At 43.0% G+C, this 288,358-nt stretch overlaps 1 protein-coding gene and 1 long non-coding RNA gene across 2 annotated transcripts; one reads left to right on the top strand and one right to left on the bottom strand.

Annotated features, from left to right (window-relative positions):
* Positions 1-112,915: 112,915 nt before the first annotated feature.
* TSHZ2 (teashirt zinc finger homeobox 2) lies at positions 112,916-265,689 on the bottom strand. Its single transcript, XM_083146505.1, has 2 exons — positions 265,047-265,689; positions 112,916-119,930 (listed from the first exon to the last, which is right to left on the bottom strand). Exons 1-2 carry the CDS (start codon positions 265,084-265,086, stop codon positions 116,875-116,877), a joined length of 3,096 nt encoding a protein of 1,031 aa, XP_083002631.1. The 5' UTR covers positions 265,087-265,689; the 3' UTR covers positions 112,916-116,874.
* On the top strand, positions 265,464-273,274 carry LOC146007833 (uncharacterized). Its single transcript, XR_014444411.1, has 3 exons — positions 265,464-265,866; positions 268,282-268,525; positions 272,925-273,274. It is a non-coding gene; the product is annotated as an uncharacterized LOC146007833 (long non-coding RNA).
* The last annotated feature ends 15,084 nt before the right edge of the window (positions 273,275-288,358 follow it).

Genomic DNA, 288,358 nt, shown 5'->3' with positions numbered 1-288,358 from the left:
TTGATATATAAATATTTGCAAGGTCTCTGGAAGGGAATGCTGTTTGGTTCTTGGATGCATTGGGCTACCACTCTTGCGATTTATGGCCAGGACCATCCTATTCGCAATAGCTCAGTGCTGTAGCATATGGTTTATCATTTATATTTGTAAATGTATGTAACAAAGACTTCTGCATTATGTTTAGAACAAGTTGTTGAGGGATTTGTTTCTTTCCATTGTGGGATTATCACTTAATCTTCACATATTGACCCACATTTGTCCATGTTTATATTCTCTGGCTTAGAAATAGTTGCATAATTAGGTTATATTTCTAAGTGTAACCCCCAGGTCTGGAATGGGTGGGGGTAATATAAGTAGTAACATACAGTATATAATAATTGTTTATAAAGCACTTTTTTCTAATAGGACTCAAAGAGCTTTACTAAATGAATCCTGGGAGGTTGTCCATCATCTACAGATGACCGTAATGGTGGGGGCAAGTATGTGGGGCCCTGGTCATGTAGGGCTCTGAGGGGTAGATGCAAGGCCGGCGCCACCACTAGGCAGCTTTAGGCTTTTGCCTGTGGTGGCATCGGCCACACCCCCCCCCCCCTCATGGAGTCAGTTGGGCGGCACCCGCATAAATATATTTAACCATGAACTCTGAATTCTGTTACAATGTGGTATTTAAATCTGATTACTGGTGTCACTCGGTATGCTGGGGAAACAATGGATTTTTCTCTTACTAAGTGCTAACTCACCCTTTCATGCACCTGAGTGATATCACTAAATTATTTGAGCATCTGCCACTATATACACATATATAATATGTAAATATCCGCAGAATTAGATTTATGTACTGCCAGGGAAAGCTAGGGTTAGGCTCTAGGGGGTGGTAGGCAAGGCAGGCAGCTGAAATCTTGGGGCCCGGTACAAAGCCCAAAATTCAAATGGAGGATCCACACTAACTGTCACCTCAAAGGCTGCCAAGCAGCACCAGCCATTACTCATTGGCAGTTGGTGTGACTCTCCTATTTGAATTTTGAACTCTATTGCAATCCCACCTCTGCAACTGGTGCAGGGTGGCATCAGCAATATGACCTCAATCACAATGCCGTCACCACAGAGACTGGACCAACTGAGGGGGAGGTTTGTGTAGGCAGATTGGGCAGTTAAAAAGTATTAATTGATGGTGCTTATTATTATTATTATTATTTATTATGGGTATAGCTGCAGTCTTCAGGGGGAGAGAGTTAGTTTTAGGCATTAAGAGTAGGGATTAGGAAAAGGAGGACTCTGTTCACTGAAACACTGCTCATCAACCACCTAAACTGCTTATCAAAGCAGAGGCAGAACTCTGGGAGGCAATGGAGTCATCTGCCGCCGGGCTCCTGCTCTCAAGGGGGCACCTCTCCACCACTGCCAGTTTAAATCCATTAATTGAAAGCCATCAAAATTGCTTCTGTGGCTGAGTTCTGAAATATATATGTGTTCTCCCTCTGTTTCTGTATATACATGCAGCATATAATATATATTTCATAACAGACTATATATATTTTGAATAACGTTGCGTGTGTGTAGGGGGGGCACCAATATTCATCTTGCCTCCGGGCAACTGGGACGAACTTACGCCACTGTATCAAAGGACTGGTGAGACCCAGAAGACTACACTGGGAACAGTGCTGCCATCAGGATCATGTAATTGACCTCTGAAATGCCAGAGCCGTAATGTCAATTTTCTATCACTGGGGTTCTCAAACTCGTTTCCCGGGTCACCCAGCAGGTGCACAGGTGCACTCATTACTTATTGACACATTTTAAAAGGTGGAGCTAATTATTTCACTTGTGATTCTGTGAGGAGACCTGCAAAGCATGCACTGTGTGGGGTCCTGAGTATTCCTCTCAGTTTCAGGAGAATACATCATTAGACCAGCATAGAACAAGAAATGTTGTCCCTAATGTTTTTAGCATAAAACAAAATAATGAGAAAACCATACATTCTATTATCCCCACTTAGGGTGAACAGTTCCATCATGACAGAGAAATTTATCCTTCTTGCTATCTGCATAAATGGGGGAAAAAAGCGTTTATACAAGTAAGTAAAATAATAATTGTTATAGAAGCACTTTGCATCCGATGTTCTGCTGCTGCTCTGTCTGGGCTTATGGAACTAACAATACAGAGAAGGTGAGAGCTGTGTGGTCATTTGTTCTGCCACAGTGACGCCTGTCAAACACACCATTCTTAATAGTCAAACTTTATTATATTAACATTCCTATGTAACGCATGAATCATTTTGATAGGACCTCCCGATTTTGTAGAAATTTCGAGCTAGTTGACTTTAGGCCAAACAGTCCTGACATAACCCCTTTAAATGTGCTCTACTCATCTGGCTATTTGTGAGGATATCCACACAGACACAGAAAGGTTTCCTGTAACAGATTTCTCAGCTCATCCTTGATTAATACTTCCTTAAGAGGTTTAGGTTGAAAGTGAGGTTTTCTAAGAATTATCGTGATCAGATTCTTACAAATGGCATGGCTGCATTTTTTTTTCCTTAAGCTCTCTGGGAAGGTCGGACGCTTCAGATTTAAGAGAACTTGACGATGGATTAATGACATAGACAAATGATAATTTTTATTTCACCAGTGCTTTAGCTGTGGCAAGCCACCATTAATAAAGAACACTTGACACCGGATTGTAAGTTATTTCAGAAATGGCTTTTCTGCTGAGATCAACACAGAATTTGAAGAAACACGTCCTTAGCTGGAACAAAGAGAGGGGGCAAAGAGACTCACAACCTCTCTAGTCCAATTTAGTGCAAGATTCACAATCTGTAATAAATATTACTTCCTACAGGTGCATGGAAGGCTCAATATATCCTAAGCTGATAATTCAGTTTTGGGTTTAATTAAAGAAGTTAAACATAAATGCAGATGATTCCTTGTGTTCTGCTGAGATGGTGGGCTGCCGGAGGGTGGCCTCCCTCCTGCTACCAGCATTTTGCTTAACATCTTCTGTCTGGACGCACCACATACAACTAGTTGCATACCTCCCAACTTCTGTGTTGGGGAAATAGGGACACTCGCGCAGCGAAGCCGCTCGAGCGCCCAAAAAGGGGCGGGGCGTATGCAAATGAGGGTGCGGCTTATGCTAATTAGCCATGGCTTAATTTGCATGCGAGAATAGACGCTGTGCGCATGCGCACAGCATCTATTCTATTAGATTGGGGGGGTCTCCCAACTGCCACCCCCGCAGCGGGACAATGCCTGCCGCGGGTGGGACAGCGGGACAGGACCCGAAAATCGGGACTGTCCCGCTGTAATCGTGACAGTTGGGAGGTATGTAGTTGGTCTGAACCAAAATTTATGACCATATGCGATACTTGCTAGGGACTAGTAATCTCAATCATTCTTTGACTGCCAATAGGATCTGGTCGCTAGGTTGACACTATGTAAGGTTGACAGGGCTTATGTCGACACATGAAAAAGGGTGACATGGCTAAGGTTCAGAAGGTCAACATAAGCATTAGGTTGACAATGGGAAGGTCCATTATCAGTGGCGGCTCTTGCCCTTGCAGAGGTGGGGGGCTGCCGCAATGTGCCCACCCCACCCGACAATGCTGCCGCTGTGCTCCCTGCTGCCGGTCCCCTGTACGGGGCCAGCACATGCGCAGTAACTTCATACATACTGCACATGTGCTGGTCCAAGCCTCCATTGGCTGCCTTTGGTTCCTAGGTCCGTCGCATGCACAGTATCATCCACGGTACTGCACATGAGCAGAACCCACTTTTGGGGCTGCCCCGTATTTGCGCAAAGAGAGGCATCCCGGAGGGAAAGAACTCCTCCCAATGGGACTGCCTTGAGTGACTGACAGGTCGGACTTCCAATAGGAAGTCACTGCCAGTCACAATGAAGCCAGAGCAGTCTAACTGACTGCATCTGGCTTCACTTAGGCAAAGAACAGTGGAAGATTTTACACGGGGTGGACTGCAGCCCATAGGTAAAAACCGCCACTTGTCCATAGTCAAAAGATCGACATGAGTTTTTAACTTTTTTATTTATTTTTTATTTTAGACGAATTCTGCTGACAGGGGTGGTATTTCATACCCTACCATCCACTAGGGCCTTGATGGCTAACCTTGACACTCCAGCTGCTGTTGAACTACACATCCCAGCATGCTCTGCATAAGATTTAGCATGGCCAAATAGCAAAACTGAAGCGGAGCATGCTGGGATGTGTAGTTCAACAACAGCTGGAGTGTCAAGGTTAGCCATCAAGGCCCTAGGGCGTAGAGGCAATTATGGTACTCTTTACCTAGCACGGCGCCCATCGCGACCATCGCATGCACTAAAAAACGGGTGCGATGCGATGCCCGCGATGCCCGCGATTTTCCCATAGGGATCAATGTTAAAAGTCAGATTGGTCGCGATTTTAGCGTTAATTGGCTCAATGCCCGCGATTTTTACATAGGAATCAATGTTAAATGGGCCACAGAGCCCTAATAGTCCCCCTGAAGTGTGAAATGGCCCCCACAATTTTTAACGCCACCCCACGATCAACGTGAACCCGAAGCGTGGCGAGCGCAGCGAGCCTGCGAGGGGCGGCGGTACGCGTCCTCCGACCTTTTCATACCCCCACTATCCACGTCGGCGTGGAGTTGAGAATAGAATAGTGTGGCGAGCGCAGCGAGCCACCGAGCCCGAAGCGTGGCGAGGGGACGCGGATACCTTCACAGGTAAACGCGTCCCCTCGCGGGCTTCACAGGTGTCCGCGTCGCCACGGACACCTGTGAAGCCCGTGAGGGGACGCGTATAACTGTGAAGGTATCCGCGTCCCCTCGCGGGGCTCGCTGCGCTCGCCACGCTTCGGGCTCGGTGGCTCGCTGCGCTCGCCACACTATTCTATTCTCAACTCCACGCCGACGTGGATAGTGGGGGTATGAAAAGGTCGGAGGACGCGTACCGCCGCCGCTCGCCACGCTTCGGGTTCACGTTGATCGTGGGGTGGCGTTAAAAATTGTGGGGGCCATTTCACACTTCAGGGGGACTATTAGGGCTCTGTGGCCCATTTAACATTGATTCCTATGTAAAAATCGCGGGCATTGAGCCAATTAACGCTAAAATCGCGACCAATCTGACTTTTAACATTGATCTCTATGGGAAAATCGCGGGCATCGCGTCGCACCCGTTTTTGATTTACACAGCATATGCTTTATTGTCATGAATATTAAGTCAGACCAGAAATTGGCAGCCTCCACTGTGTAGTGATTAATAAGCATTTTAAATCGGACTATGCGTCTAGTTGGGAGTAGAACAAAAAAAAACAGATTTTTTTTGTTTATCTGCAATGCATGGTTTCGTAGATTTGCTTGCAGTAATCAACACCATCTTCAGAGGTTTTGGGCTGCAAAGGGGGATCACAGTGGATCCCTCCAACACCACCTCCACTGTGAGACAGGCTGCAGTGCGCATGTGTGACCTCCATGTTATAACTGCGCAGTCGGCCAGTTACGGAGGGGTAAGTAACACTGCTAGAGACAGTGGCAGATCCAGAGGAGGGGCAGAATAGTTCAAAATTCTAATAGGGAAGCAAGACAAACTGCCAGTGAGTCAATTTGAAATGACAGTTGGTGGCAGTTGCTGTGCCTCCCCTTTTTGAACTGCACTGTAGCCCCTCTCTGAAGCCTCCCATGGCTAGGGATGTATTCAATTGCCACACTGGGAGATTTAATTAGCAGAGATTTAATTAGCACCCCCCCCCCATCCCCCACTACCATACCACCTCCCCCATATTAAATATCAGAGGTGACTCCTGAAGCCGTGAGGGTTAAATGCATGGGGAAAACCATTATTTCCAGTTCACATTGAATTTGTGAGTTAATGTATCTTTAACCCCCATTTTACTGTTTGGGGAAAAGGTATTTAACTAGCTCTTTATCACGCTGTAATTGAAAAGTGTTAGGATTGCTGACATCAGGGACAGCTGCTTTTTAGAACTGCTATCCCTGCACTGGAGCGATAATGAATAGGCTAAGTATCCATCCCCGTAACTGTTGGTGAGTTGGAAACTGTACTTCATTTTTGGTGGCCGGAAGTCTCACGTCAATCGCTTTACAATCTCTTGAAGTCTTGTGTTTCTTCTTATGGAATGATATGCCTCGAGAGTTAACACATAAAGGGACTACTTAGGTTATGGAAATTATTACTATTATTGCTACAAGTTTCTTATATAGCGCATACATATTCCACAGCACTTTACAAATACTTGAACATTCACATCAGTCCCTGCAGGGCCGGTGCTAGGGTGTTCGGCGCCCTCCTGCAAACTATAAATTTGCGCCCACCCAAATTTTACAAAGGGACAGTGCACACCTAAAGAATGACGTGTGATCTCACAAGGGAGGGGCATGGCCACACAATAGTACTCCCACTCCAAAATACACCACACAGTAGCACAATCTTATTTAGATTACACAGCACCAGTGCCGTAACTAGCCATTTTGGTGCCATGTGTCATAAAGGGAATTGGTGACTACCCCACCACAACAACAAAAATAACAGGGAAAGTGCACAAAAATGTAGGAGAGTGGTCACATAAAATTACCATTGACACCGTCATCCCCATAACACATTATGCTTCACAATTCCATGCCCATTACACATTATACCACATACAATAATGCACATTATACGTTATGCCACACATCATGATGCCCCTTACACAATATGCAGCACACCATAATAACCATTACACATTATGCCACACATAATGCCCTGAGTACTCCTGCATATGCCCACATTAGTAGCATTGCTTATTCATAATGCCCACACCATTTGCCGACATTATTCGCACTGCGTAACCATATGCCCACACCAGTTGCCGACATTAGTAGCACTGCATAATCATATGCCCACACCAGGTGCTGACAGAAGTAGTGCTGTCTATACATGTGCCCACACCAGTTGCCGATAGTAGCACGGCCAATACATATGCCCACACCAGTTGCCGACATTCGTAGCACTGCGTAACCATATACCCACACCAGTTGCCGACATTAGTAGTGCAGCCAATACACTGCCCACACCATTTGCCGACATTAGTCGCACTGTGTAATTATATGCCCACATCAGTTGCCGACATTAGTAGCACTGCATAACCATAGGCCCACACTAGGTGATGACAGAAGTAGTGCGGCCTATACATGTGCCCACACCAGCTGCCGGGAGTAGTAGCACTGCCAATACATATGCCCACACCAATTGCCGACATTAGTAGCATTGTGTAACCATATGCCCATACCAGTTTCCGACATCAGTAATGCTGCCTATGCATATGCCCACACCAGTTGCCGACAGTAGTAGCGGCACTGCCTATACATATGCCGACAGCAATTAGCCGACATTAGTAGCGCTGCCTATACATGTGCAGACACCAGTTGCGGACAGTAGTAGTGCTGCCCATACACATGCCCACACCAGTTGCCGACAGTAGTAGTGTTGCCCATACACATGCCCACACCAGTTGCCGACAGTAGTAGTGCTGCCCATACACATGCCCACACCAGTTGCCGACAGTAGTAGTGCTGCCCATACACATGCCGACACCAGTTGCTGACAGGAGTAGTGCTGCCCATACAAATGCCCACACCAGTTGCCGACAGTAGTAGTGTTGCCCATACACATGCCCACACCAGTTGCCGACAGTAGTAGTGCTGCCCATACACATGCCCACACCAGTTGCCGACAGTAGTAGTGCTGCCCATACACATGCCGACACCAGTTGCCGACAGTAGTAGTGCTGCCCATACCAGTTGCCGACAGTAGTAGTGCTGCCCATACACATGCCGACACCAGTTGCTGACAATAGTACACTCACAGTTTACTCTCCTGGCAGGCTGCAGTTCATCCTCATCATCCTGTCCTGTTTCCTTTTGTCACCAGTCTGGCTCCTTGTAGCCCCGCCCCTTCTGCCCCGTGTAGCCACGCCCCTCCGCCCGTGTAGCCCCGCCTCTTATCGGTCCGTGCTGCTGAGCTGCAGCTGAGTGACCAGGCTGATGGTTTAGGTGCCGGGAGGGAGCTCTGTGGTGTCGGCGCTGCTGCCAGGGCCGGCACCACCACTAGGCAAATCTAGGCATTTGCCTAGGGTGCCGGCCACTGGAGGGCGGCATTTTGCCCCCCATCCCGCGGGGGTACCTGTCCTGCGGCGCTGTGTAGTTAAAGCTGGCGGCGGCGGCGGCAGCGGGGGGTCCCTGCCGTCAATAAGAAGAAATAACCAGCGCTATCCGCCGGGCTATGCGGAAGCGCTTCCGTTGTGAAAACCCTGTCCGCACGCTGATTGGCTGTGCGGGCAGTGTTTTCACAACAAAAGCGCTTCCGCATAGCCCGGCGGATAGTGCTGGTTATTTCTTCTTATTGACGGCAGGGACCCCACGCTGCCGCCGCCGCCGTCAGCTTTAACTACACAGCACCGCAGGACAGGTACCCCCCCCCCCCACCTCCCCCGGCATCGGGGCGCCCCCACCCCGACTCGCCTGGGGCGCTCCGGTGCCTTGCGCCGGCCCTGGCTGCTGCCTGTCATGCAGTGTGACAGGCGCAGCAGCAGCCGGCAGCCTCAGAGACAGCAGGGGACGTACAGCAGAGACAGCGCCTCTCCTGCCCGGCGCCTGCCTGCTTTGCATCCTCTGCTGAGCGGGTAGCGCCGGCCCTGAGTCCCTGCCCCAGTGGAGCTTACAATCTATATTCCCTACCACATGTACACGCACACAGACATTCTAGGGTTACCATTTTTTGGGAGCTAATTGACCTATCAGTATATTTTTGGATTGTGGGAGGAAATCAGAGTACCCGAAGTAAACCCACGCAAGTACAGGGAGAATATACAAACTCCGCACAGTTACGGCCATGGTGGTAATTAAACCCATGACCTCAGCGCTATGAGGCAGTAATAATAAGAATATTTGTATTTATACACATGGATCCACTGCCTTATCTGGGGGTGCAAGGGGGATATGACCACATTGCTATAACAACATAAGGTACTTGTGTATTTTGGCGGCGCCCATCGCATCGCATACCATAACGCATACGATGGTATGCGATGTGACGCGATATCGTACGATAGTGCACGATGGCATACAATTTTGAAATTGTATGCCATTGTACATGGCATACAATGCCATACGATGCAATGCGATTAAACATTGTATAAGCACCCTAATGGGTGCTTATACAATGTTAAGCACCCTAATGGGTGCTTACAATGTTAAATGCACCCCCACGCTACCCCCCCACTATAAACGTGAACCCGAAGCGTGGCGAGCGGCGGCGGTACGCGTCCTACGACCTTTTCATACCCCCACTATCCACGTCGGCGTGGAGTTGAGAATAGAATAGTGTGGCGAGCCACCGAGCCCGGAGCGTGGCGAGCGCACGCGGATACCTGTGAAGCCCGCGAAGGGACGCGTTTACCTGTGAAGGTGTCCGCGTCCCCTCGCGGGGCTCGCTGCGCTCGCCACGCTTCGGGCTCGGTGGCTCGCTGCGCTCGCCACACTATTCTATTCTCAACTCCACGCCGACGTGGATAGTGGGGGTATGAAAAGGTCGTAGGACGCGTACCGCCGCCCCTCGCGGGCTCGCTGCGCTCGCCACGCTTCCGGTTCACGTTTATAGTGGGGGGGGTGGCGTGGGGGTGCATTTAACATTGTAAACACCCATTAGGGTTCTCAAAAGCACCCTTTAGGGTGCTTATACGATTTTTTATCGTATAGGGGGTCAAAATCGCGTCGCATCGCACCGCATGCCATCGGGTACATGGCATGCTATGCGATGCGATCCGTTCATCGTACGATGGACATCGGGGGCGCCGCCAAAATACACAAGTACCCAACATAATCCTAGAAACGCTGTAAGTCAGGCATGTCCAAACTGTGACCCTCCAGCTGTTGTGAAACTACACATCCCAGCATGCCTTGCCATCACTTTAGCATTACCTAATAGCAAAACTGTGGCAAAACATGATGGGAATTGTAGTTGCACAACAGCTGGAGGGCCATAGTTTGGCCATGCCTGCTGTAAGTACACAATGAACACCCTTTTCGTTGTACAAATGTGACATGTTTGCTCCACAATTGATTGATGTTGAGAATGCTGTAATAGTAATTTATCCCAAAAGCTTTCCCAAAGTACATGTAGAACGTTAGATTAGTATTCTTTCCCTTTATATACCTAATGTGTTTGCAGGTTTATAGTTCTGTTTTGCATTTCTAAACTAGGCCTATTTATTATAATATATTATAGGAGCTCTGTCCGTACCCCTGCATTTTGTTCCAGTGCTGTTGATACCCTCAGACAACCCTATTATCTGTTCTCCCTTTTCCTGTTCCTCTCAGTGTGGCATATTACAGAGTATTTCATGATATTAGGAATGACCCTGCTAAGGTTGATTGATTTACAATGATCTGAAACTAATTGGTGACTTCCTTGACGTTCTTTGTCGTATTTCCCAGCCTACGATGCAGCGTGTAGGGGAGCAAAATTCCCTTGGCTTGGAAAACATTGCAGCTGAAATTAATTTATCATTGCTGTTTAGAGGATTACTGTGTTCTGACACCGGATTTAAGGAAAATGAAGGATCCGTTGTTACCATACTGGGGTCACTCACAGGTTACCAGGAATAATGTTTTTTTTTTTTTTTTTCAAATTCTTCCCAGAGTATTGGACAATATTGGGAGGAGAAGAAGAGAAATGAATAATATAACACACCACAGACCTATGCCATTTCAGTTAATGCCAGCCATGCTATTACCTAGGAGTAGTGTTCATTCTAGCACCTGCCATCTTTGAAAACCCATGCAGTTCCTGTTCCCTTCCTGGGGTGTCGCTGTCTGCTGTGGTGTTTCTAGCACAGGTCTGGTTTGCATATCAGTGCTGATATACAGACCACACTGTGCTAGAAGCACTACATCAGACAGCGACACCCCAGGCAGGGAAGAGGAACTGCATGGGTTTTTAAAGATGGCGGGTGCTATAATGAACACTATAGGAGTACATGTAGATTTAGAAGTTGTATTGTATTGGAATATCTAAATGTCAATAGGGAAATTGCTGTGTTCGTGCACTAAGGATCTAATACTAGGGTAGTCTACACGTGAGAATCGTAATAGTGAATTTACAAATTCTAATTGTTAAAAAAAAAAAACATTATATAAAAGAGTGTAGCCCATTAAACTAAGTTCAATCCATTTTCCAGTAGACCAAGAGGTTCATTTTTTTTATGAGCAGTAAAGAGTGGGGAAATGGACCATTGGAAGTCACCCATAACATCCATTTTATAGAATGTACTTGATAGAACTACCTTGCAGATCATTATTTGTATTGGCCATCTCTCCACTGGTCTAGTTCTCTACTTTTTTTCTTTTTCACTGCTTGATACATCAATTTGTTACGAGCTACCATCATGATATGGCCAGCAGTTAATATGCTGCATGATCATTAGTGGCTGCAGGGGTTTCCGTGTCTGGCAGTTGCCTGGCAGTGGGTGAAGTACAGTGTCATGGTCTGTATGACTGCACACACTATCTTTTTCATTAGAGGGCTGGTCTGAATGGGAGCTCACGATTAATGCTCCTGTTTTTGGTCAATCCGCTTGACCCTCACTGGACTATGTTAGTTTAATTCTACAAATTGTTGATGTTTTTTATGCTTCCTCGCTAGCTCTGTGTCCTGGTCCTGGCTTGGTGATAGCTCCAGATTATTCCTTGTACTGTAACTGGGATTGGCAACACCAGTTATCCCTGCATATTACACAGCCTCTGTCAATTAGATCAAGTTGATCGGTATATTTACCATATGCTGCTCTTGCTATTTCCCCATTTGGTACCAGGAACCTGCAGTGTTACTCTATCTCCACACCTAGAGTGCGCCATACCCTAAGGCAGTGGTTCCCAACCTTGGTCCCCCCCAATCTAATTTTATTGTTTTCATTATGTTTATTTGATGTTTATATGCCCTCATTTGATGATAGCCAATTTAATAGAAGAATAAAAAAGCCACTAACTGATTTGTTTCATAATTTTAAGTATGCACACATATTTACTAAGTAAACAGCTTACAGGGCAGTATGTGAATGTCCTATTTGTGTACACTCAATTCAAGATAGCATTTGGTACAGTGCAGTGGAAATATCTTGCAGTTAATGGTACGTTTCGGGCTGGCCGTACCAAAACAGCATTCAAGTGCCGCCCCTAGGCACATGCCCAATGAGATATGAGCCACCGAGAACCAGTACCGTATTGATATTCAGTACCATCATTGTTGAAAATTCATGGGACACTCACCAGCTGTAACGCTTTATTATACTGGGAAAAGTGAAAATCATCCGTTTTCTTCAAAAAATAAGACTTTCACAATTAAATAAATAAGTATTTTAATAACTGAAGATTCAAAATTGTGTTCTGCAACTTTTTTTCTTTTTTTAGTTTTCTCTGAAAGCACTTCAGCCGACATTCACTGAAAGTCTCATCAGCATTAAAAATCTGACTTTATTTATATTTTCAGCCTGAACTCTGGTTTAACTTTCTAATGTTTAATCATAAAATTTTGAGAAATCTCTAGGCTCCCGGTGCTCGCAAAGACATTTGCATCCCAATTCGTTGATTGCTTTATTTAACATTACAAATCAGCACCAACAAATTATGCCATTTTGAAGGAAGGCTATTCATATCACTCGTCTTGATGCATCTAATATCCAGCTGTGTCTGTGGAAAGAATATTCCTTTATAAACTAGTGGATTTCCTTCACAGACCAAGTGCCAGAGGCTAACTTTATCTTGATCAAACTTCTAATAATACTAGATTTTACCATACCAAGTACTAAGCTTAGCAAGGATGGAGGCGTGGAAAAAGCAAATCTATGGTTCTGCTACTTTTACATATTATCTACAGCACCAGATAAGTGTCATTTACAGGCTGTGAATAGACAAAGCCACAGCTCTGTGCCACTGGCAGGGCCAAACTCTAGTAAATAGCAAGTTCAGAAATGCTGGTTTACAGAGACAAAGCTTAATAAACTGGAAATGAGCATATTTTATAGAGGTAGCTTGTTTGTGACACATACAGTACATAAGAGCATAACGTATGTTGCATACAAGTGCAACTCACCTCCTTGTCCATGCACAGATGTCCAGACAGACAGTCGGGATCTCGTCAGTCATTAGCCTGACGTTGGGATCTGGACTGCCCAGATTCAGACAGCATGGTGAGCACAACAAAGCCCCTTGCGGGCTCGCCACACTGCTTTCGCCACACTGTGGGCACGGCGGCTTGCTACGCTCGCCACCTATTCTGTTCTCCCTCTATGGGGGTTGTGGACCCCCACGAGGGAGAATAGCCAGTGGCCATCGGGCACCCGTCTGTCGGAGTTTTGACATTCGGGATCCTGTTGGGACCGCGTCCAGCACCTGTCCAAAAGTACTGGTCCCTTTTGTCTGATGTGGGGAGAAACCATGCATTTGTGGTTTCATAGCAATTGCAACATTTTAAAGAACAATTGTGATCACAAATTACACAACCGAGCCTGTTGTCTAGAGCATAGTGGGCACTCTGAAGCTTTATACCATCTTTATGTTTTTTGGGGCCCGGGCCCTGCTCCCCCTGCCCGCCGCACCCGACTCATTGTCCACCGTACCAGGGCCCCGTTCCCCATACACAGCTCCCTGTACCCTGCCAGCCGCAACAGATGCGATACATCGCCTGACAGCTGCACATCAGATTTATCTGATGTGCAGACTGTCCAACCTCCGAATCCGATCCAATGCGTGCATCGTATCGTATCGTACCGGATGTCATACACGATGCAATTTGGGCCTATTTCACCAGATTTCTCTGCCCAATCTGCCGGAATCGGGTGAAATTGAGTCCAAATCGCTTAGCGTATGGGCATCTTTACCGGTGACAGCGATGACAGGAGGAATGTTACTATAAAGTGTTTCCTCCTCTTTAAATCTAAATCTATTGCACATCTGTCAGGGAAGGGTGGAAAGTGTCTGGGATAGGGACAAACGACCTGGGTGTTCCATTGCATTTCTGGCCATCTAACACTATATTTCTGGGCAACTCAAATCTGAAAACATATTGCGGAACTAAAGAGGGTTCGGAGAAGCACAACCAAATTGATTAAGGGTTTAGAGGCATTGGACTACGAGGAACGGTTAGCCAGGCTAGAATGTTTACATTGGGAAAAAAGGTGCTTAAGAGGGGACATGATTAATATGTATAAATTACATCAAGGGCCAATGCAGAGACCTGTCAGGTGCTCTGTTTACCATGAGGTCTATACACCGGACACGCGGGCATCCCCTAAGGCTGGAGGAAAGGAGATACCACATGCAGCAAAGGAAAGGGTTCTTCACAGTTAGGGCAGTTAAGATCTGGAATTATCTGCCAGAAAAGGCTGTGATGGCTGATTCACTTAATATATTTAGGAAAGGGTTGGACCAATTTTCTAGCGGAGAAAGACATGCATGGATACAATCATAAATTATAATGCATAGTGGGAAGTACAGTAGGATAAATATCAGCCAAGGGCTCAGGGAATTCTGGAAATCTGATACTATAGTATCATTTTATTAATGGGATTAACTCAATAGACCTTTATGGGGTTTTTTCATCCTCTCAAACTATATTACATTGTTACTATGTATGGCTCCCAAACTCAGTCCTCAAGGACCCCACAAGTGCATGTTTTCTAAGTCTCCGCACAAAATCATAAGTAATCATAGTTCTACCTATGGATATTTAAAATTGTGTCTCCCACAAAACTTGCCCTCGCTGCCTCCCCCCCCCCCCCCCAATGGTTTGTCTCCACCCCTGTCACATTGCTGCAAATCCCCCCAGCCCATTGCAACTTTAAACTGCAGTCATGGGGAGACCGCAGTTTAAGTGCTCATGCATGTGCCCTCCAAGATAGGCAGAAGCATGCAATTTGTCAAATAGCGATTTCTGCACCAACCTGAATCAGTCTAATAAGCCTCACTGCACACCAAAGAACTGCACACCAAAGAACTGAGCATGTTTATGTCCTTCACAAATTCTTTATGGAGCTTAACACAAGCCACTCGAGAGACATGATCTTCTAGACTACAAGAGTGGTCTGCGACAGCAGGAGAGTTGCTATCAACTGAGCTGCTTTTATTGAGGGAACATCATCCCCAAACAACTGTTTGAGTGGTATGTAGAATTTCGGCATGGGAGACCGCATCTGGTAGATAATAAGTACTGTGGCCGACCTTATCTGCAATTACCAAGGTCAAAGTTGACCATGGCCCAGCTAGAGAAGGAGATGTGCATTTCATTGATATCCATATGCTTTAAATTCCATGAAAAGCTTGTTCTTTAGCAAGGTATCTTTACACTGGGTGCCCCATCAGCTAACTCATGAGCAGGAGGCGAACATATGACTTGTTGCTGAATAATGTTGCCCAGGTTTAATGGTGGTTGCTCATACACTGTTTGGCAGATTATCCATTGCATTGAATCCTAGATCTAGTTTCTACCCTGAGACCAAACAGTCAACACAGTGGACCCCAGGTTGAGGTGCGTGGCCATATAAGTTCGGGTGTTTGCACAGCATGTCCAAGCAGACCGCGGATGTTTTTGTTTCCTGGACTAGTCATGTACTGTAGCTACGGCATGGCATTGGATAGTGATACAAAGGTGTCAGGATTCTGCTAGGTAAGCATAGACTCCTCTGGTGAGTACTTTGAAAAAAATGTAATGTTAACTTTGTTTGTAAGTAAAGTACTGTTTGTGCATCCAGAAACCCATTTCACGCCCCTTGTAATAATTTTCAAGAAAATTGAAGATACAAATTCAGTCATCTATAAGATCCCCAACCAAGGCTCTTATTCAGATTCGGATTGCAGTACAAATTGGTTTGGAAAATGGTCAAAACCATGTGCACGGCAGATGTAATATGAGAGTTAAATTTGGGTGGGGTGTGTTGAAACTGAATCTAAATTGTAGTTTAAAAATAATGCATTTTCCCTGCACAGAAACAAAATATCTCACCCAAATCTAACTCTCTCTGTACATGTTACATCTGCCCCACCTGTAGTGCACATGGTTTTGCCCATTTTCCAAACAAATTTGTGCTACGATCAGATCTGAATAAAGGCCCAAGTGTGATCATACAGGGACAACTCCACTTTACTACACAGTTGAGAGGTTTTGCAGATCAGCATATCTACTAACTCCATACCTGAAATTCAAAGTCCAATTAAGAATTAACCAGGGGTTTTAACCCACTCCATTAGCTGCTGTAATATGTTTTGATATCATCTGTCCATTATGTTACAAATGAGTCCATTACCCTTTGCACTGAATTATTAATACACTTTTGACACCTAAATCCCGTGTCCAATCTGGGATCAGCTACACCGATTCAAGCAATATCAATACCTGTTTCAGACTCCAGTTGAAACCAGGGCCCGGGACAAATAACCTGGGTTGACCATTTCACCTCAAAGTATGATCCGGGTTGCCTCAGCAATATCCTGAGTCAAAGGTGCAGTGGGAGAAAGTGGTATTAGAAAATACCACTAGAAAAAAATCTTCCATAGATGCAGGTTGCACGACTTCAGACCAGTATGAAAACTTTTATATTTAATCAGCAAGCGTCAAGTTAGTGAAAAAATTATCCATCAACCTGCTTTCTCCATGACCTTCACTACGCATAAGACTATTGTGGCAACTACTGTGCACTTTTTTTGTGGAGTTTCTACTGTGTATTTCACAATATGTGTGTGGATTTTCACCATATCTGGATGGGGTTGTGCCAGGAAACAGTGAAGGGTGAAGATCTGCCAGAGGAGGAATATCTTATGGGCTTCCTCCCTTGTTATAGCTCCGCCTCTGTGTCCTTTGTGGTGGGTAATCCTAAAAAGCATAGTTACTGTATCCGTATTATACTATAAATCATATTAATAAAGTTTTTGTTTTTCAAATCATTTAGTATACATTATGGCGGTTATTTTCATTCTGTGTTTTTGGCATTTTGCAGGGGAACTTTTATTTTATTGATGAGTCAGATGGGTAGCGCGTTACTGAATCACTTCTTCTAAATATTACATCTACATGATGCGTACACTGACAATTATTAGATTTATAAATGGAGCACTATACATAATGTACATGGATATGGACATTGCATGCTCTAAAGCATTGCTCTCAAAGGAGTACTTTGCAGTGCGTAACTTTATCTGAGGTAATTTATCCAAGACATCCTATCTCCCTGCACAGTAACTAGGTTGCTTAGAAAATCTTAGCTGTAAGAAATATATATATATATACAGTATATATGGAATTATATTACTGTGTCATCATTTAGTCCTCTACATTAGACCACACATTGCTAACCTACATACTTACACATGTAAGAAAGCAGAGATTACCTATCACAAGGAAATATTCTATACTTTAATTGGTACTTGTGAGTTATCCGGGCTCCCGATTTTTTGATTGTATGCCTTAAGTTAAGGCATACAATCAGATGCGATGCGATGCGATATCGCATCGCATCGCATCGCATCCGACGGATGCGATGACCCGATTTTTCCATAGGAATCAATGTTAAAATGGACTGAGTCCATTTTAACATGGAATTCAATGGGAAAAAGGGGTCCTTTTCATACCCCTACTATCCAAGTGGGCATGGAGTTGGATATAAATCTGTGGCGAGCGTAGCGAGCCACCGAGCCCGAAGCGTGGCGAGCGAAGCGAGCCCCGCGAGGGGACGGTATTCCGTGTCCCCTCGCGGGGCTCGCTACGCTCGCCACGCTTCGGGCTCGGTGGCTCGCTACGCTCGCCACAGGTTTATATCCAACTCCATGCCCACTTGGATAGTAGCGGTATGAAAAGGACCCGATTTTCCCATTGAATTCCATGTTAAAATGGACTCAGTCCATTTTAACATTGATTCCTATGGAAAAATCGGGTCATCGCATCGCATCGCATCGCATCCGATGGTCGCATGCGATGCGATGCGATGTCCCGATCCGACCCGATTTAAAAATCGGACGCCCGGATAACTCATAAGTACCCTTTAATTTCCTTTGAGGCATAAAACTTCTCATTTTCTTTCAAAATATTATGATAATTCATGTGTGAAGCCAGCAGACAAGTAATGCACAGCTCCAATCTTACTTTGTATATCAGCAATCCATTTACATACAAGTTGGAACCTCTTTATAGAGGCGATTGGAATAAGGTGACCTCGGGGGTACGTTCCGAGAGAACTTTACTTCATTTCGAAGTAATCTTTGATGTTCTGCTTGCTTGTTCTATTACAGAACACTTTCCCACAAGTGAGAGTTCACGCTGAGTTTGACTCATTCTAGATGCAGCTAAATGTTATTAGAGATGCTGTATATTTCAGTAACTCGCATAAATAAACTAAACCTTCCAGGTCATAGAGTTAAACTGAACAAAGTGATTTGGGTTTCTGCTCAACGAATAGAAATGTCAAAATGAGTGTTGCTAAAAACTTCTCTTTTTATTGAAACCTCTTTAGAATCATATCTGTTTGGCATGGAACAAAAGGTGTCTAGTGTCTCACTAATAGAAATGTCCATTGTTAGGTGGGACAGTAATGACAGGAGTGCCTGTCCTGATTTATGTTCTGTGGAACATAAAGTTGGGAGTTCTTGCTCGGTAACTAAAGCACTGCACAGCAGGCAATGGAGGGTGTGGTATGACACACCGACAGTCGGAATTCCGACAGTCATTTCTCCTACGTCGGAATCCCAACTGCACAGCCGGGGGAGCGCAATGAAGCCCCTTGCGGGCTCGCTGCACTCGCCACCTATTTTATTCTCCCTCTATGGGGGTCGTGGACCCCCACGAGGGAGCAGTCGGGATTCCGACGTCGGAGTAATGACTGTCGGAATCCCGACTGTCGGGGAGCCGTCCGGCACCAGCAATGGATGGGTGAGAGGCGACAAAGGGGAATGGGTTTTGCGTCAATTGAGAATCAATTATGATTTTGCTGGGATTAATCAATGCTTAAATAGTCTTTCTGATTACTTCTGGATTGCAGCTCACACCACATAATACAGGGGGTAGTCAGTTAGCACGTATACACACACATGAATAGGCGTATGTAATATATGATCTGGCTGCAGGTCCCCAGGGTTCGGCTGTGCTGTGCCTATCACAGGTGCCGCTCCACCCTGGACACTGAATTTAGCTGCACTATCCTTCAAAGCCCCGTCGCCACAACAGACTCCTGTGAAGCCTAGCAAATGGGAGTCGGGGGGGGGGGGACGGACTTAAAAGTACAATAATACAGAGTCCTGAGTGCTGCCAGCAGATTCTAGATAGTCCCTTCTAGAAGGTGCTACATCAGTAGAACATGATCTAATCTATTCCTCTGAACTGCAAATATAAGACCTATTTAGGAATAAATCAACGAATAAAAGCTATACATATAACTTTTGCATGTCAAAATTTTTGAATAGGAAATCTTTTGGATGTACAATAAGTTGCTGTCTCAAAGGTATCTGTAGGTGACGCAGTTAATGCATTTATAGAATCCTGGGGTCAGATGTAATAGGGTGCGATTTTTTTTTTTTTTTTTTTTTTTTTCTTTAAAACCGCAACCAAAATCTCACCAGAGTGTTGTCGGTTTTTTTTTTTTTTTTTTAACGGAAAATATGTAAAAAAAAACCTGAGTGTTCTCCCTAGAGAGGGGTTGTTCGCGAACAAAACTGATCTTTTGGATGGGTCTCATAAAAGAGGGAGTGAGCCGCCAATCCCAAAAAAAGGTGAAACTGAAAGCTTTTACTTTCAGTTTCGTTTTTTATTACAATGCATTTGCCTGAGCTCAGCACTGCCACCTGTGGCAGCTGAGATGTACTAATTCTGGAGACTGCTGCGACTGCAAGTGAAAGAAAGAATAACAAGGCTGCTGCTGCTAGGGATGGCCATTGGTGCAGACGCCATCGATGGTTGCCATTGATGGCGATTCTGCACCCAGCCATCGATCAGTCTTTTACTCGGTCATGTATGTTCTTATTTGTTCAGCTTATGTTGATTTTATCGTTTATGGCAATAAAATGATTGTAGAACAAATTTATGCTTCGTTATTATCAAATTACCCCTTTTTCCAAAGTGAGCCGTCTATAAGATCCGGATCTTTTCACGGATTGATCACTTGATCCCATCTCTTTTTAGTGACCTGTTTTGCCCATCTCTAGTTCTCCACCCGCCCCCAGTCTAAAACCAGCCCTGGGCTTATTGAGCCGGTACCGGTTTCCCCAAATACGGGGGGGGGGGAGGGCGGGGAAAGTGGCGGAGTCCCCCCTTATTTAAGAAACCGGCCCCAGGCTCTTAGACCGGTCTTGGTTCCAAAAATATAGGGGACAAAAAAAGTAGGGTTTTCCCGTATTTTGGAATCGGCACCAGACTCCAACAGCCAGCAGTGTCATGCCACAGCTGGGGACACTTTTATACAAGGTCCCCCGGCTGAAACCTGAACACCGTGGCTAGTCCACCCTGGTCGAGGTACCTGGGGGGGGTGTGAAGGGGGGTTGCTGTGGTACATCTCCGCTAATTAACTATTTGCATCATTCTGACCAATCCTACCATTTTACATATATATCTTTATGGTTCAGTTTGTTTTATGTAATCAATGTGTGTTTTATATATTGAGATACAATCTATAAGATTAATTTATACATGGAGTTTGTGTCTTTAATATTGAATAGACATTGAATAGTAAATTGTGATTTATACTTATGCTGAACTCACTAGGGCAGTGACCAAACCTACCTCTTTTCTTCTTTAATTAACCACAAGTTTTGCAAACTTGTCATCTGCAGCTGTGAGTTTGACACAATACAACTCCCTAGCAGCACCGGAGAATAAAGTGAGGACTATTCTACCCTGTTCTTTTTTTTTTTTTTTTGCTCATACGTAAACTGGTATAAATGCATGACTTGCTAGTGTAGCAAGTATTCTCTGCCAGACAGTAGCTGTAGGGGGCTGCGTTTCACTCAAATGCCCTGACAACATTTTTCCAGTAAATTCCATGAATATTACTATATATTTTTTTTAATATTGTGGTTCTGAAAATCTCTGCATGTACATACTTAGGGCCGGAAAAAAAGGTGAACTTCTGCGCACTACGAAGTGCAGTGGTATGATATGTAACATTTGTTTATTGTTTATTCAACTATATAGATATATATTTTCTGTAGATTATGTGTTGATTGTATTTGAACTTTTATGATATGTATTTTTGCTGCATTAACTTGTATGTCGACTTGTATATCCAACAGGTCTATGCTGCTCGTTCTGACATTTCTCTTAGAAAATAAAATAAAAATGTCAGTACTTGTTTCCTAGCACGGCCACACCGATTTCCATCGGGGTGGTCTTGTCGGAAAAATCGCGTCGATCGCATGCGATTTGGTCGCATGCGATGCGACCGACGCAACCGACCCAATTTTTTTTTAAATTAAATTAAATGTGAATAGGGTCCCTGGGACCCGATTTTACATTGGATTCAATGTAAAATATTCCCTACACCCCCAATTTAACTGCGTAAACCCCACCCCACGATTGACGTGAACCCGAAGCGTGGCGAGCGCAGCGAGCCCGCGAGGGGTGGCGGTGAGCGTCCTCCAACCTTTTCATTCCCTTACTATCCTACTATCCACGTCGGCATGGAGTTGAGAATATATAGTGCGGGGCTCGCTGCGCTCGCCACGCTTCGGGCTCGGTGGTAGGGGAATGAAAAGGTCGGAGGATGCGCACCGTCACCCCTCGCGGGCTCGCTGCGCTCGTCACGCTTCGGGTTCACGTCAATCGTGGGGTGGGGTTTACGCAGTTAAATTGTGGGGTGACGACGGGGCCATATATAATGTGAAATGGGTCATATTGGCCCATTTCACATTTTTTACTATGTGAGATGGACTTAATCAAGTCCATCTCATCTTGTGCCATTATAATGGCACAAGACCGACGCGATGCTCCCGATTTCAATGTTAAAAAATATTTTAACATTGAAGCCTATGGCAAAATCGGGGGCATCGCGTTGGGGCCAATGTTAATGGTCCCGACCGACGCAATGCCCGCGATTTTCCCTTTGACGGCAAAATGGACCTGATTTCAAAGGAAATCGGGTCCATCGCGGCCATCGTGTACCTTAACTTAAAGGTACACGATGGCCGCGATTGTGGCCGTTCTAGGAAACAAGTACCAAAATGTCTATTTATTTTTATAGTTATTTTTTAGATAAAAAGGTGCTAGATTATTTCTTGCAGTTTTTTAGATATTTATTTTTAAATTGATTGTTTGGATATGTGTACTAATAAAAATGATCTCCTTGATACACACATTTAAATGAGATGATGTCTTGGCTACGGAGCATTTATGTGATATCGTTTTATATGATACTGGTGTGTATTATTTGTTCTTTCTTATGTGTATGTGTATTATTTGTTCTGGATATGTATATAAACCTGGGATATCTGGGGATTGACGCACACTCTGACAAAGTCTGCTGAGTGACGAAACGTGTTGGGCGTGGCTTACATCCGAGACGTATTGACGTTCCTGTCCATCCTATCCAGCGTGCGGCGTCCAACTCCCGGTGTGACGACCAGAACAGCCCGGCCTCAACGCCGTTCATAGGGGGCTCAGCACAATAAACTAATCATCTTAACATACAAATAATCAATTAAATAAATAATGGGGTTTTAGTTCATTAATTGATCAATGCATTTAAGCTTGCAGCCCATCGCCAAGGGACCCCATTTCACTGCAAGTCCTACACTAACAACTGGTCTCTCAAGAGCCTGGCAACTACTGACACATCATAGGTAAAATGAACATGTTTAGAGCTTACCAGCTAACTACCTTATGGCTTTTAAAGATGAGGCAATCACCTAACACAGCACCTGAATTAGATTAGGGGTAGTGAAGTACAGTGTATGCTGGGAGCAGTGAGATTAATAGTTAGGGAGATGTTGACTAGTAATTGAACCAAATTTACACACGCATTATGAACCCAAGGGTATATGTTGGAATTCTACAAAGTGGAGTGCTGCAAATTTAGGGTTTTGGCTATGAAAATATTCTTAGAATAATATAAAGGTTATACAAATCTTCTTTGTAGTATTCTATTCATATTTAGTCAAAACTCTGGAGTATGGCATCTGAGGCTCTACCTGCCCGGCCTACCCTTAGTAGAGTAGTGCATGCGGGGAGTGGGCAGGGTGATCAGAATCATAGGCCCTTATTCTGATCTGTGCGGCCAGATCAGAATATGCGGCCAGGACCGTGCAGGCGAATCCCCGCCTTCCATACGGATCGCCACCTCCGTCCGTACGCGGATATGTGGCGGTCCGCATGAAAGTGGACGGGGATACGCCTCCTCCATCTTGGGAGCAGCCCCTGCATTCGATGGTCGCCGAACATCGAATGCAGGGGCTGCTCCCAAGATGGAGGAGGCGTATCCCCGTCCACTTTCATGCGGACCGCCACATATCCGCGTACGGACGGAGGTGGCGATCCGTATGGAAGGCGGGGATGAAATCATGTATAGGGGCGGGCAGCTGACATCCGGCGATGTCAGATGCCCGCCCCCTACACATGCGTCACGGCTTAATTACCATGCATACGCCATGCGTTTGCATGGGAACGCCCATGAAATGCGGGGCGTATGCATAGGGTAATGAGGCTAAGTAGCCCTTCACGCCCCTCTCCGCCCCCTGTGCGGCGTCTAAAGAATACGTGCGGCGAAACCGCTTGCACATGCGCAGAGTGACCTCTGCACATGCGCAGTGGAAAACCATCGGCGGTACGACCGCATGCGGAAAAATCCGCACCGATCAGAATAAGGGCCATAGTGCAGTGTGTGTGTGTGTGTGGGTACAGGATTAGGGATAGTGTAGGGCAGGGGTGGCCAAACCTGTCCTCAAGATCTACCAACAGTTCATGTTTTCCAGGCAAACTGTAGATCTATAGTAGGAATGAATGCAGCAGGTTTGAAAATGTGACAGTTAAGGTGCGTACACATGGGGGAGATTTAGTGCAAAATCGTGGGAAATATGGTCGCTGAGCGACCATATTGCCCGCAATGGGAGTGTTCGCCGGCGATATATTGCCGGGTGCGCACTCCCGTTTTTGCCCCTGTGGTGATCGCTGGTCGCAGGAACATGCTCCTGCGACCAGCTGATTTCCTCTGCCGGGCTCCCCCCCGGCAGTTTCTTTTTCATCAGCGACCATCTCTGGTTGCTGATGTAAAGGAGAAACTGAGCAATATATTGCTCAGCAATATATGGCTGAGCAATATATCTCCCCCGTGTGTTAACAGCTTAAGTAATGACTACAGCTGTGCACCAGCTAGGTAACCTGGAAAACGTGGACCGTTGGTAGATCTCGAGGACCGGTTTGGCCACCCCTGGTGTAGGGTGTGTGGGGAGGGGATGCATGCTGAGAGGTAGTACCTGTGTCTAGTCTTCCTTTGACACTGAAAAAAGGCAGCTTTCCGAGGAAGAGGACAGTGCTGCAGCTGTAATTAGGAATTAATTGAGCTAATTGAAAGCCTCCAAATTGCTTCATAAGTCATAAGGGGGTATTCCAAAAGAAAGTCCTAACATTCTTCCTTTTTGAAATGTTTTTGTTTTTTAGGAAACATTGGACTGCATGAAAATATTGCTTCACAAAAAAAACTGAATAGCAAAAATCGGTACTTATGTATTATCTGGGCTGCCGATTTTTTGATTGTATGCCTTAACTTAAGGCATACAATCAGATGCGATGCAATGCGATATCGCATCGCATCGCATCCGACCATATCGCATGCGATGCGATGACCCGATTTTTCCATAGGATTCAATGTTAAAATGGACTGAGTCCAATTTAACATGGAATTCAATGGGAAAAAGGGGTCCTTTTAATACCCCTACTATCCAAGTGGGCATGGAGCTGGATATAAACTTGTGGCGAGCGTAGCGAGCCTCCGAGCTTGAAGCGTGGCGAGCGAACGGTATTCTGTGTCCCGTCGCGTTGCTCGCTACGCTCGCCACGCTTCGGGCTCGGTGGCTCGCTACGCTCGCCACAGGTTTATATCCAACTCCATGCCCACTTGGATAGTAGGGGTATGAAAAGGACCCCTTTTCCCATTGAATTCCATGTTAAAATGGACTCAGTCCATTTTAACATTTAATCCTATGGAAAAATCGGGTCCATCGCATCGCATCGCATGCGATATGGTCGGATGCGATGCGATGGACCCGATTTCAAAATCGGCAGCCCAGTTAGTACATAAGTACCCAAAAATCTTGCACCTGTGGGAACAACCCTGCAGTGCATGATTTTTTTAAAGTTTGCTCCAAATTGACTATGCCTCTTCGTGTCCACCACTGAAGTGGATGGGAACAGTCTTCAGCTTCTCTCATGTGAATCCACGGGCTACTTCTCCTCTGCACTACCCCACTCTGCACATTTTAAGGTGGTGGAGGATAGTCAGGGCTAAGTGGATGGCACAACACTGGCCATAAAAGGAGTCTGTGGTTTTTATTAGGCATAGATCCGATTCCTAACTAGAACCTGGGATAACGTGCACTACTCAGAATCCATCTCTTTTGGTTTTTGGGGAACCTTTAAAGCCATAGTCCCAGGAAAATGCACTTCTCACATCATATGGTCATTGCATACTCTCCCATGAACATGGCTAATCTTTATTTCCAGAGGGTGTTGGTAACATATAGTAACCCTACATCTGTATATAAAGTACGTTTTTAGATATTGTGAACAATTATTATTTTTTTGTGTTTTCATTCATAAACAATTGATGGCTTTGGCAGACACTATAAACCGTTTGGCTGGCTTATATCTCAAAGTAACCAAACTGGTTTCTTTTCAGTATCCCGCATTAGCTGGATTGTTGATCAGAGATGATTGTAGTTTGTCGAAATTGGGATGGTGATGAATCATTAAAAAGACAAAGCGTTCTGTTTCCTTACATGCCGCAATAAAGTCTCAAATGATTAATTAGGGGCACTAGGCCAAAACAAGTGTCTTTGTTTAAAGTGCAGAGGATAAGACAGCCTTGAGAAAGTTGATGTCTTCAACAGACTCAACAGACGCCACAACATGTTTTTAATCATGTTCAGGGAAATAATGGGGACTGCCAACTGTTTGCAAAGATAATTTTCCTAAAGGAAGATTAGAATTTAAAAAAAAACACAAATCAAGGCCTTATTGATTTAACACAAATGGCATTTGTTGGGCCTTTTCTAATTTGCTGATTAGTGTCATCATCCTGGAGTTCATATGTTCCCTTCTGCTAAAGTGTTTGGCGTGTGTTCAGCTCATTGCAAATACTACGCCACAAACCTGAAGTGACTGCTCCGATCAGAATTGTTTTATCTGGAGGAACCGTACCAGTGGCAGATTTCATCCAGCTTTTTATTATGCGAGGCATTTTACAGTTGTGTATGAAAAAGCTAGAAGCTAAAACTCGCTGACCCTTAATATAACCTATGATTGTTAATGTGAGGATGGAACATGTGAAAAGCAAAACGCAGCCATGTATAAACACCGATAAATAAAGCTATGCTGGTGAGTGATTGGGGGCAGTAATCTGCTGCATTAAATATCTAGTCCAGTTTAATAGCTCCTGTCAGTATGAATTTCTATTATTTAACTCTATAGTACAGTAGAAACAACTTCTTGCATATCAAGCCAGCTATTTGTTGTATGTTTTATGTTTATCACTGAATATTTGTGGCTGAATAATCCCAGAAAACACCTGTTTTGGGGTAATAACCTCAACTATTTAGTGTCCATTAATGTATAACTGAGGGACCAAAGCAAATTTCTGTGATACCTGCTGCACACTATCCAAGAGATGCAATGCTGACGAATTTAACAGATTGAACCTTGCAGCTAACGACATCTGAAGATAGCATTTGTCAGATTTATACCGCATGGGTTTCCCCGAAGAACCCACCCTGGTAATGGCTGCTGTGAATGCATGGTTTGTGGGGCAGTGCATGTGCTTTAATCAGGGTAGCCTACTTTTAAAGTCTCCTCTACGGGAGAAGCCCAGAGAGGAAACTGTCAGCAGCAGTTTGGGGGGCGGGGACTGATGTAGACATCATCAAACCCCGCCCCCATTATGGCAAATCCCACAATTTGTGGGTCTTCAAGGAGGGGGTGGGGCTAATTGACACTATGTTCACCTTTAGCCCTGCCCCTCCCCACAAAAGTCGAGAATCGCGGTCATTTATTGCTGCAACCAGGGAGATTTGTGGGCCCGCCTGTATTCGGGAGGTTTGCTCACCTTTGCTGGGAAGGGAACCAGATTTTCGGGAGCCTCCCGGCCATTCCAGGAGGGTAAGCAACCCTATAATCCAGCTACCGCTCCTAGCACATTGTGGGATGGGCTCTGACTGCACATAATATATGTGCATCCAGCAATGCACCCTGATCGCATTGTGTTGAATAAAGGTTTAAAGCTTTTTACAAAAAATAACACTTATTCATAATGAGCTGTGCAATGCACATTGACAGTGTCAGATTTGCAGCAGAATAGATGATCTCAAATATATAATGCACAGTAAATACTGGTGATTTTTTTAGACTGCAGTCTGCCATATTGGTTTCAAATTCACAGCAAAATCAACACTTACCCCTATGTCTAAACAGCCGTTAGGTGGTGCTGTAAGAACTAATCTCTGCCATTCACTTGCCTTAAAATCTTAATTACTTTTTTATGAGATGTACACAAGCCCCAGACATAGACCTTTTAATGAAATCTCTCTCATTGTACCTCCAGCATATCATTGCTCAACTCTATTACATCTGTAGTTGTAAGCTGCATTCATGAATTAAACATAAAATCAGTACAGTGGCTGGAATATTTTGAGTAAGGAAGCAATGACCTGGCTGGTTCCTGCAGATGGGAATTTTGTTTGTGTTGTACATTTTATATAGGGATGTGTACCAGACACTTTTCGGATTTTGTGTTTTGGATCTGGATCTCCGTTCATGTTTTGGATCTGAATTGGTGTTGCCAAAACCACACTAACTGGTTTTGGTTTTGGATTTTTTTGGGGAGAAAAAATCATAAGTACTGCTAAAATGTTTTATTTATTTTGTTCCTACAGTATTATTAACCTCGATAACATTTCATTTCCACTGATTTCGAGTCCTATTCTGAACAGCTCACAATATTGTTTTTGGCCAAAAGGTGGGTGGCATAAACACATCACACATCTAGGAGTGGCACTACAGTGGCACACAGGTTGACAGTTATAAAGACTAGGCCCCAAAGAGCACATTCTATAATGCAGAGAAAAGAGGTGTAAGGTGGAATTCTCCTTGTGCCCTCTTACCCACTCTTATATTGTATAAATAGGACATGCACATTTTACAAACCAATCCTTTCACGACAGGGTCTGCCACATTATTGGTTTGTTTGGGCCCCCACAAAACAAGCTACCAATGCTCCAAAGAGCACTCAATGCAAAGAAAGGAGGTGCAAGATAAAATGTCGGTGGTGGAGATTGCAGACGCTAGGCCAGAAATAATATCACTGCTTCTTTGTAGGAGCTGAGGAGGAGGAGCAGCTGAGGAAAAAATCGGTGTTCATAGTAGGCTAAGCTGAAAAAGACAGCCTGAAGTATGATACAGGCAGTTGTGAGATTAGGTCACAGCATTGTAGCATCGTTGGTTTGTTTGGGCCCCCACAAAACAGGCTGGCAATGCTCCAAAGAGCACATAATGCAAAGAAATAATGTGAAGGTAGGACCAGCCCTCTGGATGAGGGGTGGAAAGATAGGGGCGCTATTAAGGAATGGTCTCACCAGCAGCTGCTGAATACAGGATAGTTAGTCCTGTGTTAAATGGTACAAAAACAATAAGATAGCAGATAATAAATAATTCCATGCTGTCTGAAATCAGAGCCAGAATTAAAATGGCACAGATCACCAGAATTTATAGTGTCTGGGTCCCGCGAGAATCTGACAGTGGGATGATGACATTCGGCCTCCTTCTGGATCCGGAAAATGGAGCAAAGGAGTGAGCCATCCGTGAGCCTACCCCGGATCAGGTAAGTTCAGGGGGGTTCCGTTCTCTAGCACACCTGCTCATATCTAATTTGATATTAAGTATAACTCTTAGACTGGTATTCAATCGCCTGCGATCATTGATAATGGATAATTGTATCAATTAGCCCCGATAAGTTAGAGCGAGCCTCAGGCAGGCAAAACCAAATCCTCAAAACAGCCACATTGTTGGCTGAAAAATGGAGCTGTGTCTAGAAGAAAAACACAGGTTTCACTGATCTTGTGTCAGGAAAAAAACAATAAAATAAATGGAGAAACATAAGGGAAATCACAATAAATGAAAACTGCAATGTTTCTTCGGGGGTAATTGAATACTGGCCATAGTGAATCATACCCCTTTCACACTGGAACCCTTTTTTCCATTTAAATTTTGGTCGCGGGTGATAATAATGGATTAAAAGGTACACGGCAGCTTCAAATTCAAAGTGCGATTGAACTGTTCTCCAATTTCAGGCCAAAAGACGTTTAGTGGAGAACAATATATGTCCAATGACATATTTATCAGGAGAGGAGGCCATATCTGATAGTAAGTGGAATAGTGCAATTTTTGGTTGAGGGGCAATATCCCAACCCAAAATTGTCGAGAAGTTTGTCAGATATTTTAGGGCCGGACCAGAATACATGGTAGATCAATCCTACTACACCACAGTGACGCCAGCAAAAGTTGGGTGTTGTGGGGCTTATCTTGTGTAATAAAGCTGGGGTCATATACAACTTATGTATGAGTTTTTATAGTATTGCTCAACATGAGATATGCACTTAGACACTCTAAAACAGGGCTGGGCAACACCGGCCCTCCAGATGTTAATGAACTACACATCCCAGGATGCTTTGCATTAGTTTTGCTATGTGGCCATGCTGAAACTGATGCAAGGCATGCTGGGATGTGTAGTTCATCAACATCTGGAGAGCCGGTGTTGCCCAGCCCAGCTCTAAAACAACCCTGAAATGTTGACTGCCATTCTTCTTCTGATATGGTCAAGCCTATGTCAGTTTCCCATTTTAGTATTGGAGAGGGTTTCGTAAAGTGTTGGGGAGTAACTAGAAATGCGTACCACCGAGATACCTTTACTGTTCAGTTTTTGGGGAAGATCTTTAGCGGTCCTATTTAATAGTTTGAACACACTGCAGCTCTTAAATGATACATTTTTTTTGCCTTTTAAAACTGGTAGAGCTGCAGTGTGAAAGCTTCAGGGTGCTTTAACCATTTAACAAATACAAGCTTTTGTTAAACGGTTAAAAAGCAGTGTCCTACCCAGAGGCGTAACTAGAACGACGTGGGCCCCATAGCAAAACATTTTTAAGGCCCCCCCCCCCCCCCCCCCAACTCAGGTCTCCAGAGTGTACATTGCTTTGACACCAGACCACAAAACTCTTTGGGTTCCAGGCCGTTACGGAGGTGGGGTTGAGGATGGGGGTCGCCAGGACTATGTAGGTGCTTTTGCCCGCCAAAGAGCAGCAGGAGTCTATTTATTTATCTCATATCTCTCATATTTACGTTTGCCATTCCCATACATACAGTGCCGCTCTCATTCTTACTGTACATACATACAGTGCTGCTCTCATTCTTACTGTACATACATACAGTGCCGCTCTCATTCATACTGTAGAAAACATAGTGCCGCTCTCATTTATACTGTACATACAGTGCCACTCTCATTCATACTGTACATGCATACAGTGCCGCTCTCATACATACTGTACATACATACAGTGCAGCTCTCATTCATACTGTACATACATACAGTGCAGCTCTCATTCAAACTGTACACACATACAGTGCCACTCTCACACATAATGCATACTGTGCAGCTCTTATACATACAGTATAGTTCTCATACATACATACATACATACATACATACACATACTGTGCAGCTCTCATGCATGCATGCATACATACTGTGCAGCTCTCATGCATGCATACATACTGTGTAGCTCACATACATACTGTACAGCCACTGTTTCCATTAACCTCCACCAGCCTACCCCTCACACCACCAAACTTACTGCAGGCCGGGTTGTGTTGGAGGTTTCAGCTTCTTAAAAATCTGCTGCACTTTCCTGCTGCACTTCATTGTCTTGCAGGCAGCGGCGGGCATGTGAGCAGACGGGTGACCTCAGCTTGCAGCAATGGGCAATGGTGTTACCGGTGGCTGTGGCGACTGTTGCTTGTTCTGCTGGAAGCGGAGGTGGGTAGTACAGGCTTCCTGTTGTTGCCACAGCGCAGGCCAGCTCCTCTACGGTGCAGGCCGGGCGGGGGAGGCTTCAATACAAAGTGTGCGGCTGCGCGTCATCATTCCACCGACTCTCCGCCCGGCTTCTCCTCCAGCCCAGCACAGCGCAGCGCAGCCCCTGCCCCCCCTCCTCCTCGCACATCGCGCGCTGTGTATAAGGCAGCCGTGGCGGCTTTTTTTTAAATAGTAATAGACTCACTAAGCAGCACGGTCATGGTGCAGGGGAGTGCTTTCTGTCCATGGGGCCCGGGCCCCCCAGCCGCGGGCCCCATAGCAGCTGCACCCCCTGCACCCTCGGTAGTTCCGCCACTGGTCCTACCCGTTTCAGAGCCGTTTTCTGGGCAGTGTAAATGGCTCTATTTCTATGGCTTGAAACGTGTTTTTTGGAGGTTAAATGGGTTGAATGTGCATGGTACTAAAATGCTATTTAAAACGGTTTTCACCTGCAATGTGAAAGGGATTTAGTGGCTCAGACCCGTTTTTAAATACCGTTTCGAATTACTGGGTCTTAAACGTTTAGGCAACGTGAAAGGACCATCAGCTACTGTTAATAAAATACCTATATTTATTTGTTTGTTTTTCTTCAAAGTGAAACATAAAGCAATGTTCTTTCCTACTTGATTTTTTTTCTTATTTCCTGTTTTTTTATTGTCCTTCAATTTTTATATTAGGCAGATGAATTTACACCTGTATCAATGCAAATATGAAGGAAAAAGTCCTACGCTCCCAATATTTCCTCCATATTTGCTAGAGGTGGATGATTTGGGTGGTACACAGTCATGGTAATAATGATCTTAAGCAGACAGTAGATTTGCTGCTCCCTGTCTAAATAGCATTTGTTTGATTATCTCCAAAAACCATCCAATAAGAACCGCAGTTTTGAGGGATATCCATGACTGCATCAGTTATCTCTATATCTGCCAAAGTTCCTCCATTTCCGAGAGCAACCACAGCTCTGATAGGTCTCTATGGTGGCTGCAAAGCTGTAGGATATACCAATCTGATGATGGTGTCAACCACTGTATGTTATGGGCTATGTTTTTCTAAAGTTACCCATACGTACCTATTTTCTCGGATCGGCACAATAGTGCCCCTTTCCGCACATAACTCACACAGTCACATCATCAACGCCAAGAACAGTGACCACAACATGGTCTCACTGGAAATCAACTTCCGTAAACCACAATATACAGGACCGGGTAAAGTACTAAACTTCAGAAAAACTAATTTCAATTTAATCCGGGAAGCTCTAAAAGAAATTAAGTGGGGAGAGTTATTCGAAGGGAAGAATGCAGAGGAAATGTGGGATACATTTAAAAATGTGCTAGAATCCCTAACTATTAAATACATCCCAAAAGTCAATAAGGGTAAATTCAACAAAAAAAAGCCACCATGGTTGGACAAAAAGTAAGGACAGCGATCAACAATAAAACAAAAGCATTTAAATTCTATAAAAATAACGTAAATGAGGAGGCGTTCATCAAGTATAAAGAATCAAACAAAACTTGTAAAGAATTAATCAAAGTAGCTAAAAGGAAAATGAAGAGCGCATAGCCACAGAAAGCAAAACTAACCCCAAGAAGTTTTTCAAGTACATAAACAGTAAGCGAATAATTAAAGAGAACATAGGCCCATTAACCGATATCAACGGTAAAAGTTTTGCAGAGGATAAAGGAAAAGCGGAACTGTTAAATAAGTTCTTCTCATCAGTGTTTACTAGGGGAGAGCAGATAGTGGAAAGCACAGATACCACAACTGGGACAAACAAGCCGGATCTCAATATGGATCTCTCGACCGATGATATAATTTTGAGGCTCAGCAAAATAAAAACTAACAAATCACCAGGGCCAGATGGGATACATCCTAGGGTACTAATGGAATTAAGGGAGGAACTAACGACACCTCTATATTGCATTTTTTAAAATTCACTATCAACAGGTATGGTACCAAAAGACTGGAGAATAGCAGAGGTAGTGCCAATATTCAAAAAAGGTAAAAGGGATGACCCTGCAAATTACAGGCCTGTGAGCTTAACATCAATAGTGGGTAAAATATTTGAAGGAATTTTAAGGGATGGTATCCTGGAATATTTAGACCTTCATAGTTTACTTAGTATTAACCAACATGGGTTTGTGAAAAATCATTCCTGCCAGACAAATTTACTGGGCTTCTGTGAGGATGTCAGCAAAAACCTTGATAATGGAAACGCAGTAGATGTGGTCTTCCTTGATTTTGCAAAAACTTTTTATACAGTACCACACATGAGATTGATAAATAAAATGGAGGACCTGGGATTAGGGGCAAATATCTGTAGATGGGTAGGGAACTGGTTATGTAATAGAGAACAAAGGGCCTTATTTTGGTTCATTCTTTCTGACAAAATCCTTCTTAGATGGACAAAACCATGTGCACTGCAGGTGGGGCAGATGTAACATGTGCAGAGAGAATTAGATTTGGGTGGGGTTTTACTTCAAAGTGAGATCTATATTGCAGTGTAAAAATAAAGCAGTCAGTATTTTCCCTGCACAGAAACAAAATTACTCACCCAAATCTAATTCTCTCTGCACATGTTACATCTGCCCCCTCTGCAGTGCACATGGTTTTGTCCATCTAAGAAGGATTTTGTCAGAAAGAATGAACCAAAATAAGGCCCAAAGAGAGGTTGTGAACAGTGCAGTATCAACTATGATACCAGTACTAAGTGGAGTGCCACAGGGTTCGGTACTAGGTCCCATCTTGTTTAACATATATATTAACGATATCGGGATGGGGATTCTCAGCAATGTATCCATCTTTGCTGATGACACAAAACTGAGTAGAGATATTAAATCAACAGAGGATGTGAACGTACTTCAAAATGATCTTAACAAGCTAGATGAGTGGGCTAAAAAGTGGAAGATGAGGTTCAATGTGGATAAATGCAAGGTTATGCGTCTCGGGAGACGTAACCAGTGTGCAAGTTACAAACTAAGCGGGGAGGCATTAGGCACTTCAGCACTTGAAAAGGATCTAGGAGTCCATATAGATAATAAGCTGGGGTGCAGTGTTCAATGTCACATTGCAACAAAAAAGGCCAACAGAATTCTAGCATGTATTAAAAGGGGCATGGAAACTAGGAACTCAAAAGTGATTATGCCACTGTACAAGGCATTGGTTAGACCTCACCTTGAATATGGAGTACAGTTCTGGGCCCCACGCTATAAAAAGGACATCATAGAATTGGAAAAAAACCAAAGAAGAGCAACAAAGCTTATTAGGGGAATGGAGAATTTGAGCTACGATGAGAGATTAAGCAAGCTGGAACTATTTACACTAGAGAAGGGACGTTTAAGGGGGGACATGCTCAACATGTATAAATATATCAGGGGCCAATATAAGGAACTCTCAAGCACCCTTTTTACTGCAAGAAAGGAATCTAGGACGCAAGGGCACGAATTTAGATTAGAGGAAAGAAAAATTCGTTCCCTCAAAAGAAAATATTTCTTTACAGTCAGAGCAGTCAAACTTTGGAACTCTCTTCCTGGAGAGGTGGCGTCGGCAGATACAATAAATACGTTCAAAATAAGGACAAGCATTTATTGGATAAAAACATCCAAGGGTACTAATAAGAATCATATTCTGTCTTTTACAAGGGATAAGCTATTAAAACGTAGGTTAAACTCGATGGACGCAAGTCTTTATTCAGCCTTATCTACTATGTAGCTATGTAAGAGGAGGCAGCTAGGAAATTGGCAAGTATGACTTTAGCAAGCTGGAAATGACTATGCCATACCTGTTACCTCCCCCAAATGTTCCATTCAGGTCAATCACTCTACAATATTGTGTTCTCTGTGAGAACACAATGCCACATTGTCAGATTGTGCTGCACTCGCCCCCTCCAATCACTCCATTGTGTGATCATCTGCATTGTGCACACACATGCATTAAGTAATGTATTCATAGGACTTACAGCACTGTTGTTTTAGATAAAGCATACAGGAAATATGCCACCATAGGGCTACTTGGTGATAGCTGTCAGTGGCCCTAGATGAATAGCATGAAGCCTATTGGCTAGAGCAAGGGTTTTCAAACTCGGTCCTCACAACCCCACACAGTTCACATTTTCCAGGTCACCCGGCAGGTTCACTCATTCCTCATTTACACATTTTAAAAGATCCACAGATGGAGCTAATTATTTCACTTGATTCTGTGAGGAGACCTGCAAAACATGCACTGTGTGGGGTCCTGAGGACCGACTTTGAGAACCTGTTGGCTAGAGGTATTTTTTTGGGGGGTAGGGTAGGTTTAATATAAGATATTCAGCAATGTGAACTATCCATAAGCTCTTACTACACAATGAAAACTGGGAAAATACAGCGTTAACACATCCATTATTTTCCATCTCAAGGAAGCAAATCGTGTTTTTGCTTGTCATTACAGAAGGTAGAAAAATCCTTTCATCCAGTCATTAGTTGTAAACATTCAGCAGACTCCTGGGACGAGGCCTCAGCTTCCCCATCCTACACTGAAGCTATTTTCTCCTACTAATGTTTTATATACACTGCTCAGATATAATACCAACTCCCCCCAACCCCAAAGGCAACAGGGCATCCGTTTATACTAAATCAGAAGTGTCACCGCTGGCAACCTGCAGCATTGAAACATTGATTCAGCTTCGCATCCCTGGCACTTGGAATTATTCCTTTCATGCCTGATAGCCAAATTACAATATGGCAGGTTTCCCCTGAGCAATGGGATCATTAGTAGCGGCTCACAACATGCTTTCAACTGATCTGGCATTTCATGTACAGCTGCCAATCAAACCTAGGTCTATGCAAATGAGGGTGGGTCCACTGGCATTCAATTATTGCACCATGTAGCTGCTGCTAATGACTGGCAGCCGTTTCACGGAGCGCCAGGATTGAAGGGAATGTAGAGAGAAGATCTCCCCAAGGAAGTTGTCTGAGTGAGATTTTTACATTTTGATTTCCATACTTTGCACTTTATTTTTCTCCATATTTTGACCTGTGTAAAAACACCCAGCTTGCTGCAGATATTCTATTTTTCAATCAATGTTCTGCAGAAGACTAATGTGAAGCTATGTCCACAGCGCAGGGTGAAAACCTGTATGTTCACTTATTTAAAAATGCAGCATTACTGATACATATGGCTGCAGTGCTAACTTATATAAAATGTATGCGGCGACGCTAAGCTGGCATTTAACATTTGATAAAAAATGATTATCCTTAATGTTACTTAAGCACTGGCGTATATATAATGGGTGCAGTGTGTGAGTGCTGCACATGGGGCCGCTGGGTTACATGGGGGCCCGTAAGGCATGCTCTGCACCATTTTTTTTAAATACTTACTCTCCGGAGTCCCACAGCAGTGCTGCAGAAATCAACAGGAAAATGACTCGGTGCCCATTTTCCAGTTGTTTCGCACATGAGCACTGGGAAAATGGCTGCCATACCACCTTTGATAAAGTTACAGCAATTAGCGAAACACGTCAGGTGCCTCTTGCCTTTCACCTCCAGGATATCCCAGTGTATATTACTCCTTTTCCTGCCCATTGTGGACTTGTATTTCTGTTCCATTACCCCCGGCTCTAATTTGGGACCCGCACTCTGGACTCCTTCGGTGGCTTATTTCCTTCCTGGCCACCTGTGTGAGAGGACGCCAAGCTCCAGTTTATCAGGACATTCCATCTGCTTCTCCTCCAGCAGCTGCTAAAGGACTCCCGCATAACTAGTGAGGACCAAGCCCAATCGGGGACTGGAATACACCTACTAAGTGGTGATATCATCTACATTTGGTAAAGTGCACTTACCCTGTGACATTTGTCCACCCCGGCCCATTGAGAAATCACCCTGTGACATTTGTCCACCTTGGCCCACTGGGAATTTCCTATTACCTTTCTCTGGAGTGTGAGCAATGTAGTAATAAGGGCCCATGCTTAAGGAGTGTGGTCAGTTACCACAAGGGTGGATCCAACCACCATAAAGGATTCACCAGCTATTTAACTGACCCTCAAACAGAATGCCAATGGGCCCACTGAGAATTACCCCTTCACGCCTGTTGACCATTGTTAGATTCTGTTTTACCTCATTTGCTAAGTAGAAGTGAATGAGTAGTTAGAGATCTGTTGATTGCCTACTGCATACCCAGCTGCATTGTGTAACCAGCAACATTGTGGCAGAGTCTGGTGGGGGAGCTGGCATCAGCAAGTGCTTGCAATGTCTCCCCATCGCCCTTTATGTACAGACAACGGGAGTGTGCAACATCAGCAGGATAGTGTGACCTTATCTGTGTCGGTTCCCGGGGGGGAAGATGCATTCATGCATAATTAACTAGATTGTGCATACACACTTGTTTTACCTTAACATCTACTCCATTCTGGTCTGGCCTTCGGGCAATCTCCTCGGTCAGTATATCAAGCACAAGAGCATCATCAAGGCTTACCGCTTCTACTATGAGTTAGCCCCTACGCCTTCGGCTTCTGGTCCTGACCAAACTTCTGGCACGACAATGACATGAGGAAAAAAAATACAGTTTAAAGTTTAATGACACATAGCACAGATCACATTAAGCCAGAGCCATCTTAATGTATAGGCTCATTTGGCAGCTGCCTACTTTCTCTCAATTCTAGGGACCTTTTAGCAGGGGTGGGTGGGATAGTGAATGACTGTTAGCACCAGCCATTAATCAGCATGCTATCTGCTAATCAGAGTGTTAACAGCCATTCATTGTATGGAAGCAAGTAGAGAGACTGCATAGTACTGGCATATGCTTTTTGTAAAAAATTGGTTCCCATGAATGTGTGGTTTGAGGCCACAGGACATTACTTTCCGTAGACCCTGCTGTGATGTGATGTGATGTGCTGTTTAGTAGGGATGGCCATCGGCCATTGATGATTAGAAATCATTGATGGTTTATGGCTGATGTCAAATAGTTTTGCCATCAATGGGGGAGAACCAGATGGTTTCCCACCATCGATGTAAAGCTTAAACGAATAGTTTCATTTTTTTTTATTTTTTTATTTTTCCCTAAAGTGCAGGGAAATGGAGCATAGCTCTGCCCCCGACACCTACGAAGCCCCGCCCTTGCATTTTGATGGGGGCGCGCCTTGCAGATGACAGCCGAGGAAAAAAATGAACTAAAACTACTTTTATTTTATGATTGTTAGCTATTACCAGTCATTTGTATTTACAAATATGAATGTACATCAACAGAATACGAATAGGAATCACCATTAAAAAGAATGGTGATTCCTAATTTTACTAAGCGACTGTATTGAAAATACGGCCGCTAATTAGCGGTAAACTGCCAAATACACCAGGAAAATACACTTCATTTTCCTGGTGTATTTGGCAGAAGCCTGCACGGATCAATCAGATCTTCAGTGTAAAAAAAAAAAATTAATAGGGGTCCCCCATATTTTAAGAACCAGATCCAACCAGTCAGCAGGGTAATGCCACAGCCGCAGGGAGACTTTTTATACAAGTCCCCCCAGCCAAAGCATTAACCCCATACTGGTCAGCCTGGGAAGGGGTCCTGGGGTGCTGATAAATGGTGTAAAAATATAAAAAACTATTGTATATTGCTGTGGAACTATGAGTCCCAGAAAGCCTCCCCCACATGAAAGGACTTGGAGAACCACAGCAATACAAATAGTCAAATAAACACACAGACACCCCAGAAAAATAAAACTTTATGCCATGCATATCCCTTTCATACAGATACTTACCTATCTTGAGCTCTTAGGTCGCCCTCCATCTGTCCATCCATCCTGAAGAAATCCATAGGGGTACCTGTGGAAGGAAATTATACATACAAGGGTCCTCTGGTGTAGATCGCGTCCTCTTCTGTCCATGTAGGCATCTCCGGATCTTGGCAAAAAAACAAACCGAACCACGATCCCAGCCGAACTGAGGAAGGAGCCGCACAATGACTTTGTTTACATCCCGCGGCTTCTCCTACCGAATGCTGCTATTGGCCGCCAAGCGGCCAATCAGGAGCCGCTAGCCAGCCAATAGTGGCATTTGGGAGGAGGAGCTGCAAAATGGAAACAAAGTCATTGTACAGCTCCTTCCTCAGTTCGGCTTGGAAAGGGCCTCATCTCTTGTGTGCTTTTCTTTTTCTTATCTTTGATGTTACTTAATTCTGCAGTTTTCTTCCACCCTAATACTTATTTCAGCATTGTAGGCTGATGCAACTATGTTTATATACCCTATACTTGTGCTCTATATTGAACTATAAGTCACTGTTTTGCTTACTTATTCATGCGCTCTTTAATTGGGTGCTGTAGATCCATTTTAATCTCTACTTGCTCAGAGAATGACCCCATTTACCATTTCCTTGTTCTCCCATTTTTCAAAACCAATAAAATGTAAAAAAATGTAATAGAAATTTTTGCCAGTGGCAGACAACCTGTTCATCCCTCCAGCTTTGTCTTTGGTTTATTCTCTTCTACAGCTCTTCTACAGCTGGAAAATTTTGAGTATGTGGTGGATTGAGAAAATGAATTTGACTTTTAGTGCTCCCTGTCTGACACAGCACCCCCTGTCATAACTAACTGCATGGTAATGGGGTTACATTACATGTTTAGCTAGAATGTATAACGCACTACTGATGTATCTGACTGAGACACTGTTCAGTAGACCTGTAGATCTTATTGCTCAATATAGCACATGGGTTAAATTGCCATCTACATTGGAATGGTCCCTTACTGCTCTCTGAAATCAATGCATTCTTACCAGCTGCACAATCATTACACTACTTCATAATAGCCAAATGGTCTTGTAACAAGAGCTAACATCTAATTGCCGATCCCTTTGCCCTCTCCTAAGTGTTTCTTTGGCAATTTGCAAACCTTGGCTACTTAGTACAGACTCCTGGCTCCCTTTTCCTGTAGAAGTCGGTGTCCATACAGCTAAATAATGATGGGATTTACATTTTTTTGCCCAGAAACTCCGTAACATGGACTCTGGACCTGAGCACTATTGAGTCATAATTATGGTAACAGATGGGGCGTTGTGCCAGCAGTTACTGGAAAGAAAGTAACGCAGAGAGACTCTTGTGATATTAATAATATCACAGAAAATAAGTATACAATGGCCAGACTGTATCTATGTAGCAGAATCTCTCAGCTACAGAATCCTCTTCATTAAAATAATATAGATGAAGTGTAGAACTTGAACTTTTTTAAATTAATTTTATAAAAAAAAGAGGCATACAAAAAAATCCATGTTTTATAGGAAATTTGTAGCTGGAATCTGTCAGACTTTCTAAAGCTGGGTACAAACCTATACAATAGACTGACCATTCATATTATTCTTATGAGTGTAAACTCGCAGTGGCGTCACAACGTCACAAGGTGGGTTATTCTAATTGACAAGCTCCCCTGCGTGTACGCGCAGGGGAGCGATGTCTCCCGTCTGCGCATGTGTATACACTGGGTGCGAGCTGGCACGGCGATCTGCTAGTTCGCCTTCCTGTTCGCACCTAGCAGTGGGGTGACGGCGAGGGGTCACACCCATGGGAACGCCCAGCATTTCATGGGCTGGAATCAGCAATATGATTGGATCTGCCCAAGGTAAGTAACATTGCATAGGAAGTATGAATGTACTAGTGTATATCTGGCTTAACATTAGTATGATGAAATTAATACACAACAAAGCTTAGGATCTGATTTAGCTTATTTTAAACTTGATGATGATGCTGTTGCTTCCCTGTGATTGGTGGAGAGATGTGCTGCTCCCAGATCTCTCTCCCAGGCTGCCTGTTATATGTGTGAACACAATAAGCATCCTGGTGCTCAAGGAAAGTGATATCTAATGGAATGTGAACATTTAGTTTTCTAAGGGGGTCTCTTGCATACAGGTCTTTGCAAAATGGGCATACAAGTATATGAGAACAAACGCATGCTTCAGTTATAATTTTTTAAAATGTTTTCCATGAGCTTTGAATGTGTTGCAGTTTTTCTTTTCTATTTTCTACTTCCGCTAGTACAGTATGTGACAAGGTTTCTTAGGCTATAATATTTGTTCAGTCATTTGGTTTACGTTTTTTAAAAAAAATGGTCAGACATTTCCTTTTAATTTTATAGATCATAAATCTGAAGAGAATGCTGTGAGAGAAAGTATTGTATTTTTTTGATAGTGGGAAAGTTATACACTGCTCAATGGCAGTAGAGTCTTTTCAGCGAGTTGCCGTAAAATATGGGTAAAAACAGGACAGGACCCCAGAACGCCCAACCGGACAGGCTCCATTCAACAATTTCTTTAATGCTGGAGCTTGTAGTGTCCGGTTCGGGAAGTGCCTGTCTGGGGGTGTCCAATCTGGGGGGGCTGCCTGTGACACCTGTCACCAGGGAGAGGAGGAGGGAGAGAATAAAGCCTCCCTGTATGGTCCGGGCATGTAGCAAAAACCAGAACAGTCTGGACCATACGGGGAGGCTGTAATCTCCCCTTCCCCATGTCCCTGGTGAAAGCTATTACAGGCATCCCTCCGGACAAGACACACCCCCTGGCGTTCCCGGGTTTTGTCCGGTTCGGGTTTTTACTTCAATTAATGCAATTTATCATTAAAACTTACCTGGGCAGCTGAGCAGTGCTGGCTGGTAGTAGTAACAGGAGTCTTATGTAAGAATGACCATGATCGTGAAATGATCGTGAAACAATTGTACAATGGTCGCAGGATCGGTTGGAGCACATGATCTGCTAACAATCTGTACCCAATCTAATGTAGATGACAAATCTTTAATGCAGCAGGTAAAATCTCCAAAGTGACCAAACAACCGGCGGGGACGTGCATCGGATGGAAATCGCATTTAAAACATGCCCAATTTGCATCATAGTTGGAAGAATTGAGCCCAAATTGAGCGCCTGTGGAGAGGCGCTCCATCTGACTGGGACGCGGGAACGTCTCACACGCATGCGTGTCCCAGTCAATCAGTTGGGGGGAGCGGAAACCCTGCCCGTCTCTGCTTCAGGGAGACAGGCAGGGTTGGGGGGAGGTGGCGGAGAACTAAATGGGTGCACGAGCGTATCCTGTGTGTGTGCCCCCTTTTGCCAGATGGCGGAGGCTGGCGGATGCCGATTCTATCACCAGCCCCCGGCTGATCGAGTCAGTTAATTCAGACATTCCATACAGCCCTCACTTCTTTGGGAAGAATGCCAAACCAAATGAGCTAAAGCCAGTCTGCCGATGAAACACTTCCGTAACCGAAAGTCCAGACCCGATAACGAGAAGTTGTCGGGACCAGAAGTCAGGCACCGGCGTGGACGGGAGCTCCCGCAGATGGATTGGAGGTGTTCTGGCTTCAGTTTGTACGGACACTTGTTCTATTTTCCAATGACATCCCATTGTTATTTAAAATGTCAATCACTAGTAGGAGGATTGGTGGGGGTAGGTATAAAAACCTGCACCAAGAGGATCTGGATACTTTCTCCTTGAAAAAGGCCACAGGCAGTGGCCGAAAACGCGTTTGGAGTGGAATACCTATACAATTGGAGGACTTGTTGGTATTTGGACCTGTTACCTGTTGTTTTAGTTTAACCGTGATTCCCGGGACTCATTGTCATTGTGCGCATTTGAGAACTAAGTTTATTCTGGTTCTCCACCATCTATGGTAAAGGCCCATTTTACTCCATGTTCTACCCATTTGTTTTTTTTAAAATGTTATTGTGCTTTGATTGTGATTCTATTAAATGGTATTACACCATATTATACTTTTCATTCATAGGAGGCTTTTGCGTATTCGTGCAAGAGATTTTCATTCTATTTAATATAAATAAAATATACTTGTGTGCATTTCATGTGTTTGTACAACTTAAATGCAAGATATCTCACGATACCTCATTAATATAAAGATATTCCGAAATACGGAATAATCAGTTATCCCAAATGATTCTTCTGAGTATCCCTATTTTGGGTAAGGGTTACTCAACCTGTATCATAATATCTTTATTATAAAATAGTGACAGAGTGACTATGGCATTGCGAGGTAAACCAGGCTGTTCCTAGGGGATATGGACAAAATCCCATCAGACAGAAGATCAACAGCAAGGTCTAGATGGTCAGAACCAGTGGCAGTTTTTACCTATGGGCTCAGGGCTGCATCCCCCTGGTAAAATCCGCCACTGTGTGAAGCCAGATGCAGTCTGTGAGACTGCACTGGCTTCACTGTGTCTGGCAGTTACTTCCTATTGGAAGTCTGACCTGCCAGTCACTCAAGGCAGTCCCATTGGCAGGTGTTCCCTCCCTCCAGGATGCCTCTCTATGCGCAGCTGCGGGGTAACCCCTAAAAACGATACTGCACATGCGCCGGACCCGGGACATTCAATACAATTCTATGGGACTGCTCCGAAGCAGCCCCATAGAGGCTGGGGCCAGTGCATGCATGGTCCTGAAGAGGCTACTCTGCATGCACCGGTCCCGCACGGTGATCGGGACAAGAAGATGGAGATGGCGGCGGGGACCAGCAGCAGCGACAATGAAGGGGGGTCGGTGGCATCTCGGCAGCCCCTCTCTTCTGACCAGAAAAGAGCTGCCACTGGTATCGTTGAGGTAAGTACAGCGCCGGCCTCCTCTAGCATTCTTACAAACGGTCTGCTGTAAGGGGCGGCCATTTTGTGATGGACATTTGACTCATAAGGAGCCAGGAGGAGTGCCGGGACGCAGATTTGTAGATCTGTGGTCCCGACTCCCGGCCAAATACAGGCCCGGCGGGGGAGGCAGGGTAACACCGGGCCGGTGGAGGCAGGGTCAAATTTAGGGGGGCAATATTTTCCGATTGGTGCGAAGCAAAATTTGGCGCTACACCACTGTCAGCATTGTATACTGCATGAGCTGTGCATAGGAGATCACATGACCAAGAAGTTAAAGGCTCTAGTGGCCAGCAGGTGACGTCTCTCAGGCCGCTGGCTGCCTTTTGCCCACATTGTCATATAATCTATGGAAAGATTGCTGACTGGACAAGTATAGGTACAATAAAGTAGCTGAGTTTTCTAGAAAACATCTCAAAATAAAAATGTACGGTACTTGGCATTTGGTATGTACGGTATATGGAAATATTTTTTTAAGAAATCAGCCAATGAAGGTAATTACTTAAAATTGTGACTAAATACTATTTTGTAATGTTTTACTGTTTAGATTTAAAATGTATTCCTTAATAACCAAAATGACATTGCTGCAATTTGTCTATTTAAACAATAAGCAAATTTCAGTCACATTAGTACTAAGATAACATGCAAATTAATGTTTTTTTGGGTACTTGTGTATTATCACGGCGCCCCCGATTTCCATCGCAGGGCATTGTACAACCACAAAATCGCGTCGCATTGCATCGCAATTCTACCCGATTTTTAATTGTACAGGCACCCAGATGCCTGATTTCTATGTTAAATGCCCCCCAGACCCGATTTTAGATTGTACATCCACCCTGATGGGTAATGACTATGTTAAATGCCCCCCCCCCCCCATTGTTAATGCCACCTCACTATCAACGCCAAGCCGAAGCGTGGTGAGCGCAGCGAGCCCGCAAGGGGTGGCGGTACTCGTCCTCCGACCTTTTCATAGCCACCCAGCCCGAAGCGTGGCGAGCGGACGCGTAATACTTGTGAAGTAATGCACGTGCACTCGCCACACTTCGGGCTCGGTGGCTCGCTGCGCTCGCCACACTATATGAAATCAACTCCACGACGACGTGGATAGTGGGGGTATGAAAAGGTCGGAGGACGCATACCGCCGCCCCTCACGGGCTCACTTCGCTTGCCACGCTTCGGGTTGGTGTTGATAGTGGGGAGGCGTTAACAATGGGGGGGCATTTAACATAGTCATTACCCATCAGGGTGTTGATACAATTAAAAATCGGGTCTGGGTGGGAATTTAACATGGAAATCGCATCGCATGCCATTATAATGGCATGCGATGCGACGCGATATTAAAATTGTACACTCATCCCGGGGAAAGCCTCAAATTGGTCCCATCGCATACCTTAATTAGTGGTATGCGATGCGATGGGCGCCGTTATAATATACAAGTACCTTTTTTTTTGTTTTTTTTAATGCAATATACATTTTACACTTGTTTTGCTGCATTCTGGAGCATGGCAAGAACATTGGGCCTCATATTTCATGTCTGGATTTGTCATTTTCTAAGCATAAACTCTCAAAGGTTTATTTATTTTTAGTTTTTTTAGCATTTTTATTTTTATTTATTTTGTATAGGTTTCAATAATCCCAGTCTAGAGATAGGCTTAAGGAGTTTCTGAAAACAGCCTCTGTTAAATTAAATTGCTTCAACTTCCCTGTAAATAAGCACTCATCTGAAAGTAGTCTGACTGGAACAGTCCTCGTTTTCAATTGGCAGCATCATTAGTTTCATTTCTGATAAGGTTTGAGCTGACATTTGACATTGTCAATCTTTGCTGTCTCTGTCAGCACCATTCCCTGTGTATCTTTATCTTATTGTTTTAAGTAAGAGAATAATTAAAAAAAGTTATTGTGGGAACAGATGGTTATGGATGCAAACAAAAAATTCAGTAAAAACCCAGTTTTCAGGGGGTTTTAGCGCATTTTAATATGAAGCAAAGCCCCACTGCGGGGGTTACGCCAGTTCTAGATGGCATAACACCATAGTAGCCTATGGGCTTCCCTTCGCGCTCCCCGCCGATCCACGCTGCCCCCCCTCACCTGTGTCCGGGGAGCCTCCTGCTGTGCTGCCTGGACCAGTGACCTCATCCTCCCTGCACCTCTTCCGAGTGCAGGGAGGAGGAAGCGGAGCCGGGTACGGGTCCAGGGAGGGAGGGGGACCCGCTGCACATTGCCAGCCACAATGCAAAGGATGGCTCTTATCGCAAGACCTGTCCTTTGCATTAATAATCGCATATGTTAGTGCATATGCGATTATTAGCTATGCGAATGCCGACGATGTGCAGCCGCATTTATTAGAGAATCCCGCCCTATGTATGGAGCAATGCTGTTTTATATAGCACAGAATAATGAAGTACAATGATTTTTGCATAATTATTTAATATCAGTGCAGTGGCGTAACTATAGCACCGCAGCCCCCGCGGTCGCGGGGGGGGGGGTGCGCTGTGCATATGGGGGCGCCGGGGGGGCTGCGGTGCTATAGTAATCCCCCACCCCCCATCCCCCGCATGCTTACCTGTCCGCGCGTCCAGGATCCCCTCCTGGCTTCAAGCAATGCTATGGAGATGGACCACGATAAAATGGCCCCCCATAAAGCAGACTGTTCTCTGAAACTGTCTGCGGTATGGGGGCAGCCGTTTGATCGTGGTCCGTCTGCATAGAATTTATTGAAGCCAGGAGGGGAGCCGGGACGCGCGGACAGGTAAGCATGCGGCAATGGGGGGAGGGGGCACGCTGGACGGATGGACGGGCGGGGAGGGGGGGCGCCCCCCCATTAACGGCGGGGGGGCGCCCCAAACAAAGCTACGCTGCTGTATCAGTGGTGTGTTATTTGCAAAGTAACTACTGTAACAAGTGTTGCCAAGTTGTGCCCACATCATTTCTTCTACTGTATGTCCGCAATAACCACACGGCCTCAAAGATTCCCTAAGTTTGCTTTTGAGATATAGCATATTGTAAAATATTCCTAAGATTATATTAATCACTTTTAAAAAGTGAATTGCTTTGAGTAATCATTCTATATCATTTTAATTTCACAGCAGTTTGAGAGCCAAAAGTATATATGTTTATGCGCATACATAGATATTTTTTAATATAAAGTAACATTTATTTTAAAAAACATTGTTGTTTTATTATAGATTTTAGCTGTCCTATCAATATTTTAGTCCACATATTGGGTTTCATTGGCAGATTTTCGAAAAATTGTGAGCCAAAACATGGTGATCAGACAGGGGGCTTCCCTAGTTATGCCAACACTTGCATTTTTGCAATCGCGTTGCAGGGAGGGAAACACCCCTTGCATGTTATAGAAAGCATTGGGGGCTGCGGGGGGAGCTGCTGGAGACCGGCGGAGGGCTCCGACAGAACACGGGGCCGCGAGCATCTCTCGCAAACAACCCCTTCAGCCGGCTGGTGCGGGGTGGTGATTGGCGATTCTATCGGCAGGAGTAGCTCCATTGGTATGTTGGAATATTTGATGATACAATGCGAGACATCTTGTGGCCTATGCTAAGGCCCACTTCTGGTATGGAGCATACAGATTATATTATTGTCATTGGTTGATTTTTTTACGATATCTACACTGTGAGAAGTGTGATTGTTTTGTTTTTTGAGGTATCAAGCTCTGTAAAGAGTACCATCGTTGAATACATCAACAACAGTGGATATCCCAAGTGGGAGCGCCTTTTCTGACCGTTTTATCATTTGTACATATTTTCAATAGTTGGTGACTATTTCTTGATAGGGCATCAATCTTTGTTTGGAGCATGGGTTTTCTTCAACTTTCTTTGAGTAGAGCTCCAGTCCCTTTTTGGCCCTGGATATCTCTGCTCCTTACCATTAAGCGTCTCCGGCAATGTCTCAGGGAACAGAGCATACGTGTAAAATGCTTCAGTTGTAACACCATGTGGCCTTTAATTATTTTAGGGGGAAAAAAACAATTAAATGTAAGATTAATTTCTTTCTGCTTTCAGTAGATGGGCTCTTCCTATTCACTTCCTTATTTAACCTAGGAAATCCCTTCCAGGTTCTCTGTTCACAGTAGTTCTGCATAGTTTGGCAGCGCAGTAAAGGTAGCCTGGAAATTCTGTTTGTATGAAATAAAAAGACGATGTCACTGCAGAACAATTTTGTTTCAGGAAGTGATTAGAGAGATGAGGAGCGAAAGGCGGGAGACGTAATCTGAAAAACAGGCAGAAAGCAGAAAATTGATTTGGACTAAATTTGGAGGAATTACCCGGTCGTCTCTCTGCTTCTAAAGTGTGTTTCTGGGAATATTTATTTTTTTCATCCGTGACCTTTTAGTAGGAAAGACATTTGTCATTTTCAAGCCAGATTTAAATAAAAGTCCAATTTTGCCACACAGTCTGGTAATGATTTTCATTTGTACAAGACGGTCAAGCTGATCTCATATATCAATAATTAAATAAATATTACACGCTGAAATAAAGTCAATAAAAGTTTGTGTATATAGATGTACTGATGTAATACAGATAGAGACAACTAATATTATGGCCCTTTTATTAAATCCTAAATACTACCACAGGACAACTCTGACCTCTGAATTAATATGGCAAGTGGGTGTAGCTACTTTTAAATAATTTTGGGTAGGAACTACTTTCCCTTGTGGAAGTTTGGCAGGTACTGGATACCAATATTTATAAATGTGTACTGTAGCCTATTAATTCACAAGCTCACTTTAAAAAAGCTGGGGGGTGTTCAATCCCAGGTATTCACTGGGATTGAATACCCCCCATAGTGTTATAGGTTAAGTCCTAAATGACTATTTTATTGGGGCTGCTTGTAACTGGGTATGGGTCACAAGATGCTTTCACCTCAAAAGCCGCCCAGTGTGTACGGCCCGGCGATGAGCCATGAGCACTGATGCAGAATCCTGCATTATCGCTGGCCGCCGCTGCTCATTTGCTGGTATTACCAGCAGATGAGCGACTGGGTGGTCGGCTTTCCATAGCATTCTGCTACGGAAAGCCATTCAACCCGGGGGAAATCGATTGGACAGGCAAAAATCGCTCAGTGTGTATGCACTGAGCGATGCTCAGCCCAGCGATTTTCCCCTTCATCGATATGGATACATGTTGTGCAAAAACACCAAGGGCCAGATTCTCTAAGCTTTCAAAGTGATAAAATAAAGAGTGATAAACAGCCAGCCAATCAGCTCCTGCCTGACATTTTTCAAACACAGTCTGTTATATGGCAGGTTGGAGCTGATTGGCTGGCTGTTTATCACTCTCCATTTTATCCCTTTTAAAGCTTAGAGAATCTGGCCCCAAGTGTGTATGCACCTTTAATGATGTCACTGAGACTATAGGCATGCAACACATACACTGTAAAGAGCACCTATCTCAGCCAATAAAAAGCCATTTTCAATGTAGCTGCAGTGTGATTGAATGACTGTAAAGCAATCCCTGCTTTTTTTCACATTAACAGACGCTGACAGGCCACAAGGGATCATTTAACAATGCTGTGACCTGTGGCTTATTCATATTGGGTGCAGTAAACACAGGCTGTACAAGATACAAAGAGAAGGAAAGTGGTCGACTGCGCTAGAAAAATGATTTTAAACAATAATAACAATTTTTGGTACTCTTTACCTAGAACGGCGCCCGCGATCAGAATCGCAGGCGTCGGGGGTAAAAAATCGCGGTGATCGCGGGCATCGCGGGTAAATCGCGGGTACATCAAAATCGGGTACCCGCGATCACCGCGATTTTCCCATAGGGAACAATGTTAAAAAGCCTAATTGACCGCGATTTTGCATTCAATGCCTCAATGCCCGCGATTTTCCCATAGGAATCAATGTTAAATGGGCTACAGAGCCCAAATAGCCCCAATTAACCCTTAAATGTCCCCCCAATTTTTGTACGCCACCCCACGATCCACGCCAACCCGAAGCGTGGCGAGCGCAGCGAGCCCGCGAGGGGCGGCGGTACGCGTCCTCCGACCTTTTCATGCCCTACTATCCACGTCGGCGTGGAGTTGAGAATAGAATAGTGTGGCGAGCGCAGCGAGCCACCGAGCCCGAAGCGTGGCGAGGGGACGCGGATACCTTCACAGGTAAACGCGTCCCTTCGCGGGCTTCACAGGTGTCCGCGTCGCCACGGACACCTGTGAAGTCCGCGAGGGGACGCGTATAACTGTGAAGGTATCCGCGTCCCCTCGCGGGGCTCGCTGCGCTCGCCACGCTTCGGGCTCGGTGGCTCGCTGCGCTCGCCACACTATTCTATTCTCAACTCCACGCCGACGTGGATAGTAGGGCATGAAAAGGTCGGAGGACGCGTACCGCCGCCCCTCGCGGGCTCGCTGCGCTCGCCACGCTTCGGGTTGGCGTGGATCGTGGGGTGGCGTACAAAAATTGGGGGGACATTTAAGGGTTAATTGTGCCTATTTGGGCTCTGTAGCCCATTTAACATTGATTCCTATGGGAAAATCGCGGGCATTGAGGCATTGAATGCAAAATCGCGGTCAATTAGGCTTTTTAACATTGTTCCCTATGGGAAAATCGCGGTGATCGCGGGCATCGCGTCGCGGCCGTTTATGTACTGCCCGCGATGTCGCGATCACCGCGATGGGCGCCGTTCTAGGTAAAGAGTACCCAATTTTTTGAGGTCAGGTGTATGGTGAAAAAGTATTACAATTTATTAAAATTAGACATAAATGTAAATAAATTAAAACAATAAAAACGAAAATGACACTTATTTGTATAGTCACCCTTAGATTTGCAAATGTCCGGTCCAATAGGTTATTCTGATCAGAATCCTGGGTTTGTAATCCGTTTTGTGGTTGAGTAGAGATGGTTCCACACCTCAATGATCGTCCCTGGGTGGGGAGGGTTTCCAGGTAGAAAGATTGATATCTCAGAAAAGTGAGGGGCCAATTCACTTGATCTGAGGGATGGGGCTCTCAGAAGATGGTGGGTGGGTGTGCCAGATGTTTTGGGTGGCATCCACTGGTAGGAATCGCTGGAAACCTTCACTATTGTTGCCGGGCTGTCTTTAGCCGTTAGTGGCGTACCTCCAAGATGTAGTTTTGGCCTCGGATGAGTGGAAGGACCAGGGTGCTTTTCCTACTGATGGTACAAGGAATGCTTCAAAAGAGGAGGAGGCTCATGTCTTTTGGGCCTCCTCCTCTCTAGCTGGCAGTGCTGTAGACCCTAGTGCTGTCCCAGAGTCTACTGTGCATGAGTGAAATGCTGGGAAAATGTGCACAATGCCATTTTCCTGGTGATTTCTGCAGCCGTCAATAATGGACCTCGGTGGAACGGGTGCACCACATACACTGTTTCTATAATAAATGCACCCCTGCCCTGCAACCATTTTTTCGGTATTCACCTCTCTGAGTTCAGCATCCACTATGGCAGCCATGCAAAATCAGGAAAATAGCATGACGGACATTTTCTCAGAGTTTTATGCATGCCCAGTAGGGGAGAGCTGGGAAAAACTGTAGCTGCTGTGCCATTTTCCTGAAGTATCGCACATGCGCAGTAGACTTTGTCACTACTCTATAGTCTACTAATGCTCAGAGCTGTACACAGGCTACATTGCACGGCTACTGGCATGAGAGAGAGGAAGGGGCCCAGTCGGAGACTGCATACAGGCACAGTTATCTCTAAATACACACTGACTGGGACAGCCCATTTGTTACATGCAGTATACTTTCACATTCAAATAAGTGGGAAAAATATGGAATACTGGGGCAGATGTATTAAGCCTTAACAAGAGATAAATGCAAGGGTGATAAAGAGAGAGAAACGTCCAGCCAATCACCTGCTAACTGCCATGTAACAGGCTGTGTTTGAAAAAAGTCAGTAAGGAGCTGATTGGCTGGACGTTTATCTCTCCTTATCACCCTTGCATTTATATCTTGTTAAGGCTTAATACATCTGCCCCAATGATCCTATTCATTTTGCACAAATGTGCTTCATTAGGGGCCTATGTATCAAATTATATTTGAGTGACATCTGCAAATGTACTTATGTGGGCATCAGAGATATCTGCTGTGGTCCCTTAATTTCCAAAAGCAGCCAAAGCCCACATAAGGGCTGCAAAGCTGTCAGATTTACCAAGCTGGGCCCAATATTGGAGCTAGTCTCCTGCAAAGAGCTTTTTAGTAAATTTTGGTAAAAATATAGATTTTCCCTTTTCTAAATTTATGTGAAAGTATTTCACATTAAGATGTTGATTGTGATAAATGTTGAATTGGCTTTTTCAAGTGCAGTGACCTGCTCAGAAAGGTTGGGGCTTGTTTCAAAAGGAAACAAACCATGGCTAATGACATAGAGCTAACTAGATGTGTGACGCATACAATTATTTTAATGTTTGTGAACAGGCATAGAGGGGGGTATTCAATCCCCGCCGCTATTTCTGACTAAGAAAAAGCGGCGAGCGCATATTCAACGCTGTGTTGACTAAGCATTGAAGAGGCAAATCCACAGAATGGGCCCGACTTTAAAAGCTGTTGGGCCTGTTTTGCTGAGAACGGCCTCGAATCGTCGCAATCATGGGATCTCGACAATCCACATCCATTTATGGGGACACGCCCCCTTTTTGCTGATCGGCAGGCGGGACATTGAATCCCGCCTAGCGATTTGTTGTTGAGCAAAACAAAAACTGGCCAGGGGTCATGGCTGTTGGGATGTAATGACAGTCGTGACCTAGAATTGAATACCCCCATAGTGTTTTAGGTTAAATCCTAAATGACTATTTTATTGGGGCTACTTGTAACTGGGTGTGAGGTTATCAGATTCACTGTAAATCTGTAATTACTATATTTTATTAGGTGTAGTAATTAATGTACTATTTTAGTCCGTCGGTACCCTCTTATTCTCCATAGATGTTTCTATCCCCCAAATCTGTGTGTATTTCCAGATCAGATCGCTCTTGCCCTAATATGGTCTGCCAGGAAATACCCAGGAAATAAGTCACCAAAAGGTTATGTCCAATTACCATACTTTTGTTCCTGCTATCACAGGAGGGTGGAAGCTGAGGGACAATCTTCACAGGGGGTGATCAGCCCATAATGTAATCAGCCGATTATTGTTCCTGCTGTTTACATGAGGGGGATAGCTGAAGGACAATCACCACAGGGGGTGATCAAATTCCCCTACTATCAACAGGAAGGTTGTCCACAGGGGGGTACCACCACATAATGTAATCAGACTGTGTTTCGTATCTTGTGTTGACTCTGCTATGCATATCTTGGCCACTTCCAGACTTTCTGGAACCGACCCCAGCAGGGGGCAGAAGCAGATGGGCAGCAGCAGTACCTGGGAGGGGGGATAAACCTGACTTGAATCCACCAATCAGGAACTTGGGCAACCCCACAGATGATGCGATCACCGTGGGAAATTGGAAGTTTTTAAAATGACTTGTACACCTGCCAGCTCAGTATGTTAGTCGCAATCCTGGCTAGAGGTGATACTCTGCCACTGGACCTTGTGGAACACATCGTTTGCCCGGGAAGGGGGCATCCTACCAAGCTCTGGTGTGGAGCGTCTGTGTTGTGTGGATTTACACAAGGTATCGTGTGGACTTATATGCTATCACTGCTGTGTGGATTAAGTGATAGTTTGTGCTTTGGACTGTGATGCTACAAGGACTTTGCTACCCGGATGTTTTTATGCTACCATTTGCCTCTTTTTCCTGTCTTCATCTACTTTCGTGTGCTGTGATAAAAATAAACCATATTTTGGTTTCATCTGCTCGGTGTCTGAGTGATTGAGGAACCTCGTACCCTCACATTTGGTGGCAGCGACAGTGGGATCATTCAGACACCAACCTTCGAGCACAGAAAGCACAGAGAACAGAGGATCAGACCATATGTAAGGAAACGGAAAATGCAATAAGGTGATGTTCAGCAAGTGAGCAGGTGTCATTCCTGTGGAAAGGGAAAATGTTTCCAAGGAAAGAAAATCGATGCCTCAAGACCCCTGTAGCAGAGGAGCTCAGGGATGGAGGTTCTTCAGTGTATCGGCAGGCTGGGAAGCCGGATCTGTTATTTATTGTCAGGAAAATGCAGTATATCTGGAAGTACTGGGAAGACGCTCAGCAGATGGTCAGCGGGTGGAGAGTATCCAGCATACAGGACAAGTTGTGTTACCTGGGGGATGCATTTCTGCACTGTAAAGGTGAGGCCACCTCTTGGAATCTGCTGGGAGAGCCAGAGTTTGTAGAATTTACAGAGGAAGTGATTGCTACAGTTACCCAGATGCTACAAAGAGGACAATATTCTGAGGCTGAAGGACAAGTCCAGAATACATTGATGCCCCAGATAGAACCAGAGGAAAGGTCTAGAAGGGGGCTACTGCAATCTGGGCAGACAACCGAGGGGTCTGCCACAGAATTAATTGTTACTGCAAGAGAAGGGTCGTTGTCAGGGGGGCCCCTAACTGCCCTTGAAGAAATGAGTATGGAGGAGCTGATAGCAGAAGGTCAGCTGCGAGGTATACCCATCCGATCCTGCACTCGCGGGGAAATCCTTCAGCAGATCCTTCACGATCAGGGAGATCCTACAAATGCATTTGCTGATTATCGAGCATGGATCCTCCATTTCGGTGCACAGTTGAGTGTGTGGGAACAATTGCAGTGTCTGGAGGAGTGCTTCGTGGTGGCAGAGGAAGAGGCGATTGATCGGGGGCTCCTGGATACCCCAGCATGGCAAGATCAGTGTCGCAGGGGGCGTGATGAAAGGCACCGTTTGCAATTGATTCTCCCCCATCCTAGGGAGGAAGCTGCTCAGTGTTCTCTGCAGGGGGAGGTTATCCCCAACGTGAAGGAAGTGAGGCCTCTGAGCCAGGCACCCCGGGAGGAGCTGCACTACTGCTTCCCTTTTGCTGAGGTGGGAGATGCAGAGCTATTATCCTGCTGCCAGGGGATCTATGAGGACTGCGTCCAAGAAGAGATCGCCGTGGTTAGAGGAGTATCCGACAACATCCAGGCCACCAGCCCACCAGTCACAGATGACGTCGTGTTTCGGGCTGCCCAGCATACTCAGCTGGGGAAGGAGGCTATCGCGGAGAAGGAGGTGTGCGCAGAAGTAGCTGCAGGTGAGCATCTGGCTTTTAAGGGGACAGAGCTGACACAGCCTGTCCTGCAGCCACCAGCGGAATTGTTTGTGATGGAGGGTCCCTCCTCAGCCCTGGACATTGAGACCAAATGCTGGACTGAAATTTGCCATGCCCCTAGTTTGGGTTTGGGGGAGGAAGGACATGACGGGGTGGTGGAAGTGCCAGGGCCAGAGCCCCTATATTGGCCTGCTGTTTGGCCCCTGTTCCTTGGGCAAGAGGGGGAGGTGGAAAGTGGTCCCTGCCCCATTGTGCCCGAGGCAAAAGTATTAGTAGGTTACAATGTTGCAGAGGGGGGGTACCCAGAATCCGAAGAAGAGGAATCGCTACAGCCCTTGTTAGTTCCAATGTATGACTTAGACTGTAATCATGCCCTTGCTGGTTCTGCAAACCAGCCGCCTTTTACAAGATGGGTTTGGTATGATGTCACCCTGTGGGACTCAGGTGGTATATCCAAACCCCAGATTCTCGGCTCTGCATCCCGCTATTCCAGGTTGTTATTGGTTCCTGAACAGCTTGGTACCGGGACTACAATAGTAGGGGAAGGAATGTGAGGTTATCAGATTCACTGTAAATCTGTAATTACTATATTTTATTAGGTGTAGTAATTAATGTACTATTTTAGTCCGTCGGTACCCTCTTATTCTCCATAGATGTTTCTATCCCCCATATCTGTGTGTATTTCCAGATCAGATCGCTCTTGCCCTAATATGGTCTGCCAGGAAATACCCAGGAAATAAGTCACCAAAAGGTTATGTCCAATTACCATACTTTTGTTCCTGCTATCACAGGAGGGTGGAAGCTGAGGGACAATCTTCACAGGGGGTGATCAGCCCATAATGTAATCAGCCGATTATTGTTCCTGCTGTTTACATGAGGGGGATAGCTGAAGGACAATCACCACAGGGGGTGATCAAATTCCCCTACTATCAACAGGAAGGTTGTCCACAGGGGGTGACCACCACATAATGTAATCAGACTGTGTTTCGTATCTTGTGTTGACTCTGCTATGCATATCTTGGCCACTTCCAGACTTTCTGGAACCGACCCCAGCAGGGGGCAGAAGCAGATGGGCAGCAGCAGTACCTGGGAGGGGGGATAAACCTGACTTGAATCCACCAATCAGGAACTTGGGCAACCCCACAGATGATGCGATCACCGTGGGAAATTGGAAGTTTTTAAAATGACTTGTACACCTGCCAGCTCAGTATGTTAGTCGCAATCCTGGCTAGAGGTGATACTCTGCCACTGGACCTTGTGGAACACATCGTTTGCCCGGGAAGGGGGCATCCTACCAAGCTCTGGTGTGGAGCGTCTGTGTTGTGTGGATTTACACAAGGTATCGTGTGGACTTATATGCTATCACTGCTGTGTGGATTAAGTGATAGTTTGTGCTTTGGACTGTGATGCTACAAGGACTTTGCTACCCGGATGTTTTTATGCTACCATTTGCCTCTTTTTCCTGTCTTCATCTACTTTCGTGTGCTGTGATAAAAATAAACCATATTTTGGTTTCATCTGCTCGGTGTCTGAGTGATTGAGGAACCTTGTATCTTCACACTGGGTATGGGTCATTAGGTCGACCCATATTAGATCAACATGCATTGGGTCGACATGGCTTAGGCCGACACCTGCAATAGGTCAATATGACTAAAATCGATAGGGTTGGAAGGTTGACAATGGCAAGGACTACGTGAGTTTTTCCCGAGGAGCAATGTACACAAGTCTAATGAATTGGGCTCCATAATGCTGAAGAAATCATTATATTTATGTTAGGCCATAGTCAATGCTATACTTGGGTCTATAATAGTAAGATTAATAACCCTTCAGTTTAGAAAATAGACCGCATACCAGCATAATAACTTTTCTTGCCTGAACACGACGACTCCTATAGGTAGTGGTCCCATGTCCTGTCCCGCTGTCGGCAATGCTATTAGGGTCATGGTTTTGCTGTTTATTGTATTCCAATGCAATTGAGTCGTCGTGCATTTCCAACCAGAAACCAGCCCATGGGCCAAATATAATGTGTGTGTGAGAATCAGAAAGTGAGAGAATTTGGCAGAGTTTTTGCCCTTTTTTTTTTTTTTTTTTTTTTAAAGCGGCAATCATTTACATGGCAAAATTAACCTGGGTTTTCAGTGTAAATGATTGCCACTTTAAAAAAAATGGGAAAACTGCCCCCTAAATCTCAGTTTCTGATTCTCACACCCTATTACATATGGTCCCGTAGCCGTTGAAGATGTGGCTAACTGCTTATACCTGTCTTTAATGAATGTGTACCATTTTTGCTGAGGCCTAACTCTTCTAGGAGTTAGGCTAGATATAACTACTTTGCTATAAAAAAACAACAACTCACTATTCCATTGATTTCCTTTTAGAATCCTGTATGTATAATCATTTCATAGTATGGGGGTCTTTTTAAAAATGGAGAATTTCATAAATAATGGTTTGACTAACCGTAAAAAAACGTGGTTGAAGCATACTGGATCATGTCTTCTCAGTATAAAGTTAAACTTTGGTAAAGCAACCGGATTCAGGAGCCTGTGTCCTCTAAACCACCCTGGAAATTGCCAATGTTACCTAGTTTGTCACAGACAGCTTTGAAAACCAGGACTTCTTAAGCTGGCCTGTGTTCAGGGAGACGCTGTGGGAAAAAGTTGGGAGCTCGGTATCTGCGAGAGGCCAGTTCTCATCCACAGCCATTGTTGTTTCCGCATTTACTGATAAATCAATCCATCAAAAAATTTCCTTAGTGAAACTCAATCAAGAAAGGTCATGTCGGCGGGAGAGAAACAGATTAAATTAGCATCAAATTAGACATGGAAAGTGAGTTCTGTCAAAATCATCACAGCGCTCAGCACAATTAGAATATGTTAATTATGCATTTCATTAAGGTAGTGCTCTTTGAATGTGAGATGAAATGTCACTGGTGTAGGCATCCGCAAAAAAGAAGATTGCCAGACACAAGTTTCAGGAGACAATGTGTGACACCTTCATTAACATCAAGAATCGCAAGACTGTCTTGACTTTTCTTTGTAAAGTAGAAAACCGTTAACCATTTCATGACTTCTGCTATTGCCATTCAACCGGTCTGCATTCACGCTAAGTCTATCTGACTGGCTCCCACATACTGTGGCCCCAGAGGCTCTTTATAGGGGCTGTTACACATTGGCAAGCTGCATTTTTAGCCAAGCTTAACTCCATGCTTTTGGATTCTACGCCAGTCCTATGGCACGCTTAGTAGCCAATACAGGGAGTTGCCTGCACACATCATTAAAATGTGGATGGAAACTGTGCACCAAAAAGGTGGCATGCCCTTTTTTTAAGGGGGGGGGGGGGGAGAGAGAGAGGGGAAATACCACCTTTTTTTCCCCAATGATGTCCTTTTCATAAATATCCCAAAAGCCTAAACAGTAAGGGGTACATGTGCTAAGCCTTGCAGAGTGATGAAAGGGTCTATGTACTATGCTTTGGAGAGAGATAAAGTGGGTGGAGATAAAGTACCATGCAGTCAGCTCCTAACTTGTAGATAGGAGCTGATTATCTCCACTTTATCTCTCAAAGGGTGAGATGTACTAATCCATGAAAAGTGATAAAATGGACAGTGATAAACCATCAGTAAATTAGCTCCTACCGGTTATTTTTCAAACACAGCCTGTGACATGCCACATAGGAGCTGATTAGCTGGTTGTTTATCACTCCGTTTTATCACTTTTCAAGCTTAGTACATCTGGCCCAGTGACTTAGAACATCTTCCCCATAGACTTGTTAAGTGGAGTTCAAAGGTACAATATCATTGGAAGCCATTTATAGGAAAACAATGTGTGTATTATATGCATTATTTCATATGACAAGGTTTCCCCACGATTAAGGGGTGGTAAAGAGTTCAATGCAATGCAGGATACGGGTTCTTACAGCTTCCAATCTAGAGAAAGCACCATAATCGAAAACATACCTGTAACAAGCCGGGTTCTCTCTGCCTTGTGTATACGTCTTATTCTTTGGTGTCCTGTGTTCTTGTCCTATTATTATTATTATTCATACTGTAAATGAAAATGGGGGACAAAAGGCTAAATATAGCATAAACTATTTTATTTTTTGAAGGACTCGCCCTTTGGCAATGCAGAATAAACACTGAACAATCATTAGACCATAGTCCTACATTGTTACAGTGTAAGCAAGAGACAGAATGATACTGGTTCATGTTGTGCAGTCAAAACCCAAGAGGAAGAAGTATTTTCATGTATACTGTTTTCCATTACTTATGGTACCTTGAGAATACCTGTAAAACTTTAAATTGTCATTTTGGGATGATTCAACACCATTCGCTAAGCAGCAGTCATTCTCTGCTTAGCGAGCTGCTTAACACCAACCGGCTGATTTGATCAATTCCTTGCTTTACCTAGTCCCTTTGATCACCCCATTGATAGTGATACTGGGGGTCAAAAATTAAGTCCAAATGTCCACCTTGTTTCCCCACATATGTATTGGTACCTATGGTTGGTAGTCTGAGGATACACAAAGGGCAATAGTTCTCAACTCCAATCCTCAGTTACCACCAACAAGTCATGGTTTGAGGAATTCTGTCTGCATGCATCTAGGATAATTAATGAACCAGGGAAATAGATGACCTCACCTGTGCATGATTACAGAATTCCATAAAACATGGCCTGTTGGTGGTACCTGATGACTGCAGTTGAAACCCCCTGACTTAGAGCATACTTTCCAACCTCTCTGATTCTGGGTACAGCCCTGCCCCCCAGAACCTTGACTTAGTAGCTGTAAATGTCAGAAGGTATATGCCACCTGCAGTGTTACAGGCAGCTTAAAATAAATCCACTATATTACTGAGCTGCACAATATACATGACATAACTGCAGTGTTTATAATTTACTTGTCAACCAAGGTCTAGTTCTAGTAGCGCATGCAGGGGGGGTTTCTGAGTACCCAAAAATCCCACCAGGAATCTAAGGGCTCTAGTCTGAAAGCTGAGGGTCCCCTCTTTCCATGGGTAATTTTAAAAATTGGCCCTGGGGAACCGGAGATATCTGACTTCAAAGCAGTGGTCCCCATTCAAGCCTGTTAATTGCTCTTCCCAGTCAGATATTTCAGGTTCTGTCTGACTTAGAGTTTTTCTGAGGGTATATTCCAAAAGCTGGGACTCTCCCCCTTTGATGGACACTAGTAGCTTGTCTCTACTGTTCCCAGAGACAGAGATATCAGCCTTCTAGCAGCTGGTTCCTGCTCCAGCTCCACACACCTGGTATGTAGTTTTATATACTCCTTGGCGGATTGCTCTGCCGCCTGAACTCTGATCCCCTAGTCCCCAATACCATATGGTAGGTGGGATTCGCTAGTTTTTAATTGCATTAAAAGCTCAGAAATCTATTTCCGGGAACTGGTGATATCTGCAGTCAAGCAAGCTGTCCTCCCACCAGACCAGAAAATTATGAATAATAAGCCCACTCCACTATACACCTAGGGATGCCAATCCCGGGGCATTTTTTCAATCCCGGGATTGAAAAATGCTCAATCCCGGGATTCCCGGGATCCCGGGATTGGCATCCTTAGTTTGCTGGCATGTGCCCTATACCCACTCCCACACCGGCCGACCCGCAGATTTACTTACATTGGCAGGCGGGCGGCCGGGAGTGGTGTGGGTTCTGAGGTGCACGGTGCCGTCGGGCTCGTGCACCTCCTCATATCATCACTGCAGCCGGGAGGAAGGCGCGGGCGCGCCGGCGTCGGTGAAGGGGCGGGCTGGCCGGCGCAGGAGAAGAGGTGGGGGCGGGCGGCCAGGAGGAGCGACGCTGTGGGCGGTGGGCGTGGCCTGCACAGCGTGACCGTCACGCTGCGCAGGCCGCACGCAGGGGTCTAGAACAGTCGGGCAGCGTCTGAGCGAGTGTTCAGACGCTGCCCGGTATTAGACTGCGCATGCGCAGTCTAATACCGAAATCCCGGGATTGGATACTCCAATCCCGGGATTGAAATCCCGGACTTTTTAGGGCCAAATCCCGGGATCCCGCCGATCCCGATCCCGGGATTGGCCACCCTATATACACCCCTCCTCTGCATTTTAAACATCCTCTACCACCCTGGAAGTTATGCATCAGGGCCCCTTCATTCAGCCATATGCCCCCTTCTCCCACCTCATCTCCCACCATCTGTGCAGTAAAGGGGTAATTAGTGGAAATGACTGATCCAGGCCCTACATGCTGAGCGGTTGATATAATACCCCCTACCACCTGCGGGACATCAAAGCTTCCGCTCATAGCACCATCGGTAGGGGCCCCAATACATTGCCATGCCCAGGGGTCTACACTGCTGTTAAATATATAAATATATATATATAGGTGCGGGTTAGATTCGGCCCTCCCTTTAATATAGGTACTTGCCCCGGGTGCCCTCCGTGGTATATGGATAGATAGAACAAAAGGCAGCGTCACACCAGGGGTCTTATTATATAATAAGACCCCTGGAGTGGCGCTGCCTTTTGTTCTATCTAAATATATATATATTATTTATATACGTTTGGTCTATCTATAATACTTTAACTGACTCCGCATATACTGGGTCACCTAAGTGTCCATCTCCGTGCTTTGCTCCACCCCTCTCTGGAAACCCCCTTCTGAAAATCCTGCGTTTGCCCCTGAGTTCATCCCTCTGCTGCTTGTTGACAAGGGTCAACTCTGAGTAGTCAGAATTTAAGGTATCACAGGTATTGTAAGCGCTCAAAATTTTATGCAATTGAGCAAAGAGGTACACAAGTTTTTTTTTTGTTTTTTTTAACCTCACTAAACCTCACACACTACAGAATTCCTCCTTCTGTCTCTGGAGGTAACGTTAACTTCACTGCTCCCGGTTTCTCCAGGTTGTTGACAAAAAGAAAATGTAAATGACATGAGATGGATAGTGAGGAGCACCATGGAGATTTGCCTAGCAGTGAAAATGAAATATTTGACTATGTGAGATTAAATTCAGAATACAGAACCTATACACTGATCATCATGATAATAAGTGAGTAGCTGCCAAAAATACAGAACCCCTCAAACGGTTTTGAGAGTAATAAAAAGGCGATGCATAAAACAAAAATGGGAATCGCATCTCTCGTCCAACTGAGTGGGCTGTGGCAGGAAGCCCAATGAAGTGATTTGGCCGCTTTCTAGTGCTCAACATAAGTGAATTTCATGTGGCTGCAGGACACTTGTGGACACATTGTGCCAGAAATAAAGACTGATATTAACCAATACTGTTCTGGGCTGCTCTGTGCTGTACGGTTTCCTTGCAATGTTAAATACCTTGACTTATTAAAATCTATAGAAAGTGATCATTGGTAGATGTCACAATTGTCTCGATCAATAAATGTGCTCCTTCTTCTGTTCCTGCTTTTTTTAAGGGTCATGAGCAATTGTGAGAATGTAGGTTTCAAAGTCACCAGGAATAAACCATTAATTATAATGAGAAACATTGTCCTATTTGACTTGGTTTTAATGAGGACATTTAGTAGATAAGTATTCAAAAATGGAATTATTACCTGGCTTGGGCCATGAATTTTTAACATTGTTTTTCCTAATTTATATATTTAAAGAATAATTTGTATAGTAAAAGTCCATGCTGGCATCCTCAGCAGTGGTGATGATCATTGCTAGGCAGTGGCAAAGATATGGCTCCTGACAGGCATTCATACGTAACATGGGGAATAGTAGACGGCCCATCATTATGGTCATGTACATGTTGCCCAGCAATCAAGGGAGCCTCCAGAGGTTGGGCTGCAGCAAAGTTCAAAATTCAACCGCCATTCCAAACTTACTGGTAGTTAAGGGGTGTACACACGGAGAGATTTTGTCAGGAGATTTTGACTAGTCCAAATCTCCTAGATGGTTAGCCAAAATCTCACTGCTTTTCTCCTGCTTATTCAATATTGTCCAGTGTGGCTGCCCTTTTGGGAATTTATAACTGTGCTGCAGCCTTATAAATTCCAGATTTCATAAAGTCTTCAATACTTGTGCATGTGGCACTTTTGTGTATGTTTTACATATATTTATAATGACCAGGGCCGAAACTAGGGTTTCCGGCACCCGGGGCAAGGCAGTCATTTGGTCCCCGTCCCCCCACGCTGACAACATACCTGTGTGCAGCCAGCGGGGGTCCGGGACAGCCAGCGGGGTTCCGGGGACTGGTGTAGCCGCTGTAACGGCAGCGTGCTTTCACTCCGTCTCCTACTAGCGCTATTTGCATGGCGGCGGGAAGCGCTGAGGACTTTGAAAAGACTTGCTGGACGCTGATTGGCTGAATTCAGCCAATCAGCGTCCGGCAAGTCTTTTCAAAGTCATCAGCGCTTCCCACCGCCAGGCACATAGCACTAGTAGGAGACGGAGTGAAAGCACGCTGCCGCTACAGCGGCTACACCAGTCCCCGGACCCCCGCTGCCTCTCCCTGGACCCAAGCTGCCCGGACCTCACAGCGCCCCCCCCCCCACATGCAGTGCCCGGGGCCCTGTAATGACATACCGGGAAAGGTGCAGATCTAGCCCCACTAAAACTGCAAGAACCAGACCTAGTGGGGTTTATTTACTAAGGTAGGAGTTCTATTTTAGATGGGCAAGGCAGGAAGCGAGGGGGGCCTGATTTTAAACCAAGATCAATACCACCAATGCTATATAATTTGTAGTGTCCCTTTTATAACAATAAGCAAAGTAGCTCTGGGTATACTACTAGATCTGTTTTATCCCTGGTCTACCTATTCTCCTCCTTGATGTCCAAGTATGTTATTAAATTTACTATGTCTCAAAAGTGTACTCATTGTATCTCTCCCCTTACCCCATTTATGATCCTTCAGCTGATGCCTGGGTATTATTCCTAATCCTCGCCTTCACATTAAGGGGGGGTATTCAATCCCGACTGCTATTTCCACCGATGGAAATAGCAGCATTTACCTATTCAATGCTACCGTTTCATTGAAGGCAGTTTCCGACAAAACAGATCCGACTTTAAAAAGGCCGTTTTTCAACAATACGCGGCTGTTTTTGCCAATCCTCTAACTTTCTGTCACTCAACAGTCGAACATTCCCGACAGTTGGAATCCCAGCGTAAATACCCCGCTTGCACTTGTCATTTCCCACCTACACTACATCATCATTACTTCTACAAGTAAAGGATGTATAAGTGCTCTTTTCTTTTCTTTATATCTTTCGTTTGAAGATGGTGGCCAAACCACTTCTGAAGCTTATTTTCACCGGACCAGTTTCACACCTAAAGACTACACCCTACCTTAATTCTGTATGCAGGGTCATTGATTGTATCCTGACCCTGCAGGTAGGTGGCATGGCCGAACCATGTCTGGTGGACTATGTAGACTCAATGCCAAAGCATACCTCCCAACATGACCCATTCCAGGAGGGACATAATTCTCTGCTCCTGGACTATCACTTGTTCATAAATGAAGAGGGAAGTCCAGGAAATAGAGTATTGTGTACCTCCTAGAGAGGGTTATGTTGGAATTATGCTGGAATTAAGGGTAATGCTGAAAGGGGCCAGACCATGCCTCCTGTTTTCTCTCTGACAGCAGAGAGTTCTGGGTACTTTTGTCCCAGCCTCCAGGGGCAAACGCAGGATTTTCAGAAGGGGGTTTCCAGAGGGGCAGAGCAAAGCACGGAGATGGACACTTAGGTGACCCAGTATATGCTGGGTCAGTTAAAGTATTATAGATAGACCAAATTTATAAAAATAATAATAATAATAATTATGTATATACACACACACACACACATGCATATATATATATATATATATATATATATATATATATATATACAGCAGTGTAGACCCCTGGGCATAGCAATGTATTGGGACCCCTACCGATCCTCCAGCGGTAGGGGTGGGGGAAGCTTTGATGTCCCGCGGGTGGTAGGGGGTATTATATCAACCGCTCAGCATGTAGGGCTTATATCAGTAATTTCCACTAATTACCCCTTTACTGTACAGATGGTGGGAGATGGGGTGGGAGAAGGGGGCATTGGGCTGAATGAAGGGGCCCTGATACATAACTTCCAGGGTTGTCCAGGATGTTTAATACACAGAGGAGGGGTGTATAGTGGAGTGGGCTTATTATTCATAATTTTATGGTGGGAGGACAGCTTGCTTGACTGCAGATATCTCCAGTTCCCAGAAATAGATTTCTTAGATTTTAATGGAAATAAAAGAATAGAATCCCACCTACCAAATGCTATTGGATACTGGGGGATCAGAGTTCAGTAGGCAGAGCAATCCGCCAACGAAAATATAAAACTGCATACCAGGTGTGTGGAGCTGGAGCAGTAACCAGCTGCTTGAAGGCCGATATCTCTGGTTCTGAGAGACAAGCTACTAGTGTCCGTCAAAAGGGGAGAGTCCCAGCTTTTGGAATATACCCTCAGCAAAACTCTAAGTCAGACAGAACCTGAAATATCTGACTGGGAATAGCAATTAACAGGCTTGGATGGGGACCACTGCTTTGAAGTCAGATATCTCCGGTTCCCAAGGGCCGATTTTTTAAATTCTTGTACCCATGGAAAGAGGGGACCCTCAGCTTGCAGCCTAGGGTCTTTAGACTCCTGGGGGGTTCTGGGTACTCAGAAACCCCCCTGCGTGCGCTACTGGCCTCCTACCCTTTTGGTATGCCCTTGCAGCACATGGGTCTGCTTTATATCAAGCATGTATCCTTTACACATTACAACAAAAATCCTGGGTTTGTCCTGGGATTTTTACATGGGATCTTGCCAGGTCATACCTTAGTCTTCAAAGCCCATCAAAACCTGTGGATGTCATTTAGAATGAACTTTATTCAGCAGCAGCAGCAGAATCCAGCACCCTGGAAGGACCATTCAGTGGCTTTTGGATTTATCTGTGTGTACTCACCTTTTTAAGGTGCCTTGAGAACTGCATTTGGAAACCTCTGCCTGTATCTGTACAGAAGGCACCGACCGGCATGCCCCACTCCACTCCTTGGCGACTTCTGATATACAGGGATGTATATTTCCTCCACGCCATTTTTTTTATTACCCTATCACCCACACTGGTATTTGAAATGGGTATATTGGAGAAGAGGAACAATTACTCCCCCCCCCCCCCATCAAGGGACGTATATTCCCTCTGCACTCACTCTTCTCAATCTGTGGCGCCGAAGGGGATACCTCTCACACCGTTTTGCATCCCTATAAGATGAATTTAACACAATATGCCCATTTGTGCCTGTATGTGAGAATGTTAATATTTGGAAATGTATATTTATTTGTATAATCCATATAGGCGCTCACATCTTCTTTATAACACAAATGGTTAAATGGAGATTCAGTGTGGTCATCTCGCCTCTCTCTCTCTCTCCCTCTCCTCCACACACAGAGCAGATTAGCCTTCAAATCGTTACACATGACAAAACAAGTATCCTAATTACTGCGAGAATTCCCAGCTCTGTCACCATGACAATTACTGCAGTTAGGACTCAATATCTGCAACACACATTAAAGTATTACTGCAGTTGTGGAGTGATGTTCAATAGTCCTCAGGAGGATAACTGAATCTCTGACGTGGGGACTGTTCATACTGAAAGTTCAAAAGTTGAGGACTGTAGAGATTTGGTGACATCTACTATTAAGCGTAACAAGATGTGTATATTATATAATACTATAATACTAATAAGGCTATCATCATACACACACAATGGAAGTCTCACTATATTAATGACTAAAGCATGGATAAATAGATGCCTTTGTACATCAAGCTTTCTTTTCTCTGTTTAATTCTAGGATGTAGATTGTAAAAGAATGATTTGGTGATATATCCCAATCGGAAGCACAAGGCAAAGTTGGATTGCTGTATTTGGGGTTCAGGCAAAGCTCTCCATTGGTACGTTTTCCTATGGCTGCCTGTGCAGTGTAGAGAAATTGCTCCCCATGCACACGGCCCTTAGAGAAATCTTAGTGAAGACATCATTTACTCAGAGCTTTGCTTAAGACAACCGACTGAGCCTGGCTAAATCCACCAGGGTTTACCTGCCTTTGGGGAGGATCAATAAAGTCAATAGAGATGCATATCTGAGCGGGCAAAGTGATTCATTGTAACAATTGTAATCCAGGCTCATGAAGGCTGTAATGCCTAACCTCAATGTTGTAGAGGTATTTTATTTCAGGAGTCATCGTTCTTCTCAGCAGCAGTCAGATATCTAGCAGAACGGAAATATATTGACCAAGTTCAAATGATTACACTTAATGGCACAGACCCTTCAAAGCCTCTGTGCAGGGAGGGTGGGGCTTCTCTTGCTGTGGGATATATGGACGGGGCTCTTCTGTAATATTCGGTCTTGATTTGATGTGTAATATGGGGTTATTTCAAATGTGAAGTACGCCTACATAGCACTGAACCGTACGGCACTATATAGAGTGCCCAGACCCAGAGTTGTGATGAGGATACACAAGCCTAAATGCAAAATAGGCATGGCTGTGCTTAGATGCAAAACTAGCTATGGGGGTCATTTGGGCTCCAATGTTGTGGGTGTGGGCGACCTTGTGAATGAGAAATGTGGTTGTAAGTTAATATTGGTATACATGTTTAGAAGAGTGGCACAAATAATCAGTGTCTTTATTAGTGGTGTGCCATTGGTGCCCCCACCCAGGGAACTAGGCCAGAAGGGCAGCACCATCACTGCCCAGAATCACTGCCCGATGCAGCTCTGGCTCTGGACTTCTGGGTCTGAGACTGGGTAGTCCCTTTGCGCAGAGTGACGGTGCCGGCTACAGGGCATGCTGGGAGAGATCAGTGACAGATCCCTCAAACAGGGCTGCAAAGAAAATCCCATAGGCTTCTATAGGTTATAACCAACTTTTGCTGGCGATACCCCCCACAGCGGTACCCCGGCGTGCATTTTTTAGTGCATTCTAAAATGTGGTAAAAACCAGGAAAACAGGGTTTTACCGCATTTAGCTTTAGTGCATCCCATCCACAGCCTGTAACATGGCAGTAATGAGCTTATTGACTGGAACTTAGTCCACTGTATCACTCTCTCGCTTAGTAAATAGACATGTGCAAGGGCAGGGCCAGTCCAAGGCACATTACAGTCCTGCTACGATTGCTAAATAATATATAGCGGAACATCTCATTCTCTACTGAACTTTCCGATATAATGTTCTTCCAAAAATGTAGCTGCATGTATTTTTTTAATGTAAACTTTCCAGTTATTGGTTTGGCAGTCTGTACATGTGTTAGGATTCTGAGGTCAACCGCCCAGTCTGTATTTCAATGCATTCCTTTTCCATCCTCAGAGGGGCGTTGCTGCCTTCTCCCACAGAGCATTTGCCTCACAGAAATATTTACAGCCACTCAATGGCTGGGTACCATGTATGTACCTGCGAAGGGGAGACATGGCTGCTGTCAGGAACAAATTTTGTATTGAAGAGGCCAAAGCATTAACTGTCACCATCAACATTTGCAATACTAATCAATGTTATGTTCGAGAAGGCAATGAAAGGCTTTTTATTTCACTGCAAGCGGAGGGGTGACTGGAAAGAAAGGAGAAAAAGTCAGAGGGCTGATAATTAAAAATAATGTATTTTTATATTTTTTTATTTTATGGCAATCTGATCACACAAAACACTTATTGGAGGCCACGAGGGGAAACAAAGTGAGACGGATAGAAAATATTTTCTGTTCACCCGAGCAGGGAGATGTTAATGCATATTATCCCATTAATGCACATCAACAACCGGCGTAAGCACACCAATGCAAGCAAGACGCATACACTTATCATCATTTGATAACATGTTTAATGACAGATTGACGGGGGATTTGCAAATGTGAGCTGGCATCGATGTTGCTAACTTCAGCTTTTGCCGCCTCCTCTGCTATGCCAGCATATTTATGTGCATAATTTGATTTCTTGGTCTCGCTGTTAGTACATTTTTAATATTAACTATGCAAGAGGAGACAGACGAACTTAAGAAGCACTGATGGTTTGAGTTCATTAGATTGAGAGAGATGGGCATTGATGACAGAGATAGAGTTGGCAGTTTGGATCAAAGAAGCAACGCTTTACAAACAAACTGAAATAACACATTTTATGTTGTCTGTAAGTCCTTATGTACATCAGGGAATTTTTTTTCTCTCTCCTCTCTTCCTGTTCTCGGTGCTTATTGACAGTAATTCAACAGTCAGTTAAGCAAGTTCATGGAGAGGGAGATACGCCGGCAGTTTGATGGGCTGTGGTAGAGTACGAAGCTTTCTGATTTTATCGCTGCCTTCCTAAGGCTGTCATGGTGCGTTGTTCACAATGAATGAAAGACGCGAAAGCAGAATATCACAGTTTCCTCCACGTGAGTCAGTGGAATATTCTGCCAAAAGAAGAGTGATTGACAGCGTAGGTTCTAATGGTGTGCCACATTCAACGGCAAAATATGTCTACTAGGCGGATGTCATGTTGGATTCTGGACTAGATGCAGAAACTGTCTGTATTGATAGAAGGAAGGGCAAGGGTTTATACAGAGACACCTGTCACGTAGAAATCGGATATTCAAAAATGATTGTTACCAACATTTACTTTGGTGAAATTGTAATGGTTTCCAGAAAGACATGGAAGGTTTTTGTATAGAAGTTGTAAACATAGGTAGCACAGCTTGTGTGTGGATCGAAGTGACCAAAATATAGATCACTCCGAGACACGCCTCCTGGCGCTTAGCAGTTTTAATGGATTCAAAATAAATTATATTGATAAAAAATGAGGTTTTTCAGCTGCAGCATACACTTCTGTGAGCCAGTCTCGACTCACACACAAAAAGAGAATAAGGGGGGGGGGGGGTTTGAAGTGAATTGCGCTGCTGGTTAGAGAAATTTTAAAACACACTGATTTGGCTGAGAAAAAATGAATGAATACTGGACACACTGTTATATTTATAAATTTTATATGGAAAAATATATTAATACATATACATACATTTAATACATAAAAACAATAAATAAAATATTACTAAAAAATATCTCATGAATTGGGATCCCTTTAGGTAAGCAGAAATAGCTTTAGCCAATTTTAGCAGACTTTCAGCAATGTTTCAATGAGGTTGTATTACCATAAACCGAGGATAGTAATTGTAATGACAAATGGGGAAGAATGTCCAGTTCATACAGAGTCAGGTTTTACTGTATGTGACCTAACCGGTGGTATTTAGTTCACAGATATATAATCGCAGGTTTTAATTTAATGCTCACCCTTGAGAATAGCACTTGCTTCGTGCTGGTTAGTGGGGGTCTCCAGCGAGCGGTCCCAGTTGTTGGAGGATGGTAGCTCCTTTCCTGATGTAACTGTCACTCCTCTCGGCAACACGCCGGTGTAGCCTGCCTGTAGTCAGATACGGATTCACCGCACTCACCACGGCGGGGAAGGAGTGAATAGGACAGTTGGTAGGACGCTCCGCTCTGTGTTAAACCCCGGCTCCCTTGATGTAGTGGGGAGAGCAGCTAGTTGAAACAGCTGGTTGCCGGCAGCGAAGGGGGAAGCTGCACTTCAGCTGGAGGATAGAATACGAAGTCGGCGGAGAGCCGGCGGGTGAGCCTGTGCTGCGATGAGCTTGGTCAGCGTAGAGCGGCTGGGTTGCCGGCAGCGTGTAGTGGGCTGCGCTTCTCCTAAAACAAGCTGATGGTCTGCCAAGTGGATCACCTATTCAGGTGTGTTAGTGACGTCAATGCGTTTCGTTCCCGTGGTCTGCTGGGAACGTTTTCAAGACGAGTATCTGTGTTCAATGGGAAACTTTATTTATAGGGATGTAATTGCTTAAGTGTCCAATTAATTAATCAATTGGATCCATTGGTGTTTCTCTTCAGCAAGTAATAAATAACAAAAATGTAGCTAATGATATTAAACATAATATTAAATAAGTAAACCTTATATATTCCTTTTCGAATTGTTTACAGTGTGTCCAGTGAAATAAAGCTTATACATATTAACAGTATATAGACGAACAGATATCAAAGAGATCTTATTAACAACTAATTAGAGCATGTGCTTATTAGTAATCCTTTTTGTGGTAGATGTTAAACCCGGCATATGTTAGTACATCACATCAAGTCAATACCAATCTGTGTTCTATTATGTACAAATATTTAATTAAGTAAGAAGCTTGAGACTGTTTGTTTATATTTATCCATTTCTAAAGTATTTATAAATACAACATCAACCCGGGTCATGACTGTCGGTCCATCCCGACAGCCGTCACCCTGGCCCGTTTTCGTTTTGCTCTACAGCATATCGCCAGACAGGATTTAATGTCCCGGCCGTGATCGCGACAATTCACGGCCATTCTCGGCAAAACGGGCCCTACAGCTTTTAAAGTCAGCCAGTCGATCTGCCTCTTTAATGCTGTCAGGCAAGACCGCATTGAATAGGAGCCCGCTGCTATTTCTCCCATTAGAAATAGCGACAGGTATTGAATACCCCCTTAAGAGTCTGTGCATGCGCTGATCAAAACTTCCTAGCGACACAACAGGGATATAGTAAGTGGCAGGGGTGACCGTGAGATAGTGGGTGACGGGGAGAAATATATAATTATATACACTGTGAGAGTCGAGAAACAACTTAAATAGAAAGAACACAAAAGAGAAGACTGACAGATAATTCCAGAATTACCAGAGTGGATTTCTATAATTGCTTAATTGTGCGCATTACCTTACAAATAGGCTTGCTAAAATATCCATTTAATCTTGGACACATCATTTACACAGGTTTTGTGAGGGGTTAAAATCAAGTCTGTATGTTACCTGGTGTTAACCAGAGAAAATGTGTAATCATAGGGGTGTCAATTTATATAGATATTATGGCAAGCTTCTTAATGCTAAAAAGCCAGATGATTGATTGTGGGTCTCTAGCTATTTCCTACCAAAGCAAGAACAAAGGTAGAGTAAAGCTCCTAGCCAGACTAAGGGGGGTGTAGGGGATACTGTAATATGGTGGTTCCCTCGATAAGGCACACTGACATCACTAGCACTCCCTCTTGTGCAGCAGCAGATCCAGCTAGCTAGAATGCGATCCGGATAATATGCAGTACAGACAGACACACAGGTGTATCAGCAGGGGCGCTTTAAGAGCGAAGTAGGCCCAAGTGCAGCCTCCTCCGGCTGGGTCCCCTCCTCTCTGCCAGGAGCAGTGCCTGCCACCTAGCACAGTAGAGTCTGAGCACTAGAGCGCTCAGGCTCTACTGCGCAAACTGCCAGAAAAATTGCACCTCTGCCATTTTTACAGTAATTTCGGCAGAGCTGCTGCCTTCATTGTGGGACTCAGGAGGGTAAGTATTAAAGAATGAGTGCACTGTGTGCATTGCGCCCATTATAAATACACAACTATGTATCAGGTTTCATGAGCTACTGATGGAGCTTCCTGACCTGGGAAGAGGTAGAAGGGGAGAGCGAGCTGTCGGTGACCCAGCAGGGATCAGACAGGGCTGGGAATTGTGTAAGCAGCTCAGAAGCTGTTCCTATCCGTGCATGTGACCAGATAAACCTATATATTTTTTATTTTTTCTATGTGTATTTTGAGGTTGTTTTAAGTTATTCTTCGATGAACTAGAAGAAAACTTTAAAAAATAGTTGTCTTAAAGATCTCAAGATGACTGCCAGATGATTGTGCCAATGTGACCATATGACTTACTGATGGAACCATTACTTAATGTACATTGTGCTACAGTGCAAGCTGAGCCGCCTAAAGCCAAAGCCATGGGCAGTATGAAGGGCGAGTCCCTGAGCGCTCATACACATGTGGTAACAGCATTACAGGGGGAGCTACATGTGCCTAGGGTATCTGGAACCTTTAATCAGGCCCTGTGTAATATAGAGCATTGGTTTAAATTTAATATACACAATCATGTTACAGGCTATGCCCCCTTCTGATAGGCCACGCCCCAATTTTCCCCGCACGCCTAAGGCGCGCACAAGCATCACGTCTCCTGCTTACAGAAAGTTGGGGGGTGGGGGTGACACCATGAGTTACTACACCAGGTGACACCAACCCTTGCTTGTGTATCTGGGGGACAAAACCCAAGCTTAGAAACAGGCACCACACCATGCAATCCGGTCTACCTATATTTTAAAAACTATTGTACACTTATTCTTATCTTTTTCACCAAATGTATGTATTTGTTGTATGTTACAAATTTTAACCTCTTGATTTCGCAAAATCACAGTGGGTATATCCTGAATCCCCAACCAAATAAAGATTAAAAGGATTCCCCACTTAAGTTATAAAAAAAACCCACAAACGACTCATTCAAGACTAAATTTATTTCAAATGTATATGGTGTGCATCCGCTACGACTACTTTTCTCTCTCTTTCCAGTTGTAACTATTGTATCCAGTCGATAGGATTGCACCCCCCGCTAGCAGAATACTATATAGCGGATCATACCCTTATTGAATAGGGTAACCTATTCTCCTTTTCTGTGCAGATTTTTTTTACTTGGTAACAATTGTGCACTTTACTCTGGGAAAGCTAAATAAAGCCAGATCAGGACACATGCAAATACCAATGGCCAGAACTCAGGTCCCAGTGGTTAAAAGCTCCGCCTCCCATGGTGTGCTTCGAATGCGACAAGACTGGTCATTTGCGGTGGGTGAGCCGATGGATTGCAGTGCAGGCAAAGAGTCTTGGTAAATGGTCAGCATGGTGGCTGTGGGCAGAGTCCACTCTTTTCCAGATATTGGTACAGATAGAGGGCCAAGAGATCTGGGCACTGGTGGATACTGGTAGTGGGCTCACCATTGTCGCATTTAATGTAGTCCCTCCAGGAGCAGACAAGGTCCTGCCTCCGGTCCAGGTGTTGTGTATCCATGGTGATGTTAAGGAATGCCCATGTATGTACCTACATACAGGGCCATTCATAAAAGGCTGTAGTTGATTATGCCATCAGGTACCCAGATGCTATACCCCCTGCTTAATATGAAATCTGGTACGATTGCCAGAGAGCTACTAACCTTGTATACCCACTTGGGAATACAGGAGGAGGTCCTGATGGCAGTGAAGCAAGAGGTGGAAGAGATGTTACGCCTAGGAGTTATAGAAGAATCCACCAGCAAGTTAAATAATCCCATAATTTTAGTACCTAAACCTTCAGGTGTTTTAAGGTTCTGCAATGACTTCCGGAAATTAAAATAAAGTTTCCCATTTTGATTCATACCCTATGCCCCGGGTTGATGAGTTGGTAGAAAATTTAGTCAAGTCAGTATCTTACTTGTCCGATACAGGTTACCTGGATGCGGTGGACAAGCCCATAATAATGGCCATCATTATGCTAAGAACCTCTGAAATGCAATACAGCAATGATATTAATAGGTTCAGCATTTATATTTAGTGTGCACCTGCAATCTCCTCCTCCTGCTTGCTGCACTACTAGTCTCAGCAGGTAGCACCTCCGTATGTCCAGGGTGTGCAGTTAAGGGCCCCTCCCCCTCAGTATCTTACTACACTGATTTGACAAAAGGATATTGTCAGATTCTGTTAATAGAAGCTGATAAGGCAAAAACTGTCTTCTCTACAAAATGTTGCCATTTGTTTTACATGGTGCACCAGCAACCTTCCAAATAGCTATGAATAAGTTGCTGCAGCCCCAGAGGGAATATGCAGCTGCCTATTTAGATCATATTGTTATTTTTAGCTCTAACTGGGAATCACACTTACCGAAAATAGAGACCGTATTAAAGTCTCACGGGTTTACTGCCAACCCTGAGAAATGTGTCATTGGTATGGTGGAAGTCAAATATTTGGGCTACATTGTGGGCAGAGGACAGGTTAAACCTCAGCCTAGTAAGGTAGAAGCAGTCCTAACTTGGTCTAAACCCAACTGTAAGTCACACCATAGGACATTTCTTGGTCTGGTGAGATATTATCATAGGATCATTCGAGATTTTGCGCCTCTACTAACTGTATGTCCTAAAAAACAGTCCCCAGACAAGATAATGTGGTCTAGACCGGTGGAAACTGCTTGGTAGGATTTAAGATGAGCTTTGTGTACCAAGTCTGTCTTGCAAGCTCCTGGCTTAAAAAAAATTGTGTGACAGATGGACAGACAGGATTATGAGCAGTCCTTTCCCAAGAGGTAGATGGAGAGGAGAAGCCCATCCTCTACCTTAGCAGTAAATAACTGCCAAGAGAGCACAAGTACTCAACTGTACAGCCATTAAGTGGGCAGTCAGATCTTTTAAGATATTATACCAAGGTAGTATAAGTAGAGCTGTTGCACTTTCCCAGCAGTCCTTAAAGCCTCCTGCAGGCTAAAGCTTCACCTATAACAGCCACATTTGTGAGGGCAAATTAGGGCTGCCCCCACTCCGGTGCCACCAGGTCTTACAGAGGGACAAGGCTGCTACAGAAGGCTGGGCAAGGCAAATGCATGACTGGAATCAGACTGGGACACAAAAGGAAGGACCAGACACATAGGACAAAAGGTAAACAAGGATATACTACAATGGCACCAGACCACTGTTGCGGATGTTGCATAGTCAACCATGGGTGATTTCATACCCCCACTATCCAACTACGCATGGAGTTGATTTTATATAGTGTGGGGGGCTTTACAATGAAAAATCGCATCGCATCACATGCCTTAAGTAGTGGCATGCAATGAAAAATTTGGGCGCCCAGATAATACATAAGTACCAAATGTATTGTGCCCATTTCCACAAACATTCTTATAATTATTGGTGTAATAAGCGTTTGACCATGCAGTTCAGATAAACCATCTCATTTCCATACTGCAGTGGTATTTATGAATTCAACAGCGACTTTTAAGAATTTTTTTAAAGTTTTTTTTCACGCTACAATGCTATTAAGTACAAAGTACAACAGGTTTTACACTTAATAGTTTTGCTGTCTTAAATGCTGCTGTAAAAATTAGAGACAATCAGCAGCTTTTCCAATCCACAGTTTTTAGGGGCATATTTATAGCAATCAGCATCTCAGTAATGTGGATGGGATGTGATCAAATCGCCCCAATCCGCAATGCAGTAATTCAATACATCTCAGGGATATATCAAATATCACATGCAGGGAAAAAGCTTGCGAGAAAGCTCTGTCCTCACAAATCCTCTCTGAAGACTTATTACTGAATTATTAGAAGAAAAAAAACATATATGTCTGCGCCGGCGATAACCCCCCCAACCACCCTCGTACTTACCAGTTGATCAGTTTCCTGGAGCACTCCTCCATGATCCGTCATGTGATTGCCGGCTTCCAGCTCTGTGACCCCTAACCTGATGTCTGCAATAAATGGAGATGCCGATTTACAGCAGACATCAGATAAACGCAGTCACAGAGCCAGAAGCCTGCGATCACATAACCGGAGGTTACCGGGGTACTTGTTTCCTGGCACGGCGCCCGTCGGGGTTGATCGCATACCTTAAGTTAAGGTAACTTAAGGTATGTGATAGACACGATTTTCTCTTAATTAACTGGCTTTATTGCCGGCAAAGAGAAAATCGCGTTGATCGCGTCCATCGCATGCCATTATAACAGCATGCGATGGACGCGATCAACGCGATTTTCTCTTTGCCGGCAATAAAGCCAGTTAATTAAGAGAAAATCATGTCCATCGCATTGATCGCATACCTTAACTTAAGGTATGCGATCAACCCCGACGGGCGCCGTGCTAGGAAACAAGTACCCCGGTAACCTCCGGTTATGTGATCGCAGGCTTCTGGCTCTGTGACTGCGTTTATCTGAAGTCTGCTGTAAATCGGCATCTCCATTTATTGCGACCGACGCGATCAACGCGATTTTCCATAGGGCACAATGTTAAATTAGCTTTCAATGGTAAAATTGCGTTGATCACATCCATTGCATGCCATTATAATGGCATGCGATGCAATCGACGCGATTTTACATAGGGAACAATGTAAAAAGGGCCAATGTGCCCGATTTTTGATTGTATATGCCCCCTCATGTGTATTAAGTATGGTAAATGGTCCCCCATTGTTAACGCCACCCCACTATTGACGCCAACCTGAAGCGCAGCGAGCCCGCGAGGGGCGGCGGTACGCGTCCTCCAACCTTTTCATACCCCCACTATCCATGTCGGCGTGGAGTTGATTTTATAAAGTGTGGCAAGCGCAGCGAGCCCCGCGAGGGGACGCGCATAACTTCACAGGTATACGCGGCCCCTCGCCACACTTTATTAAATAAACTCCACGCCAACGTGGATAGTGGGGGTATGAAAAGGTTGGAGGACACGTACCGCCGCCCCTTGCAGGCTCACTGCGCTCGCCATGCTTCGGGTTGGCGTCAATAGTGGGGTGGCGTTAACAATGGGGGGGGGGGATTTCACCCATGAGGGGGGGTTTGCAATTAAAATTGGGGCTTTGGGGGCTTTTTTACATTGGAATCAATGTAAAATTGGATCTGAGGGACCATTTTACATTGATTCCAATCTAAAAATTGCGTCGATCGCATCGCATGCGATTTGGTTGCATGCGATGCGATCAACGCGATTTTTTCTGCCGCGATCAATGCAATCAAAATCGCGGGCGCCGTGCTAGGAAACAAGTACCGTTACCGGTTAAAGGTCCTTAACCGGTAGTGCACAAAATATTAGCAGTAGTAATCCCATAACTCTAACCCCAACCCCAGTACTTACTTCCAGGATATGTTGGTTTTCAGTCTCTTTCTGCTGGGACAGTTATACCACTTTTACACCAAAAAGCTGGGTCACACCCAGGGCCGGTGCAAAGCATCGCAGCGTCCCAGGCACAGTGCCCGGCACCCCAGGCAAATGCCTAAAGCTGACTAGGGCTAGCGCCGGCCCTGTCACAACAGGAATTTTGGATGCGATTCCAAACCAGCTTGTGACCCCTTTTTACACTGCTGTTCCCACCCGGCATTATGGTGACGTCAGAGGAAGCAGGTCCTGAGCCGACACTGGGAGATGAGAACATCCCCCAGAGCCAGCTATTTCATTGCATTGGACGGGTCCTAACCCAGGTTACCCGTTCACACTGCACTGGGAGCCAGTTTGAATCAGTGCTCAACCCTGCTCGCTACCCGGGTTGAAATGCTCGACCTGGATCATTTCAACTGGGAGCATTAACACTGCCTGCAATTCCGGTTTTTGGAAAATAAACGCTGGGTATTTCAGGTAGTGTAAAAGTGGTATCAGACAGGTAACCGCTTTATGCTGCAAAGAGGAAAAACTACAAGGGACAGCTTACCCTAACTGCTTAAGTCCGTGTTTGGACCAAATTCACTTAATGCATATATGCATCCCTGGTTTTTGTAAATTTGCATTTAGAAGAAGATAAATATAAATAACAGTTTAGATATTTTTGCTTGTTTTTTTTTTTTTTAACTAGGTTGATAGAGAGATCATTTGCTAAGAAAGTTCTTGCTCAAATACAGAATGTGTGTTTTTCCAGACAACGACGTACATCAAAGATAATCCCATGAGATGCGAATTTAGGAAGGGAGCTCGTCCCCCTCCTCTGTGATACTTTGAAAGATCTTCATCCGACAGAGGAGATGGATTGTGTTACTGTCATTCCTGAGCAGTTTGTTGAGATATTTGGGTTCATGTAGAGGTCTTCTGATTTATCTGTTGGGGTGATTTTAGCTGCTTGTACAGACAGTCTCTGCTGAAGAATTCAGTGGTTGAGGCCAAGAGATACTATATGATATCTAAGTTACAAGGGAATAGCGGGGAGCAGCCGGGGACTATGTCTGCATGGTGGAACATCCAGTAATTGGCCTGCGTTAATTCCCCATGCATGCTCAACCCCCTCTATTCTAACTGGATCTCTGGTGTTGGGATATATGTCATTAGAGGGAGTCTGATTACCTTTAGTATTCTCAGCTGATTCACAGTGGGGTTCACAAAGATGTCAGCATTCAGAAGGACATTAAATCACTCTCCCCTGACGGGGCGGATTTCTCTGTGTGACATTTGTACTTTGTCTGTATGGCAATAAATGAGTGTGGTGGTATTATGTACCGGTCTACCCAAGATTGTAGAAAGGGATAAAATCTCAGAACGGCTCAGCTGGGAGTCTCATACTCCATATTTCTCACTGATTTCTGCTGTTCATGTCACTTATTCGGTGTTTTATAGTTACTGGCAGCTGTTATAGCCTCCATATTGGGGGTTTCATATTTATAAGCCAAAGAGGAAATGCCTGAGCGGTTCACCTTGGTTACTTTATTTTCTGTGCTTAATTCCAGCAGAAGTCTGATATTAGTATAAGGAAAGTATCACTCTCAACATGGATATGATACTACTGCTGCAGCTTAGTTGCACTGTTCCTGGGTGTAACTATGGCAGTAGGAGTTTCCTGGGCAGTAACATTTCTTATGAGAGGAAGCAATGTTTGGTCCTGTGGAATCTAGAGGAGTTCCAGATAGCATTATAGACCTGAACTGGAGTAAACATTGCTACTGTAATGCAACAGAATGCTGTTTGCTAGCTGTTTCCAATTGAGATAACCATTAGATTTAGGGCCAGATGTATCAAGCTTCAAAAAGTGATAAAATGGAGAGTGATAAACAACTAGCCAATCCACTCCTACCTGTCATGTCACAGGCTGGGTTTGAAAAATGACAGATAGGAGCTGATTGGCTGGCTGTTTATCACTCTCCATTTTATCCCTTTTGAAGCTTGGCGCATCTGCCCTTTAAAGTGATCATGTCTCGAGCAAAACCAAGTTGGTTTTCCTTAAAACTACTGTAATTACTGCATTAAGTGCAATAGCGCTTATTATGGGAATCATGCTGGTGCCCCCTATTTGGGGATTATTACATGGGTTTATAGTATTTCATTCAAAAACTGTAATTCTAATGAGATACTTTCATATTGATTTTCTAGTCCTAGCTCCTGAAGCACTTTGTAGTCCTAGATATTCCCAAGCCTGTTCCTTTACACAGTGAGATAACTTTCTTGGGGTTCAGAAAATAGGTTTTGAAGTCACCACCTTCTCTCCAATCTCCATGTCCAGCTCTTCTGCATACATAGGCTGCGGGAGGAAAATCAATGGCCTATCTTACTGTGATCCCTGGAGCAAGGTCATAGGGATGGAGGATACTACTGCTTTCACTTTTTAGTCTGCTTGCCACATACTGTAATGAAGGGTACACAATGATTTGGCAATGTGGCCCAAGGTGGGCTAAAACATTAAATGTATCTCACAAATATCCTTATCCTGCTTACACCACTACAGAATGCTTCAAGTGGAGGTGACTCTATAGGTCTCTCTTAAGACTGAATATATATACAGCCTCTTACTTATATGATTGACCACTACACTGTCGTTGTACGATCAGTGGTATAACTATTCAAACATTTGAGGTATACAGTATGTGTGATATTTCCATTGGTGTGGTCCTTGGTATTATCCTCTGTAATTTTTGGAAGCTCTCCTACTAGAGAGAGATGTACCCCTGATGAAGTGTTGATAAGGGAAGAAACGTGTTGGTTTGTTTTTTAAAGATATATCATTGTGAGTTTTACTCTTCATCACAAAAATCTGAAGAGACTGATTCAATTACAAGTGTGAAATGTCAACAGTATTTACTTATGATATGCTGAAGTCTGCCTTGAAGCTTTTTAATAAAAATTGTATTATTCAAGTTATTTTTAAATGCATTCTATAAGTACTAATCCGTATTCTTAATTATAAGCTCATATGATTCCATGTGAAGTTTTATTATGGAGTGTAGACATAGCCTCTATAAAAGTCTCTTTGATTCTATAAACACAGTCACCAAGGAGCGCCCTATGAATTTTTATTATTATATGTGTTTGAAGGCAGGTATGTTTGCCCCAGATGTCTTACCTATGTGTTTTTAGACCCCAGGAATGTTGTGTTGGTTCTGCTGAGAACTTTTTGGCTTTTAATGAGAGCCAGATAAGGTTCCAGGGGTGTGGATGTCAGAAGAGAGGGTGGGTCTCCGCATTAGGCCAAGTTTGGGTCTGTGAGCCTGTTGGCCTTACCGAGGCTAATTAGTGATACTGGCTGCATGACCGTGTTATAAGGCTGGCAGTCATATCGGTAGTTCTCTCATACTGCCTGGGGAAATGGAGATTGCAGAGTATCAATGAGAGGAACCTGATATTGGAAACAAGTGGTGAAACTTCTTATGTGTCTTATTAGTATAGTTGGGAGAGTAGTAGATAATAAGGGTCAATGTTATACACTTTCTCAATGGGAAGGAGAAGCTGTAGACCGAGCTGAAAGTGTGCCTAACCTTGAGGATCTGTTTGCATCAAAAAAGTTAGAAGATCCCACCATAATAAAAGCCTGAGATGTTAAGTTATTCATGGGGAGTAGAAACTGACTTGCATACCAACACATGGCCATCCATAATGAGTCACTGTACTAAGTGAGGAAAAGGTGTGAGGATGTGATCGGATTCTACTATATGCCTGTTGAATTACGAGTTTTTCTATTAGTCCTAGCTCTTTGATACATCACAGCAGGACACTTTGGGGTTTAAAAGACCACTGAGAGGTTTTGCAATGGTTCTCTTGGCCCAGGGTAAACAAAGATGTGTCTGAATACTGTTCCAGACCCCATTTCAAGAATCCATTGGAACCTATGCATATTAAAGAGGTCCCATTTGACTAGATAGCCATTTATCTGGTTTCAGCCTTGTTGATGTCTGCTTGGGGTCATCTGTATAGCCTCATAATAGTGGATTATGCTAATTGATATCCTTAGGACGTGCCTTTGCGTAATATTTTCAACAAGTCAATAGCTAGAGACCTGGTAGATGTCTTTAATTGTGTGTGAATATCTTAACAAATTTTGACCAACCAAGGGTTGACCCTTTAGGTCTAGAATCATGAAGAAATTATGCAAATTGAATTAGAGCTACTCACCTCAGGATATCAGTTTATCATCCCCAAACTAATAAGTTGGTAAAAAGGTTCAACAAACCCTGAAAAAGCATGCTCAAAAAGATTAAGGATGGGAAAAACTGGGATTACTTGTTACCCTGTACCATCTGTATCAGTCTGGACTTGGCTTATGTTTCTGCAATAACTTTTGTACATTAAATGTAGTGTCAAGTTTGATGCACCCCCCATGCTCCCTGTGTATGAACTAATAGAAAGGCTAGGAACAGCCAGACCTCTCACCACACGGTTTCTGAAAAAAAGTTACTGGCAAATAACATGACAGGGCAAAAAAAACAAAACAGCATTCTGTGTCCCAGAAGGGCTGTTCCAGTATAAAGTGTTGTCTTTCAGGTTGCATTGGGGCCCCAGCAACCTTCCAATGTGCAATTAATGGAATGTTAAAGCCTTACAGGCAGTATGCAGCTACCTTTCTAGATGTGGTGTACCACAGTCCGGACCAGAGGCAGATTTAGATCTCATGGGGCCCTAAGCAAGATACTGTGTTTGGGGCCCTCCTTGCTCAAACAATCCATAGCACTATAACTTTGCTGCTGATTACAAGCAGCATTGATAGAGTACCTTGGTTTGTGCACAGTCTACCGTTAATAGCACAGCTGTGTGATCATCGGCATTGCTTACAAATGTGAATCGGGCTCTAGTCTTTTGGATGTAGGCTTAATACCTGTGTGACATTTAGGGTGAAATGTAATAGGATGAGAGATACAGAAAGAAATCTCCCATTTTTTTAAGTGCCAATCATTTACACTGCAAAACCAGTTTGATTCTGAACTTTCTGAATCTCTTATTAAAACCGTTACTTTAATAAACTAGTGGATAATGTAGTAGTTACATTGTATTCGTTACCTTCTAAACCATGCAACAAGTTACCCCTGGCAACTGCAGCCTGATACAGAGCGGAGCTTCTCCGTTCACTGACATGACAATGTGAATGGTTGTAAAACACATTTGCATATGACTAGATGCTCCTGAATCCATTGTAAAGTGTTTTACAGGTTTAACCTATTCACTGGCTTTATAAGAAATAAAGCTTTACGGCTGCATGTATGTCTAATGCAGCCGCACAGCTATTTAAACATGCCACTCAGACGCATCAGCATATGAGACTCTCAATGAGAGTTTATGCAATAAACATATCTTTATAACCTTTGGATCACCATTAATTCACTGATTATATCAGTCGACCTACAAATCGATCACTATTAAGGCTGGTGCTGCGGCTGAGACGCCGCTAATAGTTATAAAGAAATAATACACGTAGACACTGGTTATATGAAGATCACGGATCTGACCCCGTGTCTTATTATATTGAAGTCTGTAGTGGACACAGGGGGTTACAATGTAAAAAACAATACATATAAACTACAGACGAATGCAGTACAGCTTATACATGGAAAAGAAACATTACTACAATGGGTATAAATGCAGGTACAGCTAACTAACACATATAAGGAATAACAATTACTGTCAAAGGAAGCAGAGACCACGATCGGATAAGAATCCCCCCAAGATCCTGGGAATGTGTTCTGATTAGATCACATGTGACTGCAGTGATCTTGGGTTTAGGCTTTTAAAGCAAGGGTGTGTGGGGTCACACTGGATGATCATTGGATAAAGGAAAGGGGACTAGGCATCTCTTCATTGGCTCTCAACTTCACAGGGACGTCTTCCTGTTCATGAGAGTATCGTCCGAGCCATGCGGTCCTTTCTCTTGAGCATAAGGGAAAACTAGTTTCTACTGGAATTATAGTTCATTGTTCCTTTATTTGGTGTCTTCACATATTGAATCAAGAGATAACACAGACTAAGATATCTCTAAGGTCATGTATAGTGATTGTTTCACTATACTGACCTTGCGACTGTTGACGGCAATTGTAACAAGTTAAATCAAAACTAAATCTGGATTTACTCAGGGGGTTTCACACAAACATACAGAAACAAGAGGGGACATATCATTAAGAATTAACCATTTAATGTTTCACATCCAACCTTGGTAGTTACGTTTAAGCTACTAAAACGCAAAAGGCATACTGGAATTGCGTAGAGAGCGGTCATAATACCTTAATGGCGTAGAGGTGCAATTTCCTTTTCCACACTCTCATCCTATTAAATTCCCCCCCATTAAGTAAATGGTCTGCCCACATACAGTGGGTGAAACCATTTTGTGTGTCCAAGGATTTTTTGTCCTATATAAGAACATCAAAGGGACTTTGGGAATGTCGGCTGGTCCATGTGATGTTATTATGCCAAATGGTAGTAGCTCATTTCTCCTCTGGAAACGTTTGGAATAGCCATGTTATGAAAACCTGGGCTTTACCCTCGTTCTGACTGGCAGGTCTACAAGGTGTTGATTACAGCCTGAATTGTGCTTCTGTGGCCGAGGTGGTGAAGCCACAGCAGCACCTGAGCCTGGCCATGACACTTACTATACCCTGAGTAAGCTGGCACCTGCAGAGGTCTTAGACATCACCACTAATAGCCGCCTTTCTAGGGCAGACTAGCTCCGCCCTGTACTTGGATGCCACCTGGTCTTTTATATAATAAGGGTATCACAGGAGTATCATAGAAGTATAACCGGCAGGGTTCAGTTCTTAGAGCACGTCTATATACCAAGTGGCTTAGAAGCCACACCCAAGACCGACTAAGGCATGCATGGAAACCAGGCAAGGTGGATCAGCCAAAACCCGGAGTGCTGATCCGGTGAGTACATAGAACATGAATAACAGCGGTGGCTGCGGTTGCAGCTCAGGACAGGCCAGGGTTCTTTATGTGGCCCTTTGGGACCTGCTGGGCCCTAAGCAGGTGCCTAGGTTGCCATGTGGAAAATCCACCTCTGGTCTAGACTGAGAGTCTCACTTAGTGAGAGTACCAGTAGTGTTGGACTCAATCTTAACCCTTTGAGTGCCAAGTGAATTTGCCAAAATAGATGTGAAAATTGCCAAGCAAACATTTTTATTCATCATAATGACCTGTAATGTTTACCTTATATAGGAAATATAATCTTTCTTTCCCAAAGTTTATTATTTGAATTTATATAACAAATGTGAGCGACGCTGGCATTTTTAGCGGATATTTTGCACATCTCTCACAGATGTTGGCACTCAAAGGGTTACAAGTAGGGCTAACGGCCAACCCACAGAAATGCTACTAAGCAATAGAAGAGGTTAAATACTTGAAATTTAGGTAGAGGTCTGATTAAATCCCAATAAATAAAATTCAGGCTATCCAAAATGGGCCCCTTCCAGTAAATGAAGTGACAAGTGAGAACCTTTGTAGGGATCATCGGATACTACAGATGGTTTATTCCTAATTTGCCACCACTGCAGTTATTATTAACAGATCTTTCTAAAAGAAACCAGTCATATATGGGGGCAGCATGGATGGTGTAATGGTTAGCATTACTGCCTCACAGTGCTGAGGTCATGGGTTCGATTCCCACAATGGCACTAACTGTGCAGAGTTTGTATATTCTCCCCGTGCTTGCGTGGGTTTACTCTGGTTACTCCGGTTTCCTCCCACAATCTAAAAATATACTGGTAGGCTAATTGGCTCCCAACAAAATGTCTACCCTAGAATGTCTGTGTGCATGTACATGTGGTAGAGTTCTATTTCACCATATACAGTCTATATTCCCTGAGACAGAAAAACACATTTCGGGCATTAAAAGTGGCACTGTGTACTCAAACAGTGTTGATAACACCAGACTTTCCTAAATAATTTTTGTTTCAGAGGTAGGGGAAGGTGCTGTGTTGCCCCAAAATCAAGATTCAGAGACACCACCCATTTTTTATTTGAATAAAAAACGCAATTAACACAGAAAGAAGTATATTCTTGTGGTGGTCTTTAAACACTTTGGGCCTTATTCAGATCTGAGCTCAGTACAAATTTGTTCGGAAAATGGGCAAAACCATGTGCACTGCAGGTGGGGCCGATGTAACATGTGCAGAGAGAGTTACATTTGGGTGGGGTGGGGTGTGCTGAAACTGAAATCTAAGTTGCAGTGTAAAAATAATGCAGCCAGTATTTTCCCTGCACAGAAACAAAATAACTCACACAAATCTAACTCTCTCTATACATGTTCCATTTGTCCCACCTGCAGTGCACATGGTTTTGCCCATTTTCCGAACAAATTTGTACTGAGCTCAGATCCGAATAAGGCCCTTTGCAGGGGTTAAAGTGAGGGGGAACGGGTGGAACTGAGTTCCACCACCTCAAATGGTGAGGTGGAACATTTTAACCTCTAAATTAGCCCTGCACAGTAATTCTCACAGAATAGCATTCTAGTTTGCAGGGGGATGCTAAAAACCCTACCACTGGCCCGGGGGTTTAATTAGGTGGCATAGAGAATTGAGTTCCCCCACCTCTGCACGACCACTTTAAGCCCTGGCCCTTTGTGATTTAACCTCTTGGGCAGACATTCTATTTAAACCTGTCCAGCTGCACTTCTGTGTCCAAACACAGAGTCTCTCCTCCGAGTAGTCAATCTCCTCTTCCTCCACACCGCCGGAATGCCACCTATTCCTTCGCTGCAGCCTGCATGCCCAGCCAGTGACTGAGCGGCAGGCTGCTGCTTTATGTACTATTGGACAGCTGAGCCGTCGCTTGACTGCCCTGTTTTGCTATATGGCACTGGCGGCTCATCTGTCCGTAACTTCAGAGGGGAGCCGGGATCTCTTACTGATCTGCGGCAGTGGGGCCCCCTCAGAAAGGCTTTGAGAATGCGGGGGCCTTTATTTGTGGGAACCCTGGGAAGACCGCCCATATTGCCCCTCCCTTAATCTGGCCCTATCTAGCACTTATTCATATGGGATACATACAGATGATCAGTGGTCAGAATATCGACACTAGCATCCCGAAGGAAGGAATCCCAACTGGGTCAGTTTAGTATAATTACCCTACCCCAGCCCGCCCCAACCCTCCCTTCCAGCAGCCTACACCTAACTACTTGATGGTATGTTCCAGTGCCGCTCTCCCGGAGGTAGTCACGATACCATAGTTGTTATATTGAACGCCGGCATCCTGATCTTCAAACATCCGGGGAACACTGGAACAGAATTGAGCCAAATTATTGAATCTGCAAAATCAAATGTCTTCTGTCTCTAGTACCAGGCTGGCTGCAGGAAGTGGTACATGCCAGATGAGCTACAGGGTATTGCCATTTACCTGGGCATTGCCAAACAGTAGTATGCATGTTTATGTGTAGAACAAAGTGTACAAGAATTTAGGACTTAACACCCACTGGAACCTACAGTCCCATGAATCAAATAGATGGAAAATGTGATTATATGTGTGCCTATATGTTAACGAAACGAAATAAACAGTGTTTGCCAATAATAATATGGCAGCTGGAGATGTTGGTGCAATGTTCTGCAGATTTGGCTGTTCAGTCCCATACAACACAAATTCCTAATGGGCAACCGGAAGCTTTAAGATCGCATTACAGAGTGATTTTCTGGTATCGTAAAAGTGCACTTAAGGATTCTGTATTTGTGAGAACATTTAAACTAAAGCATCCCAATATTACACTTTATTAATGCAGACCTGACAAACTATTACTGCACTTTCATCCTGCGATGATTATGGGCACTGCGCACCGCGTAACAGAATCTCATTTCATATAACACACAAATCTGCAGTCTGTGGTGTAGTACCAATAACCGCACACATGAGCGGCACGGCAATTGTGTTTTGGTCACATTTCACAAGCCAGATATAAAGAAAAAACAGGAAAATTGTCTTAGGTCTAAATTCCATGAAGAAAGCTAAATAGCTGCTCTTTAAGAAATGGTACAGTAGCACAGTGGTTAGTATGTACTGTAATTCATTTTCTTGTTTTGGCTCATTTATGTATTGTTAGGTGCTGCGGAAGCCTTGTGGTGCCATATAAATAATTGATAATAATAATAAGTCATAGGAGCATATACTTTGGAGATTGCAGTTATAATTATTGGGGAAAAGAATAGGGCTTGTATTCATCATTATGGGGAAAATTAAATTTAGGAGCGAGTTTTAACTCTCTGCTAATTAATGGAGATTTTTAAGTGGCGAACAGTATGACCGTATGCAGGGCAGCCGAGAGGGGGGGGGGGGGGGGGGGCGGGTACTAATTACCCAGGCCCGGATTTACTGGAGGGGCCCGGCAGGGGTCCTGGTCCGACCCCTCTCTTCCCCCTCTGTCCCTCCCGAGCAGCACACACTTCTACAGCATGTGCTGTACTAACAGCAGGCTCAGCCTGAGCATCTCACTGACAGCGTGTCAGTGCTGCTGCTGAGTTTAGAGTTTTCATCCTCGCCCTCTAAACATTTTGGGGGCATGGCCTTGCACAGGAGGTGGCCACACCACCCACACTTAGACCACTCCCCTAAAATTTTACCAGGGCCCGGCATTCCTCTCGGCTGCCCTGACCGTATGGCAACCTAATGTGCCTCATCGGCTGCAGTAGATCCAGGGTCATCTTCCAGGTCCGGATTAGCCGGGGGGGCTCGCGATAATCCGATCCTACTCCTGGCCCCCAGAAGGGTGCGCAAGCCCCTGGATCCCCTGCATCCTCCTACCCTGTCGGTCAAATACTAGCATTTGTGGATCTGCACAGAGCAAACTGGGCAAACATTACGCAAATCGCAGAAACCCACAAATTGTGACATTTCTGTTATGGGGGTGGGGCTTAATGATGCAGGGATCAGGCTTCTCCCGGAGAGGAGAAATAAAATGTTAGCAGCAATGTCCTGGTGGCCATGTGATCTGATGTGCAGCCCCCCCCCCTCCCCCCCCCTGTTGATTCAGGCTGTTGTTTTAGAACTTTTTGCTTTTTTGACATTACCTTTTCTATAGCAAAATGAATATAATGTTCACTGTAAAAAGTATGGTTATAGTCCTATGTAATGTGACAACTATAAAAGAAAATACTCCATTTAAACTAGTCAATCCAACAACAGAAGGTAGCAATACAGGACCGGCACACCATTGCCTAAAAGGGGGTGGGGCCTCAGGGAGAGAGGCAGGACCTCGTGTTACAGCCACTGTTATTGTCCCTAAACCCGGCTGCACGCATACTTACCGTTTACAGTTACCGATATAAAAAAAAAGAACTTTGTTGCATTGATGATTATTAAATTGATACAAGAAAAATATATTCATGAAAGTGAGGTGAATGTTATGAAAGACATACAGCTGAAAGGATAGTTTTGGCTGTATACCACTTTAGGATCCATTCATCTATATTACACAGATGTGATATCACTGCACTGAAACAGGCCTACCATCATCATTATTAAGGGCCAGATCAGATGTATCAAGCTTCAAAAAGTGATAAAGTGGAGAGTGATACACACAACCAACCAATCAGCTCCTAAGTACCATTTTTAACCCAGCCTGTAATATGGTAGTTAGGAGCTGATTGGCTAGCTGTTTATCAATCTCCATTTTATCACTTTTTGAAGCTTGAAACATCTGGCCTTAGTTCTTTATTCTGTCTGCAGTATACATTGGCAGTCACAATCACCTAATGCTCTTCCCAGTGTACATTCCAGTAACTTCCAGTAGAGGGCAGCAGCACAAGACCTTATGTTGCTGGTACTTCTGTAGTTATGAGAGCAGAGTGCTGCAGAAGCTCCTGCAGAATAATAAAATGTGTACACTGACAGCGCTACTCTTCCTTCTCCTCCCCCAATATCAGCCTGCTATTATTCTAAAACCTGTAGAAACATCTTGGTGTTTATTTGTTTGTTTATAGAGTGATGAAAACTTTCTGCACAGATTTCTATACATTTGCACAACAGTCTCTGTAAACAAAGTGTCAGGTTTTTCCCATATGTTTAAAGTTTCTCCAGATTATGTTGCCACTGTGAATAAGATCGGCTTTGCAAAATATACTGATGTCATCCATAATAAATAATAGTTGTAACGCATAATGACCAAGGACTTATTTAAAGAAAATTAAATATTTTTCTTGCCAATCTCTCACTGTGGGGCATATTTATTGAGTTCTAGACCTCACAATTACATTTTAGTATTGCTGCAATTGGAAATTAAAGATACCCCCCAGGTGTGTTGAAATAGACAGACACACCTGGGCAGGGGCTAGTATCCTGCAAGAAGTGAAGTGATCGCTTCGCTTTCCCTGCAGGAACGGAACACACTACTGTGAATGCACAGTCTGCTGACCATGCAGGGAACACACTACTGTGAATGCATGGTGATCGCTCCACTTTCCCTGCAGGAACGGAACACACTACTGTGAATGCACGGCCTGCTGAGATCTGTAGGCTACAATGCCAGCTGGAGATGGAGCAAGCTATCAGGACCAGGATACAAATGCTATACATCAGGTATTCCTATTCTCTGTACTCAAGGCGATTTTGCCCAGCGTGTACGCAGACCGATGATGGGAAAAATTGCTGGGCTGAAATCACTCAGTACATACACACTAAACAATTTTCGTTTGTTATAGCGATTTTCCCAGGAATGGACAACTTTCCATAGCAGGATGCTATGGAACGTCGTCCACCCTGTCACCAGCAGATGGTGGTGATGATGTGGGAGCGTGCTTCAGCGCTCAGCGCTGCCCTGTACACACTGGGAAGCTTTTGAGCTGAAAGCAGCTCAAAAGACAAAACTGAGCTGCTTTCAGCTCAGTCGCCAGTGTGTATGGGCCTAAAGTCGCCAGTGTGTATGGGCCTTTACAGTGCAGGTTTTAGTGATAGCTGTGCTTAGTTATATCTGTGCTTGACTTAATTAGTATCTCAGTTATGTTGGTACACTGGGCAATATATTTTTCTATATCTAGGCCTGATCTGTGGATCTGTAGGTCTGTGAATGACATGCTGTGTACATGCTGCTTACCGCCCATACAGAAGTACCAGAAGTCAGAGTGCAAATGTGCTCACCCAGTTGTGTTGGTATGAGGATCAGCTCAATATGTATGGAGAACACACTACCCGATCCGTCATGAGATATATCTGCAGGTTTATGGCCTAACTCAGTATGAATCACTTATCGGTGAATTTGCAAATCCAGTGATTGTCAAACAACTGCGCATGTGCAACATTTCCATCGCGCATGTTCATGTCAAGACATAAAAAGAAAAATCGGTACTTGTTTCCTAGCACGGCCACAATCGCATCATCGTGTACCTTAAAGTTAAGGTACACGATGGACGCGATGGACCAGATTTCCTTTGAAATCAGGTCTATTTTGCCGGCAAAGGAAAAATCGCGGGCATCGCGTCGGTCGGGACCATTAACATTGGCCCCGACGCGACCGACGTGATGCCCCTGATTTTGCCATAGGCTTCAATGTTAAAATATTTTTTAACATTGAAATCGGGAGCATCGTGTCGGTCTTGTGCCATTATAATGGCACAAGATGAGATGGACTTGATTAAGTCCATCTCACATAGTAAAAAATGTGAAATGGGCCAATATGACCCATTTCACATTATATATGGCCCCGTCGTCACCCCATAATTAACGTGAAGCGTGGCGAGCGCAGCGAGCCCGCGTGGGGCGGCGGTGCGCGTCCTCCGACCTTTTCATTCCCCTACTATCCACGTCGGCATGGAGTTGAGAATATATAGTGTGGCGAGCGCAGCGAGCCCCGCATACCTGTGAAGTTATACGCGTCCGCTCGCCACGCTTCGGGCTCGGTGGCTCGCTGCGCTCGCCACACTATATATTCTCAACTCCACGCTGACGTGGATAGTAGGGGAATGAAAAGGTCGGAGGACGCGCACCGCCGCCGCTCGCCACGCTTCGGGTTCACGTCAATCGTGGGGTGGGGTTTACGCAGTTAAATTGTGGGTGTAGGGAATATTTTACATTGAATCCAATGTAAAATCGGGTCCCAGGGACCCTATTCACATTTGATTCAATAAAAAAATTGGGTCGGTCAAATCGCATGCGATGCGATCAACGCGATTTTTCCGACACGACCACCCCGATAGAAATCGGTGTGGCCGTGCTAGGAAACAAGTACCGAAAAATCTGTATGCATATAAGTTGCAGAGTAGCAACAGTGTGATTGACAGGAAGCTGGCGTTTAGGGGCAGGGACCTGGTTATTTCTGGGTGGGACTTGCTCAGGTGTTTTTCTTGTTAGTCGCTAACATCACCAACTTCCAGCCTGGTTCTTGAGCAGATTAGGGGAAGCCCTAGACTGGCGCAGATGGAAAAAACTGCTCAATGGTTCGGTTTTTGCAGATGGATCTGCGAATACATTGCTATTTGTGATGCATTTGTAATTTCACAATAGGTGTCTTTTTTCTTTCTGTCTGGGTAGCGGCTTTCTCCTCGCAGTCCACATTAGTGATCCATGCTGAATTAGGCCAATAGCTATTCGTGTGTACTTGATTTAGCGATCTGTGCTAATGCCTAATCCTGCATGGTTAGTGTCATTGAGGACAAAGATTGGGAATGCATGATTTATATATTGGAGCTTGGTAAATTCAGCATATACCTGTAGCAACCCCCCAGTATGTTCCTATGCTCTAATCCAGATTTTTGGCCCGATCGATGAGACCTGATTGCTGGGCTGCGAATGAAATCCCACCCATGTGCATGGCTGGGAATGCATTCGCAGCTGTGCGCACAGGGGAAAATCCATTCGTAATCACTCACAGTCTAATGGATTCCCCCTGCCTGAAGGAGAGGGGTGATACTGGGTTTCAATCCAGCTCACTGAATGGTATTAGTAACCTTGTGCCCTGAACACTACATGATAATAGAATTCAGATATATTGGTTGCATATATGTGCACAAAAGTATTATTCAAGCCCCCAAGCCGTCATCAATGCTTCCATGTATATTGGTGGTTTGATATCTACGTGTAGGGTGTGGCACCCTAAAAAAATCATCATTAGCCAGAAAGCCCAGAAGCCTGGATGACGGCTCGGGGGCTCCAAACATACATTTGGGTAAATATATGTATTGTATATCTCTGAATTGTATTATCATGTACAGATGAAGCCACTCTCATCCGAGCAGCTCCCAGCACGCCGATAACCACCCCACATCGGCCAATGGGGCACGCGCACATCGGAGACATTCGTGCACCTCATTCTCGGCGATTGATGTGCAAGCATGTGAGACGCTTACGCGTCCACGTCTGCTGGCACGCCAGCTGCCAGATTCCAGCGGCTGGCGCGCTGACGTAAAACAATAAGAGTGGTTCCAACTGTAGTGTTTAAGACTGGTTACTAATGTCATTCAGTATGCTGGAGGGGAATCCATGTATTTTTACTTAACCCTTTGAGTGCCAAGTCAATTTGTTTGCTTGGCAATTTTCACACCTATTTGGACATTTTTATTCATCATAATGTCCTGTAATGTTACCTTATATAGAAAATAGAATATTTTCTTACACAACATATTTTTAATTTGAATTTATATAATAAATGTGAGCGACGCTGGCATTTTTTGTGGATATTTTGGGCATCTCTCACAGAGATGTGGGCACTCAAAGGGTTAATCATTGTTGGCGCCCCCATTGCATTTGCACTGGTAAAAAAAAAAAAAAAAAATACACCTGAAAACAGCAGTGGTTATGCCCAACTCTGCATGGCCCACGATTCCCTGGACATGGTTTATGTGACAGGCCAAGTAGGCATGCACCTTCGGTTGCAGGTGGAGATGTGCACATGCTTTTACTTGCACATGCTTGGCACTGCCACTTGCCGCTGGGAAAATAACATGCAAGATGCACTTTGCCAAACATACAAAAAAGATGCTTGATTCTTGGGATATATCTAAAAATAATAGTAATCTCATTAGCGGGTCGATCCTATTAACCCCGAAGGGTGCGGATGATTCGCGAGTTGGGAATCGTCACCACACACTGGGCGCACTTTACGGCAGCCCGAATTTGCTGAAAAGTGCTTGCACTTCCATAGGGGCACCTGAATGGCAATTCGCACCTTTTGGGGTTAATAGGATAAACCTTAGGGGTATGTGTTTATGTTGCCCTCACTAGTGATACTGGAACACATATCAATGGTCATCTATAGAGCAGAGCAGGATTGGCAGCTGTTTAGAGTAGATCACAGGGTCATAGTAGCTATAGACAATGGAGACACCTGCCTTTGGGCTCCAGGCATATACAGCAGCAGCACCTGTGGGGTTCACAGCGTGATCCAAGTGTAACTGCTGCTCTTCCAATCCTGCAGCACAGGTTCCACAGCTGCTGGAAGTGAGATGGAACCCACCGGTGAATACTGTTCACACATCATGGGGGGGGGGGGGGGGGGGAGGCTGCATCAAATACCAACATTCCTTTGGGCCACCTAGTAGACCGCTATATCTGCATAATGTCCTTGTACCCTTTCTATGTATTAATGAGAAATCTATGAGGATCTGAGTACCGCACAAGAAAAAGAGCAGAGAACCTTGACTTCTGCGGGTGGAATTCTTCTAGTATAATAGAAAAAAGAAAGAAGAAAGAATTCTTAGGAATGACGACTCTTCTAGTGAGTTTTATGATGCTGCAGCATCTCCCAAGGTGACATTCCTTGATCAGGTGAATATTGGCTGGAAACCAATTGAGATTATATCCACAGTAGCTGGTCAATGCAAAGAACTCTAGCACATTTCTTTATTTTCCGTAGCAATTTTATCAGAGGGTGGCTCATGATTGCACCTCACAACCAGCGGCACAAGAACTTGGACAATTAGCCTAGAACTATTCTGAGGTTAGACATGCATCCATTTACCATGACTTTTATAGGAAAGCAGAATCTGCAGGTGTATTTATTGAGACTTATCTGGACTCTCCGCTGCTGCTCTCTATAAAAAGAAGTGTAAGCACATTGTCCTGACTGTTATAAATTGCTGTAATCACCTCTACAGATCTGGCTATATTAAGGATAGATGAAATTACTACGCATAGCACGTAGGTTGATTGCTGTGAGAACAATAGAATAGCCGTGAGATGACTGCATCTATTTGCACTGGATTTCTGTAACCTAGAACTATACATGTCATGGCCTTTGAACTGCACCATAATTATGATACATAGTGCCCGATTTAGACTGGATCGCTGCTGAGCTACTTTGCACAGCGTCCGATTATCGATGAAGTGCGTGTGGGCTGCAATTCGCGTGTACGTGACGCCTGCTAGCAAATCCTGATACTTTTTTCCTCTGCTAGCCATCCGCAAGGTGATTGACAGGAAGTAGGCGTCTGGGGGCGGTAGCTGGCTGTTTGGTGGGAGTGCTAAGGAAAATGCCAGGCGTGCCTAGGAAAACGCAGGTGTGCCTAAGTGTTTTAGGAGAGGGGGTGTGACGTCAGCTCCAGGCCGGATATGCCTGAATTCATCACAGCCACCAAATAAGTCCCTGGCTACTCTTAGCTTACAGTGACTGGTGTCTAGTAAAAAAAAATGAAAGAGCTATACTGTAATAACATCACAGGCCCTTTTAAACACTTGGTACAAGCTATAACAAACAAATTCGAGAAAAAGTAGGACAGAACGGGGGCTATAAGTAAGAACTCATGGTGCTCCATAGCTACTTGCTAATCGTAACTAGTTAAAGCAGTGGTTCCCAAACTGTGTGCCGTGGCTCCCTGGGGTGCCTCGGGACACAAGCAGGGGTGCCGCGGCTTGGTGGTCTAGGACCAACTCAAATTATTAATGGTTAATTATTTATGAGCAAAACCAGTGCTGGTGGCTGCCAATCATAGAATGTGTACAAACAGAAGCAAATCCTGCCCTTTACCACATAACTGCCACTAAGAATCGAATATAAACCTAATCTAATTCATTTTTTTGGGACCTAGGGGTGCCGTGAAAAAAATTCTGATTCTCTAGGGTGCCGTGAATCAAAAAAGATTGGGAACCCCTGAGTTAAAGGACAGTAGTGTTATACTTAAGGAAGTCACTTATTTGAGTTAAATTTGTGCAGCATATATTAGACCCATGGTCCCTAAACTTTCTTGGTACCCTAGAGCAGGTGTAGGCAAACTGTGGCTCTCCAGCTATTGTGAAACTACAAGTCCCAGCATGCCTTGCCACAGTTTTGCAATTTCAAATTACGTAAACTTTACTTCCAGTCAGTTATGTGGTGCCTGTGCTTTTTTTGTACACATATTTTCAATGGAACATAGGCTGGGATTTAATCTAACACCAATTTGCCTAGGTAAAATGTTAGGAGCAGCTATGGATTGATCATACAACCTATCTGTCTATAGGCTCCCTGGCTGTCGTATCACAGAGTAGGGGAATTCTACTGAATGCTATAGTTCTTGCAATGTATGATGGTAGATGTAGTTTTCATGCCACATTATTTGTGTGTGGGGTGTTAATGGGTGCCAACAAATGCGTTGCATAAATATACAGGATACGGTCACTAGGTCTGCAAGCATTAGGTCGACACCACTAGGTTCGACATGGGTTAGGTGGACAAGGTCATTAGGTCGACACAATCATTATGAGGACATGGGGAAGGTCAACAGTCAAAAGGTAGTCATGGGATTTTTCAAAGTTTTGGGGGGAACCGACGTGCCGACAGACAGTATTTCCTGCCCTACCATCCACTAGGGCATGGTGGGAGAATAAAAAAGCATGTCAAGCGTAGCAAGGCACCGTGCCCGAAGCATGGCAAGTGCAGCGAGCCATGTGAGGGGACGTGGTGCTACGTTTCAGTGTCCATGTCGACCGTGTCGACATTCGGGACAAAAAAATAAGTGCAAATCCCCATGTTGACCTTTTGACTGTCGATCTTCCCCATGTCGACCTCATGACCCTGTCGACCTTCCTGCATGTCAACCTTCCCCATGTCGACCTAATGCTTGTGTTGGCCTAATGACCCTGTTGACCTTCCTGCATGTCTACCTTCAGTCATGTCGACCTAAAGCTTGTAGATCTAGTTGTTGTCTATCCAATTCCAAATATGCATGGGGCACTGATGTATGGCATATTGTATTGGTGGCATAGTTACGTAGCCTTTAAGGAATGTGTGGGACTGACACCTCATGTATGAGGGGCAGCTGTATAGCATATAAAGTATTTGGGGTTCATGTGTTATATGTAGTGCAGGCAATGATGTGTAACAAACTCATGAAGGTGGGAAATAGTTGTTGTATATTAAGTATTGGTGTATTTCTTTTGTACAATCAGCTGTTACTGAATTTAAACAAGAAACAGCAATACAGGTACTTATAGGCTCTGTTACATCTGAAACCATAATGGTACATTCATATACATAGTGTAACATTGCATTGCTGTAACCAAAGATAAAGTAGAGGGGAAAAAAGAGAGAGAAGAGAGAGAGAGGAGGGGGGGGTGGAGGACTACGACGACTTATGCATACAGTGATAAGCCAAATTATTAAGTATGTTTATATAGCGCACTTTCTCCAACAATACTCAAGGTACAACACAAACATCTGATAATCATTAGATACTTTATAGTCCAGCCATGGGACCCAGGTGGTGCAGAGACGAGAGGGGTTAACGGAAGTAGCGCTGAGAATCTCTTCCATTGACATGTAGTCATTTATTTTATGAAACCAATCCCTACTGGTAGGGGCTTGTGTAGATTTCCAAAACATAGGGATAGAAGCACGGGCTGCGCTGATTAATTGCCTCAGCAGGGATCATTTAAAATCGCTAATACGGACATGGGAATGGTTAAGCCAGTGGTTCCCAAACTTTTTTAAATCACGGCGCTCTAGACCATCAGAATTTTTTCCACGGCACCCCTAGGCCAAAAGTTTCTTATTCAGGATTTTTTTTAAAAAAATGAAGTAAATAGTTGTATATGTCATACATAGGTTTAACCCCTTCCCGACATTTGACGTACATTTACGTCATGGTCGGGATGTACTTCCCGACACATGGCATAAATGTACGTCATGCCATTAAACTGTCACCGCGTCTATAGACGCGGTGACAGAGGGACAATGTCTGCTGTCCCTGACAGCAGACATCTTCCCTCATTGCCCAGGGGGGCAGCGATGCCCCCCCCCCCCCCCCCCATCGGCGATCGTTGCGATTGGCTGTTCAAATGTGAACAGCCAATTGCAGCGTTTTATGAGTTATGTGTATAATTTTGACTCTGCTGCCCCCTAGTGTCCAAAAAAAATAAAAGGAGGTTGAAATAATGATTAAAACATAAAGTATACATATGGTCTATGTTAGTTATTAACTATTTTGAGTGGTATGATTATTTGTCTCACAAGCAGAAAATTTAACATTTTGCAAATTACGACATTTTGGTATTTTTCACAAAAAAAAAAAAGACTGTATCGACCAAAATTTACCACTAACTTAAAGTACAATGTGTCACGAGAAAACAATCTCAAAATCACTGGGATAAGTAAAAGCAATAAAAAGTTATCCCCACATAAAGTGATACATGTCAGATTTGAAAAAAAGGGCTCTGTCAGGAAGGCAAAAACAGGCTGCGGCGGTAAGGGGTTAATTATGGGTGAGGGACAGGATCAGCTTCTGTTTATTCACAGATTTTATTATTGGCAGCCACCAGCAATGGTTTTGCCTTTTACATTGACCACGAATAATTTGAATTGTTCCTGGAATACCAATCCAAGGCACCCCTGCAAGTGTCTTGAGGCACCCCAGGGAGCCACAGCACACAGTTTGGGAACCACTGGGTTAAGCAACCAAATAGATGGGTCTGAGGGAACTGGAGTATTGAGTATTTGTTGAGAAAGATCAATGCTATCGCGTCAGGAGGAGTTTATATGTGAACAGTCCCACCAAATCTGTTTCGTAGCACCTATTCCAGGTAGGCATCTCCAACATTTCTTAGAAACAGATGGGTGCATAATATGAATAGGTGTAATTCATTATCATATAATAATTATTTGGGACACTGCTGTGTGGCATATTATTATAAATGATAGATTCTGCTGCCCCCTCATTCTTATTGTACACTGGAAGAAGCAGGAGCGGTTGGTAGGATATTGCCTAGGGTGCCTATAAACCTTACATTAAAAAATAAACATTTTTGGCCAGATGCACTAAGCTTCAAAAGTGATACAATGAAGAGTGATAAACATCCATCCAATCAGCTCCTGCCTGATATTTTTCACACAGCCTGTGACATGGCAGGTAGGAGCTGATTGGCTGGCTGTTTACCACTCTCCATTTTATCACTTTTGAAGCTTAGTGCATCTGGCCCTTTGTGAGAAAACTAGAAATACAATTTTAATGCTTCTGATTTATGACCAACTGTACGTACCTAGGCAGCTGGTCCTCATCAGACATGACAGGCCTGTTTTTATATGGGGCTTATGGCTGTAGCCCAGTCAACCTTGTAAATCTAGCCCTATTTTCTGGCTACTTCATTGCTATTGTTGCCTAGATGGTGGGAAGTGGTACATTGATCATTCTAGATCAGTGGTTCCCAACCCTGGTCCTCAAGGACCCCCAACAGGGCACGTTTTCCAGGTCTCCTCACAGAATCACAAGTGATATAATTAGCTCCACCTGTGGATCTTTTAAAATGTGTCTGAATGAGTGCACCTGCCGGGTGACCTGGAAAACGTGCGCTGTTGGGGGTACTTGAGGACCAGGGTTGGGAACCACTGTTCTAGATCATTCTTTCTCCGGCTGTGGAGCATATTGATCAATGTACAGCAATCACTGCAATTTATCAATAAAAGTTAACCAGGGCAGCAGAGGGATCCTCAGCTCTCCATCAACTGTAAGGGCATTTTCTAAGCGATCTAGTAAGATCGCTTAGAAAATGCCCCTAAATCGCTAGGTGTGTAGGCCCCATTAAACAAGCCATCGCTCATTCCATAGGGAAGCTATTGCCAGAGATAGCCGGCCAGGTCTCCTTATACAGGGAGAAAGCCCTGTCTTTGTTGGTCTCAGAGCTTTTCTCCCTATGATAACTACCCCTTAGAGAGAAACAGTAACACTAAATGATCTCCATTGCTGATCATTTGTCAGAAGAGGGTGCGAATGAACCATATATGCAAATACTATGTACACTTGACAGAAGGCATAATTCTCGATCCTTATTGCTCCACCCACAGCACAATATAAAGGGCCATGGAACAGATGCTCCCTCTACAAAAGTCTACCTATCATTTAACAAATCAATTTGGTCCCTCGCAAGGCGTGGCAAAACGACTGATTTAAAATCGCTGCATTGCTAAAATAGCTTTTGTTCTTTATCAAGTTGAGTCATTTTTATGTGAGGTGTCAGGCTTTCTAACAAATAACGGCTGCCAGACAAATCAAATTCCTCATCTTAAACTCGAGCTAAATAATTTATAGCTTTAATCTGCTCAGCGAGGTGTGCAGTCTGACAGTAATTATAAATGCATGTAGAAATTATAGCTGAATGCTTTAACTGCATTAGGAGTCTTTTGATGAACAATGATGATTCCCTGCTCATTTTCAACAATGGAGGGCACGTCCGTGTCACTGCATTAGTTTTTTCTTCAGCCGCTCTTGCTCGCTCGCTTACTCGTTCTCTCTCTCGTTCCATTTACCACAAACTGTCACTTACTGTTCCTGCAGAAAAACAGTGTATGTGTATGTGTATGTGTATGTGTATGTGTATGTGTATGTGTGTGTATATATATATATATATATATATATATATATATATATATATATATATATATATATATATAATGTACTTATGTATTATCTGGGCTGCCGATTTTTTGATTGTATGCCTTAACTTAAGGCATACAATCAGATGCGATGCGATGCCGCATCTCATCGCATCGCATACGACCATATCGCATGCAATGCGATGCGATGACCCGATTTATCCAAGTGGGCATGGAGTTGGATATAAACCTGTGGCGAGCCACCGAGCCCAAAGCGTGGCGAGCGAAGCGACGGTATTCTGTGTCCGCTCGCCACGCTTCGGGCTCGGTGGCTCGCTACGCTCGCCACAGGTTTATATCCAACTCCATGCCCACTTGGGTATGAAAAGGACCCCTTTTCCCATTGAATTCCATGTTAAAATGGACTCAGTCCATTTTAACATTGAATCCTATGGAAAAATCGGGTCCATCGCATCGCATCGCATGCGATATGGTCGGATGCGATGCGATGGACCCGATTTCAAAATCGGCAGCCCAGTTAGTACATATATATATATATATATACAGGTTGAGTATCCCGTATCCGTGCATCCCGTATCCGAATTATTCCAAAAACCGTGGTTTTTGGAATAATTCGGATTTTTTTTTTTTTACCCCCCTAACCCTCTTTTCATACTTACCAAGTCCCCGGGCGTCCACAGTAGGCCTCCGGCATCTTCTCCAGGGTCTCCAGCGGTCCCAGGAATGCATTGCGCGAGTGTGTGCATTCCTGGGACCGCTGGAGAGCCTGGAGAAGATGCCGGAGGCCTGCTGTGGACGCCCGGGGACTGCGTGGAGGCCGAAGGACCACCGGACACCAACAGGGGACAGGTAAGTATGCTAAAAAAAAAAAAATTCCAAAAACCGTAAAATTCCCCTATCCGAAATACTCGTGGTCCCGAGCATTTCGGATAGGGGATACTCAACGTGTGTGTGTGTGTGTGTGTGTGTGTGTGTGTGTGTGTGTGTGTGTGTGTGTATATATATATATATATATATATATATATATATATATATATATATATATATATATATATATATATATATATATATATATATATATATATATATATATATATATATATATATATATATATATATATATATATATATATATATATATATATATATATATATATATACTATTTTTCAGCAGGGACCAGCAGGAACTCAGTTCCTGAACCTCTAAAATAAAACTTATCTTATGAAAAGTAGATTTTCAGTTTCTAATTAAAGTCACATGTGAGTGCCTTTGTTTCTAAATACAATATATACATCTATCTCTCCCTACCTATCTCTATTATTTATGTTTCTTTTTATTTAATTGATCCACCCCCAGACCTGGAGTTCCTGAACCTATTTTTCCAGAAAAATAGTACTGTGTGTGTATATATGTGTATATATATATATATATATATATATATATATATATATATATATATATATATATTCACTAATAGAGAATAAGGGATTACATTACACACAGAAAGAGACAAATTCAACAGGCAAATCTGCATCCGTGTTTGAGAGGACAAATGTTCCATTAAGACAAAGGATGACCCGATCAATTACAGGTCACTTAAAGGATTGCTGCTGTAGAACATAAATATACTGTGTGTACAGTTTGCTTACTGGAAAAGATCACTTTCAAAATTGTTCCATGAAATAAAATATGACTTACCTTGTTTCTGCGATTGGCTGGCGGAGTTTTGTGTGAAGTGCTCCCAGTGGTATCCCGGCCGTACTGCACGGCACAGTGAGGGGACCCATCGTCCCAGCACTAGTTATACAGTTGGCTATACATTCTGTAAATTGCAGAAGCGGAACATGAAGATTGTATTGCTGTAACATCACACCTGCAGAAAACTTGTTTGAATGTAAACATATCAGAAGACGACAGAGCTATATGTTTGGGATAAGGCTGTGATCATCAGGGGCCACCAGCAGGGGAGAGACTGCTGTGACTCCGGGCCCTGGACTAGAGCCTATCAAGTAGAATTTGTCATAAACAAAGTTATTTCCCTAGAAGCAATGCAGAGGATGATTAGTGTGGCCAGTGCTGCGGATACCGAATGTCTCACCAGTTACACCAGGATTTGAGAAGGGAAGCTGCCTATTTCACAAGCCCAGGCCCCACAATTTCTGATGGCAGTCCTGTTGGTCATGATGTATGCTTTTTTCCTGGTCATACCAGACTTTGGGCCAGATGCAATAAGCTTCAAAAGTGATAAAATGGAGAGTGATAAACAGCAAGCCAATCAGCTCCTGCCTGACATTTTTCAAACACAGTCTGTGACATGGCAGGTAGGAGCCGATTGGCTGGCTGTTTATCACTCTCCATTTTCTCACTTTTGAAGCTTAGCTTAGTGCATTTATGAGGTAAATTTACTAAGATGGAGGTTCTATTGAAAATGGTATGTTGCCCATAGCAAGATTCTACTTGTTATTTTTAGCACAGTCTAGAACAGGCATGTCCAAACTGTGGCCCTCCAGCTGTTGTGAAACTACACATCCCAGCATGCCTTGCCATAGTTTTAGCATTCCCTAATAGCAAAACTGGACAGGAGACAGTGGGTCTAATTCAGACCTGATCACACAGCTGCCATTGATAAACTACGCATGGGTACAGCCTGTAGTACTTATGTGCGGTGGCTGTCCTGCGATGAAAACCTGTTACTTTTTTCATTGCTGGCCAATTGCAAGTTCATTGACAAAAAGCTGGCATTTGGGGGTGGTAACAGGCCGTTTGCTGGGAGTGTCAGGAAAAACACAGGTGTGCCCAGGCATTTTAGGGGAAGTCATGTGACATGTGCGCCGGCCCTGCACGGCCTGTTTCCATTGCAGCCGCTGAGTAAGTTCTGGGCTACGCAGAGACTGCACACACTGTAAAAATCATTTGATGGAGAGTGACTTGCAAATGGATTCGCAGCTAATCGCAGCCCTGTGATAATTGCGCAAGCAAGTAAGATCAGGTAGGAATTAGGCCCAGAGCCATAACTATGGCTGCCTACCCTTCAAAACTCTTCATGCTGACCAGTGCAATGGCTTTTATTAAAAAAGCAAAAACCTTTTTGGTTGAGCAATTTTGCTGTGTCCTCTTGTCTGCTGTTTTCTATGGTCTATGGGTGAGTTTATCTGATAAATGTAATCAACTAGTAAGCTCGCTCGAAGCGAAAGCTTCGAAAGCTATTCTGCTGCCTTCTATGTTTTGTGCATGTGAGAGAAAGAGATGTAGTTTCACTCGCTGCCAACAGATGGCAGTGTTTCAGAGACTCGCGGACACTAGACACATATATATCTATATATCTATATATATCTATATATATATATATATATCTATATATCTATCTATATATATATATATATATATATATATATATATATATATATATCTCTCTATAAAGATGATATGGTAGCTGCAAAAAGACAGATTATATAACATTTACTCTTCAATTTGAGTTCTATTCTTTTACTTATTTATTTGGACTACATGTCCTTAAATGATGGAGCAGCAGTTATTTCTCTGTAGCTTTTCCCCCATTAATCTCAGTAACTGCCAATTCTCAGTGTGCTAGCACAAAATAGGTGGCTGTATAATCACTGATCAGTAATTGGTTGCGTTCCGAATTCATTGCAATACATAGAATTTAATGGGGGATGAGAACCACATGGCCCATCCAGTCTGACCTTTAGAGTTAGGATATAAGGACAAGTTGGCAGAGGACCTTTTATAAAGCATCAGCACATGGCTTGCGGTCCCTGGGTCGACAATGCCAAGGTAGACCGCCACTAGGGCGAAACCTGGAAATGGTCGACATACCACAGGTCGGCACTGGCAGGTCAACACAAGCTTAAGGTCGACATAGACATGGTCGACACTCAAAAGATCTACACAAGTTTTTCTTGTGTAAACCCACTTGGTTTACACTTTACTATCCAAGTGGGCATAGAGTTATAATAGAGTGCTGAGCGCAGCGAGGCGCCATGTCCGCAGCATGGCGAGCACAGAGAGCCATGCTGTACACTGATACGGTGACCATGTTGACATAGACACACAAATAGTGAAAAACTTGTGTCGATGATGCCCACGTCGAGCTTAAGCGTGTTTTGACCTTCTGGCAATGCGGACCTATGGTATGTTGACCATTTTCAGGTGTTGACCTAGTCACTAGTCTTCGTGGTCAACCTAGACATTGTCTACCCACTATACCGTAACCCAACATATTGCTAATTCACATTTTAAATTCATAGAGGAGGGATATTTAACCTGTCCTCCAGCTACTGTGGATCCTAGCAAGCCCTGCCACAATATTGCTATAAAGGCATACTGGGATGTGTAGTTCACTGCAGCTGGAGCTGGAGCTGTGAGAGTCTGGATTGGCTGCTTTGGGCATCTTCTACTCTTACCTCGTTTATCACATCGCAAAGCCGGGTCAGACCCGGTATCTCGAACCCGGATCCGGCACTTTCACATTAAATCAGAACACCAGTTATACAGAAGTTGACCCGGGTTTAACCATTCTTAAAACCCAGGTTGAATTGGCAGGTCAGTCAACCTGGATTATAAGATTTGGTGCTTTCACACCACACCTTGACCAGGGTCGACCCTTCATCGACCCGGGTCCGAGGTGTGGTGTGAAAGGGGTATTAGTATGTAATGTGGAAAAAGTGGCATCTGATTCATTTGGTTATAAATACAGTTTGCCGCTAACACTTGATGTAAAAAAAAATCCCACACGTAAAAAAAAAAAAATATATACTTGTTACAGTTTGTTACCATAACCACTGACGTTGCTTGGAGAGACAGGCTTCATAATTTTGGAGTACTTTACTTAGATGAGCCAGTTAGAAGTCTTATGGTTCTGGTTTCCATCATTTTCCTAAAGTACTGGGCTTTAAGCCTTGAGCAACATCTGCCAACAGCAACATAAATGTCATAAAATGGTCCTATGTAAACACCAAGGTGCAGATTGATAACGCAATGGCTGAGAAAGGAGAGCAAGAGGCCAGATGTTTCCATACGGAATCACTAATAGCTAAACTCTTACCATTCAGAGACGCATGTGGACAGGCGTAAGAGCCATCCTGTTTTGAGAACCGCTGAATGTAGCATACTGCTCTCATGCTTGTAACTTACTAATACTAAAACAGTTTTGCCCAGAGAACTAAACAAACTGATGTGATGAAATATAGTCATGTTCTGTAAACTCTGTTGGGGCGCATTGTGTAATAGTTATAATAAGACAGGGATGGAAGCAGATGATTTCACACGCTCTGGCTTGTACACACATTTACACACACAATGGCACATTCTTAGACCAAAACACGTGTGCACACGTAAATACCAACACAGATTTAGCCATATACACAAGCATACACATACATGCAGTGTATTCACATTCTTACATGTGCCTATGATGGTCAATGGCATTCCGCTAGTAGCGGCTGACTGAGCCGGCGGTGGAGGCGGCAGCTGACTGACAAGTTGGGCAGCGGTGGTCTACGTTCCCACTATGGCGGGCTGCAGGTGAATGTCACGTGACACACGTGGCGGATGTCTGCAGTGTCATGACCTGTACACGTCTCAATGCGCCCCCGCTTGCAGTGTACACTGAGAGAGTAGGTTGCTTCTTCACACGCTGTGTGAGCTTCCTGCTGGATGCACCCGCCCACACTGCTGGAAGCACCCCCTAGCCTGCACCACTGGAGGCACCCTGCAGCCCACACCACTTGAAGCACTTGCCCGCTCCCCTGGACCTGCGGCCTCAGTCCACTTCACTGCCTGCAGCAAGGTAGTTTTACCTCTGTAGTTATTTTAACACTGTTGCATGAGTGAAACTGGTCTTATTTGAAAGGCACATTTTGTTTTCTTTATATACTATGCGAGGGGGCACCTATGATGATTAGCCACTCCTCCCTGGTCAGATGAGCACACCCCTTCCAACCAAAAAGACCACACCCTTTTGTGGGCCCCTGTGAGTGCACTTCCCTGGTGGGCCCTTCATGCCCTAGTCCGACACAGATGAGGGGTAATGGGCCCCATACATCAGCCATCACAATTTATGGATTTCCAGATCCAGGGATTTTTTGGCCAGATAAATGGATTTTACAATCTATCTGACTTTGCCCACACATTACAGATTTATTTCAGTGATCGGCAGATTTTTCCATCTAAAGATTGCATCTTCATATCTGGAAATTGCCCAATCGATTGTCATTTCAGCTGTTCATAATGTAAATAGATGAAGAAGACGAATTGGGAATGCCCACACATCTAAAAAAGATCTGCAGATAATACCAGATTATTAAACATGTTTAAAAACCTGATTAAGCAATCGATTAGCGATTTTGATTGGGATTGCCAAAAGGGGGAGCCCACACATCTAAAATTAATTGTGGCAATCATCTCCATATCTGAAAATTGTCACAATTAATTGCTGATGTATGGGGCCCTTAAAACTTGAGATCCTCACCACTGTAGAGATGGGGGGCATGGGGCAGAACACAGTGAAAATTAATTCACTGACCTGCATTCTACAGAAGAGACTAGAAAAAGGATAAGGTGTAATATCAGGATAGGACCCCATCATTTGGGATGACATTTTCTCTATGAATGCATTGCAGCCAGATTTAAGATGGGTGCACACCTACAGATTTATCTGTCCAATCTATCTGGTGGGAACAAATATCTGGAAATATATGGGAGCAAATGACAATCAAAAATGTTTTTCCCAAACTCTGGAAAACAGTCAGTCATACAAAATTGGTTAAATCAATCTGATATACTGTAAACAAATTTATCCAAGCAATTGTTTTTGTCTATTTTTCGGTGTTTGGGAGGAAAGGTTGATTGTCATTTGCTACCATACATTGTTCCGACCAGACAGAATGGACATATAAATCTTTGTGTGTGTACCCAGCTTTAGTGTCCAGAACTTATTCTGTGTTGAGAAACAATTTGTGTGTGACCTGTAATATAGGTGAATTCTAATAAAGTGTACATTTGTGATTTATTTTAATACTTGGCACAGGGGTTCCCACCTTAAGGCACACTAAAGCTGGGTGCCCATACAGATTTATATGTCCAATCTACAGTATCTGGAGGGAACAGACATCTGGAAATGTATATGAACAAATGACAATCACAATTTGCTTCCAAATACTGGAAAACAGACAAAAATAATTGCTTGGAAAAATTTGCTATATTAAATAGAGTTAAACAGTTTGTCTAACTGACCATTTGAAAAAAACAAGAGTAGGGGCCCGCGCTTCCTATTGGGGCAAATGTTCTTTATCCTTTAGATGTAGGATTTCCTTCTTTATTCAATTAGGTGTCTTTGACCGTATAGGGGCCTCTTCTAGGCCAAACCCACACGTAGATTGGGGGTCACACACTTATTAGACAAATATGCCAGTTCCTTTCACTTCCCTCAGAGATAAAGATATAGAGGGGGAAAAACTCATAGCGTAAAAAGTAAATTTTAATCCATACACATACATAAACAAAAAGTCATTAAATAAAAAGCCTGGTACCATATCGAACCTTATAAAAAAGGCTAGGTTTGGAGCTTAGTGTGGGGTCAGATGTTAAGACCCGGGTACACCCTGAGGAAGACTTGGAAAGTCGAAACACGTTGGTGGATTGGAGGTACCTGGGATCCTTATCTGGACCTGATATTGGGACTACTTTGTGGAGACGACGTGAGGAGGTCTACCAAGGTCTAACCCCGATCTAAGTGTGGTGTTTGGCCTAGAAGAGGCCCCTATACGGTCAAAAACACCTAATTGAATAAAGAAGGAAATCCTACATCTAATGGATAAAGAACATTTGCCCCAATAGGAAGCGCAGGCCCCTACTCTTGTTTTTTTACTGTGTTCTTTGTAGAAGGTGATAATACCAGGGACCCTGTCGCATCCAAGTGGAAGCGCAGAATCTTACCTTTCTTGTACTATAACTGACCATTTGCTTCATACATTTCCAGGTTTTTGTTCCCACCAGATAGGTTGGACAGATAAATCTGTAGATGAGTGTGGGGCGTGGCTTGGCCTGGGACGTGAGCGGACGCTGGTGGGGAGAGCTCCGCTAAATATCTTGATAAACTATCCTGTCACAGGGACCGCTGGCAAACCACATTTACTTTTTCACTCCATGGAGCCTCTCCTGCACCTCCTGTGCCATCTGCAGGTCTCCGGGACGGCCTGTGGGGGCTTCGGTGGCTGCTTGGGTCTGCTGCGCTCCCTTTCTTCCGGACATGGGCGCCTTCTTGGACCCGCTGTGCAACTCCGGCCTGGTCCTGCCTGCTGCCGCACCAGCGGGACACGCTTCAGAGGTGCCGCTGACACCTTCCCCCTGCTGCGCTCTGCTCCTGGCTCCGGTGGTGAGTGCGACTGCCGGGCTGTGGAGCAGTGTGGATGCACCTGCTGAGAGGCCACCATCCATGCTATAGCTTCACATACAGCACATTACACGAGGAAACCCGGTACTATCTTGCCTAAGAGCGGCAGCAGTTTTTCCCCTGCCTGCAAGCTGGTGTCCTTGCTGTGAATGCTCCGGTGGCCATCTCGGATCCACGTGCTCCCTGCAACCATCCAGGCTGACACGTGCACCTCTAGATAGAACTTCTTCTGACTACAGGTAAATGTGCTCACTGCCAATTGTGCGCCTACTGCCACTATCCTCGGTATATCTGGTGGTGTGCTAGCCGCCACCATTGTCTATTAGGGCTCTTTTACAGCAGTCAGATTGCTCTCCTTCAAATTTGAAACCCTGGCTGCACATAATATTCCCATGATTATGGAAGTCTCTTTTCAACAACTACTGCAGGCTATATATGCTTCTGCTGCCTGCAGTAAAGTTTAAATACTGTTCCGACCCTGAGCATTTCATCTATGATGGGCCTTACCTGGTGTCTTCTCTTTTTCCACTCATGAGAACAGATGAGATCCTGGTCCTTGATATCTAATTGTTCCGGTTATTTATCTATCTTTTATCGAGCAGCCGGGAACAACAGGATGCTGGTCTTATCCCGTCAGGGAACAGAAAACTGCCCAGACAAGTGATTTGTTCTAACTTGAAGTGAAGATTCTGTTCAACTATATCCATATTATTTTTCCTGCAGACTATTAACATGTCTCAACATTACATATGCCTTATGTTACTATATTTTATTTTTATTGTTTATTGTTTCTTCTCATGTTTTGTGCTACAAGTGGCTCTGTCAAAATATTTTGTTTGTGATATGGTACTTAACAAGTCCGGGTGTAAAGAGACGGTGCCAGTATGGTCTAACTCTGTGTTTCTGAGGGCTGGTCCCTCTTGAACTTTTCAATGTACGCTTTAAGTTGTTTATCTCTCAACCAATCGAAACATCCTGAGGAACAGATTTACTACTATGGGCAGTATTCAATGAGAATTTTGACGATGTGCAGCGAATCCTGTTTAGGATTCGCTGCACATTCGCCACTGCCCGCCGCGTTCCGGAGCCTCGCCGGCTCCAGTATTCAACGAGTCAGGGGCTCACTGCCCCTGACCGGCAAATTTTAACTCCTGCGGCGATGCCGCAGGGAGCCTGAGGACGGCGGCAGGCAGGGGGATGGAAGTCTCCCTGCCTGCCCCAGAACATTTGTGGGGGGGGAGGTGGGCTCCCCGAGAGCCAGGCAGCACAGGCTGCCCCCCGGGATAGCCAACAGGGGACCGGGTATTCACTACACCCGATCGTGCATATGTAATGATCGGGTGCAGTGAATATATGAATATCTAATGAGCGGCTCAGCTCCCGGCCCCCTGCTGGCTGCTCTGTGTAAAAAAAAAAATATATATATATATTTTTTTTAAATTAAATATATATTCATGTGCTTACAGCATATGAATAAAAATAGCATGCCCCTCCTCAGAATAAAATTCCTGATTTTTTTACACCAAATGTAAAAAACAAAAAAACACTTTATTTTAAAAGTTCACATTCCACTTCACCATAAAAAGATATCGATTGCTACTCGGTGAATCATGGCGATAAAAACCTTGAAATGTATTCGCCATCTGGTCATTGAATAGGATGATTCACCGTTTTAGTAAAAAAATCTCCGTACAGCACGAAAATAGAACAAAATCGCCATAAAACATGGCGAATCAGCCTCATTGAATACTGCCCTATGTGTCATCTAAATGCGGGAAGGCTGGCCTTGTACTAGCAAAGAATATTCTGTTTTTTATGCCCCTAATAATTATCCGTTTACTATCCTCCAATTAGGGTGGGGGAGGAGGGAGGGAAATAGACTTTGGTTAGTCAGCATAGTTGGGTAGAGGTAAGTTATTAGGGATCCAAGTATACCACAATTGGGGTCAGGTCATACAGGGCGGGGGGTTATGGGGAGGTTTGCTTTGGGTTTTTTTCCGGGGATTTATTTTGTTAGTAGTAAGTGGGTTCATTTTGGGGTTATTTTAGTATCCGGATTTTATATTTTGATGCTGCTGCGATGCGTTAATGTCTTTTATTTACCCTTTGCAATAATATGATTAAGTGCTTTTACAGTGTTATATTTGTGGTCTGGCACTGTATGTTCTCCTATCTAGAAAATCTACCTGAATGGCGCCTTCAGGTATAAGTTCCAATTTTAACCTGCGGAAGGAGCAATTTCCTAGTCTAAAATACCACCCTTGCTTGACTGTACACACTCCTCTATTATATGCTTCCATGTATAACTATATATAATATTATCTCTCTTTTTCTTTTCTATCTATCCCTCATGTATGTATCACAGTGGCGAATATGTCCTTGTTATGAAGCTTTGTAACGGTTAAAATTTCAATAAATATTACACAATTTAAAAAAAAAATCTGTAGATTAGTACTAAGCTTAACAGTACAGGTTCTAAGGATAGCCATAATTGAGCACAGTTGACTTAAGTGCTTTGGTTATTTTTATGTAACTATCTGTGCTCAAACATGGAGATCAGTAAAACTTAGACTTAAGCTGGGTACAAACTAATAGATATATCTGCAGATCAATTGATATATATATACAGACGGATCGGGAAGTGTGTTCTCCATTCACATTTCCCGATCCATCGGAACGGACATTACAAGTGGGCGGATGCATTTGCATGTGCCCACCCACTCAGCTGTCAATCACCAGCAGCTCCCTGCGTGGCTGTACAGGCAGTCGGTGAATTGCCTGTACACACAGCATGATGTGCTGATATAGCTCTAGATATAGCTGACATCTGCTGTGTTGCAGAGCCGACGTGATAGTGTGTACGAGCGATGAATGGCATCAATCACAGATCTAGCTGATGGTACATCGATATATCAGCCAGTGTGTATGCCCCTTTTGTGTGCTTTGAGGACTGATGTTCAGATACACTGACTTAGCAGGGGCCATCATTAATGTTAACATAGGAATTAGTTGTCAAGGATCTTGTTAAAACGAATGCTGGTAAAGCTGGCAGATTCTGATATTTGGCTCCAGCGTCATGTGTGTGGTCTAGATTGGCCTTCACATTGTTATACACAGACTTTTACATGGAAATATCAGGCTGAGTTGTTGGTCATTATTCACAAACACATACTGTATAGTAAGTTCTAAAATCTGAAAAGGGTATATGTCACTTCTGTAGGGAACGTTCTTCAGAAAATGATTTTGTTCTACATTACAATTGTATGCTACAGGAGTGTAGGGATGGGGTAGGCTCATGTTTATAATTATACCTAGTCATTATAGCATAATGTGGGGTAATATTGGGGTGCTCTTGTTTCCTCATACATTTCAAAGACAGGTTCGTAGTTTACTTGGCTTTTATTGAAATGAGTCCTAAAAAGTGTCTTATTATGCGGTCATTAGGTTGAAGGTCAATAGGTCAAACACTATTGGTCGACACATAAAAAAGATTGACATGGTCGACAGTAGCCATAGGTCGACATATAAAAAGGTTGACATGAGTTTTTCATGATTTTTTTGTTCTTACTTTATCATCTCAGTGGGCATGGAGGGAGAATATAAAAGTGTGCCGAGCGCAGCACACTATATGATCATGTCGACATCTACCGACAGACACAAGAAAACAAGAAACATTTTGACCTTTTCCTATGTCGACCTTTTGACCATGTCCACCTTTGTTGCTGTGTCAACCAATAGTGGATGCCATAATAGTGGTTGAACTAATTATCCACACCCAAATGTATGTGTGCCCCTGTGTGGTGTGTGCGAATATTAAAACATCTCTAAAAAGTGAGTTGCAATATGTACATTCCCTATAAATATTTGAATAAACTTTAATACTTTCCTCCACGCCTCATATCTCTTTTTTCAAGATGCCCACCGTTTAGTTCTACAACACATACATGGCTGCAAATTAATAACTGGACGTTAAACTCTTTAGTCATTAAAAAATAACAGTTTAATTAGTTGAACAGTAATATTCATTTTTGTAATCATTATAACCTGCTTAAATATGAATAGTTACAGCATTTATATATTACAAACTTAACAGATTAAGTATTCGCCTTAAACAACGTATGATAGAACATTTGTATTTAAGTTATATTTGCAAATCAGAGATACATCTTTAGCAAGTTAACATACCGTACAAAATCAACTTCCTGCGCATGTTAATGCTTCATAAACAATCCAAGGCATATAAAGAACCTCTCATTTTTTTTGTGCTTTTTCCCCCAATGCAAAATTTATATTGCACTATATACAGTAAGCGTGTCTGTGGCCACGAAGGCCACGCCCCTCTTTTGACGTTAAAGTTTTATAGATCCAACCAAGACAATGACGAACATTAAAATGAATGAACCTAATAGAATATGTAACTAAACCTTATTTAATGTTGTATTTACCAAATGTGGTGAGATTACATTTACCTTGATCATTTTAATTCCATTTTGATGTTTAATATGGATGCAGAGGTAATGGTTTGAAGCAAAACAAAAAAAACTTTTTTTAATATGGGTTAAATAGAATTACAATTATCCTGCAAGAAGTATATTGGAAGAAGTGCAAACAGAAATATTTCCCCCCTATCGTCTGTGAACCGCAAATGAAGGAAAACGTTTATGGGCCAGATCTAAGCCAGAGTTATAAAATAGACAGAGATCAAGCACCAGGCAATCAGCTGCTAACTGTCATGTTTGAAAAATGACGAACTGATTGGCTGGTACATGATCTTTATTGTATCACTCACTCTACCTTGCTTAGTACATCTGCCTCCTAATGTTGTATCACAGTTCTGTATTTTGCAACCTACTAACCCCAACAAGTGCATCCACACAGTGGATTTGGCCATCCTGTGAGCTAAACCAATATTTAAATTTAAAATGCTGTTTAGCAATTTACGAGTATCTAACCACAAAGGCATAGGTATTGGTTCAGTCCATAAATATCTGACACCATTATAAGGATAGTGGGTTTACTTTGTTAAAGCCGGTCATGTACTACCAAATCTGAAGGCCTACAGATATTTTTTGTCTACAATTGCATGAAATCGTGCAATGTCGTAGAAACTGTATAGTTTAAAATAGCAAGTATGACTATACTGTAGCTTTAAGTCAGGCGGTTATGGATGCATCCAAATCACTATAGGAAATACTGAGGACCAACCTATTGCTTTGCTCATACTACTATGAAACCATTACATGCAAACCAAATGAAAATTAATAAAGGGTTATTATTTCAAGGGTACAGTGTGTTCACATTTTAATGTGGAAAGTAGCCTTCAAAACAATATGTTTACTAATACCAGAATATTTGTTGGTGGATCTGGGTGTTTGACAATTAATATTTAGCAGTGGAATTTGCCTTTTAAACTGGCTATTTTTAGGCCCAGTCTGTACCATGCAAGGGAACCATTTGCTAGTATGAATGCTTAGTAACATTTGGTAATGAAATACATAATAATGGTATTTTTCAGTTTTGAGACAATGGTTAAACATTGTACCATTGCAGCACTTGTGTGTACTCACTGCCCTAGGTTAAGATCCTCCAAGCAGTATTTTTTTGGGATGAACACATTGAAATATTCTGTCCAGCAACAAGATGGCAAATGTGCTCATTCTATAGAATGTATTGCTATGTGGCTGAACAAAGCCTGTAAATTATTCCTGTAGCACACAAATGATTGTATACTTTTTATCAGTAACATTAATGTGACAAACTACCCAGCTGCTGTTAGCCTATAGCTTCCATCACAGACACTGTGTTTATGTATTGAAATAAAACAAGGCTCAATACTAATCAATGTCCTTTTCCGTCATTCATTGTGGAGATGTATTAAATCTTAGAGAGAGATAAAAGGTGTTTGTTGATGCAGTGAAAAGTTGCCCATATCAAATATTTTAAAGAATGTACTCAATAGAGCATGGGTCTTCAAACTGTGGCCCTCCAGATGTTGTGAAACTACAAATCCCAGAATGCCTTGCCATAGTTTTGCTATAAGGGAGTGTTAAAACGGTGGCAAGGCATGCTGGGATTTGTAGTTTCACAACATCTGGAGGGCCACAGATTGAAGACCCATGCAATATAGATGCTTGAACAAAGCAGATAGGTTGCTCTAGGCAACTTCTCCACTGGACCACTTTTCCACTCTTGTTCCTGCTTGATGCATCAACACCAAAGCACCAACAAACCTCTTCTAGCCTGAACAGCCTGTAAAATGACATTTAGGTGCTGATTGGTTAGTACTTTCTCTCTAAATATGAAGTCAGGTGCAGTAAGCTTCAAAAGCGATAAAATATAGATTGATAAACAACCAATCAGCTCCTACTTGACATTTTTCAAACACCGCCTGTGACATGGCAGGTAGGAGCTGATTGGCTGGCTGTTTGTCACTCTCCATTTTATCACTTTTGAAGCTTAGTGCATCTAGCCCCATGTCTTGATACATATCCCCCTATAACTGCATAGCTATTGTCCCACTCTATTGGTGGTGGTCTATTCGATGATGTGCAATGTACATTCCTTTTTAAATGAAAGTGCTTTTATCTTTTAAGAAAAATCCAGCATGTGTACTGCTGTCTTGGCCATTATGAAATGGTTGATTCAGACTTGGATGTTTTGGAGACTGACAACATATCGCTAACAGTTTGTGAAGTACATACAGTCACAGAAATTTTATGGTTAAGAATAAGAACAGGCGGGATAAACAGTGTCAGGAATGTTAAAAGGAATGCTGTTGTGCAACTGGGCAATACTAAAAAGAACAATTTGAGGGACAAATCTTTAAACGCAGAGATTTTCTGTGGAAGTAAAGCTGTGTACTCACTAGACAATGTATGTGCCTAAAGACATCGCGGGCAACAGAACCTGGCATCGCAACGTATATACACACTTGTCGATACTGGCAGTGACTAAAGACCTCGCTAGTGAGGGCCATCCAATGGTCACACAGTCAGCCCTGTATGCAAGGCCGACTGAGGATGTTGCTAAAGTGCTGCACACTTAGGGCCAGATGCACTAATCTTCAAAAAGTGATAAATAACCAGCCAATCAGCTCCTATCTACAATTTTTCAAAGCCAGCCTGTGACAAGACAGGAAGGAACTGATTGGTTAGCTGTTTATCATTCTCCACTTTATACGGCAGATGCACCAAGCTTCAAAAAGTGATAGTCAGCTACGTAGCAGCCACACTAGACAATGTGCCCGATTTGTTGGTCTGATCCACCAGATCGGATGGCGTGTCGTCTAGTGTGTACTCCGCTTTATGTACAGCGAATAAAGTGGTTTCTGCAAACATCAAAATGGTGTTGATTTAAAATTAAATACCAAATGTATTTAGATTTAATAATGAGATTATATATATTCTACCTCTTTACAAATAATGAGATATCATTTGTTGAGGACCTTAAATGACATATGCAAACGATACTTGGTGAAAGCATTATTAAGGTCTAAAGGAGAAAATGCACTTTGAGGTGTAATAAATTATACATGAGCTGAAAATGGGAACCTTTATTTTGTATATGTGTCCTAACATTATGTAGTGATACTTCTACTCTTTTTCATGTGATGTCACTGCACTGTACATAACGTGTTGGAGTGTGGCACTCTGGGTCTCTGCCGAACATGTGTCTTGTTGCAGTGTATTTAAATTAGGAGTGCTGCAATGCCACATAGTATGGTTTCCCTAGCAGCTTTTTTATTTTCTTGTAAACCAAATAAATTACATTTCTGTATGTGATGGAAGCTTCCCCACCCAAAAATAATGGAAGTAGATCAGTATACACATCAACATATACCCTTTAACTTCAGGAAGTTTACTGCTTCTATGAAAGCACTCAAGCCGGTTCTGTTTGTTTCATAAACTGTACAGTTACAAAAAGAAATGAAACTAAGAATACACACATCATTTACAGTCTATTCCTCATCAACTTCAGCTACAAACTGTGAATGATGTTCCGGAGACTTGCTGTGTGTTTTGCTTAAGTGCAGCTTAACTGCATGCTTGCTGGCAAATGTCCGACAACACAATTTACATTTAAACTTACAGTCTGTATCTTCTTCTCCTGTTACGGACTGAGGTGACCTCTGAACAGCCACCCTCGAGATTTCCTTCTCTACCTTGGTTTGCTGTTCAACTGCCAGCCTATTCATATCTTTCATTTGGAACCCAAGATGGGTCTCTAGGTGGCTTATATAACTGGAAGGGGTTCTAAACTGAGAAGCACAGTCACTACAATAAAACACAGGGTGTCCTTTGTCCATGTTTTTCAGAAATTTTGTCCCACCAGTCTTTCTAAGCTGATACTTTACATTGGCCAACCAGTGGCTGATTGTAGTCATGGAGAGTCCAGTAAACTTAGAAATCTGCATTCGTTCTTGAGGTCCAAGGTCCGATAATAAATATTTACCTTCTGAAGTCTGGAAAAGACTTGAAGCAAACTGGGCTTGTAATATGAGGAGATGTTGAGGATTCCAGTTGGATTGTCTTCCCTTTCTTTTATGCAAGGATGAAACCTCCGTTGAGACTTCTTCAAAGCGCCTGGTATCCATCTCTATTTTCATGGATGCCATTCTTGCAGAAGAGACATGCTTTGGGGTGGTAGCTTTTGGAAGAATTTTAACCATGTCCGCTATGTCAGACAGAGCATGCTTCTGGGGTGGAGAGGTGCAAGACTGGGCCTTAGCCAACTCAACTTTCCTATTCTTAGATTTGGTAAGGTCAATTGGTTGGTCACTGGTTTCAAACAAATAGTGGCTAGCAGACCGTGGTGGAGTTGGACATACAACAGTTTTTTCTATGCGAGTCACAGGTGGCTTCTGGAACATGGTTATTAGACTTGTGGGATTTGAACTGGATGGTGGCCTCAATGACTCTGATGCTTTTCCTAGGTGATTGTTTAATACCGACTGTAAAGCACTGAGAGGATTCACACATGGGATATCAGGGGAATGATTTGCTGAACTATTTAGTGTAGAACAGTCTTCACTACCCAGAGAAGGCTCTATGGGTTCCAGGAATTTTGTCTTTTCCTCACAAATTTGCTTGGTTTTCTCCTCACGTTTTGGGGAGCTGGAGTCTTTTCTTGTTGCCTCATAAAAAGATTCTGTTTTTGGTGAATCCTCATTTTTATCTACTTGCATCACTTCCATCTTTATGGTCTCTTTTGTTGCATCTTTATCAGAGTCTGTGTCCTCTGATTCCTCTTTCACTTGCGTAGATTGAGATTCAGGTGGCGTATTTGAAGGAAGTGGCACAGATTTACACTTAGGAGCAATAGGCCTAAACTTGTTGGAGAAGCTGGGTCTCATTTGCATTACTTGAGAACCAAGGGACACTGAAGGTTTCATGACATCCGAAATTTGGTATGCAGCATGGATGCTGGGATAAGCGCTCCAGCTTGGTGTCCCATTTTGGGCTTTGTTAATAGCAGAGGTTACAGTGTTTTCTAGAGATTTCAAAATGTCTCCACCTTCTTTGGAACCATCTTCCAAATCTTCTTCCCGAAGGTACTGGTATTTGAGTGTCGGGTCTAGGGGTTTTTCCAGAACGTCTTCATGTTCATCACTAGTGTCTGCTTTTTCATCTTTATTAGCATCTTCTGAATTATGCACTACTTTACATTCTTTAATGGTCACTGTTTCAGATGTTGATTCTCCCGAGGGAGAGCTTGCTGATGGCTTTGAAGGACTGTCACCTGATGGTGAATCAGAGAGTGACTGCATCTTTTCTACTGCTAAAGGGTCCAGGACCAACTGTTTTCCCTTCTTTGAGGCTGAATTGGTAACTTTCAAGAAATGTCCAGTGACCATCATGTGTGTTGTAAGTTGTTGCAAAGTGTCATGTGAACTCCCACATTCCATACACTTCAGTATTTGAGATTTACAAGCCTCAAACTGCCAAGTGTAGCTGGCACCATTTTGATATCCATATCGATTGTTGGATGACAGCTGGGAATTTGAGTTCTTCGGCGTGGAACAGTGATCTACAAAGGAACCCGTGGTTGAATCTGGTGAGCATGGTCGAGTCACTTCAAACACCCGTTTCTTTGCAGAGGAGACCATTTTTGATGAGATGCTTGGAATGGGTTCCTTTAAAGGCACTTTTTGGTAGTGTTTTGTTTTAATCATGTGAACACTTAGATCTTGGAGAGAATCAAATGAGTCACCACAAAACATGCATTTTAAGACTTTCTGTGCATCCTCCTTGTCCATGTCCTGAAACGCCCTTTTCCGGGGTTTTGAAAAATTAGCAGGTCTGTGCTTGTCTTTCTTGTGGTTATCATCTTGGTAATGGCCAGTTTCATTCATGTGCACAGTTAATTCCACTAAGGTGTCGTAAGCCGCGCTGCACTGTCTGCAACGGAACCTGCTGGCTCCTGTGAAAACTGTGCCGTACATTTTGGTGTTTTGTCGGTACAACTGAACAGAACTGAAGAGGTTTGGTTTAGAAATAGATTTTGTAGGGAAATTTTGCTGTAAACTTTTAGAGAGTGCATCTTGATGCCAATCAAACTCTCCTTTAGTGGTTCCATTACGGGTGTCGCATACTTTTCTTTCTGTGCGAGGCATCTTAAGACTTAGTCCTAAACTTGTCCAGTATGAGTCAGACAATATGTTGGCATAGGCCATCTTCATTTTATCCATGCAATCATGCGTCTCTGGCTGGAGCCTGGGTAGGGGGTCTGTTTTTTGGTCCTGAGCATCTTTAGAAGATATGCTTTTTACATCAGTAACCTGATCACTGGCATCACTCACCAAGGATTCACTTTCCCCATCTTGATTGCATATGTGACTACCTGGAGAATTTTGGAAACTGATGCTTGTCTTGGGGTCTCCTGCTACCTCTTGTTCTTCATCTGTGGGCGAGTAAGTGCTGTCCTGTAGCGGAGTTGCAGAGTTGCTGTCATCATCTTCCTCCTCTTCATCTTTTATGCTGTCACCCTTCAAATCTTCTTCTTCTTGGAAATATCCTGTAGATGGAAGAGACACAGAGCACACACTTAGTACAAAGTATCTTCATAATCATAGAACACCAAAACAAATGACTTCCATTAATTCTGTTTGCAAAAACACAAACCCTATCTTCCCGTTGGACCTCAATGACATTCCTTATATCACCAAGGAAGTGTACTATGGGCCATACACATGCACAGTCTATCAATAATTGCCTGGCCTGCTAAGGACGGGGGTAGGTTATGCCTAGAAGCTGAAACAAAATGGAGGGTTGTAACATCTTTAGGAGTGGGGACGTAATGTAATTGATAGGTTCATGTAGTTTTCATCCCATACACAAGCATACCAGATGAGACAGTCTGTTGGGTACACTATACAGGTTATACGGTGGGAGATCAGCCTTACACAGACCCTGCGTAACTGCAGAGGGTGCAGGGGATGCAACTTCTATGGGGCCGACCACTTTGGGGGAGGGAGGACACGGCCCAGGCAATCTCCTGCACCCTTCTTTATTTTTTTTTCTCTCTAATATTGCTACACGGGCATGGCTGTACTGCCGACGTGCCCCCTCCTCCCTTCAACAGCTACTACCAGCACTGAAGTGAAGGTGCAGCAGGACACAACAGCAGGAGACAATGCTGGAGACGGGAAACAGGGAAGAGGGGTATTCATCACAAAACACAAACCCTGCTCTCCCTTCTCCTGCGCTCATCTCTTTCTCTCCCCTGCACGTTCTCCCCTCTCTCCCCTGATCTCTTCCACTGCCCTCCCTCACTCATCCCCTCTTTCTATCAGTCTGCCATCCTTCTTTTTCTCTATGCTCACTCCACCTCCATCTCAACTCTGTCTATCTGCTTCTAGTCTCTTTTCCCTCTATCTCCTCCCCATACTTTCTCTTTCCATCTCTCCTCCTTACTCTCCATGATGCTCTTGCTCTCTTTGTCTCCTCTTTCTCACTGACATTCCCTTGCACTCCTCCCACATTTTCTGACACTACGTTTAGCATTTTATATCCATCAGTTGTACTATGATACTATTTGCTTAGAACACAGGTTCTCAAAGTCAGTCCTCACAGAATCAAGTGAAATAATTAGCTTCACCAGTGGATCTTTTAAAATGTGCACTCATTTCTCACCGACATCTGTCGGGTGACCCGGAAAACATTAACTGTGTGGGGTCCTGAGGACCGAGGGCCAGATGCACTAAGCTTCAAAAGTGATAAAATGGAGAGTGATAAACAGCGGCCAATCAGCTCAGGCCTACCTGACATATTTCAAACACAGCCTGTGACATGGCAGGTAGGAGCTGATTGGTTGGTTGTTTATCACTCTCCATTTTACCACTTTTGAAGCTTAGTGCATCTGGCCCCAAGTTTGAAAACCACCGTCTTAGAACGTTGTTGTAAATATGCAACCCCTCAAGTGACCAAACCTATACGACATTTGTGAAACTCTATAGACCAAAGGCTGAACTGCTAGAACTAGGATAAACGTATCATAATTTTGACGAGCCGGAAACAGACAACCCGATTGGCAAAGAAGTGGCCAGTGGTTCTTAAATGCGATTCCTCAAGCAACCCCAACAGTCCAGGTTTTAGGAAGATCAATTAAAAATTTTGGGATGACACCAACTGCCCCGAAACTCATGTTAAAACGGTAATGATATGAAATATACATTTTTTTTGTAAATTTCATACTAATTTAACATGATACTTTATATTAAATAAAATGGAAAGACAATCAAATGAGATATTGTAATAATTAGAGAAAATGTTTGTTAGCCACACAAAGCTAAGTATAGTTACTCCATAGGCATGTTTTCTCCCGCTAGAGAAGCACGCAGTGATGCTTGGGAGCGTTCAGAGTTGGAGATAGGGAAGGATGCATCTTACAGCTTTGAAGTTGCAGCGTATATTCCATTCCAGTTCAGTTTACATCAGACAAATGTTTAGTGTATCACAGAAAGCCACAAAAGCAAGAATTTCATCAATATTTCACAACAGCCTTGGGGAAACTGTAGATTGCAATGCTGTAGGGCAGCTAATGGAATCACACACTAGGGTTTTGTACATTTAAAGCAAGCATCTAGTAAGAGGGAAAAATCTCGTGCACGTTGTAATAGCAAACAAAAGTGTAAATTGGGAAAACATGATTAAATCCCCAATAACATTATTCCATGTCAGTCTGAGAAGTCATTTCAGTAATGTTATTTCTTTTAATACCATTACATTTGTGAAAAGTAACATGGAACACAGTTCAGGTGGATGAATAATTAAAGAGGATTCTTTTTGATTTTTATTTTTTTATCTATCAGAGTGATGATGATTTGTATGTATTTTATTCTCAGGTTTCAGCTGCAACCGGCTCATGTCTCCAGGCTGGAAGTTTTGGGAAGAAGAGGACTAGTATTGATAAACAGTGAAATGTGTTTTGAAGAAACATCAAGGTATGAACAGACCAAAGACGCTTTTATTATATACAACTAGCAGCAGTAAGACAAAACAGTTGGTTGATGTTACCTACCTATAATAGCTCGATCCACCATATCAGCCCATAAGTACATGCGTTTAACTCACTGAGCAGTGGAATTATTAGCAGTTATGTTCCACTCGTGTTTGCTGTTGTTCTTTATGAATATATAAAAGGCAGTGATCCACTGCACTCGCCGATCCTAGATCTGGGGTGCAAGATCCACTGCACTCGCCACTCCTAGATCTGGGGTGCATGATCCACTGCACTCGCCGATCCTAGATCTGGGGTGCAAGATCCACTGCACTCGCCACTCCTAGATCTGGGGTGCATGATCCACTGCACTTGCCGATCCTAGATCTGGGGTGCAAGATCCACTGCACTCGCCACTCCTAGATCTGGGGTGCATGATCCACTGCACTCGCCGATCCTAGATCTGGGGTGCAAGATCCACTGCACTCGCCACTCCTAGATCTGGGGTGCAAGATCCACTGCACTCACCACTCCTAGATCTGGGGTGCATGATCCACTGCACTCGCCACTCCTAGATCTGGGGTGCAAGATCCACTGCACTCACCACTCCTAGATCTGGGGTGCATGATCCACTGCACTCACCACTCCTAGATCTGGGGTGCATGATCCACTGCACTCACCACTCCTAGATATGGGGTGCGTGTTCCACTGCACTCACCTCTCCTAGATTTGGGGTGCATGATCTACTGCACTCACCACTCCTTAGTCTGGGGTACATGATCCACTGCACTCGACACTCCTAGATCTGGGGTGCATGATCCACTGCACTCACCTCTCCTAGATCTGGGGTGTATGATCCACTGCACTTACCACTCCTAGATATGGAGTGCATGATCCATTCAACTCGCCACTCCTAGATCTGGGGTGCATGATACACTGCACTCACCACTCCTAGATATGAGGAGCGTGTTCCACTGCACTCACCTCTCCTAGATTTGGGGTGCATGATCTACTGCACTCACCACTCCTTAGTCTGGGGTACATGATCCACTGCACTCGACACTCCTAGATCTGGGGTGTATGATCCACTGCACTTACCTCTCCTAGATATGAGGAGCGTGTTCCACTGCACTCACCTCTCCTAGATTTGGGGTGCATGATCTACTGCACTCACCACTCCTTAGTCTGGGGTGCATGACCCACTGCACTCACCTTTCCTAGATCTGGGGTGTATGATCCACTGCACTTACCTCTCCTAGATATGGAGTGCATGATCCACTCAACTCGCCACTCCTAGATCTGGGGTGCATGATCCACTGCACTCGCCACTCCTACATCTGGGGTGCATGAACTCATTATCTTTAGGCTCTGTACTAGAGACATAATGGTAGTCTGTGGCTTGCTGCTTAGCCATCCAGAGGCGCTCTGGGATGTACATATGGCACTGCAAGCTTGAAAACAACTTTGAGCATATTCTAAATCAGTGATGGCTAACCTTGACACTCCAGCTGTTGTTGAACTACACATCCCAGCATGCCCTGCATCAGTTTTAGCATCGCCAAATAGTAAAACTGTAGCAGCGTCTGCTGGGATGTGTAGTTCAACAACAGCTGGAATGTCAAGGTTAGCCATCACTGTTCTAAATCAATGCACTGGGTCATCCATTCAATTTCAACAAGGGCAGGATTTAGCTCCATCAATGATGGTTTAAGTAAGAGAAGGGAAAGCTCATAAGGGCCCTGCTTGTAAGAACCTACATTCTAAAGGCCGTAATGGGATTTGTACATAAATGTAAACATCTATCCGCCGCGCGCTACAAGTTGCTTTACTCATAATGCATGGGCTCTGTTCCACTTGGGAGCGCAGAGCTTCTTTGCGTGCTACTTTTTTAAAATTGCAATGCATCTTATTCACACAACTGTGTGGATAGGTCACACAAGCTTCTGCTGATTAAAAGGATATGCAGCATGCCTACATTCTATCTGCAGCTACAGCTGTATCGGCATACAAAATGCTACATTACATTTTTTTGCTGGACAAACACAATTCTTAAACATCACAGCCACATACACTACATAGAAATACAATTCACATTAATGCAAATGTCATACGCTCAGTCAGGCTGTGGGCTCGGCAGACATACTGCAGGGCTGCTTGTGGATAGCCGTTCTGGAGAGGAGTACGTACACACAGTGTTTAAACCTGGTGTTTTTGGACACAAGACAAATTAGCAGCTGATTTGTAGTGTGGGATATTGCTACTGTGCAGGCATTAACCTTATGTGCAGGCAGGAGAACACAGTCTGATTTCCAGAAAGTGACTAGTGTAATAAGAAATGCAGAGTAATAAAAGAGACAGTGTATTGAGATTTGCTTATGGCGATAGTTTCTCTGTGCCCCAGATACCATTACCAGGATACCATCAGCTGCTGCTAGCGCTGCTTCCACCTGATTTAGTGTTATGCACAGGTCAAGACCACAGCTACAGGTTGCCTGATGGGTTATGGTATTTTAGATCTACAATGTCTAGGTCGCCAGGATCAAAAGGCCACCATGAAAAAAGATCGACATGAGTTTTTCTTGTGTCGGCAAACATAGGTCAGCATGGACAAATTGTACCGCGTCCCCTTGCATGTTCGGGCTTGGTGCCTTGCTGCGCTGGGCACACTATGGTATTCCCCCTCCACGCCGTAGTGGATGGTAGGGTATAAAATACCACCTATCATCTTATAATTTTGCTAAAAATTTCATGGCGACCTTTTGACCCTATCGACCAATAGTGGTCGACCTAGAATCAATCTATCATGAGTCCGTATAGTGCCTGATGTGCAATATGGCCGCCACAGTTAGAAAATAAAAATTAGTCAGAATAAAAAGACTTACATTACTACCCTTCCCTCTAGCTTTAATTACTACGAGTTGTGGGGACAATTGCTTCTAATTCAGCTAAGAGACCCATATTGTGCAGTGGCAGATATTATACTATATTTTGTCCCTTGAATTAGCATTTTTAGATTATAAACATATTGTAGTCAGACAAAATTTCTGCAAAAATGTATCCTGCTGCATAGGGCACAATGAAGATACAGGATTTCTGGTACTTGTTTCCTAGCACGGCGCCCACGGTTTTCATCTTATGCCATCGTACCGATTTTTAATTGTACAGGCACCCTGATGGGTGATTACTAGGTTAAATGCACCCCCATTGTTAACACCACCCCCATTATCAACGCCAACCCGAACTGTGGCGAGCGGCGGCGGCGGTACCCGTCCTCCGACCTTTTCATACCCCCACTATCCACGTCGGCGTGGAGTTGTTTTTATATAGTGTGGCGAGCGCAGTGAGTCACCGATCCAGAAGCGTGGCGAGCGCAGCGAGGGGACACGGATTACTTCACATGTATTCCGCGTCCCCTCGTCACTAGATAAAATCAACTCCACGCCGATGTGGATAGTGGGGGTATGAAAAGGTCGGAGGACATGTACCGCTGCGATCGCCACGCTTCGGGTTGGCGTTGATAGTGGGGGTGGCATTAGCAATGGGGGTGCATTTAACATAGTAATCACCCATCAGGGTGCCTGTGCAATTAAAAATCGGGTCTGATCGCATGCCATTGTAATGCGATGCAACGCTATATTAAAATTGTACAGTGCGGGTCTTACGACCCGAAAATTGTGTCCCATCGCATACCTTAATTAGTGGTATGCAATGTCATACGATGGGCGCCGTGCTAGGAAACAAGTACCGGATTTCTTTACCCTTTCAAACATAGGAGCTGATTGGTTGGTACGTATCTCTTTCCAAACTTTGAAAAAAAACTCTCCCTAACTAACAATTTTCAGACACGGCCTGTAAGATGATAGAAGCTGATTGGTCGGTATTTCTCTTCACTTCATCTCCCTCCAAGCTTAGATTCATCTCTCCCCAAATCCCACCTTAGCAAACCCAAAAGATCTTCTGTCATTTAGAGGAGACCAAAATCGCACCATACCAGGGTGAGATGTGGCTGATGTGAATGCACAGCAGCTGTGCCTGCCCAAGAAGGCAGCTTGAATCTTCATCCTTTGCAAATATGTAAAATGCTTTGTGTTCTAGTGGGACAATGAATATATATATATATAAATAATGAATTATTATCATGCACAAATGAAAAAAAAATGATTTTAGTAAATATTTTGGCGCGTGCATGCATCAGACGCTTGCACACATCTTAAAACCTATCTTGTCATATGACTGGTGTTAGTGATATTAGGACACATGAAACACTGTGCGAAGCGATCTTTAATAATATATATATATATACTCATCATTACTGTGCCATGCCAGAACAGTAGACAACTTTATGTAATTTAATGACATATCCATCAAATCTAGATGAACGGATTGCAGGGCAGAGTCGTTTCACACTTTTATTACCTCTAAATCCCTACAATGAAAGGTAATATGTTTTAATTGACCTATAAAAAACGCACAGAATCACCGGCTGTCCTCCAGGATCTTTGATGTGATTAACGAGCTGTCAGAGGGGAGTGATGTGGGATAAGGGTCTCGCACATCCATTGTCAGAAAGAACAGAGCCAGGGCTCATCCGGGCGGCCGGATTATTACTGTCCAAGGCACGTCTGTGCCTCAAAAATATGGTTCATTATTATGATTTCAAACTATTATTTTGTCCAGATTCCCAGTAAAAGTAACACAGAATCATTACCTTGTTCTTCAAAACAACAGATTTTCTTGGTGATAAATACAAGGGAACTCCTTTATCTTATGTTCTGTTTATAACTTATCAACTGACAATGTCTGGACAATATTCTACTTCACTTGGTAATATTGAGGTGGGGGACCACTGTATGATTATATACTATTTGTTTTTTTCTTTTAGCGGGCTGTGCAGCGTATTGATACTGTATTCAGTTCATACTGACTTGCACATACGGTAATTAAAAGGAAAATTCCATCCAGGGTACAGTTTTCAGAACAGAGAGCAGAGCATTCGGAGCCCAAAGTCTGCTATCGTTGCACCACTGACAAGACAACATTGAGGAAAGAATTTCCCTATTAGCAGCTATAAGGCTCCTCAAAATCTGCTATTTGGAGTGAAGAAGATTCTTTACAGCCATCTGCACCATCAACTGCCTCTATGTCATCCTCTGCCTTTTCCCTTCGCCCTTTCCTGTCACTCACTGAGGGCCAGATGCACTAAGCTTCAAAAGTGATAAAATGGAGAGTGATATACAGTCAGCCAATCAGCTCCTGCCTGTCATTTTTCAAACACAGTCTGTGACATGGCAGGTAGGAGCTGATTGGTTGGCTGTTTATTACTCCCCATTTTATCACTTTTGAAGCTTAGTGCATCTGGCCCTGAGTCTCTATCTCTCCCTGTCACCTTTCTCTCCTATTGTCCACTTCTTCTTGCCGTGATCTTTTAAGTCACCCACTTCGACAATCACATGGTTGAACGTGACTAGTTAGACGCTTAAACATAGTCAACAGCTTCTAGATGGACAGTAACAGACTATCCACGCGAGCAAAATGTCGATGGGAACGTGGTCAACAGTGTCCATGTCAACCTATGTTCATATAGACACTAAAAAAACTGGTGGTGACCTTGTCGCTAGTTTGCTTGGATCCATCTTTTGTCACGGTCAATCTTAGACGCTGTTAACTATGTTTAGGGGTCTAAATAGACTCATTCAACCATTAGTGGTCAACCACTAATACCATTGCTATACCATTACCCAAGGCAACACCCTCTCTATATTACCTTCTCCCTGTCACCCACTGCCTATCCATTTCCCACTATTGTTGTCCATCACCTCTCTCCTGTCACCCACTACATGTCACTCACTGCCTCTTCACATTATTCTCTAAGTCACCCACTATCTCCCCCTGTCAATCCATTTGAGGAAACACCCCTTATTGCAAAGATATGCCAATTTTCCCATGCCTTCAGTGCACAAAAATAAGACTTTCGGCATCCCTGTCATGGTGCCTCCCTGTCGTGATTTATAACCACCGCTGTTTACCTATATACTGTACAATTCATAAATAGTCCCCAAAATCTCTATTGCCCTATGCATGCACTCCAGCAGTCTCCATTTTATTTTTCTCTCTTGGGATAACCCTGTGAAGGACAAGTTCTATCCGAAAGTTATGGGCTGACTACTGGTGGCAATTTCCTCAATAACTGCATAAAACCTACATCTTCCAGTATCCCCAACAGACAGATCACTGGCCATACTATTCTTAGGAGACCTCATTTGTAGTAAGGAATTTGCAGTATTTCTAAAATATAGCCAAGGAGAATACAGGATTCCCATACTCAGGGGTTTGTAACTCGCACATAAATGACCTTCGTTGTTTTCAAATGAGTGGACATGGCTCATTTCAGGCTGTCCCTGGCTCTAACTACAGCAGATGGCAGGTCCTTGTATAGCTGCTCGTCCAGGTTTGGGCTACATTTTACCCAGTGAGAAGGTAGAGAAGCATGAAGTTGAAGCATCTAGGTTGATTTTACCTGTAAAACATAATGGAAGGATAGAAATTCTTTTGACGAGACAGCTTGACGAGCGCAAAATATTGTGGACTCAATAGAGTGGAAATGTAGAATAATATTGTATAGAGGTATTTAGAAACAGATGCAGTGACAGCATAATATATATATATATATATATATATATATATATAAAAAATACATATATATTATATAAATAATATTAAAAATACAATAGTACTACTGAGATAGTATACAAAAAACTGAGATAAATCTATAAAAACACTCAATATCGGCAACGATGTTTACTACCGCGCATTATTAATGACCCTCTCCCTCATCCTTCATGCTCAGACGAGGGTGGTCCTCGTTAATGCCACGACCCCCCCCCCCCCCGCAATTGTTCCCTATACACTTGCTGAATGCTGGCTCACCCGCCGGATCCCCACCGCCGCCAATATGGGCATAAATCAGCTAGTGTGTAGGGGCCTTAAATCCAATTATTTTGGTTACGTTCAAACTGGACACAAACTTTAAATTAAATAGTAGATCAATGTTTTGCAGTGATACAACAGAAACGTATTTATTAAGCCTTTTGGAATGCATGATTACCAATAATTATGCCTCTAATATAGGTGACAGCGCAGATATTTCCTTTGTCTGTGTGATTATATATATATATATATATATATATATAAATTAACCAGTACATTCTACAGGTAAATTGTGGTTATGCCATTTTGTGCAAGAGCTGGACTCTCAAGATGGTGTTCCCTTGCTCTTTTCTATGAAAACCGTGGGAATGGGATCAATGCAGGTCCCCCCTCCTCCTCCAGTTCCCAAAGTGTACAGAATCTGGCGGTGTCAACGTCTACCACTGCAAAAGTAAAGGCTAATAAAATGCTCCAATATCTGTTTTAGAACTAAGATTTTAGTAAATTTCACCAAATATCTTAAACCTCAGAGCAAAATGTAACCACCTGGGACCACTAGTCATGATGAACATAGGCCAGGGCCATAGCCGTTCATTGTCACTCTATGTCGTAAATGGCATATTGGCAAGCTTACGTTTCTCCTCAAACTCAACATAGACTGAAAATCAGATCCTGTCTGATATGGAGACTTGGCTACAAAGCACAGATAGAAACTAATAGTAAAAAGTGACACATTTGTTAGGTGTTGCCCATAGCAAAATCCCATGTGAAAAAAATCTAAGTAATTTTTGGCCATTGAGAATATCACTGTAGTATATTGTATACCCCCACTTGCAAATCTAGGCAATATGTAGTGGGTCTAGAGCTGCGGAATATGTATGCGCCATATAAGAAACTGGTAATAAATAAATAGATAGAGCAACTAAAACCGCGTCGCTGTCAATAAAGATTTACATATCCACAAACGTTTTCCACCCGCGAGGTTCTCCCGGCAAAAATAGCTTAATTTAGCTTATCTGGAATAGGAGTCCTGGATCTCCGACGCATGCAGGTATGTAGTGCGTTGGCATCTCTAAGAACTCCTGACAAATGACACTAATGATTAATGAGGAGCGCTCCATCATCACTCTCTTTTGTTCTGCGATCATGTAGCAGAATCAGACTGTAGAAAAAGTCTTGCTTCCTCACAGGGATGAATTGTTATTTTCTGCCACCGCATAAAGAATGGCCACGGAGTGCTGCTCACATTGTGTGTCTTAGACTGAATTATTGACTGTCAGGTAGAAGTCTACAGTAACAGTGTGCGCGTGGCTGTATCTTCCGGGGAAATGATCTGACCTTTACTATCTCCGCCGAGAACACAGGGGTTGGGATGATGTAGAACAAAATATTTTGAGACCGGAATAATGAACAAGAACCTTTTGAGTGTTATGTGCTCATTACACATCTTTTGTAAAATGCCAGCTCCGCCAACTTCAGAATGATATGGTTTTACCAAACTTGACACTTTCTAAACACAAATATTGGCACCATCCATGCAGATTTTGACAGGGCGATCTTGCATTTTGGTCATTGCCTCCCCCCGGTGTGCATTTTGGACATTGACTGCCCCCCCCCCCCCCCCGTGCAGTACAACCTATTAGGAAAGGCGCAATAGCTTGAAAAAAAAATGTCAGCCATTTTCTGGAATGAAAAAGTTTTCTGCCCATTAATATATGAAGAGCTAGTGACACTACTAAAGAATGAAGAACAGAGGTTTTCCTGGTATTAATAGGAGGCCCTCTTTTAACTAATACTGCTGACCACAAAATGGCTGCCTTTGCAGTCACCAAGACTGGGGCTGTGAAAGTTCGGTGAAAAAAAAAATGGTGCTCAGTATAGGCCACAAAGGATTTAAATATTACTTCAGCCAATTCGCAGCATGCCCTTTCTGAAATGAAGGGGTTAATTGTTACCAGTGAGTAAATGATGAGACAAAAAAAAAGGTTAGGCCATCACGTCTTGTTTTTCCATTTCATAAACGTGTTTGATAGGAATATAATTTCTTTAAAAAACAATATGACCTCATTTGTAAAGCAATATACACGGGGAGTCGGTCAGCTGTTAAAAGCATCTAGCAGTTTGCATGATGATGAAGCCAAACTAGAATTTCAATTATTTTCCAGACACATTTAAAATTATAATATTTTACTGGGTTAGTGCTGTAGTTCATCCACATTACTCACAAAGTATCATATCAATCTCACTAAACTGTGTGTGGCTTGCAGATCAGGGAAGGTAGATGAAATGAGAGAGGGGGCACAGAGATAGTGACCTTCAGTCTAGTGCAGTGTTCATAGTCTTCAGACACTGCATTGGCGATGCCAATGATTAGCAGCCACTGCTCACAGCCATATGTATTCAGCGGAGACAGACGTGTGGCACTGCAATTGGGAGTCACATAGAACGCAAGCAATGAGGCTAACTAAATTGCCTCTTATTAGGCCATAATAATAATTATTAAAAAAAGGCTGGTGTGTGAATGGGGTATTACTGTGACTGAGTGTGGGGGATATGTACCAAAGCTTAGAGAAAGAGAACGATAAAGGTGTCAACCCATTAGTACCGAACCATCCTTTTTCAACTACAGCCTGTAAAATGATAGGAACGGATTGGCTGGTGCTTAAGATCTGTATATCTGTGACAGTGATCACTCGGTTAGCATACACTCTACCAGTCAGGATTGTTTCTAGACAAATTGGCTCCAAGTGCAAGAACACAAAAAAAGGGTGTGTGACCTAACTGCAATGGGAGTGGTCTTGCAGGAAAACACTACCTTACACCAACACAATAGTGCCCTTTGCATCAGATTATGCCACACATAGTAGGGCCCCTTGCCCCATATTAGCATAATGCCCCACACAATAATGCCTTTTGTGCCTTTATAATAAATGTCCCTCCTTTAGCATTCTTCAGAAGTGTATTATTTTGGTTGGGACATTTTCAACATTATTCTATGTGGATGGCCAAAACGTATGGAATATTGGGCCAGATGTATTAAGCCTGGGAAAGTGATCAATTGGTGATCAAGTGAAAGGTGATAACGCCACCAGCCAATCAACTCCTGTCATTTTTCAAATGCATCTGATTGGCTGGCATGTTAACACCTTCTACTTTATCATCACTTTATCACTTTACCAGGCTCAATACATCTGCCCCATTGTTTTGGGGGGAAAAAGTTGTCATGGCTGAAGGGACCCCGAAATGGTGTGAATCTTCTGTATTTCATATCGTTGTGTCTATAAACTGCAGATATGGTGGGATGGATCAGAGATATTGGTGTATCTATAATAGGTGCAACCCATTTAATAATGCTCACCTTTCCGTAATCATTAGGAAAATTGGCTTCTGCGGCCATCAGAGACCAACAGTAAGAACATTTATCCTTATATACTTTAGGTTGTAATGTGGAGTATACATTGATATTTCAAACAATTTTTTGCATTTTTGAGGCTCTGCAATGGACACTAGATAGTAACCACTGAAGAGAAGACACTGTGCTTGAAATAAAATCTCTCCCAACACAGAGCTGTAAATACAATCCGCAAATGTAGTTTTACGTCCCATAACTGCACTCATCCTCCTGGTGTTATTAATGCCTGTCAGAACTATTTATCCACAGACTGCTGACAGCACCGTATTTGCCATCTAAATTTACATCATAAATAAGTCAGTAATGCAGTGCTTTAGTAAACCTTTTGCGGTGATTGGAAAACACAGCTCGGGTAAACAAACTACAGGGACAAGGCTTTGCAGCTAAAAGTAAATGTTTAATATACCTGAAACAAAGCGCAGCGGCTTCTACTGATGGAGGACAGGTTAACACAACTGAGAGTAAGCTGATTACGGGGTGCCGGACGGGGTCCCGACAGTCGGGATTACAGCCATAGAAGGTAAAGCAGCACACTATTTACAGTTTGTAGGTTACTGAAACCTTTTGTCAGATGAGGTGTGTCATGTATGCACATCACTTACCAATCATAGTAAAAATAATAATAATTGAATACAAATTTGGAGACTTTTTTTTTTACCTATTTATTCAATTTATATGATTAATGTATGATGGCAAAGAACTGATAGCCTGAATCAGCTCAATCCACAATAAAGATGCATACGCACTGGGCGTATTCACCCATGAGTGATGCTATGAAAATCGCTGGACAATAAATTGCTCATTCAATACACAGTGGGTCACCTGGCTCAGTGATTTCCACAAGGGGGGGAAACTCTTCCCACAGTAGGAGACTATGGAAAGTGGTTTATCTGGCCTGTAATACAGGCCGACGGGCAGCAGCAGCCGTCGATGATGTGGGAGCATGCATTAGTGCTCACTGCTCATAACTCGCCCATACACACTAAGTGATTTTTGAGAACATAGTAGCTCAGAAAAAGTGAGCCTCTGCAAAATACCCAACAATCAACTACTAAACTAACAAAACATACAAAGCAGGAAGAGGGGGAAGACTGGAAACAAAGAGACTTTGGCCCACAGCACCAAGTCCAACACAGACACCATATGCACGATAAGCCATGTGCTGGGTCTTGATGCCAGCCGCCAGCCTCCATCCCAGAGGTTTAAACGACTTCATTAATTACTAATCATTCACCTTCTCCTACCTGGAGAAACTTAGCACTCTGCCTTTGTTAAAGGGGATAAGTATAATAAATATACATTAAGGTTGTGCTGCTGGGGGTTGGCGGCTGTCTGTCACAGGATGTCAGCCGCCCACCCTGTTCTCGGATCTGGACGCCGCAGGTCTAGGTTTGCCCCCGTATTCTACCTTGTTAATGGATGTTAATGCGATATATCCATTCGCAAAGCAGCGGGGATGTTCGAAGCCGCGCCGGGTGGCATTAGAAGGCTCCGTAAGCAGCGATTTTTTGCTTCTTAGTGAGTCAATCAGAATCACCCCCACAGTGCAATATGTTTCCTTAAGCTATTACACAGATGTCAGTCTACGTTTCACTGCAAGATGTAACCGGGATCCCCCCACTAGTGAGCATCCAGGTGAGGCCGGTTATCTATGCAGGTAGAGAATATCCATGAACATGTTAACCACTATATCACATAAGATCATCAGTGAGAATATCACAAGTCTCCGGCACGGCAAAGTGAGGATAATGCGATTCCTACACATCGCACTTTCTCTATGTTTAGATTACAAGGTGGCACCCTATTTAAAGGGAGCTACATCTTTAGATGGAAAACTGGGGGCTTTGTCTTTAGAGGAAGTTATTTGTTTCTTTTTTATGGTTTTACATGTTGAACCACAATGAATCATCTAGATTATATAACAGCATGTACAGTACAATAATTAGATGCTTAGTTCAGCATAGTAATATCTTAATTTAGTAGTGTTGCTGTTGTACTGGGTGCATAGCAGAGGAGCGGAGGGCAGGTGCATAGCAGAGAAGCGGCGCAAGAGTGCTCCCTCCAAGCCCCACCCACCTGTAGGACACTGGAGGCCCAGTGTGCCGATTTTGGACCTTGCAAACAGTACTGTATCATTTCCAGGAATTTATCTGAACCAAGTCTGGTCATTCTGCAGCAGCCTCAGATAACTGCAATGTGGCGGCCTGGAACATACATTAACCTGCTCCCTATCTACAGGCGTTTAGGTGAAGAAATAATTCCTCACCCTTCTGCCCAACATTGTGTTTCCGATTTGTGTATCTCTTGCAGGGTAAATTGTATTACAATACTATAGATTTTCTATATTGGCTGCAGGTACCTGTAAATCACAGCTCAGGAAGGGTTAATGGCAGTGACTGACAACCCTTCTGTATGATTTACAACCTGGTGCCCCATGTGAAACGACTGCTTGATGGATGATCCCAAAAGTCTGCAACTGCCCATAAATCATGTCTTTGAATCATTGACAAAGATAGAGGAGATGCAGGCACAGAGCTGGCATTGACATCCATTTTCCCAATAATGTGCATTGACAACTTACAATACAGAACCTTAATTAAAAATGTGAGATCTGGAAGGTTTTTACCTTTTCGCTTTTTTTCTCTCTCTCTCTTTATATCCATAGTTTACACCATGATGCTGTTCTCAATGTCCTTAACCCTTTAACAGCAGCACATGACTAATCCGTGCAGATCATATGGTTTAGCGGTAGTAGATTTGTGACCTTTAATTCTCCTTCTTATGTGTTACTGTTCCATTTTGAACGAAGTTACTTTACTGGACCTGCTTTGTGACTAGATTTAGTGACAGTTGCATGTAAGGCAAACAAAATATACATTATTTCTATCTAAACTACTATCTGTAGTGGTAGGACTCTCTCAATTGGATACCTTCAAATAATGTAACAATGCTTGCTATGCAGGAGCAAATATCTCCACATGTAAAGATTGAGAGTTGAGATTCCCCTGCACGGCATGCTGAGAAGTGTGTGGTAAAAGTACACGGGACGGGAGTACAGATGTAAGTACATGCATTTCCTGTGCACACAGAAGTCAATCAAATGAGCCTGCCTCTCCCTGCCCCAAATACATTAACAGAACAATGGTGGAAAGAACTGTGATAGCCAATGGAACTAAACTACTCATGGTTTTGATGAAGACAAATTTTATTCCCACTCCAGTACTCACTGTCAGATGTGTGGTACTGTCCAAATGTAACTCTCTCTCACATGGTTTTTCCCATTTTCCAAACAAATTTGTACTGCAATCAGATCTGAATAAGGGCCAAAGTGTTGTTGACCAAAAGTGCTCATTCTTGTTATTCCAAGATCCTTATTTCAATAAGGAAGTCTGCATCCTTTGTATTAATTATAAACAGGAGAGGGTGTTGCTCCTTGGGTGAAGCAGCACCCCACATTCTCATCTTCCCCGATGGCAGGCTAGACCTGATGCTGAAATGCTTTATTCAAAAGTAGGCAGGTATGTGTCACCACAAAAGGCAACACAGGAAGCATTGGATAAGTGATCTTTGCAAGTGTTTGTCTACATGACCGTAGTCCAGTCTTGAAGACATTAGCTGTGCGGCTTATCCGTTGGCTAAAGCTCAGCCCTGAGCTATTCAATTAAGTCTTGCTAAACACCTAGGTAAGCCACCGAAAATGTGGATTTCACAGCCTCAACAGCGGAGAAAAATAAAACTGCATTAAATACACATTTTAGGGCTTACGACTTGGGATAACCCATAGAATCCAGGCACTTTATTCGGAATCGATGGATTGCGTCAACCACCTAATGGCCTAATAGCTCTGGGAGATAAACTCTGTGCTGTAGCCCTGTGGTAAACACAGGTTCAGGTTAATTGAATCTGCCCATCAACGTAGGCTAAAATAAACGACACATACAGTACGAACTTAAAAAAAATGCATTTAAAACTAAAATGATAATACAGTGATTTGTAAATCATTGCAATTTCATCTGCCGTCTTACAATGAATCAAGTTTTACATTTAATGTAAAATTCACTTCTTTCCGAAAGATTTATTTTTAACACGACTTATCAAAAAAAGATTTGATGAATGAAATATCTGTAGCAGTTTAAAAAATAATAGACAGCTCTCACTTGCGTGCCAAATTTGATACTTGGCTTGAGTCGACAAACTATTTTGGCATTTTCATCCCGTGTGTTGGGCATATCTTTACTAATACATATGTGCCCTTAAATGCATCTGTATGCCAGATATATCAAAACTCATACTGAAAGTGTCACAAAGCTGAAAGAAATACATTTTCCTGTATTAACGATTTGGAACAAGACATTTAAGTAGATTTAGTTAAAGGGACAAAATCATAATGGACTAAAATGGATCATCTATATATATGTCTAGTGTCCCTAAGTCTCTGAAACACTGCCATCTGCTGGCAGAAAGTGAAACTACATCTCTTTCTCACACATGCACAAACACAGAAGGGTAGCAAACTAGCCTTGGAAGCTTTTGCTTTGATCGGGCTTACTTAGTATGTAATAATAGGGATAACCTACAGTCAGATGTAAGTCTAAGTTTTCTGGCAACATCTGATCATACAGCTGTTGGTGAACTAACCCAACAGCTGAAAAGGCATGCAGAGACTAAGCAAGATTTAGTACTAAATCAAACTATGCAATCTTCTTTCCTGTAGTTTAGGTTACACAGAATGTGCATGTTATAAACAAGAAGGCCTAGTTGAGCATTTGGTAAAATTATTTAATTCAGTGGTCACCAACCCATCGCTCAAAAGCTAATGGTTACTCACTGCAGCAAGCCGGGTAGCTCGACCACTGCTGACTGCTCCTCCAACCACCCGAACCGCTCCTCTATCTGCAGGCATCCAAGAAATGGATGCCTGCCTCCGGTAGCTTGTTCCATCAGGCCAACGGAATTCTATAGTTGGATAGTAGATGACCAGTAGCTTGGATTGCCAAGGGAATTTTGTACTGGGCTTTCAAAGTGAAGTAATTTTTCCTCAATTTCCTTTGAACCTATCTTCTTCCAATTTCGTTGGATTTCCTATTCTTCTTTACTGCGCTTTCCATTCTCTGCTCAAAACTATACATATAATGATATTTCAGTCTTTCCTTGTAAGTTATGTGCCCTTTTTTGTTCAGTTTCTAATGTATTAATATCCTTAATACAGTAGAGTATTTCATATGAGGCCATACTATGTACCTATACAGTGACATCACAATTCTTTCTTCCTACTATTGATTCCAATCCCTATGCAACCAAACATCTGACTTGCCTTCCTCATTGCTTTGTTACATTGCTTAACCGAAATAGTGACTCCTAAACTCCTTTCCTCCATTATAGATTCCATTATAGTACCCTTGATACTATGGGCTTCTGTGACCAGAATGCATGATTTTATTTTCATATTAAACTGTAGTTGCCAAGATAGTCATTCACTTTCACTTCAACACCATTTCCAATATCACCAACAAAGATATTAAAAAGCACTGGACCAACTACAGATCCCTGGTGTACTCCACAGGTAATCTTGCCATCTTTAGACTATTTCCATTCCTGCAACCAAGTTTCTGTATTTCAAACATCTTAGAATACAGTACCATATTTTTTAGTTTATTTAGCAGTCTGCAATATGGGACCACATCAACAGCCTCACTAAAAGTCTAGATTAATTACATTTATGACCCCCCACCCCCACCCCTTATCTGTTATTTTAATCACACCGTCAAAAAACTAAATAATAATAATGTTTTTATTTATATAGTGCACTTTCTCCAACAGAACTCAAAGCGCTTGACATACATAAAAAATAATGCACATTACACAGAGAATTTAGGTAATACAGCAGTTGACAAGCCACACAGACATACAAAGAAAACCTTTATTGCAGTTAGTATAACAAAGGAATGGTGCAGCCATTTTGTATAACTACCACGGGTTGTGTATTCCACCCTAACAAGGTACCAGGTGAGGCTACTTCTTGGGTGCACTGCATAGGATTACATTGAGTGGAAAAGGTTACTCCTTAGAAGAAATGACACAGCATGGAGTGTAAGATTTGTTATGCATAATCTCCCCTGAGTAAATCTATCTTGAAAGTTGCTGGATTTTAGATATTTCACAACTTACTTATAATAGTTTGTTCATTACTTTCTCCACTATTAATGTACGGCTCAATAGTTGATAGCTATTTGCACCTTCCTTGCTTCCACTTTTGTGCAGTGGGTCACCTATGTTATTTTCCTGTTCTCTGGAATTGCTCTTGTTGATATTGACTGGTTGAATAATTATGTTACCAACACCCCTTTAAGTGTTTTTCCTATTCTTGAATTTATTCCATTTGGCCCCATTGATTTATCCACATCAGGTAGGATATTCAGGGTCTCAAGAATATTATCTCAGAATATAATACATTTATATAGGTATTGAGATAGGGTGGTAACTGTAACAGTGGGGCATGTCCTTCCCCTCCTTGTGTAGGTCTGTGATGTGGGCCTCTATAAATCAGCCTGAAACATAATGGTCACTGCGGAGTTTATTGATGGCCTGAAGCATCTTGGGAAGACAGATCATTAAATGATTAATGATATAAAATGTTAATGCCAGCTGGACCTGGGCTTTTCCTAAGAAAGTGATGACTTCAAGGCCTCTTCCAGCTCTGTAGCAGAAAAAGACTATTTATCAAGTCAAATCTGGTCAGCCATGAGGAGTGAGGGGAAATATAATCCTTCAGGTACTGGGCTACAGTAACATGAAAGGATCCTATCTAATCAGGAGACCCCCGGTGGTCTTTCCTTCATCCTCCCACTGGGGAGGTGGCTACTCAGTCACGCACACTCATACTTACAGACATTCATACACACTTAGTACAATGACCACATACTTGCAGCTGCTGCAGAAGACCCAGCTCCCGACGTTGGATGCATAAGACACTGCTTCTTATGGAACCTTGGTGAAGGGGGCTATGAAGTCTCCATGTATGAAACCTAAAAGTGCTAACGAATATCAGGTCTAGACTCCATGCCAAACTGAGCAATATAGGGATTTTGAATATTGACTCTGGAACAAAGACTGTAACACTATTATATGCAGCACAAATCCACCAGGGTTCAGGAGTAATGTGTCCATGATACAGTTTTCAGTGTCACCTCTCCTGGAAAACAACATTTTACTAAGCAATCAGCCTAGATTAAGGCATCTCTTCTATTGACCACAAAATACTCCAGTACAATATCCCATTACAGACACATTACCCAGACACCTACAGCATTTTCAAGGGTATGTTATTGCTGCAGCATAAGGAAACAAATTGCATTTAGAACGTATTTGTGTCTGGAATAACTTTGTGATCTGGTGTGTACAGCGATTGTGTCTCATCCCTGGCGGGTACATTGAGTTTGTATTGCTCACGCTCTCACATGGTGTATTTTGAAGAGAAGTGACACTGCCATTCGTTCTGACAGGCTGAATGCAAGGCAAGATTAAGTGGCAGTGTTCAACATACTAATACTTACAAGAGGCGGAGAGCAGGCAGAGCCATTATATATACAGCAAATTCTAAACCCAATCTTAGCCACCGGGGAGTGTACAGAAAGCCGATGTGCACAGAACATCGAGGTCATGTACTTGTAAAAGGATCTCTTTCCAGCTGATCACATTATCGCTACTGAGTGAGTTTCTGCCGCACAAGAGGCTTATTGCAGGATTCGGCAGTGATCTCTGCCATTCTTACTTCTGAAAACATCACCCTCTCTCCGAACTGTATTTTGAATGAAGTCTCTCACTGAGGAGTTAAACAGCTCAACCCCTAAATCCTGGCTCTTGTGCTTTCTCCAACCTCTACCTATCACCTTAAACAGAAGGCAGGAAATTAAATTTGTTAGAAAGTCAGATGTGTTTTATTTAATCAGGTCTCACATAACCATTAAATGTTCACTTTTCTGATCATTCTTAACCATTCTATTTAGAGTTGCAATATCAGAACAAACTAAGCTCCTGCCCTGGTTTGCCCACAAATGTACAACTAACCACCCTCGTTAAAGGTCTGCAGATCGGGATAGTTTCACCAAAATTGGGGCAATTCACTACCTTTACTAATAGTTTTCTTTTTAACATATGTTAACATTATTTATTATCCATTATTTTTATAGCGCACACATATTCTGTAGCATGCACCATGAATAGGGATTTGAATACCAGAGCGCAGTGCTATTTTTCAGCAGGAACTATGGGGGTTATTTTGGTTCACTCTTTCTGGCTAGTTCCTTCTTAGATGGAAAAAACCATGTGCACTGCAGGTGGGGCCGATATAACATGTGCAGAGAGAATTAGATTTGGGTGGGGTTTTACTTCAAAGTGTGATCTATATTGCAGTGTAAAAATAAAGCAGAAACAAAATAACTCAACCAAATCGAATTTTCTCTGCACATTTTACATCTGCCCCCCTGCAGTGCACATGGTTTGGTACTTCTTTACTTTCACGGCGCCAGCATGGCGCCGCGCGTCAGAGTCCCCTTGCGCTACGCTCGCCACGCTAATTAAAGTCAACTCCATGCCAACATGGATAGTGGAGGTATGAACTATCCATGTTGGCATGGCGTTAACTTAGTTTATTTTACTTAATTAGTGGCGAGCGTAACCCGGAAGTACGCGCGGCGCCATGCTGGCGCCGTGAAAGTAAAGAAGTACCCATGGTTTTGTCCATCTAAGAAGGAATTTGTCAGAAAGAGAGTTAACCAAAATAACCCCCTAAGTTCCTAAACCTCCTACTTTTAATACCCCTTTTCCACAAGCAAATATAACCCAGGGTTTTTTGCTAGTGGAAACGTGTGCTTGCTAAAAATCCGACCCAGGATTTCTACCCCGGTAGTTACCTTGGATGCTCCTGGGTACAGGGGTAGTGGAAATGCTACCTACCTGGGATATTTTAAAAACAGAGCTGATTGGAGCTTCTGGGGCATTTTAATGTGCATTTTGTGCATGTTTATGTGCACTTTGTAGTATACCTGAGCCACTGGTGTGCCTAGAGTTTTCACTAAATTATTACAGGTCTTGTGTGAAAACACTTTTTTAAAGGTTTCATATTGAATATTTGGGACTAAAATATATGTGTGTATGATGTGTATATATCCCAGAGACCCCCATAAAGATGGAGGAAGGAAAATGTGTTTCAAAATATCCACAAGTGAGGTTGTCATAGGACACGGTACCTCCAATGTTTACTTTGTCATGGAGACCACAATAAACACACATAGGTAAAATAATCCATTGTCTGCCAGCCTAGTTAATGGAACCCCTCTGGTGCCAGGAAACAGGAGCCATGTTTCCTGGGCGTTTCCATTGGGGGTTCCAGAGGGGTTCCATTGACTAGGCTGGTGGGTCTCTGGAATATTATTGGGCAAAAAATAGTACTGCCCAAGATAGCAGGGTAGCTGAGAGAACAAGACGGGGAGATGGACAAAAGAGAGCTGAACTACTGTAGTAGGTAATAGTAAATCAAAGTTTCCTAAACTCTACCATTACAGCCATTTTGGACTCAAGCATGCTTAATCTTGAAAACTGAACTGCAATGGCAGACTTTGGGAAACTCTAGCTTAGGACAAGGCTTTTTATCCCATCCAAAAATCTGCATTATTCATTTGTTATAAAGAAATAAAAACACAATAATTTTAAATTAAACTTTTTCATTGATCCTAATTCCGATATAGGAGCTTGGTGATCCTGAAATCCCTGGATTACAAAATGATTTCAGGATTGGAAATACTGACCAAGATTTGGGGAAAGTAATGTGTTGGGGGGGGGGGCTGTCAAAACACTTTAATAAAATTAGCTGTGGATAATTCACAATTACCAGCGTAGGCTGCCCCCAACCAGGTTGGCACTGAGGGGTGTGTGGTAACATAACTGCATCAATGTGGCTCAATGCCTTAATTACAAGGACTGTGAATTGGGGACTACCAGCCATACCGGTAGAGTGGGCAAGTATAGGATGACTGCAAACAAAATTTGGCACATGTGTCACTTAAAATTATTATTTTGAAAAATACTATGTCTGTAGCCCTGTAGCATTTTGGGATATTTTATTGTAATGTTTTGAAATAACTTGGGTCACAGTTTCAATTACAGTATTTTATATGGTAAAAACTCTGAAGATTAAGTAAATATAACAATGGTCCTACCTCAGTATGTTTTATTCTTTACATTTAGTTGGTTATGGAAATCCCCCTGCAGCTCATATAAGACCACCCAGCTTGCTGGGAACAACATATGACAAAATGATACTCCTCACTTCCCCAACTCATTGTACTGTTATTCTTGGATAAAAGGTAAAGCAAATAGCAGCCAATTGCTCAGTGCAGCGGAAACAAAGGCCATCAAGTCATTTATCAAACCTCAGACAACCAGTTTGCTTTCAACTCCAACCTCTCCCCTGTTAGAAGAGCTTGAAAGCGATAACACCCAATAATATTCTAAATGACAAATGTAACCGCTGCATCTCAGTCCCCCGGGCAATCGATACAACTAAGAGGCATCTGGAGAATATTGACAGAGACCTGGAGAGGGAGGGTGCCTGGAAACTGCAATCTCTTTTTAGTGGTTTAATTTATATTTTCTTTAATTGTATGTACGGCTGGGGTAACCTGTTCTGGGTCCTCATAGATAAGCAGCCGTGAGAAAGGATTATTAAGATATACAAATGTGGTATAAGAAAAATACCCAGTGGCCTAGGCAGCCAGCACTTCTCTCTGCACATCTTGCGTTCTAACTCATCTTGTATTTCATCCCCTTCTATGATCTTATATTAGCACCCCTGGCAGGCCATGACTATACTACTAAGGCTAGTGAGGAACAAAACAGGTCTTGTGATAGCGATGCTGTAAACATGTTTTCTGTTGATGATAACCAATGTCCTTGAGTTAGACAAGAAACAACTGCAGAGAATAGATTTGAGAAATATGTTGATTTAGTTAAGTAAGCTACACTGCGGTGACTAAAATACTATTTCATGACGACGATCTACAGCTTCTTCATTGTGATGTATCTTTTATGTATAGCTTTCTATTATATACATTAAAACCTCTCCACCCACAAAACTAACCACAATAGTGTTCCCTCTAAGCTTCTTTTGCAGGGTGTCGCACCCTTCCAGTTTTTAATACCTCAAAATGCACCCTGCCCTTTTTGTGTGTGGCACTGTGCACCCTTATGCTGCCCCACACAGTGTGAACATGCTGCTGAGAGCTTTTGGTGTGTGCCATCATGCGTAAGGGGTATTACGGTGTGTGGTATAATGTGCAAGAGGCATTACAGTGTGTGCCATAATGTGTAATTGTCATTACGAATATGTAATGGGCAAAAGAAAGTATGACAATGTTTAATGGCCGTAATCCTAGTGCAGTGTGAAATATATATATATTTTTGGGGTTTGTGGTGTCCTCCCGATTGAAAAAAGTGCCCTGTCCGGTGGTCAGAGCCCTACCCTAAAAAAATCCTAGAGTGAGCACTACACAATACTGGCTGCATAACCTGTATGGTTACCGTATGTCAGCCTCTATACTGTACTAAGCTTGATTCCTTTTTTTTTTTTACCAGTGATTATAAAAAGAAAAGAAAAAAAAAACAGTAATTTGTTGCTTTGTATACATTCCCTTATCTACACATATCTGGGGAATGGTTATTAGAAATTTGTCTGATGGTATGTATATTCCGTTCAGTGTTACCTCAAACGCAGATGAGCCTGGTCTCCATAAAGAAAAAAGTTTGAGGTAGACCAAAGATTTGAGGTCGACCAAAGTATGCCATTATTCTGTAATCCTTAATGCAGTAGTTTCCCCAAAATTGCATTAACTATACATTCCTACTGTTCTGCAATATACAGGATGCTCTCCTCCTCACGTCTCAAGAGAACAGGCCTGCCTCCTGCACTCATCCGCTTCCTGAGTGAAGTGGTTGGTCCAGGGTATTGTTGTTACACAGTGAATTGTGCTGCCGTGGCCCCAATTCTTGACCGATGCAGGGGGGTATGGACAGAGGCAGAAAGGGAGGGGGTGGGGTGGGTGCTAACTACCTGGGCTCTGACTGCTGGAAAGGCCCATTTGGGGGCACATGCAATTTTTCAAGCCACTCCCCCTTACTGGGGCTCGCCATAGCTCTCTATGTCCATGGGTATGGATCATCCACACACTAGTTACACAGAGGCATCCTTTCACCTTGCTCTTTCCTTTATCAACTTAAGAGCATTCGAAATAATAATAACAAACAATAATCATAATCAGCAACTATGTAACACATCTGACAGGATACGGCAAATCCAAATGTAAAAGCCTTCAATCCACAAGTTGAGCCACTACAACAAACCTGGCCCCGATAGATAGTACCCGCTCACCTAGGGGCCGCGTTAGGGGTCATGGAGCCCTTATGCACAACAATAAAGGCTGCCCCCGTTGCCCAATTTTATTATATGCCCTCATTTTATTTTTGACTATTTAAATATAGTAAAAATGCCATGAACTATGACATTTTATTTTTATGCATGCTTATTTACCAAGTAGGACAGCTTACATGGCAGTCATACCCATGTACACTCCACTCAAGATGCCTTATGGTTATTGGTAAATTTCAGAATGCTAGTAGTAAAACAAGCACCCAAGTGCTGCACCCCCCCTCCCCCTACAAGTGCTGCCCATAGGCACGTGCCTCATAGGAAAGTCACCCATCTCAGCGGCCCTGCATGCATTTCTGCAGAGGGTCATTCATACTTTCGAGAAGCCCCTCTCCTTCCTAACATGTAAACTTCCTACGGTGTAGAGAGAGAGATAATCTGTCGGAGATATGTACTAACTGTAAGTGTAAAAATGGTTAGTGTCAAATAATGGCTTAAATTGCCCTTTAACCCTTTACCAGCACAAAGGTAAATAACTCCCATTCTACCTGATGAACATGGTTACAATTACAAAGTACAATGCACTAATTTCCTCCCTCCCTTGTTCCACACGATAGGCTCAGCTTAAACCAATTAATTTTAAAGCCATAATTTGTAAAAATGTCCTACCAAAATGTTAAAGGGTATTAAACTCCCTGTTTTATAAACATAACACTTAATTTAGAGGGAGAAAAAAAAGAAAACATTTACTAGGTAATGTATTTAGGGTAAGTGCATGGCACATGAAAATAATTAATGAATTTTTCCCAGTTTAGAAAATGAATGTAATTAATTAACATTTAAATTACATTTTTAATTGCAATCATGCCCTCCCAGGGGGCTCATAAGGGACCATAATTGCAATTAAAAGCATGTGGATTTGATAATAAAAGAATTTGCAGTGTCTGAAATGCGCGATTTAGAACAGAAAGCAGACATTGTTATCGGTACATCTAACTTAATTGTAGCTATAAAGCAAATGCGGTGTACGATATAAAAATTCACATACAGGAACATTTAATTCTCCAGTCTCTTAAAGGGGACACGCATCGTAGCACTTCTTATGACAGGTTCCATTTGGAGAGATGGCTTCAAGGCCTCTGTTCCTTTTAATGTTTTTTACAATATTAAAAGCTGAGAGGCCCTATTAAAAAACACACAAGATCATATTTAAATATGACGTTGTAAAATGTGCCTGGTAAGGATCTGTGAGCCATCATTATACCAGACAAAGGAGTACTGTATTATTTTCTCTTTTAATAGAATGGTTTCTGGGACGCTCTAGTGGGAGCACTGTATTGCTTTATTAGATTTTAATTGCATGAACATAGTTTTTATGTAGTTTTGATTGAAGCAGAATACATTCAAATTGGAATCTTAAAAATAGGAATGCAAGTTAGGATGAGGCTAAGTAGTTTTGTGGGGGAACAAAATCGCCAACCAAGTGCTTCAAAATACCCTGAAGTGCCAATAATCATGAAATGCTCCTTGAACCAATTCTGGACAACTTGGGACAGATGACATGGTGCATGAAGTTCACATATGGCTGCAGATGGTCTCCAAAAACTGCAACGCACTGTTACCGGTCAATAACTTATTTAGGCAAAACAGTGGACCCAACCCATGCCACATAAACACAACAAACACCATTATGGAACCTCCACCAGCCTGTTGACAACTGTGGTCTATGGCCTCATGGAGTCTATACCACACTCGAACCCTAACATTAGCCCAAAACTGGAACAGTGAATTAGAAGACCATGCCACAGGGTCCAATTAGCAAAGTCTACAGCCAAAGTAAGTTGTTTGTGTTTAATTTCATAGCGTTAACTGCGGCACTCTGGTGAGTTTTCTGCTCTCATATCCCATTGAAGCTAAAGAACACTGCACTGAAGTGTTGCTTGTCTGGAACCATGGAGAATTCTGGCCATATGCAGTTGGTTATGATCATTAAGCAAACTTGGTGGGCCACTGCACTCTGGGGTAGATTTATTAAGCTCGGTGAAGTGATAAAGTGTCTGGTTTTTATCACCGCCAATCAGCTCCTACCTGTCATTTTTCACACCAAGCCTGTAACTTCAAAGTTAGGAGCTGATTGGCCGGTGATAAAAACCAGACACGTTATCACTTCACCATGCTTAATAAATCTGCCCCTGTGTATGGTGGGTGGAAATTCCATGAGGTCTATCCGGTACACACATGACACTGTAGAACAAGGAATGTTGAATGTGTGCACAACTTTGTAAATGGAATGTCTGATGCATTGGCCACCCACTATTATTCCTCATTCGAATTCCAATAAATCACATTGCCTTGTGATGAGCTGCATAGCTGATATTCAAACTGATATCAAATTATGTCAAAGTGTCAAATTACAACTGGTGCAAGTCTGGCCATTTCCAAGACATCACAGTATGTTTCACCACATACAATTATCTTTATATACCACTATCCCTTCACTTTTGGCACCTTAGTCTAAATTTACACAATTTTGATTATTCGTCATTCAGTTTACACTATATCAAATAATTCATTTGTTTGCACTTCACTTGTAAAAATCCGCAGTGAACAGTTCTCCCCATCACCCTCATTAATTCCAGCTCCCAACTCTCTCTCTGTGCCACCACCTGTACTGGGGGAGAGTACTTACTGCTAATACTCTGACTTTCCTGTTGTTCAGTATATGCCCTGGAGAACTGTATGGACTGCATCCCGCAACTGTCAATCAAAGAAATGCAGGTGCCCACTAGTTATAACCTCAGAGTAACCATTACCCTTCTAGCTGACAGTGCAAGCACCCTCAGCAATACAGTACAAACTGTTTAAACCTCAACTGCCCTCACTCTATTCCAGCTGTAGAACACGAGTCTCCATTCAGATGGATGTTACTGAGCCTGTCTCACTGTCAATGTGCGATTATTACAGTTCATAAAGTTTGTTTGCCGAGTTGTGTCTGAATAGGAAACAAACACTGAGAAAAACTTTCCTAAGATGCCTTGCTTTGGCTCAGAATTGATACGTGCGCCTTTCTCCAAACACCCGTAATACTCACTGACTAAAAGCTGAAAGACTTTAATGTTTTTTCCCTACATTAGCTTTTATCTTCCCTCTAAGCCATAATTTAAACCTCATCTCAATGAAACGTTTAAGATTGAAGAGCTCCTGAAATAACAGTACTGGTCCTTTTTGGGGAATTTTTGTCCGTATAAAAATGGTACGCAAGAAATGGCTGCAATTCACTATCTGACAGAGGTAACCACTCTGCAAAATTATGAAAAGAGACTTATTTACCATATAATCCACATTCTGATATAGAAGTACATAGTAACACTGAAGGGTGATATAGAGAAATAGGTCTGTAGTGCTTAAAACACATATTTACCATGAGGAACACACAGGAATGAGAGGGAAGTTTTCTTGCGAAAACTATTTATTCAAAATATATAAATGGAGGGGCTGACTACTATACGACGTTCAGCCATCTCCAAGTCTATTATTGCAGAAGAGTGGTGTACACCTAACCACATATTTCAATTGATAAATGTTTCCTGTCTCTGATGGAAGGTTATTAAATCATAAGCTTCAAGCCTTGATTGTCCTGAAATTCGGCATTGTCAAATGACAGTCAATACCGATTGAAATCTAATATTAAAAAGTCTATGTTAAAGCCAACCTCAAAATGGTGATGCTCTAGGATAGTGGTAGCCAACCCTAGCCCTCGAGAGCTACCAACAGTGCACATTTTCCAGACAACCTAGCTGCTGCACAGCTGCACTCATTAATCACTGACACATTTTAAAAGATCCACAGATGGAGCTAATTAGCTCACTTGTGATTCTGTGAGGAGACCTGCAAAACATGCACTGTTGGTAGCTCTCGAGGACTAGGGTTGGCTACCCCAGCTCTAGGAGGTTCAAGGAGCATGGTCATAATTAACAAGACAAAAGGCCAAGTCACTGCCAGCCAGTGGCGTAACTACAACCCCGCAGAACCCGCTGTGGCGGGGAGGCGCTAAGTAAGTGTGGGCACCTGTCTGCGGGGCTATGGTCACGCGTCTGTGTCCGGGTCTCGCCTTTGTGTGCGGTCCCTGCTTTCCATCTCCTGGCTCAGTCTGCTGACCAGCAGTGCTAATGAAAACTGCTTCACACAAAATGGCTTCCCCCATACAGGGCCGGTGTGAGGGCGCCCCGGCGCTCCACCGGGGGTGGAGGCGGGAGATGTGGGGTAGAGTAGCTCTACGTGTGGAGGGGGAGCAGTGTCTCTTTCCCAGGGGGGCGGGTGTTTGAGATGGGAGCGGCGTCGGGAAACGCGGCGATGGGCGCTCCATTGGGGGGGGGGGGGGGGGGGGAGAGGGAGATGCTCACCTTGACCTTGATCCGGGGGGGGGGGGGGGCTGCTCCCAAGTGGCCGCCCTCCAGTGGCCACCCTCGGCAAATGCCTAAAGCTGCCTAGTGGTGGCGCTGGCCCTGCCCCCATGCAGCAGACAGTTTTTCAGGAATGCTAGAGGAGGCGGCGGACTCCTCTAGAATCCTTTAAAACTGTCTGCTATTAGGGGGCAGCCATTTCGTGATGGTCATTTCTCATTATCACTGCAGCAGGAGACGGAGCCGGGAGGAGATCTGCGCTGCGGGTCCCCAAATGCGGCAGCATGCGGAGGCGTAAGGGGGGGTTTACCATTACTTGGGAGGTGGGGGCGGTGTTGCCGAAATCGGCAGGGGGGGGGCGCGCAATTTTCCTAGTTACGCCACTGCTGCCACCAAAGTGCTCCTGTGTGCTCACTAGAGTTGTGTTTATATTGCAATCCCTGAACCACAAGACTCCCTGGCCAAAGGGAGCACTGGACTCCTAAATACAATGGAAGCAGCCTTATTGTGGACTGAGCAAATACACACGGCCTATCAATTTATTAGGAAGCACTGATATCATGAACCATCTAGTGAACAATTATTTGATAGACAGGAATATGGATCAGCCAACAAAATAGCTACTTGTAATTTCTATAGATGAGATTTCTACTACAATAATATACATGACACTTCACGTGACAATAATTCTGGTTCCGTTATCGTCACAGTTTTTGTGGTGCTAAAAATCATTGTTAGAACTTATAGTTGTAAAGTTGCCCATACATGGTGCGTTTGCTCAGTGCGATGCAATGCGCACTCCCGCAGGCATCTCATCGCACAGTACAAAAAGTATGTGTTGCAATCCAGCCCATAATGGGTGCGATCATCACACCATGTATGGGCACCTTTAGATCTTTTTTATATAAAGGGGGCACAGATAAAAAGGTCTATAAGATTATTTATTTAGGTTAACTAACCATTCTTTTTAAAGATAAAAATTGAACAAAGAGTGGATTTCAACACTAATATGGTATTGTGCGCAGAGCAACTTTAAAACAATTTTCTGACAATGTATAGTAAGCCCATCCACAAGAAAAATAATAAATATACACAAAACATTACAGATGCACAGGTCATATACAGTATTATATTGACTATGGCTATACTACACCTGTAGCAGCAGAGGGCGCTACTTACTATAAGTCTCAGGATCAAAAACACAAAAACGTGATGCATGATAAGTGTGTAACTGAAGTGCATTACTCTCGTGAGAAGATAGGACATTCCTACTACCAGCACAGGATGGTAGTACATAAATATGCTTCTGAAGGGGGGGTAAAAATAAAGACCCTCTTTGATGCTGTTGCCAGAGAGTGAGCATTCCTTTCCCTGACATATGGCTATATTGACCCAAAAGACACAATTGTATTTTTATATCTTTCTTTTGTAACATTACAGACAAAACTGCCAACCAGAGTCCATCAGTTATATTCGGAATGTCATTTATTGTGTAGCCACTGTAGAGGGGAAAAAAAACAGCCGGTATGTTTAGCTCTTGATTTATGATGTATTTTCTAAGCAAAACTCTTTCTTATCTCCAAGCGTAGGTCAAACACAGAAAGAATGCAAGGAAAGGCACTATTTCCAGAACATTTTAAATGGTGTATAATGTTCTCTTCGAAGCCCCATGCTGTCAACAAAGCCTCTGCTGGCTCCACACAGCCCTGGAAGTTTATGATCTTTCAGACACAGTAAAATTGTTAACTCTGCCTCTGCTGATTCACATATAAGCCCCCCAAATAACTACATGGTCACATAATGACATTTTGGTAAATAATACAGAATAAATATACCGAACAAGTCCACTTCTGGTTACACTAGTTTATGAGATCTGTGCTTTTTAGACTGGAGAAAATCTAGTTCCGTTCAGTGTGCTTGCTCCACATGCACCCTATTATGCCATCAGATATCTTCTGTATGCCAGCAGACCCCTTCACATGACATTTACTCTGAGAACCTCAGATGCCCCTTTTATGCCATCAAACCAATCCAGATACTCCTAACAAATAAATCCACATACATCTATAATCAAATCGTACCAAATAGCCACTGTTTCGTACACCAGGGACGTTAGTATTTAGCTGCACCTAAACTCTAACCCTATTTACCTAATACACTTCAAGTGACTTAAGACACAAATCTGAGGGAAGAGTAGCACACTGGAGGAAAACGTATATAATCCAGGGTGTAAAGGCAAAATTCATGTCTGATACAAAATGACTAGTATATTCTGGGCAGTATTCAATGCCTTTTTGCGAGTTGGGACAGCGAGCAGTGCAGACTGCTTGCAGGTCAGTATTCAGCGGCTGGCGTGGAGGTTAAATGACGAGGGTCGCTTGTTTTCGCCGTTCCTCGCTGTTTCACCCACTCGCCGGCCGCATTGAATACGACTATATGAGAACTAAGTGAAAATACCAAATTAAGAAAAAAAAGGTGACAGAATTGAGGTAAAAGCAAAAACATGTACCTGTAAATGCCACCAGACCCGTCTACATATTCCCCCATTTAAATATTAAACTATAGCATTACAGTTAATGCGATCATATCAACTGCATACTATATGAATTTAGAACTGCCTGTGTGTTCAGTGGATAAGGTCTGGGTCACTGCAAGGGCCTGTTTCTGACTAACTCTGTGACCTCTTACTCCTCGTCCGTGTGAACTAGCCCATATAGGACAATGGTCCTATTTAAGATTCCCAAGTGAATGAAAGTTCATTTAAGGTTCCCCAAGTAAATGGAAGTGCTTGTATGTATGGTAGAGAAGTTATACTGTAATCACCCCTGGGGCAGGGGCTTATGTGAACAATTGCAATAAATAAAAGAACATTAGTGTTAATTAAGTTGTTAGTGTAGTCATATATTATTATACAAGAATAATCGGGGGGGGGGGGGGGGGGGGGGGGCAGGAAACGGGATTTAAAAACAAAACACACAAAACATACAGTAGAACTTGTTCGTGGGAAGAAAAGGGAGTGACAGGTGAGGAGAAGATGCAGATACATTAGAGGAGATCACAACCATAGTATAGACACATTCACACAACATAAGCTAAAAAATAACAGCACACAATCGGGGCTTGCTCATTGTTATGGTGAACTAGGTCACTGGAAATCACAAATGCCTTATCTCCAGACTCCGCAACTTGTCAACTTGTTCCTTCATGACCTTACTATCCACTACCACAGTCACAATATTGACTAAACCATATGCAGCAAATACATTTCAACTGCCCCCATTACCTCCTGTACAGGAACTGCCTACACAGGTTCATGTAAACCTGGTTACAAACGATAGGGGCTTCTAAGGCACACAGCGGCCCTGCACCACAGCCTGTATCGGTTGTAATTGGTCTTCTAGCTGGACAAGAGGTCTTCAGCTTTAGTTCTGACTTCTGACACCTGCAATGCTGCACTTTCTTTTGAGACATGCTAAATTAATTAAATTTACTGACAAATATTACTTTAAAGACGCTAAAGAATACAACAGTGAATTCTGCCTACTGAAAAGATCACCACATAGGATATAACATCACATGGGCAAAGATCTCTCCATCAATATTAGGATTTCCTAATTACACTGAATCGCCAGGCACATGGCCATCACGGGGCGCAACTCTTGGAAAGTTATACCCTACATGAACGATGACATCTGTACGAGGTTTGCTTTGTGTTAGGCTGAGCTTGGAGAGTGTTGGATGTACACATTGGTAGCAAGCATCTGTATGGAGTCCTCTGTTGTTCCCCGATTGCTACACCAGCAGGAGATGGATGCCGCAGTGGTGTGGTGTGCACATGGGGACGCTGGAGCCACATTTGAATTGGCACAATGATTAGCGAAGAGAAACACTCAGAAAAAGTAAGAGTGAGTGGGGTCATGTAATGATGGGATGGCTGTTAATAACAAAGAGGATGCAATAAATTTAGGCTGGATAGAACCAACTGCTGCTCCACACAGACGCAGATGTCAAGTGGCAGTGTTAAAACAAATGGGCCCTTACACTTCACTGCATGAAGACTAAGGAACCCTGACAAAGCTTCTTCTGCCAGAGAGTATGCAGTTGTATAATGTATGCTGCCAGCTGAAACACAAACCAAGGAGTTCTTAGAGTACTCCTGTCTTCCGGGACACCATAAACACCCCATTCCTCTGCTGTACCCCTAAGCAGCTGTGGTTTCGGAGCCTAGATGTGTAGCTCGCCCTGTGCACTTATGCAGTGCCAGGAGGACAGACAATACATGGATATTGGCTAAGCAGGTGTCTGACATAACCACACTGACCAACTGTGAGATATGTGCTCAGGTCCCTGTCTCTCTGAGGGACTGTATCCCATGACAACAGGGGTAGATTTATTAAGCTCGGTGAAGTGATAAAGTGTCTGGTTTTTATCACCGGCCAATCAGCTCCTACCTGTCACTTTTCAAACCAAGCCTATAACTTCACAATTAGGAGCTGATTGGCCGGTGATGAAAACCAGACACTTTATCACTTCACTGAGCTTAATAAATCTGCCCCACAAATAGATAAACTACTGGGGTTAAAAGAATAATAAGCAGCATCTGAGCCTCATAAATGGAACAGTTTTAATTGTAGATGGGCATTCAGAAACAATATCATCTTATTTCTCTTCAATGACCTGGTTAAGTGCCTTCCACAACATTGGCGATGGAGCTGCTACATAGTACCACAATATTCAATTATACACAATCAAGACGAAAAGGAGGGATATATTGAATATATTGTTCTGTGTGGTAATGTGCAGTTCACTATGGAGACTGACAAACATGCGTTCCAGATTCATTCTATTCTTGTATATGTAATATGTAGTGCTCATTGTGCTTAACACATATGCAAATACCATATACTGTATGGATCTGTAACTTCTGTATGTCTGTCTCTTGTACAAAACATTCTCATGGTTAGTTGAGGCACATGTTAGTGTAAGCCCCCTAAATTCTCATCATGGAATAAAGCATTTTGTAATTAATGGTCCCCAAATTATTTTGCTGCATGCTGCTCGCAGGACTGTGCAAATATATTTTTCCAATAAAACAAATATAGAGAAATCACCCACCAGATTATCTGAGTTGTGGGAAAAAAAACATTTGCTCTGATTTATTACTGAGACTTTATAAGGCCCCAACATATTCCAGTACAGTAACACAGTGGGGTGAGTACCAGAGACTCCTCAGCCATTTACCTCACGTCCCTGTAGTAACATACACTATAATCAGAGGCAAAGGCTGCTGCCTGCTCATACAAGCTTCAATCTAAAGGCAAAGGGAACATATGAGATGTGATGAAAAGGAAGAGCAGACGCTTCCCAGGTTAAAGATGGTTGATGTCTCCACAAATCAAGAATAGAGCTAATAACAGGGTATACATGTAATTTGATTTAATTAGGAGGTGTAATGTGAAAGGAGAATGTAGCAGGGTGGGACTCCAGTGAGGAGCTTGAAGCCAGTTGTCAGATTAAGTCTATTCATTGTACATTGCCCAAAAGGGCAAAGGTGCAGCAAATGGGTACAATAGGAGCCAGAAGAGTTGCAACTCCAATAAATGCGTTTGCGCCTGGTATGTGATGGGTATTGTGTGGCGCAGCTGCAGGGGCTATGACGGAGGTTGGGCCATCCAGAGCACAGCATCTTAGCTACTGCTGGTGGACCGTGAAACCACACTCATCTATACTCGACATGTGTAGGAGGGAACCTGGTAATGCCTCTGCTGTGTGCAATTGTCACTCGAGACAGGGCTATAATGTCCCATGAAAATCGTTTGACCTTGGGGGATGGATAAGTGTGTGTTACCGCTAGAGGGTGGGGGATAATTGTTATGGAAACAGATTGCCACTGCAGGTCAATTTTTCCACTTGGAGGTGTGAGGTAACATTACAATGGGAACCTATATAACAAAAAAAAAATTCAACTTATTAAATATAAAACAAGTTCAAGAAGGACAATTTACTAATCAGGTATGTGGTGGACATGGAGAGGTAAATTATAGTGGGCAAACACATTACAACCAGTCTGTGGGGTCAGAATAAGAGAGGAGGCCATCATGGCACCCTCTGAATCCGCTGAGTCTCTGAAGTGCCCTGCTAGGCTATACTTTTAGAGAGAAAGGTGGGATTACACCAAAAGAACGATAGTTCCTAGAGAGAGAAGTCTCTGAAAATAAACAAGAAACTGTAGCGAAAATGAACAAGAGAAAACAGGAGATTTAATATTTCAAACTTAAAATCAGTTTATAGTAGAATACCAATGATATGTTCTTTGTTGGCATACTAGCTGTTTACAAATTTAATTTACCTGAAGGATAATTTTGTGGTTTCTGTCTAGCAAATAACAAAAACTCATAAATTATACAAAAAATAAAAATAAAAAACTGACAGTGTACAACTACCAAGTGGGGTATTCAATTTCCTGCGATCGTTGACCGAAACAAAATCCCTGATAACCACCTGCTTTTCAGGTCTGTGATGGCAAAAAACACACTGGACCTGGGTGTTTTGGCCCAAGAGACTTAGCGGGCATTTCAATCACCAATGATGGTGACAGGGGGCCAGATATATCAAGCTTCAAAAGTGATAAAATGGAGAGTGATAAACAGCCAGCCAATCAGCTCCTACCTGCCATGGGTTTGAAAACGAACATGTAGGAGCTGATTGGCTGATTGTTTATCACTTTCCATTGTATCACTTTTGAAGCTTAGTGCATCTGGCCCAGAGTCTGTTAGAACAGTCAGAAGAAAGCACATCCCTTATTTAAATTATTATTTTTTTTAAATGGTTTGGCTACCTAATAAACAGTAAAGTGCCAAACTTAATAGTGGCACATTTCCAAGAACAAAATTGCCCATTTACAATAGGTCCAGACATAATCAAATATTTGGGTAAATCATGTGATACAGTTATACCGCTTTCACATTGCACTTTTAAAACGGTATATTGCCGTTTTTTCCCCATTTTAAAACGTTTAAGGCTGCAATGTGAAAGTGCCAAAGTTGATTTACCGGTTAAAGATAACCGGTATTTCAACACGGTTAAAAAGCAGAGTCCTACACGTTTTAAAGCCGTTTTTTAGGCAGTGTGAACAGCTCTATTTCAATGGCTTGAAATGTGTCCCTTGGGGGTTAAACGGGTTGAATTTTGAATGGTATTAAATGATTTTTAAAACGGTTTTCACCTGCAATGTGAAAGGTCTCAAGGCTCAGACCCGTTTTAAAGTCCCATTTAAGAATACCGTGTCATTACCCATGTCTGCAATGTGAAAGCAGTATTATTAAAGCGGTGAGAAATATATGTAAGCATAACAGAGAGAACCTATACAAATATCAATATACACTAGAAAATAATATTTTGAAATGTAAATAACGAGTACAATATATTTGTTTAAATTGCAGAGATTAAATGTAAGCACGTTCCATTCTATCATGTTTTACTTTAAGCCAAATGACTGAGGCGATTCTTTTATAAGTAGCCGTTTGGTGCACAGTTTCTATTAAATGACGACCCACCAATGAAGGCCGCGCAATCTTTATAGAACAGTAAATGTCGCTTTTTAAAAATCTATGATTTGACGCCATGAGTACTGTACTTCACATTTTGCACGGCATGACAAACAATCCATATTTTAGCATGTTTAAATGAGAGCCAAGGTGTAATCCTGTATCTCCATTTAAAAAATTGGCTGAGCCGCTGATGTTTAACTATCCTGTATAAAATATGGATCCGCTCGACTATGTGGCAATGCAGAGCATCATCATTAATAGCCCTGTTGTTGTTCCGCTGCTTATAGGAATACAGTTTACACTACTATATCAATGCAAGAGTCTCACAGGGCTCCATTAATATCCAAAATTAATATCCTGTCCAGAAAAAAATGAGATGTGCTGAAAAGGAAAAGGCTTGTTTTCATTCTGCATCTACAAGCGCACCTCCTCCCTTTGTGCTGACCTGCATTTACTTCTTAAACCAAATGAGAACATGCTAATTATATTTAAGTTATTGCACCTAGTTGGAGATGACTTATGACTTCCTGGTAGGGAATAAGCTGCTGCCCCCATATCTAGGAGAAATTTCAGTGCCGTAAGAATTTACAGCTGACAGCTTGTGTGTTACAGATGTACATTAGACTCCTTGGCCCAGTACATTCTATGCTTTCCAATGGAGGTTATACTTGAGATATTCGGTGCTCACCACAAGCATTTAATGGGAACTGGGGTACAATAAGGGGACGGTCGCATATTACAAAACGAGAAGAAATTGAATAGGTAACACCCGGGAATTATTAATATTCAATCGGGGATGAGAGAGATGAAACACATGTGTGATATACAACAGAAGCTGAAGTGACCAGGAAACCATAGGGAGCTAGAATAAAAAACTGTGCAGTTCCTCTACCCTGCCTGGGGTGTCTCTCTCTGCTGTGGTGCTTCTAGCAGAGTATGGTCTGTATTTCAGCACTGATACGCAGACGAGACCTGTGCTAGAAGCACCACAGCAGACTAGTAGTAGAGCGGTGCACCCTAGAAAGGGAAGAGGAACTGCATGGGTTTTGAAAGATGCAGGGTGCTAGAAGGAACCCTAAAACCATAAACATCCATTACTCAACATGAATAACTGTTGAGTTGTTATATATTACAGGTTGAGTATCCCTTATCTGAAATGCTCGGGACCACGAACATTTTGGATAACGGATTATTACGGATTTTGGAATATATATTTTTTTACATACTTACCTGGTTCCCTGACATCCACAGTGTCCCCCGGGGACCATCCGGATCTATCTTCAGCGGCATCCCTGGTCCCAAGGATGCATTGCGCTGCAGTTCCGGTGAGGTCATCTGCGCACCCGCGCAATGCATCCTTTGGATCGGGGATGCAGCTGAAGATGATTCAGATGGTTGCCATGGACACCGTGAGACAAGGGGAGTATAAAGAAAAAGGCGGTTGGGGGAAAAAAAATCTGAAATACTATGAAAACCTACGGTTTTCAGAATATTTTGGATAAGGGATCTAAGGTTAAGAGATATTCTACCTATATATTTATATATACACCTTCTTTACCCCTACTCCCTGAGGAAGGCTCCAACATACATTGGAGAACCAGTTTCCAGACACAGCCATTAAGTCTCCTCACCCCCGGGAGTCAAGTGCATGGAGGCAGCTAGGTCGCGGGGAGGGGCAGATGGATCTCGGGATACTGCTAACCCAGAAGTCGCACACCATTCAACTCTGTGGAGCCGGGGGTGACAAACTTGCTGCTCTCATTAGCCGCAGCTAGCGGGAAGAGGACTACAAGGGACAGTCTTAGGAGGAACCCATAGGAGCCACAGTTTAGAGGTGTACTGCTGGAGGGCCAGGACGCCAGCCCCCCGCAACACCATCATGTGCACCCACAGCGTTATGCATCCCTTGTTCATCTTGCCCCATACCCCAGCAGGAGACATTGCCCAATCAGCAGTTATCCTCCAGGTTACTGCTCCATATAGAAGTTTCACATTTGATCTAATTAGTGCGCTTTTGGCATTGTGACCAATAAATAGCATTACTAACACATATCTACCTTCTGTCATTTTTACATTTATATGTTTTATTGTTACATTGGAATATTGTGTTACAGTAGATTACTGTGTTACTATCTTACCCCATTCAGATCTACACCCCTAAGTTAGCCGCATTCCATCACACAAATCAAGCACAGGTTTCTTGCAGTTCCCTTATCATATAAAACTATACAGTCGTATCTAAAACACAAGGCTATAAATGTGGTCATAAGTTCTTCATAATTACCAATAACGGTTATTTATTTTAGGAACTAAATGTTTCATCTGCAACCCACCAGAACCGCACTGCCGACAGGAGATTGATGCCTCCAGACTACGCAGCCTAGGCCATGCATGTCCTAACTATGGCCCTCCAGCTGTTGTGAAACTACAAGTTTCATCATGCCTTGCCACAGTTTTGCTTTTAGGGAATGCTAAAACTATGGCAATGCTAGGCAATGCTAGGCACAATATTTAGGACACAGTGAGTAATAGAGGTAGAGAGAAGGACCCGGCTTCCATTGGTGTGCAGTTCCGGCCTCCCGAGAGAGGTAGCAGACGGGTCCCGGCAGTGCGCCGCCTCCGCGAAAGGTGGCAAGCAGGTCCAGGCTCCCAGCAGAGAGCGGCTATGGTGTCCCGCAGGAGGTGGCAGGTGGTTCCTGGCTGCAGGTTTTTTTTTTAAATCTGCTAAATGACAGGGGGGTACGTGCTGCCATCCGTAATAGGTGCCACCCGTAGGTCTGGCACTTTCGCATGAAAATTGGGTGCTGCATTATATAGAGGGGTACAGGGGTTTAGACCTTCTTATACCCCGGGTCGAATTGCCAGGTTGGTCATTATTAGATGTGGGGTTTTCACATGCACCTCGACCCGGGTTCATACATTACAAACCCAGCAATAACTCGGTACAAGGTGCTATTTGAAAGGGGTATTTAACAAATAGGACTGCAAAAACAAGGCTATCAGGAATTCAGTTCCCCTCTATATCAAGTACTAAATATCAGGGATATGTTATTAGTATATAAACTAAAACAATTTGCATGGGCTAGTCCATGGACGTTACTAGGACACACTGGATTGAAAAATGTCACTTCTAAATGTCCAATGACAGACTGTACTCCTCGACTGAACTGTAATGCCTACTGTCACCCGGGGAGCTGACACTTCCCTCTAATGCTAAACCCCTACAGCTCCAGACAGCGAACAAAATACATAAGTACCTGGTCTGAATGGGAGTGTAGTCTGAAGTTAAGTCATTATTGCATTACTATAATTTATATAATTTAAGTGCATGTTGATTTTCCACTTGTAATATACATGGCTGGGTCACAATCATTTAGCACGGCGGGGGACCCAGTCCGTGGAAATGAAGCACGGCAGGGTACATCGGTGCTAAGTATATGGAAGATTGACAGCATTAATAGCCAACAAAAAGGCATTTCTCGACAATGTCAGGACTTTGCCAACTGGCTCACAGAACAATTACGGGCCCTAAAAGTAATGCAGATCAATCAGACAGGAGCACTCAATCCGTGCTCCTATCAGTCCAGCATTTTATCAGCTGGCGTTTTACTTTCTTATATGAGGCTTTTTGTTTTTCTTACAATATCATTCGAGCTCTGCGAGATGAGAAGAATAAAGACTCCCACCATCTGAGCAGTATCACAGCACACAGCACCTGCCACTTCCCAGTAATAGCACTGGGTGTTACTATGCTGCTGCAGATTTATCAACAGCCCATAGTCTTTACTCAAATGATGTATCCGGTCATTGGGTCCACCACTGACTGACGCGGCTCTGGTTAACAGAGTTGGAATGTCGACACATGCATTAGTGCGACAAAAGGTTGACATGATTTTTTCACTTATTTTGTCACGAATGTCGACATGGACACAGTCTAAGTGTACCGCGTCATCTTGCACTGGGACGACGCCACCCTGCGCTCGACACACTATTTTATTCTCCCACCATGCTGTACTGGATGGTAGGGCATGAAATACCGCTTGTCGGCACATGTCGGCTCAAACAAAAATTGTAAAACTCTCGTCTACCTTTTGACTGTTGACCTTGCCATTGCTGACCTAATGCTTGCGTCGACCTTAGCAATGTCGACGTATTTCAGGTGTCGACCTAAGCCCTGTCGACTTCAGTGGTCAACCTATTGATTGTCGACCTGGTGACCATATCCTGATGTATTCTAGATCCATGTTCCACACCTGCATGCTGGGACTTGTAGTTTAGCAGCTTGGGAACCACACCAGCCCTGTGTCCTCGCTAGAGGAAGAGTTAATAATAATAAAAAAACACACATAATAAAACTGAGCTCAAAAATATATAATAATAATAATAATAATAATAATAATAATAATAATAATAATAATATAAATACTGTTAAAAAGCAGTCTCTCTTTCATACACCATAGGTATTATGCAGTGAAAAAGTCCCATTCCTATATTGACCTCATTTTGAGGAACAGTTTATGAATATTGTGCAGTCCAGATATCAAATTCTAGACACTCATTTAATGCCCTCCTACCTTTTGATTGTCTGTAAATACCCTGTTTGTTTTATCACGGTCTCCTTTTGTAAAGCGCAACGTAATATGCTGCGCTGTATAAGAAACTGTTAATAAATAAATAAAATCGGATCCCACATGGTGCTCAACTGGCACGGAGTAGGTGGATGTCCATGGAGTGGAGGTTTGCTGGTAACTTGCACTGAAAACTTCACGAGGCCTGGTGCGGGTAGGCATGAGCACTGCTGGAAGCTTCTTGTGTTGGAGAGTGGTAAAGGGATGACAATCTTTGAGAATAGAGACCACCAGTGCATCCAACATGATCAAATTGTCCATAGCCAATCATTTTTAAAGAAAGGGAACTGCTCGCAGTGAGGTAAAAGGATAAGGTCACTTTACTGTTATTTACAGCTGTGGTTCTGGTCCAGGGCCCTTGTTTATAGTGATCTATTGTATGTATGTAGTAGAACTGTGTATTTGCACATATACACAAATACAGCTGTGTAACGGTTTTGCTACCGCCGCAGAATCCTTAATCCTGCATATTTATCTTTCCATGTAAGTAAATGTATTGTTTTGAGTGAACAAGTTAAGCTGTACAGGAAATACAACACTTATTCCAAAAGAAACCAAGAATTTCTGAGGGTATCTGAAAGTCACAGTATTCGCTAATTGGGAGATTTGTCAGAGCACTCCCTCCTTACTGGAAAAGATTTGGAGTGGGCTAAAGAGCAGCGACTCTTCCGGACCGAAGTGACGTGTAACAGACACCGCTCACTAGCTGTGTGTGTGTGCAATACTGAGAGCGCTGGCAAAGGAAACAGATTTGAAAACAATAAAACTGAAACACAAAGTGCGAGGAGAAAATATTTTTTAAACGTTTGGATGGAGAATGAACATTGTTTGGTCTCTTCCTTTGGAGGCCCCTGTGGTACCATCAGGCTTCATGTCTGGTTCTTTCCACTGATTTATTAGAGGACAGGAGATCAAATTCAAATCCTTCAGCTCCTCCCTGGCTCACTCTTGCCCAGGAGTTGTACAATGCTGCGGAGACGGCTCTGGCTAAGAGAGACGGGGGTCCTGGGCTCGCCTCAGCTCTGATCATTAAACAGAACAAGTATGAAGAATACATAGCTGACCCTAGAATCAGTAAAGTGAGGGTTTTGAGGGGAAGATAAAAAATAACTTATTCAGGTCTGTTTGCAGATAACCTGCGTTCGCATGGGGACCAATGTTTTGTTAGTGCGCATATGTATACGCATGATGCGTGCATGTACCCAACACAGCGGGTAGGGGACGGAGAGGGGTGTGGGGCACCGGGCAGCCCCATTACCATATAGGAACACCCAGCGTTTCATGGACATTCTCATGCTAATCACCAGATGGCAGCTTGCCCACCCATTTCCTCCCCAGCATGCGCGCATATGTAAGGTTGCTCAGCAACCATCGAAAGATGTGTAGCATCCATTCACAGGTACCTGCGAGCGGGTGGTGGCAGCCTTGCGAATTAACCAGAATAACCCCCTTTGTTTCTTAAACTGTATAGCAGTCATTTTTTTTTATGACCTGTTTAGTGAGCCCGTTTTTGATCGTTCAATCCAAGACAAGCCCATGCAGGCAGCAGAATGACTAGAAGCCCAGATTTGGCATGATTTATATATTGTCAGGATAACTTCTTCAGAAAAAAGTACATTCCTTGTTTGCATTGTTTTTGTTCTTGGTCAATTATGAACAGCTTCACCCCAAACATCAGAGGAGGTGGCAATAGGTGCTGTAAAAGTACCATTGTGTCACCTAATGCACTCCTGGGTACTGTAAGTCACTTTCCTCAGAATTACTGTGCAGTGTTCCCACACTATGATCCAACTGTTCATGCACAGAGTAAGTGTCAATATGGGACTCTACAAGTTCCAGAAGGTGCCAGAGCAAGTGCTGATACTGAATTCTGAAGTAGCTGTAGGTCAGCATTTAGCACATCCCTATATATGTGAACATCTTTAGTTGCTCAAATTATGCCCCTCCTGCTTCTAAAGCTTCCTATCCATCCTCATAAACAAGACCTTAAAACACTGGGACTTGTAGTCCAACAGCCGCTAGGAAGCCAAGAAGTATTGCCTTAGCCTTGCTTTAAAGCACAAAAGGCTCTCGGAGACAGCTCTGGCTACAAATTCCCTACGGTAAAACATAGTTTTGCTCGATTTTATTTCACTGTTGACAGTAAATGTTATCCCGCTGCACACAAATTTTTACTAAAGCCCCCCTTTTTAATGATCTGGAAGCCCGCAGACACTGACTGCTTCCAAAAAAATTTCCATCCTTCCCACAGTTTCCTCCAGCACGAGTGATAAATGACACCTGTCATTCTGTCACAGACAAATGGCACAGATGGGACGGCAGTGATATATGGCTCTGCATAACAGGAAATCAGACCTATTCTTGTTTTTTTTTTTTTGTGTCAGCACGTCAGGGGGACTGACCAAGACATTCTCAGGAGTCTGTTCTGAAGTCCTGCTTGTTGAAATACAAACTACAACAAAGAGATGATGTAAAATAAATAGAACTGTATGGAGGAGTTGAGGTTAGCGGAGACACGCAGACCTTCAATAAATAGGACCATCATGTTTATGAAATGCCGTTCTCACAGAAGCTAGGTCTACTGCTGTTTGCTGTATAATTTGCCACAAAGTACCAGATCACAGAAAAACTGCAGTTCGCCTTATTAAGCAATACTGTCGGTAGTCAGCAGTGTAATGCTAGGTACACACAAGAACGATCATGATGGTCGCATACCTCCCAACTGTCCCGCTTATCGCGGGAATGTCCCAGTATTTTGGGACATTCCTGCATCCCTCCCACCGCCGGCAGTGTCCCGCTGTGGTGTGTGTGTGTGGGGGGGGGCATGCTAGGCATGCCCCCACTGCGGCGAAAAAAGGGGCGTGGCTTCACAGCAGCACCGCAAGCATAGACCATGCCCCCAAAAATTCCCTTCCCGGCGTCTACGAAAGTTGGGAGGTTTGTGGTCGCACGATCTGTTGGAGCACACGATCTGTAACCAGTTGAAGGGATCGTTTACAAATCCTGACTACAGCAGGTAGGATCTCCAAAACAGACAAACGACCGGAGGGGACGCGCATCGGAATCAGATTTAAAACATACAAAATCATGCCCAATTTACATACAACAGGGTTGCCGACTTTGTTACGGGAGAAGCCCGGAGAGGAGTTTCCCAGCAGCCGTTCAGGGGGCGGGGCTTAAGCGTGACATCACTAAGCCCCGCCCCCAGGATACAAAACCAGTAAAATTTACGTATCCCCATGGAGGGGGCGGGGCTAAATGACGCGATTGTGTCATTTTAGCTCCGCCCCCTCCTCTGAGACCCGAGGATTGCGGCATTTTAATGCCGCGATCCGGGGGACAGCGGGGGTGCCCCCTTAATCCGGGAGGGTTGCCCACCCTTCCGGGAGCCGGGAGGGGGGACCCGATTTTCGGGAGACTCCCGGAAATTCCGGGAGGGTCGGCAACCCTGACATACAATCAGTTTAAATTGCATTGAAATTGACGGGATTGAGGCCAAATTCGTTCTGGTGTGTACCAAACATAAAGCTCCTGTAGATACACACTTGTACAATCGTAGTACTTTCCATGCAATTTTACTTTCAATATCACTAACATTCGGAAGACCAGATCTAAGTGGTGATTCCTGCGTACACACCTTTCCAATCCCTGAAACTCCTCTGTCTAAAATATTGGAAAAAGAGATTGTAAAGCGGGGTGCACAGATGATGTGTACCCAGCACAACATCGCGGGTCATGGCGAATGCATTAGACAGCATGGCTCACACTAGCGATGTCCTCCGATTGCCCTGCATGCAAGGTCAACTGAGTTTATCATTTACGACGCGCGGGTGCGTGCATCCTCAGCAACATAGTGTGTACACACTGAACAATCTCAACATTTTGACCAGCTGAAATTGGCAAATAAATTAAATTGCCTAATGTGTACCCAGTTTAACACCATACACACTGTACAGGTCACAAGATACACCTATCCCAGGTGTAAGCATAATTAGCATATTGGGCTGCAAAAGGGATGGACTAACAGCACATAAACATACATACAGGACTAGAACTGGAAGCATCACAATTTACAAATACAGTAGTGCCGAGTGTAGAACAGATTGAATGAATGTAATACAGTACAGAAACAATGAAGTACAAAAACATGGCAGTATTAAATATGCTGAATGTGGTAAGCTTTAACAAGAGTAATTAACGTAGCAAGCTACATGACAGATTTAATTATGCACGTCCATAAAGTCGGCGCCTCTGCTGGAGGAGCACTGCTAAAAGCATCAAACAGAGCAGTCGTCAGTGCGAACACACTTCACTTTTTGTCCAATATTGTACCAATGGATCTGATTAAACTTAAACTGTACCTAAAATGTTACCGGTTTTCTTCCGATAAAAATGATTGAAGGTGCGTACACATTCTTAAGTTAAATCGCATGAAGTGAATTAGCAGGCCTTTTTCCCTGATTTTGGGTCAGTTTTTGCACATGCCATTTGGAGAAAAAAAAAAGAAAAAGGTATAGGCGAAAACATACTCAAAAACGGGTGAAACTGCATGCACTTCTATGTCAGCACACATGGGTGGCAATCTCTGTACTGGTGGCCATTTTCTATAGAGCCAATATATGTTTATCTGAATAATTGACCTGATGAAAGGTCAATTCATGCACCTCTACAGTGCTAATTGCACTGTAGAGGTACATCACCTGTCTCTTCTCTTCATGAGGATTAAACAATGTGATGGCTGTGGTACACTAATTGCTAATTAAAGAAAAAAAATTATATTATATCTATCTATCTATCTATAGATATACATAGATACACACACACACACACACACACACACACACACACACACACACACACACACACACCCATTGAGATTTTTCTTTAAAACAAAGCAAATTTAGCACCTGCCTATACTATAAGTAACCACACCTCATGTGTGTCTACTACCTTCACAAACATTACCTATGATTGATGTCCTGGCTAATTCTGTAAGTAGGACAAATGCCATAAGGGAGCAATGTATATTTATACTGTGACAAATGGGTACAATATGTAACTCTAAGCTGTGTCTGATAAAAAAAAAAATACAGAAAATATGACAAACCCTTTAAATCACCTCTATATGAGATGCTAATCTGTCATCTACAACTACGGCTGAAGAGATGGAAGAGCCAAAGGCTGGAACATATTTAAAATACCACATCCACATCATATATAGCAACAGTGAAGAACTGCCTCACAGCAGAGGTGGTAGATGCTACAGTTTAAAGCCCCCAACACACTAGCCATTCCCTGCCGATGCGGATATTGGATGTGGCTGGGACATATACACTTGACGCTGCTGGCTCAGAAGGGAGCGGTGGTGGCGGTGGAGCAGGGACCATGATGCAGCTTGGCCATCATTAATGAGGACCTCCCTCTTCTGAACATACAGGACGATAGAGGAGATTGTTTATAATGCACAGAAGTGCGTATCGTTAATGATATTGAGTGTAAACACTAGGTGATATTGTGAACACTAAAATGTATCAACTTGGGTGCAGTATTTCTGACTATGGTATCCTTGTAACTATTCTGGTTCCTGCAAGCCACAAAAAATGGCCTTCTGGCCCATTGTTAACTAATCTTCATGCTAGGCTATTTTAGCTGTGCCTACCCTGTTAGCGGCTGGACTGATGCTGCACCAGCAGGGCCACACAACCCTCCTGACCGGCTGCACCCCCTTCCGTAACAGCCAAGGTGCATGCGGCTATACTGCCCCGCGACTCTGCTCCCTGTCTGCATAATAGTGGTAACCACTGACAGAAGACAGACTACGTACATTAGTCCAATTTTGATCACTGCAGATACAGACCATCTTTTCCAGTTGCAAAAAAGGAATAATTTTAACCACACTCCTAACTCACCAAAAGAGCCCCCATTTCATCTCAGGTCTCAACCCTCTTTACATTAGGCCATGCCCCACTCAGTTGTTGGAAAACAATACTGTTGGCAGCAGGTACATTGCTACAGAAATTGTCAGCACTGCATAAATAGTTGGCTAAATTGTATGCCTCCCCAGCAATAAGTGTGAGCACAGGCTGCTCCCCCATAGGATGTGTGAGATGCACATGCCAGCTGTAAGACACATTCCTGTCCTCGCTCCCAGCCTTATTGTTCTTGCAAACCTCTCTGTAAATATATTACAGGAAATAGCCCAACTTGTTCCCTGTGACTAATAGTTTCTCTGCACAACAGATCAGCCGCTCATTGCTGCATACTGCTCTGCATTGTTATGTATTATACATCTCCAGCCGCCTTCCTTGAGAGCAGCATTTATTTAAAAGCTCAGCGATCATTTCGCCTGACAGCGGCAATGCCTTCTGATTAGGGCCGATTTGATGGGCTGCTCGTAGACAAGCGGATGGCAGGAGACACATTCATGTTTGGTCAATGGGGTCTTTAGGCCAGCAGAGGCAATAAGGTCCTTGTGACCAGGACTTCCGCCTGCCTTACACAGAAGCTAGGTCACATTTCTCACCTGGGAGTCCACCACATGTAGTACTGTACACCTCTTTTTGTTTTTGTAAAGTCAACTAAATGAGTAACTTCTGCTGGGTCAGGACCCAACTAAAATAAACAATCCAGGTTAACGCCTTTCAGAGACAAAAACACAAATACTTGGGGGATGTGCACTATACACAATGGGAACGGTCAGGGATGAACGATGTAATAATTCTATTAGATATATCGATATTAGATGAGCTATATCTTCATTGAAAAACAATCTTTTGAAATGAAAAAAAAAAATCTTTCAAGATTTTTTTTATGTTTAACTAATAATGATATTATTTTATGTATGTAATATACAAGGGATCCATGATATTGTATAAGGGGAAAACAAGAGCGAGAGTAGTGTTGATGAATTTGCCTGACAGCACGGGTAGTAATGACCACAATATAATGAGACCATATGTTTACCTAAATTAAATAGAATACCAGCTGTACACATCCAAATCATTTTGGTTAAGTAGGGAAGGGTGTGGTGTAGAAGGTTGCCAGTCAATAGGTCGACACAAATGGTAGACGTGCATTCAATCGACAGGTACAAAAGGTTGACGCATGAAAAGTTGATACTTTTTTTTAACTCCTTAATTCGTTCAATGGCACCTAACCCTAGGTCTCTGCCACCTTAACAATGACTTCAGTGTCCTGTCCCATGATGCAACTCTTTATTTACCACGTACTTGTCCTCAATTGCATTGTACTGTAATTAGTCATTGTCTTGTTTTTGCTCATTGCTGCATTCTGTTAGGTGACGTGGAACCATTGAGACGCCATATAAATCAAAAATAATAATAGTAAATTAAGGAAAACATATTTAAAAAGAAACATATGTAGACCATGCATGTACCAATCAACTTAATGCATGTCGGCCATACTATGTCAACCTATTGATTGTCTACCTAGACATTGTAGAGCTGTCATCTGGACACTTAGAAACAGGCTCCTTATTGTTTAAGTATGAAATCCATTTGCTATAGTTGCAAGGCGGCCCTATTTAGGAGATATGCATAGTATCAGTGAAGTGAAGCAACAGGTACTAGATACAAGGTTATTAAAGGGGAGAACAGGGGTACAAGAACGGGTATTTGCTCCTGGGGATGTTGCCAAGCCCTCAGTATGAAGCCCACACACACACACAAACAAAACCATTGTGTATGACTAAACCATATGTCCTGAATCACTAAGAGTTATGTTAGTACTAATGTAGTGAGATAACAGACATGTACATCCTCAGAACTATTTGTCATACATTTGGAATCTCCTTATATATTTATGAATAGATGAGCCCACCTTGGTGCTAGTTTTCCCAAATATAGCATTTCCTGTCTCCGCACCATCATGACAGATTCTGAAATTCCATTTTAAAAGCAGTAATTTTTGAGTCAAGAAATGTTGTCACAAAATTCAACACACCCGATCCTGGATTTGGGTCAGAGGAGGAAGGTTTTTGGTGCGTTAACTATCTGCTGTATTTATACAATGTAAGCTTGCGAGCAGGGCCTTCCTACCTCTATTACAGTTTATTTACCCAATTTTGTTTTATCTGTGTGTCCAAATCTAAAGCAAAACGGAATTTGCTGCACTTTATAAGTTAACTGTTAATAAATCAATTAAAGGGGCCTAAATAAAAAAAAAAAAAGTTTGCAAAATAAAATCTCTATGTTTATCGTTATACTAACAAAAAAAAGTAATAATGTTGGGTACTATAGGTGTTCGTATTTTAGACAGGCTCTCATCGAAGTATACCGGCCTACCTGTATAGCAATCTTCACTGCAAGCCTTGAGCATGAAAATAAGGGACAATGGCAAGGTTAAGTCCAATGTCAAACATGCTTGTCACACTATATGTACTCGTACATATACACAGGATGTCTAGATGTAGATGGATTTGTATTCTACAGTGGCCCTGTACTGTAAGTCAGGTGTGGAAAGAGCAGACAGAGGACAACACTGGCTTCTGTCACATTCTGTTTCCCTCAGCCACAGTGACTGTGAGAGACAAATTGGAAGAGGCCTAATCCATTGTGATCTAATCCTGAAGTATCAGATGGACGGTGATGTGTTACCCTCAGTATAACACAACTGGATGTGACACAATGACATACAGCCCGACGTGACAAGATGGTGACAGGAAGCACTTGTGTGCCAGTTAATTACAGATTTTTCTGTGTCGTGTATAAAGCACTCACTGCAAGGTGGAAGATGAATTATGTTGGTTCAAGAGGACAGGGGTACAATCTAATTAATTTATGTGTATAAAAGAAGAAGAAGGCAAGAAACTCTCAGTAATGTTTACTATATATATATATATTGCAATACATATCATGACTGTGGCGTTACAGGAAGTTCTGACTGATATTATTCAGATCTAGAATATCAAATATATTATCCAGGTTTCAAAAAACACAGCACAGGCAGCAATTCTGTTGCCTGAACCAATATTGACAAAACTGCAGTCTACCCATTCACCAGGAACCTGAGGCATGACTGAGAATGCATCCATTCAATTCACCAGGAATAAGGAAATGCTGGCTCAGCCAGTATGCTATTACCCTATTCACTTATAAGAAGACACAAAGAATTGTATATATAAAATGCACACGTAAAATGTGGGTTCCTCCACTCAGCTAATGCAGTGCTTTTAAATGTGTCATTTCAGTCTGTGACTAAAACCGCGGAAAGAAAAGTTATAGGCCCAAACTCCCAATGCGATATGGCTACTATGGGTGTGATCATTTGTGCCTCTAGCCATGATCTCCTTTGCTAAAGTTAATGTTCACAAACCTCACACAAGGTGGAGGCAGCAAACTGAACATCCTAGACAGAAAGAAAGCAACGATTTCACAAGAGACAATATAGCCAAAGGGGTCACTTAAGAGCTGTACATAGGTTGGCCACAATTTGGAAGCACAGAGAAAAAAAAATGCAGATATTGTCCCAAATGGAAAATGAAACGTATCTATGTGCTCACTACTCCCCAGTGAATCCGCTTGTTCAAGTAGCCATCATCATTATCATCAGTGAGCACTTTCAAAAACCCTGTATCTGGTGCTAGATGATCCAGCTCTGCATAAACATTCCCTCAATCAACCTAGCCTGCATACAAATACCCCATCGCAAACCAGCTACACCCACTCAGCCGTAAGTAGAGTGGTTTACATGCGCACCTCCCTGAATCTCCTGCAGATGTGTGTGCAGCTACATAGCATGTGCAGTGACAAACTAAAGTAGCAAGATCATACTGTTAAATCGGACTTACATGCAAGTCTCTGTTGTGGCCTCACAAATCAGGGTCCAGCAAGCTGGTTTTGGGATAGGGGATGTCATATTTAACAATATGAAACGAGACCAGATACAGATGATCTTATCATCTTCGTATCATGTTGACCTTTTGACGTTGACATTTTCACCTAATGATCGCATCCAGGTGCCACAGGGGTTCTGCAGCACCTAACAATACAGCAATGAGCAAAAAAACAAGAAAACTAAGTACAGTACAAAACAATTGAGAACAACTACATGGTAAATACAGTTGCATCAGAGGACAGGGAATTGGAGCAATTATTATATTTATGTATATTCTAAGCCAAGCACGTGACCCAGCAGTGCCAGTTTGACCTCATGAAATGCTGAGAGCTTTGCTCAGAGCTAGTTAAACTGGCAAATTGTCTGGAGAATTAGAAAGATAAACTGTATCCTGTACTAGATCACTGGAAACAAACAGAAGAATACAACAGGCTTTGCCACTATCACACTGATCCGGCTCAGCCAGGATGAGCAGTAGAATACCCAGTAGGCCTGTCAGGAATCTCCTTTCTGTCTCTCAGCTCTTATCAGCATAACACGCAGTATACAGAGCAGACTCAGGCATGTAGAACAAGGCCGCTTCTCTGCGCTCCTATCACCATGAACCCATCATCAGGCGTGACACAGTGATCCGCACAATACGTGGAGGGAGCAATGAGGTCAGCAAGAAGTTAACTAAAAGGATTAGACGGGCCAGCCACAATGCATCAGATATATCCTTCTACCATCATTAAATACTTAGAGAATAGACTAGTACAGTGCCGCACACAGAACACTTACAGCTCTATTCTCAGGAGTACAAAGCAATAGCAGGAGACGCAGTATATTAAAAACAAAGTTGTCATATCTCTAGAACACAAAAATGTATTGAGTTTATATGTATTTGTTACACTGCTAGATAATACACTGAAAATAGTCTCTTTGTTGTAACATTATTTAGAGTAAAAAGAGGTTAAGAGGTATGAGTCACATTGCAGCTATAATGGATGTGGGACCCGCTGCCCATGTAAGAGGCACAATCCCCAGTGAGCCTGTAAGGGTGACAGGCCCATGTGCTCCTATGAAAGCAGCAAGAGGCCTGGCCTAGTTGTAGGAGACCAGGAGTCAGACGATAAAGGAGCACTTGCCCATAGCAACCAATCAACTTGCTAGCATTCATCACGGACAGTCTATAAAATGATAGGTAGAGTCTAGGGATGCCAAGCCCGGGGCATTTTATCAATCCCGGGATGATTGAAAAAGCTAAACCCTGGGATTCCTGGGATTGGCCTCCATAATTAAAAAACATGCCCCCCAAACTGGCCGCCCCGCACATTTACTTACATAGCCGGGCAGTGCAACCAGGAGTGGGGTAGGTGGCAGCAATGTGGGGATGATGCCAGGAGGGGGAGGGTGGCAGTGGTGTGAATGTGTGTGGCCATCTGGCTGTGCAATGTGACCTCTGACCTCTGGCAGAGCCGCATACCGGGGTTAGGAACAGCGTCTGAGTGGGTGCTCCGACGCACGCTGCCTGGAATTAGACTGTGCATGTGCAGTCTTATCCTGAAATCCCTGCAAGTTTAGGGCCAAATCCAAGATCCTTCCGATCCCTAACCTGGGATTAGCCACCCTAGTAGAGTCTGATTGGTTGATCCGGTCAACTTCTTCACTCATAAACTATTACACAGCTTGATAAATGATCCCCTAAAATCCTGTTACATATATAGCCAAGTCAACCATAGCCCCCCTGGACCCCACGCAGTCTCCTCAGCCGCCTACTTACAGAGCACAAGTTGGTGGACTCTATGCACATTTTAGCCCCGCCCTGCTATACAATGCCTGTTTTACTGCGCTGAATAGTGGGGGCTGTGTCATGATGATGCAATGGCCAACCTTCCCAATGGCCATGCCCCCTACGCACAACCAAGCTTCCCCCTCCGGAAGAAAAGTACGCAGGTTTAAAATTGCAGAAAATACTCCTTATTTGTGCTAGTACAATGAGTTGGCGCCTCACAATGTAGTATGACAAATTATTAAACTCATTGCCCATAAACTGCTTTACTAACAGGTATTAATTGGAAGCCAACCATTATTCTAATTATATTTTTATATATATACACACACACACATAAACAAACAAACACACACGCTTGGGTGTGCATGAATTCATACTACACTTATAAGCTGGGTTCATTAAAAAGGACGCCTCCGTGTGCAGGCAGCCAAATGGCTAAACAGTTAAATCTGAAACTGTCAACAAAGCCCTGTCTTAATATAACCAAACTTGAGGCTTTTTATCCTGGAAGATTTATGAAGTAATTTTAAGGAGGCCCAAGCAAACATCTGTCAATAAATTGAATGCTGGCTGTAGGATTTATACGCAAGACAAGAATTTCTCATTAAGTGCACATTAGCACTGTTGGGATCATAAATAGTACAAGGGCAGGATGGTGAGGCTCTCAAGTTGTCATTAAAACACTATCTAAGAACTAATGAGGAACTGATGGAAGGATACTAACGATCCTTTAGGCTCTGCAGTGAGAGGAGACAAGGATTTATCAGGCATTTGATCCCTCCCAGCTCAAGAGGTCTGAGCTCATGTTACCTCCTACAAAACACTTAAAGCAGTCATGAGCAACTTGTGCACAGTGGGACTGTAAGTCCCAGCATGCACTACAAGCCTGCATGACATGTGATTACTGCAACCTGGCCTAAAGGCAGCACAAATGAAATCCCCAAATAGGTCTTGTAGAGTTGATTGTAGTCGCAAAGCAATAAAGAGTTCACACTCATTATTTAGTCATTTAAGGACAGAGCGGGAACTCCACTGGAAGCGCTACGCTCAGCAAATTAGTAATAAATGCATTTTGTACATGTAATCCACTTGCAGCAGCATTGCTTACAACCCTATTCTTGTGGCAAATCAATCAGAAGGCACATTTCAACGCTGGAAAAACAAACACTGTATAATGTTACTGGGTAACCCAATATACACTAAATTAGCATCAATAACAGGCTAAAAGGGAATAGAAAAGGGTAACATTGTAGCGGGTTATTGCTTTCAAACCTGTCCTTTAAGACCACTAACAGAACATTATTTTAAGTTGAATTATTTACATAAACACAGGTTGTGATCAATTGTGCTTTCTGCTGATTCCTAAAGGCTATACACACACACAATATCATATTTTTAATATGGAAACTACATATGAAAAACTAATGTCTGGGAAAATGTACTTAATAACTGAAAAAATAATGGGGAAGAATGATAGAGATTGATTGGGGGGAGGGGGTGGGTTTACCATCTGCCTTGACACTTTCTCTCCAGCCTGGGGACACAATAAAAATCCTGGTGGCTGGTCCACGCTCCACAAATCAGTCTGATACATTCCTCCCCTCACTATCCAACTATCAGTAGTGGATTTCCCACTAGGCACTTGCAGGCAGCATGCAGTTTGGGGCAACGGTCCTGTCAGGTTACTGCATGGAGGTATGTCCTGCTTCCCACTGATTTGCTTGTGAAAGGGACACTGTGCATATAATAACCCCTTTCCACCAAAATTCTGGGTCAGACCCGGGATTTTGTCGGGTGTCACTCTCCAATGTTCTATTTCCATGGGTCAGTATTCCCAGGTTTTTCCTGGGTAAACAGCTTTATCCAATGAATAGGTAAAATCCTTACTGAATAGGACATCAGCTGCCAGAGCCCAGCAAGGACCAATCAGTAGCCTTTGGGAAATTCCCAGGTCTAAAACCCCGGGTAAGAAATGCAGGTCACGGGGTAGGTGCGCGTTCATGTCAATGAAAAAAAGAGTGTTATGGTAGAGCACGCAGAATTAAACTGTGTATTTGCAGGGAATGGGAACAGGTTACCCTATGCATAGGTGCCAGAAAGAGGGGCAGCTCCCCCAATATTTGAGCAGTGCCAGTCAATGTACTGGATGACCAAGGGCAGTGTCAGGACAGAGATAATCTCCCTTTCAGCTGCTCCACCTCCAGAGATCTCCTACACTCTGCACCAAGGTGCAACCCAAACAGTGTGGTGCTAGTTACTGTGGGCTGGCCCCTCCTCTGTGACCAGCCCAATGTCTTTCTTCCCTCCCACTTCATATGTTGGCCCCCTTTCCCATTTCCCATGTGCTAATGACTGCGCAAACTCAGTACGTCCACAGCATAAAGTAAAGTGATGACATTTCACAGGAATAGGCTGCTTTCATGGGAAAAGGTCTCTGCATGTAATTTTTTTAATACATCTGGGTGGAAATTATTTTCTTATTTCTATTCGAATACAAATACAAAAACAGATATTATATGCATTTCCGTTAGTGTTCTCGATGCTGTTTTTTAACATAAATGTGGGCGTAGCTATAATTGTAGACATCCCAGGCCGAATAGAGCCACGGATTATAGGATTAACTAACTAATGAGTGATTGAAGGCAGGAGCAAGGCATAAAGAGGGGGGGGGGGGGGGGGGGGTTATATATGTTCAGAGAGATACAAATATTTTTGGGAGGGTGTGTCCTAGCCCAAACCTATATTGCAAAGCAAAAGAATTATACATATATATATATATATATATATATATACACACACACACATTCACACGTGGTTCACACGAAAGATCATGTCAATAATCATATTAAAATGTGTTTGTTTAACAATTTTTACATTTCTACTATGACCAAAACTTGTTACAAAAACAATGCACCTGGTTCTGTTGCATTTGTATTTGGCGTGTGACTTCTATGGGGTTAAATAGCAATCGAAACAGAACATTTCCATATAAAATCCAGAGCAGGGTTTCGTAGTATGATCGTTAGACGTACACTAAGTATCTATATTCCTTTTCAGTAATCAGCCATTGAAAATGAGCCTTATTAAGAGCGTACACCCACATCCCCATCTGCCAGGACAGCTGTGAGGCAAGGCGAGCTCCTGCTAGTAGCCTGCCTTTCATAAGCACTCTCTCTCTTTACACAATTTAACTGCTGATTACAACAACAGATTTATTAGCCGTAATTAAACAAAACAAATGGAACTTGCTACTCTTATGAAACTACAACAAACAGATCAAATATGGAGGCCCTTCAGAATTCATGAGATACGACCTTTCCATCAGCCACCAATTTCCTTCACTCGTGTGCTCTCCTTTAGTAGCACCCGCACACCAGAGGTCAATAAACATGAAATTCCTCCGTGGTCCTTCAGTCCACCGGGACTCTTTCCTGTGGACCCTATGGTCAATCCGCCTGGGGATACTCACTAAGTATACAGTGACTATGCGAGCTGTGAAGTGCCTTCTGTGTACATCAGTAGACTATGCTAGTCCAACATTGCTACATTTTGTCTTCACATCTGTGGGCGCAAAGGAAATTTAGTAATGATCCTGTTGGTGAAATGTCTTCCCTGACCTCTACGGAACACACTTTCCAGCAATCACATGTAGGATTTGTTCAGTTCTGTATAACTTGCAGGTGCATCATATTTCTCTGCTATGTATCAACCAGAAGGCCTTTAGTGCTGGTCTTGCTCTAGCATTAACTTTTTTAATAGAGAAATACTCAGACACAGGAGTATATTTGTACAATAAACTACAAAAATAAATGTTGTTTTCAAAGTCACTAATGTTTTAGCAAAAATTACCCTTTAAGAAGTTGACATTAACAAATTGTCGGGAACAGTTTTTAATTATTCATTCATAGAATGCATGTGTTAGATATTTAAAACACTTTTCAATCCCCCATCAATAGACACAGTTTGCTTGTAAAGCAGAGAGGGAGAACAGCCTAAGGCTAAACTGCCGCTAATCCCAGAGTGGGAAAACCTGCAGGGCATAAAGGAGGTGAAGACGAAAATTAAGATTACTGGGCTCTGCCTTCTTAATAAACATGACTGCATTCAGTATTGTTCTACTTGGCCATATTCTAAACATGAGGCTTTTTATTCTTTTGCCTATTGTACAGATGAGGCTACGGTAGCTTCATCTTTGCAGGGGCTGGCGATACTTTCGCCAGCCCCCGGCTCACGTGCCCCGTGGCAACGGAGCTTTCCCCGGGTCCCTGCCGCTCCCCCATGCCGCCCGACCCCCCTAACCCTGCCCATCTCCCTGAAGCGGAGACGGGCAGGATGCTGCTGCCCCGTTGACAGAGGATTGAGATGCACGCGAGTCCCAGGTCAGTGTAGCCCCTATCCGCTCGCACTCGCCAGAGGGGAGGCTCTGGCGAGCCCCAGCCAAAGATGACAATGGCTACATCTGTATAGCAATTTTATGAGACATACATGTCAGCAGGCTCAGATTTGGTCTTTGGTCCATCAAATGTTCTACGGAGCACATACTGTATACAGAGAGTCTGCATTATCAGTAGAACATAACTGGGCCCAGATTGCTGTGCATTTGTAGCATCTAAATATTATACATCAGAATAGCAGATAGACAGAGAGACTCATGTAGATCTAATATATGTGTTTCCACACTGTGCCTGTATAAGTACATTTGTGTGCAGATTCCTGCGTCTCCACACAGAATGAGACCATAGGCAGAGTGTAATAAGATTGACTTTTATATACAGTGCATCCGGAAAATATTCACAGCGCATATCAGAGCACAAACCAAGCATGAAGTCAATGGAATTGTCTGTAGACCTCCAAGACAGGATTGTCTCGAGGCACAAATCTGGGGAAGGGTACAGAAAAATATCTGCTGCTTTGAAAGTCCCAATGAACAGTGGTCTCCATCATCAGTAAATGGAAACCGTTCGGAACCACCAGGACTCTTCCTAGAGCTGGCTGGCCATCTAAACTGAGCGATCGGTGGAGAAGGGCCAAAGTCAGGGAGGTGACCAAGAACCCAATGGTTACTCTGTCAGAGCAACAACATTCCTCTGTGGAGAGAGGAGAGAGGAGAACCTCCCAGAAGGACAACCATCTCTGCAGCAATCCATCAATCAGGCCTGCCAGTCGGAAGCCACTTCTTAATAAAAAGCAAATGGCAGCCCATCTGGAGTTTGCCAAAATGCACCTGAAGGACTTTTAGACCATGAGAAACAAATTTCTCTGGTCTATTGGTCTATTGAGATAAAGGTTGAACACTCTGGAATAAATGCAAGGTATCATGTTTGGAGAAAACCAGGCACCACTCATCAACAGGCCAATACCATCCCTACAGTGAAGCAGAGTGGTGGCAGCATCATGCTGTGGAGATGTTTTTTTGGCAGAAGGAACTGGGAGACTAGTCACGATAGAGGTAAAGATGAATGAAGCAATGTACAGAAATATCCTAGATGAAAACCTGTTCCAGAGCGCTCTTGACTTCGGACTGGGGCGAGAGTAAATTTTTTCCAACAGGACAACAAACTTAAGCACACAGCCAAGATACCAAAGGAGTGGCTTCAGGACAACTCTGTCAATGTCCTTGAGTGGCCCAGCCAGAGCCTAGACTTGAATCCAATTGAACAACTCTGTATGGCTGTGCGAGGCAGCACTTGGAGCAGACGCTGTTTCCAAGTGCTGCCTCCTTCACAATGTGAACAGGACCCCCACCCCCAATTATGCGCCGCTGCTCTGGCCTGTCTGACGTCAGCAACCTGGCTTATTACTGGGTCACTGTGGAGGGCTAAATGTCTCAAATGCTGCATCGCTCCCATGGCATTTGTGACATGAAAGGGATATTTTAGCCATTTTCTTTCTTTTATTTAGCATTATCTAGGCAATGTGGCCAATACCAACATTGCTACACCAGGGCTCTGTGCACTATGAACAGGCCCCTTCTGCTCTGAGACATGAAATAATGGCAATATGTGACCCTGAAAGAAGAGGCAGCCAGTTCCACCATATTCTGTAGGGCCCCAAGAATCAAAAGTAACCAAATTTCTAGCAGTGGGGGTACATTCGACAAAGCAGCTGAAAGGTTTTTAGCAATAAAGAGCAATGAGATATGTACAGTAACTACTGTTATCAACTCTAGGCTATGTATATGATTATATTTAAAGAAAGAAAAGTAAAGTTCTATTGAAAACTGTCACAATGGTAATTGGCTGTCACAGTACCAAATAGCATTCTGCAAAAAACAGTCCATTTCCAGCTCCAGTCAGATGCTGACCCCTCTGCTTAGCATGTAGAAGACAGCAGAAATCAGTCTCTATACTGGTGCAATTTCACGTAGAGTTAGGGGTGTATTCAGAGATCAGAGAAAAGACGTGTTTTGCAGTAAACACAGGTTTTCTCTGCCTAGTGCTATTCAGAGCGTGTTTCTGTAGAGACTTCTCCAGCAGCACCCCCCCCCCCCTCCATGACCGAGCGCAATTCATGATGCGCTTCACAGATGGAACGCCTCTTAGCCAAGGCTCCCCAAAATGCCCCCCGCTGGCAAGCGCTGGCGGAGAGGCGCTCTATCTGACTGGGATGTGCCGGCGTCTCACATGCATGTGCGTCCCAGTTTTCGGGCAGCAGGGGACACGAACCCCTGCCCATCTCTGCTTCAGGGGGATGAGCAGGGTTGGGGGGGGTGCAGGGAAGCGGTGGGGACCGGCGGACCGCAAAGGGGAGGCAACGTGGAGCTCCGTCGTAAGCGGACGTGCAAGCGTCTTGTGCATGCACGTCCCCTTCCGGTGGCTGGCGATTGGCGATCCGACCGACAGACCCCCCACAGAATGAGAAGGGCTCCATCTGTGTAACAAAAGCTCAGTGTCCCGCTTCTCCAGGGAGTTCATATTCGCCATCTCAGTATGTACATCCTTGTGGAGATGACAGGGAAATTCAGTTGCTTCCCTGCTTGCCACTGGCTCCATTCCCTTGATATCCCAGCAGCCCCTGCATCCTCCCAGGACCTCAGCCACCCGCGCATGCACAAAAGAGAACTGCCTCCTGGATACCAGATCACATTGCCAGAAAGGTAAGTATCCCTTAATTGTTGCTTATCTAAACTATACTTCGTATTGAACTACCGCTCATTTAAACATCCAATATATTTTAAATTTGTCAGCGGGTGTGCACCAGAGATATGTCTGAACTACTTCACAGTATTATGTGGGCGCTGTAACCCAGACAATGGCCGATATCTGCAGATATATCGGCGCATTGTGCTGTGCACAGGAAGGTCAGCAAAAAGTCTGTATATTTGCTGTAGAGGTCACAGCTGACTGACATCACAACTGGAGATGACCAGCGGTAAGTGTGTATGCACTCACCGATCATCAGATAGATCAGCATGTTGGCTGGACAGTTGCCCGACAGCTAAGAGTGTAACCAGCATTGCATGCCTGTGCAGACTGCCAATAATCCCAAGTTTGGGAAAAATTGGGATTGTTTGTTTGTTTTTATATATGTATTCCAAGGACCCATCATCTGAACAAAATGATGCTAAACTTGTGTGCAAATACAAATCACTACCTAATATAGAAAATGGAATACAGGTTAGGTCTCCCTTATCAGTGTATTCCAAAAACCGTGGCTTTCCACAATATTCGTGTTTGTTTTTTTCCCTGCCCCTTTTTTTCATACTTACCTCATCCCCTGATGTACACGGCAGCCTCGGGAATCCTCTTCAGCGGCATCTCCAGTCCCAGGGGTGCATTGCGCGATGTCCCCGGTGCACCCGCGCACTCACACAATGCACCCTGGGAACGGAGATGCCGCTGAAGAGGATCCTGAAGGCTGCCGTGGAAGCTGGGGTACACGGGGCCATCGGGGCACCACCAGACCAGGTAAGTATGGAAAAAAATATATTCCAAAATCCGGAAAAAAAAAATCCCTCGTGGTCCAGAGCATTTCGGATAAGGGATACTCAACCTGTACCTCCGTTGCATGCAGATACATTCTACAACTTACCAATTTCCGTGTTAAATTTATATAATAAAAAAAATAAAAGACTTTGGTTTGGCTGTACATTCTAGAGATGATATTGGTCACAGCGACTTTTATAAACAAAGATCACTTGGTTTTTCCTCACAAAACTGAAATCTTCATATGAAAATCAGCAATATTATTATTTCCCACAGAACTGGCCACAACACTTGTTTAAAAGTTATGATGTGAAGCGTTGGAAATGATCAGCATGAAGTGCCGGGCAAATAAATGCCTCATGACGACTGTGAACATTGTGTTCCTCAGTGATGTGAGTGTCAGTAACGAGGCTCTCTGCAGTGAGGAAGCCATCACCAAGTTAAGTATCTATTTCACTTACAGAGAAAATTATGCAACTAGCTATCGAGCACTTGGCAAAATACAAATGTATTTCAGTTCAATTGAAATTGTAGCTCTCTCTCTCTCTAGAGCACTGGGGGGGTCCTTGTCTTTAGATATTTAAACGATAAAAGAGTTTAAGTAATCGTTGCCGTATTACAAAATTACCTTTAAGCACAGAAAACACCTTTACTTTGTTACAAGATGCAATTTACACTTTTTGTCTAATGGCGTCTCCGCTCTGAAATGTTACACTAATGTGATTTTTCCCGTCCTATCCTTTGTGTTGCAAAATGATATGTTATATTATCTTGCCTTTTGTCAGTTTTCTGACGCCATTTAATTCTAAGTACTTATAGTAGTATAATTTGTCTACATGTCACAGAACTTTCCCAAAACTTTATTTTCCCCCATTGTGGAACACTTTTTAATAAGGGCTGACAAAAGCACAACCAGATCCATTTCAATTATCTATATAATCTAATTTTTCTTGACTGTAACCCAGCAACCCTACAAACACTGACATGCAAGGATGATTTTTCACTGAACATTTTCATCCTTTCCCCGTCTCTATAAAATAATTTTTTTTTCTTCTAATAGACGAACAGAGTGATTGACAAAAACATACTTTTGTATATATACATGTAACGTATATTGAATATATTTTCCAGATATATCCCGCACAGTTAAACATAGATCTATTATCCGCTCATTTGAGAAAACATTATATTGAAGGCGTGTCTATCTGTCAAAACCCTTTTTACAGAAACTGAACTATTCTCTTTTTTTCCCATTTTATATTTGCAAATGAAAAGGCGTATTAAACGATTTCTGGGTATTTTCAACATACACATAATCAGACTCAGCGGTACCTTTATACGGATATCCATTCATTATTTTGTGGCATGTTGAATATTGTGAGTCAGTTGTAAAAATTTACAAACGTTCCAGTAGCATAGAAACGTTTTCATTAGCTGTAGGCTACAGTATGAAGGGTCCCCCCACATTTCCAGATACCTTTAGCTTCATGAAGCGCTACAGATATCGTCACCACCAGCCCTCCCTCCAATGTGGCTTTAGTCTGCACTTTCCTACCATGGATAAAACGGATACGAGTCTTCACATTTCATTTTTTCCTGCCAGCTCTTTTGAGTAATATATGTGAAGAATAGGAGAAGTTCAGCATCAGTTGCCATCATAATTCTATAAAAAAACAAATGCCTGGACAGCCCATATAATAAAGGGCTGCCCCGTGTACGAATCTGTATACACATTCCGCACATGTGAAATAAGTCACAATTTAATTCCATTGGTTCTGCGCATGTGTAAATTTACACACGTGCATATAGGAGTGTACCTACGGTGAAGTTTGACTGTAGGAGAACCCATGGCAACACTAGACTTCGCTTAATAAGCAAGAACAGAACGTCTCTTTTCCAGCTCACCTCCATTTCAGCAGGCGTAAAGGGACACATTCACTACCATCATCTAAACCCCATATATTTGCTAGGGTTAAAATTCAATATTAAAAAAAAAAAAACAAACACAGGGAGAACATAAAAATTCTACACATATCATGGAATCGTATACAGAGGTTTCTTTGTACACCTATCCTTTCTGTGCCATAGGGCACAACTTAAATGACCATGAGTTGCAATTCCGAGACTTTATTTACTTTTGAATTTAGCATCTTATTCCTATCATACAGTAGCTGCATAAAAAGGGGTGCCGGACGGCTCCCCGACAGTCATTACTCCGACGTCTGAATTCCGACTGCTCCCTTGTGGGGGTCCACGACCCCTATACAGGGAGAATAAAATAGGTGGCGAGCGCAGCGAGCCTGCAAGGGGCTTCATTACGCTCCCAACGCTGTGCAGTTGGGATTCCGACGTCTGACTAATAACTGTCGGAATCCCGGCCGTCGGGTATTTATACCACACCCGTAAAAAGTTGCTTTTAGTGTACTAGGCAGTTAAGTACAGCACAATGATGTATGCAGACGCTAATGTTTTTGTAGTCTTTATTCTTTTATTAGGTTACTGTATGATTTGCACACAGCAACTATGTGGAATGGCAATGCTGGTTTCCACTGTAGCTATTGCACCCTTGTTGCATAATAATGCAAATAATAAGCATATTTTAAGCATAGCTGTTGGATGCATTGCACAGCTAAGTTGCCAAGTCTAAGGTGTGCCAAACTGGCTATTTAGCACAACTTGGAAATAGGTATATGCGGACTGTTCGCTGGGTGCATGCACCCAAGGCTGCGGCCAGGGGGCGTGGGTAGCAGTTGAAGGTCACGTCAATGGGAACGCCCAGCGTTTCATGGGCATTCCCATGTAAACACTGGAAGTTCCGATGGTAATCGGGCTGTGACGTCGGTGCTAGGGGCGGACAGCTGACCGGACAGGGCAGGTTCTGGTTGACTTGCAAGGGTGCAAATTCGCAACCGAGCAAATCAACCAGAATAACCCCCTATGTGCGTAGATACCACTTCACCGCCATATGAGTGCTTATACACCTATCCCTCTTTACTTTACCACTCTCTAAGGCTAAAAGTGAGAACTATGGCACTGACTGAGAGGATAAAATGGAACTTGCTGGAGAAGCTGAGGTGTCCCTGGTATGCTCTCAGTAAGTGACACTGGCTGAAACATCTTGAAGAGTGTTGTTCCTTCTGTGAGTGAGAAAAGATGGATCTGAGCCACAAAAAAAAAAAAAAATTGGAAATGTTGCCATGCTTCAGACAATAGAGAGCATGTAAAGTGTACATGTCTGCCACCATTCAGCTGGAAGTGTGGTCCGGAATAAACGGGACCCGTAAGCCTCTTTCTTTCCTGACAGGTATTATCAGACTGCAGTACAGTGTGTGTTATAGCTTTAATGAGCAGAGTGAGGAAACCTTCGAGCCAGGCACATGGCACTCATGAATGAAAACCATTATTTCTTTATAAGTAACCAAAACGGTTTCTGTTCATCTGGGAACTTTACATTTTTATAGAATGTAATTTTCCTTCTCCTGAGAGGGGCACAACATTTCCTCTTCCAGACACAAAAGATTATAAAACTGCAATTACCGAGTACATACAGTAGTCTGGCGGGCCCTGAACACTGATCTACAATGTCTATCCGTCTGCATCTATGAAAATCCACCACGATGGTGAGGTCAAAGTGCCTTTTTATTTTCTGTAGTCTTTTCTCCTCTCATAAGCACACAGGTTTCCCTGTCAGAATGTAACTACTTCCCCCTTTCATTAATAAGGAAAAACTAAAATGTTCTAAATTCTCTTCTTTTTTTTTTACACATGGATTTTGAAAAGAATTTTGTAGCCATTACCACAGATGCTACCATGTTTTCCACCCCACATAGGCTGGCAGATCAGAGAACTAGGTCAACTGTAAATTTATATATCTACAAAAAATCTGCCCTGGCATTTAATACGCGCAGGCCCACTTTGGTGATGGCGTCTGCTCTTGAGGTCCTCGCTTTGTTTCTTAAGTAGCTCCTAGCCTCCCTAAACTGAACGAAGCATTGTCAATAAGTCAATCTTGCCTTATATTTACCACTAGTTAAAAGCCCATCAAAATGATGGCTTAGGGTGGGATGTACTAAGACAAAAATGCGGTAAACCCAGCGTTTTACCACATTTTCAAATGTACTAATACCCGGCCGCCACATCATCGCAGGGAAGGGTATCGCCACCGAAAGGCCTATGGGCTTCTGTCGCCGCCTACTGTCCACCGCAGACTTCTACCCCCCTCCCCGTCCTGCTCCTCCTCCCCCAGCATCATGTCACAGCCTTCCGGATGTCCTTCCGGCTGCAGGGGGGAGGAGGAGATGGCGGGGACCGTCGCAGAGCCCAGGAGGTGACGGAGACCCCCCGCACACCACATCACAGGGGGCCTCAGTCACTCCATATGCTAGCATCACGGCGAGGGTGTGGCGAGGGGCGTTGGTTTTAGTTAATACATCCCATCCATAGTCCCTATCTGTTCCTACAAAAACATAATTTGCTTTCACTTTCTGTTAAGGAAAAATACGGTCTATCAAATGGCCTCTAGTGGTCACTGGCGGTACTTCACTTTAGAGGTGAGGAGTAGTTCACCTTTAAATAATATCTATATTTATCTATGTATCTATCTATGTATCTATCTATCTATCTATCTATATTTGCCAGATGACCAAACAGGTCATAGTCACAGATGGTTTAAACTGACACAGTTTCTCGAAGTTTTGGGTAAACAGAAATGTATTATTTAATATTGTTTTCCAATGTATCATAGAATTTTTTTGTTTTTACTTCAATATTATATGTTAATTGTGCCACTAGTTGAAACAAAGTTCATACATACAATGTATTTCCTTATGTTGCATTTATAATTTAAAGTAGAATAAACCTATATTGTTTCTGATAATATATAATAAAATATATGAAGTAGCACAAACCTATATTGTTTCTGATAATATATAATAAAATATATGAAGTAGCACAAACCTATATTGTTTCTGATAATATATAATAAAATATATGAAGTAGCATAAACCTATATTAGAATAGAATTGTAATTTTGGCATTACTCGCAAAACTGCAACTCCTGGCGGCAGCATTCGGGGGGCTCTCCCCCAGCACAGGGCAAGGCCGTCCAAATGTCGAGTCCCTCCCCGCAAAGCAATTGCAAAATCTTGTATGGCTACTACAGTGTGTGAGCGCTTCGCTAAACAGTGAAGCACTCTCATGCTAAATGTAGTCCTCTGGCTGCGCAGACAAGCTGTGAAGCCATTTGCCTGGCCGCCATGTTTCCTATCGCAACGACTGCAGTACATCACACAGCCACCACAGCAAATCCCGCAAATTCAATACACTCCTGCATTGTCCAGACTGTGCCCCCCAACACTGCGTCTCTTCCTTAAAAATGCTGCCCCCCTTAAAGGTGTTCACATTTTTCCTGAAAATGACCACAGTTTGAGTTCCCTGGCATGCACCATTTAGCAAAAATCCCTGCATTTCAATTTTTAGGCCCAGTATACCTTACACAAATCTGGTTGGGGGAGCATCTCCTGTCACACAGCACTACTAGCTATAGGTAATCTGTGCATGCTCTAGAACTGTACGGAGGTGACTTCTTATAGTTTACTACATAATGACAGGTGTAATAAAGTGACTTTGTAGAGTTTAATACATACAGACCAGATACTTTTTTGTTGTTAACTTTTGTGTAGAGTAACCACTTAAAAAGTACTAAATAGAAAAATAAACAAACATCATTTAGCACAGTCCTGGGATAAACACTCATTAAAGCACTACAGCTACTGTGCAGGTACCAGAGCAACGAAAAAGGTAAGCTGTATAAAACCGAAATTAGTACCCAGGTAATTTGAGGTGGACAATGCTATTAATAAAACTAAATAAAATAAACCAACATATTTCAATTTCTTCTTCAAACTTAATATTTGTTACCAGTTATTTATATATTACACACATAATGGACCAGAATCTGGTTCACTCGCAAAAGCAAATTCCCTCTTTCATGGACAAATCCATGTGCACTTCAGGAGAGGGGTGGGGGGGGGGGGGGGGGGGGGGGGTGGGGGCAGATGTAACAGTTAGATTTGGGTGGGGTTTTTACTTCAAACTGATATATACAGTATATTGCAGTGTAAAAATAAAGCAGCCAGTATTTTCCCTGCACAGAAACAAAATAACTCCCCCAAATCTATCTCTCACTGTCCATGTTACATCTTCCCCCCTGCAGAGCACATGGGTTTGTCCATTCGCGAGAGAATTTTCTTTTGCAAGTGAACCAGAATCAGGCCCAATGTGTAAAAAGTGGATATGCGCTTTCCATGTGCTTTTCACTCCGTTAAGCATAAATTTATTATAGATATATGTAAAAAGAATTGTGCATTTACGCATCACTTATAGAACAAGCTAGTGTCTGAACCCTTCATTGCCGCTGACCTTTCAGAACACAATGGTTTTATTGCATCTATTTTAATGTGCTTTCTGAAATAATTGTTAACAAGCCCTCCGAGATCTAAGATAATTGCCCTTACCCAGCAAAACCTTCATAATCTCAGCAGAAGGCAGTTTCTGACATTAGCCACAATATAAGTACAGTCTTTCTGATGCACAATGACAGAAATTAGTTAACTAAAGATTCAAAATATACAGCTGAAAAAAAATAATTGATGTATATTGAAATGTTTCAATCTGCCTTCAAGTTCCCTCGACTTGGCTTTTAATGAATGCCGTTCTTTTATAACCAGCGCCAGGGACTTGTGAAGAACATACTTATTATTGAGACTACAAGAGACTACAAGAAGAAAAAAAAAAAAGAAAATGTAGGAATGCTTGACTGGCATCAATCAATCATTCTTTCCCTGGATTAACTGATCCCTCTTTTGTAACCCAACACTTCATAAACAGTCTAGAACATAAATATGTAGATCCGGAGGCAATTAGAGCCTGTACAATCCACACAGCCGCATATGGGCAGATTTAGGGTAGATGTGCTAAGTACACTGTGGAAAAACCTCTAGAGGGGACTTGGTTATATGTAGAGAAAATCTTTTGCTAAGCAAGGCAGTAAAATCAGGTTGCATGGTTTCCAGAAACACTGTATGGCCATTGATTGCAGTTTCCAGGAAATTATGGGGTCAAATATCAAAGCTTTGTGGCAGCAAGTAACAACACAACTGTAATTGAGAGTTAGTAACACAAAATATCAATCAGCTGTGCCTAGACCAATCGCAGGGCACCTTTCCTCCCCAGCTACTGAGGAACTATGCCCTTTTTGTAATTGACCACTATCTGGAAAACCATAGATTGCTTGAGATTGATTTAAACATATACAGAAATAAGTCCAGTATTTAATTTGTATTTATAAATGCAAATATATTCAGATACTGTATGCCTATTATCAGCATCATCACACACAAAGAAGGTGTGGTACACTGAACGTTTAAAAACCCTGGGCCACTCATTTTGGTTCCATCCATCTTGGTCTGCAAAATTCGATTTTTTAATTACTCTGGGCAACAGAGTCCAAAATATCTGTAAAGGCAGCAGGTTTGAGCGTCTTTCAGCTTAAAGCCGCCCAGTGTGTATGGCCCGGCGATGAGCGGTGAGCGCTGCTGTGCGCTCCCGCAACATCGCCAGGAAAGCCGTTCGTCTGCTGGTTATAACAGCAGATGAGCGGCTTTCAGGACGGCTTTGCATGGCGCTCCGCTATGCAAAGCCCCCCCCCCCCACCGGCGCCGGGCAGCGGGAAAGCCACTCAGTGTGTATGCATTGAGCGGCTTTCCCCACAGCAATGAAAGCTATCATCGCTGTCCATACACGGTGGGCATAGTCGCCCCGTGTGTATGGACCTTAAGTCATATTTTATTAATCTATGCGGGATGACAGTCGGAATCCTGGGCTGTTTTCATTGTAACTTGACAGTCAATGTTCCGGCTGTGTCAGAAATTCTGTAGATACAGTAGGTGAAACGCATCCAGTTTGTCGAAAAACAGCCACGGATTTGACAATCCACGTCCGTTTCTTACAATACAGACTCGCCTCCATACGGAGGCAGTTCTGTAGTAGGTGAGTTCCGGCCGGGATAGAATACTGAACTGCCGATATTTCCAATGTCGGAAATATCAGAGATTGAATAAAGCCCTTTAATAATTATATATACTGTACATATATTATACACACAAACATATATACATTGCCGGTCTGGCACTCCTAACATGGAATTATCTTGGCCCAATGCCCTCATAGATATAGCATGTAGAAGACAGAGGTGCGGCACTCAGAATGAAAAAAACTCTCAGAACGCTGGGTAACAAATTTCAGTTATGAAAAACGGTTATTTGATTATATTTATATAATTTGCTTTGCATTTGTGGGTGTATGTCAGCATATGTATGAAAACACTGTGCTCAGAGACCATGCATTGCTTTTACAACAGCTATCTCTATTTTGTTTTACTAATGCGACTTTACATGAGATCATTTTAAGTCAAATGATTGCTTACAACGGGCCATCTGCATAGCTTGATGGACAATATCAATAGCGAGCAACCATTTGTTTTACTATTTACTACACAACAAGCTTCAAAGCACATTATAAAATGATATTACATATATCCCAAGCATAATTAAAAATAATTAATGTGAATGGTATAATTACAGCATACCTAGCTCTCAGCACCATGTCATATAAGCCTCACATGTTTTCTCCAAGCAAATAAAAATAAATATATTACAGTGTAGTAAGTATCATCATCCACAAGAAATTGGAAGTGTTTCAAGGAGGACGGAAAAAGTAGAATTGGAGGACAAGGAAAAAAAAAAATATATATATATATATATATATATATATATATATATATATCCTATTGTGTTAGAAAATATATACAGACAGATGTCCAACAAAAACTGTCGCTATTATTACATACATTGGATGCACCGATTTGGGGCATTACAGTACTGTATGTGCACTTATTCAGGGGGCTGAAGAGTTGTTCCGTACAGCACTGCAAGGGTTATGTAAACGTGTCACATCTTGGTAAAGGATTTGAAGTGCTTGGTAGTAAAAGGATTGTAGGTATTCCCTTCTCCAGCAGAAAATGGCATGTCATTTTGGCACAATTCAACGTCTTTAAATGTTGGCTGGATCTCTGCATAATGTGCAGAAAGGCCTCAAGGCACAAACAGCCCTTTTTACCAGACTCTGGAGACAGTGTAGTGTGTGTTTTATAAGAGAACCTTCACATTTATGATGTAGCTTAAACGGGGCTGGATTGTGGCACTGTCCTGGATTCCTTCCGACATTAACCCCTGCAGTTACTGCAGTTATGGAGTGACTGCAGGGTCCTTGTACAATAATGGTTCCATCTTGTTTTATCTTCTTTAAACTTACATTATATTTAGATCAGGGAGTGAAAACGACAGAGGGTGTAATTATTCACCATTTATGTCTGGAACACCATTGTCCTACATCACAGGTCTTCAACCTGTGGCCCTCCAGATGTTGTGGAACTACATGTCCCAGCATGCCCTGACAGTTTTGGCATGCTCTTATAGGAAAAAACGTGGCAATGCATGCTGGGACATGTAGTTTCACAACATCTGGAGGGCCACTGGTTGAAGACCCATGTCCTACATTATACACACATACTGTAGATCACACATACATTAGAAATGAAGTAACCAAATACGGACTATCATAAATAGGATGTGAATTTTTATTACTATTTTATTTGTGTATGAGAACTGGGGCTATGGCATAGCTGGTATCCGGACTTTCGGTCGACAGTAATAAGATCAGCAGTCAATAATATTTTTTACTATTCTCATTTTTAGAACTTATTTATACTTTGCCATCCAATGCCGCTTTCACATGGTGATCCTGGGACCGACGTATTCACATTAAACCCTGATCGGCCATTATACAGAGGCGGGTTTGGATCTTCTTGTAATGCGGGTCGAACTGCCAGGTTGCTCGACCTGGATTATAAGGGTCGTTACGCCAGCAACCTGACAATAACCCAGGTCCAAGGTGCGGTGTGAAAGGGGCCTGAGGGGATTACGATTAGGAACGATAAAGCAGAGTGAGGTACCTTGTAGGATACATGGTGAGAAAGGAAGCCATGCAAGGGGACATGGTACACTACTTGCGGGGCCATGTGCTAAAAAATTTCGTCACCTCAAAAACTAAAAAAAAAAAAAACGTCAACATTTTGCTTGTGTCTACCTTTTTGTCATATCGACCTAGATCCTACCTATCTAATGAATCACAAACAGCAAAGCTACAATGTGTTAATTCATTAGAATGAGGCTTTTTCTGCACAAATGCCTTATGAATTGGCATGGCTCCAATGTGTGACTCTTACTAATACAGACCACTTTATGAAGGCCAGGCGGAATCATATATAAACCTATACCCCATCATATCCCCCAAACTATGATTACACAGTAACAGTATATACGAAACTAGGACAATACAGATCACTTTAGATAATGGATTTTTAAACTCAGAAATGTTCTTTACTCAATGTGAGCTTGGTACACGGGACAGATGATAGGCAAATATATATATTTTTTATATTAATAAAGAATAATAAAAATATTCTCTCATTGAAAAGATGACTTGGGAGATTTATTATAGCACACATCCTGCTTCCCCCCCTTTATTAATGACATTCCAACATGCGATGATACTTTTCTTGTCCCAAAGCTTGGGAAGTGGAGAGAGAGATAAAACTATCAATCAACCAGCTCCTGTCATTATTCAAACACAGGGAGAGATGTATTAAGCCTGGTGAAGAGATCAAAAGTGGAACATCATAACGCACCAGCCAATCAACTCCTAACTGTGATTTTTAAAACACAGCTGATTGGCTGGTGCGTTATCACCTTTTACATTGTTTCCGCTTTCTGTCTTTACCAGGCTTATAATACATCTTCCCCTATGTCTGTAACATGGCAGTTAGGAGCTACAGTAGCTGATGTGTTCTTTATGTCCATCCACTATTTATTGCCATGGCTTAGTATATGGACCTTTTTTATTTCTCTTCAATTAATCTCTCTCCATTGACATATATCCCCAAGTACCAGCCAGCCAACACCTGCCCTGTTGAAGGCTGTGTTTAAAAAAAATGATTGGTTGGTACTTTTTCTCGCTACATTTTATCTTTCACCAAGGTATGATCCATATTCCCCATTGTAATACAGTCCTACTGATTACAATGTCATACGGTGTTCCTGTTGCTAAACCATTTCCCCATAACAGGTATACTGTAAGAAGCTTGTCACATATGATGATCATTAGTAGAGTACAAAGCCCATAAGGGTAGTCTAAAACAACTTGAACTTTGCAAACAAATGTAGAAGTACTAGTATATAAGATAGATAGATACGGTAGATATGAGGCCCATACACTTATGAGATATTGCATCCAATCATTCAATTTCGACCACATCTGTCCTTTATGATAAAGCGCATGATTGTATGTACATTTTATGTACCATACGACGCGATGCGCAGGCACGTCAGTCAAATCTCGCATTTGGAGGTCATATACGCTGCACTCAATATTTCTCGGCTCATACGTGCGATCGCATACAGTTTTATGCAGATTCAATTTATCGCACTTTGACATGTGATAGGTGAAGATTTCTGCTCACTTCCTGGCCATTTTTCTTCCACCCACTGTGCACATGACTACAGCACTGGCTACCAATGATTACCTACCCACCATTATACTGACCCACTGCCCAAAATGCTGGTGCACTGCAAGCACCCTGTCCACCATTATGCTGCCCCACTGCAAGCTACTGGCCGCACCCTGTCCAACATTATGCTGCCCCACTGCAAGCTACTGGCCGCACCCTGTCCAACATTATGCTGCCCCACTGCAAGTTACTGGCCGCACTCTGTCCACCATTATGCTGCCCCACTGCAAGTTACTGGCCGCACCCTGTCCACCATTATGCTGCCCCACTGCAAGTTACTGGCCGCGCCCTGTCCACCATTATGCTGCCCCACCGATCATCTGATTTCCGGTCGTAAGAGGCATGCGATAAATCAAATGATTGTAGGCACAAGAAGAAGCATTTTCGATTAGATTTATCGCAAGGTGAGCTTCAAGGGAAATTGGGCACAACATTGTGTCAAATGCAATCGCACAAGTGTATGGGCAATAATAGATATATAGATCCCAGATATTAACCTATGAAGCTCACATTCAGTTATCTGTAAAGCTGAGAGGCTGAACATTTGCAATTTGAGTGCTGGAGGTTAAACTATATATAATAAATAGATTTCAAGCTCCCGTACTTATAGTAGAATGACAGAGATCAAGGCAGATTTCTGTTTTTATGTGTTCTTTAGAAGTATAATGTATTCCCAGCTCCCACCATCAGAATTCCCTGAAGTTCTAGTTCATATCTAGCAGGGTCCATGGAGACAAGTACAGCAGGTTAACTATCTCTCGCCTTCCCCCTCCATCCATGTCAGTGTCAACAAGCAACAAGAGACAGAGCGTTATCTGCTGCTTGAACTATGGGGTAATTGTTTTAGAATTGGAGCATTTATCACCAGTTTTACATTTAAAGGCAATTTTAGAAGTCTTAGAATAACAAATAGATAGCGGTGAGACACACAGAAAAATGATTGGAGCACTGAAATAATGTGGGAAAAGTAGATTCTGCGTCGGATTGTTCTCAGGGGAATAAGATCTTCTAAAAAGGTAAGCATGCATCGAGAAACACTGCTGTCCTAGCATCCGCTGTAGTCCTAAGGGGCAGCCTGCGAAGCGGAACCATACTGGGACAGACCCGTGCTACATCTGATGGACATCATAAAGTAAGATGGATTTTCCTGCATCACTTTTACCAAAATCTATTTTCAAGTCCGACATCAGACATAAAGCATACGAACGGCTCTGCTATTAGGGATGGAACACAGCATGGCTGGATAAAATGTTTTCCTTAAAAATGAGGCTTCACTGTGCAAGCCATGGCCAACAGCCATACAAGAGGGAGCCTAGGGAGAATAACCGGACATTGACAGGCCTCCACTGATTCTTCACCCGTAGAGGTAGCTTAGGGGAGTTTTCTAGACCATTGAGCAGTCAGTATATCTCATTCCATGCCTGGCTTCAAAACTGCCCATGTTTTGCTGTTGACATGTGGCTGCAAAGCCCCACTACCACCATGTTACTAATGTGCCCCTCCCCCTATATTTATTTACAGTTCTTTATATAGCGCAGCAAATTCCGTTGCGCTTTACAATAGTAATCTATATTCATAAATTATAATAAATTCAGCAAACCTGCACAATGGGAAACCAAAGCAACAGTATCAGTGGAACCTGCTGCAATATTCCAGTCACATGAAGGGCCTAATTCAGACCCGAAAGTGCAGTTGCTATTATGCAGAACCCTGCGAGCAGGTATAGGCAAGCTATCACCATAGAATGTTTTTTTACAATGTGTGCAGTCTGTGCGCAGCCAAGAACTGACTTGGCGGCTACCGTAGAAACAGACGGATAGGTGACGGAGCTGATGCCACAAAACTTTCCTGAAAACGCTTGGACACGCCTATGGTTTTTGTCTGAAACCACCAGAAAACAGCTGGTTACCACCCCTAAATGCCAGCTTTCTGTCAGTCACCAGCAATCAAAAAAGTAGCAGGATGGCCTTGCGCAGGAGTACTACAGGCCATCCGCATGCGCAGTCAATCGATAATCACCTGGCCTCCTAACTCACATCCATGCAATCAGGTCCCAATTGGACCCAAAAGATGGACCTGTAGGCTGCAAGTTCCTGTGGGAAAGTTCTATTATGGATAAGAGAGCTTCATTTGTCACTACCGTGTTCCCACAAACATGATTACAGTATTCCTGCTTTTAGATACTGATTGCCATGTGGAAAAAGGCTTTAAGGCCAACAAACTGTACCGTTATGAAAAAAAAACATTACTGAACAAACAGCAAATGTATTGCAGAAATAAGAACTTTGCATACAAGCCCCACTGTAGACGAGTTAATGTGTCCTAAACCATTATTGCTTCAATCATATCCAACAGCCCCCTCCACACCTAGGCCCTTATTCTGGTCGGTGCGGATATATCCGCGTGCGTTCGGCCCGCCGATGTTTTGTCTCTGCGCATGTGCAGAGGCGTGTCTGCGCATGTGCGAGTGCGGCGTACGGCCAAATCCCGCATGATATGTGAACACTCCGAACAGGGGGTGGAGAGGGGCGTGAAGGGCTATTTGGGCTCATTACCATATGCATACGCCCCGCGTTTCATGGGCGTTCCCATGCAAACGCTGGGCGTACGTATAGTAATGCAGCCGTGACGCACGTGTAGGGGGCGGAAATATGACATTGCCGGATGTCAGCTGCCCGCCCAGATCCCTGCTTTTGCACGGAAAAATGTCCGTGTGGTCTGAGGTTGCGGGAGCTGGTGGAGCACTCGGTCCTGCATTCGATGGTCTGCGACCATCGAATGATGGGGGAGGTTCCCTTAGATGTAGGAGGCCGTATTCCGTGAAAAATACACGTGCGGTCCGTTCGGCCAGCTTCTTACCGCGTACGGACGGAGTTGGCGATCGGATCCGGCCGCACCGATCAGAATAAGGGCCCTAATCCGGATGATAGATCTACAGGATCATCTATACCACACCCCATGCCTCGAGTCCTGTTGGAGAAAGAGCGCAAAAGGAATAACATGTATTATTATTCTTACTTGGGAGGATTTGTATTTGTTTTTAAAGTGATGTGATGTACAATATTATTTTGTACACACCTTAAAAAAATAATACACAAATAATGACATCAAGGATACAAGAGACAAGAGAAAAGGTATTATATAGTTGTCAGTGCATACAGAGTATAGGCAGGTGAAGAAGAAAGCACTCTTTTTTTTTTTTTGTGGATCTATAATAAATCTCTTTTGTAATCAATAATCCAAATATATGTGGTGCTAGTGCGCAGATATTCTTTCCCATTCCCCATTTGAGAAGCGCATACAGAGTACCAGCAGAGTATAAAGGTGGTGGCACTGGGTAATTATCTGTAAACACGTAGAGGCTGAGGGCTTTCCCGGGTGATGGGCTTGCCCCCAAGCGTGTTGATGGGCGCTGTAGGGTCCCGGCTGGCGGATTTCCAGCCTCTGCATCTGTCACCCGCCAAGCATTTTGGGGGTCAAACTGCCGGGTTGCACCTGGGTCCAAACACCCGGGTGCGACCCGGCATATTTGGTATAAATGAGGTATAACATAGAAGATAATTTTTCCCTTTATAATGTCAAAATCTGACCACAATTAAAAAGAAAAAAAAAATTATCCATAGCTCTCTGGAGCAGCAGTTCCCCATTACCGACACAGCGCAGAATGAGCAAATATTAAGACATTATTAATGATGATCACTGCAAAAGATTCATTACACATGGTGGATACACTGCTCTGAATGATAGATATTCCTCAGCAGAGAACAGAATTAATTACTAGGGAAAATCTCAGGCAATGTGATTGTTGCAAGGATCACTGTTGCTAATTTGAATTCACTCTGCATTATTATGCAATATTAATGATAGCTCTCTGTGAATGACCGGGCTCGATAATTACAAACAATAAAAATAGTATTGACCGTGTTCTTTGATAAAGTTTCTATTGGGGAAAGATTGGAGGGCTGAATACATAAAATCCATTATACACTCCCAACCTATGGCCATTGGAAAATCATTTTTATTTTTCATATTATTTTACATATTCTGTAGAGTGCCAATGTACTGTAACTATCTCTTGGTCATCCTGGATTTTGATGTCTCTTCCGGTGAGGAAACAACTGATACAATTAGAAACATAATACATTATTATTATTATTATTATAATCCTTTGTTATAACAGTGATAAAATGGTATTAAAAACACACCATGACACCGGATCAATTTAAAAGAAGTAAATTACTAATATAATATTTCAGTAATCTTTTACTAATCTTGCCCAAATCACCTCTGCTGTGACACATATACCGCTTTCACATCGCTATACTGGTTTGGACCTTGGCTCTTGGATCCGGCATTTTTACATCAAATTCGGGTCTCCCATTATATACAGGGCGACCCGGGTTTAGCATTTCTTATAACCTGGGTTCAATTGCCGGGTTAGTAGGTTATAAGGTTTGGTGCTTTCACACTGCACCTTGAGCAGGGTCGACCTGGCAGCAACCCGGCAATAACTGGCGTTTGAGGTGCAATGTGAAAGAGGTAAGAGTTACACAGGAAAATCAGCAAAGACTGCCTGTCACACTTAATGGTAATGTGCCGGGACAGAAATCTTATAATGTCCAAATGCACATCGTTCAGAACTAAATTTCCTCACCTGTCACAGCCTACAGGTATCACTGTATACACCCAGGTGTTTATAGGTCATCCTTAGGTTCAATTATGTGGTGAAGGACAGCATTTGTCTGTCCTCAAATATTATGAATTGCAGCAACAAGCACTGTTTTTACCTATTTACCTATTACATTGACCATAAATGATGTTAATTAGTTGTAGGCCACCAATCCAAGGCACCTCCAGGGCACAAAGTTTGGGAACCACTGCACTACATAAAAAATTAAAGGGGCATAGTTATCACAACGATGCGCTAAAAATCGCCCCAATCTGCAATGCAATTAATGAATACAATGAGGTAATTGCCCTTATTGCATGTGCAGGGACAGAGATAGGCTATATAAAATGTGATATTCAGTGCTATATCATCTAGTGCTATATAATCTAATTAGTGACCAGACATCAGAGAAATGTACTGTATTTTATGAGGCATATAAAGAATGTATGGATTTGGTGTAAAAACATCACAATCGGGTGCTAGGATGGGGTGTGACGCGGAGCTGCTACTAAAAAAGGGAGTACGGGTCCCTTAAACAGAATACAAAACAGGAAAAATAGTAGCGCTAAACATTGATAAATTAAAATTGATGTAATTTAATGATAACCTAACATTAATAAACACATGCACATAGACATAAAAATTTACTTTTGAAGTAAAATGTTATGTCTAAGTGCATTTATGTTTATTAATGTTATCATTAAAATTACATGTATTTTAAATTATCATTGTTTAGCGCTACTATTTTTCCTTTTTCTGTATGAGGCACATGGCAGAGTAAAAATCTAATAGAATCTATGAGGTCACGAGCTACCAACAATATTATCGGTGGAAATGTACGTTATTGATAGACTACAGTATATTCGCATGTATATATATGTTCAACCAACAAAATCCCTGTCTCCACTTATACTGCTTTCAGGGTATAGCAAGTAGAAAAATTACCAGCCCCATCCTGGTAAAGAGCATTTGTTTTAATACACTTGATTCTTTCTTTTTCACACTTGTTTACTATGTTTTAATATTTCAACAATTTTTTTATCCATAGTTAATAAAAGTTATATTTTATAATTAATGCGGACATCCAGTGCACCCCATCAATACTTTCTCTCTCTTGTGTAATGGTAGCATTTGTGTTAAAACCTGGGAATTTCCTTAACAGTACCTGTGAAAGGGGGTATTAGTGTAGTCACGGATGTAGGCCATATTCATCCTACTCAGACATTACATTGATCACAAACTTGTACACATAAACGGTACCAAGCTGCTGTGAAGGAAACAGCATTCCTTCATCCTGTTAGGTTATCAGGTCACAGGACTTCCAGGATGTCATTAGCACACAGCATATAAAGAGGTTTTATAATATATACAAGGCGGGGCAGACTTATGCTGGATAATACAGTTTGTCTCCTTTTGTTGACACTGGAAACTACCGTATTATTCGATGATAATCCTAATAAAAGGTTTACCCTTGTAAAAGAACAGGACTTTCCTGAGCATGTTTGGGCAGAACAGAGGACTTTCAGGAACGCCAGAGGATAACAGGCACCACCTCTGGGGAAGCCATGTTACGGATATGCCAATGCTCGTGATAAGAGTCTGATGATATGGCAGGAGCAGTGGGAAAGGAGCATGACAAATGGATTTATGTGATATCCCTTACAAAGAAAAAAACATATACATCAAGATCTTCATCTCACTTTTATCTACAGCAAGTTATGATGGGTGATAAATCACATAATACCTGTACTGAAAACTGTCTACATTGAGCAATACAGTAATGACAAAACACAAACTCTTTCATGTATCAGAATGATCTAAATACTTACTGTACACTATAATCACACTAAGCTCCCATAGAAGTGGAGGATTCTGGGTAATCATACAAGGCAAAATAACACCTAGGAATTTGGATCTGCCTTACACCGCATACAAAACTACCATTCCTTCATTCTGGGCAGGAGCCTTTTTCACATATACTACAACAACATACTAAAGCATGTTATTTGGCAACAGTTTGGAATATTAGTTTGTCTCCTTTCTGTGATTAACTAAGAAACTCTGTGGCAGATGTAGTAAGACTAAAGAAGTGATAAAGTGCAGGTCTGACTTCCGGATCCCATCCAATGTGCAAAGACCCGCTCATTGGATCGGATTAAATGTCAAACGCATCCGAATTGGGACGGTTTCTCTGCCCGATCCATCAGGATTGGGTCAAATTGGACTGGTGTATGGGGGCCTTAAGCCTTCAGTGCTGCTGCTTCCAGAGAGTCCCGACATGCAGTATGATGCCAGAGATGCATAAGATGTAGCCCCTTGAGTCTGGATTAACTTGGTAACTGTAGGACAGGTCAGTCTGCTCATTTAAGAGGGCTCTAGAAGTGGCAACCAGGAGACTATTGTCCTGGGATTTGCTCACTCTGCTACCCAGATTTGGATCTGTTTCTGAAGCCAAGATTTGTCCCCCCAACAGAGAACTGGAGGACGTTCTAAAGAGTTTAACCCAGGGTCCCAGGCATGCATTGCGCGGGCAGGCCGTGACGTCACTGGCGCACCCACGCAATGCATCCTTGGGATTGGGGATGCTGCTGAAAAGGATTCCGATGGCCGCAGTGGATGCCAGAGGACACTGTGGACGTCGGGGGACCATCGTGTTCCCGAGCATTTCAGATAAGTGATACTCAACCTGTTCTGTTTAAATGTTTCACAGGGCCATCAACGCTGTTACATTTTCAGAAATGTTGTCACCAGTAGAAAACAGTTTGATGTTTAAAGAAATCTTAAAAGCATATCTCCAATAGCACATGTCACCCTTCATCAATTTTGCACCTCCAGTCTCCTATACAGCACCCCATGTGGTCATTTGATTCTGGAACATTTTACATTGCTAAATTGGGATTATCAGCAACCTTCAGTATTGCATACTGTATTGCACACCAGTATCCTGGTTTCACTATGCATAGAACTGGTATTATTATTGTCAGTCAGTAGGGAATGATGTAATAAGCAGAGAATCAGTAGGGAATGATGAAATAATTACGTATCAGAAATAACATAACCAATCAGAAGATAATGGCAGCACCAGACGGTATGATCTTGCCACCCATGTATGCTGCCAAACAGGAATCCAATCCTGTAATCCAACATTACGAACGTGTTAATTAATAGGATTTTATTTTGTGTTAATTATGTAAATATATATTACCAGATTCTCTTCAACAAATTGCTCTAGATTTGCCCAAATTAATTTAATCTCAAGTAGCGAGCTTTACCTCATGAAGTCTGTACATCCACGCTCATGTCCTACTATACCTTCCTGGCTTGCACTTGTTTAGCATCAAATGGTATATATACATGGAAGTATCCCGATCTATTAGTGCTATGAAGAATTACAAACTAGTTACTAAATAAAACGCCGCAATATCCAACTTAATCCAAAACAAGAGGCATTGGGTTAAATCAAGAGGACTGCCACTCTCCTTCCTGGCTCCTAGACATTCCAATCTATGGTTTGTAAAACGCAGGACACCATTGGATCAATGCCGGAAATGACAACTCGCAGCACTTTGCTGCATGCGGATATAAGGAAGCTCTCCTTTCTTGCATTACGGAGTACATTTTATCTTTTTGGATTATGAACACTTTTGACACCCTAGCTAGCATCTCTGACAAAGTCTCGGAACAGTTACCATTTTTCAATGCTTTTTTTTTTTTTTGTACCCACACCCTTAAACTTCTTATCTGTAGCTGGAAGTTACAACACATTTCTGGAAAAGATGCTGTGCAATTGAACAAAGAGAAAAGCCATTGTAGAAAACAGTAAACTCCCACACGAATCTTGGAGTGTTGTCAGTACCACATTGTGTAATAATTACTCACAAATGAAATGGCTAGCTGCTAACACACAAGCTGTGTCATAAAACAAGAAATGTAAAAATAAAAGTCTCAGACATAGTTTTCCCGTCAGTTGGGAAGAAAAAAAAACACACACCTACGTGTTAATTACAGGAAGCTTGAGCTGTATCTCTTTGTTCCATACTTAAGTAAACAATATGAGTTTCACGAGACCTGGCTGCTCACTCGCACCAGCCATGTTGCACTACATGTGGATAAAGGACAGTTCCATTAAAGAGACATCCATGCTAGATATTTGGTATTCAGAACATCAGGCCTCTATGAAGCGAATTACCACTTCTGACCACCTTGACGGACCAAATTACTCCTTTGTGTGATAAAACATAACAGAACATGACAGAACAGAACATGAAAGCAATTTTTGCAGGGACACTGATCCGTTTCAAACTTGCTGGATATGGAGAAGGGGAGCTGTGAAGACAGATCTGAGCTTGGAGCAGAATGGGAATGCGGTTAAGAGTTTGCCGTATAACAACGGTCACAGCTGAAAGTGAAAGAAAAAAACTGTCACAGCTCAAATTGAAAGTACATTGCAGAAGCTGGCATGTTGACAGGATTTTAGCTAGTTTATATATTAATACTTCTCTGCAGCAGGTTACTATGTTAAGAGTTAGGCGCTGCTTTTAACAGAGCACACAAACCATGACACTGTGGGCAGAAATATGTGCATTTGCAAATTCAAATGGAAGGTGTGTCCAGTGATGTCATAGCAACTCAAATGACTGCAGCTCTTTGACCTGTGTCGGATATAGAAGTGTTGCAGTGGAATGTCATGAGCACACTGAACAATGTATTTATTCTCCACAGTTCATATCTGAACACTTTCCTTTTTAATATTATTTTCAGTTAACCCCTTTGGAGGCTGCAACGTTTGCATAAAAGATATAACAAAAGGGCCAAAATACCACTATAAACAAAGATAAAGGACAATTATGAATTGCACCTTGCAGCACAATACAAACTACAATGGAAAACCGGCAATTGGCGCTCACTGTAGGCGTATAACTTTTAATCAGAAAACAAATCACTGCTTAAATAGCATCTTCCCTGCCAGATGGGATGTCTATGTCATTCCAAGTCCTATCCGTCTTCCACTCATCTCTTCTCCAACCCCCCAGCACAGACGGAAGGGGTACGATTTCATAAATCACTCAACGATTCCTAGTCATCGATCATAAGGGCTTTATCCTTCACGTGTGACAATAACGGATGTGCAGCTCCATTCCAAACCATTATACATTCTAAGCCAAGCAAACAAAAGTATGGAATAACACATTCATCCTCCTTTACAACAGTATATGTTCAGAGCCCATATGGCATTTAAAAAGAACATGGCCTCTTCAATTATGATTGATGACAATCCTCGCTCTTTTAAGAGTGCGAGAGAAAAACTCCTGTGAGCACTGGATTTAAGTGTTAAAAAAAAGCTTTTAAGCAGATGGCAAGTCGCCCACCCGGTTCCTATTTTATTAAACTTATGTGCATGGGAGTTGCGCAATATTGTGTAGTCTATTGTAGCAATAATGGTTTCAGGATCACTATTTCCAATGTGAAAGCAGACAGGGCTCCTCTGCAGCTTTCTATTATTAATGTACTATTCTAACCACCAACACCTGAAAAGCACATTAGAGTTCTAACAGTATTTTAAATCACAGATTGCGGTTAGGAGCTATTCCGTATGCATTTACAAAAGTGGATGAAAAACACATACTTCCTGGCTACCCTGAAACGTCCGGGAGGCTCCAGAAAATTGTGTGGCATTCTTGGCCACCTGCAAGAGTGGTCAATGGTCAAGTTTTTGAAAGCCGCCAGCCACTTGGCTGTTCACTTCCTGAGTGGCAGCACAGAATGTCAATGAAGTAAACTGCGCTATTGTGACCCTGCCCCCGCTTTCGATACAGCAAAATTGTCTAGCGCAGGCATGTCCAAACTATGGCCCTCCAGCTGTTGTGAAACTACAAGTCCCATCATGCCTTGCCACAGTTTTGCTTATAGAAAATGCTAAAACTATGGCAAGGCAAGCTAGGATGTGTAGTTTCACAACAGCTGGAGGGCCACAGTTTGGACATGCCTGGTCTAGCAAGACCATAGTGATGCTATTGTGTCATCATGCACAATCCCACACACACACACACACACACACCGTCTGCGTACTTTTGCCATGCACCCACTCAGTGCCAACCTCTTACTAGAATTGGCCGCCCAATGGCCTGCAAGTATTGTAAATACAAATGCTTTTTAGCCAAGCATGTACGGGAACGATCCATGAAGGCTGCATACAGTAGTTAACACAAAAAAAGGCTTTAAAATTTGCCTTTGGGAAAGTTCAGAAAAGGAAAGAAAAACTTCTAAAGTAATTTGTTCTATGTGAGATGCATAAAGGAGAGCAATTAAATTCACGCAACAGCGTGAAGCAACCCTGGATGGTAAATGATTCCCACTGGGCAGTAAGCTAGCGACAAGAAGTTATTGTGTTTCTGGATGTTATCTAAGTTTGTGAGAACTATCCTACTAGTGTGTCCATGATAACAGAAGACATTGCTGCAGTGCAGCAATAAAATCTGCTAAGTGCTGTAATAAACTGTGCTATGGTGCTACTGTATACGACTCTGTGAGTGAGGTGCAATGCTGCACTTCACTGCTGTTATATACAGTGCAACGCTAGTATTACAAGCCGTAATGTTGCTAATAAAGTACATTCAGTAGCAGTTTAAAAAAAAATGGTTTCACTGAAATGTTTACTGGAAGCAAATCAATTGGTTTAGGTGCACACAGCTCCCGTCTAAAGTGACAGGCGTTACTCCACTGTTTGCACTACCAGACCTCTGCTGGTTGCAACGGCCGCATTCCCATGTTCAAAATACGCAGGACGGGCCGCAGCAAACGGCTCATCCTATGCTAAGAGCCAGATGGGCTGCAGTTAAGGCATGTCTGGCACTCACGCCAACCCCCAAAGTCCTGTCCATGTATTTATGCTCCCAGAAACCCTAAAACATTTGAAAAGCTCTTGTTCACTTTAGATGGGAGCTATATTTTAACCGACTCCGACATAGGCCAAATAAACACAAACATGCGGCTAGTCAAAATTGACTTGCCTGCACTGTCTAGATCGCTGGGCGATAGTGATGCAATGGGGCTTCCATTTGCTATCGCCCTCCAATTTTGGCTAATCCGCTAGGCGATTTTGACTATCTAGTCAAAATAGCCGGGCCAAAATTAACTATGTGTATATAGATTTAGACCGGAGATACAGTATAGCAATAAGTTAGTACTGTAAATCAGAGGAAAGAAGGCATGTCCTCAGACCCATATACCACGTCACCTGAACAACAATATTATGAAGGCGTGCCTGCAATCACCCCATTTTGCGCATCACTCTGGCGATAAGCCCAAGACACCAGCAGTGACTTGGCTGACCCAGACTCCACCGTGCACTGAATGGACGCGGCACAAGTTTCCCCGCCTTTACCTGTCCTGCTAAAACCGGTATGATACAGTACAGTGCAATTGGAAGGCACGATAATGTGTTGAAAGAAACTGTAATGATGAAGTACTGTATAATGCTATATTTTGAAATATAAAAGTACAACCTACTGTATTTAAATTTATATTTGTGGTTTACATCACAAGGCCTAATTAATCACCTAGTCCTCGCAAAGTTGAGTCCTATGATATAATACATTTATTATCATGTGGCAAATAACACTGATCACATTTTACTTTGCTGCTTTTTATGCAACATAAAAAGCCATCTATGATTGTGAAGTCCAGTACTACCGTGCTGCTTCCCTTCGCAACAAAGATGCTAATTGGACCTTCAGGAAATGCATCCAGTCAGGTCTGTGTTACGACCACATACCCCCAAACGTTCCAATTTCAGCAAGACGGTCATTATTTCACTGCTCTGTCCCTCTGCCATGATCAGGACTGCATTATCATAAAATCTATATTTAGGAGTCTATTCCCATTGCCAATACAATAAATGATAAAAGTTCATATCCTATAAATGTATGGGCACCTTTATTTGTGACTGTCCTGGTGCTGCAGTTACTGGCGCCTGCAAATAATGAATCTTTAGCAGCGCTAGCTTATACCCCTTTCAGACAGAAAACAAAACCTGGGAATTACCCTGGTCCAGGAGGGTAGACCCGGGCTTTTTTCTTTCTGAAAGGGTCAACGGTCTAAAATGCCAGGGCTTTTGACCAGAGTTTTTCCCGGGTCTTAATTCCAAAAACCTGGGTCCCCAGCTGTCTGAAAGGGTGCGACCCAGGTTTTGGGGATTATTATACAGAAAGGCACTGTGTAGATGCACGTCGGGGAGGAGGAGATTGGGGGGTGGGGGGGGGGGAGCGACAGTAGTGGCAGGGAGCAGGTGATGGACAGCATGCTGCAGGGCAGAAAGGTAGCCTGGCACCGGTGAAAAGAAGGCTGGATGAGGCTAGTTAAGAATGATAGTAGCCTCCTCTCCTCTTCCCCCCACCTCACTCGCTCTCTTGCCACCTCTTCACCACTCCCCCTGTCACACCCTCACCTCAACCACCATCACCCTATCTTGCCCCCATCCCTTCATACCTTCTCACGCCCCCTTTCACCTCACCTCTCCCTTAATCAGGCTTCTGTGTGAAAGGGGTCGACACAGGAAATTCCCGGGTTTTTGTGCTGTGTGAAAGGGGGTCAGAGCTTTTAGGTGAGGTGTACCTGTGTTTTGGGGGGGTTTTCTGTCTGAAAGGGGTATAAATCAGGTAATGAAGTGACCAGAGCAGGCGGCTCAGCTCCTGTATATTACATAGTAAAGCAGTTCTGCACCTTTAACAGTGTAAGAAAAATGAAAGTAATTTGCAGCAGTTTGCTAACGCCAGCATTGGACAGGAAACTGCCCATGTAACCACAATCTGATAACTTCCATTGTGTAATGTGAGGTAAGCAACCTGCAGCTGTGCAGATGTTCTGGAACGACATAGGTTACCTTGCCTGGTGTAAGTGAGACTGCCAGCTCATTTCTGCACTACATATAAGGCATATAAGGATAACATGACCGCTACATAGAGATCTGGGACCTTGGAGAATAACGTTATACATTCTGGACGAGTGTCTGTGCCCCAACCGCGGCAGGAAGAATTAATTACAGTCTGCATATTCCATGAGATCCACGGCCACTTAAAGAGGAAGTTATTTGTTTGTTCATTTTTCTGGACTCCTGGAAGGAAAATGTGCCAAGAAGAAAGGGAGGTGACGGTGTTTATGAATGAATATAAGAAGGAGGAGGATTGGTGGAGCCCACCCAAGCCTCAGGGACCACCATGAAACAGCTAGATTGCGACAAATCAAGGAATATATTAATATACTATAGATTTTACCGTACACCAATGTACTGTATTACCATATGATACCAAATACTTTCCTCAAATCAACAGAACTATAGTTCTGCTTAATGGCACAAATTCTCACAGCTTATACCACGGAAGTCCAAGCTGTGGCCTACCTTACCAATAATTTATTACCATCCTATATTAATATGGCGCCACAAAGGGTCTGTAGCGCCGGAAAAAGTACAGATACAGTATGAACAAAACAAGAAAAAAAGGTGAGAAAGTACAGAATATTGCAGGACTTGGATGTGGTTTATAAACATTGCAGCATCAGCGGTCATAATACCCAAATAGCGATTTGGGCTGTTTTTCATCCATACCTCACAGAACGGGCCGAAAAATTGGCCCGAATCGAATGCCTTTGACGTCTCCTCGGGACTGATGCACGGTCCCCTGTGCATTGCTCCGGAGTCGGAGGTCAGACCCTTGTGGGCAATTTATGAAGATTAGAGTTCTATTTCGAATGGGATGTTATGGGCAACCAATCAGAAGCGACCTCTTATTTATTTAGCAACTTCTAGAAGATAATAGATTGTATCTGATTAGTTTCCCATAGCAACATCCCATGTGAAATAGAACTCCCATCTTAGTAAATTTCCCCCATTATCTCTATAATGATATAGTAATGACTTACTTCACCTTTCTAAACTATAGTTATTAAGGAAAAATATCCAGATATGGGCATCCTCTCTGAGTTTTATTTGTGCGAGGGTGATTTCTGCGCTTCTAGAGAAAATGTGCAAGCAATAAAAACTACCATTTGAGAATAAAGAATATAAAATAACAAAAATAACAAAAATAACCGCATTCTGGACAGTCCGAAAACTCCATTCTTTTATAGGCCGCCCCATTTAGCAATGCAGACTAGATATCCGTGTTTGTTATTTGAACAGGGCCACAACACAAGGTGACAAAAGTCTTTCAAGGCCCATTTTCTTTTCTGCCAACGACGAGTCTCTCTGTGTAGCTGAGACTGAACTTCACAAAGTGTTACAAGCAGACTCTAATGAGGATGCATGCTCTCCTTAGCAACCTCCTGCTATTGTAAATGTGGTTATCTCTGAAGATCTCATTAGCTTTGGAACACATTAGCAGACGGGAGAGGTGAAATCTTGACCTACTTAATTTCTTTGTCACCACTAGCACAGTGCTGCAAAGAATATCAAAGCCTCAGCTCGGAATAGCCTTACACAGCAGCTTTGGTGTCTGTCTCATGACCATCAGCTGAGCTGTGATTTCTTTATTTGTTTGTTTGCATCTAATACGAATAGCACTCAGTGCAGAGGAGTATAGGATTTGGGGTGATGGTTCCAAAGATGCTGTAACAGTTAATTGACTGGAAGTCCGATAAACATCAAAAGGATGCTACAAAGATCTACATCTACTGTATACAATACCTAGTTCCATATACACAAAATGGAGAGTGATAAACAGCCAGCCAATCAGCTCCTACCTGCCATGTCACAGACTGTGTTCGAAAAATGTCAGGCAGGAGCTGATTGGTTGTTTATCGCTCTCCATTTTATCACTATTTGAAGCTTAGTGCATCTGGCCCTAAATGAGGTAGTGGACCAAAACAAGTAAAAGCTGACTTACCACCTACAGTATGTTAAATAGAGGCAAATTGGTAGTATCTGTAGAGGAACCACACAGAAGCCATAATAGATTTGAAAATAACACCTCTTGGTGTATTCAATTATCTGCAGGGTTTACCACAGGGAGAATTGGTGGCCAAAATCCCTGGCTATTCAATTAAACATCCCTTTTCTGCATGTGTAAAAATTGGTATTCAGGCCCAGAAACACACTGTGAAATCATTGGGTGTTTTCTGAAGGCAAACATCCAATTTAGTATTTCTTTTACTTTTATGTCCGACATTGGGGATTCACGCACATAGTGCTGATTGCATTGCTCTGTGCTGATTAAATACGCCCCTCTACAACAGTCCCTAGGCTTCAAGATAGAGGCGATAGCAGTTTATTGAAAGCTTCTATTAGTGTCTAGAGCAGGGGTTCCCAATCTTTTTTGAATCACGGCACCCTAGAATAACAGAATTTTTTCGCGGCTCCCCTAGGCTCCCCTAAAAAAGCAGAATAAATATAATGCTAAATATATTGGGTTTATATTTGATTCTTAGGGTCAGTCATGTGGTGACGGGCAGGATTTGCTTCTGATTTTACACATTTTATGATTGGCAGCCGCCAGCACTGGTTTTGCCCATAAATAATTAGCCATAAATTATTTGAATTGGTCCTGGACCACCAACCCAGGGCACCCCTGCAAGTGTCCCAAGGCACCCCAGGGAGCCACGGCACACAGTTTGGGAGCCACTGGTCTAGAGCAAATGTACGTGTACAGATCATATTAAAAAAAAAAAAAAAAACCAGGACAAGACAATTTTGCAGCCTGAACCAGTATTGAAACCACTAATCTACTAAGAAATGATGACAACACTGCAACACTTACATAATACATTTATATTTATCACAAGCATCAACCTTATGACATTCCTGTCTGGGAAGTCTGATAACCCAAACTGCCATCTTCTAAACAGGAGGTTGTCTTTTACAGACACAGCCCTGGATGCCCTAGTTATACCAAGTTGGTCTTGCAGAATTCAGGAATCCAGAAAAGGTTGCTGGTGTTGCGGAGGGATAATATATGGAGCCATTAGGATCCAGTGTTCAAGATTTGTCCAACATTAGTGGGGCATTGGAATGACCAAGGCAAGGGTAGGTGTTGAAGCTGGAAGCAGTTGACTGTTAATCACCCAGGTAATTAAGATCGTCTTTAACTTCTGTCCTTCCAACTCAAGATACAAGCAGCCCAAGTGTATAAGTTGGTAGCAGGTTTTCTGGATAGAGGAAGCTGAAGAGATGAATAATTAAAAAGTATAGTTTGTGGCTTTGTGTCTGTAGGATTTCCGCCAGGAGAGCAATATCTTAGGATGTCTCTAATAGTTAGGCAGGCGTGATATAAAATGCCACCCTAGGAAGTGTAATCAAGCAGAGCACACATTGGACAGCGTCCAGACATTCCTCACCCCAAATCGCTCACACACTCCACAAACCATAACACTATTAACTCCTTCCCACACCGTCTCCTTTACTTACATTTCAGGAAGTACACGAAATCTATACCAATAGGATTCAGTGTGTCACTCTATGGGCTGTGCATGAGAGCACACTCTAGTCCAGCCTACTACACTAGCTTACTGAGTACACACAGTATACTATTATTAACTGTCAGGTTCCTAAAAGGTCATTTATTTACTGCATCTAGTTAAAATAAAAACTTCAGGACAAAGTTCATATTTACTATAATCGCGCACAGTTGACATTATACGGATGTGGTATAGGTTAGAATTTTCAGGGGCAATTCCTTTTTTGGGGGATCATTAAAAAGGAAAATAAAGTTCCCTTATATAAGATCAATGAATAACACCTTATATAATAAAGGGCTAGCGCTGATCCTCACCCCTATAGGGGGAATTCAAGTGCCCATTCAAGTGCTTCTGAATTCAGACACGCAATGTTTTACATTAATGTTGTGTTGTTCCGTCATTTTGAAGGGCTAGAAACTAGTCCACAAATATACATATAGAAATATTCTCATCCTGTGACAGAACATGATGTATCTATACAGCTACAGGCAAACTGCTATATAAATACAGATGTGTCACGTACATCTTGGTTTTATTGCACCATGCATAGCACAATATGGCACACCTTGGACTCTGCAAAAGTCACGCTTTGTGATTTTTCTAAAAATTTGCTTCTCTAATCTATTACTTTATACAAGTTCTACTGCTTCAGAAATTTGTTAGACTCTATCTACTTGCTACATTTGGAAAAACAGCTAAGCCGTGTTTTACATGTTGTGACAAATTGAGAAAAAAAGCCAAGATGTATGTGGACACATCTGTATGATGTGTCCACATCTGTATGATCAGCCAGTATTTGGTAAATGTGGAGTGCTGCAGTTTGATTATTGACAGGAAATCTGTATGGTCTAGGTAATATATCCCGGCCGGAGCTTTAGTGCTAAGACCTTCCATTACAATCTGCTTCTTTTGGGCGGGATGTACTAAGCCGAAAATGCGTTAAAACCCCCGTTTTACCGCATTTTCAAATTTACCAAACCCCATCCGCACCGTGGATGGCGATACCCTATAGAAGCCTATGGGCTTCTTATCACTGCCTCCACCGCAAAGCCGCCGCCTCCGCCGACCCCCCTCTCCCCCTCCCTCTGGCTTACCTTGCTGCAGGTCCTCCTGGACCCGGAAGGTAAACCCCTCCTTCCCCTAGCAAGGCAGGCGCAGGGGGGAGCAGGCGGCGCCTGGGACAGCCTGCTTAGCTGTCCTGGCATGAGAGGAGGAGGAGGCGCACATGGAGGTGACTGAGACCCCCCCGCACACCACATTACAGGTATCACGAGGGGCCTCCGTCACCGCAGTGTGATGCTAGCCACATATGTTAATACATATGCGCTAGCATCGCGGCGGCTGGGCGGCGATATATATTAATACATCCCGTCCTTTTACACATATCATGTATTTGCAAAACATAGAATTTGATCGTAGATAAGAACCACTTGGCCCATTTAGTCTGCTCTAAACACATTCACATTAGGGTTCTTTATTGGAAAGCCAACTAACCTACCAGTATATTTTTGAATTTTTGAAATTTTCGCACAAGAGGGGTGTTGGGCAGCATTTACCTGGTCTCTAGGCTGCAAACAGGTCTGAATCAGGCCCATAGTTAGAGCTGTGGTGAGAATGAAACCCAGGCCCTCAGTGATGCCCCATACAGTGAATTTTATTTGTAGCAGTTTTATATGAAAACAACAACTTTTATTTTTAGTTGTAGCCTTTCAAATTGAATACAGATACTTTGATTTTGCAACACCAGGGCATGATCTGTCTGCCTCAACAATTCTCAACACCCAACAGATGCATGAGCATTGTAGTCTGTGCCTAGCATGCGGAGAGGTGGAGAAACCATAGACGGAGGATTGTAGAAAGTATAAACGTCGCATCAAAGTCCAACCTCCTACATTAAAACTGCCTGGACTCATTCATGGCCTAAATAGCACAAGTGTGAGGCGATATCAGGATCGTCTTTACTGTATGTGGAACTTTTGTGTGTTTCAAAACTCCATTCCTATAACTACAGGAAGAGGCTTGACCATCTCCGGTGCAAAATTCATTGAGGTAAGTAAGATGGTGTGCACCTAAACCACACATTTAGCAAGGGCCGAAATATAGTTAATTCCTTCACTTTTAGCTTATGATTTTGCTTAGCAAAATAAAAATCCCGTGACATCCTGCGCAAATGGACAGCATATAATCTACTGTGTACCTAGCTTATACCTGTGCAGAGATACTGTAATTCAATGATACTTCGGTATCCGATACCAGTCACACATAATTAAATCTATGGATGAAACTTTATTTAGCCCTTGAACAACAAAATCCCAGATCCGACACACTGTTCCAAGCCAGGATTTTGGACCACATTGTGGTGCCGACCCACAGAGTAAATGGGGGTGGCGCTTGGAGATGACATCATGGTTAGAAGTCCTGTGTAAAGGGACACGGGTTAACCCCTTTTTACAGTGCCGCTGACCTGGGTTTTTGCAGCGGTACCCTTTTTTTGTGGCGGTGTAAAAGGGGTATTATGTACGTCCATGTGTAGAATGTTAAAATGTATTCTGTTAATACAGTTTCCCTTTAACTTGCAGTGCTGTAAAAAATTGTTGCCTACGTTCCATGAAAAGAGACATGAATGCGGATGTGGTCATGCTGATAGCATTAGATTGTCTGGAGATGGGATTACGCAAAAATGTGAGTCCATGGTCAGACGGAATGATGGTGCATTAGATTGAGTTTAAGAAGTTCAAGAGGGACCTCTCCTCCGCCTGCGGTTCCCTTGTTCACCAAATATTTTCTTGGCCCCTATGTCCTCCCTCATGAAGTGATTCCTGACAGATACAAAGTCCAGGCCAGCAGCCGGTCTATAAGTTGTAAATATTTTCTGGAGGCGCAGAGCCCATCAGTGCTTATTTTCTGCTGCTGCTGGCATCCTAGTAAAGAAATAGGTCAGCGGGTGTTTATAGTGTTGTACCGCATTACAGATCAATGACAAGAGCTCACCTAGATGCTCACTTCTGCAGACCTGAGAGCTTCAGATCGCATCAGAAACCATTACTCGGTAAACACTCAATTTGCGGAAATCACATCAACTACAACTGAATCATCCAGGACATATTCAGCTGCAACAATGGAACAAAAACATTCAGACTGGCTGAGACAGGGTTGGCTTACAGGCTTTTATAAAGCGTTTATAAAACTTTTAATCAGTGGGCACCAGGGACCAAACAAAATGTTTCTCCTGCACTATTATATATACTGCTAATGCCTCTGTGAGTCTATGCTTCTGGTAACCAGGGGGATAGCAGCACTTTCTTACACTAATTCAAGGATCATTTGGAACTATATACTAAGCCTTGGAGATAGATAAATTGGACAGAGATCTAGTACCAGCCAATCAGCTCTGAACAGCCACGTCACAGGCTGTGGTTGAAAAATGACAGTATGGGGCAAGTTGGTTGGTACTTCATAAGGACGTGCAGAAGTATTTATGCTAATAACACTGTATTTCTAAAATGTTCACTACAAAAGTGCCATCCATCACGGTTTATCAGACTTCGCATTTGATTCAACTGAATATTTTAAATAATGATGATGACAAATAGAAATTGGATCACACGTGATCCCGTTCCCCGCTGCTGGGAGGTGGTATGAGTACGAGATCGAACATGCACCAGGTCCGACCTCAGACTCCGATCTGATGCACATGGTAACGCATGAGGAATTGGCCCCTTTTTATCAGATTTCCTTAAAATAATCCGTCGGAATTGGGTGAAAAGTGGCCAAATTGGGCTAGTGTATGGGCACAGTTACCCAGACCTACTGGTGAACCTATGATTGCACATATCAGACCTTGCACCCTACTCTTAACACCTATAGGGCCCCACCGCATTGATGCTAGCACATATGTATTCGCATCACAAAGCGGTGACGGAGGCCCCCCGAGATACCTGTGATGTGGTGTGCGGGGGATCTCAGTCACATCCCCCCCCACCCTGCAGCCGGAAGGACATCCGGCAGTGACATACTGCTAGGGAGAGGAGGAGTTTGATGGAGGACGGGGAGGGGGGTAGGCATCTGCGGTGGGCGGCAATATAAGCCCATAGGCTTCTATAGGGTATCACCACCCAAAGGTAGAGATACCCTGTCCATAGACTCTGCTAAAGACAAATATAGCAGCGGCCTGAATCTGTCAGATCTACAGATTTCTTGTCCATCCCTGTATGTGTACAATGCATTTCACTGGTGACACTGACTGACAACAGTGTAATAATTGCAAATAGTTTTACTTTTGTTGACTTTGCATCTAAACGGCTTCAATGTCAGTTATAGTATAAATCTACTGCTAACATATAACCCATACAAGAAAACAACAATCACGTTCCCCAGACATCTGACTTAACACAGTATAATCATGCACAGTACATATACACTGTTCCTGCTAGGAATTGTCAGTAAAAGGATGCAAATGAGGATCTATCAATGTTTTGCTTCCTTATTCATTTACTTTGAGATTACCCAGAATCCATGGCTGTAGTGTACACTCAGGGAGTAAGAACCTTTTGTGCCAAACAGGTTTTTGGATCTGACTGGAGCATGTGGTTGTACTCTTAACTGTTTGTTTATAACTTTATAAAGGCATTTGCCAAGATACAATCTTGGCTATAAATCGATTAATATGGCTGTACAACTATTATATTCCTTTGTCACTCTTATAACGTGAGGTTTTAAAATGAATGTTTACTATATTAGCATGGAAATCAAATCGCTTTCAATGATATATTTGCACAGTATCAGTTAATAAGTATCAAGTAGTTGGAGGCTTATACTGTACACATGAATGAATCCACTTTGTCGGCCTGTTAGTGTACAATTATTATAAAACATGACTTATTTGTAATACAATGCATGTTCACAAGCTACATTACTAGTCTGTCTCCTCCTCCTCATTTCATAGAATTCCCTTATTAAGAAGTACTTTGGTTTTGGAGGTACAAGCTCAGTCTCTGTTCGTCTCACTCTCTATATGATGCGAGTCATTACAGAAACAGTAAGAGAGGCTGCTACCGGTACTGTAATAGCCGTGCCATTGACAGTTCAGTTTAGACGAAAGACATGACAACCGTTCATTTTAAAGAGGATTTTACCATAAACCAATATTTTTATATCTTGTAGAGGATCGTGGCGTAGCAAACCATAATTCTACCTTTACGTACTGCACTATGCTATATAGAATTCTCAATGTATGTCTCGGACTACTAAAAAAAAACGTCTATAGTGTATATTTTCTTACAGTTCTCAAATGATTAAATGTCACACTTTAAAGCTTCAGTAATTAGATTACATTTTGGTACAGTCCTTGACCAAGTGGAGCCCAGATTGAGAATTCCCTAAAGCTGAGTTTTGAAGTACCTTTGGTACGCTGAGAACGTCATCTCCGGATTGCCGGTTGCAAGGCATTCTGGGGCACACTAACACGTGATGCTGGTAGTCACAGACCGATGACATTACAACTAGGCTTGCCATTGAAGAGGAAAGGCTTTCCTCCTGCACACAGACCACCTAGTCCCATCAATATGCCAGGAGAGTCTGGTCGCACGGGATGCAACCAAGTCAAGGAAAGCCCACCTGTCTGCGGTCACATCCTCTTTTTGGGAGCGCAGGGCTCTGATGTGCCAGGCAACCGCACTATTAGCCTGTGCCTTATTCGCAGTTAGAGGCGGTGATGGGGGTGAGGGAGGCAACAACATGAATACAACCTAAATGTCTGGGTATGGGTTATTGGGTTGACCCTATTTAGGTCGACCTGCATTGGTTTGACAAGTCACCAGGTATTAGGGCGACACCTGAAATAGGTTGACGTGGGATTGGAAGGTCAACACAAGCATTAGGTCGACAATGGGAAGGTTGATGGTGAAAATGTCAGCATGAGTTTTTCAAGGTTTTTTTTGTCCCGAATGTCGACATAGTCAACATGGACACCATCAAAGTGTACCGCTGCACTCACCAAGCTTCAGCTCAGTGACTCACTGCGCTCGGCACACTATTTTATTCTCCCACCACGCCGTAGTGGATGGTAGGGCATGAAATACCTCCTGTAGGCATATGTCGGCTCAAAATGTTTTTAAGGTTTTTTAAAGGTGGGACATTGAATCCCGCTTGCCGAGCTAACGTCGAGCTGGTCGAGAACATAACCGGGTCACGGCTCTAGCCCGACAGTCGTAACCCCAGATTGAATACACCCCTTTTAGAGCTCTTGTCTAAGCTTTGCACTATTCCCAATGGATTATTTGGTTGATAACAGGAATATAGTACTCAATATGATTAAGAGTCAGATGATTACCTAAAATTATAAGTCGCAAGTGTCTCAGGGTAACATTTAAAAAGAAAAAGGAAAACCTCTAGACTAATTACAGTACAATAAGGTGAACGTGAGACAAGGGCATGGAATACAGTCCCAGAGTTGGCATCTGTTACAATGCTCCATTTCCCTGCATCAATGTCAGAATTTAATATATACCATTTTAAGTTTCTATTATAGAGAATAAAAACAGCTATCACTATACAAGCAAAAGATCTAACGGTAAAACTATCAAGATCCATCAGGTTTCACCTCAGATCGCTCTCAGTCTGGCTCCCATCCATGACGGAGGTCCAAAGATTATTGCGCCAGGCGTGTTGTGAGGATGTAATACGATTAGCCAAATTTTAAAGCTTATTTTTGACCTCCAGCAGAAAATTGAGCACATACGTTATAGAAGTCAACTGGGACTAAAGAACATCAAGTTGATTCATCAAATTAGCTGAAACATAATTGTGCTGCATGAGTGGCTGTGCAGGCTGTCATGTATAAACCTGTCAGAAAGCCATCAGCTTTAATGTTAAATAGAGACACCAAGTAATACAGCTCAGAATTTGACATTCAGCGGACTTAAGCCTGATAAAGATGCGATTTGCTTTGGGTTTCTTTTTTCCATGCCTTAACCCCATCAGAACTGTCAAGGTTTTCTGCTTTTTATTTTCTCAACTGCAGATTTTTTTATTTTTTATCTGTGCAAGGCCAGTTACCCATTGGCTCTGCATTAGTATCTAACACTCAAGAGCAGTGTTTTTCGACACTAGTGTGCCTTGAGCTGCTCTCAAGTGTGCCCCCAGATCTAGAGATGCCCAAACCAGTTTATAGCCACCACCAGTTCAACTGTTATTTACTGGTCTCTTATTTTCATGTAAAGGGCCAATGTATTTTATTTTTGTTACCTGTGGGGACCAGTGTGATTGTTTTTATATGGGGACCAATAGGTTTTCTTTTTCCTGTGGGGGCCATTGTGTTTTGCCCTGTGGGGATCTTATGGTGTGCCTTGGAAATTTTTAAATCTTATTTAGTGTGACGCAAGGTAAAAAGGTTGAAAATCACTGCTCAAGAGAAACAGCATTCTGCACTTCTCATTAGTATTTGAAGCACCACAATGCATTGATCTGCAGAAAACCTATTGTTAGAACATGGAACAATACAAACACAGATGCAACCAGCTGCAGATGCATGGGGAAAGGGGATGCTGGAAACAAGGACTTCTACGATCACAATCATTGAACACCTAAAGTTGCATAGAATGTACACAGTAAATATTTGTAGGCCCACCAATACAGCAGGAAATCTAATCATCATTGAGGTAGGAGGCACAGTAACTCCTACCTCTCTGGTTTACCACTGGTTAGCATGGTAGATGTGCATAGAGCGTAAACGCTGAATGACCATGTGAGGCAACATGAATACTCACATGTACAAAGATCAACATACTGGATGGGTTTATCAATCTATGGCCTGACCACACTGTGTGTGATGTGGGCACTTCTGGATGGTAACTGGGAGGTGACCATGTGATAGACCGCTTCTGGGAGTGGACGCAGACTTCCATACTCGCTCACAGTGTGCGCACGGCAATGAGACATCTGTTCAGATGTAGCTGTTAAATGTCAGTCCAGATACTAATGAGGACAACTGTGGATGTAATGGCAATGGACGAGAAGGCCTTCCACCTGGAGACACACGGAGAAATCGGGTGGGTACTAGAATTAGCATAAACTAGTAAGTAGGCTGCCATCACCAGACAGAAAAGCAGATGCATATGTCTCCGAATCAGGCAGAACGTGCTTACATTGCTGCCTAAGCTGGGGAGATTTCTGCCAAGTCTGTCTGCCAGTCACCTGATTCATACCTGAATGGAGGATTACACAAAACATTAAACTTTGATTCATGTAATAAAAAATAAAAAAAATTCTAAAAGCAAAATACGACACAAAACTAAAAAATATTTAGGGAGCAACTGCATGATGTGAATGAATTTATACAAAGTACAAAAGAGACTGTAAAAACATTTACTGCATGGGTAGGATATAGGTTACGGCGGAATTATGAATGGGTGGAGATGGTTAAATGTCAACTCTCTCCTATATCTTTCACAGTTTTTTGCAAACCATTTAACTAGTCCGGCACACTAATTCTATTGAATACCACAGTAGAAGACTCCCTACTCATATGTGACAAACAGCTGAAATGATAAAGCATAGCATACTGATTATGCCTTATATGAATTTATTGGCACTGCCACTGTGTATTACTTCACAAAAGAGCACATTTATCACACTTCCCATTTACAATGCGGGTGTGAAAAATATTTTACAAGTAAAGTCACAATGTGAAAATTAATGTTTTCACTTGCATTTACTAGGTTTTTTTAATGCCAAGAGAAGCGCTATATCCCAGCCAAATGGGACTGACATACTGGGATCAGGGGGAACCCTCTCCATAAAACATCTGGAGATGCGGTTACATAATGAGGTAATCTATTGTTCGTCCAGTAGCACATGAGCACCCATTGGTACCTATTAGGGCTGCTGGAGACTGCAGCAGATCTCGGAGTTGTCTGCTGCAATGCCACCATAGTACATCTGGTGGATTTATAACTATTATTGAGTCTCTTTTTGATAGCCGAATTATCTAGTATAACTATTTAGAATACTGGATATTACCCAAGTAATTTCTTAAACATGGCGAGCGAAGTGAGCTATGTGAGGGCATGCGTTACGATAATTGGGGTCCATGTCGAACTTTTGACCCTGTTTTGACCTTACCAATTTACTGTCTATCTAATAATCTACACCCTTACAAACATATAAGTGCCTGTGTGGATGTTTTCCACAGTGCGAGAACACAGCATTCAGCCTACATACATCTCCTCATGTGCAACAGAGCGGAAGTACAAAATGGGTGCAAATGGTTTTCTGCGCATGAATACAGAGCAATCGTACCTAAAATTACATTACGCAAAAGGTCCCAGATCTCGCTCTGCCTCAGCCACAGTGTATAGGCAAGCAAGATGGGCAAGAACAAGCAAGATGGGCAAGAACAAGCAAGATGGGCAAGAACAGTTGACATTGCTTGCATCATGCCATCAGCATTATTACCAGGGAGTCAAATATCTCTTTCTTTTGCCGAATACACTCAATTTATTTCCCTTGTGAAATCTGTGTTCTTCCATTTCTATAGTGACTGAATTACATTTTGGTTGTCTAATTTATTTTTGTTTCCATAAGAAATGTGCGATTCTTTACATCCCAAGATTTTAGCATATGTACACTACAGAGGATAGCATCACATCGCACTGACAGTGATCTCCTTTAATGTTGCTGACAAGCACATTATTAATCATTAAATCTGCTTCCCTCTGCATAAAATATCTGAAAAAAAGAATATAATAATAAAATAAAAAAAAATAAAAAATAACACCCACATCAGTGGCTAGCACCAACTTGCAAAGGCTCCTTCTGTCTTGGTGACAAGATCCTGGCAAGTTGAAGATGGAGAATTTTCCAATTACACATGTTGTTTTTGTGACTATACAATATCTCGGAGAACCCACACTGTAATTATGTGCACTGTGCTTCCTGTAGCCCCAATACAAGCTCAGCATTACTTACCGCATGACAATCACATATTAATAACACGCTTGCACCTAAGCCTGCATGTTTCTTCATTACCACTTTAATATTGCTGTGTCAGAGCCTATACAGGTAGATTGCCGCGCTCTGGGCTCTCTGCATAGTGACACATTTAAAGGTACAGCGATTTCCATGATGGTAAGAGACTTTATTGCCACTGTCCCTCAAAGATAAATACAAGAATAAAGACAGTTCCATTATGCAGAACTACATATTGCCAAACTCTACTTCTTTCTGTTAGGCGACTCTTTTTCCCAACCGTAAAGTGCTGCAGACTATTCTGACCTCATAAATAAAAAGGTATTAATACTTTATACAGCACTTCCTGTTTGTCCAATCCAAGGTCTTGAAGGATCGTTCCAGAAGATTTAGTATGGCAGACACTAGAGGGCATAGCCGTTTTAATGCCACCACTTCTTGGTGGATATGGTCTCGAAATTTAAAGCACCCCTGATATTAACCCTTTGAGTGCCGACATCTCTGTGAGAGATGTTCAAAATATCTTTTAAAACCGCCAGCGTCGCTTACATTTGTTATATAAATTCAAATAAAAAATGTTGAGTAAAAAAAATATTACATTTCCTATAAAAAAGGTAAACATTACAGGTCATCATGATGATTAAAAACTTTTGCTTGCCAATTTTAAACACTTATTTTGACAAATAATGCAATAGTGCAAACAAACGGCTTTGTGCAGTAATTTTAAATAAAACTAAATCTGGTAAACTTTGGTCAAGTGAGTCCAGCCAATAAAAAAGCAGCATACTGCTCAGCGGTAATTCAATGACATCAATGAGGTATTACAGTCTGCTACGCAATGCGAAATAAATAATTTTACAGTTTGTGCATAACTGTTACATAACACATCTTAAAGGTGATGAGGGACAAGAAATACATTTCATTATACAAAGCCAGTTAAATGAGGGGTTAACACTTTTCAGGAACCTATAAAAGGAAAACAATCATCACTACTTGAGAAATACTGCAGGACATTTTGCTCTCCTAAATCTGCAAAACAGTAAAAGGTGAATAAAGAAACAGACTCGCTTCTCGTGTTTTATTTTTGTGTTTTTTTTGTGTGTGTTTTTTCTTACAGGTCTTTTGTCTGAATCTCTGGGAGCAAGAGCTTTATACACAAAGAAACAAAAGCATTTGTGTCTCGTATGTGCAAAATGTTCTGTTCACAGAGTCATGTTACAGAAGCAGGTCAGGATTGATAGTGAGAGCTCCCAGTCTGCCTCTCATGTAACATCTGCTGTTTTATAAATCACTTGGCAATTCTTATCCATTTTAAAAGGAACACCTGAAGGAAAAAAAAAAATCACAACAGGGGAAAGCAGTTTTTGAATGCGCTGGTAGCACCTGACACAAACAAGGTGCAACATTAATAAATGATGGCTGGGAATATTCTGTTCTGATGTACACTGGCTAGATGCCCCGCCCCCCCCCACCCCCCACCCCAAGTCTATCACAGAACTCTGATACATGCTAGAAATCTTTGTAAAAACCCATTGGCGTTTATCTAATAAACAACTCCTGGTTTTACACTTAATAGAATTGTTGCCTTAAACTCACATAGGGGGTTATTCTGGTTGACACGCAGTGCTGTGACGTTTGCAGCACTGTGTGTAATTTTTCACCTGCCGCTTGCAAATGCCGCCGCCCCCCATTACAGGTGGAAATTGGCCGCATGGCTGCGAATGGATGTTTTACATAAACATCGAATTGCAGCCTATGGTGAAACACCCACATCATTCAATGGTCGCCGACCATCGAATGATGTGGAGGGTACATGCAAAACTAAAGGTGCCCATACACGGTACAATTATTGTATACAATATCTCATCTCACCGCATTGTGTAGGTTTTGCAATGCAATGAAATGAGATGAGAGCTAGTACAACAAGTATGTGCAGAACATACTTTTTAAGCTGTACGATGAGATGTTTGACGGAGCGCGCATCTCATCGCACATAACAATTGTACCTTGTATGGGCACCTTTAGACACACTATGGTGTCTTAGTTTCAAGTGTATTCCTAAGGGGAAAAAGGCGGCAGCTGACATCCGGTGATGTCAGCTGACCGGCCCCGGCCCCACGTCACAGGGTGATTTCCATAGGAACGCCAAGCAGTTTCATGGGAACCCCCATGAAACGCTGGGCATTCCATGGGCACTACTACCCGCCGCCACCCCCATACCCCCTGCAGCAATGGCACTCTGTTCGCTGTGGCCGCTCGCACGAGGTGCATGCGCATTTAAAAACATTGCGCATTTGCCGAGTAGCCGTTTAGTTGGTGCCGTATAGTGACCAATTTATGCGCAAAGCATTTCCCCGCACACGGAACAAGGGAACCGCTTGTTACCTGTGTGAATAATCAGATGGTTGACCGCTTTTTGCTTGAAGCTCTTCCCACATTCGGAACATAAGAAGGGCTTCTCGCCCATGTGGATCCTCTGGTGTTTGGCAAGGTCGGACAGTGAATTCGCATTCGAGCGTACTAACCAAAATAACCCCCATAATTCATGGCTCCCTGGTTTTTAAATTAACATTTATTGGTACTCATGCATTTAGCAGTCATACAATGCCAAAGTTATGAGCGCCACTAGCACACCAGGCACTCTAAGGCTGGGTGTACACTATATTACAAGCTTCACCGCCTATATTGTTAACGATATCAGTGGTGCTCCCGGATGAATGATCCAGTGCAAACAAAGTGAACGATATTGTTCACAAAATCGTTTAGTGACGTGACTCAGCCCCTCGCTAAACATGCAGTCATTGACAATATAGGCAGATTTGACTGCATGTTCGGACGACAGCGTGGGACGTAAAACCATTTATTCTATAAGCTGTCTCTCCATGCGGTAAGAAGTACCAATGGCATCACTAAAGCAGACTGTGGAATCTGAGTGTCTTGGAATGGTCAGCACTTCCCAGTGACCATACCAAGGTCATACTTACTAAGGACCCATCTACCCAATGGACATCCATCAATAATATGTGACAGGCAAAGTTTATCTTTGATTAAGTGAATAATATAGTGTTGGTGACTGAGATTAGATGGAAAAGTAAAGAATTCCAGAAACTAAGCTCTGGTAACTAGAACCCTGTCACACGCATAACAATCATATTACATTGGGTTCCATTTCTCAACGAGTATTACAACTAATTGTGTATGATTGAACATGTTACATATGATAAATGGTGCTCCAGCCAATCAGTTCCAACCATCATTTTTTCAAACACATGGCAGAGGAGCAGATTGACTGAAGCAACATTTAACATATGCAATGAGTTTTATCATTCACAATGAGATTTAAAGCCATATACACATTATACAATATATTGTTAACCATATGAACAATATATATCGCTCATATGGTCTAGTGAGTACACTTAATATCATTAATGATGCTGGCTCCCGCAGGTCATTCATGATATCTTCTGTCATATGTACATACAATGTTGACTACATAGTCAGCCGAGTGATGTTACTGAATGAGATTGGCAACAATATCATTCAGTGTGTGCACTATAACATTTGCCCCAGTGCTCCACCGATATAATGAATTGCAATTTGCGCAGCATAAAATTGATCATAGCTGGACAATATGCCCAAAATTACTCAATACAGGTATAACAGTACCGGCAATTAGAAATTGTGTTTTGCCTATCTAATAAACATTACTCACTTGATATACAACCAAATATAGATTTGCTTTGTTTCAGATGCTACAAAATGGCTGACAAACTGGTTCTAACAATTCGATCTTAGTAATTCACAAGTTGACTCATTTATTGGTGCAATGCACACAGCTAGATTTAGCAATATGAAGGCCATACAAAATCGTATTTGTTAATATCGGTTACATCATATAAGCTTGTAAACAGTGGTCCCCTATTTAAGTACCATGGGTGTTAAAATTGAATAAGCACCTTTCTTGTCATATAATGAGCAGGTAATTAAACATGATGATAGTCTCAAGTTTTCCAGAATTCCCTACAGACATTAGAATTGGTGGGATCTGCAGCAGTTACCCAATACTCCTGGCACTCCCTCGGTTATGGTATAGTGTGTAGACAGTCACTAGGTTAACCACCAATGGTCAACATACCAAAAGTCGACAAGCCAGAAAGTGGACATGGTCAACACTCAAAAGTTCGACATGTAATCACGTTTTTTTTGGGTGGCTATGTCGACATGATCTGACATGGACACCGTATAAGTGTACCGATGTATTCACCATGCTTTGGGCACTCGGCACACTATGATATTCTCACTATAAGCCCATTTGGATAGTAATGTATGAACCAAGTCGGTCTACACCCAAAAAAAAGAAAAACTTGTGTTGACATTTTGAGTGTTGACCGCAAGCTTGTGTCGAACTTCTGTTAATGCCGACATATGGTATTTCGACAATTTGGAGGTACCAACCTAGTCACGGTCGACCATTAGTGGTCACCTAGTGACTGTCGACCCAGGGACCGCATACCACTCCCTCACGGGGAGATGGGTTACCTCTGTGTGTTGAATTTCAGTTTATCCCAAAAATTCAGATGAGACAGAAGCATAGTTCAGTGACAGTCAGCCGCACTCACCAGGAATACTCTCCAGGATTCAAAGCCCAGAAAACACCTCACATATATAATGAGTATATACGGAGCACTGAGTATTATTCAAGACCGGTGTTCTACTTCAAATATATTTTTACCCAATTTTATAACATGATGTACAGATAACTTTTTTTCACTTTACAGCTAACATATGGTAGAAAAATAGCATTTATTCAGCGTCTGTATAGTGTTAAACGCTAACCATATGCAAGTATGTAGCAGCTTGGCAATAATAAAGGTAATCTTCTGAGTCTTGTGGAGGTCTCTGTAATGGATGAGTTTGGATAGACTTACTATTATTTTCTTAAATTTAATTTAGAAATGCTGACTCTATTTTTATCAAAATTAAATGTTCGGAAGTGCTGTATTTCCATACTAAAGCAACAGATGAATTAACAAGTTATTCAAATATTACTGTACTAATAGAAATAGGGAAAGGAGGAATTTATGTGCAGTTATGCCACACATTGCTATAAAGTCCCTAAGCAGGTCAAGAGCGTGTTCCACTGCCAAGTGTCAGTATGACACTAGAGGAAGTACTGTCATAGCATGTACTGGGTGTAATAGTCACGGTCGACCATTAGTGGTCACCTAGTGACTGTCGACCCAGGGACCGCATACCACTCCCTCACGGGGAGATGGGTTACCTCTGTGTGTTGAATTTCAGTTTATCCCAAAAATGTAAATCTTCGTAGATTACATTTTTTTTAATATATATTATGCTTTATTTATATGGCACCACAGGGGATCCACAGCACCCAATTACAGAGTACATAAATAAATAAGCAAAACAGTGACTTACAGTTGAATACAGTAGAGGACAAGTACACGGTACATAACCATAGCTGCATCACCAGAGGACACTGAATAAGGTATCAAGGTGGCAGAAAACTGGAGGATTTGGTGCCATCAAAGATGGTTTAAGTAAGAGAAGGAAAATCACATTAGGAAAGAGGGCCCTGCTCGTGAGAGCTTACATTTTAAAACGGTATATTTACTGTATATTACTATCCGGGCAATGTGAAATCAGCCACAGAAGATCAGCACTACATGATTATTTAGTAACAGCGCTATGAAGGCTACAAATGCCTCACCTGCACTCAGACACAAACAGCCGTAAGTTTTGGCCTTTTAAAAAGGTTTCTTGAGGACAAAACATATAAATGCTCAAAGCAAATCTCTAGTAAACAGCTGTGTAAGAGAAGAGAGTTAGGCCGCGTACCTTGCAGGCATGAAGCTTGTCAGTCACTCTGTATACCCGGCTTGTGCTGATCATACACTCCCGAGAGTCCTGTCAGATATTCCATACACACCAGAGGAGCCACATCATGACATTCACAACTGCATCATTTTATAAAGATGTACTGTATGAAACTCCTCTTACCCACCATGCTACAATCCCATCAACTGCAATGGCCGTGCTGAACCAGCCCACAACTTTCTGATCATGTACAAATATTACAGAACGTATATAAAATGCTAGATATAAAATTTGAGTCCGTCCGTGTAATTTTAACAGTAGTGTCAGGTAATCTGTGTGACTGACTGCTGTGGAAGTCGCAAGCTTCTGGCTGGCAAGGCATGCTTGGAGTTGTAGTCCCACCTCAGCTTGTATGCCTTATCTAAGGGACTGTATAACTAGCTTCCTAAACACTTATTTTAGTAAGAAAGGTCGGAGAGTGGTAAAGTACCAGGAAATCAGCTCCTAATTGCCATGTTACAGGCTGTGTTTGAAAAATGAAAGGAACTGAATGGTTGGAACATTATTTCTCTCCAAACTTTGTTAACTATCCGTCTAGTCTTTTGTTGTCTGCAGTGCTAGTTCTCTGGCGCCGTCCCTTTAACAATCTGATCTCTTCGCTGTAAATAAAGGGCAAAGTACTTTTGACATACAGATTGAACAGCTCTCAATGGAGCTTCTCCTGGCGATAGAAACACTAATCGACGCTGTGTGCCATCCAACAGAAGAGGGCACACATGCACGAGATGCTCACACGCCCCATTCTGTCGGAGCCTGCCGCTGCCCTCCCTGAAGCGGAAACGGGCAGAAAATCTGCTCCCCACCACCATGCACCACCATGCTGACTGGGATGCACATGGGTGTGAGACGTTCGCTCGTCCCAGTCAGAAGGAGCACCTGTCCACCAGTCTGCACCAGCTTAGAAGTTCTGGCGATTCTTCAGGCTGGCTCTTAATCTGTATTAGAAGAGCAGTCTGCATGTAGCGTTCGTTGTCTGACCACCACGATATTTCTGTGAAAACCTGTCCCACAATGCTAGGCACTATTACTAGACTCCCCTATTCTCAACAGTTTGTGTGACAGTAGCCTTGTTTTCTGTACCTTATAACAATACACAATCCCACTATTCTCTGTAAAAGTGCTGTGGAATATGTGTGCGCTATATAAATAACTGATAATAATAAAATAATGTTTCCTTGCACTCAGCATCCAAAACATAACAGGCCACTTCGCTATCATTGGTTAATAATGGCTACATGGTCATACAATTCACATCCTACCATTTAAATAGTTTTACTGTAAGTGGGTGTACACACGGAGCAAATGTTTGCTATTTTCTAAGCAATCTGACTAGATTGCTTAGAAAGTAAGCACAGATCTCTCCGTGTGTATGCTCCGAGAGATTAAATATCTCTTGCTAACTAAGTCAGTGCATGCAGTCAAAATCTAGTCAAATTGCTTAGCAAATGACTGCAAATCTCTGTGTGTGCAGAATGAGAGATACTGATCACAATCTCCCATTCTGAACCATTACCCTGACTTTTTTTGCTTAAGCAAAATTGCTTAGAAAAATCGCTTAGCAAAATCACTTAGCACAAATCTCTGCATGTGTATGTGCTCCCCATGGGAGATCTTGACACCAGCAAAATTGCTTAGCAAAATAGCTTAGCAAAATTGCTTAGCACAGATCTCTACGTGTGTATGCCCCTTAAGATTTGTGTGTTTAGTGTATTGCTAAGAAAGTGTTGGTAAACATATCTTATTGCATTATCTATGTCAGGGATAAAACATGTATTGTGTTTAAAATAAAACAATTAACCTTAAGGCCCATACACACTAGACGATCCCAGCCCCGGCCGATTTAATGATATCGGCCACGGGTGGCCAAAATTTAGTGTACACACTGAACGATATCGGTAAAATATATTGTTCACCGATGTCACCGGACCCTATGACTATACAGAAAAGATATGTTGGTTAGATACGAATTAATATCACTTTTATAATAATTTTGTTTTTGTTTTGTTAAAACCCAAAATCTAAATGTTACAATTTTAAGACAGGCAGATAAATTAATACTGTAACTGCTACTTGGTAAAAGCTGGATTGAAACCAAACCACAGAGGGCTGCAAACAAGGGTGGCAGTGAACTGGTTACTTTGTGCTATTTTGGCATGGATATCATTCCGCTACCTACTCAGTATCCACAGGACTTGCCAATCAAATTATTCATCGGCGAATAATTCTACCTCCTCTGCTCACCAGGAGAACTCTGCGTGCACTGAGAATCAGTCATTTCGGGGAACAGCAAGCGTCACCGTGATAAATCCGCAGATCAACAATATCGTTCATTTCAATGATCAATGGTAATATGCTTTCACAAGTACACGGCCTGGGAAAACAGCTTTGAATGCAGAAAGATTTAAGGTAAGCACAGAGATGTCACTTATATCATAGTTTACATGCAAATCCACAAGGGCAGCAATTTAACCCCAGATACATGATACATGGGTGGCCCACATCTATTAGCCGATATGAGGACACAGGCAGAGGGCAATTCACTTACATTTAAAATATAAAAAGCCTTGCCTATACATGACATGGTTTCTAGAGCTTGCTGTCATAATGAAAGGAGAGATTTACCTCAGTTCAGTAGGCTTTCTACATTTAAAGTTCATTGGATCCCCCAGTCAAAAATAGCAGACAATAGCAAACAAACAAAAATCCAGGCATCCCAAGCTCCATCTGGGTAAAGGAACTCACATAGAATAATAATAAAATTCCTCATATAGGAGTCCATCCCTGCGATATGTAAAATAAAGTGATTGCTGATATAATTACTTTAATATGTTCTGCAGGACACACGGTGGACAACTACGCATGCATTGTCATACGAAGCAGTGATCCATAGGAGAAGTGGCCCATGGCCACTGCTCTGTATAATTTTATATTATGCAAAGTCTAGATGTTAACTAGGTGCTGATTGGTTGCCAAGGGCCACTTCTCCTATGGCTCACTTCTCCTCTCTTATCAGTTCTTCATACATCTGCCTCATAGGACCATAACCCACCAACAACTCACCCAAGGGACCTCTTTCAGAACCTGCTGCTTGCCTCCATGTGGCTGCAGTTTTCTTGTTGTCTTACTATGTCTTCCTGAGTACAAGTATTTATTAGCTATACAGATAATAGGGAAACATATTCCTGCCCCTATTTACTGGGAAGTTGGACAGAACTTCTTAAAGCACAATTCTGACATAGCTACAGGAATTCACAATTAATTTAATCTTTTTAACCATATAACACCAACTGCGCACCATCATCCCCTCATTTTGGGCCAGCACTTCTGCTCTGTGTAAAGGTTTCAGCTGTGAAATGATCTGGTCACCACTGTTTCTTCACTTTTGAATAAAGTGAAACTTTTTCTAATAAGCAGGTGAAGAGCACTGTTCTTTTTATAAATAGGACTTTGGGTTCTGTTTTATATCATGACATAATAAAAGGAATCCCCATTCTTCCACTTGCCAGTGTACAGTCAAAAAATGACTGTACGGTGAGAAGTCTACTGAATTCACAGTTTCCAAACTCCAGTCCTACTACATCCCCACTCAATGTTTATAGGACTTCTTTAATCATACACCATACATCTAATCTCTGAACTGTGGGATCCCAGATGTTGAGATTCAGAAGACCAATGTCAAGGGTGACACTGATGGGATCATGATCCCGCCCCTGCAGAGCATCATCACACTCATTTCATGTAGAAAAGGGAGGAATGCAGGAGCATGACCGGTTTACCCATTGGTCTGTTGGGTCTAACCAAAATCCCAAGAGAGCAGTAAAGTATATAATTGACAGATAACCTGTTTGGGTTGGGGGTTGCATTAGATCTAGTCCTGGGAAACAAAGATGGGACACTTTTGGTCAGTCAAGCCTGAGCTGGACTATTAACCCACACACCATCAAACCAGCTGTACTGCTCACATGGCAAATATCTATCAGCAGCTGTATGCATACATTGGAATACGCCAAGACCTCACAATAATGGTAATAATCCCAATGTCAAACACAATAAAAAAAAAAAACAATGTAAAGAAATGGCTTCTTTTTAGCTAGACAGTATTACACTGAAACTATGAGCCCGATTCAGACCTGTTCGCTAGGCTGCATATATTCAAAGCCTAGCGTATATATATTTGACGAAGTCCCGCAGTAAACACATCCTCTTCCATGCGGCTGCAAAGAGGAGAAAACTTTCGATGGTCACTCACCATCAAATGATTTCTCCTGCCTTGGCTAAGAAAAGTCAGCCTGGACTGACCTTCAGCCCCCGCTATCCGCTGAATTCAGGGCGGACGCTGATGTCAAGTTTAGTCAGCCGCCCAGCCCAAGCAGTCAGTCATTGACACGCCTGCTTCTGCAGGGGTACACCCAGCTTTTTGATGGTCACGCCCATAAACACTGGGCGTTCCCCTGCTTCTGCCCCATGAACACCCTCTTCCGACCCCTGCACATGCGCATAAATCACGCATGCACAAACCCCGACCAAGCTACAAGTGGTGGTCTGAATCAGCCCCAGTAAAGCAAGAAGTCTCCATTCAAAGAGAGTGGTAAAAGGGTACCGAAATTTGCCACATGTCACACCAGATTTACTGAAGGCAGATATCAGCTGTTCTAAGCTATACACGCCGGAACACTGTAAGGTGATCTTTTCATTTTTTATTTTTTTTAACATGTAAAATAATTAAAAACAGGTAAGAAGTAGAAAGTCTGCTGCATCTTTTATTACCAGTAAGACTATAGATGATTTATTGATTCAAGTCAGCGACTTGGGACACAGTTTCGGGATAGGCATCCATCAGACTCAAAAGCGCAGGACCACTTTAAAAGAATACTCTTGCCGAAAAACAGATTTTGCATAATAAGGTGTCAATGATCAAAAGAACCTTAAAATTTGCAAACATAACAAAAATAAAAAAATATATAATAAAAAACACACACTGCCATGTGCAGTACAATATAATACGGTTATAGGGAAGGGGAAAAAAACCAACGCTGCAATCTGTTCAGCTCTCCCTGTTGTGTTCATTATTCTTGTTGCAGAAGACCAGAGAGAAAGAAAAAAAATGGCGAAGAATCTTTTATGGACTGTGTCTATATCTATGTAAACACATATATCATTTTATTCCAACTTATATATGCTGCATGCGTGTGCAAAGTCTTCCTAGAAAGCTGCTAGTGAAGCCAGGATATATTTTGCCACCGATAGCACATCCCAGGTCCCCAAGATGAAATATTAATGTTCAATTTGTTTATCTGCGGGCTCATATCTTTCCAGCACTGAGCTGTTAATTTTCTATCAGCACAGACAACGGATCAGTCAGTCATGAACTCTTCACAGCCATTACGCGGAGACATTTTGATTAAGTATGCCTAATGTAGTGGATAGGAAAGAATGAAAACACTCTGCCTGCCAACTTTTGATTGACCATTAAGCCACTGATGAATGTGCCTGTCAGGGAGGAGACAATTACCTCAACAATGAAGAAAGTCTTGTGGAAGGCTTATTCCTGCATAGGGCTGACACATTTTACCAGATTACAGAACGAGCCCAGTTTTCGAAGCGTGTAAGCCGATCACTGAGGAATCTTCTCAAAAGTTCAGAAGCAATGCTTTAAAAATGTGTTTGATTTCCTTTTTTATTTGTCTTTTAAAAAAGATAGCGCTCAAGCATCTTGCTACTGTACCCGGAGCTGTCAAGGGGTGCATGTACAAATAAATTGGCACCGATACACAATCACAGGACTGTGTAACTAAATCTAAGCATGCCATTTACAGTGGATGACTGCATCCTTGCAGCAACAAGAAATAGTCCTTGCGCTGCTAAGGAGACTTCCCTGAGGCCCTCAAATCTTGTGGGTTTAGATGGCCGGAAATTCTAAGTGGATCTCTCCACATACCGTGACATTCTACGGAGTGCAACTCAATTAGCAAATTTGAAATCATGGGCACAGTGATAGTGGGCAGGGGGGTGCTTATTGCTCTGGCTTATTAGTGGGGCCCAGCCAGCTGGCGAGGGCAAACATACCTGTATAATATAGTAAAACTCAAAAAAACGAAATTAATAAAAATTATAATTTGGTGGGGGTGTGGCCTTGCATATATGGTCACAACCTCGAATACCTTGGATAATATTTAGCTCTCAATGGCAATTCAATTTATGGTATTGGCTGCAAGGTGCTGGTTTTCTGACACCGTGCACCACCAGCATCCATAGGTGCCCAGGACAATTCACAATGTTGGTGTACCATAATAAGAGGTGATATTAGGGGGGGGGGGGGGGGGATTCAATTGTTGACACATTCCTTCAGCTCTGGTCAAATCAGTGTGGCGCCTGCCGCACTTCATGGCAGTGAATCTCACACAAACCTGTTCATTACGGCAGAGAGTAGTGAGCATTTTTGGGCAAAACAGGCATTATGCCCATTATCGAAAAGAGGTTCCGTTTAAACACATTGATTTGCTAACATGCGGCAATAGCGTTAAAATCGGATTTATATTTACTAGTTATTTCTAATTATTTTCCTGCTATAGTTATCCAGAAGAATTGCCCACAAGACTAAACAGATAAAAAAAATAAAAAAACAAGTAGGCCTCAAACTTACAACGGTCAGAAATGTTTGGAAGCGCAACACGAACAGTGCTTGTATGCGAATGCGATTTACAGATCTCTTTCTGCGCAGGGGAATCTTTTCTGGTCTAAAACGTGGAGGGGTTAAAACCCAACAGTTCTCCAAATTCCCCCTCATCTGGATCTACTGCAGCCACAGTAATAAAATTCGATGCTGTGATCGCCTCGGTGTCATCTCGCCTCCACCACTGCCCTGTTTCCTCACGTTGATTTGGAAAAGGAACAGCCAGGCTTTTTATCAAGACAATGTAGGAACAAAATTTGACAATGCAACAGAGCTTAGGGGAAGCCTGGCGCATGTTTTATTTCTGCGTTTAGCTCGCGGAGGCAATATCAGATAATACATTTATCTACCTGACAGCCTCTCTCCTGCAGCTGCTATTGTGCTGAGTCAAACACATTTTAACCGGAGCTGGAGGCAGCTGGTAAATATAATTTAATGTGTGTGTAACATAAAGAAATGCCTACATATATACATAGAATTAGATCTCTCTTTTCCATATATTAAGAAGATATGGATACAGTATATGTACACACACCACAATCAGAACTACATTATACATAAACTAAAAAAAAAAAATTATATATATATATATATATATAATTTTGTTCCAATGGAATTCATATAAGTTTCATTAGCTTTATTTAGCGAGCAGTGACATCATTTAGCTTCCTACAACTCATGAATTCAGACAAACAGAAAAATTTCCAGCTGTGAATTTACATTTATAGAATAGGTTATGTATTTATAATGAACTAGTAAGCCTGCTCGAAGCAAATGCTTCGAAAGCTTGTCTGCTACTTTGTGATTGCCTCTGTGTTTGTGCATGTGTGAGAGAAAGATGTAGTTTCACTCGCTGCCAAAAGATGGCAGTGTTTCAGAGACACACAAATAGACACTAGACACACACACACACACACACAGATATAGATATAGAGATATATATCTATATATCTCTATCTATCTATCTATCTAGATAGAGATTATATATATATATATATATATATATATATATATATATATATATATATGTATGTGTATGGGATGCGGTCAAAATACCGGCGCTGGAATCCCGACCGCCGCAATACTGGCACTTTGTCCCTCTACGGGTCTCCACGACACCCACAGATGGAGAATAAAATAGTGTGCCGAGCGCAGCGAGGTAGGGGGCCCGCTGCATGGCGAGCGCAGCGAGCCCACAAGGGGGGGCAATAGACACCCCCCCTTTTCGGCATTGCGGCGGTTGGGAGATCTATATATATATCTATATATATATATATATATATATATATATATATATATATATATATATATATATAATAGTTTGTGTACCTTAAATTTTTTTGTATTGATTGGTAAGATGTGCTTAAAAACACACCCATCATTTTAATATCACATGATGTTTGACCTTATAGGAAAAAGATAAAAACTGCAATTAACTACCACTACTTGTAGACTATTGACTTGTACCCCATAAAAGGGCTTGAGCAGTAAAAAAAAACTAATTATTTATGTATGTAGGTATATGAGTGTGTGTGTGTGTCCTCACTATTATGCATCACAGTGTAAGGTACTTACTTAGCGCACCAATAGATCTCTATCATAGGCAAATGCAGCGCTTGTGAATGCTGCAGGCAACATTGAAGATGACAAGAAGAGAACACTTGTCAGGAAGGCTGTGTATGGGTCCTTTTACTCACATTATTTTTTGGAGCCCCGGTGTCAGAAAGCGTTTAATAGGCATTTGGTGATGAGCGCTGAGTACTTGATTTGAACGTCCCTGTGTAGAAGGCCTAACAGATATTTCACATCAGGCAGCCCGGGATCTTTCAGCAACAATACAAAGACTGGACATGCACACAGCTGTATAAATACTGTAATAAATGCCATGACTCCAGACGTATCACTCTCAGATCTACAATGAGGATGCAGGATAAGATGAAGCAGCTGTGGTATTCAATTCTGGACCCTGCTGTAACAAGTTTTATGTATGAATATCATTTCACATAATCAGCTCAACAAAGGCAGTCTCGAAAATGCAACACAGAGTTCTTGATGAGCGGGGCAGGACTGCGTTCATGGAGCGCTTAATATATCAAATGTCCCTTTGTAGTTCATATGTGGTAACGGGCATAAATCACTACTTATGATTGGAAGGAGGCACTGACACTAGACAAACTTCCATAAAAAAGGATAGTATGCTCATTTTAGGGAAGTATTGAACCTGTACTCAGGGCTTGATCCAGAGCAGACAGCAGGTCCCCTGCAGAACGCAGATTCCCGATTATCTGTTACCACACAGACTTCCTGGCCTCGGAAGTCCAGGAAGTCTGGCCATCTGCTTGGTCACTATGTTGGATTAGGGATGGACATCGTTGCCATTGATGGCAATTCTGCAACTTGCCATCGATAGTGCAAAACTATGCTATGGATGACCATCGATATTTTTACATATCGATGGTCATCCATTGTGTTTGTTTGATTGTCCTGTGGGCCAATCAAAAAACGGGGGCGGGGCTTCGCGGATGTCGGGGGTGGAGCTATGCTCCGTGTCCCGGCACTCAGAAAAACAAACAAAAAAAAACATTGTTTTGCTGTTCCATCGATGGAGGGAAACCATCTGGTTCTCCCCCATCGATGGCTAAAGTATTCGACATCGGCCATGAACCATCGATGATTTTGAATCATCGGTGGTCGATGGCCATCCCTATGTTGGATCTCAGCTTGAAATGTCGGTCGTGGTGCCGAGATCGCAGCCACATGCAGGAGGTGTCCCTTCTACAGCGCCATCCCCTGCATATCCCTCCTTCAGATCAGATGGAAATACAAAGGTGCTTGCATGCAGCACTGCATTTCCATCTATCTGAATCAGGCCCTCAGTTGCAAGCTTTACAAATAATAGGTCTCATTTACGAGTGAAATTTACAGTAGATTACAAAAAGGAAATGAACTTCTACGGCAAACTATACAATGAAACAATTTGTCTTGCTGGTGGCTTAGTGCAAATTATGAACCTACAAGGAAGGCCAGTAAATTATACCTATTATCTTCCAGCCACACCTTAAGTCAGTGGTTCTCAACCTGGGTCCTAAAGGACTACCAACAGTTCACGTTTTCCAGGTCTCCACACAGAAACACAAGTGACGTAATTAGATCCATCTGTGGATGTTTTAAATGTGTCAGTGAGTAATGAATACACCTCTGCACCTGCCGGGTGACCTGGACAACATGCTGTTGGGGGTACTTGAGGACCAAGGTTGAGAATCACTGCCTTAAGTTATGCAAAAGTAACATAATGGTGCATGACATCAAATCTGCAACTTTAGGATCTCCAGTTCTCGCTCACCTGCACATTCCATATTCCGGCAAGTCAGAGGACTTTCTTTTATGTAGTTTTCTACAGTCACACACCCCCTTACAGCTCACTTTAGCAATTATAGGATTAACCCAAACAGAATTAATCTAAGTCCTTTTTAACATTAATTATCTTTTCTTAGGGAAGATTGACAATCAAACAGATGTTGTGCACATACAATTTGAGCATCATGTCCCAAAATGAACCTCAGCATTGCAGCATCACTGACAGAGCTCTATTTATAACACAAACCCTTGCCCATTCCCCAGGAGGCCAGTAGAGGAGTGTACACACAGAGCAATTTTGACTAAGTGATTGTGACTAGATGCACCAGCGATTTTGACTAAGCAATTTCGTTTATGGGCGATTTTGACTATACTAGAATTAACATACTGGGGGAAATTTACTAAGATGTGTATTCTACTTCACATGGGATGTTGCTACGGGCAACCAATCAGACCTGACTATCTACTAGAGGGTGTTAAATAAATAAGAAGTATATTCTGATTGGTTGCCCAGAGCAACATCACATGTGAAGTAGAATACACATCTTAGTAAATTTCCCTCACTGGGTTGACATTTAATGGCAGATCACCTAGGCCCTTATTCTAATCGGCTCGGTACGGCCCGCGTGCGGCCGTACCGCCGATGTTTTTGTTCTGCACATGCGCAGAGGTCATTCTGCGCATGTGCAGCCCCCTTCGCCGCAGACGGATTTCGTCCGCCGCAAAGGGGGCGTATAGGGGCGTGAGGGGCTTCAGCCCCTCATTTCCCTATGTGTACGCCCCGCGTTTCATGGGCGTTCCCATGCAAACGCGGGGCGTATGCATGGTAATGAGGGCATGACGCCCTCATTACCATGACATGGGGGCGGAAAGCTGACGTCGCCGGATGTCAGCTTTCAGCCCCCTTTCAAGCTCCCACACGGACGATTGTCCGTGTGGTCTGAGCTTGCGGGAGCTGCCGCGGCGTGCGGGCCTGCCTTCGATGGTCGTCGACCATCGAAGGCAGGGGGCAGCTCCCACCATGGTGGAGGCGTAGCCTCCACCATTTTTGTGCGGATCGCCAGCCGTCCGTGTATGGACGGCCGTGGCGATCCGTCGGGTGGGCGGCCCTTGGTTTGTGCGGTCGGAGCCCCGTGTGCGGCTCTGACCGCACCAACCAGAATAAGGGCCCTAGTGATTATCGCCCTCAGCAGTGAATAGCAGCAATTTTGACTAGACAGCCAGCGATATAGTGAAAATTCCCTTGCCTGGCAACTCTTTTTTATCAAGCGATATTCACTGAAGCAGGGCCCCGCACCGCTTTCTCCCACATGGCGATTTGTCTAACCTTGTCAGTGATTTTTACTAACCTTTTAAGCGATTTTGACCATGTAGTCAAAATCGCTTAGAAGGATCGTTCTAGGTGTACACCCCTTAAGAGTCACACCACACACCTTTTGCATGAAAAAATGTATCTTCTATATGTCAGCTACAACAATTAAAACCACTGACAGGTGAGGGGAATTACAATGCTTATCTTATTACAATGGGACCTGTCAATGCAGCTGGATATATTAGGCAGCAAGTGAACTATCCCTTCTGGAAGTAAATGTGTTGGAAGCATGAAAAAAGGGCAAGCCTAAGGATCTGAGTGACTTTGACCAGGCTCATATTGTGATGGCTAGATGACTAGGTCAGAGCACCTCCAGAATGGTGTTGTGGTGTTTTCCTGGTATGCTGGGCTTAGTTACTACTGAAAGTGAACCAAGGAAGTATAGGCCCCTGAGGCTCATTACCGCGCTTAGGGAGCAGTGGCTGGCCCATTGGGTCCGGTCACACAGAAAAGGTACTGTAGCACAAAGTACTGAGAAAGTTGATGCTGGCTATAATAGGAAGGTGTCAGAACCCATACTGCATCACAGCGTGCTGTGTAGCTGCAGTCTGGTAAGAATGCTCATGCTATCTCCTGTCCAATGATAAAAGCATCTAGTATGTATGCGAGTGTCAGACTGGACAATGGAGCAATAAGATGACCTGGTCTGATCAAATTTTCTTTTCATTATGTGGATGGGCGGAAACTTTTGTGTCATATACCTGGGGAAGAGATGGCACCAGTATGCATTTTGGGAAGGCGGCAAGCCGGTGGAGGCAGTGTGATACCCGAGGCGATGTGTTTTGCTGGAGGACCCTGGGCAGCGGCACTTTAAGAGAGGCGGAGACCCATGTGCAGCCTTCTCTGTTTGGGCCCCTCCTCTCTTCTGGCCGCAGTGCTCAGTGCGCATGTGTGGACCTTAAAAAAATGGCCAGGCGGCCATTTTTTCAGTGATTCTGGCAGCCCTGCTGCCTTTTTCACTAGACTATCGGGAAGTTAAGTATTAAAAATGGGTGTGTGCAGTGTGCGGCCCCTGGGACTCAGAGGCCCATTTGCACTGTGCACAATGCACCATTATAAATACGCCACTTATCCTGGGTCCAGTTATATAGGTGTATGTTCCTTGACATGTATCTCCTACCTAAACATTGTTGAACATCAAGTACACTCCATCATGGCAACGGTATTCCCTGATGTGTGGCCTCTTTCAGCAGGATAATACACATTGCCACACAACTCCTGCAGGTAACCACTAGTGTTACGCTTTGTCAGTTTTGTATTATTACCCTTTGAGGGTCACTTTAGCTTCCTAGACAATTAACTGAACAAAATTATCCATGAAACTGGACCACTTCGCTGTGTGTACACTTAATGCAATAACTACAGGGTGCTGCTGGGGTAAATGCAAATGCCCGCCAAGCTGTGACATCTGGACGACACATTGTGGGGATGATAGGCAAGTGTATATGCGAATATGGATTGGCCGTTATGTCAGCACAACCACAGGTACACTGGCGTGACGTCCTAATGTGTACCCAGCATTATATACATTTTACCCTTAACTAAATGCTTGAGTACGGTTACTAAACTGAGAGAATCCTCAACAGTGAGCATAATTCCGGTACGGCGGGCACAACACGAACATCAGGCACGAAAGAAGCTAAAAGCATTACTATTTTGACTGAGGGTTAGATATTATTCTCAATACCAGAACAAATAGTTTATGATATGAGCAAATGAATGAACATTAGTTTTGTATAGAGCGCAGATGATAAGATACAGACAGCAAAGAAGATATTTTTACACCTCCAACCACAGAAGAAACGAGACACTTTACGAGCAGTCCTTGAACCTCTTTATAAAAGTTAAGCACATAAAGCATCTTAATATCACACAGAGCATAAATCCCCCCCACCGTGTTCCCAGTCAATCTTACTATCGACAATCTCTCATTTCTCCAAAGATTTATAATGGCGACGCACTGTGAGCACCTCGCAAACACCTGACATCAGACACCCTGACTCATCTCCCGGGGTGATGCCAGCGACAATCATTCCTGGAACATTTTGCTTGTCAAACAGTGAAGTCACATTTATTTGTCCAGTAAATCACTGACAATGGTGCACAGAGCTGCAACAATATATGTATTGTTCTACTGCTTATAGGACCTGTGCTACACTTTATTGCAGGTCTTTTAACTCGTTCCGTGCTAGTAGCGTCTCCAACTCTCTCAATTATTCCTTAATTCCTATGTCTGTATTGTTATCGAGGACTGTTGGGACATTTTCGTAGTATAGTTGTGAAAATAATTTTATTTCACTAGTGCCATTTAGAGGGGTGTGGATAGATCTACAGTAATTATATAGACTATCATTAGTTCGACCCCATATGGTCAACACTTGTAATGGAGGACCTTTTAATAAAAAGGTTGACAAGGTTTTTGGGTGTAATTTTATAGGTTTCCTCATCTTTAGCCACAATCAGTGTAAGCGTGTTCCCCCGGCACACTTCAGGCAAGGAGGCTCAGTGCACTACTCCCAATTATAGTCCACGTGAGTGGTAAATCAAGCCAAAGCTAAAAAAAAAGTGAAAAACCCTAAAAAACATCAACCTTTAAACCTGTTGACCTTAAGCCCTACCTACCTTTTACCAGTCGACCAAATGCATGTCAACCATATGGGCTTGACCTATTGGCAATCTATCTAGACTTTGCCTATGTACACATTGCCCACACGCGAACTGGGGTGGCACCACTTATGTATCAGCAGCTGACTACTGGAAACAGCATATGTCAGTGACTACCTGCCTATTATATAGAATATACATCTGCACCTTGTTGCACTTGCATTATAGGTCTGATGTGAGAGAGACAGACGGTATTATTACACAAAGGGCTCACAAACAATTCACTTGCTTCCCTGCTTGCAACAGAGGTGGCAGATCTGGACTGTAACTTCAGTGAGTAGGTGGTAATCGAAGTGCAGGCTATGCAGAGTGGGGCCTAAGCACCCAGGCATATCATATCCTTCAACTATATGGCGCAATTGTGCACAGATAATGGCAATCAGCGATTAAATCTTCTAGATGCCGGGGACATGCTTGCGCACCACAAAAACGTGAACAGCTCTACACATGCAAATATTTCTGTGCACTCAATACAGGATAAGTTATAGTCTGTGTCCAACTCCGCAAGGTCCAGCTTAAAAAAGTGTCCTGAAATCAAGAATTAAATCAGCCACATGCCAAAATTCTCATGGTAAATGTGTAGAAAACATTTCACATGAATCGATGTGATTCTAAAACCAGATAATTACCGCTGATCTTAGGTGGTCTTGAGCTTAAGCTAAAATCCTTAGGGTATTTACAATGACTGGTCATACGGATTATCAATAGAAAAACATAAAAATAAAACAGTCACTTCACAAAAAAATAAATCTTCTTTACTAATGGCAATGATGAAACATTTAACAAAATTGTAGTCTTTTGTGTTGTATTCTTTACACTTTGTATGTGAAACGCCAGGGCCACAGCTTTTACCCGAGATGTACCTAGACACAACATCCTACCAGCCAGCGAATGGGACGGCCACCTCACTATCACTGCCAAGCATAGATCATCTTCGCCATCTGCCAGAGCATCAACATTTGGAACTGATGGCTACACACAGTACAGTTAATAAGGTGACAGCTGTAAGTGCCATTAACCATATGGTTATGAGCATTAGAAACTGTCTACTTTCCACTGTGAGGTAACACATAATGAAGACTGAGGCACACTGACCGTATGAACCGAAGATTATTTTTTTTTCACGTTCAATGGCTCAGCCTTATCGTGTAGAACAATAAAAGGTCTATAAAAGTGATTAAAGGTTTCCTGGTGCAACCTGATGGCAGATTCCCTATGAAAATGCCCTATGACCACAACCTTGCGAGAGGCTTCTAACATCTATTCTGGGTCACTACATACACCTTCAGTACTGGAAAAGTACAGACCCACTGTCTAACAGGGACAGGGAACCTTTCTCCCTCCAGCGATCATTGAACTACACATCCCAGCATGCCCTGCAATCGTTTAAACATGGCCAAATAGCACTGTAATAACCTGTAGCAGAGCATGCTGGGATGTGTAGGTAAACACAAGCCTGAGGGCTAATGGTTCAACATCCCTGGCTAACAGGTGCAATAAAAGAGTTTTCTAAGGAGGAGTAAGGAAACTGCTGGAGATGTGTATCCTGGGCATCTCAGCAATTTTCATTTTGAACACAGAATCTCCATTCACACTTTCCACAAACTACAAATCTCCGATTCCTAACCCAACACTGTTTATTTGCTCTCTGTACATTTACTGTATTGTAAGTTAGGAAATGAGTTAACCATAAAAAGTAGTGGAGGTGTTTACTCAGCTTTTTTAAACCAATGACGTGTTTTATTGTGAACATTTTTACTAGAACTCCCGGGTAGTATCAGAAATTCAGCCTTGGCGGCGGAAAGTTCAGCAGACAGAGGTCCCATAAGCTGCTACGTGCAGGAGTTTTTCTTGGGGCTCCATGGTTTGTTGCACAGCTCTGGGTGAAAACCGGGTCTGTTATATGTAGCAGAGGCAAACTGGGAGCGGAAGGGTTAATAAGAAGCCATAAACACAAAGAACATCTTATCTCCTCTGCAGATGCCTATTGCTAATTATTATTATTATTATACCTAAATGCAACCTTAAAAAGATCAACAACAGTGTGGCGCCATATAAATAAATAATAACAACAACAACAACAACAGCCATCCTATTTAATAAAAGGCTTATGCTCCTCCTCACTTTATACAGGATATAAAGGTGCAATATTATTATTAAAGGCAAAACATCTGCTGGCCCCTACACTGCCTATACTTCTAGCAATCTTAAAAGCAATAAGCAAACCTTAACCAGTATACAGCTTTTTTGCTTATTTTACTGTCCAAAATCTCCTCCTTACCACACTTATGGGCAAATTTACTAAAATGTGGAGTTTTATAAGACGCAATAGAGAAACGATTGCTAGAATCTCATTGGTTGCTATCGGCAACATCTCCATTTTTTCCACGTGAAGAAGCTTTAGTAAATGTACCCCTCAGTATCTGCTTCCATTACCAGTTACTGGACTTATCTTAAGGCAAAACCCCATAACCAGTATTTCTGTGTGAATGGATCACGCAGCCCCATTAAACACATTCCCATTGCAGTCTGGCTGGAACTTGGGGGTTAATCTGGTTGACTCGCTCGGATGCGTTGGATCTAAACTGTAAAGCGCTAACACGAAATGCATGTTATTGGTTTAAAATGTTATTGTCATTTACAATTATTATGCAATAATAATAATAAAATAATAATAATAATTATAAATGTATTTTTCTATATCATACATCCAGCCCTTCTCTCTTCCCATACAAACATTCGTTTTCAAGTTGCATATAGTCATTGTTTGTTTTGGAAGATTGATCGCATCAGTCATCAAATATCAGCTGTAGCATTGCAGATATAGGCCATGTGTATTATTTAGCAGGGTTGCTACATTTCCATTAATCAGAATGCTTCTTAATGCCAATGCTGAACAGGTGCAACCTTTTCCGGCATCCTCCAGGTGAGGTTCTGCAGTGTATTATTTAAACATTACACAGGCTTCTCAGCAGCAGAACCCACCAGACAATATCAGATTTATAGCCATACAAAGTGGGACAGCTGTTTATAAACAAGGCGATAGCTTTGCCATAAACTAAATAAATAAAACATTTCATAATTAACTCAATGGTTACGAGATCATCAGATTTGTGCGCACGCTATGATTTGGTTTACAACACAGCACATTAAGACGTTACAAAACTTCAGAATGTTCCTTAGAATAAATAAGACGAGGGTAGCGAGCTTCCACATCATTTTAGCTATAACCTAGAAAATAAAGAGACCGAAGTTTGTAAGTATGATGAGCACAGAGCCTTTGCTAATTGCACCATCAATGTGTCCATCCCCGGGAGATAGGAGATCGCTCAAGGACATGTATATTCTGTTTTGTTTTGATTAGTCCCCATTCTTCTCCCCAGATACATGGTCCCAGAGGAGCTGTCACGAGCATTCTAACATTAGGAAGGTTTGTCCAAGGTTTGGCACCTTGGGACGGAGACAGATAGTGGAGGCAATTTTTAGGCGGCAGTGTTATGCACTTGCTGAACTACATGGAGCCACTGCTGTAAGAGTTGTGTCCGCCAGCCACCTTGAAATGCACAGTTGTGCAGAATTATCTTTTCACAGGAAAAAAAACAACCTAGCACTGGTGGAGATCTATACACACACACACACACACACACACACACACACACATACAATATGTTACAGGGATGGGGAACCTTTGGCACTCCAGCTGCTGTTAAACTAAATATCCCAGAATGCCCTGCTGCAGTTTTGCTCTTTAACCATGACCATTGCAGGGCATGCTGGGATGTGTAGTTAAACTACAGATGTGAGTGCCAAAGTTTCCACAACCCTGCTATATAATTACAGAGTGTATGTACATACATAGAGTTTGTGTATCAATACCAGACATGCTTTCTGGGATGTAATAGGGTTCAAGTTCGCTGAAGGCACAGGATGCAGGCTGAACTCAGTAATTTTTATAAAGTGCCGATAATTTACAAGGTAAAACCATGCTTTGCAAAGGATTGGCGCTTTAAAAAAAAAAAAAAAAACTTCCGGGTTCGGCTGGCATCCCGTCCCTTTGGTGAACGTGGATGCTACCACCAGATACCTTTAGAGAAGAAGTTATGCCAAACAAAAACATTCCCTCCCCCCCCCCCCAATTATCTCTTACCACGTATGGTAGAACCATGCCTGCACTCGCAAACAAGTGGTATGTTTTTTAAAGATCAACTTTCAGTTTACATTGTAACATTTATTAACACACAATATTTGATCGTAGTATATATATATATATATATATATATATATATATATATATATATATATATATATATATATATATATATATACACACACACACACACACACACACATACACACACACACACACACACACACACACACCTACCCGCTTCGAAAGCTAGTTGCCTCCGTGAGAGATAGAGATGTAGTTTCACTCTGCAGCGTTCCAGGCTGGTCACTTATATCTCCCATTGGTTCTGGTATCAGAAAATTGCTTAAAGATGGAGCCTCACATACTTTTTATTTTTATTGTTTCATACCCACACAATATGTCCAAACGACAGGACAGGCTTAGAATACACTATCCTTTTTAAACACTAACATACACTGACAACTACATGTAGCAAACAAAACAAAAGTGGTATAATAGTGTAGTAGGATCCACCTACATAATGTAGATCTGAGCACTAGATCTGAGCTGTCCTTTAAAGACCGGGACATCAACAATTATGGTGAACAATGAGAGCAAGTAGAGTAGTGTATCAATCATCTCTAGAAGATATACAGTTTGGAAACAATGGCCAGGGGGATTTCATATCACATCTGGTAGGTATGGAACAAACCCAAAATATGACAAAGTACAGCTCACTGAGTGCCTATGTGTACTTATCGAACGTTTGATATCTTTTGTTCATAAAATGCAGATAGAAAAACATACTTTGTTGATTAAGACTGGGTCCAGACTTCAGACATGTGGATGGAGCCGCCTTGCACACAGAGCAGTCCATCAACATAAGTGTATAAACTTACTGATCGGCAATCTGATTTTCAGTCCTTAGAATGCAACTGGGTGGGCAATGTAACTGCCCAGCTGTGATGTCATCCCCTGCCGCAAGTGTATGGTAGACTACTTGTACAAAGGGCATGATGTGCCGGCCTATGTGCAGATAGAGTATTGGCCATCAGTTAGGCTGCAGAGCCAACGTGATAGGTCTATGAATGATGTTCACAGCACTGGTACACACCCACCGATGCACACACTGTGTACACAGCATAAGTTCATAGTAAAACAAAACAAAAATATCTTAGGTCTATTGTACTAGGACCTGCTGGAGTCTAAATAACCAAGATGACAATGAAACAAAAAGTATTAACCTTTATATCTTCATCGGTTGCTCCCACTACAAAAAGCAGTATTTAGGTTCTTTAGATTTTCCCACCCTACAACAAAAAGTGCAGACTGTATGATTCATCAGCAGCAACGTGTCAGATGTATGTGATTCAGAGGGGCGAGTGGCGATATTCTTCCTGATAGATCCCAGATGGACCTAAATATTTCCTCCTCTTTTCGGCAAACTCCGACACGCCTATGTACTGTACAGGCCATTCATCATGAAAAGATACAGTTTCTGTAATACCGATTTATGCTCGGAGCAAGTTACATTATTGTCTACAGGATTAAAACAATCTTTTTGGAAGCACAAAGGCCAAAAGCCTCCCCCAGCCAGTATACTACTATTGTATAAGATATTGTTACCACTTACAAAAAAAAAAAAACCCACGGTCATATAATGTTCTTTATTTCCTACACTCTCATGTAATGTCAGGTCATTTAGGAATACAAAAGATCAACCTCACTAGATTTACTATTTAGGTTCCATGGCTAACAATAAACTAATGTTGTAATACAAAAAGGTGTGTCCATATGAAGCACAATTAGTATGTAGCTACGAATCCCAGCCTGCACAGGATAGGCTCTGCAACAGCAGCTGGAGCGACCAATCAAAATAGACGTAACAGCAAAAGCTTATACTTTCCTACTACTACTTATTATGGGTTGGGATCATTTGGTCTACAGCATGATGGTCGACAGTCATTAGGTCGACATGATTCTAGGTCAAAAGGTCATTAGTTCGACAATGTCTAGGTCGACAGTCAAACGGTCGACATGGTTTTTTTCACCTGAATGTGAACACAGTCAACATGGACAGAGTTTAAAGTGCACCGCATCCCCTAGCGATGCGTCGGGCACAGTACCTTGCTACGCTCGGCACACTATTTTATTCCCCCACCACGCCCTTGTGGATGGTAGGGCATGAAATACCGCCTGTCGGCACATGTCGACTCAAAAAAACAATGAAAAACTCCATGTCGACCTTTTGACTGTCAACCTAGACACTGTCGAACTAATGACCTTTCGACCCTTTCCCATGTCGACATTGACCCATGTCGACCCTTCCCCGTGTCGACCTAATGACTGTCGACCAAATGACCGCATTCCCTTATTATATGCCCACTGGTATTGGGAAATGTGTCAAGAATTGGAATGAGCTAAAGTGGAAAAGTTGCCCCAAGCAACCAACCAACCAGATAGTCAGTTACTGTATTTACTACAGTTTTGGACATACCAGTTAGAAGACGATTTGTTGCTTTAAATCACTTCTACACTTCATCTCTCCCCAAGACTTGATACATACTCCCTTATTCTCTGAATATTAGCAAAACTCTGTCAAAATCAGAATCTGTTCTCCAGTTCAGAGAGGGTCTAGCATTGGCTGTTTAAGAGAAGGGACAGGCCATGTGCACCTGTTGCCCTTGCCAGTGCATGTCCTCGGTAGAATCTACAGTGTGGTGTGTGTTAACTGCACACAATACATCCATTACAGATATGCCCATGGTGTGCGATGCCAAAAAGGTCTTGGTGTGGGGGAAGGAAGTGGAGCCCAGGAGGTGGAAAAGAGGGACAGTTTAGTGCAAAGGGTTGCTTACACCTATTGTAGACCACACGAAGACAACATGGGTACAGCTTATCTCTAATGATGGGCATACACTCTCAGACCTACAGACATTTTATCTGACACTGCAGATATCCGGCACATACAGTGAGATCTCTCACAGTGTATTGTCCATAATATTGGCCCTCTGCCCCCATGGAGCAGGCATTTCCCTGTTCCTTCACATATGAATGAACAAAGTAAACGTCTGCTGGTCAGTCACGGTAGGGCATACACTACCCAATACAGCCGACCTGCCACTTAGAAAATATTGCATCATACGGACATGCAATTATCTAACCAATCCGCCAATCTGCAGATAATCTTAGCATGTATTCCCATAGTATTTATTAATGAGCGATTCATAATTTTCTAGGTTTTGATCCACTTCAGACTAAAACCAAATAATCAACATGTATGTTTATTACAACAAGGAACACACATTTTGCCATCATAATGTGGTAATATGGAAGAGTATGAAGGAAAGTGCACACTGTCAATGTGATGTAGACGGTTCTGTAACATCTGTCTCGCTGCTCTACATCCCAGCATGTATCTGCAAACAAGATGTACATCGCCACAAGGTCTGTCAGACACAACAATAAATATGTTAGCGGATTTCTGCTGGCACAACGAAATCTATATCCACTTATATAATTATTCACATATAGCTGAAGAAATGTAGAAATACATGGTAATATTTTAAAGTTGCGGATCGCACATCTTGTTTCTCCAATACCCCCTCCACACATGCCGATATTAAGGCATTTTCTAAGTGACTTTGCTTAGCTTGGCAAAGTCGCTTAGAAAATGCTCCTACATCGGTGCGTGTGTAGGGGCAATAGCGACAGTAATGCGCGTCCCCACGTGTCACTGTCCAAAATGGATGGTCAGTGAACATCAATCTCGCTGGTCACCAGTGTTTTCCACTGGCGCTGTCACCTCGCTCAGCAAACATCGCTGAAAGCTTGCGCTGTGTGTGGGCTGACAGCGCTGTGTTCTGAGCAACAGCGCTGTAGTAGAGGCCGACCTAGCATAGCTAGGAAGCCTTTACACATCGGCATGTATGTAGGGCCCATAAGAAATCATGGACAAAAGTAGTCCTTTCATTATATGCGTATATGTAAGGCTTGCTAAGCAACGCTCTTAATTGGCCAATCACGCATGCTATAAAAGCTAACCAATAAATCTGGATATGTTCCAATAGGATGATTAGCTTAAAGTGAAGTTAATGTGTACGTAAGCACCTTAAATATTCATGTTCCAACTAACTATTCATGTCTAAGCATCCAATAAGAAACTTGGAACCAGTGAAAGCGGGCCACACACTGGCAGATAGGACAGCCAACCAGCTGACACACAGGATGATTGCAGACACGGGACTTACACTGCACAATTTATGGAGGCCATACCCATTCATATTACTAAGTAGGCTGAATGATAGTCTGGTGAATCAGACAGATTTGACAACCAAACCAAAAGGATCAAGGCCATTTTACACCATGAACAAAACGTGTTCAGATACATTACACTGAACAATAATTGTTGTTTGGTCAGCTGGTTTATTCAACTCCCAGTGCTATATAAAAACCATGCACCAAAAACGCATAATGGTGATAGACACTTGCCATAGCCCCTGACCAAACTAATGTTTACTGGGAGATTGTAGGAGACAGAGCTCAATCATTAAAGGCAGGAACGTAACTTGTCACAGCAAATCCATAACAATGAAATCTATTCTTGCAGCGCCCGTGTACAATGTTTTATGTATGGTTACACCCAACCTAAGTACATGAGTGGATTTGGAAATTGCTTATGGTAAATAAAAAGCTCATTAAAACAAGATGAGAAAATGATTAAAGTAGGAGGTGTTTTTAACACTGCTCTTACTTTTCTTTCCATAAGCTTACAGTGCAACTTTATTAATGGGATCTATTTCAACGAAAGCTCAGATAAATAAAAGGTTCCATGGAATCTGAAGACAATCTCTTCCAAGGAGTGCCGTGAAAGATCTAAGGGGTCAAATCAATTAGGTGCAAGTTGGGTCTTGAGATTCTCGGGGCGAACAGGCACTACAGATTATGCTTAAAATTCAATACCAAACTCGTTACTGCAGATGAAATTTGTGGGTTTTGTGTGCGCACCTCCCTGAGCAGGAGAAAGGGTAGTGGAAAAGCTCCTACCTGAGCTGACCCCTAAGAACCTGGGCTATAGCAGGCTGGAACAATACATAAACATGCAGTAGACAAAAGAAGCGGCAATCTCCATCTTCCAATATTCAATAGGGTTTATTTTGGTCACAACGGGGTCAGAACTAGGTATTTCATGCTATATGAAAAAAGGACAAGTTAGTTCATCCCTTGCATGGGTCTACAAACAAGCAAGCAATGGTACAGGTCACAGGAACGTGTGATACATAACGGGACTGCACAGGAATGTAAAACCATCATCAGACTGTCCACTAGATAACAGGGATAATAGAAATGCCAAGTCCAGAACAACATCAAAGCACAACAGAACTGCACATGAAGGGGGATATCCTCTTATCCTTGGTGCAGCTTTTGGTGGATAAAAATGGCCGGATATCCCGATTAATGACCATTGGTATTGTCGTGCTATCAAATTGGCTACAGTTTTATCAGCCGAATCAGATGAAAACACATTGGAACGGGGATAAGTCCCCGAACTCATGCGTTACCAGTGGCTGCTTATCTGGGGTTTTACAAAGCATAAATACCTGATAACAGTGGGCAATGGGAGGAGGGGCCCACCATCAGGGCAAATAGGATAGCTCCTGCCAAACCTATTAACAGCAGTGATGCACCATTGCTAATAGGATATCACCCAAAGTAAGTAAGTTTAATTTATATAGCACACTTTCACCAACAGGACTCAAGGCGCTTAGATGTATGAAGTAATGATAAGAGGAGAAGTGATAAAGTGTCTGGTACTTTATTACCAGCCAATCAGCCCCTGACTGTTAAGTAACAGGCTGGGTTTAAAAAGGAACAGTCAGGAGCTGATTGGCCGGTGATAAAGTACCAGGCACTTTATCACTTCTCCTACCGTATCACGATTCATACATCTACCCCTCAGAACCAGCACAAAGGTAGCAGCCCTGGGAATCAGATTGTTTCTTCTAAAAATGTAATGTGAAAAAACATCTTCCCTTTGTGTATGGCCCAGTGGAATTCTGTTAGCATTGCACACAATGTACACTGTATAAATAACTAGGACGCGTGCCAGACGTACTCAGGGTGTGGCCCCAGACAGACAATTGGCTTGTCAAACCTTAACCTAGAAGTTAAATAAGTTACCTTCAGTTTAATAAAGTTGGAGCAAATATTGTCAGTGACCCTAAACGGGATTAACTGGGCAAGAGGGAGCATGGCAGCGAATGTGTATGCAACATACAAAATACCAGGTTTATCTATAATACTGCTCCTCAGATCCAGATAAGACAGAACATAACTGCATGTAATTCAGACTGAAATTCTTGGCAACTCCTACTGCAATTATACTTGTTTTGTTTGCTCTACAAACTTATTACATTGTAGCAATGTTTCAATGTTGTGCCAGAGTTCAAAAACCAGGTGATACTTGAACGTGTATTCCGCATGTGATCTATGGTCACGGATGATGCACAGGAATGCAGCAGAATGTACATTGTGCAGGAGAGACGCATGCATACGGCAGCCAGTTATTATATAGCAAATATGTACAGTATTAAACCGAGCGCACACTGTAATGACTCAAATATGAGAAAAGGCGATAATATATACATAACAATCAGGTGCTGTCAATCTATGAATTGCTTTCTCAGATGTGCAAAATGTTACATTTTAGAATCTAATAATAACCACAAATGATGCAAACTGGCAAATAATAGCCGTAAACCCAGAATAAACGTGCGACAACTGGTAACAGCGTTTTTCATATGCTAATCAAGGTCACCCTACAGTAAAAGGACAATTATATCCTGTTTGTTATGTTTGCTTTGGAAGAGAGATTTAAATGCAGGAATTGCAATTAAATATTAGCTATAGACTCCAAGAGATTCCAAGTTCACAGACTTTATTACTACACTGCTAATCATTGTATCATGTTTTATACAGAATTACAAACTCTATGTTCATTCACAGGTAATTCAAATGTTTTTGGTTTTTTTGTGCGCCGAAAGTATTGGACGCCCATCAGAGCGATCAATTGCTCTGAGCGGGAGCATTTGACTTTTTTTAAAGGGCTAAAATTTACGGGATTTAGCTAATCCAGACTAAATTCCCCCACATTTGGGCACCTAAACCATATATTTTTTTCATGTTTCTTTTTGCCACCTCACTAGAGAGGTCGCTCCAAAAGGAGCAACAATTGAATTGCTGAGTTTTGCACCTGCTAGTGGTAGCCACTGGTGGAATACAATTAACTCATACAAATGCACAATGAACACTGCACTGTGTAAAGTCAGCTTTTAGGGCCTATGCAATAATAACCATGGTACTGCCCAAATGTGACCAAATATACAGTACACTACGTCATTGCAATTAGATCACAACCAGCACACCTTCTAGTAGTTCACCAAACAAACAAAACCACACAAATGTTTTTTTTATAAAAAAAAAAAAAAAACAGCACTACAAGATATGGAGACTAATCGGGAAAAGTTTAATGCATGGACTTTGTTTTCTATAAAGGCCTAGTTAACACCATAATCTGACTGCAGCCTTTTGTTCAGCGTGTACATCACTACTCGGTACTGTTAGGAACAATATCTGTGGTTGTCAGGTCACCTCCATGATGATCCAGCCGTCACATGTGCCCCTGTCCCCACTAACATAATACCACAATATGTACACTCATCAACTAAAATACTCTGAAAATCCTGATGTGGTCCCACTTCAAAATGGTGGAAACTCAAGCCAGCAGGAAGTTAAGATAAAATAAAATACCTTAAAAAATTATATAGAGCATTTCAATTTGTCTTTCCAAAACAATACATCCAAGAAGAGAACAAATGAAAAATAATTTAGTTTGCCAACAGAACAATACGATATCTGTCAAGGGTATGACCAGACACAAGTATTGGTCCCAGTTTCCAAAACGTAAAGACAATCAACATTTTCAGTTCAGTACAGTACAATATTCACCTCTTTCTGCATGTTTCCCAGGTGAATTTTGTTCTAAAGTGTTGCCAGTCCTACCCTAATCATACTTTGCTGCAGACAGAACTGATTCTTGTCATCCCAGTTCTTTTAAAAAAAGACTATAAATTCCACAAAATGTACATTTACAATTACATCACACAGTATTACCAGGACATCTCACCTCAGAGAAAAAGAAATGTTACTACGCATTACTGGAACTATCCAGATGACAATTTTTTTTTATTCCGTAGAATGGAGCAGTAATTATGCTATGTTTTAAAACTCTGAATAATCAGTTTCTAACTAAGAGAAATCTAATGCTTTTACAATTATGTATCAAAATATTCCAGAAGTGCTTTACAGCCGGCATGTTTTATACAGTAACAAATTAGGAAACAAACCATAAGTGTAGGCAATAAGTAGTATGGTGCATTTGTAACACAAAACCAGGCAACAATTTGCCCGCAACAGTTACCACAAGTCAACACATACTAATGTTGGTCTACGGAGGAAGTGCATCTGTGTTTGTACATTTCCAAAACTTTCTCTAGATTTTTCATTGTAATAAATTTCTCACGAATTCTGGAACAACTTGGAAAAATTACAGATATTATTTAATGCATTGCTACCATAAAACATGGCTCTTGTGAAGTCTTAGCGACAAAATAATATAGAGAACCGGAGAATAGATATACATGAAGTCTTACTACTACAAAATGTAGAATTGTATTACCAGATTTATATTTCTAATTTCCCTAACATTGATGCCAAATCATTATTTCTAAAGAATGTACGGACATGGTATTTTAGCATATAGAATTATTCAAGAAATATAATTTTTGAAGACTGTTGCCTGGTTTTTGTGTTTTTTTTTTTTTTTTCCTTCATGAGCCAGATTTTGATAAATACACTTACCCATTAAATAGGCCTTTAGGGAGATGGGTATTCTCAGCCAAAATACTCCTTATAATTTTCAATGTCTCAGGAGCGCAGTAAAAATATTTGTCAGTAGGTAACAAGCACTCAGGAGAAAAAAAAATAATACACTGTTCTTTTTCATTAAAACCACTTCTATTTAGAAAAATAGAAACAGATTTTTTTTCCTGCACACTATTAAATTGAGCTCTACGCAATTACCATTGTACAGAATGTGCAGGTAATTAAGTGACATGTTTCCATTGAGTTTTTAACCCATTATTTGGCAGCTGGACAGATTTTATTTGCTCTCCTGGCTAACTACAAAGTTCTAAAGAAAATAAAGACTATTCTAATTAAGTTCAAGAAAAAAAAAAAAATGTATGTTTACAGCTCATTTTACATACCCAACCTTCTGTTCCTCGCCATGTCTACCACTTCCGTGTCACCCCTGTCTGTCTAACCCTCCCCTTTACAACGTAAGCTCTCATGAGCAGGGCCCTCTCTCCTCATGTGCATATGTGTGTGTGTGTGTGTGTTGTGTGTGTGCGCTCCTGTTTTCAGCCCCCTACTTCCGCTGCCTCTTCTCCCGGCAGTGTGACATTTTCTGGTCGCTGATGAAAACGGAAAACACTGAGCAATACGATTGCTGAGCAATATATTGCCAGCGATCATATTGGTCCGTTTCCACACAGCTTAATTTGTTATCTTTTGAGCTCATTTGTGTATTGTTAGGAAAAGCGCAACCTTTGGGGCACCATATAAATAAACGAGAATAATAATAAATATTAAATATGTACAGTATATGATAATGGATACAAAGCGTAGGTTGTCATACAGTAGCTATGGCAAGTGTGATGCAAATATAGCCACACTGTCCTAGCCTAAAAAGTCTGTTCATAAGTACTTAAGATATACATCAGGACTATTGCATAATAGCTAGCATCACCATTTTTAAGTGCCCGTACCATACTTGTAGATGTATAGATAGAATAGTCATATTCATTGTAGCTGCAACCAGTTGCGGTGTGATCCGCTTTTCACGCGCGAGTAGATTTGCATCAGCAATCCATAGGCAACAATGAATGCTGCTACATCTGTTAGGGCAGTCTTCCGTACACCTTTTCCATAGTGGACGTGTTTTACACATTAATGACCATACTGTAGATGCATATAGATTTCCCATTATACAGTACATACAGAGATCGTGTTTGTTGTACATTGGAAAATATATATTTTACAATTACTTTCGGGCAATGTGTGAAACCCCAGAACCGAAAACTACTCCTTAGGATGGGACTACTTTACACAAGGCTAGAAATAAGAGAATGCATTAGATCATATTCTTTAACCAAGGGAAGCCATGCAGAGACAAAGGTACTTGTTCCCTCCTGCCATAATTAACAGATATGACAATGAAGCAGTTGCAGAGTAGTAATTACTTTACTCTGTATTCCTGCAAATGTGCAGAGCTGTATGTAATATCAGTATGTGCTTGGTCTACTAAATGCCGTCATTTTACAAAGTGTAAAAGATATGCTTCCTAACAGGTCTATACCCTTGTGTGCTGGTCAGGTTGGGGTGCATTCACGTGACTATGCTTTTATGTAACTTTGTCCATGACACCCCTTCTTAACCTGGTTCCAAATCTCAGGTGTGAATGTAATCAGAATGTGTCCGACTCTGCAGTCTCACACGTACGTTTGCCCATTTTCTGAGCATGCCCAGAGCAAAGCCACAGAAGATAAGCAACAGAAATGGTGGTGCCTTCATTGCTACAGTAAAACCTCAGCGTGACCTCATGCTGAGGTGGTCAGGACCCACAGTTTCAGAACCGCTGCTCTAAATCATCCACTACTGGATTTACACATGGGTAACCATCCAACAGCCACATTCATTCTCCCATAGTGGCCATGTGTTAAAATGCCAAAAAACTAGTCACACAACACTGCAGTATTAGAGACATATGCTACAATCAGATAAATCAACTTTTGACAGAAATAGAAACAAAAAATGTGATAGTCACATTTGCCCAGTTGTGTGATGTAAAACAAATACTTAACACTGAAATATGTTGTATCGTTGAGCTGCACACATCACCTTGGACCACCTTCCTCCATACATTACCAGGTGTCAGGTTTATACTAGTTCTTTGATTGGGGCCCACAAATCTGATTTGACAACAACAAAAGCCTGTCATGCGTTGCCTCAGGAAAAGAAAAAACAAGGGCCGGATTAAATGCAACATGGACTGGAAATGATGAAGGGGGCCTATGAGGAGAAGCTGTGACTAGTGCTAAGTTGACGTGGCCAAAGCCATATGGGTGTGTACACCTCAACCCGATCAGCAATTTTGTGAGGGCAATAGGAAAAAATTACGATTGAGAATAATCCGTAACACCATGGCTCATCATGATGCTGTCGGACAATGGACCTAATAAATGTTTATACTACTTGCATACAGGTCAGAACGTGCTAGAAATAACACAGCAGAGAGCGGGACCCCAGGCAGGAAAGAGGAACAGCATGAGTTTTGAAAGGTACAGGGTGCTATAGAAACTACTATTATGTGGCCTGGAGATGTAGTCTGCTGCATAATATAGAATCTATCACTGCATCTTTAGGGTGAAAACAGAGTTGGTACTTGTGTATTATCACGGCGGCCGATTTTACTACGTACGCAAACGTAGTGAAATCGCATCGCATGGCATTATTGTATGGCATGCGATTTTACTTGTTATAATGGCATTTAATGTACTTTACCATTAAATGACATGTCATTTATTTACGCCCCTCCTCCCACTCAGTATCCACGTCATCACGAAGCGTGGCGAGTGCAGCGAGCCCCGCGAGGAGCGGTGGAACGCGTCCGCCCGACCTTTTCATACCCCCACTATCCACGTCGAGCTGATTATATATAGTGTGGCGAGCGGACACTTATTATGTTTCATGTATTACGCGTGCGCTCGCCACACTATATAAAATCAACTCCAATCCGACGTGGATAATGGGGGTATAAAAAGGTCGGGCGGACGCGTTCTGACGCCGCTCGCCATGCTTCGGGATGACGTGGATAGTGGGGGGGGGGGCCTAAATAAATGACATTAAATGTAATTTAATTGTATAGCACATCAAATGCCATTATTATACAGTATGTCCGAATCGGAACCGATATCTGATCGCATCGCATGCCATACAATAATGGCATGCAATGCGATTTTTTATCGGACCCTATTTTTGTAATGTATTCACTGACAAGAGAGCAGTGAAAAAATTACATAGGAAAATCGCAACGCATGCCATACAATAATGGCATGCGATGCAATGCGATTTCACTACCCTGAATAGCTCACTACGCAAATGCCATAGTGGGCGCCATGATACACAAGTACCACAGATTTTGAACACAAAAATGTTTAATTCTAAAAGCGGACATACAGTATATAAACTTAGGTCAGCTGGCACTCAGTAATAATAGAAACCACATGAAAGTACCTTCTCTGCTGGCCACTACTTAACAAGAACAAGGTAGCCCACCTAAGCCTACATGGCATAATAAGGTCATAAAGGACGAACCTGCTTGTCTCCAATGAGGCTTCAGCATTATGTACTTTACATGTACAATGGAATAAACCCAGATTACCAGCACTATTTACAGATGTATTTTAGAACTGAGCAAGTGTTTGATAAAAGGGTTGTGTAGTTCGCAAAGTATTTAATCTTATCCTATGTATACTGAACTAAATTCATCATAAGCTGTAGGATCTACATACGATCAGCTTGATCCCCACAAGTTCCAGCACTGTTGTCAGTAACCCTCCATCTCCCGGGAACACCAGCCTGGCTCTGAACAGGCACAGGAAGTGCGCTCCTTCAGACACAGTTCTACCAAATGTATCGGCTTATCTCCCGAAGACCAAAATCTTGGATACAATTCTCAAAAGGAACTATTCCATTTCCAGAATCAATTTAACATTTAACCAAGTAAATTCAGAGAGTAAAAAAATCAAACTATTTTCCATTTAAAAAAAAACCACAAGACTTAAATATACCCATACACAATAGAGTCTTCTCTGCGGGGAGAAGTCACCCACAAACCCAGTTGAACTGCATGGGAACCGTAGAGGCAGCAGGACTATACAACATATGCAGACCCAGCTAAGCCTGCCAGAGACAATGAGGTATATCGATATATCTATAGTGCAGCCCATCTTCAGGCTGCAATGCGATGAACATGATGAACTGCATCGTGTGGGACCTGCAGAGATTTTGACACTTTCCATCCGATTTCTCCCAGGAATCGGATGAAATGAGCCCAAATGGCAGTGGAATCGCCAGAGTATATGGGCACCTTTAGATCTAGGATGTTTCTTTTAGAAACTCTTCTTGGTCATATAGGTACAGGTAGAAGACATGTATCAGCTTTACATAAAAACCACTAACAAAAAAAAGAAAAATAAATAAATAAAGGAATTTATTTTAAAATATTTGATTAACAAATATCACAAAAAATAGGGGAATGTTTAACTGAAGCAGAAATGGTTACACATTATGTTGACAGGGAAACTGAACTGATAAAAGGTACAACACTCTTCTAATATAAAACGGTGTACAGCAGCTGCCTATTGTTTTCTCAAAACTCATTATTAAAACGTATATCCACCCACACACTCATTTATACTTATCAGCTCCCCTCCGCCCAACCAGCAGAACCATTAGATCCACTGCCAAGAAATTCACCCCCCAGCACTGTAAGAGATTCTTGTCCCCTGGAAATAACTGAAGCAAGGGTGGTTACCCAAGCAAATGAATAGACCAGATGGCATTCAAAAGATGATGCAGTACCACCGCAACTCTAACCGCAGATGGAAGTGGGTATAGGGTCATTGGTACCAGTAGTTTCCATCCCCATACACATTTACGTGCTTTCAGTGGCGTTGGAAAGCTGTAGCAAAAACATGACTGGTAACGCCAGTGGGTAACCAGGATAAGGCATAATGCAAACAGCGCTACTGTACATACAGACTTTAACACAGAGCACGTCCAATCACTGCTTTTGTTACATATTGGTGCAGCTGTTTGGATTACAACTAGTCTTAACTTGTTATCTGAATAAAAAAAAAAGATAGGCAGCCTAATGAGAATAAACTTCAAAGTCAGCACTCTCCATACATTTCTTACTTAAAGCCAAAGGTCATACACCTTTCCCACAGGCTTCAAAAAGTAGGACATACAGGACAAACTTTTCATCAGTAAGGGGCAAACATGAGACTCTGGTTTGCCCTGGTTATTAATGAGATTACTACTGTTGCTCCCTGCTTTCTGCCATATTTCTTTCAAAACATAATACAGGCATATTTTCTACTCATACACAGCACATTAAACACAGTAAGAGAAGAGATCATATCTGCGGTGTTCAGCCAAGGCCACGATGCTTTCACGCCATCAACACACATCACATACAGTGCCACATATAAATCTTGTATATGTCTGTATACTTACACGTATACATTTACATATACTTCTTTTCAACCCATATCCTGGAATTCTTATTTCCTTACCAGTGTCTGTGAGTGTGGCAAACAATGCAAGCATCAAGGGAAATTCTCAGAAGCATTCTGAAGTGAAATATTCTGTGCATTAAAGTCTACCGTAGGACTTTGTGCCCTATTAAAAAAGGTACTATTTTATTATGTTACAGTTCACTGTCCCTTTCAAAACACAGTCATATTCAGGTTTAATGTGATCATTTGTTGCAATTTATGTAAATGCCTAGCACAAACCAGCCAGGAGGCTGCGTCCTTAATAACATTGTAAACCCTTCAGAATTTATAGATTACATATGATGAAATCAAGGCATGTCAATGAAATTATGTGTGTAACCATACACACATTAATATATATATGCCAACATATATATGTTATATATACGCCAACATATATATGTTATATATACGAAGTCGCACTGCACGCTGTAATACCTATTATGCCTACACACGGCCGTGTGATTTCCTCTCCCGATTGTAGGCACGTAACCCCCTCCTCTCTTGCTCTAAATTGTTACTTTCTGATACACTATATCTGTCATAAATCTGCTATCATCTAAACAGAGAATTTCTGCGCCCATCAATTCTTTCATGTGGAAAATTTAAAACTGATTCTAAACACCAAGGTTACCCAGCAAACAAACTCAGCATAAATTAATAGTAAGTCGTGAAACTCGCTGAGGAAAAGCTATTAGCAGCGACAGCTGAAGTTATTTTTGAACTCAGAAATATATCTTTTTCACATCCTTTATTTAAGGTTTTTTTTTCCCTCATTCTGTTCTTCTGTGATGCCAGTGTAAAGCTGGGCTCCATTCCAGGCCAGGAAACAATCCTTCACAATATACTTTCAAAAATAAAGGTTCTTAGATGGATTTTCAAACGTTACACTGAATCATATAGCGTTTAACTGTAGCAAGGAGTCAGCTTCTGCGGCCTGATAATGGTTAAATCCAGCTACAGGTGTTATATCCTTAATAACAATACTACACATGTATTTAAAATAAAAAATAAAAATGCATTGGTAATGAAGCATTTCGACAATTAGTAATGGGAAGATCTTTCCTATAGCTGAAACGGTGAAAAATGTATTGATTAACCGAAAGGTCTTCTATAAATAAAAATAGGATTACAGCCATGATCACAGAGGTGAAACACTGATGTGGTTTTGGAGAAGGACGAGTAAAAATTCATTGTAATTACATTTTTACATCCTGCTGAAAATCACTAGTCAAGTACAGAGTACATAGATGAGTACATGCATCAGTACCTATGTACACACACATAAATGGAGGTCACCAACCCAGTACTTTAGGAACTTATTCCTTCAAAGATTTTTAGTGTACTACATGTGCTCTGAAGCCATAACTAACGTTTATAAATTATCTAGAAATCACACATTTCCTGATGGTTCCTCATTAACATAACAGTTTGGGATAGCGAATTGAAAGGTATATTAAAGAAAACTGCAGGTACAACATTTGCATTAAAGTTGCTAAGAGTGATTTAACTCCTGTTACTTTCAGATGTAAAAAGTGATCCTTTATCTGCCAGTGTAACAGAACCTGTCACTTTCTGCTGCACAAAACAGGATGCAAGAGTTAATTCCCATCTATGCCCCAATAAAACGCACATGCATTTGTATCAAGATGGCTCCAACATAGCTGCATAAGGCAGTTACACATCTATCATTTACTAATCCACTGTAAGTGGCCTATCTCTTCTCGCTAAAGTGTTTAGCTTTACAATTCATAATCTGACTAAGAGGGTAATACTCCGCTCTTGATACTGAAGATTGATAGATGAAAAAAAAAAAAAAATCAATAGCTGACTTAAAACAGATTTGCTATAGAGCTGTCTTATTCAATCATTGGTCACATTGAAATGATTTGGCCATATATGACTTACTGCAATCTAGAAGGGAACATTTGGAAGTGCACCATCAATTTTCCCACACAAAATTGAACGAGAATACGCAATCCTGTTGATGGAGTGATTGTGTGAAGTAAGGCCTCTCTGTTTAGGTACAAGTTTATCAGATGCTCTCTGACCTTATTTATTGTGCAAGGAGAAAAAAAAAAAATCTGGGGCAAAACAGTCAACAGTCTAAACCAGGCAATAAGTGTCCCTCTAGCTCATGCAAGACTACGCATCCCAGAATGCCCTGCCACACATTTGCTATCAGAACATGCTAAAACAGTGGCAGGGCATGCTGGGATGTATAGTTCAACAGCTGCTAGAGGGGAACTAATTGCCTACCCCTAGTTTAAATGGTTGATAAAAACTGTCCATAGGCCAGAAAGACATCCTCTGGGCCTAAAGTACTGTACACAGCCAAGATGAAGAGAGCCATTCGTCTTATGAGCCTAATCTTTACCAGGTAACACATCTGTTGACCTCACAGAAAAAAAAACATTAAAAATAACCCATTCCAGATTGTTCCTCAAAATAACAATTCTGTGAACGATCCAAACTGAAAATTTATCCCCAGATTAAAATCTGCCTTTCCTAGAACACCACTGTCAGTGTGCTCATTCAACAGGTCAATAACCCATTGTTTGAACATAAGCTTTTTTCTGTAGCATTTTTCAATGATAAACAAATGTGGTGGCTTCACATAAAACAAGATGGATATGTAGGAGTTGAAATTAGTCAGCTGGATAATGAAGCGATGCACTTCCTGTAAAAGCTCAGCACTGAGCATCCTGTATGAGAAACACTTCACACCAATCAAGCACAGCCACGATAGAAATTGGCATTAGCTTAAGGCGGCACATCTGAGTTCAGGTGGGAGTGGGGAGGCCTGGCATGCAGCTAGAACACAGGATACAATAAAAACATTGTAAACATGTTTCAAGTAGGATTGATCTGTATACGTGCACATAAATACTAGTTCCAAAAGTGCACTACTGTATGTACAGGACAAATCTACCGCCTGGTACCCAAATCACTATGTATCGAAGTTTCACCCGAAATAGAAATACAGAAATATTTGATTGCCGTATAGGTTTATGTTTGCAAAGGCTAGTGTGGGAAATCAGTAGTACCACGAAAACCTCAGTTAGATAGACAAACCAAGTCACCTATATAAATCACCGTTGCAAATCTAATTTGCCATCTTTTAACAGCAGCCAATGAGTGTGTTACATGATATGTGTGTCTCTAATTAATTTTTGTTTGTTTATTAACATTTTCTGGACAAAAAAAATGATTCTGGTTCTAATTCGGGGGAGGGGGTAGATTGGCTCAGTAACCCACATTCCCGCAATGTAAAAAAATGACATATATAATGAATGTGTTATGGTATAGCATTTTCTGTAATAATATTGTGAATAAATGTACTATAGTCTATAATTAATACCCTGCCGCTTATGTATATGCACTTTATAAAACCGTCGGCCCCGTCTTCCTCTGCAGATAGAAATAGATTACGGCTTATAATGGCACAGAGCAGTATTCTGTGTGTTAATGAAGGCATCTTAATTATAATGTGTCTGGTTATATGCAGTGTACACTTCCCATCACAAGACATATTGCAGGTACATTATGTTTCACTGCACCCACCAACCCCACCGATGAATGACAATAATCACTATTCCCACTGGAATGGGAAAGGAAGTTGCAATGTATAAGCATGATATCTCCTGGCAGTTAGGGGGTTAATACATAACTCTCCCCCAGACATGAAGTTGTCCCCCTTTTTTTTTTTTCCTTTTCTTCCTTGAAAGTACCTCATAAAATATTCACAGCATGAACACTGTGATTTTAGCTGTGTGGTGTTTGCATCAATTTACTTCAGTGGAATAAAACTAGCCCACTGCGTGAATATATTTGCATGCGTTTGTGTAATCCTGAAATTATAGGCTTTAGGTTTTCCTGACGTCACTGTAAACAGGGATCATTTGGGCTTTGAAAAGGTAGCAGCTGTAATATTCTTCTGGGAGGGACAAAAAATAGAACACTTGATATTAGCATATTATAATGTTAAAATGTTCAATTGTCAAAGCTTTAAAAAAAAAAAATGAAATAAAAATGACCGAAAAGATCAAGTGATCACAACACGTTCAACGCGTTAAGATGTCGTATTTTTTCCCCTGTACGAAGTCCGCCGCCATTGTAATTAAAACCACAAGATCTAATTATAGGGTGCTCTCTACATTTCTCACAACATCAATTAAAGGACAATATAAAAAGGTCTAATTTACACCATTCCGGCGTAGAACCTCGCTAACCATCGACGTAAATGTCTTGCTTCTTACACCGTTTGCTCAAACCTTTAGATTACTCATTAATCAAATGACAAACTTGCTTCTTCCAACCCTGTTACTACGGGCAGCTAGGCACTCCATTTAAATTTGTAACCAAGTTAACGACAATAATGTCCGTTCAACCTTCCTATGTGTTTGTCATTTATTACCTGGTCATTTAATTCAAACTTTTCCGCACAAAACAAATACGTCTGTTTAATAAAAAGAAAGCAACATATGCTCTCAAAAGATAATAAGTAAAATATTTAAACCTGTTTGGAAACAATAAAACATTGTCAATGCTGTTTCTTATTAAACGTGTTTGTTTACACTGTGAAATAAATCTTTGCTATGTGTCTGTAAACAGCCCACTCTGCTCTCAATTCAGTTATTGTAAAACATGTTTTATCCAAATACTATGATAACAGACTAGAATAACGAGAACAGAGGGACAGTCGTAAGCAAAGATTTTGTAATCCATCAATAAATAACAATACGAACATAAAAAAAACAGGTCAAGTTACTTTAGAATTGGCTGGTGACGACCAAGAAGTGGTTCTGCAATTCACCCCGGCTGCCCGCTGCATACCTGAAACAGTATTCCTTTATCCTGGGAAAATAAGGCATCAAACCGTAAAACTCATCTTTTGTTGTGCAATTAACGACACAGCCATGTTTCCTCCAGCCTGCTAATTAAAACCAAGTTGCAAAGAGCTTTTTGAACCACAGCAGAAAGAAAAATCAAACACGCCAGGATGTATCCACTTTACAATTCCCCCATTAAAATAACATGATCAGCATAGACAGTTTGCTACCAACTTTTTGAATGGTTACAAGATGGGTAGGTTCAAAATATAGGACATTACAGTTTTCTTTATTCAGAAATATCCGATATTACTGATCTGGTGTGACGGAAAGATTTCTATAGGTTTTGGGCAGTCACAAAAATGCAACCTCTTACTCCTGCGGCCTTGAAAATTATGATTATTTTTGCCAATAAGATTTCGATCGTAGAACCATTGTGGAATTGTATTAACAGATCTGCGCTTGCTGAAAACTCCTTCCATATATATACGCACGTTTTTGAATTACGTTTCCAAGTACTGTATAGTTTATAAATAATTCTAAGTAACAGTATAGGCCTGAGGCTGAAACGAACAGATTATGGCACTAAAAATAAATCCGTGAAAACATGACACCCCCAAAAAAGTGTCTTAAAAATAGGTTATAACAAAAAAAACACATTGTTTTGGAAACTATAATAGCAAATTTCTATTTAAGGGATTTTAGTGAGGACAAAAAGACTACAGAAATCACATACACAGACACACAAAACTGACACCCACATAAAACAGACAAACAACGTAATAATTGTACGGGTCTGGATGAGAGAATCTAGAGGGCAGAGCTTGCGTCAATGCCTCTCCAGTTACCATGGCAAATAATGTATTGATACCTATCAAGAATAAAGAGATCAAACACTGCCACATGACAGGTGATCAATCATGTGTCAAATCAAAGATGGCAATCATCTGGAAAGCTGAATTTCCAGTGGGTGCGGCGGGCAGGCAACACACACACACACCAACAAAATAAAAATAAATAAAATGACTCCCACATAGGACTTCCCAGCAGCGACCAGAGCAGGGGAGAAGAGGAATAGAGCAATGAACTGTCTTCATGGGAAACTGTAAGGGATTTGCTGCTCTCTGTTCCTATCTGTGTGTGATAGGCAGCTTCCAACTCCTCATCTAACTTGCAGGACTCAGAGTCAGAAGCAAGTGCCCAGTATATAGGGTATCATAATAATACTATTATATACTACTACTAATAATAATAAAAAAAAGATTTTTGCTCATCAGGAGCAAACCCAATCTCTGTAAAATCAAATGTGTTTCCCTGAGTGAGTGTCAGTCACACAGCAAAGTGACTATACACAAATCACATTTATTATAGATACACTAATGCAAACAGGACAGTGTCAGATGCATGCAGCCAACACAGGGCACCCTCCTCCCTGCTGTCACCCGTCTCCCCCCAAACACACACACACATATGGGCTGCAAAGTTACAAAGTCCTGGGAGAAAGTTGGAAAGTTGCAGGGCAGGGGCAGCAGGGGGCTGTATGGGTCCTGCACCATCAGGGAGGGCAGGGTTGGGGGTAGGAGAGGGTGGGGGGGTCTGGGCAGATGGGTGTCATATGGTGGGTGCCAACCAGAGCCCTTACCTGCTGCCCGTTTTGGTGCCTGCTGCTTCCTCCTGGGCATCTCTCGTCTGTCTCCTGCCAATGTCTCCTCTTCAGTCCAGATCGCAGCGAGTAATTGGGGGAAGCAGAAGGAATACGAGAGGGGAGAGTGTGCGTCCTCCCCGGGTTCTCCCCCTGCTGCAGCTGGCGCCGCTGCTCTCCGCTGTTCCTGGATGGATGTGGGAGCTCCTCAGCGTCCTGATCAGCAGCCAGCATGGGAGTGAGCTGGGCAGGGAGAGCTCGCACTACACACACTGATGATGATGATGGTTGTGGTGGCGGCACAGGAGGAGGAGGAGGATGGGAGGAGGGAGACCCCCTCTCCCGGGTGCGGCGGTGCCGGGGGCGGGCGGGCAGGGTGAGCGGAGTGTTGCCAGCCGGGCACGGTGAGAGCCGGGAGAGAAGCCGCCGCCTCGGTCACAGTCACACACACAGGCAGCAGCAGCAGCAGCCACAGGCGGGGGAGGCGATGCCAGCGATCATCGATCTACAGAACAAACTGAACATTAGGAAACTCCTCCTCCGCGCCCTGGTGACAGCGGGAGGACCCCGGGCAGCAGCCGCCGAGCATCACCGCTGGGAGCCTGCGCCCTGCTGCTGCTGATAGCACAGAGGACCTGCTCCCGCCGGGGACTGAGGGGTTAACGACATATTAACCCTTAGCTGCCCCCGCCCGGCTGCATACACTGGCTGCCACGGGGTCACTCCTGCCGGGTGAGGGAGAGGTCAGGTCCCACCCCGCAGGGATCATCCCCAATAGCAGTGCTCACTACAGTGGTGGGCGCTGTTGCTGCTGGCACAGGTAGGGTTACATGTTCTACACCTGCTCAGGTTGTCACATACACACATAGATATTGTATATACATATACACATGCATACAAGGAGAGGGGCAACTTTTTACAGCAGCTGGGGAATGTTTTAGGGTGCATAATGTGGTGACCTGCATGGCTGGCTTCTGGTTGTAAGCAATATTCACATTTGGGGGGGGGGGGGGGGGGGGGGGGGGGGGGGGGGGGGGGGGGGGGGGGGGGGGGGGGGGGGGGGGGGGGGGGGGGGGGGGGTTGGCACAGCCCTCTGTGAGCAAAGGTAGCAGCTGTCGGTACACGGTCGTCAGGTCAACAAACTAAGGTCCACATACGTTGGGTGGACCTCTGAAGGTTGACACATGCATTAGGTCGACATTGAGAGGGTCAACAGTCAAAAGGTCGACATGGGTTTTTCACCTGTTTTATTTTTTATTTTATTTTTTTAGCTGGCATGTGCAGACAGGCTGTATTTCATGCCCTACAATTCACTAGGATGTGGAGGGAGAATAGAATGGTGTGCCCGACGCATGGGGAGCACACCAAGCCATGCAAGGGGACACGGTAAACCGATACGGTGTCCATTTAGACTGTGTTTCGACATTTGTGACCAAAAAACGTGAAAAAGCCATGTCAACCTTTTGACTGTTGACCTTCTGTCTGTGTCGACATTAGGCCTGTCAATCTTCAGTGGTCGACCCAATGTATGTCGACCTTTGTTTGGTCAACCTAATGACCCTTGCCCTCAGCTGTCTGGGTGTTACATCTATGCACGGTAATGTAACCTGAACAGGGCCACAGTGGTGGCACTAGGGGGACCCTACATGGGTGTCACCCACCAAGATGTGACACCAAAGTGCAGGCTACTGCTTAGTGATGGGAGACGGGTGCTGCACTATAACGTTAAGTACAACATCTGGCTCCTGTCAGTGTGTAGGAGCCACCACTTGCAGCCACAGCACTCCCCAGGGGCAGCCGGCCAGCCGCACCTTCCAGACTCCTTTAGTGACAAATCCTCATCGCCTATAGCACGGGGAAAGATTTTAATGATTGCAATGGGTGTTATAATGGCAAGTAAAGCCCCTGCAGGCAGCACATGCAGTCTCAAACACAGAAGTCCAGTAACTGGCAGACACGGCAAAGGATAGCTCAGATAAATGTATGGCCGGAGAAAGATAAAGTACTAACTTAACCAATCAGCTGCTAACTGCTGAACAGCTAGTTCTAGCCGTGTTTGAAAAACAAAAGGAGCTGGTTGGTCGGTAGTTTATCTCTCTTCCGCCTTTGATAAATTTAGAGCGCAATGTGCTTCAGCATGCATCGCTTACATATTTATTCAGGTATGCTTTCCTGACTATTGGGATTCCGACAGTCATTTCTTTGACATCAGAATACCGACTGTCAGTATTCTGGGAGGGGGGCAAGCGCATCGGCGCCCCTTGCAGGCTCGCAACCTGGTCTATTCTCCCTCTATGGGGGTAGTGGACCCCCACAAGGAAAATTAGCCTTTGGCAGTCGGGATCCTGACTGTCAGATGTTTCTCCATCGGAATCCCGACTTTTGGAGAGTCATCCAGCACCCATTTAATCACATATTTAGCTGGGTAAATACTCGAACAATGGGCCTTATTTTGGTTCATTCTTTCTGACAAAATCCTTCTTAGATGGGCAAAACCATGTGCACTGCAGGTGGGGCAGATGTAACATGTGCAGAGAGAATTAGATTTGGGTGGGGTTTTACTTCAAAGTGAGATCTATATTGCAGTGTAAAAATAAAGCAGCCAGTATTTTCCCTGCACAGAAACAAAATTACTCACCCAAATCTAATTCTCTCTGCACATGTTACATCTGCCCCCCTGCAGTGCACATGGTTTTGCTCATCTAAGAAGGATTTTGTCAGAAAGAATGAACCTAAAATAAGGCCCAATGTATCATGTACATCATATAATTTGTAGCCGCGAAAGACAGTGCGTGCCCAGCAACCGTTCTCTGGGTTGTCCCGTCTGAGGTGCTGCTCATCATCCCAGGGATGAGGACATGCACTTACATGTACTGATACATCACACACCATATGGTAGATCGTGCAGTGTGTAAAGCAATGTATCGTTACATCGCATTGCTCTCTGCTGGGACACACATTGTGTAGTGTGTACTGAACCTTGGAAGTCAACCTGGTAATTTGCTGATTTACGCAGGTTTTTCTTCAGTGTAAAAGGGTCAACCCGGGTTGCAAATCCCAGATCGCCGACCATGGTAAAAAGCAGGGTCAGCGACCTGGGAGGTAAGACCTGGGTTGACCCTTTTACACTGAAAAAAGTACTGGGTAGAACTGCTTCAACTGGTAATTTGAAGTTCAGTGTAAAAGGCGTTAATCACATATATTGGGTCATTAATTATCTCACATTATTATACAGAATTTTCTGCGCAGTGGAAAAAAAAATCATTCGATGTTGGATGACTGGATTTTCCACTATTCTCCGATCTGCGATATTTTCACAGCCTTGCACAGGACAGGATTTCCCTCTGGTAGGGCAGCGGCTATCTGATGGCAGGGCTCTGCAGGTTAGCAAAGAAGCGATCACGTCTGAATAACCCCCTATGTCAGGACTCTTAGGCAAAAAATGTAAACTCTTGCTTATGTCTACATTGATTTGGCAGGTAAGCAGTGCAAAGTTGTTTGTGCATTTGTAGGTACTTGTTTCCTAGCACGGCGCCAGCGATTTTGATTGTATCCATCGGCTCCGAAAAAAATCTGGTCGATCGCATCGCATGCGATTTTTACATTGGAACCAATGTAAAATGGTTCCTGAGACCCGATTTTACATTGGACCCAATGTTAAATTCCCCCCAGACCCCAATTTTCATTGTATACCCACCCTGATGGGTCAAATGTCCCCCCATTGTTAACGCCACCCCACGATGAACGCCAACCCGAAGCGTGGCGAGCGCAGCGAGCCCGCATGGGGTGGCGGTACGCGTCCTCTGACCTTTTCATACCCCCACTATCCATGTCGGCGTGGAGTTGATTTTATATAGTGTGGCGAGCCACCGAGCCCGAAGCGTGGCGAGCGCAGCGCATTACTTCACAGGTATTACGCGTCCACTCGCCATGCTTCGGGCTCGCCACACAATATAAAATCAACTCCACGCCGACGTGGATAGTGGGGGTATGAAAAGGTCGTAGGACGCGTACCGCTGCGCTCGCCACGCTTCGGGTTGGCATTAATCGTGGGGTGGCGTTAACAATGGGGGGGATTTCACATACAAATTACCCATCAGGGTGGGTATACAATCAACAATCGGTATGGTGGGCCATTTAACATTGTTCCCTATGTAAAATCGGGTACATCGCATTGGTCGCATTGTATGCCATTATAATGGCATACAATGGACCCGATTTTACATAGGAATTGAGTACAATACATACAATGTAAAATCGGGTCGGTCGGGTCCCATCGCATACTTAAGGTATGCGATGGGACCCGATGGGCGCCGTGCTAGGAAACAAGTACCCATTTATATTCTAGCCCTTCCTGAGTGCCCATAAAAAACCTTTGTACTGTATGCATGCACACATCTGCTATGGTAAAGTGCATATTCATTTAGCCGTGTTCACCTGTGTATATGGCCTAGTGCAGTTAAATGCAACTTAACACGACAAGCCACATGTTTTTTTCCTCTTCAGTTGACCGGGCAACTTTAAGGGCCCAGACTCCTTTCAGAACCCCTCTCCCTGCAGGTGCCCATTCATACACACTGCCTATATGGTCACATATTACAATGCGATCCTGGCCGGTAATATTCCACCCAGATCGCATTGAATATGTGATCCGTCATAAATATGTGATGGGGTGGGTGGCTGACTTCACATGGCATCAGCGCCCTCCCTGAATTCGCCCATCTTCGTCGGAAATAAAAGGCTGTCTACACTGACTTTTATTTGCGAACGGGGGAAAAAATAATTCGACCATCGAATGATTTTTCACTCGTGCAGCTGGAAACGAGGGGATGTGTAAGCGTACACATACAGTATCCCGGATACGGGATGGTGGGGGGGGGGGGGGGGGGGGGGCGGTCAGGCAATGTTTACCGGGCTGCAAACATACACAGCCTAGCAACCACGTCTGAATCAGGCCCCTTGTTCAGAACGGTACTTGTGTATTATCACGGCGTCCCCGATTTCCATCGCAGGGCATTGTACAACCACAAAATCGCATCTGGGTGCCTGTACAAATAAAAATCGGGTACAATCGATATGATACGATTGTACCCGATTTTTATTTGTACAGGCACCCAGATGCCTGATTCCTATGTTAAATGCCCCCCCAGACCCGATTTTAGATTGGACACCCACCCTGATGGGTAATGACTATGTTAAATGCCCCCCCCCCCCCCATTGTTAATGCCACCCCACTATCAACGCCAACCCGAAGTGTGGCGAGCCCGCGTGGGACCCTTTTCATACCCCCACTATCCACGTCGGCGTGGAGTTGATTTTATATAGTGTGGCGGGCGCAGCGAGCCCGAAACGTGGCGAGCGGACGCGTAATACTTGTGAAGTAATGCGCTGCGCTCGCCATGCTTCGGGCTCGGTGGCTCGCTACACTATATAAAATCAACTCCGCCGACGTGGATAGTGGAGGTATGAAAAGGTCGGAGGACGCTTAAAAATCGGGTCTGGGTGGGCATTTAACATGGAAATCGCGTTGCATCGCATGACATTATAATGGCATGCGATGCGACGCGATAATAACATTGTACACTCATCCCGGGGAAAGGCTCAAATCGGGTCCCATCGCATACCTTAATTAGTGGTATGCGATGGGCGCCGTGATAATACACAAGTAACTTCAGAACCACTGGTATAGCCCCCTAACGACTAATTGGGCACTTCAGTTACCTTATTTCGGTGAATTATTCCATGTGACTTTGTAGTGATATTCTGCAAATTGCAGAATAATGGGTTAATTGATGTGGGACAGGTTTATGGTGTTGTATTGATAAGACAGGTGTTTTTAGGCATGTAGGTAGAAGTTACAGGTGTATAACACATTTTTCACAGTGGCCCTGGTTAGGGACAAGGTCGTAGATCCGGGTCTGTGCCCTGAATAGTTTTCCTTCACACATACAGAAATCCCGGATTGATAGGATTTTATGTGTATGTGAAAGGGATATAACATGCATTTTTATGCACCCCTTATTAATCTATTGCATTTAATTTGTGGAAAAACAATATTATAAAAAAAAAAAACCCAGCATTGTTACATTTTGAAGGCCAAATCACCAAGTTTGCACTTTAGAGGTACAGGCTGATATTGTCATGTTTATCACAGCTAATATCAAAGGGGATACGGTCGGTTGGTCAACCTAAAGATGGTCGACACCACTAGGTTGACATACAGCAAGGTCGACAGGTGTCTTGGTCGACATGGCAAAATGTCGACACTAACATCAGGTCGACATGGTCTAGGTCGACATGGGGTTTTTCACTGTCTTTTTGAGCCAACAGGCGGTATTTCATGCCCTACCATCCACTAGGGTGTGGTGGGAGAATAAAGTAGTGTGCCAAGCGTAGCGAGGAACCGTGCCCGAAGGATGGCATGCGCAGCGAGCCATGCGAGGGGACGCGGTGCACTTAAAACTGTGTCCACTGTGTCGACGTTCGGGTAAAAAAAACAGTGAAAAACCCCATGTCGACCTTTTCACTGTCAACCTAGACAATGTTGACCTAATGATTGTGTCGACCTAATGACCTGTCGACCTTGTGCCATGTCTAGGTCGACACAAGCATTAGGTCGTCATGGGTAATGACTATGGGTAATGACCCATGTCGGCTCACTGTTGTTTGAGCCGACATGTGCCGACAGGCGGTATTTCATGCCCTAACATCCACTAGGGCGTGGTGGGAAAATAAAATAGTGTGCCCGAAGCATTTCGAGCGATGCGAGGGGATGCAGTGCACTTGAAACTGTGTCCATGTCGACATTTAGGTAAAAAAAACAGTGAAAAACGCCATGTCGACCTTTTGACTGTCGACCTTGTCCATGTTGACCTAATGCTTGTGTCAACCTAGACACATGTCGACCTAGACCCATGTTAACCTTGCTGCCTTTCAACCTAGTGGTGTCGACCCAATGCTTGTCGACCTAGTTGGTGTAGACCTAACAACCCACACCTTAATCCATACCCTATCAAAGATAGATACTGCACGACCACTTTTTGGAATTGAATTGTACAGTAACTGGGAGCGTAGCTGCGCTAGGTGAAATGACGGCGCAGTAGAGGTGTAAATATACAAGCCATGCTTTAATCTCACACTGTATCCAGGAATGTAAGAACTCAGTCGTCCCTCTTTTTCATGGCTGTGCCTGCTGCATTTCTGTTCAAAAATGTTTATCTGCAATTTTGTTTTTTTAATCCGGTATAGACGACTTGAGGCTTTATTCAAGCATTATAAAGGGATTTATGAAACCTTAAAATCATTTCACATTCCTAAACACATTCCCAGAACAAAGGAAATAAACATCCACAAGGTCACCAATAAATGTCAATTTACTTTTAAAGCAGTGTTCCCAGTTAGTCGGTCAGTTATCATTGGGCTGCTAGTTTCACCAAAGTAGAGCCCCAGCAGCTGTATGCTGAAACAGTTTTAATGGGACCAATTCTGTACTATCACCACTATACAATGGCGGAGGAGTGTGCTGGTATGGTTCTAACCAAAACAACCTGCTATCTCTGGTGCCCCAGACTGGCAACTTCACTGATTTGTTCTGTCACCGTGAGGTAAATGTAATAGGGTCCGAGATGCTGGACCTGTGGGACTCTGGGTGATCAAATATACAAGGACGTTAGAGGGACTGGCTCCTGACAAGGCCTGGCTGAGGGGTTCCAAGGTGAGGCTTAATTAGCATTTTGAATAAACAATTGTAATGACATCTGAATATAACACATGAAAATTTCCTGAAACAAATTACCTTCTTTTATAACTGTGATGTTCCCGGTAATGATGACTGATTGTATAAACAATAAATGACTTTTACATTGTAACATATGGCAGGTGGTGATGTGACTGAAAGTACAGCATGTCATTTCAGAAGTCACACAAGGACCCAGTCTGGGGTAATGAATTTCTGCTATTAACCCTGTTGGAGCCATTCCAGGAAGAGAATATTGCAGTTATCAGATTTTCAGTATTAACTCACCGCAAGCAGATAAGCAGAATATATTTCCTTTGCTCTATAAGGCAGCTCCACCAGGACACCACCTGGAAGGAAGATTATGGCATCATATTATAAACAGCTGCAACTTGAACTGTCTATTAAAACAGATTTACAATTGTCAGAACAAGGAGAAAAATGGGATCCGGATGATACGACAAACCTGTATGTAACATGGTCAAAAGGATAACATGTACAATGGTTGACACACATATTGCCAACACTTAAAAAAAATATATATATATATATTTTCATCATTTCCCATCCATGTGGACTACAAGTGAGAATAGTAACCTTGTCCAAAGTGTGACGAGGGGATGCGTTGTCAACATTTCACGTCAACTTTTTGACCCTTTCGATTCTGTTGGCATGTTGACCTAATTAGAGTCACGTAGTGGGGAATACAGGGGCGTTTTAAGAGGCCTGTGTGTAGCCTTGACATTTACGCTATTTACTTGCACATTTGCACAGGGCAGTTTTTGGTACTTGTTTAGTGTCACGGTGGCAGATAAATTGTATGCGATGCGATCGGTTGCGATTTGATGCGATTTTGTACCTGTTCATAACCCCACTACGCATGGAGTTGATTTTATATAGTGTGGTGAGCCACCGAGCCCAAAGCATTGCGAACCCCGCGAGGGGATGCGGATTACTTTACATGTATTCTGCATCCCCTTGCGGGGCTCGCTGTGCTCGGCACGGAATACATGTGAAGTAATCCGCATCCACTCGCCACACTATATAAAATCAACTCCATGGATAGTGGATAGTGGGGGTATGAACAGGTACAAAATCGCATTCAATCGCATCGCATACAATTTATCTGCCGCCATGAAACTAAACAAGTACCCAGTTTTTTTACTCCGCCGCTCACCCGCTTGCTGCTTCCACTCTCCTCGGCAGTCCTGGCACCTATACAATGTAGATGGTAGGCATCGGGATCAGTGTATGTTTTGGTATCGGCCTTGGTACTCCACAAGTGCATACCCCCCGCTTCAGCTGCAGCACATAGAAGCCAACTCATGGTCCCGGCGCCTGTACAATACAGATGACAGGCACCGGGACGGCACATGCAGTATTGACCTAGGTACTGCACTTAAGCATACCCCAGGTTCTTTGGCTGCAGCCCATAGAAGCCAAAGAGGCAGCCCGGAGGGAGGGAAAAACCTCCCAATGGCACTGCCTTGGGTACTTGCAGGTCGGACTGCCAATAGAAGTCACTGCCAGTCATATTGAAGCCAGTGTAGTCTCACGCACTGCATATGGCTTCACTAAAACAGAGCACAGTGATCAGTTTTACCTGGGGGAAGGTGGGCAGCCCATAGGTAGAAACCACCCACAATCAACTGCAAATTTGCAGATGAGCGATCAGGTCTAAATCATGCCCTACGTGTTGAAGTGGCTGCGCTAGTCATGATAATATGAGTACACATAATTATCGTTCACACAAACTTAAACATATGCACGATAATATCGTTAATGATATTGTTCTCTCTCATATTGTTTATGGCATCGTGTGTATGGGGCTTTAGAATATACAGTAGGACTATTCACCCAGTTGGAGTCATTTAGCAGATTCTCTTTATTATTTAGATTTTACTACCTATACTACTTATACTAGTATTGCTTGTATTCAGCATAGTTGTTGCTTGGCTGAATATTGCAAATATGGAGCCTTATTTGTAAAGAAATAGGTAAATAAATAATATTTACGATCTGCAAAGCTGAGCAATTATTAAACTTCTTTATATGCTACAAAATAAATATTGACACCTCAAAAACTCATGACAACCATTTTCATGACAACCATGTGTGTCGACATTTTCATTGTTGAATTTGTGCATGTCAACAATATCTACCTTTTCAATGTCACTCTAATAAATACAACTTTTTTTTTTTTTTTTTAACATCCAGCTCAAACATGGAGACAGTGGGCACAATTTAGGTTTGTTTGCTGGGATGCGAATTCGAAGCCCAGACGATAATCGGAGGACAGCACGTGCGAGCATAGACTCTGAACGCCTGTGCTCACAAGCCACTCACTGACAGCAGGCAGACATTTAGGGGAGCACCACCGCCGCTTCCTGAGAGTTATCTAGAAAATGTAGGCATTCTCTGGCTGTCGGAAAGTAGGGCCGATAACATCATCAGTGGCCTCCTCCCCATGGCCTACGCAGCGCAAGTGAGTCCTGGCTAACTCACTGCTGCGAGTGGGGGGGGGATCATTAGATTCCCATGTGCACGGCTGGGAGTGCGGGGGCGGCTACCTGCTTCCTTGGCTCCATATACTTGCAGCCCAGCAAGCAGGACTGACTTGCGCCCAGTATAAACATACTCCTTATAACATTGCTTCTGTAAGGCTTTACCACATGTTAAATAATTAGGGGAAAATTTACTAAGATTGAATGGGTACAAATGCACTCATTTTCACGAAAGGCAAGCTCATCTGTATTTGGCAATACAAATGAATAGACCGTCAGTAGAACTCGGCCGCAAATGGCCATAGTTCGATCAGATTCGTATGGCTAAGTTTGTCCTTCTTTTCCAAGCGCATTTTGATGAAGCATGCACGCATATTTGAGCCAGTCCTGATTTCTGAAAAACAAAATGAATTAGGTGCCCCCTTATTTTATAAACCATCCCTGGGCTCTTGAACCAGTGCAGGTTACAAAAATACAGGGGCCAAGATGAGTCCCCCTGTATTTTTTAAACCAGCACTGGGCACCAACAGCCAGCAGGGTACACTTTTTATACAAGGAACCGCAATCCTGGCAGTACACTGTGGCTGGTTAGCCCTGGACTGGATGGATCTCTAAGGGACTGGGGACCCCCCGGCCACCCTCAGCAGGGCTGAAGCCTGGGGGTATCCCTGGCACCAATGGGTGCTGCATTGAAGTGTAAAATATAGTAATAAAGTATAGGGCTTTGTTGTAAACAACAAGTCCCAGCAAGCCTTCCTGCATGCAGGGACTTGGCAAACCACAAATCCCAGCATGAGTGCATTAATGGGCCCACTGGGACTTGTAGTCCCACAACAGAACCATTACTTAAATAAACATATACACAAATTAAAGAACTTTATTATATACACCATCTATACATACTCGCCTATCTTAACATAGGTTTGGTCCTCTTTTCCAGTGGATATCCAAAACAGACCTGTGAACATTTATTTTTACTTGCCAGCTCCAGTGTAGATCGGTCCTCTTCTTTCCATGTAGGCATTCCATGGGTTTAAAAAAATGCTGGCCCACAACCAAGTGAAATGAGGAGCTGCATGTGTGTTTACACATGCGGCTCCTACTTGAGAATGAGGTGAATCTCAGTTACATCCACCACTGGGACTCCGCTCAGCCTATCAGAAACGAGCGCCAGAGGAACTCCATGTCTGATAGGCTGTTTCACATCTCCATAGATGTGCATGTTAAGAATTTAACATGTGCGTCTATGGCCAGTTCCCACCTTAGGATGCCTATGTTAAGACTTCAACATAGACTATCTATGGTGGGAACGGGCAAATCAGCCTGTCAACAAAGTCAATTGGGGTCACCAGCCTGTTTTTTTTTTATGTTTTAGACAGAGCCGCATTACACGGATCAGACTGATCCGTGCAATGCTTCAGGGTCATCCATATTTGGCTGCCGGAAAACTGCCGGAAAAAAGCCAAATATGAATGAGTTCATCAGAGAAAATATGAATCCTGAGAACTCGGCAGCCTAGTAAATTTGAGTTCTCAGGCCGTATATTTACAGTCAGTTGTGTCCCACTAATTTGATATACCCACCTGTGTTCCTGTGAGGAAATCCATAACACATGCTCTGTTGATGAGGCTTTAGGAAAGTGGAGAACCAGCGTGTAAGAGACTGATGTGAAGAGGTTAGGTTACAGCAGATATTTAGGAATAATAATTGCAGGGATCTTATAAACCCTTGTAAAATTTGCACTGCCGACATATTCCAATGTGCTTTACAATTGTGAATAAAACAGTAGTAAGACAAGACTGGGTAATAGACAAAAAAAGAGGTAAGAGGGCCCTGCTTGTAAGCATATAATCTATAGGGAAACAGGTGCTGATACACAAGGATAAGTGCCACATATATGTCCAGCCAGATTGCAGAGGATTTAGGTTAGCTGTATAATCTAGTCAGGAATGCTGGACTGGGGTCAGCAGGATGTGCAAGTGAAGTAACAACGTATTGTAATTGGGTACAATCAGGGCCGCCAAGAAAAATCCTGGGCCCCGGTACAACAACTTCCTGGGGCCCCCATGGACGGAGATCCCCGCACACTCTGCGGACCCGGTGTTACACCACTGCTTCCAAGGTGGATACACGTGCAAAAATTTACACTGTAATGTCTATTACACATGTCACACACCCATTACATATTATACCACATGCCATAATGCTCATTACACGTTATGCCACACACCGTAATGCTCATTGCATATTAAGAAGTTAACATGCTCTACCAGGAGTTAACATGCTCTGCCAGGGGTTAACATTCTGTGCCAGGGATTAACCTGTCTGCCCTGATTTACATGCTCTGCCAGGGGTTAACATGCTCTTTGCAAAGGATTTACACATACCCTCCAACATGGCCCATTTCATTAGGTACAAAATGCTCTGTTCCTGGACTTCCTTACCAGTGGCAATTACAGATGTGAGCCTGCAGCACAGTCCAATATTCAAAAGGGGGGGGTCACATATACTGCCACCCCAAGCATCACTGTCCTGGACACACTGTCAGTTGATGTGACCCCCCTCTTTGAATATTGGACTGTGCTGGAGTCCAACCTCTGTAACTACCACTGGCAGGGAAGTCCAGGAACAGAGCATTTTGTACCTAATGGAATGGGTCATGTTGGGGGTACTTGCCACCAAATAAAAAAAAAACCTTTGTGTCCAAACCAGGGCCCCCCTGACAGGCCTGGGCCCGGGTAAATTGTACCTGCTCCCCCCCTCTCTCGGCACCCCTGGGTACAATAGCTTATGTGGGTGGGTAAATGGAATTAAATGTTTACTATGTACTTTAATAAAATATATCTTTTTAGCACTAAAGCTCAATACACACTAGGTGAGAAAGTAAAAGATATCGCTCAGAAGGTCCCTCGCTACCCCCGTCAGTATCGGCAAGTGTGTATGCATTGCCTATTCCAGTGATGCGCCAGGTCCTCTCTGCCACTACCAATATCGCCGGGTACACCAGTACATTAGCTTTTTCTTTTGTGTCACTATTTTTCATCTACATCTCATAACAATGGGCATAAATGTCTAAAGTAAGGATGTGCACCGGCCACATTTATGACGGGAGGTATCAACTGAAATCGCCGCCCCTCGCCATGCCCCCGCCGCGATGCCAGCGCATATGTACTAACATATGCGTCTGGCATTGCGGTGTGGTGACGGAGGCCCCCCGCGATACCTGTACTGTCACCTACTGCTCCCCTACAGCCGGGACAGCTCAGCGTGGCTGTCCGCGGCACCTCCTTCTCCCCCCTGCAGCAGGAAGGACATCCGGCTGCGTTGCTAGGGGGAGGAGGGGTTTACCTTCCGGGGTCCAGGAGGACGTGCAGGAAGGTGAGCCAGAGAGACGGGAGTCGGTGGGGTTGCTACGGGTGGCGAAAAGAAACCCATAGGCTTCTATAGGGTATCGCCACCCTGACCGGCGGTATCGGTGCGGCCGGGGTTTAGTACATATGAAAATGCGGTAAAACGGGGGTTTTACAGCATTTTCATCTTAAAACATCTCAACCTTAGTGTTTCGTGAAACGTGTTTTGGGTCTGTATCTACTGCAGTGTTTTGGATCTGTTAAAAAACACCACCCTTCAGTGTTTCGGATTTGTATTGTTAAAAAGAAAAAACATAAAAATCGCTAAAATCACAAAATGTTTTTATTTTTTTCTACAATATTATTAATAAGTATTTCACTCATTTCCAGTCTATCCTGAACACCCCACAATGTTGTTTTTAGGCCAATAGTTTGCACCGAGGTAGCTGGATGAAAATGATAAGCGACACAAGTGGGCGGCACAAACACATGGCCCATCTAGGAGTGGCACTGCAGCGGCAGACAAGATGGCAGTTTGAAAAACTAGTCCCCAAAGAGCACATATTGGCAAAAAGAAGAGGTGCATGATGGAATTGCTCTTGGGCCCTCCAACCCACCCTTATGTTGCGTAAATAGGACATGCACACTGTCTTTAACAAACCAATCATTTCAGCAAATAACTGTTGCTGAAAAGATTGGTTTGTTTGGGCCCCCACAAAAAATAAGCAAACTACCTCATCCCCTGTAATACGTACATCCTCATCCTCACAGATTATCAATTAGTCCCTGCTGGAACCCACCATTACAGGTCCCGCTTTAGTTTCTGGAGGCAATTGCTGGTCTTCATTGAAGACTTGATAATTAATTTTGATGAACATCAGCATCTCCACATTTTGTGGAAGCAACCTCCTATGCTGCTCACCTACCAGGTTCCCGGCTGCACTTAAAACTCTTTCAGAATACACACTGGAGGGGGGACAACTCAGGTAAAATTGAGCCAGTTTGTACAGGCGCCTCCAAACTACCTTTTTTCCTGCCAGTACAGGTACAGACTGTCTGGCATATCTACGTGGATGCTGTCACCAAAGTAATCCTCCACCATTTTTTCCTCCACCACATATGCAGTGACAGTAGGCATGTCAGCAAGCATTGGCAGGTCCTTCAGTCCAGACCAGATGTCCAAACTCGCTCCTGCTTGCCCTGCATCACCGCCAGTGGGTCGGGTAGGAAATTTGAGCGGTTTCCTCGCAGCCTTAGGTGTGGGAGAAAATTAAGGAGGAGCTGATCCTCCTTACCAGCAGGTGTTTGCACAGCTGTAGACCGACGGAAACCGAGACCCAACATACGCTTTAAACCAAGGATCGAGCACGGTGACCACAATGTATTCCTCTGATTTTAATAGACTGACCACCCTTGCATCCTGGCAAAGTGTATGAAAGTGCTGCACTATGCAAAGCCCCCCCCCCCCCCCCCCCCTGACTCTACCTGGCAGGGGGAAAGCTGCTCAGTGTGTATGCACTGAGCGGCTTTCCACCCAGCGATGATAGCGATCATCGCTGTCCATACACGCTGGGCATAATCTCCCAGTGTGTATAGACCTTTAGACATGCATTAGTCTAATTACGCGAAATCCTGGATAAGTAGATTCCATAAGGATTCTTTGGCCTAAGCACTGCAATCTTTGAGCCACCTGGACTTTCAAAATATTTCTGAGCAGCATGGTTGCATCTGCTGTACACCCTAAATCAATTCAGTAAAACTAGCAGTGCCCATTTCTTTATTCATATACACTGCTCATCTAGCTAGAGGAAAGCCACCAAAGAACCCTGAGGACTGTTTATGCTGCAGGCTCTCTGACACTACAAGACTTGCCTGCTGCTCTGAGGCCTCCCTGTGGCAGTGTAGGAGGGGCTGATACACAGTCATTCTATTATCTATTTTTATTCAGTACAATTTCAGAATTCTTAAAATGAATCTGAACAGCCTATTCGAATTGTGTTACGGTCCAGTCCAGTGGTTACGGTCAGCAGATAGATAAGCTGCTAGCTCCCGGTGGGAATGTGAGCTGCAGGGGATCTGTTCGACTACATGCATGGTGTTAATAGTGCATCTGCTGTTTATCTAAAAGTAGGGCACACCCTCACTAGCCTGTCAATCTCCCGGCAGCGAGATCAGGATTCCACAGAAGTGATGATCCACTTTCACAGGTAGTGCCAAGCTGTCAATCTTAAGCAGAATCAAAGGCACAATTCAACCTGCACTAAACTTTTCTCTGTCACTCAATGCTTGCTTGTCTCTTCTTCCAGCCAAGAGGGATATCAACTTTAATCATTTAGTCCTAATTTGTTTACAGCCCCTTAACCTTGCAGAGCCGGTTATAAACTACTACCCTTACAATACTGGAACACCCGACTGTCAGACTACAGGGCCCAAGTAATAAATTAAGATAGCAATTCTCTCTAGAAATTACACGTGTCATTATTTGAATACTCAAAAGGGTATTGTTGCTTAAACAGGTTACATTTCTTTCTATGCGATGCACTGCACAATATGTATAAAACTGGTTCAGTTGGTGAGTAGTTGGATTAGTGCAATAATCTGCATATTTCTAGATGCTGTATAAGAGAAATGAAGACACCACAATATTATAACCAATAAAGTAGAGACTGCACATCTCTACAATAAAGGAACAATCCCTAATGAAGGAATGTCCAGCTTCTGTGCAGTGCAAGTTGAATGGGCCTAAATTAAGGAGCTTGAGTGCAAGTTGAATGCAAGTCTGTTTGCAGAGCACAATGCAGATCGGGCACTTGCACATAGACTAATGGGATGTACACGCAGGGTGATTTGAGGGCATTTACTAAGCAATAGCACTAGACTGCTTAGAAAATGCCCCTACTAGCTCAGTGTGGGGGGGGGGGGGGGAAATAGCAATGTGCAGCCCTGCGCGCCGCTATCGTCTGACGATTAATATCCAGAATCCTGGATAAATCTATAACCGCTGGTGTCAGGGCCAGTGTTCTCTCCGGAGAACACTGGCCCGGACAGATCGCTTAGCACACAGCGCCGGCACATCGCTCAGCTGTATCTCTACATGTGCAGGCCCCTTAAATTTGGTTATGGTGGATAGAGTATTGTGTGCTGTGTAGAGTTTATGCACACAACTATACCAAGAATACAGATAGGAGCAGTCCCACAGGATTCAGTATGAAATCCCGGCAGTCGGGATCCCGGCGTTCAAAATCCCGACGCCAAAATCCCGACAAGGGGGGGGGGGGGCGTGGATAACCCCCCCTTGCGGGCTCGCTGCGCTCGCCATGCAGCGGGCCCGGTGCCTCGCTACGCTAATTTATTCTCCCTCCAGGGGTGTCGTGGACTTCAGAAAGTGTCAGGATTTTGGCGGTCGGGATTCTGAATGCCGGGATCCCGACCGCCGGGATTTAAACTGCATCCCGTCCCACATAGCTCTGCATACAGCTCTGCAAGTTTTGTGCTTACAATGTTGAAGCGGGATGCAGTCAGCATCCCAGCAGTCAGAATGTCGATTGACAGTATACAACACTGGCATCCAGACTTCCGTCAGAAGACCGTTGCCGCATCCTCGAAAAGATCAAGATGCCAATGCTAGAATACTGGCAGTCAGCAACTCTATCAGTGAATATGCGGAGCACGTTAGGGTCGGGGATGGGGGGGGGGGGTTAGGTTAAGGAGGTAAAGGTTAGGGCTAGGCTGCAAGAAGGGAGGGTTAGGGCAGTGGGCTAGGGTAAGGTAGGTATACTTACCTTACACATTGAGATTCCCTCCTTCGGGATTCTGGTGCCGGTCATTCATATGTATACCATTTTGAGTAATTATAGACAACTTGTGTTCATCTCTGCACCAGCCCAACCCCCCATTCCCCAAAAAAAAAAATATCTTTGTTAGAAAAGTATTATAGTTGAGCCTAGTACTAATAGCCAATTAAGCCACCAGTATATTTTTGCTTGTGGTAGCAAACTGTGAGTTTCCAGAGGAAACCAACGCCAGGACAGGGAGAATATATAAACTCCACAGTTAGGGCCATGTTAGGAATTAAATCCATGATAAAAAACTACCACTGTCCTCCAATTACTATTACTATGTTGAGAAGCAGAGAGGGTAAAATTGTTTCTTAGGTGTGGGAATAGGGAGAGCATGCTACAAAAAGAATCAGGGGTGTTTATCTGTTAAGACCAGAAAAATCATGCATTCAGATGATAAGAAATGTGTGCCTTACCTGGTTGATTCATTTCAGTCCAGTTTTCTTTTTCAGCCTGGGGCAACTGAACGCATTTAATTAATCAACCAGAGCAGATCTGGACATCTCCCTTTTAAAGGTAAAGTGGAGTGTTGTTTGCCTGTCAGTCTGAGAAGGGGAGAAGGAATAATAAGACTCTTTGCTTATGACCAACACTGATACCCATTTCACACTGCAGCTCTTAAGGCCCCCATACACTAGGGCGAAGGACAAGTCGGCCCCGATTTCCCCTGAGCTTCCCCGGCAGCTCCCCGGGGAGCTTGATAAGATTTTGCACTTGATGTGCCATTTTTTAAATGTGATAAATCAGATGCGATTTATCGCATGTAAAAATCCGGGGAGCTGCAGGAGAGCTTGCGGTCCGTGGGACCAGGGAGTGGTCCGAGGGGGGGGGGGGGGCGGCAGGAGCAGGCTGGGAGTGGAGACCGGTCCGGGGAGCAGCAGAAGCAGGCTGGGAGTGGGGACCGGTCCAGGGGACTGGCACGAGATGTAGCGGCAGGCAGGGAGCGGGGACAGCGGCCCAGATGCAGAGCAGAGACCGGGGCGCGGTGGGAGAATAGAAAGAAATCCTATTCAAAAGACTGGGCGGCCGCTGATTGGGCTGCTGATTGGCTGAGAGCTCAGCCAATCAGCGGTCGCCCAGTCTTTTTAATAGGATGGTTTCTATTCTCCCGCTCGCCGTGGGGACCGCAGAGCAGCGGGAGAATAGAAACCATCCTATTTAAAAGACTGGGCGGCCGCTGATTGGCTGAGTTCCCAGCCAATCAGCGGCCGCCCATGTCTTTTGAATAGGATTTCTTTCTATTCTCCCGCCGCGCCCCCGGTCTCTGCTCTGCATCTGCGGTCCCTGCTCCCTGCCTGCCGCTACATCTCGTGCCGCTCCCCCGGACCGTTCGCCACTCCCAGCCTGCTCCTGCCGCTCCCCCAGACGGCTGCACATGATTTATCTTATGTGCAGACCGTCCGACATCCGGATCTGATCTGATGCGCATGGGACCGCACATCGGATCAGATCAGATGTCATACCCTACGCAATTTGACCAATTTCACCCGATTTCTCGGCCCAATCTTCCAGAATCGGGTGAAATCGGGGCCAAATCGCATAGTGTATGGGGGCCTTTAAACGGTATATTGACGATTTTTTTTAGCCTTTTAAAAGGTTAGAGCTGCAGTGTGAAAGTACCAGACTGGATTAACCGGGTTACAGATAACTGGTATATCTAAACGGTTAAAGAGTCCTACATGGTTCAGAGCCGTTTTTTATGAAGTGTGAACGGAATGGGATCATTCGTCAGACTGCATTTAGGTCTACAAGCATTAGGTCTACACCATTAGGTCGACTTGCATTTAGGTCGACTTTCAGTCAGGTCGACATGGGTTACTTCGACAGGGTCATTAGGTCGACAGGTATAAGGTCGACAGGGTCATTAGGTCGACAGTAAAAAAGTCGACATGGTTTTTTTTTTTTAAAGTATTTTTTTCATATTTTCAAGCGTCGACATAGTCAACATAGCACCGCGTCCCCTCGCATGGCTCGCTGCGCTCGCCATGCTTCAGGCATGGTGCCTTGCTGCTCTCGGCACACTATTTTATTCTCCCACCATGCCCTAGTGGATGGTAGGGCATGAAATACCACCTGTCGGCACATGTCAACTCATAAAACAGTCAAATGACCCCATGTCGACCTTTTGCCTGTCGACCTTCCCCATGTTGACCTAATGACCCTGTCGACCTTATAAAAGTCGACCTAAAGACCCTGTCGACCTAATGACCCTGTCGACCTTCAGTCATGTCGACCTAAATGCAGGTCTACCTAATGCTTGTAGACCTAAATGCTGTAGACAATATGACCGTATCCCGTGTGAACGGCTCTATTTTCTATGGTTTGAAACGTGTTCTCTGAACCGTTGGTTAAACGGGTTGAATGAATACTTGCCTACCTGACCCTCTCCATGTGGGAGAAAATGCTCTGTTCCTAGACTTCACTTGTAATATATTATTGCCATCACCTGTGGGGAGGTAGGTAAAGCTGTTTCACCACAGGTGATAGCAATCATATATAACCAGGGAAGTCCAGGAACAGAGCATTTTCTCCCGGATGTACTTTTTTGTACTAGATTGCACCGCATCTAGGCCCTTATTCTGGTTCATTCGCAGTGGCCGGGAATTTGCACGGGGACCGATGTTTTGCATATGTGCATGTGCAGCAGCATGTCTGCGCCTGTGTATACGATAGGTGCGTTCGAACTCGGCGAAAAGGCTGTTTGCCGAATGTGCACACTCCCAGCCTTGTGAGCAGGGGGGTGGAGAGGGATGTGGGGTGCCAGTCTGGGCCATTAGCATAATTGAAAGCCCATCATTTCATGGGTGTTCTAATGAAAACGCTGGGCGTACACATGCTAATGTGTTTGTGCGGGGGGGGGGGGGACAGCTGACATAACCAGATGTCAGCTGCCCACCCAATTCCCTGGAATTCTACACGCATATGTAAGAGTGGCCTGGACCACCCTTACATATTCGATGGTTGGCGACCAGCGAAAGATGGGGGAGGTTCCCACTGGCATGCAAATGGATGTTCACGTAAAACATCCATCCGTTAGCCTTGTGAACGAATCCCGCTTGCGAATGGGGGGCACCGGCTAAGAATTCGCAAGGTGGGATTGGGTGACTCGCAAGGATGCAAATTCTCATCCGAGCGAGTCAACCAGAATAAGGGCCCTAGTTCAAATTGCATGCTGTTTTATCGTATCTCATAGATACGATCTAGTACAAAATGCACACCGCACAGTGTATGGGCACCTTTATTCCTCTACGCTGTTGTAACTAAAGCTGTGTACACACGGGGGCGATAGGGGCTATAATCGCTGGGAATATGCTCGCAGGCGACCATATTGCCAGTGATGGAAGTGTGCCCTGGCGATAAATCGCCGGGTGCGCGCTCCCGTTTTCAGGAACGATTAGCTTGCTCCTGCGACCAGCTAATTACCTCTGCGGCACCACCGGCAGAGGTTCCCTTTCATCAGCGACCATCTCTGGTCGCTGATGAAAAGGAGACACTGGGCAATGTATTGCTAGCAATATATTGCTGAGCAATATATCTCCCCCGTGTGTACGGGGCTTAACTTGCATTTTCAGCAATGTACAGTATGAAATGAGATGCACACTAAAAACATTTCTGTCTCTATTCTAAGAATAAATGCTTCATATGTCCATCCATAGTATGTGCAGAGGGCTGCATATCGTCTCAAACTGCTCCATCAGTTACTATTTTTTCAAATGCAGGTTTGTTTCAACAATTATAGAAAAAACACAATATCTGTGAATAATCAGTCATACGTTGCAAAAAAATCTGTTAGTTAAGAATAAAGTGAACTGCAACCCACACTGTGTGATATACCCTTGTACTGAATTGTCTCCTACTGTAGTGTGAAAGTCCGTACATGGCAGCCTTCCCTCAGCCAGCAGTGTGATCTCTCCATCTGGAGCAGCATTTGTCTGCACAGGGAGAGACATATGTATGGATCACTGACCTCAAAATCAACCAAATAAATATGACAAGGCGAAAACTCTTGAGTGTGAAGACCCGACCAAAACAAAAGTGTTATTACTATACAAAAGCATAGAGGTAAAATCCAGTGCTCACTCCTTCACTGCAACCAGTGGCGTAACTATTAATTTTTCTCCCCCCTGCCAAAAATGTTGGTAGCGCCCCCCCCCCCCCCCCCCTCCAACCTCCCCCAAAAAATGTCGGTAGCACTCCCCCTCCCAAGTACAGTTAACCCCCCCACCACCTTTCCCCACCTTAACCTCCACACACCTTACCCCTCCCGCGTCCGCCGCATCCGCAGCTGGTTTTGTCTGCGGTCCCATCCTGGGTCTCCTGGCTCCTGCTGTTAATAAAAAGGGACACTCACAAAATGGCTGCCCCCATACAGCAGACCATTTTTAAGGATGCTAGAGGAGGGCGCCGCCTCCTCTAGCCTCCACAAAAATGGTCTGCAGTATGGGGAAGCCATTTTCTGAGTGTCTCTTTTCATAAGCAGCAGGAGGGAGCCGGGAGTCCGTGACCGCAAACAGATCAGCCGGCGGCAGGTCACAGCAGACGGCTGCAGGTCACGGTGGATGGCAGTGAGTAACTATAGCCCCACAGACCCCCTGGTGCCCACACTTTCTCTGCGCCTTTCCGCCACAGCGGGGGCTGCGGGGCTATAGTTACGCCACTGACTGCTACCCAGTGCTAAAATGATTAAATGTAAAGCATCATCTAAATGTAATGCTGGATGGGAATCCTGACTGCATCCCATGCTGCACTGCTGCCAGGGCCCTGATTGCTGCATAACACACAAACACATGCATATCCCATCAGGGGCAGATTTAGGGCTTTTAGTGTGGGCTGTTTTAGTATTAGTAGCCAAGACTTTCCTGTTCACCCAAGCATTTCAGTAATGTCCCTTGTTAAGTTAAGTTTGTTGGTACTTGTGTAGTTTCACGGCGCCACGGCGTCTGAGTCCCCTTGCGGGGCACGCTTCGCTCGCCCACGCTGCGGGCTCGGTGGCTCGCTACGCTCGCCACGCTATTTAAAATCAACTCCATGCCAAAATGGATAGTGGAGGTATAAACTATCCATGTTGGCATGGAGTTGTTACTTTTTGGACATATTTCATGGCGAGCGTACACCCGGAAGTAGCACGGCGCCATCCTGGTGCCGTGAAACTACACAAGTACCAGTTTGTTTTGTATTTTGTGCTGTAAAAGGCTACTGCAAGCACTTTAAGTCCTATTAGGAGAAAAGTGCTATATAAATAACATTATTATTATTATTACATGCCCTCAATTTGGCAATTTGTACTTTAGTATAACTTAACCTACTAATAAAACAAGCCATGAGCTATGACATTGCATTTGTTTGCAATTATCTATATATAAAAGCCTAACTACTCATCACCTCTGAGATGAAGTACCACCAATGACCCCTAGAGGCCACTCAACAGACCATATTACACTTTAACAGAAAGTGAAAGCAAAATGATCTATTTAAAACATGCTGGATATGGAAAGAAGGAGCTGTGAAGACAGAGATTGGAAACAGGAACAGATAGGGACTAAGCCATCATTTTGATGGGCTTTTACCTAGTTTATACATATTTACTTAAGTAGGTCAGCTTATAGGAGCAACCTGTTCATGTCCAACCTGTTTAAACTTCACTTAAGATGTGTACAGGATATTATAGTGAAAATATTTTGTAGTTACAGATCATTTTGGGGAGAAAAATGAAACACGCATCCAAGTGTCGCCCCCTCCTCAACAAAGGTTGCCCCTAGGCATGTGCCTCATATGCCTAGTGGAAAAATTCACCATTGCATCACATCATTCAAAGTCAATGGCAGCTACTGCAACAAACATGAATAGGCATAAGCAGGAATGTAAACTAGAAAGGACACTGGGG

This window comes from Crinia signifera, chromosome 6 (genome assembly GCF_055691185.1).
Source record: "Crinia signifera chromosome 6, ASM5569118v1, whole genome shotgun sequence".
Taxonomy (NCBI): domain Eukaryota; kingdom Metazoa; phylum Chordata; class Amphibia; order Anura; family Myobatrachidae; genus Crinia; species Crinia signifera.
This window is presented reverse-complemented; position numbering and strand designations above follow the sequence as displayed.

Bases quoted from the DNA above. Each gene is read 5' to 3' on its own strand.
- TSHZ2 (XM_083146505.1), bottom strand. From the start codon at position 265,086: ATGCCCAGGAGGAAGCAGCAGGCACCAAAACGGGCAGCAG. The intron at 119,931-265,046 runs GTAAGGGCTCTG...TTCCATCTACAG, and splicing joins GGCACCAAAACGGGCAGCAG to GATATTTCCAAGAAGAAGAA.